Source organism: Phoca vitulina, unplaced genomic scaffold (assembly GCF_004348235.1).
Source record: "Phoca vitulina isolate PV1807 unplaced genomic scaffold, GSC_HSeal_1.0 scaffold7, whole genome shotgun sequence".
Classification (NCBI taxonomy): domain Eukaryota; kingdom Metazoa; phylum Chordata; class Mammalia; order Carnivora; family Phocidae; genus Phoca; species Phoca vitulina.
The window spans coordinates 41,846,206-42,076,564 of NW_022589710.1; the positions used below are offsets into that span (position 1 = coordinate 41,846,206).

The 230,359-nt window shown below is 38.8% G+C and overlaps 1 protein-coding gene across 5 annotated transcripts; it reads left to right on the plus strand.

Moving 5' to 3' along the window:
- The first annotated feature begins 34,091 nt into the window (after positions 1-34,091).
- Positions 34,092-194,376, plus strand: PCNX1 (pecanex 1). 5 transcript variants are annotated; one of them, XM_032405443.1, is made up of 36 exons: positions 34,092-34,545; positions 69,975-70,183; positions 80,641-80,746; positions 84,769-84,814; positions 85,632-85,721; positions 92,710-94,416; positions 104,001-104,133; positions 109,408-109,592; positions 122,172-122,262; positions 123,777-123,834; positions 125,572-125,774; positions 129,093-129,246; positions 131,842-131,874; positions 134,907-135,078; positions 135,568-135,678; positions 138,783-138,874; positions 145,468-145,577; positions 146,205-146,310; positions 153,991-154,083; positions 154,735-154,885; positions 157,531-157,672; positions 158,401-158,578; positions 161,216-161,324; positions 162,137-162,266; positions 166,051-166,109; positions 167,850-168,065; positions 173,677-173,930; positions 176,218-176,448; positions 177,103-177,203; positions 177,986-178,136; positions 184,381-184,611; positions 185,563-185,837; positions 187,252-187,457; positions 190,540-190,982; positions 191,331-191,471; positions 191,678-193,099. In XM_032405443.1, exons 1-36 carry the CDS (start codon positions 34,393-34,395, stop codon positions 191,816-191,818), a joined length of 7,011 nt encoding a protein of 2,336 aa, XP_032261334.1. In that variant the 5' UTR covers positions 34,092-34,392; the 3' UTR covers positions 191,819-193,099. The 5 variants fall into 5 exon arrangements, with proteins under 5 accessions (XP_032261334.1, XP_032261335.1, XP_032261333.1 ...); XM_032405442.1 differs by having other exon boundaries at positions 34,393-34,545; positions 125,557-125,774; positions 191,678-194,376; XM_032405446.1 differs by lacking the exons at positions 34,092-34,545; positions 69,975-70,183 and adding an exon at positions 77,090-77,187 and having other exon boundaries at positions 125,557-125,774.
- The last annotated feature ends 35,983 nt before the right edge of the window (positions 194,377-230,359 follow it).

A 230,359-nucleotide genomic window follows, 5' to 3' on the forward strand; every position in this document is an offset into this window, starting at 1 on the left:
CCTTCCTACCCAAGCATTGGCAGTTTAATAGTGTCATCGTTCAACAAATAGTGAGCACTCATTACATTTAGGGCACTGTGCTAGGAGCAAGAGGTAGAAATAAGATACCGTCTGTCCTAGGGGCACCTGCGTGGCACCATCGGTTAAGCGTCTGACTCTTGGTTTCGGCTCAGGTCATGATCTCAGAGGCCTGGGATCAAGCCCCATATTGGGCTCCACACTCAGTGTGGAGTCTGCTTGGGCTTCTCTCTCCCTTTCCCTCTGCCTCCTGCCCCCATGCTTGCGCACTCGCTCTTTCTCAAGTAAATAAATCTTTAAAAAAAAAAAGATACAGCCTGTTCTAAATGAAAAGGATAAAAGACCGCAAACTCCATCCCAGGTTTCCTGCCCCAAAGATGACAAAGAAGGGCATGGGGTGGGGAGAAGGGGAGTGGGGGTAGACAAGAAGGAGGAGGCAGTAATCAGTAGTCTGAAGACTGTCTGCTAGTAAAACCAGAACAGCCTGACATTAATTCTGTTTAAGGACAGCCTCAACAGAGAAATCTTATTAGCCAAAGCTATCAAAACAGACCCACTCTCTAAATATGTAGCTAAACTTTTCACTCCCCGACAACGGCATATAGAAACACGTTAGTGCACAGGTACACGGATCAGGCATCACGCCTTCATGGGCCTGTGATTCTTCAGGTGCTATCCTGGCATCCCCGGGCATGGCCCATCATTCCTCCAAAGACCCGTTAATACGCAGTGATAAGTAAAACTGTATTAAACGTGCTTAGTCCTTTTCTTCAGATTTCAAAATATGTTTTAGAAGAAAATACTTTGCTACCCTTGACTGTTGATCGCAATATTTGGTGGCGCACAGGAAAATCCTGGCTCAGGCAAGGCGGCCCCCCGGAGAGTGAGAAAAGGGCCAGAAATAGTTCTGCACGGGGTAGGGAAGTGGGGCCAATATCGCTACAAATGAATTAAACCTGCCCAGGTGAGGGCTTATGAAATGCACGTAGTTTCGCAGCCTCATTGAGGTATGGCTGAAACGGTGAGCTGCCCAGGAGCGGACACTGTGATAATAGCAGGTCAGTACAACGAAGCCATCAGTAGAATCAGGATAATGAACGTACAACTCCACAGACGCTCTGTGCCACTTGGTAATCCCTCCCGCCTCTTCCTCTCACCTTTCCCCATCCCCAGGGCACCACCAATTCTGCTTCCTGTTGCTATTGATAACTTCGCATTTCTAAGACTTTTTTTTTAAGAGAGAGAGAGAGTGCGTGCAGGTGCACACACACACACCCAAGCAGGGGGAAGGGCAGAGGGAGAGAGAGTCTTAAATAGGTTCCATGCTCAGGAGGGAGCCCGACGCCCGGCTCGATCTCACGACCCTGAGATCATGACCTGAGCTGAACGCAAGAGTCGGACGCTTAACCGACTGAGCCACCCAGGTGGCCCTCTAAGATTTTATATAAATGGGATCACTTAGTATGTATTCTCTTTTTCGTCTGGTTTCTTTCACTCTGCATGATCATTTTGAGTTCTATCTATAGTGTTGAGTACGTCAGTAGTTTATTCCTTTGAATTGCTAAAGAGCATACCATTGTATGGATACACCATAACTAGTTTAGCCAGTCCTCTGTTGATGGATATTGGGGTTGTGCTAGGTACCGACATGTGACTCCCCCTCTCCCCAGTTAATATGGGGAGATCCTAACCCCCATTGTGACTGTATTTGGAACTAGGATCTTTAGGAAGTAATCAAGGTAAAATGAAGTCATAAGGGTGGGGCCCTGATTGGATAGGATTACTGTCCTTATGAGAAGGAACACTAGAAAGCTCTCTCTCTTTCTCATCTTTCCAAGCACCATTAGAGGAAAGGCCATGAGGATAAAGTGGCCATCTGTAAGTCAGGAAGAGAGCCCTTACCAAAACCTAAACCCTATTGGAACCCTGATCTTGGACTTTCCCACCTGAGAACTGTGAGAAAATGAATTTCTGTGGTGAAAGCAGTGCAGTCTGTGGGATTTTCTTATGGCAGCTAGATTAGACTCATACAGGTTGTTTACAATTTGGGGCTGTTGTAAACGAAGCTGCTATGAAGGTTTGCATACATCATTGTGTGGATATCTGCTTTCGTTTCTCTTGGGTAAATATCTAGAAGGGGAATATCTGGGTCATATGGTATGCGTACATTTATGCTTCTAAGAAACCATCGACACTCAGGTGCCTGGGTGGCTCAGTTGGTTAAGCGACTGTCTTCAGTTCAGGTCATGATCCCTGGGATCAAGTCCCACATTAGGCTCCCCGCTCTGCAGGGAGCCTGCTTCTTCCTCTGTCTCTGCCTGCCGCACTCCCTGCTTGTATGTGCACGCTCTCTCTATCTCTCTGTCAAATAAATAAATAAAATCTTAAAAAAAAAAAAATCGTTGACACGGTTTTCCACGGGGGCTATACACCATTTTGCACATACACCAGCAGCGCATGGGACTTCCAATCGCTCTACATTCCTTCCAATACTTAGTATGTTTACTCTTTTTAATTTAAAAAAAAAATTCAGTTTTTTGACAGTGATTTAACTTGCCATTCGGGTGACTGTGTAGTGGTAGCTCACTGTGGTTTTAAGTTGCATCTGCTTCATGGCTCATGATGTAGCTCACTTTTTCATGTACTTATTTGCCATCCTTATATCTTCTTTAGTGAAGTATCTGTTCAAATCTTTTGCCCTCTTAATCACTGATTGAGCGCTAATTAAATGTAAATTCGATTAAGCAGAAGCATGGAACATTCGATTCTGAATCTTACCGGCTGTCCACGTTGGCAGGCTGGGAAAGGAGACCAGAGCATCCAGGAAAAGTATGTGACACTGAAAACTTGGCAGGTGGGGGGAGGGGGTTGTAAGGAGAGTGGCAGGGCTGAGGATAAATTCTGCCAGCTTCACAGTTTTGTCTAAGTTTGAAAGTTTGGCCTTGTGACCTCCCTAACAGTTTTCTCACCATTAGCACTGAGTTCCAGCCCCCGGAGCTTCTGAGAACCCCCATTTCATGACACTTTCTGTGGGAGTTTCTTGTCACAGGAGTGCACCATCTGTGACTCTTGCCTGAAGACGCTTGCCAAGTTTGTAGGCAGAGACAGAGACACCCACAGAAGTACCTAGATAAGATCTGGCCTGGAGTCTTGTCTGGGGGCAGAGTTGAGAACAAAGTAGTGTCTGCCACAGAAACACATTCCACTGGAGGGAAGGCCTTGAAGAGGAGGAACGAGGAGAAAGGACTGCGGGATGATAGGAAGGAAAACCGGTGATTAGAGTCGGAGCTGTGATCAAGGACACCGTGTTGGGTTGTGGCTCCCTCCACGCTGGGAAAAGATAAGTGAGGGAGAATCCAGGAAGGAGCAGAAGAAATGATTAAAGACAGAAGCAGCTGATTTATGAGGCCGACTTCACAGAGCTCACTGAAGCTAGTTCATTTAACAAAATCTAACTGAAGCTAATTTTCCATCAGAGCCTGAAAGACAACGGCACCGCTCATATAAAAGATTAGGAAAATCGCAAATGTAAGAGTCAGCTTGTCTAGCAAACCCATTAAAAGTAAAAATAACGTCTGCATTAAGCAGACGAGATCTAAACTTGTCTTCCCTATGTCTGACCAGCCCCCCGTTGACCTTCTCTCGTTCTCTTCCGTCTTTCTCTTTATTCCCTCCCTCTTTCTTTTTTCTGGTGAATGTCATAACTGCACACAAAACCCCAGCTCTTCGAGCTCTTACTGCTTCACCTTTAGAGGAATCTTCCTGGGTGGCTCACGTCCATGGGTCTGCCCATCCATGGACACATCTGTATGCTTTTGGCTCTGTCCAGCTGACCAAGATAGAGGTTTACCCCCAGCCCTTCTCTTATATCCCAGCTGCAGCCCTTAATTCCACCATCCTGTGAAAAAGAAACAACAGGCCCCAAATGGAGTCATTTGGCTAAGTCCCAACAACACTGAACACCTAACCTAACTGCAGTTTCGGCAATTCCTGGGAATGGAATTTTAAACCAATCAGTCTGAAATTTCCTGGTCAGCACGAGTGAGGTCACCTGCATGATAAGACCCTCCCTTGGTCCCCCATAGGAAGGTGACCTTGCCTGAAATAATCCTTTCCTTTCTTTTGCTAATAACCTCCTTGTCTTGCCCCATTTCTGCCTATAAAATCTTTCCAGTTTTGTTTTTTCCCTTTTTTCCCCCAAGTTTTTATTTAAATTCCAGTTAGTTAACATATAGTGGAATATTAGTTTCAGGAATTGAATTTAGTGATCCATTACTGACAACACCCAGTGCTCATCACAAGTGCCCTCCTTAATGCCCATCACCCATTTAACCCATCCCCACTCCTAAAATCTTTCCACTTTGTACAGCTGCTAGGAGCTCCCTTCTATTTGCAAGGTGAGATGCTGTCGGGTTCATGGACTTAAATAAAGCCAATGAGATCCTCAAATTCACTCAGCTGAATTTTTGTTCTTCAGCAGGGCCTCACTGGTGTTCCTAGCATTGTGCTGTGTTGGCATCCAGAGAGTGAAAAAGCGAAAGGATTGACTCTCCCTTGTCCGATGGGCACTTGGGGACAGGCCGCTGAGAGCACTGAGTAAGGACCAGAGAGTCAGGTGTGGAGAGATTAGTGGAGCTTCCCATCCCCCACCACCTAGGAAGGGTGGCACTGGGCAGGATGTTGGGGGCCCAGGAGAAGCTGAAGGGGAATGGGGCAGGCAGGCTGAGCTCCTTCCTATTCTGTGCCTCCCACCATTCACAACTTTGCCTGGCTCAGGAGCTCCAGCAGCTTCCCCAGAGCTTTAGATTCTTATAAGAGAAGCCACCAGATGTAGGTGAAATTGTCCTTGACTTTCCCAAGAAGTGCCCCCATAGTTACCTCCTTTCATATATAAGGTGTAATCTGAATGTATAACCCACTAACAATCTCTTCAAGCTTCTTTAGCTTTTAAAATGATGTGTCAGTGAGCATTGAATGAAATCCATTGACACTGAGAATCACAGAATAAACATTTCTACTCCATGTTAATAATGTCAAAGTCTTGTTTCAACTGTTAAAGTCTAGTAGCAACTGTACTAGAAGATAGGGATGTCATTTCTCAGTTGTCTTGAGCAGCCGTGGAAGCCTGTTGTCATTTATCCAAATCAGACCAGTTATAGCAATGGGTAGAGGGATGATGTGGGAATTTAGTGTGCTATCCCTGACTGGCTCTGTGACTCCTAAGTCATTTACTTTTTAAGCTTCAGGTTCTTCATTGAAGAAATCAAAAGATTGTGCCAGAAAATCTCATCAGACCTAATCCATATTGATTTCCTTAGACTGCCGTAACAAAGCATCACAAAATGGGTGGCTTATCAAGGAGTTGGAAGGATTGGGGCTCTGAGGGAGAACCTATTCCTTGTCTCTCTTCTAGCTTCTGGAAGCTACAGGCTTTCCTTGGCTTGTAGTTGGCTGTCTTCCTGTATCTTCACATTGTCTTCCCTTTATATCTGTCTCTGTCCAAATTTGCCCTTTTCATGAGGACATAAGACCCATGGATTACCTCGTCTAACCTGATCGTCTGCAAAGATCCTATTTCCAATAAGGTCACTTTCAAAGGTTAGGACTTCCACATGTTTTTAGGGAGACGCATTCAGTTTATAGCACTAACTTTGTAAAAAATCAATAAGGGAGAATATATGCGAACCCAAAAGTAAACTGAAATATCTACCAAGAGAAGTTGGAATGAATGATGGGTAGGTCTCCATAGCTGTCCACCTAGTCTGATCTTTGCCTAACTTAAAAAGTTTTTACAGGCTCCTTCATAGAGATTACAGGATCTATTGCAGGTATAGTACCCAGGAGGAAAACAGAGTTTCAGAAGCTTCCTCAAATAGTACCAGAAATACATACACATGAATGCAAAGATATATATGGATTTGTTTGTCCTATATATCTATTAGAGTCAGTAATACTCAAGCATATAAATCTAGCCTTTCACACTTGATGAGAAGCCAATGAGTCTCTTATGTAAATATTGTTTGAAAATCTGCCACTGGACTGTTTTTATTCATTCATTCATCAACTAGATCCACCTGCCTGTATGAACCCCATTTTTACTTTGCCTGTGGGGTGAAAATGGAAATCTCATTGACTCAAGCTCTTAGAGATAAATGTCGAGGGGCGCCTTGGTGGCTCAGTCGTTTGAGCGTGAGACTCTTGCTTTCGGCTCAGGTCATGATTTCACGGGTGGCAGGATGGAGCCCTGTATGGGGCTCCCCACTCATCGGGGGGATCTGTTTGAAGATTCTCTCCCTCTGCCCCTCCCTCCATTTGCATGCAGACACATACTCTCTCCCTCTCTCCCTCTCTCTCTCTTGCTCTCTCAGTCTCTCGCTCTTTCATGGATAAATAAAATCTTAAAAAAACAAAAAACAAAAAACAAGACAGAAAGAAATGGTGACCCTTTCGTCAGCCACACATTTAAGCCAGAGCCTACAGAATGGTTTGTACACTGACCAAAGGTCAGTTATTTCTTTGCCTTTGCTCCTGTCATACGTCATACGTGGATTTCTCTTCCCTTGCCCTCACCACGCACTCTGCGTCAAAAGATGCAAACTCTTTGTTGAGTAGCAACCTCCATAACAATGAGAAAATTCCTCCCCAGATGACTTGGGACAGATCGGAGCCAAACCATTTCCTTCAGTCCCCAAGCACATTGTTTCCCTCCAGTGATTTCTGCAATCCAGAAACAGCTGCTAATTCCAGTAAACCAACGTTCGGATCCAATCCCTCGAGCTATCCTCACCCTTTTGTTTTTCTCTCTGGAGGGAGGAAAGAGGAAAATCCTTGAAAAGCTGCCATGGTGCATTATTTTCAAGCATCTATTGATGGAGGTGTGAGCCAAGCAGCCTTTCTTACTGGAGGAAAGGAGAGGGCAAAAAATGTAAGAAAGAAAGAGTTTTTAAATAATGGAGAAAAATCTGAGTGAATGGGAAAAGGACTGAGCAAAAACATTGTTCATGCAACGCAATTGAAATGTGCTCCTTCAGAAGGCTTAGGCTCACCTTGCCATTCACTTGGCGTGAGCCAGAAAGCCAGTTTAGTTCAATATTTAACTTGGGCCATTCTTACTTGAAACTAACCTAATAAGAGGGGTGCCTGGGTGGCTCAGTTGGTTAAGACTTTGGCTCAGGTCATGATCCCAAGGTTCTGGGATTGAGCCCCGAGTTGGGCTCCCTGCTTGGCGGGGAGTCTGCTTCTCCCTCTCCTTCGTCCTCTGCCTCTCCCCCAACTCGTGCTCTCTCTCTCAAAATAAATATATAAATAAATAAAATCTTTTTAAAAAACTAACCTAGTAAGAGAACAACAGGATATATGAAAATGGCACATAAAGGTGCGTAAAGAGTGTATCACTTCACAAAATAATTTACAGTAACACTCCTGTAATTAGCAACCTCTATAAGACACTTAAATGGTATGCTGGTTTTTTTATAAAATTATCTTTCATTTGGCCTTTCAGATTCACTGTTTACCCTTTTTCACTCCTTGCTGTGCCTGGGAGACTCGTCTCCGTGAATAGAATCAATGCCTACCCTCTAGCTTCTGGTTGGGGTTGGCTAAGGGGAAGCATCCCCAGGATATTGAAGAGCAAGGTTGAGATATTTATTCCTGTGGCCCCCTCCCCAGTGGAGTACTGCAGACTGGCTGTTTCTCCCTACTGGAGGTCACAGCTCCTGGGATAGGAGAGTATCCCTTCCTCTTCATGCAGCTGTGCTCTGCTCCTTCCCTTTGCCGTTGCATGTGTGGAGGGATAGGTAACAGAACTCCCCGCTGCCGGTTGCAGGGCGCTGCATGTTCCTTTTCCAATTCCCTAAACCTCACCTGCACCTTCATAAATATATCAGTCCCTTAAATTCTTCTTAATTGTGCAGTTTGAATGTGTTCTGTGTTCCCAGGAAGTGCCCTGACTATTATAAGGCATAACTTTTCCCTTCAGCTAGACTGCCTCTTGAGTGCAACCTTATAGGATGCCCTGTGTCTCCTTCAAAACATCTAGGATGGTCCCGTGGACAGAGTAAACACTGGTCATTCGTGCCATTGATGATTTCAGAAAAGTCCTTCCCTCCCTGGTCCCTCTTTCCAAGGTCACACTGCCAGACCCATTTAGTGAATCATACAAGATTCTATCCATTCACACAAAGTCTGGCCATTATTGTTGCCCCAAACTTGCATTTAATGGGGTTTTGCTGCCTCTGGGAAGCAGTGTGTTAGAATGGACACAGTAGGTGTTTTGGAGCCTTACTGACCCAGGTTCAGTCCCTGCCTCGGCTACTTACTAGTTGAGTAACAAAGGGAAAGCTACGCAAAGTCCCTGAGAACCACTGTCGTCATCTGTAAATGTGAGATGCAGAATCACCACATCTCTTCCTCTTCCCCCTTGCTCCTTCCCCATCTTCACCAGTGTGACCAAGTAGAGTTCTTTGAACACGATGTCTGGTGGCCGGACGAAGCCAGGCTCCTGAGGAAGAGGGGAGAGGAAAATGATAGAAATTTTAGACATATTGACAACATGGACTATACTTATGATTGATATTGAATATGTTTTTAGACAGTGTGGAAGAAACTCTGATCCCTGAAGAAGCTAAGGGAAAAAACGTAAGAGGAGGTATAACAAATGAGCAGGGTGGAATCTTCCAGTGCTGCAGGTCCGAAGCAATGGTGCTCTGTGAGTGGTCTCTTCACTGAAAGCAGATTGAAGAAAAAATGTATCCAATGTAGAAAATAGGACACCGGGGGCGCCTGGGTGGCTCAGTCGTTAAGCGTCTGCCTTCGGCTCAGGTCGTGATCCCAGGGTCCTGGGATCGAGCCCCGCATCGGGCTCCCTGCTCGGCGGGAAGCCTGCTTCTCCCTCTCCCACTCCCCCTGCTTGTGTTCCCCTCTCTCACTGTGTCTCTCTCTGTCAAATAAATAAATAAAATCTTTAAAAAAAAAAAAAAAAAGAAAGAAAAAGAAAATAGGACACCGAGTAGAGAACATGTTCAAAAAAGGAACACAGGAAATGACCATCATTTTTTCCCACCCCTCAAATGAGTTGGTTTATAAATAACTGATAAGTTCTGATCAACATAGAATTTTTTTTCTTTTCCAACCCTACCAGTCATGCAGAACTCTTGGAACAAGTTGATTTACTCTTACTACTTTTTTTTTTTAATAGATAATACCCCAGTTACTTTTTTTTTTTTTTTAAGTGGGCTCCACATCCAGCATGGAGCTCAACTCGGGGCTTGCGCTCATGACCCTGAGATCAAGAGTCAGATACTTCACCAACTGAACCATCCAGGTGCCCCTACCCCAGTTAATTTCATGAAGTGGGGAAGAGGTATCTAAGCACCCCTGTAAGGCAGACTTGGTGTGGATGGAAAGACAACTCAAGAGAAAAGGACAGAACTGTTTGTATCATACCCAGGATTCAGAGTGTCTCCATCATTGGCTACAGCTAAATGTGTTCTTTTGAGATAAGGCCACGCCTGCATACCTGCCTGGCTGATGTGAAGAATCACAGCAGGGTCACGGGGATTATAATACCTTCTTCAAAGGGTTGCTATGAGGCAGGTCAATGAGACAATATACATAAAGAAGCTAGTACCCAGTACTTAGGAAGCACTTCATACATGCTCTTTGTTATTTTTTGTGGGGATTTAGACTCTGTATACAATTTAGATAGAAGACTTTTTTCTTTTTAATTTGGAAAATCATGATGGTTGACATTTTCCTATGGGTCACACCAACTACAGCAATGCCCCCAAAGGGTTGTTTCCCACCTCCTTCACCCCTATCTCCATGATAAATAGGAAAGAGCATCTGACGCCACTGAGGACCAAATAGTCCAGTGGAGTTATGTACGCAAGTAAGTTGCTCGAAGTCACCTATATGTTCAGTAAAAGAAAAGAATACAGATGAACATATACATATATGTCATTTCCTCCCCAACAATATGGCCCTTAAATTCACGCCAACTACTTCATCTGGTGCTTAACCAAAGAAACAGCCGTGGCCATCTGTTCCAACTCTGGGGAAAAACTGGCTTGTTGAACTCACTGAGAGATGGCACCGAACGCATGGAGTACTGTAATCTGTACCATAGGGGTGATTAAAGAGGTTTTTAATGTAATTTTTTTCTATATATGATTTTAGAACCCCAGCCCCGAGCGTGGGGCAGCACCGCTACCCCAGGCTAGCGTGTGTCGTTTCCAGTTGTTGGACCCTAAGTGTACAGGAAAAGTGACTCCTAACTATCCCCAATATTGCTCTCAGGTTAACTTGGAGACTGTTTAGGCAGCCTCATAGCTGTGAGGACATCTGCATGACCGTGTTCCCTCCAATACATTCCTTCTGTCGATTCTGGCTTAATTGGTATTTTTCAATTATTTATTTTAAAAATACATACTGAGTATCTACTACCCGCTAGGCCCTGTGATTGGCTCTAGGAATACAGAAGTGAAGAAAAAAAAAAAAACAGCTTGGTCTCTGGTCTCATGGAGCTCACATTCTCAGAGAGGAGTCAGATACACTGATCAATTAATCACCCAAATTCATTCTTCAGCAAATATTCATTAAGAGCGAAGTATGTGCCAGGCATTATGCTAGGCACTGGGGATAATATAATCAACAAAAGACACCCAAAGCCCTCCTTCAGGGCATTTATATTCTATTAGGGAAGGTAGAAAATAAATAAGATAAATATGTTAACTATATTGTGCGGTAGATACTTGTAAAGCCCAAGGAAAAAAGAATAAAGCAGGGAAGGGGCCCTTTAAATGTTGGAGGGGTGGCAAATTTCAAATAGAAATTTCTCAGGGAGGCTAGACAGCCTCCCTGAGAAGGTGACCTTTGAGTAAAACCCTGAAAGAAGTGATGGTTCTAATCCTATGGGTATCTAGAGGAAGAATATTCCAGGCAGAGGTAACAGTCGGTGGAGAAGCATTGGTGGCTGGTGTGGAGAGGAAAGGTTAATAGTCTACAACATTCTGGTCTCCGTAGATGGTCATTCTCCAAATGGTCTCTGGGCAGAGCTGGGGCACTGAAGGCAAGGGACACAGGAGTAGTCTTTGCTGTGGGCTGTCAACTGCTGTGGAATCTATGGCTTCCAACTGATTAATTGGTCTTCTATGACCTCTAGGATGACAACGATCTGTGTTCTCTTCATGCGCAACCATCCCACTAACCCGCCACCAGGATAGCATGCGCTTTCAGTTGTAGTTGTTGCTTTCTACCGAGATGATAGATCTGCACTGCTTTAATCAGGCTTTTCCAGTTGATCATCTTCTAAACAATGGATGTATTTACAGATGGCTGGTCAGGGCCAGGGGAGCAGTCCGCAGCCATAAAATAGATAAAGTAGGGTCACCACATTCTGGAAGTAAAGCTGTCATCTTGGTTTCATCAGAAAGTGCCCTCACCAGTTGAGCAAACTAGGTCTAGATGAATTTGAAATTGTCAGCTGGGAGATTCTTGCACAGACTAGAACATTCTTCTCCTGCTCGTATATGTAGCACATATGTGTGCCTTTCAACTGGTTTTGCACATGTTCATCCTTGCCTTAATTATATTCACTCTTTAAATACCCTGATTATAATGAGGAGAAGAGACAAATGAAATGGTTCCATTCTATTCCTCCCTAGAAAGGTGATTCTATAACGCTAACCTTGACTCTATTTCTGAACCATCTATTACTCTGGGATATAGCAGGGAAGAAGAGGATACAAAAACATGGCACAATCAAAAGAGAATGAATGAGGAAGAAAATTAAAATAGTTAACCTTTATTAACCACTTTCCATGTGCATCATCTAAGGAGGTGTAATAATTAGGTATGATTCACCAATGAAACATGGAAGCTTGGAGCAATGATGTCATTGGCTAGAAAGTCATAGCTTGGGCTCAAAGTCAGCATTCCCACCCAGGAAGCTTGACTCCAGATTCTACACTCTTAATCTCTACTATGTTGCTTTCCTGAATTGAGCAAAGAATAAGAGGAGAAAAGTAGTAACAAGAAAAGAGAGAGTTAAATGAGAGAGGACGAAGAAAGGTGCGTCGAAGAGACTTCAGTAGTTTCTACATTCTGGAAAATAAATGAGTAGAATTAACTCTGTCTTTAAAAGAGAGCTGCTTTCTCAACCCTCATTCTATTTTTTAAAAAATTCATTCCATTGTATCCTTTTTCTAACCTTGCACAGTGCTTGGAATAGCACTATCCAAACAGTATGTGTTCAATTAACCCTACTGACTAACCATGGATTTGCAGGAGAAGCTCTGAAGGATTCTTAGGCCAGCAGATACATTGTAATATCTGGGGCAATGAGATCTTTTGGAGGACACATTTTCCATTGTTTACTGCTTGTCTAAAATGATAAGTTCACAAGAACCAATCCTTAATGGGAGTAGCACCCATAAAACTGTCTGCTGTGTAATGGGTCTTGTAGTGACTCTCCATCACGGGTTCTACCACACCTCCAAGTGGGCCCTCAGTGGTCTAAGCCCCATCCTCATCCCCACTACCAGTGAATGGGTCTGGATGAGGCCGGCTGAGGCCCATTTGGGCCAATGAGTCATGAAGAGAGGTTTTATAAGCACTTCTGGAGAATATGCTTCCTTATCCTTAAAAAAGAGCCATAGAAAGTTAGCAGAATATAAAAAGGGAGACAATTAGCCCAATAACTACTAGAAGATTTCCCCATGCCAGGGAACTTATCTTAGGATGAAGTTTAGGATGAGGACAGGACAGTAGAGAAATGGAAAGAGGCTTTGAAGCCACCAGTCTGGATCCCTCCCCTTATCTTTGACTTCCTGTATTCATTCCAATAAATGTATTGCCCATGGAAGCTAGGTTGAAGAGTTGGGTTTTCTTTTACTCATATTTTAAATTATCTTACTGTTACAGCCTGGTAAAGATTAAAAAAAAAAAAAAAAAACCAAAACAGTGAACATGTATGGTCTGACTTTACCGCAGCTTGGTTCATTTGTTCAAGTTTTTCTTCCTCTTCCATAATTGTGATGGCCTGCTTACCTGACAGACACAGTCTTTCTCCTGTCATAGCAGCCCGGTGAAAAGCCCCAGCCAGAGTCCCAATACCTGTAACCTCCCTTCCAACCACCCATCCATCCACCCATCCATCCACCCACCCATCCACCCATCCATCCATCCATCCATCCATCCATTCATCCATCCACCCATTCATCCACCATCCAGCTGATGGACCAATAGATCTATAGCAAGCACTTATCAAGGCATTTCCTAGGCATTGTAAGGCTACCAAAATGAAAAAAAAAAATCGGATGCTCAGGTCTCAGAGACCTGATAGTCTAAAGGGATAGAAAAACTATATACATACTTACCTATGGTGAAATGTATAAAAATTATTGTGTCACCAGAGAAGTGCGAATAAAGTGCCATAGTGGATCAACAAAAGGAAGGGATTATTTCCAGCTGGGGGGATTAGAGCCATTTTTGTGCTGAAGATGGCTTTTGAGCTAGATCTTGGAGAATACAGAAATGGTGAGAAGAAAATGAGCATTCCTGGCAGAGTAGAGCAAGGGCAAAGGCCCAGCAGAAAATAACAGAGAACGGACAGTGAACAGCTGGCTGGAAAATAGGGTTGGTACTTGGAAGGGTCATTGAGGCCAGATTGTGAAGGGATATGATTCCAGATCAAGGAGTTATTCTGTGAACAGTAGAGTGGATTTTGCATCAGGTATGAACTAAACTATAGAATGTAGTTTTAGAAGAAAAAAAGAATATTCAAGACAGGGCAGACCAGGAGCAGAAAGCAGAACCTAAGTGGAGAGGTTTCCCTGTGTTAAAAAGTAAACTGAGGCATATTACAATTTTCAAGAGTTTATTTGAACATACATCCTTTCGAACTGGGAACCAAACGAAGGATGGTCAGGAGCACTCCACTGACAGAAGCTAGGGGAAAGGTTTTTATAGAGAAGATGAAGAAGCAAAGCAAGGATATTACTTGATTGGCTAGAGCTTAAGCATTTGCCTTATTTGGGGAAGCCTGGTTGGCTGTTAGCAATTGGTTGTTCTTAAGTTTCATTTTCTTGGGTTTGAGCGCATCGACTCTGGCTTAGATTTTGGTTTCCTTATGTAGGCTGCCAAAGCATTAGGGTCACTTCAACCTAATGGCCTCCTTATTTAATTACTTTAACACCTGGAACATTCCGGAAACACTCTTCTGTTATCATGAGCCAGGCTTGAGGATATAGGAGACTCTACTTCTGAGGTGAGGTGCAGGGGGAGGGACAGTTATCCAGAGCCTAGGAGTGTCAATCCAGTCCCTTATTGGGCAGGCCCAGCCAGCACCCCTGTGAGCAGTGAGATGAGGAACCCCCGAGAGCAGAACCATGTAGATAACAAGAAATAGGTTTGTCCAGGGGCCAGATGGGTGAGCATCTGAGCAGAGAAGACAGGATCCAAAAGCGGTGCACACTTGGGAAGGACGGAGAAAGGCACTTCAGGAGCTGACTGGCCCTAGCATCAAAGACCCAAGGATGGGGTTCGCGCAGAGGGTCAAGAGCCTGTTCAAGGAGTCAGGGCAACAGCAGAGTTGTGGAGACAAAGAAAGTGAAGAGAGCACAGGCTTCTGAGTCAAGCATACCCAGGTTTTTTTGTTTTTGTTTCTGTTTTTAAGATTTTTTATTTATTTCTTTGACAGAGAGAGACACAGCGAGAGAGGGAACACAAGCAGGGGGAGTGGGAGAGGGAGAAGCAGGCTTCCCGCTGAGCAGGGAGCCCGATGTGGGGCTGGATCCCAGGACCCTGGGATCATGACCTGAGCCGAAGGCAGACACTTAACGACTGAGCCACCCAGGCGCCCCAAGCATACCCAGGTTTGACTCCAAGGGCAACTATTTATCTGCTGTGTAAACTTAGGCAAGCCACCTAACCTCTCTGAGCCTGTTTCCTTGACTAAAAAGAAACATAATAATGTCTTATCCACAGAGTTGTTATAAGGAGTATAAATAATTCATGAGAAGTGCTTGGCACTTGGAGCACTCAACAAATGAGGGCTATTATTATTATCAGTACCATCCTCATTGTTTATATTGAACTGTAGAGATTTCTTCAGCTCAGGCTCAGAAGATTAAAGCAAGGGAGAGGAGCATTTGCCAGGAACAGAGAAACCAGGAGGGGGGGCCGGACCTCTCAGAGCCTATGGCAGTCTTCTCTCCTGTTCTGGCCATTTGTAATTGTCAGTATGCTCATTTGTCCTCACACTCAATGCTGCTATCATTGTCACCATTCCCTTCAGCAGAAATGAAAAGAACCTTAGATTTCTATTAAACCAGCCACATGGCTCGTGCTCTATTGCTGGCATATCCATTCATCTTTTCTGTGGGGTGAGCTGTCATTGATATCCAGGGACACCACCGTCTCCATGGTTTCTGGCCAGATCTCATTAGCTAAGTGAGGTGGAGCCCAGTGGGGTTAAGAGGTTAATGCTGGTAGGGGAGACCTCTCAGGGGCAGGGGCTGGGAGACACAGGTGGTTACAAGAGTCCATGCTTGTGATGGGAGGACGTGACTGACCCAGCCTGGGGTTAGGGGATGCTTACCGGGGTAGAAAAGTAAGGTTACGACCTTCTGCAGCCTCTGAGGAGTCTCTGCCAATGTATTTCATCAGAGGAGGACGTTTGCCACAGTGATCCTGCCAGTTTCCAATTGATGGGGTTTGCCCCCTTTAGATTTGACTCACCTCGCTCTTAGTGCCCAATCCAATAACGACCAACATTTATTAAGCCCTTACTGTGTGCCAGGAGACACTGTGCTAACGCATTTTATATACTGTCCCATTTAATCTTCACCACAATCCTAACAAGTTGGTACTATTGTTTGCTCCATTTTATAGATTAATAGAGATTCAGAGAGGCTAAGCAACTGGTCCAAGGCCACACAGCCAGTAAAACTGTGGAGCCATGTGGAGGATCCAGGTTTTGCTGATTCCAGATTTCCAGCTCTGAATTAGGCAGCTAACCAGTGCCTCTCACACTTTAAAATGCATGTGAGTCACCGGGGATTTCTTAAAATGAAGATTTGACTCAGAAAATCTGGATGGAGCCTGAGGTGCTGCATTTCTAACCAGTTCCCAGGCTATGTGTATGCTGTTGGCCCATGAATCACACTTTGAGCAGCAAGGGGCTTGCATGATGGATTTGGTTCACTGTGGTTGATAGGCTGATAGGTTTCTCACCAGAGGATGTTGAATTTTGGTCTTGGATAAAAAGCTTTTAACCCATTTATGAGTATGTATTTGTTTTCTATGCTGAGTAACAAATTATCACAAATTTAACACCTTAAAACAATAGCCAGTATTGTCTCACAGATTCCATGGGTCAGGTGTCTGGGAACAGCATGACTCTCCGCTCAGATTCTCACAAGCCTGGATCAAGGTGTCATCCGGGTTGTGTTCTCATCTGGATTTCAGGGCTCTTGTCTACATACATTCATGTTGTCTTGAAATTCAGTGTCTTGCAGCTGGAGGACTGAGGTCCCTGTTTCCTGACTGGCTTTCACCCGGGAGCCTGCTCTCAGCAGTCCTAGAGACTGCTGTATTTCTTACTTCCTGGCCCTTCCATCTTCAAAACCAGTAATGGCGTGTCTCCCTTTTGTTGAATCCTTCTCAGACTTCAAATCTCTGGGACTTTTTCTGTCTCTGATCTCTAGATCCAGATATAAAGGGCCAGGTGAGGGGCGCCTGGGTGGCTCAGTCCATTAAGCGGCTGCCTTCGGCTCAGGTCATGATCCTGGGGTCTTGGGATCGAGCCCCACATCCGGCTCCCTGCTCAGCAGAGAGCCTGTTTCTCCCTCTCCTTCTGCCTGCCACTCTGCCTACTTGTGCTCTCTCTCTGTCAAATAAATAAATAAAATCTTTAAAAAAAAAAAAGGCCAGGTCATTAGGTCAAGACCACCCAAACAATCTCCCTATCATAAGGTCACCTGATTTGGGCACTTAATTACATCTGCAAAATTTCTTCACAGCAGGACCAAGGTGAGTGTTTGGCCAACTAGCTAGGAGAAGGCTTGAGCATGCCAGGGGCCAGACATCTTGGTGAGCGCATGAGAATTCTGCCCATAACAAAGTCTTTTGGTTTTCCTGGTTGAGCTGCGTTGCTGACTGATCAACGTTTTTAGAGTCATGGAAATGGAGACCATGTGAACTGCCTCATTTCTGCTTTCATTTTTACTTATTTGTTGTAAGCCTCTCCCTTAGCGTTAACATTTTCCAACACTTGTTTCAAAATAAAAATGAACTGTTGTGAGGGAGATTCCAGCAAATTGAGCTCAGTCCTTTTTCTTGTTTGTGACATAAACTGAAAGTGCAGGAGAGCACCTGATACGTAGATCATTTGGGGTTTTTCACTGACTCATACCCAATGTCCAGGAATAAGACTTCAGAGGCAGTGAGGTTTACAGGCAAGAGCAGCTTCTACCCAAGGAAGTCTAAGTGCTCCACAGATGCTGGGAGCTAAGAAGGAGGGTTTGTAAGACCCTGACAAAGATCTGACTAATGTCCCAGGACTCTGGTCCGTCTTTTGTGAGTCTATCCTGCCTGTTTCCCTGCCAACGGCGCCATCCTATAGTTACAGGGCTCATAAAATGTCAACCCAGCATCATTTTCCTTACTTGGGTCTGAGAGAAGACATGTCAGAGTAAGAAGTGGGGAAAACAGGTGTAGAAACCTGCAGGGGGAGGGAATTCCCAGGAGTTTTCTACAGTGGGGAAAGCAGAGAGAGATGCAACCCCCCCCCCCCCCCCCCCCCGCCCACCCCCGCTGTGGATTCTGGGTTTGCAGAGTGTGGAAAAAGACAGCCCCTGGTCAAGAGGTGGGGCTGGGCGAGACATAATCCTGGTGATGCTTCCACTGTGATTCTCCTTAGTACCTCCGAAGCTGTAGCCAGATCACCACCTAGGAAACACCGCAATTTTCTTAGCCAGCTCCCAGCACAGAGAACAGTGAGGGACCGGTTGCAACCTCGAAGTGAGGGCGGAGATCCGTAGTGGTATTGCTTCCTCCAGAGTGTGAAAGGTTCGGCTGAGGTGACTGCCCTTAACTACATTTTTTGCCAACACATAGCAAACTCTGTTTTGCATCTTTGGTCTCATGGCATCATTTCTGAAATACAAATCACAGAAGCGGGGCATTTCTGCTGTGCCTGCTGCAACTTGCTTTATCACTCTCCTATTTCGGTGTCAATAAAATGATGCTGTCATTCCAGCTGGAAGGTATTTTGATTGTTCCAGACAGAGAGCTGGCTGATCTGCATGGGGGGGCGGGGGGGACAGAGAGAGAGAGAGGCAGGGAGGGAGAGAGAACTTGTGTGTGTCTCCTTTCTGAAGCTGAGAAGAAAATTATCTCATTTTAGCAATGGATAAATGCATTTTGACGGTAACTGATTACCAAGTTGAGACCTCCTATAAAGCCTTCTAGCCCCATGGCAATTTACTAACAGACAAAGAGAATGCCTTGCTAAAGTCATCATTAGCAAAAATCTTATGCCACTGGCTTGTAAATAAGCGTAAATGTAGGGTAGTAAAATAGAAACTGGGAATAAAATAAGAGGGTTGGAGTAAATGATCTCCTTTGATTTAAAGAAAATTCCAAGCTGGATGTTGGAAGACTTAGCAGTGATGAAAAATGCCAGAAGACGGAGAGTATTAATTTAGGGAGGCAGTGGAAATCTTCTCAACTGATAAATGAATTTGTGAATATGGGTGTGTGTGTGTTTGTCTCCGACTTTGAGGTGAATATTTTTGTGAAGCCTCGGAATGATGGCTCAGTTGATGGCAGAGTGGAAAGGACTCAGAGGCCAGCCAGAAACCCTGCAGCAAGGCAGGCGTTTCCAGAAGGTCCTGGCAGAAAGAGGCAGATGGAGAGATGCGCTAGCTGGTTAGTGCCAGGAAGGGTGAGAGATGAGCTACAGGTGGGTGGAGCACAACCCACATAGGTCTGGGCAGTCTGAAATTCTAATTAGCTACTCTGGATAGTGGGTAGCAGGGACTGCGCCTCAGAAAGCATGGTTCATAGGTGGGATTTGCATTCTTGGGGCGGATTGACAGAAGAAGAGCACATACCCAATCCAGAACAAATGAGATGTAGCCAGGGTCGCAGAAAAGGGACTTAATCTCCAGGCGTGCGGCCAGCTCCTAGAACCAGGGGAAAGGTTGGTAGAGGCCCAACAGCAAGGCCAATTTGATGCCACCCTCTTGAGAAACCAGCTTAGGGCTCCTTAAATTCCCCAGACCATAGAGACACTCTGAGCGCCTCAGGTGTTCCCAGCTGCACTCACTGCCAAATCATAAAAACAGGTATGTGGTGTCAAGAAGCTGAAGATGTCGTTCTGTTCTCAAGGGCTTTATCATCTATTTGGGGGGAAAAAAGGGTCAGCACACATCAGACAGAGAAGAATACGTCCGTGTGTCCATTAACTCCGTGTGTACACGTTGTATATGTTATGAGAAGGTTTCATGGGAGAGGTGAGCTTTGGGGGATGGCTTGAAATTTTTTAAGCAAGGAAGAGCAGATTCTGGGCATTGGAGATAAGTGTTCAAAGTGGGTAAAGAGAAGAGGGTAAGAAATATCCTGGGACATCTTCCTCATCCTTCCTACCCAGGCAGGAATAGTTAAGCCCCTCATTCCTGTAAGGGGAACCACCAGGGGAACAGCTAGTGGGCCCTTAGGAAGTAGAACATAGAGCAAGGAAGCAGAGTTTGCCTGACAAGAGAACATGATCAGAATGACTGTGGAGGTAGCTCCCAGCTTCTGTGTCTGGGGCTAAGAGTCTGTTTCAGGCTCCAAGCTAATGTAGCCTCGACTCGCACTAGTGCCAATCACAAGCCTATAGGGCATTTTCCTACACGCTTCCTGCCTATGCTCCCCACCCTGATCCTGCCGACTCCTTATTTCCCTTCTATTTGTGTAGTGACTCCTGTAGAATCAAATGTTCCTTTTAACTAAAACCCTTGGGATCTTGGAGCCTTCGTCCACTGTTTCCCCCATAGATGACATAATGAGACACATTGTGTTCCCGAGGCTCTGGATCCCGTGGCGGACAGAATAGGCCACCTGTTTAGCATCGTCAGGATGAGTGTCACCATCAAGATGACTCCTCTATATTGAGGGGTATGAGTCAACTCAGTTTATTTGTCTATCTTTGGGACTTTTAAGGTAAAAAAAAAAAAAGATTTTTAACGTATTTCTTTAGCACTGGCAGTTGCCTTTCCCAGCCGGCTGCCGCTTAAGAAATTCCTAATGGCTCATGTCAGATCCCAGGATACTGGCCTACAATGCTGAGAAAGGAGCTGGTGTCAGCGTCTTGGCACTCGGCTATGGTTTTGCTCTGTGGGAGCAGCCCCAAGTAGGAGGTGGGATAATCCCTTTCCTTCAGCAGCTGCTTAAGTGGACCTGACTTTTGGATTGGAAAAGTATTTCAACTCACCCCAAGGTAGTGGGGTAGACAGTTTTTCACTGTCAGAAAGTAATGTGTGTCCTGCATTACTAAGGAGGCTTTTCCTGGATTTGTAGCAGGAAGAAAGCCGGACATTCAGGCCACTGTGCAGGGCGTTGGTGGTAGTGGGAGGCAAGGACAGCGGTCGACACTTGTTTAGCCATTTACAGCAGATTGTTTTAAACCTCATTTAATCCTCTCAACAAGCCCGAGATAAAGAGGTCATTTTATTATGTATTCTACAGATGAGGAAACAGATGCACTTTCTTAAGCAACCATCCATGAGTTGCAACCCAGAAATGAACCGAGTCTCTTTGAATGCCGTTCCCGCGTCCTTCCCGGTAAATTAGAGGTTCTATTCCACTGTGTGGCAGTCAGCTGTGAGATATGTCACACAATCATTTGTCAGTAACGACAACAACAACAAAAATAGATTAAATGGTGGGGTGCCTGGCTGGCTCAGTCAGTAGAGCATATGACTCTTGATCTTGGGGTTGTGAGTTCGAGCCCTATGTTGGGTGTAGAAATTACTCAAAAATAAAATTAAAAAAAAAATTAGATTTAATGGAGTTAGACCATCTGGGATTTGAATCTTGGCTCCACCATCTTATATCTGTGTGACCTTAGGCAAGTTACTTACTGTCTCTTGGTTTCCTCACTGTTACAAGGGGGAAAATAATAGCACGTACCTCATAGCACTGCTGTGAGAATTGAAAAAGGTAACGCATGGGGAGTTCTGTAGTTTGGTGGCTGACACGTAGCTGTGGGGCAAATGGCGAGTATTGAAGTGTGGGATACATAAGTAGAGAAAGCATGCAATAAGCACATTCCTATAGAGAGGGATGAGTATCAAAGAAGACAAAGAGCTTCTGCCCTTAAAATAACTCCCGATCTCCTGGGAAAGATCGAGATGTAAACAAATAACTATAATACGATGTGACAGCGCTAGGCAGAAGTCTGTTGTACTTGTCAAAGGATTTTTACTCAGCGGTGACCATGGCATTCTGTTGCTGTGGATAATGTTAGTTTTTATTCCACTAGAGAATCACAATGCATATTCCATTCTCCTCGAAGTAAAAGGAGTTGGGTAAGTGTCCCTGGGTATCTGGATTTGGCCAACCCCACTGCTAAAATCCATAGCTTAAGAAACCAAGATGTGGGGCGCCTGGGTGGCTCAGTCGTTAAGCGGCTGCCTTCGGCTCAGGTCACGATCCCAGGGTCCTGGGATCGAGCCCCGCTTCGGGCTTCCTGCTCCGCGGGAAGACTGCTTCTCCCTCTCCCGCTCCCCCTGCTTGTGTTCCCTCTCTCGCTGTGTCTCCGTCTGTCAAATAAATAAATAAAAATCTTAAAAAAAAAAAAAAGAAAGAAAGAAACCGAGATGTGTCTCCATTCTGTCTTTCCTGCTGGGCTCCCCTCTCCCTGGGTATCTTTGGAGAGGTCTTCCTACCCCTGCTGCCTCTTGGTTAAGACTCTGGGGGCTCAGCAGCATCTTAGAATGCACCCAGAAATAAGCTCCCTGGCCCAGTCCTACAGGAGATTAATCATGCCATGTCTAAAAAGAGCCTAAATTAATAAAGAGAACATTACACTTGTCAGTTTTAAGTGACTTAAATCACTTAAGCTATACTTTGTTGTTTTCTTTTTCTTTTTTCTTTTTTTTTAAATATTTTATCCATTTATTTGACAGAGAGAGAAAGAGAGGGAGAGCACAAGCAGGGGGAGCGGCAGGCAGAGGGAGAAGCAGGCTCCCGGCTGAGCAATCAGCCCCATGCGGGACTCAATCTCAGGACCCTGGGATCATGACCTGAGCCGAAGGCAGACGCTTAACCAACTGAGCCACCCAGGTGCCCCTACTTTGTTGTTTTCAATTGTTTCTGTTGTGAGTGCATTTCCTGAACAAGGACATTTCCAAATAACGATCATGATGAATATGCAGCAAACATTACTTCTTGTGTGATTTCATGACCTTTTTACCCCATTGTCTCCCCAACCTCCAACATATATCATGGCCTGGGGTAAGTTACAGAAACTCTCTGAGTTATTGTTTTGCTAATTAAAGTCAATGAAAGCTTAGATGTTTTAAAACATTTACAGAGAATACTGGTAATAACTTCAGTGTCATAAAACAAGAAGGGGCATCATCATGAAACAGCATAAAACTAAAGTCAATCAAATGGGGAAAAAAAATCAAAGCTGGACTTATTCCTCATACTTAACCAGGATAAATTCCAAGCAGATATAATATTTAAATGTATAAAAATGAAACCATCTTCTCTTTTAGAAGAAACTAAAACAGAGTTATTCACCTAAGAATAGGGGAAGGCTTTTTTCACTTATGACATTAAACCCAGAACTGTAAAAGATTGATATGTTCAATCTCATAACATTAAAATTTTCAGCCTGGAAAAAACCATAAGCTAAGTCAAAAGACAAATGACAAATTGGATGGAAATATTTGCAGCCCTATTACAGACCAAAGACTAATTTCCCTTAACATATGAGCTCCTACAAATCAGAAAGCAAAAGACCAATGGTGCAATGCAAACATGGGCAAAGAATAAGAACAGGCCAGTCCTGGAAGAGCAAGAAATGGCTCTGAGGCACGTGAAAGTGGCTCAGCCTCACTCATAATAGAAGAGGTTTAAATTAAAATACTGAGATAACAGGGGCGCCTGGGTGGCTCAGTCAGTTAAGTGCGTCTGCCTTCAATGATTTCTGGCTCCTGGGATCCAGGCTGTGTCAGGCTCCCTGCTCTGTGGGGAGTCTGCTTCTCTGTCCCTCTCCCCCCTCCCCCCTGCTCATGCTCTCTCTGTCTCTATCTCCCTCTCTCAAATAAATAAAATCTTTAAAAAAATTATACTGAGATAACAATTTTCAATGATCAGATTAGCAAGAACCCCAAAGTCTGATAACATGCTCTGTTGATAAGGGTGTTCTGAAACAGGCACTTTCATGCCCTGCCAGTGGGAGTATAAATAGGTGCAGTCATAGCTAGAGCAATTTGGCATGAACTCCACTTTTAGGAATTTATGCTTTAGATATTCCGCAAATATGCACAATGAAATATATATGATATCATCCATTATAGCAACATTTTAACAGCAAAACATTATTAGCCACCTAAATGTCCATCCATAGGTATTAAATAAATTCTGGCATGTTCATACAGGATAATACAGTGCAGTGAAAAAAAGAATGGCAAAGCTCTTTAGGTGCTGATACAGTAATTTCCAATATATATTGTTCAGCAAAAAAAAAAAAAAAAGCAAGGTGCATTACAGTGTGTATAGCATGCTATACTTTTGTGTACAAAGAGAGAGCTTATATGTTTAGGCTCTCATTTTTTTCCTCGTATATACATAAAATATCTCTGTATGGCTGGGGCTCAGCAATAGAAAGGATGTTTCACTGTATATACTTTTTGTTTGGTTTTTGTTTTTTCTTAAATATTGAACTATGTGAGGGTATCACCTATTCAAACTTCAAAAATGAAATACAAAACAATAACAAGCCAAAATGTGTTGATTAATTAATTAAACACAATTAATTTTATTAATAAATTAAATAATTAATTAAATGGCCAAGTTTCTAAACCCATGTGTGGTTGTCTGTCTGTTTAGTCTGCATTCATTCTCTCTGATTCTTAACCTAATCCAGGTTTTATTTAGGGATCTACCACTCTCAACATACTCCCTGTGTCTCAGTCCACATCGGGGACTGGCTGGTCTGAAGGCAACTCCGTTCTCATGGCCAGTAACTGGTTCAGGAACCCTGGCTGAAGGCAGTGTGCGGCTTTGCCCCAAGAACAAGGCTTGACTCAAGAATGCTAGAGGCTCTCGGGAAAGAACTTCCTTGCTCTTAGGTGACCTGCACCCAGATGGATAGCATTTCTATGTGAAACCAGTAACTGCTCTGCCATTTTGCCCCCATGAAGGGAGCAGCCTTAGGTGAAAGCCAAACCATAAAGGAGGTCATCTCAGGGTACTGCAGAGAAATAGATCCAGAGCCACTAAATTAAACTGCCCCTGAAGCCACCCTACCTCCTGGACTCGTAGTTTTATGAAGCCATACTTTTCCTTATTGTTTACGTGAGTTTGAATAGAATTTTCTGTTACTTGAGGCTGTAGGCTAACACCCATGTCGTACAGAGGAATGTTTCCAAGAATCTAAGTGAAACACATGGGTAAGTCAGAAGGAAAAAATGCCTCCTGAATTTCTCAGACTTAGCAGACTGCCAAGGCACATGGCATGTGTTGACATAAAAACTTTCCCAATCAGGCTCTGAACTCCGATTAGAATATGGTACAGAAGTAGTCAGGGGGATGGAGTGGAGAGACAGAAAAGGATACCAACATTTTCAGTGGTTGTGACTGGGTAGAGGGCCTGCTGGGTAAGTTTTAGCGCCTTTTTCTATATTTTCTCTGATAAAAAATGTGAATTTTTTTTTTTGATGATGAAAAACTAAATACCAGCCAAAAAGGCCACTTGGAAGCAGATTGGTAGAGAGGCTGGGCCAAGCAAATCCCAGTAAGTTAATGTCAGGTTTTCAAAATACAAGCCTGAAGGCTAAATAAATAAATTCTTATAAAAAAAAAAAACCTCTTCATAAATTAGAGATTAAGAAGTTTAAGAACTCCTAGTGACCTGAGGCTATTAGGAGTAAGGGATTTAAAGCAAGCAAAACCCCAAAAGCAAATTTAGATCACGGCTGTAATACAGCAGAGCTCATTGTTCTGCTCTTGAGACACTAATTTTCACAAATACTTTTGAGGTGGGGTGTTTCTAATCGCTCCTCATATGGACTTTGTTTTCACTTTCTGGCACTTCCCACAGGCTGAGGGCCCTACAGGACTCAGGTTGGGAGGTGTTCGCATCTCCTAGAAGTAGACAATAGGAAGTTTTTTCCCTTCTTAATCCACTGACAACCTTTGGGGAGTAGAAGAGGAGGACCCAGGGAAGGAGGTGAGAGGAAACCAGGAAGAGAGAGTGATGACCCAGGAGCAAAACAATTAAATAAAGTAGGGACTGAAAAGTGCCTGCTGGACTTGGCAACTAGGAAATCACTGGTGACTTGGGCAAGAGCAGTGACCAGAGTTAAGTTCAAGGCAGGTGAAGGGTATTCTTTCTTTCTTTCTTTCTTTCTCTCTTTCTTTCTTTCTTCCTTTCTTCTTTCTTTCTTTCTTTCTTTCTTTCTTTCTTCTTTCTTTTTCTTTCTTCCTTCCTTCCTTCCTTTCTTTTCTTTCTTTCTTTCTTTCTTCTTTCTTCTTTCTTTCTTTCTTCCTTTCTTTCTTTCTTTCTCTCTCTCTCTCTTTTTAAAGATTTATTTATTTGTTTGAGAGAGAGTGCTTGAGCAGGGGGTGCAGAGGGAGAGAGAGAGAAGCAGCCTCCCCGCTGAGCACAGAGCCTTATGTGGGGCTCCATCTCACAACCCTGAGATCATGACCTGAGCCGAAATCAAGAGTCAGATGCTGGGGCGCCTGGGTGGCTCAGATGGTTAAGCGTCTGCCTTCGGCTCAGGTCATGATCCCAGGGTCCTGGGATCGAGCCCCACATCGGGTTCCTGGCTCAGTGAGGAGCCTGCTTCTCCCTCTCCCTCTGCCTCTCTCCCTGCTCATGCTTTCTCTCTCTCTGTATCTCTGTGTCTCAAATGAATAAATAAAATATTAAAAAAAAAAAAAAAAGAGTCAGATCCTTACCCACCTCCCCCCCAAGCGCCCCGCCCCCCCCCCCCCCCCCCCCCGTCCCCGTCCCCATCGTTCCACTCTTAAAAAACTTGGCTGGGAAGGAGAGAAGAAAGAGGGTGGATGCTGGAGCACACAGAAGGCTTGCGGAGGAGAGTGCTTGTTTGTAGGCTGAAGGAAAGAATCAGTAGAAAGAGAATGCTTTTGGCGCCCAAGAAGGCAAGGTTAACAAATTGAGTATGGTTCAGAGACTGCAGGAGAGGGGTCTAGAGAGTGCAGGTAGGAAAAAAAAAAAAGGGAAGGAAGGATGGATTCATGTGTAGATAAATATAAAAGTAGGAGGGCAGGAAATTGAGAGATGCCAGTCTGATAGCCTCTATTTTCTTTGTACTATGGGAGCGAGAGGGGTATAGATGTTTTGAGAACATTGGTGAGCTTTTAAAAGTCATTACGAGGTACTGAGTAAGAACCAAAGAATTGTCAGGAAGAATCCCGGTCGCAGCTGAGATGAGAACCTAGGAAGTTAGCCCGTGTGGTGAAGGTTGAAAAGGCAGATCCGTCCTGGATTGTGGTTTTAGCGGATGGCAAGGGGGGCAGGGGAAGGAGTGAAAAAAGCACTAGTCTTGGAATGATTGAATTGTAAAACCCTGAGACCTACACTGGCTGAGAAAGTGAGGGCAGGAGAGGTGGTGGTTGTGGTACAGGGGTCAGGAGAAAGAAAAGAAGGAAGGAATTAAAAAAAAAAAAAAAGGAAAGGTTAGGAACAGTGGTTCTCAATCCTGGTTTACCGAATAGGGCGCTTAAAAACGCAGATTTTTGGCCCCGTGTGAGAGATTTCAATTTAGTAAGACTTGAGCAGAACCGAGGGATTTGCATTATTTTCCAAGTTATTAATTACTTTTAAAAAATGGGTAACACGAACATGACATAAAAATCATAAAGTATGAAAGATACACAACAAAAAGTAAGTCTTTCTCTTACCCCTGTGGCAACTCCCTGCTGCCACTGTCTCAGATGTTCTGTTAGGAACATTCAATACAGAATTCCATACAAAATATGCTTTTTTTTCTTTATGCAAACAACAGCATCTTATACATACTGTCCTACACTTTTTTTTTTTCCCACTTAGCCATATATCTTAAAGATCAATCTCTGTCAGCTGTTCAAAGCTCATTCAGTATAGGGGTGCTTGGCTGGCTCAGTGGGTGGAGCATGTGACTCTTGATCCTTTGGCCGTGGGTTTGAGCCCCATGTTGACTGTAGAGATTATTTAAATAAGTAAATATTAAAAAAAAAAAACAACTTCAATGTTCTATTGGCTGCTTGGAATTCCATCTTTTAATAGCAAAAGATGGAAAACAATAGATGCTTATATTAACTCTCTATTTCAGGGATTGCCAACACTGGAGGAGTTTTTCAGTACCCTGTGTATAGATGTACCAGAATTTGGAATTCCACATTCTTAATAGATTGTGATGGGGGTGGGGAGGATTCATGGACTACCATTGAAAAACACTTGTCACAGGATCTGAGAGCATAATGAGTTTCAAAGATGGAAATACTGAGAAAGAGAGTGAGAAAACTGGATGGACTGGGAGCTTTTACTTTGCATCATGATCTCTACTGATTTATTTGGGAGAGTTCATCCTGAAAATATCACTTCCCTGGGACATACATACAAAATATACTATTTGTGCATAATTAGGAAATCGTTATATATTAACAGCTGCCGAATCCCAGTGCCAAAAGGCAAAGCAAAAACAAAAATAAAAACAAAAACCAAAACCAAAACCAAAGGAACAAACAAAACTCATAAGAAACACATTCCCATGTGCTGTCAAGTTTTCCATAAAGAAAGCTTTGAAAAATCTCCAAGGGAAAGATCTTTTTATTACATCATTGTTTATCTTTGCCATTAGAAGAAGCAATTGAGGGGTGTCTGGCTGGCTCAGTCGGTAGAGCATGTGACTCTTGATCTCAGGGTCATGAGTTCAAACCCCACATTGGGCATGGGGCCTACTTAAAATAATAATAATAATAATAAATAAAAAGCAATAGAAACTAAATGCAACAAGTCCACAACATAGAATTTCCCAGGATTCTTCAATTCTGTTTGGATTTCTTGAATTGGGGCTAGGACAGACTTAGAAAGTAGAAAATTCTGGATTGAAACACAGGTTGATTCCAGACCTCATGATATTCCATTACCAGACACCACTTCCCATCAAGGAATGTTCTTGGTGCTCCTTGCCAGAAGGGCCAGACATCTAGCTTCCAGAGGTGACAACTCTCATTTCTGCATAACTACAGGCAGGTGATCTAGAGGAAATTGGTAGCTACTAATAAGGTGAGCTCTTCAGAGAATCCCCCAGGTAGATCAGTAGGCTCAATAGGTCCTGCCAGAATGACGCTACTGTGGCTGAAACAGAAAGGTAAGTAAGTTCTTTAATATGGTACAGCTAAACACATCAGACATCCACTGACAGAAGAATCCTTTCATATGAAAAGATGGGAAGTAATACATGTGCATATTGTTTCTAATTCAGGGATTCCCAGCATTTGGGGAGTTTCACAATATCTTATATACTTCCTGCCCCAAAAGTGTTGGGCATGAGTTTAAGAAAAGTGAATTGGGATTTTGAGATATAACAGAAGATACCCTCAAGATGACCCAAAACCATAGCGAGAATTACTGAACTAGTTACTGTCAAGTAAAACATTTTCTAAAGTACTTCTCACATGGAATTGACATTTAAAAACCCCAATAGAGGGGCACCTGGCTGGCTCAGACAGAAGATCATGCAAGTCTTGATCTCAGGGTGGTGAGTTTGAACCCCATGTTGGGTGTAGAGATTACTTAAATAAATGAATAAATAAAAACTTTTAAAAAAAGTAAAAAAACAAACAAACAGTAGATTGAGTTGAGATTTCCCAGAAGGATGAGCTGCTTTACTTATTTAGTTCCATATCCATATTGGTATTTTATAATTCTATAATGTAGGATTTAGGAAGTTCCTCTCCTCTGCTTTGACATTTACTTTCCTGATGTGATATAAAGTGGTATATAGCAAATAACTAAAGAGAGAATCAGGGAAGGACTCTAGGGCACTTCCCTTCTCTTCCAAATGATCCTCATCTTTATTCCATATTTGTTCTAAGCTGATGATAATGTTTTCAAATGTTGAAGAATTACCAAGTGAAACCTAAAACAGATAAAATCTTTAATTGAAAAGTCATTGCTTTCTGTAATGCTTTATTTTTTCAACTTACATGGACTGAGTGTCAGTTGACCTTAACAGCTTTCTGCTAGGCATTGTGAGACAGGCTGAGAAGTGCCTTGCCCTCAAGGAATGTACAGTTTGGTTGGAGGGATACAAAGTAGCACACATTTAAGTGCTAAATGAATGGAACATATGAGTGCTTTAGGCTATTCAAAAAATAGATGAATGGATTTGAAGTAGTCATGGCAGATTTTGGTAGGCAGATGAAGGAGTAAATTTTTCTAGGTAAGGCAAATGGTGTCAGTAGGCGCATAGAGGCAGAGATTAACAAATGGATGGGCTGGTAAATAAAATTAAATGGGTATGCTGATATTTGCCAGTAAAAATGGTTTCTTTTTTTTTTTTTTAAAGATTTTATTTATTTATTTGAGAGAGAGAGAATGAGAGAGAGCACATGAGAGGGGGGAGGGTCAGAGGGAGAAGCAGACTCCCTGCCGAGCAGGGAGCCCGATGTGGGACTCGATCCAGGGACTCCAGGATCATGACCTGAGCCGAAGGCAGTCGCTTAACCGACTGAGCCACCCAGGCGCCCGTAAAAATGGTTTCTGCTTGGGAGTAGCGGGAGGTAAACTAGAGAAGATAGTGTGATTCTGTCGTTGGGGACCTTGAATGCCTGGTTACCAAGTATGCCTTTAATACTGTAGGCACCGCAAGGGAATTGAAAGCTTCTGAGAAAAGGAGGGGCACAGAAAAAGTGGATTAGGGGGATTAATTTGTTGGTGGAATGTAGAATGGTTTTTGAACGGGTGGCAATAGAGGCTATTTGGTATGAGTGGATGAGGGTATCCACCAGGATGGCTGATCCGGCATTGTGAAGGCAGGATTATGTAGGACAAAAACCACAGGAAACTAGACCATGGGGGAGGGTATACGAGCTTTCAAGTCTGAGCTAGTTGGAAAATATTGGTTTCACTAAGAGAAATAAATAAGAAGGGCTGGTTTGGGTTGAGGAAAAAAAAATGGGTACCTGCTACATTTAGGTTGTTGGCAGGACATGTGGGCTGTAATGTCCAAAGTACATAATAGTTGCTGCATATATTGACTAAAGCTGCAGTTTGTTCACCTCTGCTCCAAGATGGCTTGGGTGGGGGTTATTAGAAAGGTTTGCATAGGGGCACCTCGGTGCCTCCATTGGTTAAGAGTCTGCCTTCAGCTCAGGTCATGATCCCAGGGGCCTGGGATCAAACAACCCCCTCTCCTCCCCAGTCCTGTTAGGCTCCCTGCTCAGTGGGGAGTCTGCTTCTCCCTCTCCCTTTGCCCCTCCCCCTGCTCGTGCTCTCTCCCTCAAATAAATTAAAAAAAAAAACTTAAAAAAAAAAAAAGGAAGGCTTTGCATACTCAGCTTTGTTCCTTTCAGGCAGGAGGGGAGTACCTGCTGTCAGAGCATTCCCAGTCCTCAAGGGGTCCACGAAGTAGTCAGGAAGTATAATTTTAATAGAATTAGCTGAAAGATGAGCAAATGTCAGGTCGTAGTTTGGTACTATGTCATTGCTGCTAACTTCGACATGCTAAGTGTAACATTATTAATAGCTTTTATGCAGGGCTCAGAGGACTAACACTTAGCAAATTAGATTCCTTAGTTTTTGCACTGCTCTTATATTTTAAGGTATATTACTTTGGGCAAACCATTTAACCTCTCTGTGCCTTGGCTTCCTATCTATAAAATAGAAATCTTATGTGGCAGCATTCATAAACATTTCAAAAGATACAGATAAAAAGCATTGTAGGGTTCTCCCCTTTCACCCCCACTCCAAAGACCGAGTCAGTCTTTCAAAAAGGTCGTCCATTTTGTTGAGTTCTTTCAATTGCTAACTTAGTTAATTAGCATTTTTCTAAAATGCATTTACCAGTCCAGAGCTGAAAAATGTAGTCTATAACTGCTTTTTCTACCTGCTGGGCCTGTTTTTTTTTTTTTTTTTTTTAAGATTTTATTTATTTATTTAATTGACAGAGAGAGAGAGAGAGAGAGAGACAGCGTGAGAGGGAACACAAGCAGGGGGAGTGGGAGAGGGAGAAGCAGTCTTCCGGCTGAGCAGGGAGCCCGATGCGGGGCTCGATCCCAGGACCTCGGGATCATGACCTGAGCTGACCCAACTGAGCCACCCAGGTGCCCCTGGGCCTGCTTATTTTGCTAACCCCTTTTACTCAGTGGCTGGTGTCATTGGACTCTCATCTCTAGGCTCCTGGATCTATCCCAGCCGATATTAGAAAGGGAATTTGAGTTCTGTATTAACTCTCTGGGACCTCAACACAAGGCAACTGTGATCAATGTGAAATTTGGTCTCAGTTCTAGGCATTAAGTTCCTTCTTTGTTTCTAAGTCTCCCTCTGTCTGTCAAATCTGGCCTTTGGATACTTGTCTTGTAGCCCCGAGTCCAAGTTCTTGCCCTGCAAACTTGCCCAGCACATTGTCTCAAGGACCTGAATTCTTTCATCAATTCCTTATAGGGAGAGGAATCCAGACCTGGAAGAAAGCACTGAAGCTGGGGCTCTGCTATAAGCAGCACATTTTCTTAATGCTTGCCATGAATTCCCAATTTTTGTCTGCTCTTGGACTTCCCCAGGTTGTGTTCCAGCTGCCCACTGACTTACAACACTTGCATTCTCTGTGTTAAACCAGCCTCCTGCCGGCTGCCTTCCTGGTGACTGCCCATTCCACACCCTCCAGATACTGTCTTCTGACTGCTTGCTCATCACGCCAGCTGGGTCTGCTTCCGATTCCATGATGTATCTAGGTCTGGTCTCCACTTCTTCCAGTCTACCTCACCCTTATTACAGTTAATCCTTTTACATTAAACGAAAGCAGATATTTGCTGGTGTGGAAACTGATGTGGTATTGGAATTTTATCCTTGTTTATGTCTTTGTGTTGGGAGAGCTTGGGATCACTTCCAAAACCGGCTCAGAGAGCTTTCCTGTCTCTTTTAGGAGAAACAAATGAACACTTGACGATACCTTGCGTTTAAGACCAAGCCTCAAGGCCACTATTTTAATTGTAAAATTGTATTATTTAAACTTGATCGTGCTTTCAGACATACTCATATATTTTAAAGTATATTTTGGCCAGTGTTCATTTGTGTCTCACAATTTGAAGGTACTTGGAACTTGATGGCTTTGTGGTTATAAGGAAATGAACTAACCAAGGTTGGGGGACAGTGTTCTACAATGGTAGTTTCAACCTTTAAGGTACATTGGAATCTTTTGAAGGGCTTGTTAAAACATTGCTAGGTCCCACACCCAGAGTTTCTCTGGAGTGGTGCCTGAGAATTTGCATTTCTAACAAAGTTCTCAGAAGGTGTTGACACAATTGCTCCTGGGATTACACTTTGAGAACAACTGGTCATAACGTTTAAACTGGCCACAGGTAACCAAAAGCTGCTAAGCAGTGTTGATCAATTCAAATTCTTGTCTGAATGGATAAGGTGGAGGGTGCTGAGAAATAAACTTCTAATTCCAGTCGGTCCAGTTAGAATGATTGCTGGTTTCAGAGGTCTTCTCAACCACTATCACTTAGGAGAACATGGGCATTTACTTTCTTTGCACTTCCGTTTCCACGTCCATAAAATAAGAATAGCCTCTACGCTGCCCCTACCTGAGTGTTGTGCAGGTCAAATGAAATGGCATGAAAATGTTTGACTGTAGAGTGGGATGGCACCAGGAGGTATTGCAATGGTTTTTCAATACTCTTCTAAAAACAGCACCAGTTTCTTCTGGCTTTCTTGCTTTTTAATTAATTATAGCCGCTTTAATCCAGGAATATAAAATACTTTTATTGCTATAATAAACTCAAACTTAGGAAAAAAAGTTCATTCAATGAGATCAGACATGCCTTATAAACACTACAAAGAGCCAGGAATGATTCCCAGTCTTCACAGCAGTACAGAAGAGAAATGGGAGACCCCATCGTGACTTGGGGTGGAGTCACAGTTAATCTTTCAACGCTGTTTAGATTGGTCCATTTATAAAAATGGCTACGTTACAGCACGTTAAAATATAAAATCACCGTGTAAAGTGATAAATCTGTCTACCCCATCTTGTTACATCTCTTGAAATTTCTATTAATTTATCTGTCTTTGGAAGTAGTAAATCCTTCCAATCCTGGTGTGGATATTTTTCTCACCCGAGGGCGCATTTGTGACTTTTCATTAGTCACCAGCTGTATCGAATTCTCCCGGGCCTTTAATAAGCATCGCAGATAATAGCCTCACTGTTCCCAGGTGTTCCATAAGCATCATAAAACGTCAGCCAGGATGCTGACAAGGTTCTAAAGACAGGGTTTGGGACAGTGAAGGCTCGCGTTGGGGCCGGTCAATGCACCTGGCAGGGTGGTTTACCCGGCGCAGAAAGGGGTGTCCCAGAGCCCCGCCCCCCGGGGCCCCGTCCGCGTCCGCGCGCGCTTCTCCCGGGCGCCGGCAGGAGGCGCCCGCCGTAGCCGAGGCGCTGCGTGCACCCGCGGGGAGCTGGCCTGGGGGGGCGGAGAGGAGGGGCTGGAGGGGGCGCGGCTTGCTCCCCGTCCCTCCCGGGCGCCGGGCCTCCCTCTCCGCCAGGCCCAAGGCTGGTGGCCGGCGGGGGTCGCGGCGGTGGCGGCGGCGGCGGCGCTGGCGGGCCGCGGGCCTGGGGGCCTGGCTCCGGCTCCGGGTGTTAGGAGACAAGATGGCGGCGGCGCTGTGGAGGCTGGTCTCCTCCTCTCCTCCGCTCTCCTCCGCCCCGCCGCTCGCCGCCTCCTCGGTCTCCTCCTCCTCGTTAGCTGCCTCCTCCTCCTCCTGCAGCAGCCCTAGCGACCGCCGGAGCGCCGGCCCGCTCTCCCGGAGCTCCGGAGGGGGATAGACGGGGCAGCCGCGGGCTCCGGCGACCGACCGAGGCCGAGCTGGGGCCGGGGCGGGGACGGCGGCGACGGCGGCGGCGGCGGCGGCGGCGCCGGGTGGGGATGGGGTCGCAGACGCTGCAGATCCTCCGGCAGGGGGTGTGGGCCGCGCTCAGCGGGGGCTGGTACTACGACCCGCACCAGGCCACCTTCGTGAACGCTCTTCACCTCTACCTGTGGCTCTTTCTGCTCGGCCTGCCCTTCACCCTGTACATGGTGAGTGTGGGGGCGGGGAGGAGGGTGGCCCCTTCCCGCTTCCCCTTGTCGCTGGCCGGGAAGCGCTGGCGTTCCAGAGTCCGGCGGGTGCTCGCGCCTCCCGGGCTCCGGGCCGGGGTCGCGCCCTCTCCTCTCCCCGGCGCGCGCCCGCTGCCCCCTCGGGGCCCACTGTCCCACTGGCTGTAGTGCTCCCCTCCCCCACCGAGTCCCCACTCTCTTCTCTTTAGGGTGTCCCTTATGGCGATGATGACAGGAGGGACGAAGCAGCAGCAGCAGCCCCCACCTGGCGCCCCCTTGTGCCCCACCCTTTTACGGGGAAATAGTAGCCTCCTGGGCCCCGGCTTAGGGGGTCCTGAACCTGTAGCCCCTCCAGCCTGTCCACCCGGGAGGAAAGCCCAATTAGGGCTCCCTGCTCTCCACGTTTTGTGGCAGGCGCTGAGCACTCTGCTCCTAAGGGACGCCGCATTCATCCTTGGCACGCGTGCTTATTTGCGCTCCGTTCCCCGGGCCCGGGCACCCCTTGGGCACTCCCTTCACGCGAGGCGGTGCGCTCTCCTCTCTCCAGCTCGCCTCTGGTCCGCGTGCGGGGGCCCTCGGAGCGGGGGAAGAATGCGTGCGGCTCTGTTGGGAACATGATTGTGGGGCGGCCGGCCTTTTACTTGAGAATAGGTGGTGGTTGAAAACCTGGCTCCTCACCTTCCTGCCTCTAAAAAATCATTGTTTTTGCTTACCACTGATTCTTTTCTGTTCAGCTCTGTGGTCAGTGGCTGCTGTGTTTTCAGGCCAGCTTTGCGGGGAGGGAGCGGGGGAGATACGGGGAATCTGGCTGGCATTTCAGATTTGTTTGGATTGGTTCAAGGCCGTTTACTGATAGGAAAAAGGAAGTACTGCCTGTTGCTGAATTCAGTACGATCAGCTTCTCCGAATGATCTAGGTCTTTACGCTGTATTTTCACTGGAAGTTGTACGCACATTTTTTTTTTTTTTTTTAACACATTAGGTTAGGGTGGGGCATTAGGGAAACTAATGTGGAAGCGAGATGATACTTAAACTTCAGGGTTTTTTTTTAAGGTTTAGTGAAGTTTTTAAAGTAACCGGAAGGCAGGAAAGGATGAAAACTTTTTATTTTAGGAGAATTCCTTTTAATATATTTCTGTTAACTTTGTGGCTTTTCATGGAGCTATATAGTAAGGGTGCTGGATTAGAAAGTCTGGGAGTACGCCTAAGAAGTGCTAAAGTGAGGATACCCCATTCTTTCCTAAGTGAGGCTCCTTTTCACTGATTGGTAGGAAAAGTGCCAGCTTGGGGGAAGATGTGCGAAATTTCACATTCTCAAGCAGTTTAGTTTTTCATTAAACTTGTTTTGAAGGGACTTACTGCTGGAGGTAAAAAAAAAAAATTTTTTTTTTTTTAAATGTTGATGACTGATGACTTATTTTTTTAGGGGACTTGTTCAGTCTTGTCCCATTCTGAAAATGTATCATGAAGTGTTACAATTTTCAATTAATTCTGGCTTAGGGGGTTCTGTTTGCACTGCTCTACCTTCCAGGAATATGACATCATTAAGGAACAGGTTAATTACTTCGGGTGTAAGAATCCTCAGGCTGTCACAGAGCTTTCATAGCAGATTTCTCTTATATCCAGGAGAATTGTAAATTTAAGACTGAAACTGGTACTTGAGATGTAAGGATTAGTTGCTGTGTCGCTGTGTAATGTTTCCTTGTAAGCACGTGAACTGTGTTAGTGGCTAAGTCTTTGTGTAATTAGCAAACATTACTAAAGGAAATTAGAGCAAATAGAAAGCAATACATTGAGTTTACTGTTTCATTTTGGGAGTTTATTCAGTTAAGTTTAATTTACAAACATTTGAGTGTCTACTATGTACTGGGCAGTTTGCTAGATTCTGGGAAAATTGCTTCACTGACTTTCTTGTCTCAGTTAACAGCAAGTCTACTCTTCCTAATCTTTTAAAATATCTCCTTGATTCATCTTTCTCCCTTTTCACATCCAGTTCATCAAATCTTGTGGGTTCTCTTTTCAAACCCTAACTAAAATCCAGTTAATCATCATCATCATTCAGTTGGTTCAAGCTATCATTATGGCTCCCCTGGATTATTGCAGGATTTTAATGAGGTTCACTGCTTTTATTTTTTAATCTCTATTCTTGTTACGGAAGTCTGGTGATTCTTTAAAACAGATCATGGCACTCTTCTGCTCTCAGAGCCTGCCCTCCCATGTGTCTCTATTATGCCCCACCCTTTTGCCTTCTTAGAATTTTTCCCACATAATAACTAATGTTCCTGCCTCAGGGCTTTCACGCTTGCTTCCCCCCCCAGCCCCCATGACTCCTCCCCTCCAGATATCTGTGACTTGCTTCGCTTACTCAGATTTCAGTTATATGTGAAGCTCTCCCTGATAATCCTATGTAACATAGCAACTCCGGCTCCTACAGTATTTTCTAGCCCTCCGTCCCTCCTTTTTTTTTAATATCCCTTATCACTAATTGATATATATTAGTATCTTCTGTTTCATTGGAGTATTAGCTCTGAGGAGGGCAGAGACTTTTATTTTGCTCACTGCTGTGTTGTCACGACCTAGATCAGTGCCAGACACATAGTAACCACTCAGATATTGAATGATTAGAAATGTACAAGACACAGCTTCTGCCTTCAAGGAACTTAAAATCTAGCTTGGGGGTAAGGAACAATTTACAAGCATTAGAACTGTTGTGAAAAGGTAAGTACAGAGTGACCCTGAGTTTATAGTCAGGATTGATTCTAGTCTAGGGGCAATCAGCAAAGACGATTTGTCAACATTTTCATTTATTTTTATTTTATTTTATTTTTTAAAGATTTTATTTATTTGACAGAGACAGCGAGAGAGGGACACAAGCAGGGGGAGTGGGAGAGGGAGAAGCAGGCTTCCCGCTGAGCAGAGAGCCCCATAGGGGCTTGATCCCAGGACTCTGGGATCATGGCCTGAGCCGAAGGCAGCCGCTTAACTGACTGAGCCACCCAGGAGCCCCTATTTTATTTTATTTTTTAAAGATTTTATTTATACATCTGAGAGAGAGAGAGGGTGTGCACCCGAGGGGGTGGGGAGGGACAGAGGGAGAAGCCGACTTCTGCTGAGCAGGGAGCTGGACATAGGGCTTGATCCCAGGACCAGGATCACGACCTGAGCCGAAGGCAGAGGCTTAACCAACTGAGCCACCCACGTGCCCTGATTTGTCAACGTTTTCAGAAACATTACTAGTTCTACAGTGTTGAGGCAGATAGTTGGAAGTATACACTTGAAGCAAAATCCAACATTCCATGTAAAAATAAGAGCTCTGACAGTTATAGATTATTATTTGTATATTCTTCCAATAATAACTATCAAGGATAGTGACTATGAAGCGAATAGGTTCTTTATCCCAAACGCTGTGTTCTCATTTTACTGATGAGGACACCTGAGGTCAGCCTCAGATGACTTGTTTTGTGACCTTAGGCAGATAAAGAGCTGGGATTTATAAGGGCTTTTGTAGCCATTGTATAGGTAGTTTTTGTTTGTTTATTTTTATTTTTATTTTTTATTTTTAAAGACTTAGAGTTCGAGCATGTGCATGAAAGAGCACAAGCCCCGGGGGCCAGGGTGGGGGTGGGGCAGAGGGAGAGGGAAAAGCAGGCTTCCTGCTGAGCAAGGAGCCCTATTTGGGGCTCCATTCCAGGACCCCGGGATCATGACCTGAGCCGAAGGCAGACGCCCAATGACTGAGCCACCCAGGGCCCCTCCCCCCGTTTGTTTTTTTAAATTAAAGACCCAAAGTCTATGAAGAGGTAGTATGTTACATTAGGTAGAGTTTCAGGGCTTTTTGTATAGGAGTAAAACACTTTTGCTATTAGTAGCTTTTGTGGATACTTTGAAAGGTAGAATTTATAGTTTCTGCAATTATAAATCATTTAAGTAGTGAAAATGAAGAAGTAATTTTTTCCTTCTTTCACTGTCCTTTCTGTTTCTCTTAAGACACTCACCCCATTTTCTCTTTCTATACAGTTGACCTTGAACAACATGGGGATTAGGGGCACCAACCCCCACTCAGTATAACTTTTGACTTCCCCCTCCCCCCCACCAAAACTTGGCTACTAACAGCCTACCGTTGACCCTCAGCCTTACTGGTTACACAAACCGTCAAGTAACACATATTTTGTATGTTATATGTATTATATGCTGTGTTATAATAAGGTAAGCTAGAGAAAAGAGTGTTAAGAAAATCATAAGAGAAAATACATTTATAGTACTATGCTGTATTAAGAAAAATCTGTGTTGTTAAAGGGTCAACTGTAATCATTTTTGCACATGACATGTGACAGATGGTGAGCTTTGTAGTCATGAGCTTTGTGGCATTTTTGTGTTGTGGAAAGCAGATTGGAATTGCTGTTGTCTTGATTTGTGAATTTTGGCTCTTATTGATTGTGAGGCCTTTGGGCAAGACTCTGCCTTTCTGAACCTTGATTTACTCATTTGTGAGATACTTCATGTGTATTTTGTAAGCAAATATTTATGAAATAAATTATTCGCCTTCAGATTGGCCTTTAGTAAATGTCATTTGGAAGAATGGCCAATTAGAACAGTGTTTTCCTCTGTAATACTGTATGACTAGAGGAGATTAGATAACTCTCGATTTATTAGTCAAACCGTTATCTTGTTGATTATTGTTTTCTTCTCCAAAGAGTTATATCCCTAGGTGATGAAATATATATATATATATATATTTTTTTTTTTTTTTTTTCTAAAGATTTTATTTATTTTGACAGCGAGAGAGGGAACACAAGCAGGGGGGATGGGGGAGGGAGAAGCAGGCTTCCCGCTGAGCAGGGAGCCCGATGCAGGGCTCGATCCCAGGATCCTGGGATCATGACCTGAGCCAAAAGCAGACGCTTAAGGACTGAGCCACCCAGGTGCCCCCTAGGTGATGAACTATATAACATTAAAATCAATTTACATAAATGGTTTCGGACTCCATTTGATGTCAGAATCACTTGACTTTGTGTTAAAAATGTGCATGTGCGTGTGGTCATTCTGATGCAGAATATCTGGAGGATGGCCCATTTGTTTGTATTTTATAGACATCCAGGTCAGCTTAAAAAACCTGATCAATATGCCCCTAAGTCCCATCCTCTGACCTAAATCCAGCTGCCTACTCATCATATCCTCTTGGCTGTCCCACAGGCATCTCAAAGGTATCATGTCTAAACTGTTCATGATTCCCTGCTAACCCTTCCCCACACCACCACGACCAAACTTGTTTTCTTACTCTTTGTCACTATAGTTAATGGCACCATCATGTATGTAGTTGCTCATACTGTCTTCCTCCCCCTTGCCTTATGAGCATATCTTACCAGTTCTGTCAGAGTATCTCAGACCTTCCTTTCTACTTTCTAGTTCACACTGTTTTTCTTTTTCATCTGTATTACTACTTTAGCTTCTATTCTTGCCTTTTACAACTCTTTCTCCGCAAAGTAGAAGACATCCATCTATTCATGTCATTCTCCCTTTTTAATATCCTTCAGTGATTTTCTTTTACACTTAGAATAAAATCCAAAATTCTTACTAAGGCCTCAGTTAAACTAATTCTACCTTTGTCTGAAATTTGTGCCACAGTTACACCACTGGGCTTTCAGTTACTTCAACCTGCTGAGCTTGTCTTCCTTCAGGGCCTTTGCACATGCTGTGACTTCTGACAGGATATTCTTCCCACTGCTCTTTGCAAAGCTGGCTGCTGCTTGGTTGTTAGGGCTGGGCTTAAATATCATCTCAGAGAGGTCTGACCTGATAGCCATAGGCAGGTTCTCTCTCTTTTTTCCAGCATTCCACCCTGTAATTTTCTTTTATGGTTCTAACCATAAACACGTATCTTTGTTTACTTATTTGCTGTCTCTGATACCTGTCTGCCACCAATACCTTGTACATTCTGTGAGGGCTGGGATCATGTGATTTAGTTGGCATTGTATATCCAGTGTCTGTTGTCATGCTTGGCTGATACAAGCTTTGACTAAATACTTGTTGAAAGAACTTTTTATAATATATGTGAACCTTCTTTAGACTTATCAACATAACTGATAGAGAATATTTAGGAGTGGGGAATTACTGTGGTAGGCTGTATTGTATGGTGGAGTTACATCTTACCTGGGGGTTAGGTTCAGTATCCGTGTGCATGACAAAAATCAAATATAGAATTATTGAAAAATCAAATGTAGAATACCTCTGGAATTACTTAATTTACTCAAAGTGTAGCATATATAGGTTTTTTGTATATGCAACTTCATAAACATATATTCACACATACGTATAGTAATATATACTATATAAATCTATGGAGAGATTATATTCAGAAACGAAATTATCCATATCAAATTTATGAAGGTTTCCATTTTTTCTTCCAGGTTATTTTATTGTACTTTCTGTAGCTGATGTTTATCATCTACAGAATGATAAAAACCCTTTATTAGTAAGGATTTCTCTGAGGCCGCCATGTCATTTTCTTTTGCAAAGATTTAAAAATATTTTAAAGATGTAAACAATATTTTGATATGATGACTGTAGGACTAGAACAGTTTGTGTCCTAAAAAGTTTTTAATTAGGGAAGTTATTGTATTATAAGTTAGCAATTAAATGTGATTATTAGTATCTTATTAGTATCTTCTGTGTCCTTTTTTTTTTTTTAAAGATTTTATTTATTTATTTGAGAGAGAGAATGAGAGAGCATATGAGAGGGGGGAGGGTCAGAGGGAGAAACAGACTCCCTGCTGAGCATGGAGCCCAGTGCGATGCGGGACTTGATCCCCGAACTCCAGGATCATGACCTGAGCTGAAGGCAGTCGCTTAACCAACTGAGCCACCCGGGTGCCCCTCTTCTGTGTACTTTAGGAAAAGTTTGATGAATAGTTGGTGGTTTGTTTTGACCTATATCCTGTGCCTTTTCATACCAGTATTTTCAATAGTAAGTATCAAGGTGTATGTAATTGTTTCCATAATTGGCTATGACATAGATATAGTTCTTGTCTCTTTATTATGTCACCTATAATAAATTAAGGATACATTAAGATGGTTTACAAATGAAGTTCCCAAGAAAGCAGCCATATTTGTCAACTTCTAGAAATGCTTGTGAATTTACAAAAATAGCTATTGATTGCTAAGATCTTTTAGTGTCTTTTGTTAAAGATGGAATATTTTCTACCATTTGAGAAATTACTCCAGTTGTTAAATCATTTGGTAATTGAAAAACTAGGAAGGTTTCTATTCCTTTTCCTACCTTCAAATACATATATTTAACCGCGTAGTTTGCCTTTGCTAGCTGGCTTTACTGAAAGTTAAATTTTTCCAACATTTTATTATGAGAATTTTCAGACATAGAGAAAAGTTGAGAGAATTATACCCACCACCTAGCTTCTATAATTTTTTAAATTACATGTCGTGTGTCTGTGTACCCCTCTATCTATTAAGACCTTTTTTTTTTTTAAGATTTCAATTTATTTATTTGACAGAGAGTGATAGCGAGATGGGAACACAAGCAGGGAGAGGGAGAAGCAGGCTTTCCGCCAAGCAGGGAGCCCGATGTGGGGCTTGATCCCAGGACCCTGGGATCATGACTTGAGCCGAAGGCAGACGCTTAACGACTGAGCCACCCAGGCGACCCTTAAGACCTTTTTTTAAAGGGGGATGCTTGTGCAGTAAGTTGCAGACATCAACCTAGATTACCCTAAACATTTCAGCATGCATATCATCAGCTAGAGTTCTAATAGGCACAAATCCTAGCGAACCATTGGATGAGTTTTGAATTTTGATAAATACATGCACTTGTGTAGTGCAACCCCATCATGTTGTTGACCATTAATGTCACCCCAGAGACTTCCTGCTTGCCCTTCCCAGTCAACTCTCTCACCCTTACTCTGAATTTTTTCCCCCATTGTAGATTAGATTATCCTGTTCTAGAACTTCATTTAGATGGAGTCATGTAGTTACCTTTGTGTTAAGCCTTTTTCATTCAGCATAATGTTTTTGAGATTTATCCATGTTGTATATATCAGTAACTTGTTCCTCTTTATTGGTGAGCAGTATTCTTTTGTATGAATATATTATAGTTAGTTCATCTTTATCTAGTCTCCTGTAGAGAGGACCTTATTTCACTTTTTGGCTTTATGTAAAAGGTGTCACCCCAACATGAGGGTAGGTTTTATCAGGATTCAAAAGAAATTGGAAAACTTTATTAAATATCAAAAACATTTTCTCTCCCCAAATAAGAACATGTTTTAATTTAAAATTAATGATAATTGCATACTTTATCCTCTCATTTTCAATTTTTGTACTCCTTAATACTGCACTTCTCTTTGCTCAGTATTTAGATTTTTTCTGTCAGTGTAGTAAAATCTTTGTTCAATATATATATGTGTGTGTGTGTGTATGTATTATTATATTATATATATATTTGTGGGGTTTTTTGCTAAATCCGAAATTATAGGTAAGTAAAAAGAAAAAAAAACCACTTGTGATCCCATTCACCCAGTCGGTTGAACATTTTAGTAAGCAGAGTGTATTTGGAGCTTATAAATATGTATTATGCTTCTTTCTTACAAAAATGGGCTTATAAAATTTGTACTGTTTTGAAGCCTATTTTTGCTTGACTATAAATTGTGAATGTTTCCATGTGGGGGGAAAAAAAGTAACAGTTTTAATAGCTTTGTAGTAGGTCATAGTATAGATGTGTTACAGTGTATTGAATCATTTTCCATTATTTTATAAGTTGTAATTTTTAGCTATTTAGAAAATACTAGGGTGAATATTCTCACAGTTAAATCTTTGTATTAGTCTTTTGTATAAATTCCTAGAAGTAGACTTGTTGGATTAAGGGATATGCATACTTGTGTTTGATAATCATTCAGTTTACAATGAGTGAGTCTTTCTTTATATTGAGAGAGAACATGAATGAGAGAATGATGGATAATAATGCAAGGTTCCTGAGAAGGCAAGAGAGGTTTGTGGTCCAGAGAGCGCAGGTAGTAAGGGATCATCCTCAGGAGGAATGCTGGTGGAAGAAGGGATGAACGGTTTTTGGTGAAAGTTGAGGGAGGTCTTTTTTAATTTTGATAGCCTCTTTGAAGTACAGAGTGTTTTCTGTTGAGAGTGAGGGGGGAGGTGAGGAGGATATTCAGGTTTTGAGGAGGATTTCCAGAAGGTGAAATGCTATCCTAATTTTTGGAGATTGGGAAAGTGAACTCACCAGCAAGGGATGGTAGGGTTGCTGGGCAATTTTGAGCATACCTTTGAAGAACATGAGTTCGGACTGTTGAAGAGGAATGTTCAGGAGAGAAATTTGGGGTAAAATTTACTCACAAATTATCACCTCTGTATAGTTGTCACCGATAGGGGTTAATTCCAAGCCACAAGTAGATAAGATCTGGGGATAATTCATTAAAAAGAAAATGGGTCAGACAGAACTCCAAGGCCTAAAAATCAGCAGTTAAAAATTAGCAAAGGAGACAAGAAAGGCAAGAGGAAAATGAAGAGAGGAACCTGTTACAGAAGCCATCGAAAGAGAGTATTTTGAAAAGAAGAAAATGGTAAAAACAACAACAACAACAACAAAAACCAACTTGCCCTCTGAAAAGGCTGTCGTAATTTAAATTTTCATCAACAGTGTTGAGAGTACTTCCCACCTCCACTCAACACTTTCCCAAACAGGGTGTTATTGTTGTAAATTTCTTATTCAATGGAATGTTAAATAAAACCATTTCAGTAATATTCTGTTTTTGACAAAAGTTTCTCTAGAAGTACCTTTTAATTCAAACTTGTAAAAATTAAAGATTTTATGGCACTAACGTATATCACATAACTTAATCTTTGATCTTTTTTCTATATTCTGTAGTCGGATAATTTTCATAGCAGGCAACTGATAAATAAGCAGAATGTTTCTTTTGAGAAGAGGTTGATTGTTTCTTTCTGTTATCTATAATTTGAGGTAAATCAGATGGTTTTCCTGTGTCTCTGCATAGCTGGGGAGGGTGGAGAGTTATTTTGTAGGTGGGCTGGGACACCCAAGATACCCAGAAATAGTAACACAAAAATAGCATTGACTAATGGTATGGAAAAGGGCATATTGCAACAAATATTTTCCTACTGTTGTCTTCTTTAATATATATAGGTGCATTTTACCAAATCACAGTAAAATTAGTAGCTACTGATTCTGATTGCTTTGCTTATTTCCTGAAAAAGTTGGTTAAATGCTTTCTTTGGTAGAATTGTAAAATAGTTCAGAATTTCTTTCTCTTCTCTTATCATTAGAACCAGAGGGGTTGTATCTTTTTTTTTTTTTTTTTTTTTGGGGGGGGGTTGTATCTTTTTAAACTTGCACTGCTGGTGCTAGTCTCTGTTGCTTTGTGTTATGATAAGAAAGAAAAAACCTAGGGAAAGGCAAGCCATTTCCTTTTGAGGTTTTTAGGGGAAAAAAAAAAGTTCTATTCTGTAGAGGTTTGTACAGACCAAATAGAACCCTGAGTGCCAACTGTGCTGAGAATAGGCAGGAAGATTAGTCACAGATTTGAGAAGCTTGAATTATGTATCTGGGTGTTTTCCTTTTCCTACCCTTCCTTACTCCCTGAGTGTTGTCTAGACATAAACTAAACAGATTTAACCACTAAAGTTATCTTTAAAACTTTATATTTTGAAATAATTTTAGATTTACAAAAAAGTTACAAAAATAGTATAGTTTTTGTATACCCTTTGCCCAGCTTTCTCTAATATTAAAATCTTACATAACCATGGTACATTTATTAAAATGAAGAAATTAACATTGGTACAGAACTGTTAAACTATAGACTATGAGGATTCCACTAGTTTTCTCACTAATATCCTCTTTCTGTTTTAGGATACAATCTGGGAACTTAATTGCATTTAGTATCCTCATTGTTAATACGGTTTTCTTTTTTTTTTAAAGATTTTATTTATTTATTTGAGAGAGAGAGAGAGAGAGCACATGAGAGGGGGAGGGCCAGAGGGAGAAGCAGACTCCCCGCTGAGCAGGGAGCCCGATGCGGGACTCGATCCTGGGACTCCAGGATCATGACCTGAGCCGAAGGCAGTCGCTCAACCAACTGAGCCACCCAGGCGCCCGTTAATACGGTTTTCTTATTGCTTTCCTTTACCATGTTTGGATTCTATTTTTTTTAAGGAATTTTACAATTTACAACTGCTTATCAAATTGCATATTATAAGAAAAATTAATGAAAGGTTTTATGTCTGGGATCGATACATTTGAGATGGACACGAGGAGTGTATTCTGAATGATTTTTTAATCCTGCATTGCCCATTAACCTATGTTATGCTATTTTAAAATTGAGATATTTCACATATGAGAAATTGTATGAAATGAAATAATCCTAAAGATGAAAATGACTTTAGACATCATTCACGCAAAATGGACAGCAGTGTCTTAGCTTCCTGTGTAATGCTGTTCTTCCCAATTTATAAAGTAGAGGCCATGAGACAAATATACAACCATATTACAGGGTAGAATATGACTAATTCCTTATGTGTCATACAGTGTTCAGGAATTGGAAGGAGGATGCAAATATTTCCTAGAAGGCTTTATGCAAAGGATAATTCTACATTGAAAACATTTACTATATGCTGGGCACCGTGGTAGGCCTTGAGGTGGGGGGACCTTTATGAGGTTTGTTACTTGAGTTGGAGCAGTGTTTCCCATAATCTTCCCACCAGGGAAATGAATCTTTGTTCTGGAGGAAAGATTGTTTATTAAAAGAAAATATGTTCTGAGGTGTAGTGATTTGCTCTGCTATCAAGTATTTTTTGTAATATATCCAACATGTTAAGTCTTCCTCAGTGAATTATTTTTTTAACTTCACACAATATCATTTATACCCATAATATTACTGTCTCTGAATAAGTATCTGGAATGGTTAAAGGAAAGGATACAAAAACAAATAGTTAAAAAGAACCCAGAAAAACCGATTATCATTTGCACTATCTTATTTATGCTACAACATACGCCACAGATGAAGCATTGCACATCATTTCCACAAGCATCACAGACCCTTAAGACAGAATCCAAGTGAACTTTGCAAGGGAGTAAAGAGGGCTTTCGGGGCATTTTAGTAAGGAAATCCTCAATTTAAAGGTTTTTTAAAGGTAAGAAATTTAGTTGACCTAAAAAAATTATACTGTATTATCAAAAAATCTTACCTTTTTCAGTCCTTTATGCCACAGGAATATTAAAATATGCAGTATGTGCTATTGAAGAATAGGCTTAGAGTACTTTTTTTTCAGTTTCTTAATATGAATTTTCATATGAACAAGAAAGTTGAAAGAATAACACATGTTCATCCATATCTCTGCCTAGATTCAGCAATTATGAACCTTTTAAAAAATCATATTTATGGGGCCTGGGCGGCTCAGTTGGTTAAGAGGCTGACTCTTGATTTCGGCTCAGGTAATAATCTCAGGGTCATGAGATTGAGCCCCGCTGCGGGCTCTGTGCTGAGCAGTCAGCACAGAGCCCACTTGTCCCTTACCCCTCCCCCTCCACTCCCACCCTGCTAGCGCATGTGTGCGTGCTATCTCTCAAATAAATAAAACCTTAAAAAAATCACATTTGCTTCAACTATATACTGATGTATGATATATATCAGTACATACAGCTGTATACACATTCTTACACATGTATACATCTGATACATCATGACTCTTTACCACTAAATGCTCCAGGCTTCATCTTCATAACACTTTTATCATATTGAAGATAAAATAATTCTCTTATACCTAACATCTAGTTTATATTCAGACTTCCCCAGTTATTCCCCAAAATGTCATTTATAGCTAGTTTTTCCAAACCAGAGATGCAGTTAGTGTTTAATCATTTCTCCCCCATCCAACTGACGTTTTAATTAGTCAAGGCTAATTATCTTTTTTTTTTTTTTTAAGATTTTATTTCCTTGAGAGAGAGAGCATGAGCGAGGAGAAGGACAGAGGGAGAAGCAGACTCCCTGCTGAGCAGGGAGCCCAGGCCGATGAAGGGCTTGATCCCAGGACCCCCGGGATCACGACCTGAGCCTAAGGCAGATGCTTAACCGACTGAGCCACCCAGGCGCCCCAAGGCTAATTATCTTATAGAATGTTCTACATTATGGATTTGTCTAATTGTAATGTCATTTGTTTCCTCTCTATTCTCTGTAGTTCCTGTAAACGTAAACTTTATTTTATTGTCCAAAGTTATAGTTTCTAGAATTCACATATTTTAACATGATATTTAACATGATTAGTGTTGTATTGCAGATTTCCCTTTCATTGTTGCTTTGCCTTTGATTTGGTAATCTTACGTATTTACTGACAGATTTTACTGGCATCATTTTTGTTCATATCATTATGCAGTGTCACTGTTACTCAAGCTTTCATTATGTGTCTATTTTGGCTTATTAAAAATGTATTGGTACATAAAATAAGGAAAGTCAAAGTAATTGTAAAATCACAGAATGCACCACATAGCTCTTCCCACTATTGTAGGCATTGGCGTGTGGCTTTCAACTAATTATAACTTTATATTTTTTTTTGCTTGTTAATAGGTTGAGGAGAATTAGAATTCTCCATGGGATGGTTTCAAACTATGCCCCACACTTCTCTGCTCACTCTGAGTCACTGTTCATCTCTTTTCCTTCTCTTGCAGCAAAAGTTGTATCACAGCACAGGCTAGAGTGAGGCTATTGTAGAGATAATCCTGAGTCTGCCTTTCATTAATTTTTAAAGGAAGTTACTGAGCAGCTTTGGAAGATTATTGGAAATTCTTTTTATGTTCCTTACTAGTGTCTGTCATGATGCTCTACTTGAGAATTGCTGGCATATAGCACGGGACACAGGCTTCTTCACAGGTGATACATGGGACAGAGCTGTCATTACCTTTCTTAAAAAAAGAATCCCAAACCCATCATCTAATAATTGGGAATTAACTTGCCTGAGGTTTTATTTTGCTTCATTCCAATAAATCTGTACCTGAGAGGAGATTCTGGACATGTGTATTTTGAAAAACAACAACCCCAAATGTACCAACAGAAAAAGCCCATTGGTGACTCTGGTAGATACCTCAAGTTAATAGTTACTAGCCTGGGAGGTCTTGGTCTCTTATTTGTGAATGTCTGAAAATACCTTATTGTTTCCTGGTTAGGTTGTCCGTTTAGGTCTCTGCATTTTTCAGCAGTGAATAAATTACTGAATAACTTTAATTCAGGCTGTAGCCTGAATTATCAGTATCAGTACTTGTACTGATAATGGTGGTGCTTACATGGTGCTTTTTAATATTTCTTGAGCATTTCACTTTCCAGGTAAAAAAACCACTATTAGGTATTATCATGAAAACAGTACTATCTGTGGAAACTGTATGAGTATATACAGTCCCTAATAAAGGTATAGTCCAGGGCGCCTGGGTGGCTCAGTTGGTTAAGCGACTGCCTTTGGCTCAGGTCATGGTCCTGGAGTCCCAGGATCAAGTCCCGCATCGGGCTCCCTGCTCAGCAGGGGGTCTGCTTCTCTCTCTGACCCTCCTCCCTCTCATGCTCTCTCTCTCTCTCTCCATAAATAAATAAAAATCTTTAAAAAAAAAAAAAAAAGGTATAGTCCAAAGCAGAAGACCAAAGTAAGAATCAACTGTGCTGTGGTGCACATTTGTGTATAGAAGATCTTGCTTGTGGGAGTATACAGCATAAGTTTCTAGAAAAGAAATTGCTACGTCAAAGAGTATGCATATTTAAATTCACCTAGATGTTGCCAAATTACACCTCAAAAAAACCTATACCAATTTATATTTTCATCGATGTGAAAGGACCTGTTTCCCTTTGTTCTCACCAACACTGGTTATTACAAATTTTTTGCAGTGTGATAGTGTAAAATGGCATCTTGTTTTAATTTGTTTCTCTAATAATAAGTTCAAGTATCTTCATATGCTTAGTAGACATTTATATTTTTTAAGTTGCTTTCTGTATCCTTTATCTTTTTTTGAAAATCATGTTATGCTAAGTGATTTTTTTTTTTTAAGATTTTATTTATTTCACAGAGAGACACAGCAAGAGAGGGAACACAAGCAGAGGGAGTGAGAGAGGGAGAAGCAGGCTTCCCGCGGAGCAGGGAGCCCGATGCGGGGCTCCATCCCAGGACCCTGGGATCATGGCCTGAGCCGAAGGCGGATGCTTAAGGATTGAGCCACCCACGCGCCCCTGTTGTGCTCAGTGATTTTTGAGAGCCCTTTTATGTATAAAAATCAGCTCTTTGTCATATATTAAATTTTCTCCCTACTTTGTCTTTTAACTTTATGATTGGGTTTTTTGAACATACAAATTTAACATTTTTAGTAGCCACATTTACTAGTTTTCTTCATGCTTTTGAAGCCCTTCCCTATTAAAAGTTTATTTTAAAAAATCCATGTTTTCATCTAATTTTTTAAATTTGGGAATAAATTTGCATGGTTAGATTAAAACACACACATATTACTCTAAAGGTGGTAAAAATTTGCCCTTTTATACCTGCCCGCCATCTTCCCAGTTCTCCACTTGTACTATCTCCCATCAGAAACCACTGTGAATCTCACCACAACCTACAGATTCAAATTCCCCCACCTACAGTATTCTGTATATTGTTCCCGCCACACTTAATATATCTTAAACATATATGCATCAGTACCAAAAGGGTTTCTTTGTGTTTTTTTTTCTTTTTTTGAGATACACTTGATGTATAGCATTATGTTAGTTTCTGGTATACAACATAATTCGATATTTGTATATATTGTGAAATGATCACAATAAGTGTAGTTAACATCTGTCACCATGCATCGTTACAATTTTTTGTGATGAGATCTTTTAAGATTTATTCTCTTAGCAACTTCCAGATACGCAATACAATATATATATATATTTTTAAGGTTTTATTTATTTGACAGAGACACAGCAGGAGAGGGAACACAAGCAGGGGGAGTGGGAGAGGGAGAAGCAGGCTTCCCGCCGAGCAGGGAGCCCAATGCCGGGCTCGATCCCAGGACCCTGGGATCATGACCTGAGCCGAAGGCAGATGCTTAACGACTGAGCCACCCAGGTGCCCCTGCGATACAATATTATTAACTATACATTTTATCCCCATGACTTATTTTAGAACTGGAAGTTTTTACCGTTTGACCTCCTTCACCCATTTTGTCTATTACCGCCGCCCCCCCACCCCCACCTCTGGTAATCACTACCAGTCTGTTCTCTGTATCGATGACCTCAGTTGTTTTAGTTTCGTTTTTAGATTCCATGTATACGGGAGATCATGTTTATTTTTTCCCCCTCTGTCTGACTTAATTCACTTAACATAGTGCCCTCAAGGTCAATCCATGTTGTGGCATATAGCAATATTTCCTTCTCTTTTATGGTTCAATAACATTCAATTGTGTATATATACCACAATTTCTTTATCCATTTATCCATTGATGGACACTTAGGTTGTTTCTGTGTCTTGGCTTTTGTAAATAATGCTCCAGTGAATGAAGGGGTGCATATATTTTTTCAGGATAGTGTTTTGTTTCCTTTGGCTAAATACCCAGAAGTAGAATTGCTGCATTATATGTTAATTCTACTTTTAACTTTTTGAGGAACCTCAATACTCTTTTCCATAGTACCAATTTACATTCCCATCAGTGGTACACAAAAGTTCCCTTTTCTCCACATCCTTGCCAACACTTGTTATTTCCTGCCTTTTGATAATAGCCATTCTAACAAGTGTGTGGTGATATTGTGGATTTGATTTGCATTTCCCTGGTAGTAATGTTGAGCACCTTTTCATGTACTGTTGGTCATCTTTATGTCTTTGGAAAAAGTCTATTCAGATCCTCCACCCATGTTTTAATCTGGTTGGTGTTTTGCTGTTGAGTTATAGGAGTTCTCTATGTATTTTGGATATTAGCCCTTTATCATATATAGGATTTGCAAGTATTTTCTCCCATTCAGCAGGTTGCCTTTTCATTTTGTTGATGGTTTCCTTTGCTGTGCAGAGCTTTTTAGTTTGGTGTAGTTCCACTTGTTTATTTTTGCTTTTGTTGCTTTTGCTTAAGGTGTCAACCCCCCAAAAAACCTTGCCAGGACTAATGTTAAGGAGCTTACTTCCTGTGTTTTCTTCTACGAGTTTTATGGTTTCAGGTCTTAGGTTTCTAAGTCTAAATCCATTTTGATGTATGGTGTAAGATAGTGGTCCAGTTTCATTCTTTTGCACATGATTGTCCAGTTTTCCCAAAACCATTTATTGAAGAGACTGTCCTTTCTCCATTGTATGTTTTGGTTCCTTTATTGTAAATTAACTGACCATATATGTGTGGTTGTATTTCTGGGCTCTTTATTCTGTTCTACTGATCTGTGTGTCTGTTTTTGTGCCAATACCGTACTGTTTTAATTATGGCAGCTTTGTAATGTAGTTTGAAATCAGGGAGTGTGATGCCTCCAACTTTGTTCTTTTTCAAGATTGCTTTGGCTCCTTTGAGTCTTTTGTGGTCCCATACAAATTTTAGGATTGTTTCTTCTATTTCTTTGGAAAATGACATTGGAATTTTGTTAGGGATTGCATTGAGTCTAATTGCTTTGGGTAGTATGGACATTTTAGCAATTTTTAAAAAAGATTTATTGGGGGGGAGGGGCAAAGGGAGAGGGAGAGAGAGTCTCCCAACTTGGGGCTCGATTTCACGACCCTGAGATCACAACCTGAGCTGAAACCAAGAGTGAGATGCTTAACTGACTACACCACCCAGGCATCCCTGGACATTTTAGCAATATTAATTGTTTCAATCCATGAGCATAGAATATTCATTTATTTGTTGTTTGCTTTCAGTTTCTTTCATCAGTGTCTAACAGTTTTCAGTGTACAGGTCTTTTACCTCCTTGGTTAAATTTATTCGTAGGTATTTTATTTTTTTTGATCAGTTGTAAATGGGATTGTTAATTTCTCTGATAGCTTGTTATTAGTGTATAAAAACATAACAAGGGGGGGCGCCTGGGTGGCTCAGTCGTTAAGCGTCTGCCTTCGGCTCAGGTCATGATCCCAGAGTCCTGGGATCGAGCCCCGCATCAGGCTCCCTGCTCAGCGGGAAGCCTGCTTCTCCCTCTCCCACTCCCCCTGCTTGTGTTCCCTCTCTCACTGTGTCTCTCTCTGTCAAATAAATAAAGAAAATCTTTAAAAAAAAAACAAAAACAAAAACATAACAAGGGTGCCTCAGTTGGTTGAGAGGCTGACTCTTGGTTTCAGCTCAGGTCATAATCTCACAGGTCATGGGGTCAAGCCCCCTGTTGGGCTCAGTGCTCAGTGGGGAGTCTGCTTGAAGATTCTCTCCCTCTACCCCTCTGTGTGTGCTCCCTTCCCCTCCTCAAAAAATAAATCTTTAAAAAAAAGAAACAACACATTTTGGTATATTGATTTTAAATCCTCAACTTTATTGAATTCATTTATTTATTCTAATAGTTTTTCTTGGTATTTTGGTTTAAACAGTCTTTGAGTTTTTCTAAATATAATATGTCAGCTGCAAATAGTGAGTTTTATTCCTTCCTTTCCAATTTGGATGCCTTTTATTTCTTTTTCTTACCTAATTGCTCTGGCTAGGACTCCTAATACTATGTTGAATAAAAGTAGTAAGAGTGGGCATCCTGTCTTTTTCCTGATCTTAGAAGAGAAGCTTTCAGCTTTTCACTGTTAAGTCTAATATTAACTGTGGGCTTATTATATAAGGCCTTTATGTTGAGGTATGTTCCTTCTATACCCACTTTGTTGAGGATTTTATAAATGGATGTTGACTTTTGTCAAATGCTTTTTCTGCATCTATTGAGCTGATTATATGATTTTTATCCTTCATTTTGTTAATGTGGTCTATCACATTGATTTGCAAATTTTTTTTTTCTTTTTCAGATTTTATTTATTCATTTGACAGAGAGCACAAGCAGGGGGAGCGGTAGGCAGAGGGAGAAGGAGAAGCAGGCTTCCTGCTGAGCAGAGAGCCTGACTGCAGTTGGGGGGGGGGGGCGCAGGGCGGGGTAGTCTCTATCCCAGGACCCTGGGATCATGACCTGAGCTGAAGGCAGATGCTTAACTGTCTGAACCACCCAGGCGCCCCTGATTTGCAGATGTGAAACCATTCTTTTTTTTTAAGATTTTATTTATTTATTTGACAGAGACAGCGAGAGAGGGAACACAAGCAGCGGGAGTGGGAGAGGGAGAAGCAGGCTTCCCACAGAGCAGGGAGCCCAATTCGGGGCTCCATCCCAGGACCCTGGGATCATGACCTGAGCCGAAGGCAGACACTTAACGACTGAGCCACCCAGGCGCCGCTGTGAAAAACCATTCTTGCATCTCTGGAATAAATCTCACTTGATCATGTTGTGTAGGATTCTTTTAACGTATTATTGAGTTTGGTTTGTTAATATTTTCTTGAGGATTTTTGCATCTGTGTTCATCTGGGATATAGGCCTGTAATTTTCTTGTGGTGTCCTTGTCTGGTTTTGGCATCGGGGTAATGCTGGCCTCATAAAATGAGTTTGGAACTGTTCCTTCCTTTTCTCTTTTTTGGAAGAGTTTGAGAAGGATTGGTATTCTTTAAATGGTAGAATTCACCAGTGAAGCTGTCTGGCCCTGAATTTTTGTTTGTTGGGTTCAGTTTTTTTTTTTAAATAGTTGCAAAGAATTCCATTGTATGGATATATTACTTATATATATACATATATTTATTATATATGATGTGTATATAGTATATTAATATATACATTAATATATAATATATTATCTATCTTATATGTTATATGCATATATATTGTATATATAGACATTTAATTTGTTTGCCAATTTCTGTTAACACAAACCATACTGGGGTAAATAATTTGTATAAATGTCATCTTAGCTGTGTCCAGGTATAGTATTAAGATAAATTCCTAGAAATGAGATTGCTTGTTCAGAGGATAAATGCTTTTGTAATTTTGAAAGATATTGCCAAATTGCCCTTCAGAGGGGTTGTATCACTCACTTAGCATGCTTGGAAGCAATACATGAGAGTATGTTTGTGCTCACATGTGCCACAGTCTCACATAGTTTTGCTATTTTCATAGGTAAGAAATAGTATCTTAGAGTGGTTTGATTTGCATATCTCTTACTTTGATTGGGGTTGAGCAGCTTTTCATATGCTTAAGAGTTTTTTTTTTTTATTTCTCTGTGAAGAGTTCATGTGCTTTATCTATTTTCTCTTAGCTTGTTTCTTATATCTGAGCACTGCTACGTATTAAGGAGATTAGTCCTTTGTAATATAATTGCAAACATCTAATAATTTTATAGTCTAGCCCATTTGGAATTTATTTTGCTGTAAGCAATGTGTAATTGTCTAGTTAAAAAAAAATTTTTGATAGGCCGTTGTCCGAATCAACCTAATTTATTAAACCATCTCATATTTTTCTTAATAGTTTAAATGCCATCCTTTTCATAATCTAAGTTCCCACTGGGGTATTTGGTTTCTGTTTTATCAGCTCTTACATGAATACCATATTTTTTTGGTAACCCTTGTTTTATATATGTAAATATTTTTCACAGTAGGAGTGTTGTTAATCTTACTAGGTTTTTTGTTTTGTTTTGTTGTTGGTTTTTGTTTTGTTTTTTGCTATTCTTGCATGTTTATCCATTTTGTTCAGTTTCCCAGGCATGCTGTGGAATTTGTGATTGGAAGGCATTGAATTTGTAGATTACTTCAGGGAGGGAAATTTGATGTCTTTATAATACTGAGTTAAGGTGATCTCTTCCTTTCTTTTATGTTCCTAAAGAGAATTTTCTTTTTAAGTTTTTTTTCTGTTAACCTTGTACATTTTCCCTTAGTAGTAGTAGTATTATATTTTAATTTTTAACATAGTGTAAATAGAACCATTTTTTTTTACTGTTTCTAACTGGTCATTGCTTGTGTATAAGAAAACTATTGATTTTTTTTAAAAAAACTTGTTTTGTTTTTAAGATTTTATTTATTTGAGGGAGAGGGAGACCGAGCAAGAGAGCATAAGCAGGGAGAGTGGCAGAGGGGGAGGGAGAAGCAGGCTCCCCACTGAGCAGGGAGCCTGACTAGGGACTTGGTCCCAGAATTCTGGGATTACAACCTGAGCCAAAGGCAGACGCTTAACCGGCTGAGCCACCCATGCGCCCCCAAAATAACTTATTTTAGAATAGCTGTAGACTTACAGAAAAGTTGCAAAGGTGGTACAAGAAATCCCGTATATCCTGCACTAATTTCTTCCTGTTGATTACATCTTGGATTACTGTGGTACATTTATCACAACCAATGAACCAATATTTGATAAATCATTATTAATTTAAAAGTCCATATTTTATTCAGATTTCTTTAGTTTTTACCTAATGTCCTTTTTCTGTTTCAGGATCCCATCTAAAACAATTGATTTTAATTTATTGATTTTGCAATCAGACACTTTATTAAATTAGCTTATTTTTTTCTAATAATTTCTGCTTATTTTAAAAGGATTTTCAGATATGCAGTTATGTTTGTAAAAAAATAATTTGAAGTTCTTTCCAATATTTATACTTTTTTCTGTTGTGTAATTGCCCTGCATAGTACTTCATATATTTGTATTAAATAATGTTGAAAATACGGACAGCCTTACCTGGTTCCCAACTTTAATGGGAATGCTAGTGTTTTATTATTAAGCATAATATATTTTTATTTGAAGTATAGATTCCTTTTCTTTACCATGTTATAGAAACATGTCTCTATTTTTTAATGACTTCAGTTGTGCACTGTCAGACACAAAATATTTACCTTCGGGTATTCTGAGGTCTCACAAGTCTTACCTAGCTCATCTTTTTTTGTAGCTCATCTTTGGTTCCTCTGAGCCATTTCTATTTGGAGGTCTTTCTGTTTGCTTATCTTAGTTTTTTTTTTTTTTTGCCACTACATTGCTTAAACGTGATTGAAAACATGGTTATTGTGCCATTATTACATGCCCATGCATCATCCACTTTCACATTTTCTCCTCTAATCGTCTCCGTAGCCGTGTGAAATGAAGATGCTGTTATCCCGTTTGACAGTTGAAGAAACTGGCTCAGGGTCATGCACCTCGCCCTGCCACTTTTCCGCTTTGACAGGACCACCAGCACATCACTCTTCGCCATCCTCCTCCACACAGATGCACAAGATGCTTTTCTGATTAATCTCCTGAAAGCCTACCTGTAATGGATTTGAGATGAATTTAGTGTCCCCTGATCTTTTTTGATATGTATTCTGAATCTGGAACTCTCAGAGCTGCCCTTCCCATCACTGTCTAATTATATCCTAATCTTGGCTCCTCTTGACTGCATATTGTGTGAATACAATGGAAGCCCATTATAAAACACAATGTTCTCCCAGGGATTTTGTTATGGTTCTCATCTATACTTAAAGTGAGATAATTGGTCTCACTCATCATTTTGGAGGGAGGAGTTACTTAGCCTTATTCTATGGCATGTATTATAAATGGATTTTATTAAAATTTAATGTCCTTTCACTTACTGGTCTAATGTGGGGTTCTTTCCCTGCTATGTTTATATAAAATACTATTTCCTTCTTGCTGCTGCTATTGCATGTGCTCCTTCACACCAGCTGCAGAGATACAGCATTTGCAGTCTGCTTATATCCCGTCCATTCCAGTTTTTTTGTGGACAAAATCAGGAACTGTAGTTCATATGACCGTGTAAAGGGCAGCAAGAGAAGCAATTGCTGCTACTTATCTGCATGTTTCTAGGGCTGGGGGATTTTAACCGAACTTTGCTGTAGTTCCCACTTGGTTTCTAGTTGGTGGAGGCCAGGGACGGTGCTAAACATCCTTTAATGCATAGGGCAGCACCCATAATGTAGGATTACCTGGCCCCAAATGCCAGTATTGCTGAGGTTAAGAAACTTGCTCTAAAGCATACTTTCTCAATTGATATGATGTTGCCTTCAAGGGGTGAAAATTAGTTACTTGATGGGGGAGGGTGGGTGGTGAAGAAATCGTTCTATGTATAAAGTACACATGTACATACCCTACATACAGCGTTAGTGTATCTGGTGATAAAATTTCATGAGGGGGAGTGTTTTGAAAACCTACGCTTCCATGTGTTTTTCCATGTGTTTTTCTTTTAATCTTATGCTGCTACCACATTTAAAACATTTCTGATGTGTGGGGGTTTTCCCATACCAAGCAATTCTCTGAGTAACCATCTGAGTGTCCTACAGTTTAGTTCAATTCTGACCCTACCTGGAGAGAGCATCAGATCCCACAGGTTAAGGACTCAGTCCCACAAGAAGGTTTCCTTCCCCCCAGTTCAGGTGCCAGTAACAAGGCTAGGTTGTCACCTGTGCTTCTGACCCATTGCCTATAAATTGGAGGTTCCTGTGATCCCATTCTCAGATTCAGTTAATTTGCTAGAGTGGCTCACAGTACTCAGGAAAACAGTTTACCTACTGTTTACCACTTTATTACAAAAGGATGTGATAAAGCATACAGATGAACATCCAGCTGGAAAGGATCGTAGGGCAGGGTATGTGGGAAGGGGTGCAGAGTTTTCATGTCCTCTCTGGGTGCACCATTCTCCAGCACCTCCACATGTTCACCAACCTGGAAGCTCTCCAAACCCCATACTACTGGGATTTTGTGAAGGCTTCATCATGCAGGTGTCATCAATTATTAATTCCATTTCTAGCCCCTCTCCTTCTCTGAAATCCCAAGCTTCTAATTATGGCTTGGTCTTTCTGGTGACCAGCCCCCATCCAGGAGCCCACCAACATCTACCTCATTAGAACAGAGACATTCCTATCACCCAGAAGATTCCAAGGGACTTAGATGTCAGTAACCCGAGTCAAAGACCAATATTAGAACAAAAGATGCTCCTAGGGCTCTTCTCACTTGGGAATTCCAAGGGTTTTAGGAGCTCTGTGCCAGGAACCAGGGGCAGAAACCAATATATATATATATAATTTCAGTTATTTCATGGGAGTGATGAGGAAAAAATGTCTAAAAAGGCTCCTTAGGGTGATAATGAAAAAAAAAAAAAGGTTGTGGAACACTGCCTTGGAGGGAAGACTGCCAAGTGTAGTGGTTAAAAACTCAGATTCTTGGGGCACCTGACTGGCTCACTCAGAAGAGCCTACAACTCTTGATCTTGGGGTTGTGAATTCAGGCCCCCTGTTGGATATAGAGATTACTAAATAAATAAACCCCCACAAAACTCAGATTCTTAACCGCTGGAGTTAGACTATTTTTACCACTTACCAGCTGTGGGCAAATGACTTCATAGCCTCAAGTTTTCTTATCCATAAAATAGAGGTAATAATAGTACTTTATTCAAAGCATTGTTGTGAGATAATCCACTTAAAGTACCTGGTGCTGGGTAGAACACTGAATTAGTCATTCTTCAGCTCAGGAAGAGTAAGGATCTTGTTTATTGCAGTATTACCATTTTTTTAAAAAGTCTTATTTATTTGACAGAGCGAGAGGGAGAGAGCACAAGCAGAGGGAGAGGGAGAAGCAGGCTCCCTGCTGAGCAGAGAGCTCGATGCAGGGCTCGATCCCGGGACCCCGGGACCCTGGGACCATGACCTGAGCCAAAGGCAGACGTTCAACCGACTGAGCCACCCAGGCACCCTGCAGTATTAACATTCTTTTCAAGGAGTATCTGGGACTTAATAGGCATTTAGTAAATATATGTTAATAAATGTTAAAGCTCATATTCACGGAGTTAAGTGTGTCAGAGTTGCCTTTATGGAAAATGAGTAAATGGTGGTATTAAATATGCTATATTCACTCTTTAAATCATTTTTTCTGTTAAGCATAATTACCTCATCTTAAATCTAGTGTGTATCATACCTTACCTGATTTTAGCATTTACTTTTTTTTTTTTTTAAATAGAGAAAGCATGTGTGCATGAGTAGGGGGAGGAGGGGCAGAGGGCAAAGGGAGAGAGAGAATCTTAAGCAGGCTCCATACCCAGGGCGAGCCCGACTGGGTTGTGGGGGTGGGGGGTGGCTTGATCTCACCACCCTGAGATCATGACCTGAGCTGAAATCAAGAGTCTGGTGCTTAACCGACTGAGCCACCCAGGCATCCCTAGCATTTACTTTTAAAGATAGAGATGGATTATATAGCATGCAATAAATACCATCTTTCTGTTTCAAGCACATTCAATGAGCTTTGGCCAAAATGATATATGGGTTCTGTTAATATTCTTAAGAGTATGCACTTAATTTATACATCTTATTGATTTACATTCTCTTTTTTTTTTAGAGAGAGAGCGTGAGCTTGGGTCGGGGGAAGAGGCAGAGGGGGAGAGGAAGAGAGAGAATCTTAAGCAGACTTCATGCCCAGTGGGGAGTCCCATGCGGGGCTTGATCTCATGACCCTGAGATCATGACCTGAGCCGAAATCAAGAGTTGGACACTTAACTGACCGAGCCACCTGGGGGGGGTCCCCAAAAATCCATTATTTTATGTGTATTGGCCTAAAGATAATCCTATTGGATATATCCACAGCTGACATTTTGTGAGGTAATAACTTAGCTGCTATTTTTCAAAATTGCAAAGTCATGTTGACAGACCTTGTTAATGAATTCTTATTTTCACTTACTATGAATCCTGGAAAAATTGTTTCAGTAGAATATATCAGAAACAAATGGAATAAAGGAATAGGTCAAGCTATTTAAAGTTGAACTTTGTGAGACAGCTTCTGGTCCTCATATTTACTACTTAAATGAATTACTTTTATCAATTTACTGAATCGTTTTTATCAAATTAGTCAAGGATTTATTTAGATTGATTAATAAAAGAATTATTTGTACACCACAATGTCAAGTTACTAATTTACGAAAAGAAATATGAATCAAGATCGTTCTTAGCATAGGATACCCCATTCTCTTTCTAGGGTGATTTGGTTTACTCAGAAAAACATTTGTAAATCAAAACATTGGTACTTCTAAAGTTATGTTCTTAGATAATAATTCTTTCAGATTTCATTTGGGGAATTTTTTGGTAAAGAATGGAGTTCAGTTTCTAGATAATACCATCTGGGTAATGTTGAAAGATAAACCTGTATGAGTCTTTAATTTAGATGCATAAATATCTCTACCTTTCCATTTTTATTTGCTGTTCTGACAGTTTAATAACCAGTTAAAATTTCCAGATGAATTAGTTATTTTTTATTGAACTTTAGGTTGGCTTCTGCTTGTTAGCTTGGGAATAGGTATCTTAATCTCCTTAGAAAGCCATTTCAACACATAGGAGAGGATGGATTAGTTTTGGAAGGGATTTCTGTGAATCACTAATTCCATCTATATCATTTACATTATTGGCTAATTGTATTTGGGAATATATATTTTGAAATAGTATATCTCAATATGTTTATTATATTTATACATAATTTTTTTTTTTAAGATTTTATTTATTTATTTGACAGAGACACAGGAAGAGAGGGAACACAAGCAGGGGGAGTGGGAGAGGGAGAATCTCGCAGAGAAGGGAGCCCAATGCGAGGCTCGATCCCAGGACCCTGGGACCATGACCCGAGCCGAAGGCAGACGCTTAACGACTGAGCCACCCAGGCGCCCCCATAAATATTTTTTTACTGGAAAAAATAAAAGTATGGGAAAAATCCTATAAGGTATATATGATTATTTTAGTCCATCAGTATGTATCCTTTTATTTGTTAGGGTTTTTTTTCTCCTTGCTTTTCATATCCGTGCTGTCTTCTCGTATATATTTTAAACTGCCCATCTCTAGCTCCTAGTACATATATGTTGATGATGAGTTGTATGTACTATATTATTTTGCTCTCTTTTCATCTGGGTTAATATGTAATTTTAAATGTTACTTCCCTAAGAAGAGCATTCAACTGTAGCTAAAAGTGTAAATGCACATATGTACTATAGAGTGACATAAATGTAAAATGCAAATATAAACAGATCTAAAAGATAGTATCTAGTATTTTTCATGATTCTATTCATATTAAAATATCATAGCTAAAATTCAGACTTCTGCAGAAATATGGGTAGGCTCAAGTTCTAATGGTTCACTTGTAAATCAGTTGCCTTTGGGGAAGATGTATTCTGAGTTTGTTACAGAGGTTTCCAATTGGCCCTCTGAAATCAATATTGTGTAGTTGGATTTACAGAAAATTATATTTTTGTGTGTGTGTTTTTTTTTTTCTATGGGAAAGTGTGCATGCATCTCAACATTGGGAGAAATTTTCCCTTTCCCTTGCAACCTTGTCTTCTGAAACGAAATACCTACCTGAAATGCTTTACCTCCACCCCCAAAGAAGACTGTGGAAAGAGGCCTGAATTCCTAGAGCCATAATTATGATATGAAGGCCTTTTTAAAGTTCTTTGGGATCAGCCTGTATGTGAAAACTGTAAGGCTTAATTTATTTCCTTTCTGATCTAACCTCTTTCCTTACCCCTAATTGACTGACTGGCTTGCTTGCTTGCTTGCTTGCTTCCTTCCTTCCTTCCTTTTTTAAGATTTTTAAAAATTTATTTATTTGACACACAGAGAGCAGGAGAACATAAGCAAGGGGAGTGGCAGAGGGAGAGGGAGAAGCAGACTCCCCACGGAGCAGGGAGTCCCATGTGGGGCTCGATCCCAGGGCCCCGGGATCATGACCTGAGCCGAAGGCAGTCCCTTAACCAACTGAGCCACCCAGGTGCCCCTGACACTTATTTTCTACTACGCCCATCCTTCTTCCTCCCTTTTCCCTCAGCATTCTCTGTTTGCCAGAAACGAAAAGTGGTATAGATAGGGAACTGTTCTGCACATGGTAGGAATTAGCTTATCCATTTATATTCTTTTTGTGAATAAGCCAAAAGGGATTTTCCATCAGGGTAAGCAGAGGTGTGTCCCCCTGTTTTTGTTTTTTGTTATTTTGGTTTCAGATTTCTTTATTTTAAAGAGAGTGGGAATGAGAGCATGGGGGGGAGGGGCAGAGGGAGAGAGAGAGAGTGTCCCAAGGAGACTCTGTGCTGAGCATGGAGCCTGACGTGGGGCTCAATCTCATGACCCTAAGGTCATGACCTGAGCCGAAACCAATAGTTGGTCGCTTAACTGACTGCACCACACAGGTGCCCCCTCCTTTTTTTTTTTTTTTTTTTTAAAGATTTTATTTATTAATTTGACAGAGACACAGCGGGAGAGGGAACACAAGCAGGGAGAGCGGGAGAGCAGAAGCAGGCTTCCTGCAGAGCAGGAAACCTGATGTGGGGCTCGATCCCAGGACCCTGGGATCATGACCTGAGCCGAAGGCAGATGCTTAATGACTGACCCACCCAGGTGCTCCCCCCCCTTTTTTTTTTTTAACATTTTAGTGATTGGAAAAAATCAAAAGAAGAGTAATATTTTATGCTATGTGAAAATTATAGGAAATTGAAATTTCAGTGTCCATAAATAGTTTTATTTATGGGAAGCACCATGCTTGTGTGTTCATATATTGTCTGTATTGTCTAGGGCTGCTTTCACACTGCTACCAGCAGGATTTAGTTGCAACAGATCCTATGACCTGTAAAGCATGAAATATTTTTTGTTTGGCTTTAAACAGAAAAAGTTTGCCAGGCTTTGATTTAGAGGCAGGTAGGTGTCATGATTAAGAGCAAGGAGTCTGGAGTCAAACTGCTCCTTAATGCCTCATTCTGAGACCTTGGGCAAGTTACTTATCTCCTTGTACCTGTGTTTCCCCATCTGTAAAAATAGAAGAATCACAGTGCTGACTTCATGCGGTGATCATGAGGGTTAAATGAGTTAATTTACATAAAGCACTTAGAAATATGCCTGGTACATGGTAATCACTAAGTATTAGATGTCAGTTGATAACTAAGTATGTTAGTTGTTACTAAGTATTAGCTGATAATCACTTTGTAACATGAACTGGAAAATTTGCATTGAAATCAGTTCTGATTGAGAATAGCTACAAATTTATTAAGGAAATACTTATTTGTTAACTGTATGCTTCCAGATTTTGATTCACTGGTGTTCAAAGTAGTGAAAATTATGAATCTAACACAAAGCATAGATAGTGAGCATATGTCTTTACATTGCTGATGCACATTGTATAAAAGATTATTTTTCTGCCATGCAGTGTGCTAGCCATAGGGGAGAATTACTTGATTTTTGAAATGAAATGTAAGATAAATTTATTTCATGACTGTGGTAAATCTAGTATGATTATTTTTGTGATTCTAAGTGTCTTTCTCAGGAGTCCTATCAGAAATGTATTTGGCATGTTGAATAGCTTGAACCTATCACAGTTTTGTTTTGTTTTTTTATGTTAAGGATACACTATCAGAATTTAAGGGACTAAACTATGAACATAACAAAATTTACCATTTTAACACATTTTTTAAAGTGTATTATTTGGTAGTGTTAAGTGTATTCACATTGTTGTGCATTGGATCTTCAGAACTTTTTCATACTGTGAAACAAAGTCTATACCTATTAAACAACAACTCTCTATTTCTTCCTTTTGACAGCTTCTGGTAACCACCATTCTGTTTTCTATTTCTATGAATCTGACTACTTTAGATACCTCATATAAGTGGAATCATCCAGTATTTTGTCTTGTTGTGATTGAGTTATTTCACTTGACAGATGGCCTCAAGGTTCATCTATGTTGTAGCATATGACAGGATTTCCTTCCTTTTAAAGGCTGAATAATATTCTATGATATGTGTAGACCACATTTTGTTTATCATCCACTGATGGACATTTGCATTGCTTCCATCTCTTGGCTATTGTGCGTATTTTTGCTGTGAACAAGGGTGTACAAATATCTCTTTGAGGTCCTGCTTTTAATTCTTTTAGATAAGTACTCAGAAGTAGGATTGCTGGATCAAACATGGTAATTCTACTTTTAATTTTTTGAGGAGCCACCATAGTGTTTTCATAGAGGCTGCACCATTTTACATTCCTATCAACAGGGCACAAAGATTCCAGTTTCTCCACTTCCTTGCCAACACTTGTTATTTTCTCATCTTTCCTCCCTCGCTTCCTTGATAGTAGCCATCCTAATGGTGTGTAGTAATATTTCATTGTAGTTTTGATTGGCATTTCTATCCAACTTTTAAGAGAGATCTTATTAAAAGTATCTAACACAGTATCTCAGTAAGGAGGCTTACCACTGTTTTGGGGGTCTATATTTGTTTTTTTAAAGATTTTTTTTATTTATTTATTTGCCAGAGAGAGCGCCCAAGCAGGGAGTGCGGCAGGCAGAGGGAGAAGTAGGCTCCCCTCTGAGCAAGGAGCCCCAATGTGGGACTCGATCCCAGGACTCTGGGATCATGACCCGAGCTGAAGGCAGATGCTTAACTGACTGAGCCGCCCAGGCACCCCTGGGGTCTATATTTGATCTGAATACCTAGAGCTATCTAACAGCCATTATACTTGGTGCCGTTCTTAGGGATGTGTAACTGAGAGTTGAGATATTTTTTAACTTTTTGCAAATAAGGAGTAAGGTGAGAAACTGCTTTGATTAGAACTGGATCTTTTGCTAAGTCATCCATTACTGAGATGAATATAGATCATGTCTCTGTAAAAGATGAAAACCTTTTTATCACTATTAGAATTTTAGCTTTTACTTCTAATTATATTTTAGCTTTTCGTCTAATTATAAAAGAAATACATACTCATTACCAAAAAAATATATCAAGAAAATACAGTAAAGCATAAGTTTATATTTGGAATATAATACATACTGTATTTGTACAGTTAATACGGCTGCATTTGGCTGCAGTTTTCACTGTCATCCTCTACTGGTGACTAGTCTACAGTTTTCCATTTTCTTTTTGATTTTCGATTTAAGTTTTTGCTCCATTTTTTGTATGAAAGTCTTACAGTGCTGCATATAAAAGAGTTTATATCAATTTTATACTTACGATAGGAATTGCTAGATCTTGGGTGATTTATCTATCAATTTGTATTTCTAGCAGTACTTTATAAGAGTTCTGGTTCTCCATACTTAGTTTTTTTCTATACACATGGGTGTTAAATGGTAAATTGTGGTTTTCTTTTTTACTTTTTTTTAAGTAGGCTCTACTCTCAACATGGGGGCTTGAATTCACAACCCTGAGATCAGGAGTCACATTCTCTACTGACTGAGCCAGGCACCCCTATACTGTGGCCTTAAATTCTATTTTGTTTAAGTTGAACATGTTTTCATATGTTGTTTTTATTGGCTATTTATATATATTTTTCTGTGTAAAATCCCTTTATTGTCCTTTGTTTTCATTGGTTTGTTTGCCTCTTTGATTCCTTATACATATTTATTCTTTATGTATTGCATCTATACATACGTACATATATAAATATATATGTACATATACCTATATAATAGTACTTTTTTTTAAAGATTATTTATTTATTTATTTATTTGACAGAGAGAGAGAGAGAGAGAGATCACAAGTAGGCAGACAGGCAAGCAGGCAGGCAGAGGGAGAGGAGAAGCAGGCTCCCTGCTGAGCATGGACCCCCCCCCCCCCCCGATGCGGGGCTCCATCTCAGGATGCTGGGATCATGACCCGAGCCAAAGGCATACGCCCAACTGACTGAGCCACTCAGGTGCCCCAATAATATATGTTTTAATGGATCTTCTAGTTTGTAGCTGTCTTTTCACTCAGTGTATAGTGTCTCTTGAACAGAAGTTCTTAATTTTAATTCATCAGTCCTTTATAGTGTGTGCTTTGAGAATCGTGCTTAAGAAATATCCTGAAGTTCATAAAGGTATTGTTTTATATTCTAAAATTGTTGAAGTTTTGCTCTTTACATTGAAGTCTTTAATCCATCTGTCAATTTAAGAAATTAAGATGTGATTAAGATGTGATGAATCTCATATAAAATACACGTTTGAATACCCATTAAGGCTGTGATGCCAAAAGTTTGGTAAATGTTGCCTTAAATAATAAGGTAGTTTCAATAGTGGAAAAAGAAAAGAAACATATAAGGTGTTTTACATTAATAATAGCTATTTTAGGAGATTTGTTAAAAAAAATTTTTTTTCACAGCCTTGACCTCAGTTGTGGGTGATCATCTGCCATTCTGATAACCTTTACATTATAGACCACTGATTTCTGACTGTATTGGCATGAATACTTGAGCGCGACTACATAAATAAGCAAATCACCATATTAAGAGGTTAATCATAGCATATTAGAGAACTAAAAAAATACCCAGCTTTTCCGTTTTCATATTATAGCTTTTTGATACATAAGATGTATAAGATGCATAGATTTTTTTTTAATTTTATTTTATAATGTTAACCACCATACATTACATCATTAGTTTTTGATGTAGTCTTCCATGATTCATTGTTTGCATATAACACCCAGTGCTCCATTCAATACGTGCCCTCTTTAATACCCATCACCAGGCTAACCCATCCCCCCACCCCCCTCCCCTCTAGAACCCTCAGTTTGTTTCTCAGAGTCCATAGTCTCTCATGGTTCATCTCCCCCTCCAATTTCCCCCCCTTCATTTTTCCCTTCCTACTATCTTCTTTTTTTTTTTAAACATATAATGTATTACTTGTTTCAGAGGTACAGGTCTGTGATTCATCAGTCTTACACAATTCACAGCGCTCACCATAGCACATACCCTCCCCAGTGTCTGTCACCCAGCCACCGCATCCCTCCCACCCCCCACCACTCCAGCAACCCTCAGTTTGTTTCCTGAGATTAAGAATTCCTCATATCAGTGAGATCTTACGATACATGTCTTTCCCTGATTGACTTATTTCGCTTAGCATAATACCCTCTAGTTGCATCCTCGTTGTTGCAAAGGGCAAGATTTCGGTTTTTTTTGATGGCAAGATGCGTAGATATTTAAGATGTATAAGAAGAGCCCTTGAAATCTGTGATGACTCTGCGGGTCTTTCTCTTGAGCTTGCAGTACTGTGACCTTTCTGGGTATTCAGTGAGGGCCTTGTTTGTCCAACATCAGTATTATACCACCTGCTACCCCGTTTTCATTTGCTGCCATCCACTGTTTGTAGGGAAGAAGTAAAACCAACCTTTCCATATAAGCAATTTATGCCTGTAGATAGGTCTTGAAGTGAAGATAAAATAGATTGGCTTTTATTATCAGAGAGCAGTTAATGTGCTTGGTTACATCAGCATTAACTTGAAGATAACATCTGTGGTAAAATATTATAACTAGGATGAAACATGACCTTTGGAAATAATAGTACTTTTTAAAGTATTGTTTTAGAACATAATTAACCTTAAGTCAGTAAGTACCTGCTAGGGCCACCTGGCTGGCTCAGTTGGTAGAGCATATGACTCGATCTCAGGGTGGTGAGTTCAAGCCCCATGTTGGGTGTGGAGCCTACTTAAAAAACTTAAAAAAAAAAAAAAAAAAAGGCAAAGTTAAAATATTTAAAAAATACGTAAATAGGTACCTGCCAAAAGATTTCAAAATAGATATTTTAATTTAGAATTGGATTGTAGAATGGGATACAAAAATTGTATTTTTAACAGAAAAATAAGCAATTTTATCTCGTGCAAGTTTTTTTGTTTTTTTGTTTTTTTCCCCAGGAAAAGAACCAGCTTTCCCATGAGCTGATGCTTGTTGATAATAGAATTATGAATGTTTTTGAAAATCTTTCTTTGAAAACACAGTATCAATATATCTAATAAAATATAAAAGCAAATAGTAAATACTACTTGGTTTGCACTTTTGGTATATAATCATAAAACTGGGGAATAGGTGTCCTAACTGGTCTTTAGTTGTTTGGTGTTTGATTTTAGGGGAACCACACTGAAATCATGTAAAGGCAGACACCATTTAAAATTTTCTTGTAATATTAGTAAGGTAGTTACAGGGAAGGTTTATGATTCATTTATGATCATACTAATATCTTCAGCTGTACTGGGGTCAGCTGAGAGCCCAGTGAAGTAATGTAAGTGGAGAACAAGTTTGAATAAAGTCACACAACAGCCCAGTGTGTGTCCATACATTTTTATCCCTCCTGGCAAAAGTGAAACTTATAGCACAGCTCTTCTCTGTCACCTAGAAACCTCCAGAGTAACCGTTGACAGAGCTTACACATTTAAACCATAGGGTATAAAATAAATGGGTAAGTTTGAGTAGAAAATAGAACATCCAACTCGAAAGTAGTAAACTGTGGGCTTGATTTACTTTTTTTTCCCCTCCCAGTTCCAACCCACATTTTCCTTCTCTCCCTATACGAAATAACTTTTTTTTTTTTTTTTTTAACTTTTATCATGTTTGTATTCTGAACCCACCTGGTTCACCAGGACCTTTTTAGTTTCACCATCTCAAGCAATTCAAAGTAACCTTTCCAAGCAAATTTGGAGCTGTCTTCTCAGATGACTGAGGTTAAATCTTATGAAATTTAGAGCTATAGACACCGGGAGTGATTTGTATCTCATGAAACTGGGCATAAATTGAGTCTAGTTTTATAGTCTCTGCCAGTGGTATCTCTGAGGCCATGCCTTCCAAGTGGGGTGGTCTCCAGCCCTGTCACCCCTGGACCCACATCAGCAAATCCTCAGGTATGATGGGTCTGCAATCCTCATTCCCAGGAAGCTTCTGAGTTTTTTCAGTTAATCTGTTTTTTTGCTTGATTCTGTTCTGTATTCTTTTTTTTATTTGTCAGGCGACAATTTTCAAGTATTTTAAAAGAAAATGTATTTGGATTTTGCATGTCTCCCATGTATTATCTGAATTTTCAGTCACAATTCAAAGGTTATTCTTCTAACAGTTTTAACTAGAACAACTTTCTAGAACCCAGAGAATGTTTATATCCTGAAGAGAGTTACAGAGAGCACATAAATAGGGCTTTTATATATATTTGGACCACAGTCTTTGTCTTACTCATGTATTATGTAATGTGATACTAACTCTCCAATTGTATCATAAGCTTTTAGGCATGGACTTTATACTGTGCTCTCCAATGGAAACGTAACGCAAGCCACATATGTAATTTAAAATTTTCTAGTAGCCACATTAAAAATAAGTAAAAAGAAACAGATGAGAATAAGTTTAGTAGTGTACTTTATTTAACCCAGTGTAATAATCTAAACATTATTTCAATGTGTAATCAATATGAAAATTGAGATATTTTACATTTTTTTCTCATATTTAATCTCCAAAATCCAGTGTTATTTTATTCTTAGTGCACATCTCAGTTCATACTAACCATATCTCAGATACTGAATAGCTGCGTGTAGCTAGTGGCTACTGTTTAGGGCAGTGCTGTCTTACACTTTTATAATTTAGTGCTAGTAACATAATTGTTTTGTGTGTGAATGTGTGTGTGTGTCATCTTAGTTACAGATTTCTCTAATTGAATAAAATATAAAATATTTTTAAATGCCTATATTTTCTTTCTCTTAAAGGCTCTTCCTTCTTCAATGATTATAGTAGCAGTTTATTGTCCTGTGATAGCTGCTGTTTTCATTGTTCTGAAGATGGTCAACTATCGACTCCACAGAGCACTTGATGCTGGAGAAGTTGTAGATAGGAATGCAAATGAGTTCCCAGATCAGCGAGCCAAAGCTGAGCAAGGCAACTGTTCATCTAGAAGAAAAGATAGTAATGGACCGAGGTAAGGAAACCCATGCTGCTCAGTTTGTAAGGATGTGGATCATGCATGCGTACAATGATGTGATTACAGTGTTGTTCCTCTGTTCTGAGACGTGGTTTTAAGGCAGTGTTGTTAGTCTTGCCACAAGAGGTATGATGACAAGTACAGATGGTCACATTAGACCCCAGCAAAGCTAACTGGCATATCTGGGGGATTAAGTAAGTGTCCTGGCTTTATTACCAAATAACATGCTAGAACACTAACAGTTACAATTGTAAAACAGTTATTCACACCAAGACCAAAACCAGTGAAAAACCGTGTAAAGAAATAATTTTAAAGCATGGCTTATAAATCTTAGCATTTATATTTTATTTATACGTATAAGTAAAATATGTATATATTTTAAGCAAATTGTGATATTTTACTTGACATTTTTAATCTGCATTTTTCACTTAATCTATTGTAAATACTTTTCAATTATATATTCTCACCTTAGAAACTTCGCTGTTCCTTCCCTCCATCTTTGTATAACTGACCTCTTAGGATTCAAGTTTGTGTAGATGTCATTTTCTGTCCCCTCCCAGCTGAATATTCCTCCTGTGGCTCTCAGTCACATTTCTCTTCATTGTCTTGGCCTCATCCCCTTTCTCTTGTTGACCAAAGGATTTATTTATACATAATCAGAAGTTTATTGTGACTTCGTAGAAGTGATAGGTACCACTAATAATAAGTCTTCAAAGAACAGTTACTATATGAACACTTGTTCTATGTAATAGTCCTCAAAACAGTTCTGTGAGATAGATGCTGTTATTATTCCTGATTTATAGATGTGGAAACTAGGGTGAGAAAGATGAAATATTCCAGGGACTCTGATCTGGAGTCCATGTTTTTAACCACTCTGCGATGTTTCCACTCAGTATAATAAGAAAGTGGGTACTCATCTTTTAAGATAGGAAATGTTTCTGTTTTCCAGTACATCGAGTTTATCCCTTTTCAGTTATGTTTTCCTCCACCCCTAACATGATTACCCTTTTTGTTCATTGAGAAAATAGTTTGCCTCTGTAATAATTTTGTTCATAGCTCTAATCGCTACCTGAAATTATCTTATTTAATCATGTTTGCATTATAAGCTTCTTGAAGGCAGGGGCCTTGTTTTTCCTATGAACTATTTTATTCCCAGGTTCTAAAACAGAGTCACTGATAGGTACTCAGAAAATATTTGAAGTAGTGAAAGCATTTTTTCCGCATACTGTTTTTAATAACTGCACAGTATTCCATTTTGTAGGTATGTCATAATTTAACTGTCTTGATTTTAGTTACTTTAATTATTTTCAAATTTAAATTTGTATGTTAGATCACTGTGATGTTTAAATTTTTTTTTTAAAGATATTATTTTTGGGATGCCTGGGTGGCTCAGTCGGTTAAGCTTCTGCCTTTGGCTCAGGTCATGATCCCACGGTCCTGGGATTGAGTCCCACATCGGGCTCCTTGCTCAGCGGGGAGCCTGCTTCTCCCTCTGCCTGCTGCTCTTTCTCTCTCTCTCTGACAAATAAATAAATAAAATCTTAAAAAAAAAATAAAGATTTTGTTTTTAAGTAATCTCTACACCCAGTGGTGGGACTCAGACTCACGACCCCAAGGTCAAGAATCACACAGTCCACCAACTGAGCCAGCCAGGCCCCCCTGGGATGTTTTCCTTTTAAATGATTAAAATTTTAATTATAATATAGGAGAGGTAGAACACTATAAAGCTATACCCATTTTTAAATTTTTCAATATATATTGCCAAATTCCAAAGATTTACCTTCTCATTACCATGACCAGCAATTTGAGCGCTTCTTTTTCTGCACTTTGACAACATTGAGTATTTGGTATTTAGACAAAACTGTGGTAGCTATTTCATTGTTTAATTTTTAAGTTTTTTTTTTTTTTAAAGATTTTATTTATTTATTTTTGAGAGAGAGAGAACGAGAGAGAGAGAGCATGAGAGAGGGGAGGGTCAGAGGGAGAAGCAGACTCCCTGCTGAGCAGGGACCCCGATGCAGGGACTCCATCCTGGGACTCCAGGATTATGACCTGAGCCGAAGGCAGTCGCTTAACCAACTGAGCAACGCAGGCACCCCTTAAGTTTTTGGATTACTAGTTAAATGGGTGTATTTTTCTTTTGTTATTATTGTTACATATTTTGTGAATTGTTTATTTTTCTGTTGGTGGTTAATTTTTGCTGTTGATTTGGAGAAGGTATTTATGAAGGATATTATTTACGTTTTGTGTCAAATACTTTTCCTCAGTTTATAGCATTTTATTTATATGCCACAATTTGTTTTTATGTGGTCTATTCTGTGAATGTTTATTAGTTCTGCCTTTGATACCAAGTGTGTGAGATTTTTTCTTCCCCCATATTATTTAAATGTTTGCTTGTGTCTACTTTTAGCATTTTTATAATTTTTCATTCTTAAATTGTATTCAAGCTGAAAACATTCTTTTTTTGTTTTTGTTTTTTAGGTTAGTCCCAACACTATTGAGTGAATAATGTATTTTCCCCCAGTAATTTTAAATACTTTCCTTTTCATGTAGCATACTCATATATACTAATGTCAATTTCTGGGCTTTGTTTTCTGCCTCATTGATCTCTTTCTCTTTTGTTTATACATACTGGTGTTTTGTTCTGTTTTGTTTTTTATTTTGTACTGTTTTTATGGCTTACTAATATGCGTAATATTTAGCATTGTGAATCCCTTTTCAGTATTTTTCTGTTTCAGTGTTATCTTGGTTCTTCTCGTGTATAAACAACTGACCCTTGAACGATGAGGGGGTTAGGGGTGCCAAACTCCTCACCCCGTGCAGTCAGAAATCCATGTATAAGGGCCCCTGAGTGGCTCTGTTGGTTAAGCGTCTGCCTTTGGCTCAGGTAATGATCCCAGGATCCTGGGATCGAGCCCCGTGTCGGGCTCCCTGCTAGCCTGCTTCTCCCTCTCCCTGTGCTGCTCCCCCTGCTTATGTTCTCTCATTCTCACTCTCTCTCAAATAAATAAATAAATAAAATCTAAAAAAAAAAAAAAAAGAAATCCATGTATAACTTTTGACTCCCCTCCCCCCAAAGTAACTACTAAAGCCTACTGTTGACTAGAAGCCTTATTGAGAGCATAAACATCAACTGAAACATATTTTGTATGTCATATGTATTAATGTATGTAGTGTATTCTTATAATAAAGTAAGCTAGAGAAAAGACATTGTTTTTAAGAAAATCATAAAGAAGAGACAATACATTTACAGTACTGTCAAATGTAAAAAATCCACAAATAAGTGGACCTGTGCAGTTCAGACCTGTGTTGTTCAAGGGTCAACTGTACATAGTTTTTTGTGAGATGCTCCCTTTGCTCATCCTCCAGAAAATTCCATTAGACTTGATAAGTGTATTCAGTATGGAGGGAACTCAACGTTTAAAATATGAAGTCTCATCAGAGACATGGTGTATATATCCATTTTTTCACGTGTCTCATAAAATTTCATATTTTTTCTATGGGTTCTGTGTATTTTTTAAGTCTATTTTATTTTTATTAGGAAATGCATACTCTTGTATTATGGGTAAACAAACAGAATGTAGACTCTGCACTTGATCTACTAGGGCTTGAATCACTTCCTGACTGTATGACCTTGGGGGAGTTGCTTAAGCTTTTTATGCCTTGGCTTTCTCATCTGAATGATGAGGCAAATAATAGTACTATATCTTATGATATAGGATACAAAGAATGAATGAAAGATAATATATATAAAGCATTTAGAACCATTCCTTTTCTTTTAAGGGGGCAGGGGCAGAGGGCAAGGGAGAGAGAATCCTCAAACAGACTCCCAGCTGAACACAGAGCCCAGCGATATGGGGCTTGATCCCAGGACCATGAGATCATGATCTGAGCTGAAACCGAATCGGATGCTCAACCAAGTGAGCCACCCAGGCACCCCTAGAACCATTCTTATATAGTAATCACTCAGTAATTGTTAACTCTTATTTTTTCTGGATATTATATATGTTTTTAATTCCTTTAAAAATTTTTTTTAAGATTTTATTTATTTGAGAGAGAGAGAGAGAGAGACAGAGTCGGAGAGGGAGAAGCAGACTCTCCCCACTGAGCAGGGAGCCGGATGCTGGGCTCGATCCCAGGACCCTGAGATCATGATTCGAGCCGAAGGCAGATGCTTAACCACCTAGCCACCCAGGCGCCCCTGTTTTTAATTCCTTTCATTATTGTATTGTTTTTCCATTTTCTTTTAATTTAAAAATATTTATTGTGAAATGTATATATTTCTAAACAGCTTATCAGTCATATCATTCAGGATAATTTAGAGAATAATAATAAAGTGACTATTTGATTACCCACCACAAAACTTAATAGGTTATTATACAAATACCATACAAGCCTTTGTGCACCTCTTTCCCATTTATTCTGTTCTTTTTCCTTCAAGAGTGACCATTATCTTGAATTTTATGTTAATAATTCCCTTGATTTTCTTTCTTGTGATACAGTCTTTGTACATATTACTAAACATATTAATTTTATCTGCCTTAGGATATCTTAAAGAGAATAATACTGTAGATATTCCTCTGAGGGGCTTTTTTTGTGCAAAATACTGTATTTTATAGGCTTATTCATGTTGATGCTTATAGCTGTCATTTATTCATATTGACTGTTGCATACTCTACCACTGTGGGAATAGACTACAATTTACTTATCCATTTTATTTATCCTTGTGTTCTGAAGACACATTATTATATATGTTTCTTGGTACACATGTGTATATCTAGTGAATATAAACTGGTTCATAGGGTATTTTCATGTTCAGTTTTATTAGATAATTCCAGCCTGTTTGCCAAAACGATTGTAGCAGTTTATATTCCCACCATTAATATGTGAAAGTCCTTATTGTTCCATATCCTCATCAATATTTGATTTTGATAAGCTTTAAAACTTTGCCATTCAAATAAGTGTTAAATGTGTCTCATTGGGACTTTCAGTTAAACTTTCTGATTACTAATGCGGTTGAGCATCTTATCATACATATTTGGTCCATTTAGTTATTCTGTTCTTTCCAAGTCCCGTTCATGTCTTGTTTCATTTTTCTTTGGAGTTGTCTTTTTCTTATTGAGTAATAGGAATTTTAAAAATAAATTCATGGTACTATTACTTTATTGGTTATATACATTATGGACATTTTCTCCCAGTTTGTGGCTTGTCATTTTGCTTTCCTTAGGGGTTTTATGATTAGCATACATTCTTAAATTTAAGATTTACCATTTTTTGTAATTAGCATTTTTTGTGTCTTGTTTAAGCACTTATTTCCTACACAAAGATCAGAAATATATTCTCTTATATCTTCCTTTAAGTTTCATATTTCTTTTGTTTTTGCATTACAGTTCAGACTTTAATTTGTAGTGTCAGGTAGGGATTGGACTCTTGTTTCTTTATGAGTAACTGGTTTAATCAGTATTTGTTAAAGAGACTGTCTTTTCCTTGGTGATCTGTAGTACTCACTCTGTCATAAGTTAAATTTCCATATATGGTGGGTATGTTCCTGGGCTCTCTCTTCTGTTCTGTTGATCTGGTTGTCTGTGCCGTTACCACACTGTCCCAGTTACTGTAGTTTCATAACATGACTTTTGATGTCCGGTGGGACAGACGTCCTACTTTTTTTTTCAGGAGTGACTATTATTCTTGGCTCTTTGTTCTTTGATATAAAACTTAGAGCCTGTTGGACAAAGTCTACAAGAACTTAGGATTTTTATTGAAATTACATTGAATATGTAGATTCCTCTGCTGAGAATTAATATCTTTACAATATTGAATCTCTCCATTTATTTAGCCTTCTTTAATATCTTTCAGTAAAGATTTATCATTTCTTCATTAAAAGGCTTGCATAGCTTTTGTTAAATTTGCCAAATTATTTTATAGCTTTTTTATGACAGAAATGTTTTACAATTACCTTTTCTGTTTTTTTTCCCCCTTTAAATATAACAGTTTAGTTTTTACCCAGCAGCCTCACTAAACTCCCCTATTAATGTTGAAACTTTATAGGTATTTCTTGATTTTCTATAAATAATGACAGTTTTATTTCTTCCTTTCTAGTCCTGTACTTGTTTAACTGTCATGGGCTATGATTTCTAGCACGTGGTTAAAGTAAAATGGTGTTGGCTTATATCCTTGTCTTTTTCTAATCTTAAAGTGTTTTGAAATTTCACCGTTAAATGAGATCTTTGTTGTAGATTTTTGTTCTTGATATCTGTTTTCCCCCACCCTCCCACTTGGGACTCACATTCCGTTCTGAGGAGAAGAAATGAACAGGGAAATACTTTCATTTCCAGAGCCTATCACTGTGCTTGGTACAGCACAGCTGTCAGTTTGTTGCATGACTGAATGAATGCAGGAGGACTGCTTGAGCCTTATGGTTGTCACGGGCTCTGGTTCAGCAGTTCAAAAATCCTTTTAAGTCTTATCTTAGAGAAACACTGAAAGTCATTAATATTGGTATTACCTTTCTAATGTTTTGGGAGAGGAAATTAGCACATTGGATTTTAGGATTTGAATACAAATACTTTGGAGACCATATTTTCTGTTTTAAATGGCGGTAATGCTTGAACTACTGTAAATTAAGGACCCATTTAAACTATATGTGGGCAAATTTTAGGCTAAATTTTTTGAAGATTTAAGAACTTTGTTTTTACCTATTCATACTTTTATGAACATCATTGTGATCTAGATTAGATTTGTAAATTTAGTACTGTGAAGTTTCTGATTAAAGCCTGAGCAGTTAATGATACTAATAACCAACAAATTAGTTTGTGAAGTCTCCTTTATAATTCAGATTAGACCCCTTCTGCTTTTCTGCCTCTCCGTGTACCTGGTATTTTTTTTTTTTAACAGATGGGGAAATTAAGGCATAAAGGTAGAGATTCCCTGAATTTGGTGTATTGCTTACTGCAGTAGACCACTTTGCTTCTGTGAGAATTGTAAACTACTATACTTTCCAGGTATGTGCTGAAATTGCCATTGCCAAAAATCTGCAAGTCTTGCTAATAAAGAAAACTCTTACTCAGCCATTTTGTGTGTTTAGCTATATTTAGGACACCTACTTCTGAATTTGTATAAAGAGAGGTATGGTAGTTTTGCTAGAGGATTATTTTGTTACAAAAGGAGCTATCCATTTTTTCATTCATCCTTTTTTGCTCCCTTTAATACCTCCTTCCCACTCAGTGTTGGCCATTGGGCACTGGTTCTGGATCATTGTTTCTCAGTTGGGGGTGATTTTCCCCACAAAGAGACATCTGGCAATATTTGGAGACATTTTTGTTTATCACAACCAGAGGGGAGTGCTGCTGGCATTTAGCGGGTAGAGGTCAGGGAGAATGCTAACCATCCTACAATGCACAAGATGGTCCCCCACAATCAGGAATGAAATGGCCCAAATGTCAGTAGTGCTGAGGTTAGGAAACCCTGTTTTTAGACAATGGTGTTTATTTTTGGTTTTGAAATGGAAAGAAAACTTTAATGCTTATTTTTTTTGAAAGACAAGTATTGGTGTTTTAGAGTAGACTTTAGAGCTGTACAGGCAAGGTGTCCAAATCTTGTCTCAGTTCTCATTGGCTATACGTACCTACATTCAGGTGTGTGGGAAGGAGAAAACAGGTATAACAGATTGTAGCGTACTATGTAAATATTATTTGTATCCTCCCTTCCCACCTGAACTCCATATACCAATGACTCAGTTTATGTTGTTCACTCCTCTGAGACCTTAGATTTTTACACCTTTCAGTTTTCAGGTTTTTCATCTGTAAAATGAGGATAATAGTATTTATATCTTAGATTTTAGGAGGATATTTTGTGAGAAAACGCAAATAAAGCACATGCCCCTATTACTGGAATGTATTAAGTACTTAGTAAATATTTGTTATTTATAATAACTTTACCTTCAGATTGTAATCATTTGTACTTGCTATCAGAAGTGATGTCTATAAGTAGGCAGTATTGTCCATCAACTGATGAATGAATAGACAAAATGTGTTCTGTCCATACAATGCAGTATTATTTGGCCATAAAAAATATGAAGTACTGATAGTTGCTACAGCATGGATTAACCTTGAAAACCTTAGGCTAAGTGAAAGAAGCCAGCCACAAAGACCACACATATTATGATTCCATTTATATGAAACATGCAAAATAGGCAAATCTATAAAACAGAAAACAGATTTCTGGCTACTTAAGGCTGGGGGAGGATGGGAAGGGTAGGGGGGTTATAGCTGAAGGGGTTTGTTATTGAGGTGATAAAAATGTTCTAAAATTAACGTGGTGATGGTTGCATGACTTTATGGAATATATTAAAAACTATTGACTTGCAAAGTTTAAATGGATAAATTGGATAATATGTGAATTATATACCAATAGAGTTGATGTATATAAACTAGGAAAGGTGAGGGCTCTCTATCCTTTCTCTGGGGTTGAATATTTTACTCCTTAATCTTTACCTTGCTCTCCATCTTCTGATTTCCATGGAATCTGACTTAGAGAATGCATTCTGGAGAGCAGTGGAGAGAACAGTGATGTTGCTGGTTAGTACTCACCACTCATTCAGTGTGATGATAGCTGTCTCTACGTACACACTTATGATTTTACCAAATTAGAAAAAGATTTCTCATTCTGGCCTGTGTATCCTGTATGAGTTAACACCAAACAGCTGACAAACTTGAACATGTTTCACTTTTCTCACACATGGACATTTGCATGCTGAATTGCTATCAGATTTGTAACTGAGTTCCAGTATATTTTATTTGTATAAATGGATAACAAGTTAGAAAGCTGATTTTCTTTAATAAATGTGAGTTTGCTAACCGCAGTCAATGGCCTAGAGTTAGGAACCCATTAGGTAAACAGACACATGAGACCATTAATACTAAAACATCACTAGAATTCAAACAGCTGTAGTGATAAATACTTATTAAATGGAAGGTATACTTGTAAGCAAATTCTATTTTGCTTGTATTTTTTGCTTGCAGCTGTCAGAATACCTCATTGAAATAGGCTTATGGGAATTTATGGCACACACTACTGAAAAGTCTATGTGTGAGGGATGTCTTCAGATTGGCAAGGTGCAGTGTCAGTCATTTCATGATCTGGCTTCCCTTTACCAGGCTGGCCTCCTTTCTTTTCAGTTGACTTCTTAGACAGCGTCCCCCCTTACGGTTGTAAAATGGCTGCAGCAGTGCCAGGCCTTAAATCTTCTCAGCATTAAGACTAGCAGATACAGAGAAATAACCTCTCTTAATAGTAGAACACTCCTGGCCTGATTCATATTAGCCTGAGTTAGGTCTTGTGCTTGTTCTAGGACCAAAAGAAAGGAACATGCTGATTGTCTTTGGTCAGTAGTGCTTACCCCTAGACCTGAGTGTATGGTCAACATTATCCAAAACCATATGAGAGTTTGGGATGAGGTGGCTCAACAAAAGAATTTTGGGTTGCTTTTTGGTGTTGTTGTTAACCAGATGATTGACATAGATGCTGGATAGCAGGGTAGTTTATTATCTGCTATAATTCTAGCATGTATACTAGAACTTTTATCCTTGGTAACAGTAACTTTATCAGGTACTTATTCTGTATGTACCAGGTAGAATGAGTAAAAATCTTTGGGTAAAAAATAGGATTATGGTAACTTTTAGGCCTGAGTTATTCTAAAAGTTATGTTCCTGAGGAACCTTATTATAAAACTTTCTAAGTTTTTTGAAATTTGGTGTGATCTTTTTCCCTAATTTTAGATCCTCTTATCTTTAAGTACTCTATGTAGACGTCTTCAGTTCTTTGAACTTAGTAGTTCTCTCTTGTCTTTCTAATACCTGTTTTACTACATCATTTTATTTTTTAAACTTAAGCCTTCTAATTCAATACAAATCTAAAATCTTAGCTTTCTACTTCTGTAAAACAAGTTAGTATCCCAGTTAAATGCTGTTAAAATAAAAAATACAGATAGAGTTAGCTTGACAAAGTGGCCTGTTCTCTTGCATGTTCCTCGTAGCTCAGTCAGACTGTGCTCCTGGAGAGTGGCCGTATAAGATCTGATTACTTTCTGTGTTTGCCACGGCCAATTTCTCCTTGCTGTTGGGAAGCAAAAGGCAAATCATGTCTTTGCTAGCACATGTCATAAAATATGCGCTGTATTTAGCATCTGTAATTGTAACTAAGGCTAGTTTCTAATGTCGGATTGGGTATAGACTGGGAGAGAGTTTTAAATATTTTCAAGTAATGAAGTGGTTATAAAATAGTTCAGATTATAAGACTTACAAATGAAGAATGATCTTTTTTTTAATTGCTGTTTGCTCTGTTAGAAATAGAACCTTTTAGTTTTATAGGAAAAGGTATAATAACTTAAAAAATAATAAAAAACCATTGGTGGCAGAATAATGACAATCACTCTTTTTCTCATTTTTTCCCCACAGTGATCCTGGTGGAGGGATTGAAATGTCTGAGTTCATTCGAGAGGCCACACCCCCAGTTGGTTGCAGTTCAAGAAATTCTTATGCTGGCCTAGATCCAAGCAACCAGGTAGGAACCTGTGATTTTATTTTGTCTTTTTCCCTTCTCCTGATAGTGGTCTCAAGTAATTCTGTCTGTAATAGTCAGTTGGTGTTTGGGTTTATTGTGCTGATTAATAAGTTTTTGATTGTTTATTAATAATATCGTTCTTTAGTATTCTTATTTTTAACTGAATTTTCACATTAATTAAGTACATTTTTGCTGAGCACGCACGTCGTGCTCATGCCTAGGGTAGTTTTGATCATGACAGTTGTGGTGAATGCCCTTAGGAAAATTAGGTCCTTGCTTGCACTGTCTTACTAACTTTCACATTTTTGGTATTGGAGGGGGATAGATGTTGGGGGTTATTCCTAGCTTAAACATGGCAAAAAAAAAAAAAGATGTAATTTCTTCAAAATCTACACTTATCATGGTAGGCATCGAGTAATGTATAGAATTGTTGAAGCCATGTGTTGTACACCTAAAACTAATACAACGTATGTTAATTATACTTAAAACTTTCTCAAAATCGGTGCTGTTCAAGGTGTTAGTGATAGAGCTAGATGTAGAATACAGATCTGCTTTTGCCAATTTTACTGTCTTTCTGTTCTGTAACTTTTAACTTAAAATAGTAACTCTGAAAGTCTGCTCTCAAAACTTGGCTGACACCTGCTGTACTTTTGTTCTGTCCAACCCCAGCTGGGCCTTCAGGGCTGCATTTCTGTCTCGTTGAACATCTCCCACACGAATCAAAGTCCCACTTACGCCTGCTTGCCTTCTCAGTAGATGAGTCTGGTAGCTGGAGTAATGCTGTAGAAGCATAAGAAAGTAAACCTAGCGAGAAGCTTAGAGGTCTTGTCATAATCGAACTTTAGATAACTATGGGTTGTGGTGGGTTCTTCTGTCAGTCCTTTCATTATATAGAAGAGGAAAAAGCTGGTTTTTATCAGGGTCTAGACCTCACTTCTTGATTTTCACTGCAGTGTTTCTACTGTTCTACACTGCTTATGGGTTGCAATCACTCTTCCTCCTTTCTGCTCCAGAGACTTCCTTTTTTTTTTTTTTTTCCTGGCCTAACTCTAACTTTTCTCATAACCATCCCTGTTTCTGAAGAGTTTCAGAGACCTTGTGGTATTGCCTCTTTCTCTTGCGGATGGAGCACTTATGTATGAATTTATTTAGCACTTTGTTTTTGGTGTGTGATCCTATGTGGCAGTGTGTAATCCTCTAAGGAGCAGGTTTTCCTCTTTCCTCTGTGGTCTAATAGACTGCCTAGTGCAGAGGTGACTTTCAGTGAATGGGTGCTAATTATCTTTATCTATACAGGTAATAGAACTTTAGAGGTAGAATCAGACCTGGCTTTTTATTTAACAAATGATTAAGTAGCAGACCTAGTTATCCTTACTGTCCCACAGTATTACTGTTCCACATTGTTCAGCCCTACACTATTTCAGAACGGTATTAGGGAAAACACCATATTCTGTGAATCAAAATCTTGAATAGGGTCTTGTTCCTAATATATTTTGATAGAAGATTTGCCTCTGTTTGAATTGTGTTTCATGATCTAAACTTCAAGTACATGAATTTTTGGTCGCAGTTTTAGTTGTGATTAAGTGTGGTGTAGAACAAATATGTCCTTAAATTTGTCTTCTTTCTATAACAAGCAGATGGGAAATGTTAGAATTAAAAAACAACAACAGTGGGGCGCCTGGGTGGCTCAGTTGGTTAAGTGTCAGACTCTTGGTTTCAGCTCAGGTCATGATCTCAGGGTTGTGAGAACGAGCCCTGAGCTCAGGATTCTCTCTGTCCCTTTTCCTCTGCCCCTCCCCCATGCTTGCGTGCGTTTTCTCTCTCTCTCTCAAAAATTAGTAAAATAAAAAGGAAGCATTATTGCAAAGGGCTGTGACATTTTAATTAGGTCCATACCTTTTAAGTTTCAGTTTTTACAATACCAGTTTAAAGAGAAGTATTACTATCCTTGATTCTCTTTCGGTTGGTCTTGCTTTCTCAGTCTCTCTATGAAATGAAATGGCTTACTCTTTAAATATGGCTGCATGTTTTATATGCTTAATTAACCCTGGCCTTTGTCCATACTGACATATGTTGGCAATGTCAGATTACCAAAGGAGTTAAGCCTATGTTTTTCCCACAGTCTTTTGGAGAGCCAAACTTTTTTTTTTTTTTCCTTTTTTCCAGTAGGACAGTTGAAAGGGTGCAGCAGTGGCCAGCCATCTTCCGTAACTCTACCATGGCATCTGTCTTTTGGAACTTGCCCTACTTGTTTCAGGGAGGGACTCCCATTCTGAGTGTCATTAAAGCTCATCTGCACATAAATACACAGCATACCTAATTTGGTTTTCCTTAAAATACTAACTCTTGAATAAAAATGGGCAAATACTGGAAGTTACTATGCTACTTGGATTTTGGATTTTATTTTGCAGTAAAATGCTTGTTGACCTTTTTCTGTCTAGTTGCAGTGCCTTTTATGGCTAATTGAAAGCAGAAATTAGGAAAAATCAGGAGCATCAGGCTTAATAAATTGTTCAAAAGTGTTGCAAAACTAATTTTTTTTTTTTTTTGGCTGCATCAAAAGGTAGCAGTTCTAACCTGTTTGTATGTGCTTATTTTTACTCACTTTTTCACTGACATATAACTATTATATAGCATAGTATACACTTCTTAAGTGTACAGCACAGTGGGTTTTTACATATGTATACACCCCTTAATTGCCATCAAGATTGAGAAAGTTCCTCATGCCCCTTCAGACTCAATATTAACTTAATATTTTGAGCAAATTTTATCGTGTACTCCTATCAGTTGAATCAATGAAAGGAAAGATTGGGGGCTGCCTGGCTGGCTCAGTCAGGAGAATATGTGTAACTCTTGATCTCGGGGTTGGAAGTTTGAGCCCCAGTTGGATGTAGAGATTACTTAAAAAAAAATGACATCTTTTTTTTTTTAAGATTTTATTTATTTATTTGACAGAGAGCACAAGTAGGCAGAGCAGTAGACAGAGGGAGAGGGAGAAGCAGGCTCCTCGCTGAGCAGAGAGCCCGATGCGGGGCACAATCCCAGGACCCTGAGATCATGGCCTCAGCCAAAGGCAGACACCCAACCAACTGAGCCACCCAGGCACCCCAAAAAATGAAATCTTAAAAAAAAAAGGAAAGATTTGGTAAAACACCAAGTATTATATGAATATTCTTAATTTTATTCTAAAATATTAAATTTGCTTGACTGTGTTCTTCTTAAATATCTTGAAAACAGGTATTAGAAAGTTACTAAGACTTGTGGATTTAGTAACTCTCATATTGTTATGTTTGATTTCCTTAATGTGTTTGTGGAATTTGTGGTATTTGTTTATATGATTTTTATGGTAGTATAATGAATGATGGCTAAGATTTTAGGGAATGTTACATCATCTGGAATATAAGCATTGAAATCTCGATAGGTTTTATTTTTCTGTTTATAGTTAGTGCTAAGCAGTCATTTTACGTGGATCCCTTAGTTTTTTATTGTTTTTAAATATGTTATAGCATTCTACAAAGAAGTACTTACTTTTTGTCTAGAACTCAGGAAAGTACATATTGATACACTAACAGTTTGACAGTAAGATTTAGGTTGCTCTTTGTAGCATATATTAATGTGTGGTCCCAAACCTTCCTTTTATATGCCCTGATAAGTCTGAATTTGTTTCAGATAGACTTAACACCCAGTTTTGCTTTTATTTATAATATGAACATGTCATAACACAATATAAAAAATGATAGTAATTGTATGACACGGATTGCTTGATGTTGGAGGCATCCTGCGGGCTCCGTCAGTCCCGAGCATGCAGAGGGATTCCGTGCCCTAGCGCGTCTGCATCGTACATACAGAATGTTCCGCAGCAAAAAGGTTCTGTGGCTCTCATACAACATGCCCAGTGGGTATCTTTTAATACAAGTGACTGATAGCATGTTTTGATAATATCGTTTTGCTTGATGATCTTGCTAGTCCATATTGATCATGACATAGCATTTAATTAGTTTTACTTCATGTCGTGTTTTCAGATTGGATCTGGTTCCTCTCGTCTTGGGACAGCAGCAACTATTAAAGGTAGACATTAAGTTGGAAGTTGCCTATGACTTTCCCTTTCATTTTTGATGTAATAAAGATAACTGAATACTATATATTCACACGTAATGAGAAATCATTCTTGAAATTATTTTGTAGATGCAGTTATGTATCTTATGTTAAAGGTTACTTGATTTAAATTGGGTTCTCCTTTCACCATCCAAATCTCACAAACACATTTGAACATTTGCATTACATTGCATGAATTGTAAGTTTTGATATATAAGAAACTTCCTTGCCTTGAAGGAAAATACTTTTCATGGGTTTGGTGAGGTTTGTGGAAAACTGAGTAATTTAATGTGAAACCTTTAAATTGGGCGCAAATAAGACAGTAAAAAAAGAAGGAAAGTGTTTTTCTATATGTCTTATATGTGCCTTTTACATGCATCTATTTAAGATAAATTTTTTTACCCTATACTTTTTTAGGGGAATTTTTATAATTTTCCCTGGGAAGGAAATTTATATTGTTTCAAGTTGTTATTACATAATTTCCATTTCTTTTTAAAAAGTGCTTCTTTTTTAAAGAAAGTTTTATTAGTTAACAGTGTGAAGCTTTCTGTAATTTGGTTTATAGTGCTGTGAGAATAAAGATGTGGTCTCATAGTCCATGATGCTTCCTATTAGTTCAGTGCATCATCCATTATTGTAACCCGTGGTATATAAAAACTGCTCTAGTAGACATTGTATACTAGTATAGTATATAGTAAATTAGTGTAGTTGATAGCCTTTCTTGTTATGCCACACTGTACAGCCTTTACTTTTAATATAATGTGTTCACATGTTTCTCTTAACTTTGTAGGGGATACAGACACCGCTAAGACTTCTGATGATATCAGTTTAAGTCTGGGCCAGAGCTCTAGTCTTTGTAAGGAAGGAAGTGAAGAACAAGGTAAGAACATTGTACTTCACACTGACGTTGTATATTCTGGTGGCCAGGGTGAGTTTGTAGAATATGCTGCTCATATTTTGGCAGAAGTTTATAATAAGTTAATATATTTTTAAGAAACATTAAAATAAAATTATTAACTAGGATAATAGTAAAACAGTGTTATAAGTACTTTTAGCTTTCTGGAATTCAATTACACATGGTCTGCTAAGTAGACATGGAGAGAAAAATTTTGTGAGCCTGTGCCTTGGAGTGAGTATGAGATGGGAGATAATCTGCTAGTCCGTAGTGGGTCAGAGCATCTTGCCTAGTTTAGTAACTTGGTATGTAAGACTGCTACTTTCCATCCAGTGTGACCTCTCAATGTCAATTGCTCCATATCTTACCCAACAGTATGTTTTAGTAGAGAACTAACTTGCTCTTGGACTTACAGAGAAACTGTGTTTGCTTCGAACACGGTGCCTCCTATAGCAGATTTTTAATAGAAATTTGGGCTTTAAATGTCTTTTCTTTCCCCTCCTTTTTCAATTCTATTATAAATGAGTGTTTTGGATTTAATGGAGTTGGTTGTTTTTTTTTTTTTAAGAATGCCACATTTTTATGTTTCATTTTTAATTTTCAAACATGAAAGGATGGATATGTTATCCCGTTTTCAAATAGAGATTATCCCAATTTACATAATCAGTGAGACAGAAACCTGTTTCCCTATTTCTAACCTGTTGTTTTTATTAGCCTATATGTGGTTTTTGGAAGGCAGGCAGACTGATAAGTTTCATAATTAAGTACAGGAAATTTATTTATGAAGTTACAAATAGGTTTCTAAATTATGACATTTTCCTGTTTAATATTTTACCTAGGTCAGTTCTTACAAGCATGTTTTGTTCCTGGTACTTGGAATATAAGTTTATCGTGCTTATAACTGCTTTTTGGAATTGCAGTACCCATCATTTATTTGCTTTTGTGGACTACCCCTGCCAATATACCCCCCTAAAAAACTTCCAAACATACTGTATAATATAGAAACTATTTTCTTATAAAAGGTTAAGGTGAATTGATCAGTTTGAGAATTACAGTATCTTTTTCATATGTATCATTAGATATGTATCATTAGAATGTCTCAAAAATTAGGTAATGATCTTAGAGGGGCTAGTGCCACTGCATTTAAGGGCCTATTTCTTTATTTTATATCTGGAAAGTACCATGCATAAGCAAGAATTTTGTAGTCTGTCGGGTTGGGAATTATATGCACACAAACCTCCCCTACAGATACCTATTGACATAGATAGTGATGTCCAACACTCACTGAGCACACACTATTATTTAGGCTAGGGGTCAGCAGACTTTTTCTATAAATGGTCAGATAGCTTTGTAGGCCGTATGGTCTCTCTTGCAACTATTCAACTGCCATTGTAGAGTACAGGAGCCATAAACAGCATGTGAATGAGTGAGCATGGTTGTGTTACACTAAAATCTTATTCAAAAGCAGGCAGAGGGCCAGTTTGGCTCCATGGGTCTTAGTTTGTCAACCGCTGGTTTAGGTCTTCTTTTAAGCATTTTATAAGCATTCACACAGTTAATCTTCACTGTAAGCATTCGATGTTAATAATACGATTCTCACATTATAGATGAACATATCATGGCTTAGAAGTTATAAGAACCTTGCCCAAAGTTACATAGCTACAAAGTGACAGTTCTATAATTGAAATCTGGTTTTGAATCATGCTTTTAATTGCTATGCAGTTACACCACTTTTAAATATTTTATTTATTTATTTGTTTATTTGACAGAGAGAACACGGTGAGAGAGGGAACACAAGCAGTGGGCAGTGGGAGAGGGAGAAGCAGGCTTCCTGCCGAGCAGGGAGCCTGATGTGGGGCTCGATCCCAGGACCCTGGGATCATGACCTGAGCCGAAGGCAGATGCTTAATGATTGAGCCACCCAGGCGCCACTTTTAGATAGTTTTGTAACTTCTATCATTTTAATATAACATTTAACAAATAACACACATAGCTAACATTTAACAGATATTATGTAGTACTCATTATGTGCTCTGAGCACCATTCTAAGTACTGGAAATAAATTAGTGAACAGACAGACAAAAAATTCTACCCTTATGTGGCTTCCATACTATGAGTATGGAATCATACTAGTATAAATCAAATAAATATGCAGTAGTAGGGACAGGTGATAGGGAATGGTGGGGGCTGGGGGGATTTAAGTTTAAATGGAGTGGACAAGGGAAGAAAGCCTTGCTGAAAGCAAAGACCTGAAGGAGGGGAAGGAGTGAGCTATCAGGATATTCAGGGGGAAGGGGCTCTCTAACAGCACTGGCAAAAGTCTTAAAGTAACAGCATGCCTGTCAGGTTTGAGAAATAGTGTGGTTGATGTGAAGGAAGTGAGGGGACAAATTGTATAGTCTTGTAAGCCATTTTAAAGATTGTGGTTTTGGGTGCCTGGGTGGCTCAGTTGGTTGGGCGTCTTCCTTTGGCTCAGGTCATGATCCTGGGGTCATGGGAGACTGCTTCTCCCTCTCCCTCTGGCCACCCCTCCTCTCCCTCTCACCCCCCCTCGTGCTCCCTCGCTCTCATGCACATGCGCTCTCTCTCAAAAAATAAATAGAATCTTTTAAAAAAAACTAAAGATTGTGGTTTTAATTCCTAGTGAGGTGAGGAACTGCTAAAGGGTTTTGAGCAGAAAAGAGTGTCAGGATCTCAATTACAGTTTTACAGAACCACTGTGGTTCCTCTTTTGAGATTAAAAGGAGCAAAGGCTGAAGCAGGAAGCTCAGTTTGTAGATGATTGCAGTAATCCAGAACACAGATCAGGGCATTGACAAGTAGTCTGACTGTGCGTGTAGAAGATATTAATGAGAGGCGATGTTGATGTTGATGGATTTGGATATATTATGTGAGAGAAATAGTACTCATGGATGACTGAAAGGTTTTTGAGTTAAGTGATGGGGAGGATGGGAAGGAAGACTGAGAAGGAGCAGATTTAGGAGCCGGAAGAGCATGGATGAAGGTAAGATAGGGAGTTCAGTTTTGGGCATATCAGTATGAGATGCTGTTAGGTCTCTAAGTGGCAATAATTAGTGGATAATTAGGCAGGTCTGGATTTCAGGTAAGAAGTCTGGGCTGAGGTTTTAAATTTAGGAGTTTTCAGTGTATAAATACCAGAAAAATATAGTCATGTCAACTGTGGGTTGGGTTATCATGAAGTTCCTAAACTAACTGGGCAAGCCTGCATGGTTGGCCTAGCCTGGAGTTCAGATGTCCTGGCTGCCCTGATCCAAATTTGTTGGTCGTGGCTGTGATTTGGCACCACCTAGTGGCAAATGTTCATTCTGGCTTAATTATCAGTTGGGGCTCATCGGGTTCTCTAGCTAGTTTGGGTTTACATAAGGACAGCAACGTTTAGTTGGTTGGCAGTTAGTGATTAGTTGGACTCATTTTATCAACGTGATTCAGCATGATTGAGAGTGACCTGAGGATGTGGGGACGTGGGCTCTTTTTCACTTTTAAGAAAGGATTATCTACAGTTGCCCTCTCCAGCCGCAGCCCTGTTTTCCCTACCCAAGATCGGTTCTTTAGCCTATTCCCATATGAGTGTGGGGGCTGGCAAGAAGATGGAGGAAGCTAGTTACAAGGATTCCTGAATTTTAGTTATCATGGGACCAGAATACTGGATGAGAGATGGAAATGAGGGCGTGTAGATGGAAAATGGAGAAGTTCCCAGGATTGAGCTTTGAGCCACTCCAGTTTAATAGGTGCAGGAGACTGAGTAGGAACAACTGGTGGGGTGCAGGAAGACTTAGAGTGTTGTATCCCAGTTTCTCAAGGAGAGTGCAGTGCTCAGCTTTGTTAAACATTGCTCATAGGCCAGGTGATAGGAGACTGAGACTTGCCACGGGATTAGCAGCGCAGAGGTTGTTGGTGACCTTGGTAAGCATATTCATGAGGGAGATCACAATACATATAGGAGAGAATTAGAGAAGGAGAGCTGAAAAGAGGGAATACAGACTGTTCTTGGTGAATTTGTGTAAAGGGGATCAGAGATGGAAGGTGAAAGCCAGCAGGGGAAGGGAGGATAAAGGAGAGTTTGGGATTTTATAAGAATGCGTAAGAGAACAGCTTGTTTTTTATAATTGATGGAGATGATCCAGAAGAGAGGAGGAAATGTGGTTTTTGTTTATGAAGTAACATGTGTTAATTTTAGAAAAAATAGTTAATATGAAGAAAATAATTCACACTTTTGGCACTGAAATAACTTAATGTTTTTTGGTACATCACTTTTTAAAATTATTTTTGTATTGTGATATAATTCATATACTATAATATTCACTCTTCCTTTTTTATAAGATTTTATTTATTTATTTGACAGAGAGAGAGAGGTAGTGAGAGAGAGAGCACAAGCACGGGGAGCTGCAGGCAGAGGGAGAGAGAGAGAAGCAGGCTTCCCACTGAGCAGGGAGCTCAATGCGGGACTTGATCCCAGGACCCTGGGATTGTGACCTGAGCCGAAGGCATCCGCTTAACCAACTGAGCCACCCAGGCGTCCCTGCAAATACACTCTTAATATTCTTTTTAACTCTTACAGATTGGAACTGTATTTTTATATAGTACCATCATTTTCACTTAAGTATTTTTTCTCATATTAATATGTAATCTTGGAAAACATTTTTAGTGCCTGTGTGATGTTTTAATGGACAATCTAATTTATTCAACCTTTTTTTATTGGACATTTTCATACTTTTTAGGTTTTGAATTTTATAATAACCTGAAATGAGCATTTTTTTGCTAAAACCTTATGTACATACCTGATTTTATCCTTTAGCAGCAACTTCTAGAAATAGATTACTGATCATGGGTGAGTATATTTTTGGAAGGCTTTTGGCCATATTGCTAGATTGCTGGTTACACCACTTTGCACCAGGATGAGCAGTATGTGAGTGTGCCTTTCTTATCCTAAATGCCACTAGTAGCAGTCATTGAAAAAAAGTTTACTTATGAAAAATAGTATCTCTTTGTGTTGATTTGAGCCTATCTTTGACTTATTGCTACCAGTAAGAAAGATGTCTAAGCAAGCATATTTACTTGAAAATTTCCTAAAACCACCTAAGGTTCTTCCTGATAAGATTTTATTTTTTTATGGTATAGTTAGCAACATTGAAAAAAGTACATGTATTAAAGTAAGTTTGGCTGTGTGTTTTTAAATGAAAAACTTATATTTCTGGTTTATTGATGTCTTAGAAGGGAATTGGTTTTGATTATTAGCATTTTAAAAAAAGTCTTGTATATTAGAATTAGTGATTTTCAGTTACTTGTTCAGTTAAGTCTTTTTTCTATAAAATTCATAACTTTGAAATGTGAATATCACACTATTTCTAATTAGAAATAGTTATAGATAATAGAGTTATAGATAATAGAGTTTTTATAAATAACTGTTAAATTTAATATTTATATAATTTAATATTACAAAAGAGTAAATATAGTGCTAACTTTTAAATTTTGGTATTTAGAGATCTAAGAACCCAAGTACAGTGGCAGCTGTTTTGGACAAATGATAAAGAACATGAATTTTACTTATGTTGAAGACTTTAAAACATAAGATAGAGCCTGATAGGTCATTTATTAATCAATTTATATGGTATATTCTAGAGGCTGTTTCTAAGTTTTTAATTATTTAAATCTAGTCTAGATTTAGATTTTTTAAAAGTACATACACATTTCTAGTAATTCATTTTTATTTTATATTAATCTTAGGGGGAAAGGTACGCTTTTATTGAGATTCTCCTGGGGAGATCTGACTTAACTGCAGAATCTATCACTGTATTTTTACTATTGCAGTTATAACAAATAAAATAGTCATTTTTCTTTTTATTGAACTAACAGCAGATTCAGCCATCCCTGTCTGTCAAAAAGTATATAAAAAGTCAGCTGTTGTACAGTTCAGTTGCCAAGCTGTATTTCAGGATAAATTACAATGTAGATAGGTAGGTGGATTTATTTATATCTGTATACATAGTACATATGGTAATTCAAGTCACTAATCACTGCCCTAAGTGGAGGGGTAAAGGAATGGTCTTATAGATATACAGGGATAATGTATATTTTCATGAGGTAGTTTGTACTTGTTGCATGAATGATGAAAGAGAAAATGCAGTATTTTGCTCCACAACTATTTTAATCTTTTCGGTCATTGTGAACAGCAAGATCTTACAATCATTATATCATGTCTTCTTTGGGGATTGTTCAGCCTTTCAAATTTTTTTTTTCTGTTTCAAATTACTCTAGGGTTTTTTTTTTTTATTTGTAAGATAATCGCATTAGTTTTTCAAAATTTTTGTATTGTGTTAGTGAAGTAAAACAATGATAGCTACTGTTAATCATGTCAGGCATTGTGCTAAGCAATGTATATGCTAAAGCACACTAACTCAGTTATTTCATGGTACTACTTAGTGATATTGAGATCCTATTTTATAGATAAGGAAACCAAGGCTTGCAAAGGTAACCCAGGGCTATGCAGTTAGTAAGCTAGAGACAGACTTCACATAAAAATCCAGGGCTGCTTTATGGAGAGCGGGGCTGGCTCAGTCGGTGGAGCATGCGACTCTTGATTTTGGGATTGTAAGTTCAAACCCCACGTTGGGTATAGAGATTACTTCAAATAAAATCTTTAAGAAAGAAAAAATCCAGGGCTGTTTTAAATATAATCCTATGTTGCCTCTTATTGTTGATAGTCTATGGAACCTTTTCTCTGGTCATTCGAGGATTTAGAAGTTCAGTTCATTCTGTCAATAGAATGCTTTCTTTGTGCAGCTGTGAAATAGAAACTCGCTCTTTGGAATGACTGGCCAACTTTTATTCAGTGAACTACTTGGGAAATTGTTTTTCCTTGATTTACCGTATGCTGTGAGTTCTTTCCATTGTTAACAGTAGAAAAGCAGATGATAGATTTGTGTTAACATTTCCAAATATGTGTTTGAAACAGATCTGGCAACTGATCGGAAGCTCTTCCGTCTAGTCTCCAATGATTCCTTCATCTCCATTCAGCCTTCCTTATCTTCCTGTGGACAGGACTTACCAAGGGACTTCAGTGACAAAGTGAGCTTGCCAAGTCACAGCCACCACCACCACATTGATCAGTCTCTGTCCAACGCCTGTGACACAGAAGTAGCTTCTCTCGTCCCTTTACATTCACACTCTTACAGGAAAGATCACCGGCCACGAGGTGTACCACGGACTTCTAGCTCTGCTGTGGCTTTTCCAGACACTTCACTGAATGACTTCCCTCTCTATCAGCAAAGACGGGGGTTAGATCCAGTTAGTGAGTTAGAATCTTGCAAGCCTCATTCCGGATCCAAAGAATCCTTGGTGGAAAATTCTTGTTTGTCCGGAGAATTTCAGCTTGTTGGTGAGCTGAAAAACAGTAGTTCTCAGCCACCTACAAAAAGTGGGAAGAGCAAACCTTTGAAAGCAGACAAAAGCATGGATAGCCTGAGGAGCCTGAGCACCCGGAGTAGTGGGTCGACAGAGAGCTATTGCAGTGGGACGGACCGGGACACCAACAGTACTGTCAGTAGCTACAAAAGTGAGCAGACCAGCTCAACTCACATAGAGAGCATCTTGTCCGAGCATGAGGAGTGTCCTAGAGTAGGAAAGAAAAGTGGCAGGAAGAAGGAGGGCTGTGCTGACCCAGAGGGCAAGAGCAGCTATACCACTGACAAAAGGACTAGCAGTGAAAAGACTGCCTTGGAAGGAAGTACCAACAGTGGGGTTCAAGAGGCCAAGGATTCCAATACCTCCGATGATATGCACAATCAGAGAGATCTCACCACCTCTGCATCTGAAGAAGCCAATAAAAATCCCCATGCAAATGAATTTACGTCACAGGGGGACAGACCACTCGAGAAAACTGCCGAAAACAAAGAGGAGCAGAGTGATAAGTCCGTTCTTTCAGTGGACTCAAAAGTTGCTAAAGACAGTGGTGGAAAGCAAAAGGAAGGGGATGTACGACCTAAATCGTCTAGCTTGATCCACCGGACAGCCTCTGCCCATAAATCAGGCCGGAGACGGACAGGAAAAAAACGGGCCAGCAGTTTTGATTCAAGTCGGCATAGGGACTATGTTTCCTTTCGAGGTGTTGCTGGTACAAAGCCACATAGTGCTATATTCTGTCACGATGAGGACTCTAGCGACCAAAGTGACTTGAGCAGAGCATCAAGTGTTCAGTCCGCCCACCAGTTCAGCAGTGATAGCTCTTCTAGCACCACCTCTCATTCATGCCAGTCTCCTGAGGGCAGATACAGTGCCCTCAAGACCAAACATGTCCCTAAAGAAAGGGGCACTGACTCTGAGCATGCACACAAAGCCCATCTGGGTCCTGAAGGAACGGGCAAAAAGCGGACAGCACGTCGGACTTCCAGCACAAACAGTGCCAAGACTCGGGCCCGGGTGTTGAGCCTGGACAGTGGCACAGTAGCGTGTTTGAATGACTCCAATAGGCTGATGGCACCTGAAAGTATAAAACCCTTAACCACTTCCAAATCAGATCTTGAGGCCAAAGAGGGAGAGGTGCTAGATGAGCTATCTTTATTGGGCCGGGCTTCCCAGTTAGAGACAGTCACTCGGTCGAGGAATAGCTTGCCAAGCCAGGTTGCATTTCCTGAAGGCGAAGAGCAAGATGCAGGCAGTGGAGGTAAGTAAATTATAGGAAGAGATTTCCCCAAGAGTCACTGCAACTGTTGGTACTATTGACTAGAGTAGTACTTACTGAAATACGCTTTGTGTTACTATCCCTCCTTCCACTATGTTATTAAAATAAACTTTCTTCCACGTAGAAAGAGATGGTTGTCTCAGAAAAGGTTTTGGTGTGAACACTGAGAAAATATTTTTTCAGTTGTGTTATTTGAATACATCAATTCTTTCTTGGCCTTTGGTTTTTCTAAGTCAATTGCCATCTCCTAATGTTTTACCGGGAATAACAAAAATTGGTTCTCTTCTTTCTTTGTACAACAGTAGCGACAACAAAATGTAGACATTTATTAGGTCACAAACCATTTTTAGTCATCTCGCATACAGTGTGTACCACTGAGCCTTCAGAATTAGATCACTCAATCAGTTATATAAGATTTTTCCAAATAGTACTTTATCTCTTGCTATGTACTTTGAAAGCTTGTGCCTCTTTTTTATCTGTCTCTTTGGTTTTATTTCTTGCTTACTCAAGTATCAGGCATTAACATATTTTTTCTTTTAGCTTCACACTTAAAGTTTATTAAATTGATGTTTGTAGTTTACATTGGCATTTAGTATCCATCCGTGGATACATGATGCTCCCTATGATAATAGTGATAGTGTTTCGGTTAAAGTAATAGCTTATTTAATTGAGGTTTATGGGAAATGGTGCAAAATTCAGTGGCTGATTTTATATTGTCAGTGTGTTTTGGCCATTTTATTTATTTCAGAATTGTTTCTTTCTGTTTCCTCCTACCCAGAATAGTGAGTTCATTCTGTTGTGGTTATTATGGAATCTGGTTCTTGAGTAGGCTCAGAAGAATTCTGACGTCTTCTGTTGCTGGTTTCCTAGCTTTCTTATCCTCCACCCCCATTCCCTGTATTCAAGCTTATGTCTTGTAAACATTCTCTTGTTTCCTTTGGTATCGTTTCTAATAAAGATTAATTTCTAACGGGAATGTAAAAAAATGATCTTTAGTACCTAAAGAAGAGCACATTGTATCAAACTTAAATATTGAGAACTAATTATATCTGAAGTGATTATAACCATTTGGTGACAATGTAGTAATTACATTCCCTTGAATCTTTGATGTGGCTATCATTCTGTTTTTTATAAAAAGTCTTGAAATGCTTTTAGTGATTTCTCACACAAATCATACCAGAAATGTTCACGACATGTAAGAAACTGTTGGGTTTTAAAATATAGTTTAATTTTTCAAGGTGTCATTAAAATAAATTGTAAGAATTAACATGCTATGGTAGAAAAATACTGCTGTTCTAAATACTATGGAAATTTAAATACTAAAAAAATATGGACAAGAGCTATAGTAAGTCCTTATGTCTTTGTATTTAAAATGTCATTTCCTTTCCACAGGGAATATGAGGTGTTCTGATTTTTAGGAAGAGTTACATGGAAGGTTTTATTTGCTTCTTGGTGCAGATCTTTGACTAACACAAGCTCTTATTTTTCCAGATTCCAGGTTTTGTCTTCTTTTGTTTGTGTTCTTATTTTTAAAAAGCAAACAATTCATTGAATGTTAATAAGAAACAGATAATGAACTAAAAATTTCCACATACTTCGATGGAATAAACATGATAGTCTGTGGACTGGTAAAAAAAATTTTTTTTGCCAAAGGAAGAACATTGTAGGGGCTGTTTTTATTTGAGTTTCATTGTGTTTAGAATGAAATAAGAGTAAAACTAAACTGCTTAAATATGTGGAGGATTTATATTTAGTTGGTTTTTATCACATTTTATTAGGGTTTTGTTTGGACTTTTTGGAAGATTGGAGGTAGTGAGGGGGTATTAAAAATGATATAAAATGTCAAATAATTGGTAAAGATTTGTGTGTATTAGCATTAATTGCTACAGTCCTTTCTGGCACTTCAGGAGATATTTTTCTGGGCTATCTGTTCTTACATAGCATACTCTTAAAATGTGTCAACAAAACAGGGTACTGTTTCACCATTCATATGGCCATACATAAACCATAAATAGATTTTATTCTAATGAACTTGGAGGTGTTGATGAGTTCTCCAGTGATTTTGTTCTATTTTTAAGCTGAATGGTATTGGCAGTGTGGAAGGATGAAATCCAGAAAATGTAGTCTAAAGTACTAAAATCAAATACTCTAAAACAGGAGGTGATCTAACATGATGACATGAACTCGGACACCCTTGCCCGTATTTACGGGCTCCGCTGTAGGAAAGCTGCTTATCTTCTTGAAGCCTCAGCCTTCTCATCTCACAGGGTTGCTGTGAGGATGGAAGGAATTTCCAGATGTAAAATGCCTGGCACATAGGAAATGCTTAATAGTGGTAATATTTCTATTATACAGACCAGTGTCTTACGCTACTCAGGTGTATCCTGTCCTTAAAGTGGAAGAAAATAATTAAATTTAGAAATATATTAGATATTTCTAATCAGGCCGTTGTGAAACTCGACAGTAGTAAAAATACGAATGTCGGTATTCCAAATTTCTTACATAATACCAACAGAAAAACATTAACGTCTAATTGAGTAATATGGATTTTAATCTTATTTTGGCAACAATATGCCCTATAACTTACCTTTTGATACTCAGTCACAAGTGATTGTTTTCATAGGACTTCTCACCAATAATCAAGTACTTCAGTTAAAATTGGATTTCATCAGTTTTCCTGTTTAGTTAGGAAAAAAGTTTTAGATGTAAACTAAGGCATTTTCTGTTGTTGATCTCTTTTGCATTTAACTTTTATAATTATAAAGCATGTCTTTAATACTTGATGGCTAATATTTAAAGGAAAAAATACAGATAAGTTCTATATGGTAGAAAAATATCATGTTTTGTAGCCTACACTACTTTTAAAAAACCATTTTCTTTTGCATCCCTTAATTTACTGCATGTTTCAACAAATATATAAAGAACAACCAGAATGGAAAGGTTTATATTTGCTCTATTCTTTGTAATTTTTTTCTGAATTTCTTAACCTCTGTTTTTCTGTTTGAGAAAATTATTTTAAATGTAATGTTTGGGTCCCTATTCTGTAAGCATGTCATAGGATTCTATTACTATTTTTGTGTTGGGAACCAAAGATAATCTTTTGTTAAGGGAATATTACTTTATTCAAAGAAAAACCAAATCTCAAATTTATGAGGGCTTGTGCCATGTGTGTAAATTGAAGGTCAGTTATTTGAATGCAGATATCATTGAACCTTAGAAAGACCACTGAATAGACAAGAACATGAGAATTAAAGCTTTTGTACTTTCCTAAATAGAGGGACTCTAAATTCTAATACATTAATTTTCTGATCCCTCAGTCCACATGGCAAGTTAGAAGCAGCAAATGAGTAGAAGGGGATTGGTGCTTGGAAAGGCTGAAGTAATGACAGCAGCAGAAATGTGTTGTTAATATGAAAGGAGAAGCTGGACTGACCACACAAACAGGGTGGGTCATTAAATGCAGGGGCAAATTGTCTTTTTAATTTCATAATGTTCAAAGGACATTGTGGGATCATAACTGAATGCTGTATTGTAGTACAATGCAGTAATAAGTGTATATGCAACTGACCCTGATTCAGGGAAAGGGTTATATTAATCTATATGGAGAAGAAAGCTTAGTCATGTAAAACAGAGGATGCTCATTCAGTGTAGTAAACAGATTGGGATGCTTCATTTACTTGGAAATATTACCTTCTTTTAAAATGGTATGAAGAAAAGGTTTTTTTTTTTTAAGATTTTATTTATTTATTTGACAGAGAGAGATAGCGAGAGCAGGAACACAAGCAGTGGGCAGTGGGAGAGGGAGAAGCAGGCCTCCCACGGAGCAGGGAGCCCGATGCGGGGCTCGATCCCAGGATCCTGGGATCATGACCTGAGCTGAAGGCAGACGCTCAATCACTGAGCCACCCAGGCGTCCCAAGAAAAGGTATTTTATTGATGAGACGAATGAGGGTTAGTGTATAGAATTCCCCAATCCAGCTCATGCCTGATTAAGTGTAGTAGGAGCAGATGTTACAGTATTTTTCTTTCTAGTAGCAGAAAAGTTCTGGATAAGGAATCAAACAGTTACATTTTAATCCCATCTCTAATTACTAACTGGATACTCTAGGCAAGTCAGTAAATCTGTGCCTCAGTTTCCTCAGTTGAAAAACAGGAATAATAACTGTCTAGGTCTGTGTCACCGTAACTGTCAGACTCTTGTGAGCTTAGACCTGTAAAAGTGCTCTGTAAATGGTAGGTTTATTATGAAAACTAAGACACTGATGCCTTTCAGTCATTTGTTAAGGAAATTTCCCTCTTCAAATAGATGTCACTTCAAATATATATTCTTCACTAATGACCCCTTCTTAGGTGCATCTCTGAAAATGTATGCAAAATAATTTCTGAGTACAGTTTTCTGGGAGAGGGTCTATATCTTTCATCCCGTTTACAAAGGATTAAAAAACATTAGGAGTCACCTCTGAAGGTAAGTGATCCTGAAACTGTGGCTTTTAGGAACTGTTGTTTGTGTGTCATGACTCCAGAATATGGTTTGATTTCTTGAACGCATTTTTTCTACCCACCTATATTTGTTGGTTGCCTGGGATTGTGGAAGAAATCAATAGGACGTGCACATCTCTCTGACTCAGCTAATCCTTTGTCATTGGTTGCTGTTGTTTGTTGGCTCGCTTGTCAAAAAGTAAAGTAGTCCTTTAAAATGTGTTCGCAGTTTGAAATTGTTTTAATTCAGAATGAATGCTTTGAGGTTGTGCAGTAGATTCTCAGTGTTCTTTAGCCTCCCAGAAAATGACACTGATGAATATTTGTTTTTATTTTAGAACAAAATCTTGGCATGCTGGTGTTAGCATCATCCTTGGCTGACATGGAAAGTAAGAAGGGGAAAAGATGTTTAGATCAAACGGGTTTCATGCCCAGACTTAAACTATTTTTTTGAAAAATTTTTTTTGTAAAATCATTTGAATGTGTATTTCTTCATGTAGTAACTTTATATTCTTAAGTAAAATAGTTTTACCTTAAAGAATATTTCAGTGTATTTCAGGATGTCTGCGTATATACTTTATTTTTCCGAGATGTATATATACTTGTTTGTATTTTTGTCCCTCTTTAAATTCTCGTTTCCTTTTCTTCGATCTCCTGTTGAGTTCGTAGGTGTTCAGACTGGTTTGATCCCTGTCTAGCTGAATTCCTGGGACCAGACAAAATTTAGGTCTCCTATTCGTCCACCATCTTCCTCCTCCCCCTGAAGTCTCATTTCCTAATACCATTTTGCTTCTAATCTGTTTGAGGTACCCAAATCTAACTTTTTATTTTCACACTTGTCCCAAATTTACTTTTTCCTATAATAAACACTCCCCACTGAAAATAACATCTTTCTTCAGTAGTTTTGTCTAAATTTGTATTCATTTAATAACAACTCAGCTATCACAAGAGGCCAGACACGACTCTATATACAGTAGCTAGACAGAACGTGCTACATTTGAACCCTTGCACTAAGCAGTCAGCTATATGATTGACATGTTTTCAAGTGGTGTCTTTTTCTGTACATACTTATGCTTACAACTTTCCAGTGTTTGAGATAGAATATGGATAACCCTCACCTCCTACCTCCCCACATTTTGCTCTTTTGTACCTCCCCGCCATCCTGAAAGTACTTGTTGCCTTTAATACTTTTCCTGTTTTCATTCACAGGGTAAAACAAACTGATAGTCTATTGTTTCAGTATCCCCAATATAAAAATAAATAGTTGCACTAAAACAATTCAATACAGAATTTAGAGAATTGTCCTTAACTCATTTAGGTAAATGGGAAGTAACTCCTGAAGTGGGAGGTATGTATTGTGGATTTGGTTTTTTATTTGATCTTTAGGAATAGATCAAATCACACACCTGTCTAAAAGATCTTAGGATCTCTGTGCCTTGTGCATGAATAGCCCTTAGGCCCCCAGTAAATGTTTAAACTTAATCGAATGATTATTTTACTTCCTCAAAAGTAAAGAGCTAAATGATCCAAGGTTCTCTCTTAAACTTGTTGTGCTTGTAATTCAGTTTCTTCACGTTTTCTAACACAAAGAAATGATTTGTGATTTTAAAAATATACGTTAAAAGATTCGCAATTGTCTAAATATATGTCCTTGAAAGTCTTTTTAAAGCTGTCTTGTTATTTATGGTTTTTTAATCAGTTAAATAAATGTTTGTGGTTTTTTTTTTCTCCTTTACCTACACATGTTTTAAATTTAGTTGTACCCAGAGTGTTAAATTTTCACTATTTGTAGTTCATGCTCTTGTTATTCTAGTTAATTTCATTATTTTGCCAGGAGGTACTGGGTTTTAAGCAATGTCAAAATGTCAACTTCAGAACCAAGTTTTAAAGTGTTTTATCCCTCCTGCCTGGTTCCCTAGTTTGAAGTTTTTTGTGTGTGCTTTGTTTTCTTTCTCTTATAAATTTAAAGGATTCAAAAAGAGTTTGTTAAATTGGGTTGTAGAAGTGAATTTTCATCAAGTGGCTTTAACTTATGTGACTGTGCTTACAGCAAATTATTTTAAGCTTTAAAGACACTTTTCTTACAGGAAATTATTTTTATGAATATGCTTTGAGCAAATTATTTTAAGCTGTAAAGACACTTTTCTTTCCTTGGCACTAGGAGAACTGGACCCCTTCTGGATCCTATTCTAAATAGAGATGTTCGGTATAAGTAGTACATTCCTCAGGGGGCATGGTTTAGTCTTATTTGTTGTGACCATAAACTATGGCATAGTGTTTTCAGTTGAATGTGTGATCCTAGCTGCTGTTAAAGTAGTTACTATAGTAAACATTGAAAATTCTTTTAGCATTTGATATTTATACCCTGAATATTACAAGGACAACATAGGCAATAATCATAACTCCATCTTAATACATTGTTCAATAGATGTCTGAACTTTCCAAAGTTTCCAAAACTATTTGGTTAAGAGAATAAGTAGTATTATGTAGTTCTTTTGCAGATGGCAAAATATAAACGGTGTGATAATAGCAAAAAAAAAAAAAGAGAGAAAATTGTTTTGTGAAGAAGCCAAGGAATGTTTTGAGTATAAATGGACACTGTAGTTTGTGTTTTCATCTTAGTATTATGGAATAACTGGCTTTTACTTAAAATTCACACCATTAAGTCTTCAGTAGAAGGAAGATCGTAAAGAAAAGGGTTTCCTATTTCCCTTCTTTTATTCATAGGATTCAATGATTATAAGTATGAAATCCTTCAGAGTAATTTTAGTACATTTCATGGATTAAATTATTCTTCATAAATTATATTTTAGATAAAGAATAAAATTATCTAAACTAGGTATCTAAAACTAGAGAGAATGTGTATAAGTTCCTTAATGAAGTTAATGGACCTATAAATTGAGCAGTAGTTTGTTACACTAGAATAGAAATATTCAGTATAAGGTCACAAAATGTCTTGAGTTTTGAAAGAGTAATTTTAAATTCCATAACCTGAGTTATCCTTGCTGTTGTCTAAGAGCCATTAATAGGAATACCAGTCACTCATCTTAAGTTTGCATGTCTTCCTGCAAGTAGCTTGTGTGCTTTGTTTTATCCTTTATTCAATGACTGCCCTGCTAGTATGTTTTCTCCTTTGTGACGGTGCTGGTTGCAGTTTCCTTTTATTGAGGTCACAGTTGTCAAGAGTAGGCTAAGCACACAATATGCTTTGTAGATTGTGGTGACAGGAAGGCGTCCTTGAATTTCTAGATCAGCACTGTCCAATACAACTTTCTGTGATGTTGGAAATATTCTCTATTTGTATTGCCCCAATAATGGTAGCCACTAGGCAGGTACTTAGCACTTGCATGTGGTTCATGAATCTGATAAACTGAATTTTTAATTTAATTTAATTTTAATTAATTTAAGTTTAAATAGCCACATATGGCTAGTGGCTACCATGTTGGACAGCACAGTTCTAGATGACCAGGTTTAATGATCATTTGTTCTCACAGGTCATATATAATTTTTGCATGTGTGAGCTCTCACAAGTAACCTTTTTCACATTTAAAGGAATTTTCATTATATCTCAGTAAAACTGGAGAGAAAAAAAAAGAAAAGGAAAGAAATACTAGCTCACGGGGTCAAGTCTGATTTGGAGCCAAAGCCCCAAAGCCTAATTTTTAGTTGCCTAACTTTAGAATGTCACTGTAGTGTGTGAGCTGAAAAATAAAATATGTAAGTAAGTGTCCTGTAATTTGTGACTTCTACTTCTTACTGGCAGAAGCTTGCCGAATGGGTGCAATAACTGTGCTTGTCATTCCTGCAGTAAAAGAAAACAGTGCCTACACAGAAACACTATGCCTTCTGGAGGTAGTGTGTACATTCCTAATCATAATAGATTCATTACATAAAGAATGTTCACTGGTGCGGTCTGGGGAAGGGATAAAAAATGTAAATATTAAAAAGCATACTTTATTAAAATCAATATTCACATTGGTGGAAATGTATATTGCTAAGCAGAATAATGATTTGAGAATTAGTAACTATGCTTTTAAAATGTCCAGAAAGTTTGCAACAGAGAACTGAAATCTGAATACAACATTCTTGGATTTGTAATCCTTTTTATACTGAATAGAAAAAAAGTGTTTGGAAAGAATGCTGTTGTACTAAGTTGTTTTGTCTTTATTCATATTTGGTATGAAAATACCCTTTGTCATAGTCAAGATCATTCCTAGAATATTTAGATCACAATATTTAGATCACTAGGAAACAATTGTTTTAAATTCAGATAATAAGAATCATTTTGCATTTTGTTTTAGAAACTGAAATCAGTCAATTAGAATGGTTTTATAAAATTTTACATAATTCTAATAAGCCATTGTTGTGATTTTGTCATTGTTGTGTATTTGGTTTTAGTTTGTACTTTATTGCTTTTGGATTAAGCTATGGGTTTCTGTACTTGTCATCTTGCTGATACTTGCTTCCTAATGTTGAGGGGACCTGTGCTGGGCATAGAATTGACTACAGTTTGATGGGAGCAGACTACCTTACCGTTAAGATATATCCGTGCTGTCTTGAATTAAGCATTTAAAAAGCTGCCAAAGTTGTGGCACAGGGCAGTGTGGGATAAACGACTGCCTTACTCCTCAGCTTCAAACATGAAGTATTATTATTGCTTGCTTGTACTGTCCTCTTGAGAGTGAGAAAGTAATGCCCCATTCCTGTTAGTTGGAACTAACAAATACTGTATATCTGGGTTGACTTAAAGGGGGGGAATATAGGGTTATGGGACTAAACTGAGGCTTTTAGAAAAAGATTTAAAGCAACAGAGATATTAAAATAAGGAATTGAGATTGAAGAGCAGATAGTGAGGCCAGATACAGTAAGAGCATTTTTAAAGAAACAATTCTCTTTAAACAAATGACACGTACGTTTTGTGTATTCCTTTATACGATAGATGAGCAGCATCTGTGTGGAAACTGTTTGGCTCAACTAGACAAGTTCCCTTTGCCTTTGAGGGTGGGAGGTCAGGGGAGAGGCAGGCTCCGCTGCTGTTCCCGTCTGTGGCCTAGGCTCCGATTTGACCTGAGTCTGTCTTGATGCAGCGGCACAGGCCTGCGAGGAGACAGTGGCATTCCGCCGTGAACGCAGCACGTTTAGGCGCCAGGCAGTGCGGCGCCGGCACAATGCAGGGAGTAACCCTACCCCTCCCGCATTGCTCATCGGATCACCCCTAAGGTACGGTATTTTAAAATCCCACCAAGCGTAGCATGCATGTAACACACCTTCTGACCAAGCGTTCAGATAGCTCGTTCTCCGGTTTCTCTCCTGTAGCTGTAAGTTCTTGGAGCTTTCTCTGCATGTCACCATGAGCCTGTGCATTATGCATGCCTTATGTTGCGCTGTTCCAGCAAAATGATCAGATTGGTTTAGCCGATTTTAAATAGCAAAATTACTTTAGAGGCCTTAAGTCAGCTTTTCATTTTTTTTCCTACTCCAAATTAATATTAATGCAGCATCTTTTCCCCAGCATCTTCACAATTTAATAGGAATAAATATGGATTGAGCAGTGAGCTTGTTGAGGAACACAGATAACTGGCCTCAGCTTGATAAGCCAGCTTGATTATTTTATTTTACTAAAATATGTATTTTGTATTGCTTAAAAATTCGTGTCCTTTATTTCATAATCACTAGGACCTGGTAAATGACATGGAACTAAAATATTCCATTTATGGTAAAGTATGGTCAAGTGGGTATATATGTATATATTTGCATATATCTGTGTTGAATTTCTCAACTTCTGTATAGCACTGAAGAAAAACATTTTTACTTTTCCCAATACTCCTAATTAAGAAAGCATCTATTTATAATATTGGGAATAGTTTTCCATTAAAATTTTAGTGTTTTGTTCTCAAGTGTGTCTTATGAGACAAAAGATTTGTCCTTTATTTTACAAATACAAATATGGACAAAATGTTTTACATGTGCTTGCTTAAGCAGTGCATATATTACACCATATACTTTTATTAATCTCTGTGTTGAAAAACACCATTACCAAATTATTTTCCTACATTTTAATTTGAAATTCAAAAGGAAGAGCATTTGATGACATAACTGCTGTTGAATGCACAATAAATTAGAAGAGCCAGACCCCTTCCCTTGGTAAAATCTTGTTCTTGAGAGTAACAAAATGTTTACTTTTATGTTCCCCTGGGATTTAAGACTTGCTTATTTTTCTGCATTTTACATTACAATCAGGAACTTCATCTTTTGTAGGTCATGTTCCTAATTAATCCTGCAGTAATACATAATTCTGTAAAAAGTAGTGTGGATTAGTTAAACCAACATTTAAAATATAAAAATGGGAAGGCACCAGTTAGAAAAACATTTGGTCTGGATTTCTGAGCACTGTTGCTTTTTGTGAACCCTCCTCTTCTACATGCCCTTCACCTCTTTTCCTTTGCTCCTTGAAGTAATTTTTCCGTCTGCAGCTGGATTGGGGGGTCGAGTCCCAACCTGCAGAAAGAGCTCAGCATTTCAATTTACTTTTTGTTTTGTTTTTTTCTAACCGCTTCATTTTGCCCCTTGAATAATACTTGGCCAGAGACATATTTGCTTTCTTACTCCATATTGATATTTCTTAATCCTTTTTTTAACTTTCTCCTTTTAGTCTTTACAAATCTTTTCATTCTTTGCCACAAATGACCCTGCTGGATCCCACTCTCACCAAACAAATGCAGACATATTACTTTTTTTCTTTGCCTGGTGGAATATTAAAGAACTAACTCTAGCCAATTAGGTAGAATTTTAATACATCACCAGTCAACTGAGGATATGGTATGAAGCTTATTTGTAAAGGGCTCACGTTAGAAGTTTTCTAAAGCAGTCTAGTAGTCAGCATGTAGATTTTATTATGGTTCCAGGATATTTCCAGTATAAAGTTTGCATGTATCTTAAATAGGCTGACTTCATCATGGATGAAATAAGATAAAATTTAGCTTAGAGGAATTAGGAGAAACACCAATTTGATAAAATCTTTTTTTAATTGCAAAAAAATTCAGGTAGAGAATGTTGGTGTTAATTCTCAGTTTGAGTTACATAATAATCTCATCTTTAAATATGGATGGCATGGTCATGGAAAACTTGGAAAACTTATTTGTCAAAAGGAAATGGAATAGGAGTGATAATAATTTAATTACAGTTATGTAAATACCAGTAAAATGTACTTATTTTAAACTTTAATGAATAGTTTAAGTATTTGACAATCAAAAGCAACTTGGTAAAATATATGTCTCTAAGGGTTGTGAGTGAATCATAAATTTCTTCACAAAGGGAATTTGCAAATCTTTTTTTATAATTGTTAGAATGTCCTATTTCAGAATTAGTTTTAAAGGTGTTTTTTTCATTAAGTTAGCCTTGTACGTAGGTTTTATAGGCCCTTGCCAGTTCTTCTCAGTTACTAGAGATTAAAGCAGAGATTAATATTTAAAAATTTTATAAAACTAAGAGTTCCATATTTATCTGTTTTTATCAACCCAAATATGGTATCTTTTAGTACTCTAGTTAATGGACTGGAATGAAAAGAAATTAGTACATTTTGGGGAAGGGAAAAAAGCTTTATTGTATTCCTGTGTTTATTTTTTTAAGTATTATAAGATTGAAAGATCTGTAATCAAATAAGGTCATAGTAGTTACAACAGTCCATGGTTAGAAATTCATAGGGATCATTTTGTGGTGCTCAGGAATAAATCCACCAAGTATTTGTTGTTTGTGTACTGTGTTTAAAACAATCTTTTGAGTGTTCTCTGAAATCTGGAGATTCATAAGAATAATGCAATCATACTCTTAGGGTTTATTTCTTAGTTGTGGAGACACATACAAAAACAACAATATAAGACAGAGTGCGCCAAATACTAAATAAGTAGTACAGAGGAAGGAAAGACCAAGACCAGCTATATTTTTTCTGCTGTTTAAATTGGAAATGTTAATTAGTAAGATTGCATGTCAGTGATGCTATTGATAGCCAATAATTAGACCTAAATTTCTACCTTTCCTTTTGCTATGTTGTAAAATAGTTTCTACCTTTTCTCAAACTGGTAGTTTTGATAGATAATTGGTACTTTGAAAAATATTAGTTCCTGTCAATTATTAGTTAGGTAAAGTACAACCCACCAGGAATAGTTTTCCTACCAACTTCTGCAAAAATGACATGCTTTTTTGTTGAAGGATTCTGAAAACAGGAATTGAAGGGACATAACATTTATGACTAGTTTTTGATGTTCAAAACTTGACGGCCAGATAGATTTTCACTTGTTTCCTTGGTTTCTCTTATTCTGGAATTGATTTCCATGCATTGCCTGATATTTTAAAAACCTTTTTGTGTATTTGGATATGTTGGGGATTACTGTATTCTCAAATGTGTTCATATTAAAATACATCTAACTGTCATATAGCATCTTTTTTACTTTAAGTGAAAACAAAAAAGGATAGAAAAATTTGTTGAGTACTTATTGTATAAAATTCTTAATGTCTTCCAAATCAGAAGGGACCTAGTACTTGAACTACTTAAACATTTTATTCGTCAGAATTTTCCCCCTTGTGAAATTTGGTCATTTTTGTAAGGTTTGTGGATAACTTTAGATAGATTTTGAGGAAGAGTAACAGACTTACTATGTATATATGGAAGATACAACCATATTTGATTATATTAGTTCCCAAGATCATCCCTTGATTTATGTTGATTGTACAGAGATTCTACTCCAAAGAAGTTATTAAATGAATACTTTCATAGTTATGACTTAAAAAAATAATGCAAGTAAGCATCGACAAGTCAACATTATGTAGACTTGGTTTTTTTCATGTGTTCTGTACATTCCTCTGCTCTACTTAGAGTGTATACTTTTCTTTGGCTCTAAAAGAAGCCTGAAATGTGAATGTTCCAGGTAGTGATGGGTAATAGAACATTCTGTGGTGGTGGAAATATCTAATTCACACTGTCCAGTGTGGTGGGCACTTGTTACTAGCTGCTCTGTGGTAGCTTTTAGCTATGGTAGCCGCTAGCTACTTTATGTGGCTGTTGAGCACTTGCAATGTGCTTAGTGGGACTGAGGAACTAAAATTTGAGTTGAGGTGGTCACATGTGGTTACCATATCAGACAGTGTAATTCCAGAGTGGATTCTATTGCTATAACCACAGGCTTAAGCAACATAAGCAATATTTTCTACTTAGTCTTTTATTACATGGTTACTTCAAATTACAGCTCTTTTCATAGCCTGTGCAGATGAGTTTGTTTTATAGGCATCAGAGAAACCAATGCATTGAATTCAAAACATTATAAAGAAGTTGATACTCAAGAAAATGATAAAGTAACTGAATGAGGCCATCTTAAGCAGCATTTTCTTTTTTTTTTTTCCTAAAAGGTCTAATTTAATAACAGAATGCAGAGTTACTTTGAGTATCATGTAGAGAACGACATATAATAATTATACTGAAAATATTTCTATGAGTTTCATCACTTTAAATTTGAGTTTTATACTAAGAACATTAAAATTCATAGTATTTTAAAATAAACATCTAAAATATAAAATGAGTTAAGAATATAATACTTTCTTAATTATAGATTTTTAGATATTTAGATGATTTTTTATAAATTTAATAAATGACAAACTTCTAATAAAATACCAAGTATTTTAAAAATCTGTAAGATTTAAAAAAGACTGTAATATCCCTTGAGAAATTACTGATTTCCAAATTACTTTTAAGATTTTCTAAAACGATGGGTCCTTGTTAATGAAAATGAAATGGATTGGAGAAGGCAGTAACATGTATATAGAGCCTGTGGCCTTCTTTAAAAAATATGTAGGCGTTTCATAGAAAAATACTTTATAAATTAATCACACTTCCAGCATCCCAGCATCATTTGTATTTCACTTGGTTGAGTCGGTGTTTGTTACTCTGTTTCTCTTACATTAGTTTGTGATTTTCTTTTGATTCAAAATTGTCACCTTGATTGCATTTGATAAATATTCTTTGGTTTTCAAGTGCATAAAAACTTTGTTTTATTGTGAATTTGAGATGCCGGAATGTTTGAAAGCACAATTCTAGAATTATTATAAAGGTTATAAAATAAAAGTGCATATTTAAACTGAACAAGAGGATTTATCTGTTGGGGACGAGCTGCAACCCACATATGTTTAATGTGCTTGTGTTTCTTTGCTGCTTTCTTTGTCCTTGTACTAGAATTTTGTTGGCTTGCAGTGGGAAAAAGTTACAGGTTGATTAGCTTAGATATACATTAAATGTTTGCTGTGTTCATCACTGTGTTCTAAGGACCAGAAGATTTAAGACAGCATTATAATCTGTATATTTTACAAAGTTTGTTAGCTCTTTCTTAGGTTACACTGAAAAAATCAGGTTACATTTCGAAATCAGTTTTCTATGTTGACTTCATTCTAGCTATTGTTTTTTCTTTTCTTCCCTGTAATGTCTCCCCAATCCATCTTTTTTCCTAGCCTTCAAGATGGTCAGCAAGGCCAGCAGTCCACAGCCCAGGTCAAAGTCCAGTCCCGCCCCCCTTCCCAGGCTGCAGTGCTCAGTGCTAGTGCGTCCTTGCTGGTGAGAAATGGGAGTATCCACTTAGAAGCCTCACATGACAATGCATCTGCTGTAGGCGGCAGCAGTTTGCACGATGAACTTGGTATGCAGGCCTTATGTAATCTTGGTGATAACAAAACTATAACGCAGCAGATAATGGGTAACAATGATTGCTCTTCTTTTGTGAGATAGCTTCATTTGGAACTATGCATAAGAGCACTTTTTATAGGATATGTCCAGTGTGTGAGGAAAATTTGACTTGCTTTCCCATTTTCTGTTTTTCTCTCAACATTTATTCTGCATTTTTTTTAGCATGTCTATTACTGATAGGTAGTTAAAAGTATTAATAAATGTTCATGCTTTAGCGTTCTCTTATAATGATTCAGGCAATTCTGTTATTCCTTGGCACTTATACCATGAGGGGAAATGTTGATGTTTTAAAAGTTATTTTGATTAAATCTTAATTTCTTTGAATTCACTGAATGTGCTTCATGAAAAGCATAAATACTTTCTAATGGTGTATTACTACAGAATCTTTCTTTTGGGTATTCTATATTTCACTTCAATGTCTGTCACCTGAAATAGACTTACTATAATCCTAAATGCAGTACTCTGAGGGTGCCATGGCTCTACACTAATATCAATAACTTCATCAAATTTTTTCTTTTTCCTTTTAATACATCTATAAATATAAGTTATTAATATGCACTCAAAAACCTGTTTTGTACCTTAAAGACAGTATTTATTACTGCTTTGGTCTTCTGTTTCTCTGTATAATCCATCTTTCTTGTGTTCAGAATGCAGATTCATAACAATTTAAGTTAATACAATGAAGAAAATTTTATTAAAAAACACACAGTTGAAAGCATTACATTTGCTCACCGTGATTTTGTTAATCCATGTTTATAACTGTTTCATTTATAAAGATGATAATCCACTTGACACTTCGGCTAGAAGGATGTGTGGTGTAAGGTTCCCAGTTTCATGTGCTATATGTTGACTCTTCCCATTTTGTAAAAATCCTTATTAGTTCCAGAGAGTTAACAAGTATTAAATATGCATATTGATGACAATAATTATCTTTAGCAAATCTTAGAGAAACTTGAAAATGGTCACTAAGATATTTATAACATTAGCATATATAGTGATTTCAAAATAAAAGGAGAAGACAATAAAACATTTAAATTTTAGAGTGCTTTTGTGTTTGCGTTTGTAATTTGAAAAAGCAAGGGAGTTTATTAGGAGGGTCTTCAGTTTAGTTACTTGCTTTGAGTTAAAATATTGATACTTTTTTTAGTTGCAAATATATTCAATTAATGTCTTTCTATCACTATTTCTCTCATAACCCCCAAAGTCTTTTTGTCAGTTTGTGCATATAAAATTACAGTGACCATCACCATTGCCCATTGGGTCTGTGGTAGCAGATTTGCTAAAATAAAATTATGGCTTAATTTTTATCTGTTTTGGATTTTTAGACTTCTGTCAAATGGAGCATAAAATGATGCAGTAGATGATTTTCCTCTATAAAAACCTAATTTACTTGAAAAACTTGCTAAGAGAACCTTCATTGTAAAATCCCATCTTCAATCCACTTGCAGATTATTGAAAATATGTACATATGAACTCTCTACACAGTTCTGAAGATGAAGTCTGGAGGTGACTTTAGCATCTGTGGGTGAATATTCAGGATGTTGTCTTGAAATACCAATTTTTTTCTTACCTGCCTTCTGGTAGCTAGTTATTGACCTGTAGTAGCTGGATGCTGCCAAATTGAATGTATTGTGATAATGAGCAACCGTGGACAGTGTATACCTGTACCATATCAAATGAAGTTGGCCAAAAAAGATCCTGAAAATGGGCTGCAGTTGAACTTAAAGGAATTGTAGAGACACTGATTTTTATAATTTTATAATATATTCCACTAGAATATTTTTGTTGCATGGTTTAATTTCTACATGATTATAATTAACAGTGGTAAGATAATTTTGGGTAAATGAATTTGGGTACTCAGATGTTAAAGTTAGTCATAATATTGGGGCGCCTGGGTGGCTCAGTTGGTTAAGCATCTGCCTTCTGCTCAGGTCATGTTCCCGGAGTCCCGGCATCGAGCCCCGCATCAGGCTCCCTGCTCAGTGGGGAGTCTGCTTCGCCTTCTGCCCCTCACCCCGCTCATGCTCTCTCTCGCTCATTCTCTTTCTCAAGTAAATAAATAAAATCTTAATAAAGTTAGTCATGATATTCCCTAAAAGTATGGAATATTTAGAAAGAATTGTTTCTAAATTTAGCTTCTTCAGATGAAAATTTTTTAAATGTACAAATCTATACATGTGAAAATGTATATATATATACATAATACATTTATATAAAATACTCAAACATATATATATACACATTCATACATATGTATGTTTGAGTGTATATAAATGTTTGCATCTGTACACATATATAGATTATAATTGGTTGTTTAAGCAGAGGTATAACTTTTTTGGATTAAAGGAAACTTGCAACCAGGCACTGTTTAATTCTAAGCCAGAGTAGTTTTCTTAACTGTTTTCTACATCTTTACTTTGTGGTGTCATACTAGATAACCACATCCATTTCCTATATTAAACCCTGAGAAACCTTATTTCTCTGTTGAATTTTAACTAGCATTTCAAGGGTACCAGGTAACATTAGACATGGTAGAAAAATTCACTGAAGATGCTGTTTTATGGATTTTATTAGTAGCTTTTTCAGCTGAAGAAAATATTTTCATCATACATACTCAGCAGGCATAATTGTTAATCATAATTAATTTTAAAAAACTGAATTATAAGTATATAAGTTAGAACCTGGTTGGAAAAATTTGGGTGATTTTCTTATTTATAGACTTCACTTCCATGCAAAAAAAAAAAAAAAGGTTCAAATGATGTAAGTGATAGATAAGTTTTGAAGTTAACATCTTTAAAAAGGCAGTTACTATCTAAGAATTTCTCAAGTCTTTCAGTGTAACATATTTTTTTTTAACCACATCTTAAAGGTTAATTTCCTTTTCAACAGTCTTTTAGTGGACTCATTTGTTTGCAGTTGATTTCCTACTATATTCTGAATTAAATCGCAGTTATACTTAATAAAACAAGCTGTGCTTAGGTGCCCAGATGAGTCACACGGGAGACTGAATCCAGGTAGCCTTAAAGTTCTATCTTAGATATATTAGGCTTTTTCTATAAAACTTGGCAATCACTTCTCAGTTTTTATGTTAATCTCAGCTTCCTCTTGTAAATTAAGACTAATAAATTGATGTAATGCCTGTATAGTTGATAATTAAACTCTTAGTATGTAGCTCATCTCAGAGGAAATGTTCTAGATAAGGTCTGGTAAAGCAGGAAAACTTACGTGTGTTTTTTTTCGTGTATGAAATTAGTGGTGGTCAGTGGTGAGGAAAGGCTTTGAAAAAGTATATATAAAATTACATAAAATTTTCATGTGAAAGATAAACTGTATAGACAAGAAATGAGGACAAGTTTATATCTGTTTAAAATATAAAATATGTAAATATCATAGATGGTATTCCTCTGATGAATTTAAGACTTTCTTAATTTCATTAATGCATTAGAGGTTTAAAAAGTGATGTGTGAATTGATTTTTTTCTAAGGTTTTCTTTTGTTTCATTGCTATGCAAGGATTGACAAAGAAGGTATTCTTTGAGATAATCTGCTTTACTACAGAACTTATTAACTCGAAAATGTGGTCAGCTCTAGAAAAAGTCTTAAATCGGGCAGTACCCTATTGCCCTTTTTATTAAGCGGTTTATAACAGCTATGCATTATTAAGCAGAAATATGATTTGGAGGCTTTTAAATTTTTTACTTTAAGGAGCAGGGGCTTAGATACTTTCAGATTTTTATTAGAGTTAGTCTTGGTGTTTAAAAAGGTTATATATATTATGTACTATTCTTAGCATTTTGTGCTACATTATAGGCACTTCCTTGTTACTATAAATACAGAGTTAAGAGGGTATAAGGAATCTGAGTCTATACTTCAGTGCCCTATGTTATGGCAGATCATTTTTATTCATCTAAACAAAAAGTTAGATTCTTTTTGCAGCAACTTTGATCTTGTCCTTTATTTTTTATTGTTATTTTTGAATACATAAAAATACTGAATTCTATTTTATTTGGGGTGGAGTGCAACACAAAGTATATACAAATGAAAGTAAATGTTTATTTCTATTGAAGCAGTAAACATCCTTTGTTATAGCTAAAAGGAAATATTAATGGGTTTGGGGATATATTCTTTTGATAAAATTAGGATGTGATTTTCTCATTCTTATAACAAATACAAGTTTAGAAATACTCAAAAATATAATGAAAAGTAAGTCATCTGTAATTTCATCACTTAGAGATATTCACTATTGAAATTTTATGAATTTTCCTTCCTGTCTTTTTTAATGCATACATTTATGTACTTTTCTGAAACGGAATTGGGATCATCATGTGTGACTTTTGTGCTACCATATGAGCTTTTGTATCTTGCTTTTTTCACTTAGCACGTGTGTTATTTACTCATGTTATTAATTGTTCTTTACCTTGTTTGTAGGTGATGGCATATTATTTTATCTCTTAAATCTCCATGAAAGGCAGTATAGCATAATAGACTCTAGAGTCAGACTTCATGGCTTCTAGTCCACGCTCTGCTACTTACTAGCTGTGTTACCTTGGTCAAGTTATTTTCTCTCCCTGTTTATCAGTTTCCTCATTTATCAAAGGCTCAGTAATAATAATACTTACAGGTTTATAGTGAGGATTATTATATCTATTAAAATATGCAAAGCAATTAGAATAATTGGCTGGCAATAATATGTCAATTACGTAAATAATAATTGCTATTAATGTTAATAATCATTGTTATTAACATTATTTAATCATAATTTATTTAACCAGTTAACCCCATTGTTAGTCTTCAAGATGATTCCTGATATTTCCTATTGTAGTAAACACTCTGCTGAACATCCTTTACATAAACCTTTCAGTACAGCTGTGGTTATTTCCTTAGGATAAATATTTTGAAGGGAATCATCCAGGGGAATAAACATTTTTGGGGCTTTGACATATACTGTCAATTGCTTTATGGAAGCTTGTCCCAGTTTACACTATATCTGGCAGGATTTGATAGTGTATGTTTTATCTCCCCAAATATTATAAATGAAACATAAACCTAGATAAACTATCTGCTCTAACCTTATCCCCTGGACAATGCTCAGAAGTTTATCGCTGTTACTGTGGAAAGACTTCTAGTATATTATTTTTAAAATTTTTGGATGCCTGAACTGCTCTGGAATTTTGCACAAGGTAACAGGGACTGGTTGAGATATCCAATTTGTTTCTTGTTTGTCTCTGTTGTAAAGAATTCACTGAAGTACTAGGCTAGATTATCACTTTCTAACATTAACATTTTTAAGATCCTAAGTTAAATTTGGTTAATTTAAGCATTAACTGAAATACAGGTTGGATTCTTCATTGGAGGATCCCCGCCCCCCGCCCCACCCCAGCTCCTCACCAATCAGTGACCGAAATAAAAGAGAAGTTTACATGTCTCTCAAACAGTTTAATGGGAACTGTCCCCAGCAGATGGGTTGGTTCCGGTTTCTTCCACATGTGGCTTCCCTGCTGGTCCATGGTGACTACTCCAGTTGTTGACATTTATCTGAAAAACAGGAAGAGAAGTGTTGCTAAAAAATGTAAGGACAGTTAGCCCATATCTTTCACATTGTGACTTGAGACATGTGCCTGTCACTTTCTCTCACCTCCTGTGGGTCCATACGTAGTCACATGGCAACTTCGAGCTGCAGGAGAGGCTAGCTAGGAAATGTCTCTAATTAGGTGGACACAGGCCCAGCTGAGATTCAGTGAGAGGAATGTCATATTATGGAAAGGAAAAGGAAGGGATGAATACTGGAGGTCAGTCATCAGTCTTTGCCACAATAAGCACTTCCAATCAGTAAGATAAAGATTAATAACTAGAAAAGTTGAGAGTTTAAAAAAATACAGGTGGTTTGCAATCATAGGCAAACAGTTCAGCTTTACTCATAAGTTTTTAAATTGCAAATTAAAAACAAGGTTGAGATCTTTTTCATCTTTGAATGTGTAGTATGTCTATTATTGGAAAGGGTCTGAAGATTGAACGCTTTTGGAGGGCAGTTTAGAACTACAGACCAAAAATGTTGATGGCTTTTAGTCTACAGATTTTACAAACTGGCAAAGATATATGTACATGGATATTCATTGTAGCATTGTTAGTAATTTTGGAAAAATTGTTTGTAATTTTGAAAAACTATCTAAATGTCTGTTGTTAGAGAACCCCTAAAAGAAACGATAGTACATAAACATAGTATCATATTTAGAACTTGATGCATCTTTATTATTGACATGAAAAGTTAAGCTAGTTAGTAAGCAAAAGAAGTAAATTTTAGAAAATGTGTATGAGGAGAGGGATCTAATTGTCTTAGGACAAATGTACATAAAAATTATTCAGGAGAACACAGTGGCTGTCTCTGGGGAGTGGGGAACTTTTCTTCATTTTATATACTACTTTTGAATCTGATGACGCATGGTATTTTTAAAAATGAAATGTAAAAACAACAAATATCACTCTCTCCAAAATCTTGATTTGTATTTTGTAGTAATTCCACTGACTACGTGCTGTCTCATACTCATCCATCTACTGAGACTCTTACCTGACGAGTCATTTTTTCTTTGTTTTTAAATCAGTTTTATTGATCTATAATTTAGGTATGATAAATTGCATCCATTTAACATGTACAATTGGATGAGTTGTAATAGATGTGCACACCTTTGAAATACTACAATGGAGATACAGAACATTTCCATCATCTTCAAAAGATTTATTGTTGCCTCCATTGCAGTCCGTCCTTCCTCCGCCCCCACCACAGGCAGCCACTGCGTACTTTATGTCATTATGGTTTTCTCTCTTCTAGGAGTTCATTTAAATGCAGTCATAATATGGCCTTTTGCACCTAATGTGATGCTTTTGAGTTCATCGTTTCGCGTGGGTTAGTTTATTCTTTTTTTGTGCTATTATTTCATTGTATAATATATGTATATTGTGTAGCCATTCATCTGATAGATGTTTGTGTTGTTTCCAGGCCATCGTTAATAAAACTTAACTGTTTTCAAAAGTGGTTTTACATTCTCACCAGCAGTGTATGCGAATTGTGCTTGTTCCCATTCTTGTCCCAGTTTGTTACTGTTGGCCTTTAAAATTTTGGCCCCAATGGTTGTATCTTACTGTGGCTTAAATTTGCATTTCTCTTGTGAGTAAGGATGATGGGCATCTTTTGATGTGTTAATTGGTTATGCATATGTCTTCTTTTGTGAAGTGTGTCCAGATCTTTTGCTCACTTTTAAAATTGGGTTATTATTGAGGTGTCAGGTTTTTTTTTATATTTTAGATATAATTTGTCAGATACAAATTACAAATATTTTCTCCAATTCTGTGTCTTGCCTTTTTGTTTACCTGATCATTTATAATGTTGTCAGTATCGTTGTCATGTTGTAGATTTTACCAAGATAAGGAAGACATCCCTTTGAAAGAAAATGTGATCAGATGATGAAATCATAGCAGAATATGAACTTGTACATTCACTTTTGGAAGGTTCACCTGATCCTGGGGATTAGGTAGTGAGAGTGGAGACTTAATGAATTAAGGCATGTGGTGTTGAGTCAGAACTAGAGGACAATGGCCATGTCAGTAAAATATATCCGCAAATCTATTTTACTGTTGCCAAGCAGTAGAGACCTCTGTCTTTCCTTACCAGTCCTCAAAGGCTCTTTCTTCTCATACCTGCTCTTTTCCTTATTGTTCTCCTGTTTGAAAAACCTAGCATGGTGTTGAACATCCCAGGAAGAAGGACTGGTTCTCACTATTGAAACTTTTAATTACAAGTAGCATAGTGACTTGATTATCATGGTAGTACAATAGTTAAAAAGGTTTTAGAAGCCTAAGGCTTTTGGTCTAGGACAGGGGTTGGCAAACTATGGCCCGTGGGGTAAATCCTTTCAGCTTGATGCTTATTTTTTAAATGAAATAAAATAAATATATGTTATATGTTTTCTGTGGCTGCTTTCATGCTGCAATAGCAGTCTTGAATTGTTGTATCTGACCATCTGTCCTGCACAGCCTATAGTATTTATTTTCTGACCTTCTATAGAAAAAGTTTGCTGACCCCTGGTCTGGAGAAACAAGCCCATTAACCCATAAGCAGAAATAAAATGAGTCCTTTCTGTCAGGGTGAAAACTCATGTTTCCTCAGAGACTCATAGGTACCGTTCATGATGATAAGGGTGGCGCTATCCAAGAAACTGGGACTAGTCTTAAAGGTCTTGTCTCTCTTTTTTTTTTTAAGATTTTTATTTATTTGCGAGAGAGAGAATGAGAGACAGAGAGCATGAGAGGGAGGAGGGTCAGAGGGAGGAGCAGACTCCCCGCTGAGCAGGGAGCCCGACGCGGGACTCGATCCCGGGACTCCAGGATCATGACCTGAGCCGAAGGCAGTCACTTAACCAACTGAAGCCACCCAGGCGCCCTAAAGGTCTTGTCTCTTAAAAGTATAATAATATATTCATTGAAGTAGCATTGTGAACACAATACTCCTCACATCAGAAATAAGCACTTTTTGTAGAGTACTTAAGTTAGTCATGTAGATGTATGTGGTCCTCCAGTAGCCTTCTAGTATATGTGCTGCTGAAGCAAGCACATCCTCCAATAGCCTTCTAAAAAGCACTTTATAAAAAAGCTGCCTCCCTTGTATCTGGCTTTCCTCTTGTAGCCCCTGCCTGCCCTAAGAGTTAGTACTAGAAAAGAAAGAACTCATTTAACGGTGTGCCAGGATTAGGCTTAGAGGATGCAGAATTAACGGAGGTGGGAAGGGGGTCCAAAGAACGAAATCAAGAAATTTAAGAGGCCTCCTTTGTTGTTGGAACTGAGAGGATTAGAAAAATCCTACAGATGATCTTAGTAACTACCTCTTTCCAAGGTACATAAGTAAAATGAGTAACATCAAGAATGCATTAGGGTTTCCAAGCTGAGTGAACAGTCTTTATACAGTTTGTGCCATGTAGCAAGGAATTTTATTGAAAGGATGAGTTAGAGGATCCCATTGATTTCTCATGTCTTTTATCAGTGTCTTGCCAGTGTTTATTTTGAGTTTGTCTGCTGCACCATTCATGGCTTCAGGGAAATGTCTCAAGTGTCCTTTTCTTTAATTCAGTATCTTAATTTTACTCATCTTCCTGTTGTTCATCACTTATTTATTGACTTACAGTTATTCGAAATTCTCCTACCTAAAAAAATGGTTTTGTGTAATGAAATGTAATTTTTTTAGGCAATGGCAATCTATCGAACATTCAAAACTGAGAAATACCAGTACCTTTTTTTTTCTTTATCTCTAGAGATGCTATCTTGTGGCCAATACTATTAAGCCTGAAATTTCAGCCTCCAGTCTTATTTATTTTGTCAGAAAGTAACTGTTTCCTTTTAAAATCATGACAGAGCCATTCTGTTAGATATAATTAATTATGACCTGGGAGTTGGATATGATGAGATGACTTAGTTTTTAATAATAATTCATGTGAGGACACATTTCATTGATATTCTCCTTCTCAATTTATATTAATTAGAAAAAATCAATACTTAGTCTTTTCCTTAATACAGAGTAAAAACAGGATTATTAATTAAAGGCACATTTTATTTTGGACCTAAAGGATAACTACATTATGGTTTTAATCTTAAATGAGATATATGTAAAATTGTTACATATGCTAAGGATATTTGTACAAATTTAGGATATTCTTAATCTTTATAAACTAATGGTAATATATGCTTCTTTATGTTTGGTTATTTTTGAAGATGCTTTTAGTAGATTATTTTACCTTAAAATATTACTGAGTTCTTCACTGAAACCTTAAACTAAACACTTTTTAGTGTAATTTTTCCTGAGTTGTTTATCCTCTGAATAAAATTTGTTTCTTTTGAAGTGATACTAGTTGCCAAGTCCAAAGATGTAAGGGGAGACATAGAATCTGTTCTTTTGGTGGACTTATGTTAGGAAAACCGCATGAAGCCTTAATACAGTGTTAGCTTGTTCTGACCTGAGCATCTTCTTAAATTTAGTATGTAGACACAAGCTTCTTAGGAAAAAAAAAAAAAAGGAAAAAAAAAAAAGCACTGTTGATGAAGTCATTGCACATTTGTTAAAATTATAGCCTCCTTTTTCATAAATGTATTTTATGCGTCGTTTAAATTTTTAAATTTACAACTTGTTAGTCATTGGTTTGTAAAGAAGCATTCAGAGTTCTAGATTTATATAGTGATAAAACTACTCAGTTTTTCCAGCTTTCTTTGTCTAAGGAGCTTTTTGGAGGGCATGCTTTATTTTTATGTTTCTATTTATTTAAAATGCAACCATGTTTCATAGGAGACATCTATACATAGAAGATAATACAGTTGTATAATGACTTAATGTTCTTTTACTGTTCCATTTGAATATTAGAAAGAATAATTTCTTTAGTCAATTTCAGTTGCATATAAATATTTATCATATTCAGTATTCTCCAAACAGGACTTTTATTATTAAAAATCTGATACAATGCTTAATTACTCAGAATATATTCCAATAATTTAAATTCTGTTGAATATAATATTAAGTTATTTCTAAAAATACACATTAGGTAATATAAACACCTATTTTTATCTATTCAGATCTTACTGGATTTCACACATAGTAGCCAACCCCTGCCAGCTCTCTGTGACTCTGTGATTTAGTCATTTACATGGATTTATAATTATTCTGCATTTATGCAATCTGATTTTGATCAGATGTTTCTTTTTTCTATTAATGTAAGCTAATTGTAGCACAGCCGATTTTTCATTTTCCATTGTAAGAGAGGAAAGAGCACAGCATAAAAAATTATAATTTAAAAATAATTTTGAAATCTCAATCAGGCGTATTTTTGTTTAATTTTTTTCTTCACTAAAAATTTTTGCAACCACCTATCACTTCAAAAGTTTTTCAGTAATACACCTAACAAGAAGCCAAGTGGACAGCTTTTATTATTTCATTTTAGTTCCTGAATCTGGTTTGTGTTAGAGGTGCTAAGAGTGAATGATTCATGACTAAAAGATGAGGGTGGCATGTGGGGGTGGTAAAAAGCAAAGTTTTAGATAATCCACATGCTGAATAATCCTTGAAAAACAGCACATGAAGAAAACATTTCACAGAATGCTTTTTATATTATTTGTCGCAGGAGTATATTATTCTGACCAAAAAAAATGCTACTACAGAAAACATCATAATAAAATATTTGCGTATTCTGTCTGACCCATAGAAAGTACTCAAATAATCTTATTTAATACTTTTAAGATTCTAATCCTTTTAAAGAATGAAGTGATTATTGAAATGTTCTGCAATCCCTTAGTTACAGTATTAGTATATTATGGGGTCTGTTATTGTTATTTTTCAAAGATTTCATTTAAATAAAAGTCTTTATTGTATACTGTGTTTGCATTATAGTCATCTAAGAGAGATCTTTTAGCCCTACCATGTAGTTGAAATTGCCCTTAAGATTCGTCATATTTATAACATCAGTAAAAAATAATCAAAAGCAGCCTGGAGTAGTCTCCAGTGGTTGCAGTTAAATACCTCATCTCGTTGCCTTACTGGAAACTTATATATTAATTTCTTTATGCTCCTTACCATTGATAGGGCTACCATGGGTTGTCACGGTGAAGAATGCATTTCACACAGTCTCCAGATTTTTAAAATTTCACTATCAGAAACCATTTTATCTTATAGAGTTCATTTTAAGAGTTTTTTAAGCTTATATTCCTTTGCAACCAATGTTAATTTCTAAACCTTTTATCGGTTTTGTAGAGATACTTAGTTACAGCAAATGGTGTTACTAAATTTTTTCATAAAGTTCTTATAGACTCATGCAATTAGTAATGCTCATTAAATATTGTTAATTGTCACCAATGTTATTATAACGTCATTCATAGAACTTCCTTAGATCCATTTTGACACTTCATTTTTTCCTTAAAAAACCAAACATAACGGGTATTAAGGAGGGCACTTGTGATGAACACTGGGTGTTGTATGTAAGTGATGACTCACTAAATTCTGCACCTGAAACTAATACTACACTGTGTTTAAATAAACAAAAAGGGCAAAACTAAAAACACAAAGCAAAAAACCCCAAAACTCTCTGAAGGTAGTCTCAGAAATTTGTTGTCTTGCAGTTTGAGCTGTCTTAACACTTAAGCAGCTTTCCAAATGGCCACTCACCACGTGCAAAATGGTCAGGTGCCTTTTAAACATTAAATTCATTCATGTGATTGCTTCAATTGAGAATGTCCTGGGAGGAGAAAAGAGGAGACTGGATTGCAAAGCTGACTTAAATCCCTTACTGTTAAAACCTGATTATGTACGTTGACATTTTGCCCCACTGTTCAGCATTCCTTTTCAGTTCACGTCATGCTGAATTACAGGCAGATCATTGTTTTTAAAATATTTGGAAAAAGTCTATAGTACATTTTCTTAAATTGTAACAAGTTTGAAATGTAGTGTTTCCTGATGGAAAAATTCTGAGTATTCTAATGGCTTTTTAAAAAAATCATTTATTTGCTAGGTAAGTTCTCTTCTACGCTTTATGAGACTGGTGGCTGTGATATGTCACTTGTGAATTTTGAACCAGCAGCAAGAAGAGCATCCAATATCTGGTATGTGTGAAGTCATATTAGGAGAATGTATGTACTTGCATATATTTGCCATGTTTAAAGCTTTTAGTCCTTGAGATGGAAAAGTTATTTTGAAAACATTTGTTCATATTGGCTTAAATAATTTGTCACTGTGCATTTTTCTCCAAAGATTTAAGGTAGAATTTATTGTTCTGGAAGAAAGAAAGCATTATTCTTAAAACAAAAGCTGTTCTGTATTTTAAATATTAAGTAAAAATTCCCTGTAGATCTTATAATGGGGGGGTGGTTTCCCACAATTTCAAATTTAACTATAGATTTTGTGCTACACACGTGCACATGTGCGCGTGTTGCAAGATCAATAAAAAGCATATTTAAAAAAGGCTTATTAGAAAAATACACAACTAAGTTCAAACCCATCAGTTCTCTTTGTGTAATTTAAAAATTTTATTTCTACATAAGGGTTTTGGTCAAGTATCTTTTTACATGATCATCTTTTGTTTTAAAATTTGTTTACCAGCTATAAGAAAGAGGAATTTCTTAAAATATGGGTCATATATTACATTTAGTTTCTTTTCTCTCCTTCCCTTACGAAGAAATTACACCGTAAGATAAGGAAGAAGTTAGGAGAAAAGCAGATAAGAAATAGAAATCTTGAGCATGCAATCAGTTATACAACTTAGAATGTATTAAAGTTTTTTCTAAAATTTTAATCTTATTCACCTATTCATGTTGTTGCCTTGAAATCCATTATTAAGTGATTAGCTCACTTTTTTTGCAGGGATCATTTGAATCCTATTTTAGGACTTATGTTTAATAATGGGACACACCTATTTAAATGTTACACATCTATGGGCAGTTCACTTATTTTTTTAAAGTTTTTAGGGGCCATTTAAAGCACTAGGATCTTGCAGTCACTTAGCTTAACTTACTGGAGAGATAGAACACTTGCTAAGCTTCTTGAGTCCAGTTTCAGAACTGACCCTGTCGAGAATGACCAAAAATTTGAGTGTTAGGTGATTTCCTAAAGTGGAAACAATAGAAAGATGGAGCAATGGAAACAATTATGTTTAATGTAATTTAAGATAAGAACAATTCCTTACACCATAAATGTGGTAAGGTGTCAAGTTTCAAAAATCTAAACTTGACTGTGGAAGCGGAATGGTCACATTCTAAGCTGTTATAGCTTAAATTTGTTGTGGCTCCAGGCAATATGTTAATTGCTTTCTTAAACCCATCTCACAAGAACTTTGTGATAAGAGGTACTATTATCCTATGTTACTTAGGTGGACACTGAAGTGTAAAAGGTTGGATAACTTTCCCAAATCTCATTTAGCTGATGAAGAGATTTGAATATAGATACTCTGGCCCAGAGGCTATGTTCTTAATCACATCTGTAGGAAAATGTGATTTTGTATTTTGAAGTACTTGGAAAAGTGAAGACAGTGTAAATATCATATAATTGTTAAAAGATTTATTTTTCTTTCTATTCCTTGACAAGCTATTTAGTCCCTAAAGTTTTTTTCATTTTATTTTAGTGACACGGATTCTCATGTATCCAGTTCTACCTCAGTTCGATTTTATCCACATGATGTGGTAGGTTTTCCTTTATTTTTATAAAATGATGTACATTCAGATTAAGTAGCGACACAAATCAGAAAAGTTGAGGTTATGAAATACCAATTTTGTTGAAAACTATGGCAAAATCTCCTTTGCTGTTCCATAGTGACTCTCTTCTTGTTAAGTCCTTTGTTAGGAAATAAATATAAAACACCATGAAGTTTCATAAGCTGTGTATGAATCAGTAATTATACTTTTGAGAATATGTAAAGGTCCATTTACTCACCAATGTCATAATCTGGTTGTGCCATCTTAAAACTTGACTTTGAAAATTATGATTTTGAATATTATATTATCCAACTGTTAACTATTAGTTACTCATATACCAGTGTGTATGTGGGAAGCTTAGTGATGATATCGCTGTGTAAAAAATATACCATGTGAGGTACAGTGGGGATATTTTAAAAAGATAACAGAGCTTTTGCCCTCAAGCTGTATTTATTGAACTTAGAAAATACAAAAAAATTAAATTCTTTTTTTAACTTATCTTATTTAGATTCAATTAGTTAACATATAAAATGAAATTCTTATATGGAACACATAAGAAATACATATAAGTAAATGTAGTGCCAAAGGGGTTAATTATTAGTGGCTTCCTGAAGATGATTAGTTGTGAGCTGGCTTTTAAGACCATAGATGTGAGTTGGCACAGAACAATGGTTTTCAACATTTGGCAGTGTCTGGAAACACTTTTACTTGTCACAACTAGGGGAATGTTACTGGTATCTAGTGAATGCGTAAAAGCCAGGGATACTATAAAACGTCCTACAGTGGACAGCACAACCCCCAAAGAAAGAATTATCTGACTGAAAATACCGCAGTGCCAAGATTGAGAAACCCTGGCACAGAGGATAAGAAAGAAAGTGTTTGGGGAGGTACTTGTCAGTGCTAAGAGATAAAAATGGCTATGTTATTTATAGGAAGCAGATTTTCTTGACTATACCCACATATATGTTTGAAAAGTAAAGATTGTCTCTGCTTTTTTGCTGGAGTGTATTCCTGGAAACTTCATAGGAAAGCCAAAAATAGGGAAATGATTTTTTGTTTGTATTCTATGATTGAATAGTATGGGAACCTTGGGATAGTAAATCCTGGCTAGGGTTGTGCAGGATAAGGGACACTTTAGACTCTTTCAGAGAAAGGGGAAACTGGTGAACTGTTGAGTGGATAAATTAAAGCTAAAAGAAATGTAATGTGGTAATTTCCTTATAGCCTCGGACGAGTAGCCTGCCAAAATGAAAGAAAAAAAGGGGGTGTAAGAGGGATTTGAAAACAACAGTGATAAGAGACTGTAGGAAGAAATGAGAGTTGAAGGCACTGAATCCAGTTCAGAGGAGCTCAGATTTAACATGGTAGTGAGGTTCATAGCTTTGAGAAAAGGCCATAAATGTGGCAGGGAGAAGAGAAGCCACTAATGATTCACAGTGCATGATTTTAATGGATTCACTAGCTATACAATCATACGGTGTTAAGATTTCAAATACTTTTCCCAATACAGCTTTTGCAAAAGACCTATTGATTAATTTGCTTTGAGTTTATTTCCTATTATTACCTTTTGTAGTTTCTAATGATCATAAAATATCTGTAAGGAGTGTAGAGAATTAAGGGGACTTAGATAATCTGCAAGCTGTTTGAGTAGCCCTTGAATCATGACTTAAGTCAAGATATTTAAGCCTTTCAGTGCTGACTTTCTTTTAGCTCTCTCTTCCGCAGATTCGATTGAACAGACTATTGACCATCGATACAGATTTGTTGGAGCAACAAGACATTGATCTAAGCCCTGACTTGGCAGCTACTTATGGTCCAACAGAAGAAGCTGCTCAAAAGGTTAAACACTATTATCGCTTTTGGATCTTACCCCAGCTATGGATCGGCATTAACTTTGACAGACTCACACTTTTGGCCCTGTTTGATAGGTGAGAATACAGTGTGATATTAAAGATATGTGCAGATTTTATTTTTAAATTGAAATGTCCCTAATTACCACTTGGTTACCATTTTGGAAAATGTTTTCTATTTTGGTTCTTTTGAGATAAAATTTAAGTTAATAGTAAGGCTCCCAAACATTGACTCTCCTCAATCCATTAAAAACTTTTTTGTGGCAATTTTAATATGTTTATACAAAAAAAAAATCCTTTTTATCATTAATAAGAATCATGGAACTCTACTTAAAAGCCAGAAAACATGAAGTGTTAATAATCCTAAGATTATAGGTAATATGACTCTAAATATGAAAGGTATAAGAGGGAACTTCTGTTTCCCTGTTCCGTAGTACTAGTCTTAATAATGAACAGTACTAGTAGTCTATTAAAACTTGGTGCTTCCTATTGACTGGAGTAACAAAGATTGGATTTCCTCCTATCTGAAACAACAAAAAAGAGACAAAATGCATGAACCAGTGGTTTTCAAGACATTGGAGATAAGAAAACAAAGGACAGTGATTCCTGAGAGATGGGAAACACATTATGTGGGTCCTACAGTTGCCCCAGCTTACTGCCTTGAGAGAGTTCCCAGTCTTCCTCGCTGGCTCCAACACAGAGAGGAGGTACTGAAGTGGAGCCCAGCAGACTTCCTGAGTTAGATGGAGCTATGAGTCTGGGGACACCCAATGCAGCTAGGACAGAATATCAGAGAGAGGACTGCTATTCACAGAGAGAACCTCAGAGTTCCACAGTGGGTCTCCACAACTCTTCAGCAGAGTACTGATAAGTGAATGTATGTGAAGAAACTACCTGAGGCTGGGGTAAGAATCATGTGAAAGAAGTAGATGGACAGTGCCTGACACAGGGATAGGAATAGCGCCTATTCCCACCTGTCTGATTGAAGAAACTCATAATTCATATTTTATGGTGCATTGTGTAGAGTACTCAGGAAAGTCTTGCCTTAAAAGTGGGGAATAATTAGCCCTAACATGGGCACTGCTCCAGACCCAACAAACAAGTTATAAAAGCAAGACCTAAAATGATCAAACTGTTTCCAAGTAGCATAACAAAGTTTAAGATTTATAGAAATCTGAAAATTGTCACCACCTAGAGATTTTCACAGTGGCATCCAATCAAAGGATTTACAATGACATCCAACCAAAGATTACCAAACCTGCAAAGAAGCAGTAAAACATGATTTATGAGGGAAATAATCAAAACCAACCTGTAATTGTCACAGATGTTAGAATTAGCTGTCAAAGACATTAAAACAAATATAATTGTACTCTATATGTTAAAAAAAGTAGAGACATGAAAGATATTTTAATTTATTTATTTTAGAGAGCAAGAGAGAGACAGAGTGCAAGTGGGGGAAGGGGCAGCTCAATTAAATGAATAAATCTTTAGCCAGGCTGATTAGGGAAAAAAAGAAAAGAAGAGAAAAGATACAAATTGCTTATAACAGGAATGAGATAGGATATCACTACAGATTCTACTGGTGTTAAGTGGATAATAGGATATTATGATCAGCTGTATATAAATAAATTTGACAATGGACAAATTTCTTGAAAGATAGAAATCATCATAGTTCATTCTGAAAGATACATTACCTTAATGGTACTATATCTATTAAATAAATGGAAATTGTAGTTAAACACCTGTCTATAAAGAAAACTCCAAGCCTAAATGGCATCAAAATAATATCCCAAATCAGTTAACTAGAGAAATGGTAGGCTTTTCAACAAATGGTCTTGGGACCATTGGATTTTCATGTGAAAAAAAAAAAAACTTTTATACTTACATTGCACCATTTATAAAATTATGAAAATTAACTCAAAATGGATCATAGGTCTAAATGTAAAATCTAAAGAAATAAAATTCCTAGAACAAAACAAAACATAGTAGGAGAAAATTTTTGTGACCTTGGGTTAGGCAAAATTTTGTAGATGTGATACCAAAAACAACAAATGAAGTTGATAAACTGAATTCATCAAAATTAAAAACTAACAAAAGCCTAAGGAGAACATACATTCAGTGATGAGAACTACAGACAGTATGTAATATGGCAGAACTGCCGAGGATCATGGAAACATCTGGACTTCTCCAACTGCCATAGAAAAACAAATGAGAATACCAGTTACTGATTTGAGAGTACTATTGACTTGTTTTCATCTGAGAGGACTATAAAATGAACTAGTACAGAGATGTTTGTGAATTTTCTTAGGCCAACTGATGATTATAAACAGGGCATTGACTTAATAAAAAAAGTTAATAAAAAATTTTATGATTATAAAAATAATTCTTTACCTATTCTAGAAAATTTAAATATGTGTAGGAAGATTTTAAGACAAGAAGAGGCCAACCATAATTCTACCCAGAGAGAACCAGTATTAGTAGTATCATTTTGATATATTGTCTTTTTTTAACCCATATGTATATGCTTTTAAATAACAACTTGTATCTTCCTGTACATACAGTTTTATGTTCTGCTTTCTTTGTATAGCAAATATACTGAGTATGTCCCCATGTCGGTAAATGTTTTTTAAAAACAAGACTTTTAGCAAGTATCTAACATTTTATGAATAAAATTTCCCCAACAAGTAATGAGATAGATTCTTATTTTTTGGTATGACATATAAAAATCATCTTCATTGCTATATGTAATATCTGAGTCATCATATTGTTTAATTTAGTCAGTTTAATGAAATATAGAACTGTCTCAGCAGCTTTGATAGAGGCAACATTGATGGTTTTTATTACTGCCTTCATTTTCAATATATGTCATAGCCATATTTAAGTAATTCTAGTAAATTAGTTCTGAGATTATTTCAGGTGATTTCAGGATGCGGAAAATGAAATCACTTGGTATCAAAATTTGGTTACAAACTTTGTCATATAAAATAACTTTCCATTTTGATTTTCTAGAAATTGTTTTGAGATTTTGTTTTTTAAATGTTTCTTTGCATATCTCCTTTTATTTGCTATTCAAGTTGGTTAGTTATTAAGCAACAAATGTTACAGAAAAGCAGATGTTAAAGAAGAGTAAACTTTTGAAATAGAAATTAAAACTAATATTATGTCTTATAATTAGAACTTCACTTACTATAGCATGCTTTATCTGCACATAAGGTTTTGTGTTAATTTTCCATATAAACTGGTTTCTTTTTCAGTATCCTCCGAAACCTTATTCAAAACCAGTACCAAAAAGCATGTCAGCAAGCATAGTATGAACTTCTTCATGATGTCTTCCCTTTTTTCACTCTAATTTCTTATATTGATTATATACTTACTCATAAATTTTTCTGTCTACAGAAATCGTGAGATTCTGGAAAATGTGTTAGCTGTCATCCTGGCTATTCTTGTGGCTTTTTTGGGATCTATTCTTCTCATACAAGGCTTCTTCAGAGATATCTGGGTCTTCCAGTTCTGCCTAGTGATAGCCAGCTGTCAATACTCACTACTTAAGGTACCAGCATCTCTCTTCTTTTCAGACTAGGGAATAATATTTGTGTTAAAAGGCAGAGGTTTTGTATCATTCATTGCATTATAGTAAGATGTTAATTTTTAGATTTATTTTCCCTAGATGTTTACATTAGATTGGATAGGGAACAAAAGGGACATACAAACTTTAAAAAATAATGGTATGTAAATGAAGCTTCCTAAGAACTATTTTGGGGGGGGTGGTATTAAAAGAAAATATTTGGGCATTTGTTAAAAATGAGAATTAACATTCTTGAAATTCATTTAAAAAGTATGAACATCAGCTCTCCCACTCCCATATTTTAAGTCTTCTATTCTGTAGATTAAATTTATTAAAATCCATCATTGTTTGGATATAGTAATGTCAAGACTAGTATATATATTCTTTGGGACACTGGAAGCAGAAGATTGGTATCCCTTTGCTATTTAAACAGTAGCTCTGAAATGCCAAATGTTACTAATTTTAAGCTTTCTAAAAATGAAAAAATCAAATACCTCATTTTTCACCTTCCATGCAAAATCAGTATGGACTGTTAATGTGGACTATTTCCTTTTCTTCTGAGCTAGTAAAAACCCTTGCTTGTATTGGTTATTTGCCCAATATATACTAACATGCAGAACTCTCCCCCATCCTGAAAACTGTTTGGTTCTGTTTATACTGTTTGCTGTCCTTTCTCTATTTATAGATAGACATCCAGAAAAACCACTTGTGTCAACTCCATTTCTTTCCATTTCTTCAAGACTCATCCATACTTTTTACCTCATTTGCAGTACTGAAACTACAGTCTTTTTGGGCTAATAATCTCTAATTGCCAGATCTATGTCCTTTTTCATTCTTCTTTGTGAGTGCTGTATCATTTAGTACCTATGAATACTGTCTTCTATTTTTATATTATCCTCATTTTTGATCTGTGACTTTATGCTACCCTGATGATTATCCTAACTTTTCAGATAACTTTAATTTCCTTTGTTGATGCCTCTTGGGTCTTTGGACTACTTCTTAGTTTATAAGAATTTTTTAGGATTTTATCTGGCCCTCTTTTCAGCTTTCAACTCCTTGCCAGTGAAGTCACCCTCTTTTATTACTTTATTTGTTGTCCCTATGTATGAATCATGTCCAGATTTATATCTCAAAGTCTTCATCATTCTCACAGGCTTTAGTCCTATATACCTAACAGGCAGTTCAGCACATTTTAAAAATACCATATCATCATCTTCTGATAAATATTTTTCTTTCCCAGTTCCTTTGCTTTTGACAGTGGTATACTGACTCAAAATCCTAAGGCCTCTCTGTTCCTTACTTCTTGACCCCTAATAACAAGTAACTAGGTCCCTTTGATTAAATTTGGTGATTCTCTGTCAAAATTTCTGGCCTTTATTCTTTCTATTCCAACCACTATAATCCATCTCTTTATTGCCTTAAACTACTTAAATTCATTCCTTTGCTTCAGTGTCTCTTGTCCTGTTAACTTTGTCTACTGTTTTCAGGTTAATCTGGTTAGATGGAAAGATAAAAGATGACTGAGATTTAAAAATTTTTTTTTTAGATTTAAAATATCTAGTTGAGGGATGCCTGGGTGGCTCAGATGGTTAAGCGTCTGCCTTCGGCTCAGGTCATGATCCCAGGGTCCTGGGATCGAGTCCTGCATCGGGCTCCTTGCTTGGCAGGGAGCCTGCTTCTCCCCCTGCCTGCTGCTCCCTATGCTTATGCATGCTCTCTCTCTAATAAATAAATAAACTCTTTAAAAAAATAAAAATAAGTAAAAAATCTAGTTGACTAGAAGAATGGTAATAACCATAAACAGAAGTAAGAAAGACTGGACCAGAAGCTTTTAGAGGCCAGATGTTGGAATTGAGTTTAGAGCTTACCTGGTCTCATATCCAGCCAAGGGCCACATGCCAGACTCGCTGAGCTTGGTCCATCCTAGAGTTGTAGGGTGATGATAGACCATCCTAATGAAATTGTTTGGTCTGCTGTTAGAAATGAACTGGAACTTGGGAGAAAAGTCATGATTTGGGAAGTGGCTGCAAAATACCTTTTGAACATTTTTAAGGAAAGTTGATAAAATCTCTTATAGGGAGACAGCTTAACTTGATGATTTTGATGTGAAAATACAGATAATAGATTTAATACAAATACTGTTGAATTGTTTAGTAAGCTTGAAATTTGTGGGCTGAACTAGAATTCTTCTTATAAACTAACCCATATTTTGTGCGTTTCGTGAATGGAGTGGTATCATGTAAGAAAGCATTCTACCTTAACTGTACTTATATGTAATAATGAGCCCAGGAGTAAGATGGACTGTCTACCATATGCCATTTCAGAAGTGTAAGCTATTTGTGAATTTTTATTTAACCATAATCTTAAGAGTCAGGAAAGATTTGAGATCTCTTTGATATCACAGTGACACCAGTATCTGGAATTTCATCTTCTCTAATCTTCTCTTATTTTAACAGACTTAACATAGGTCATTTCTTAGCTGTGGAATATTTTACTTGAAATTATTTCAGGCATTTTGAAAGTTGCTTATAAAGTTATGAGGACCTCAGTAGTGTAATCTATCTTTTGTTTCATTTTTAGAGTGTTCAACCAGATTCTTCTTCTCCCAGACATGTAAGTCACTCTGATATGCATGTAACTTATAATTCCCTAACATTCATCAAAACCTTCTTTTGGTCATATGTCAGATTGAATTAAGATTTATGTTATTATTTTCTTATCTAAGTTTTGACGCTCTACTAGAGAGATGATTTATTAGCATGAAATAAAATGATATTGTAATTGTGGACTCTTAAATCTCAGTTGAAAATGAGCATAATAATTCATTTTTTGACAGCCTGTTTCAGGAGGAGGTTATCAAGTAGACATAGTTCATATAAACTCATAGTTACTCAATAACTTGTATTTAATAAAGTTTGAAGAATAAATCATGAGTAAGTATTGAAAAATAGAATTTTGAAGTAGGGAGAACTGTATATTATTTTGCTTAGGTAATCATTAAGAGCAAGAATAAAGAAGTAATAAATTGATCTGGTGTTTAGACCTCTGGACCCTAAGGAGATCAAAAACCTTATTATTCACTTTGTGACTTTGGAAAGAGTATTAGCTGCTAAACAGGAATTTTTGTGAAGTATGATCCAATTTTAAAACCCACCATAGAGTATTTAATAGAAAAACCAAAGGGCGGGGCACCTGGGTGGCTCAGTCGGTTAAGTGTCTGCCTTCGGCTTGGGTCATGATCTCGGGGTCCTGGGATCGAGCCCCGCATCGGGTTCCCTGCTCAGCGGGGAGCCCGTTTCTCCCTCTCCTCCTCACCTGTGCTCTCTGTCACTCTCTCTGTCTCTCTCAAATAATTAAAATCTTTAAAAAAAAAAAAAAAAAAGACCAAAGGGCATTCTCTTTAAAATAGTTCAAAAACAGACTCTAAGAACAGTTTGTGATGATGCCTTCTTTCTTGAGTATAATTATTATTTTTACCCATACACTGGAATACTTAATAGTGAGTGTAGATGAGCAAAACAGAACAAGGAAGCAAATTATTTTCTTTCAACTGATTGTTTAATATTTTGTAAGAATGCTTTTGAAGTGTATGATAGATGGGAGCATTGCTTTTAACTTCAAATTTTGACATAATTTGAAATTTAGGGAAAAGTTGCAAGGCTTGTGCAAAGAATTCTTGATGCCATTCACCCAGATCCCTGTGTGAACATATACCATATTTGCTTATTCCCTTTCTAGTTTTTCTCCACCACCACCCTGTCCCGCTCCTTCCAGTCCACACACACTTTTCTGAGAGTGGATTGTAGACATAGTGCCCCTTTACCTCTAAATCCTCCCATGTATTTTCCTAGAAACAAAGGCATTCCTTTACATGATTAATTTCAATATAATTATTAAAATCAGGACACTGAACGTTGATAGAATACTATTTTGTAATCTACAGATCTTACTCAGGCTTACTGAGTCCTGTTGACTCAGTTGGCATAGAAAATCCCTGATTATGTGTTTGTTGTTTTTAGCCTCTAATCTAGAGCAGTTCTTCAGTATATATTTATCTTTCACGATATTGACCCTTTTGATGGGTACATGCCATTTATTTTGTAGACGATCCCTTAATTTGAGTTTGTCTGATGTTTCTTCTTTTTTTTTTTTTTTTTTTTAAAGATTTTATTTATTTATTTGACAGAGAGAGAGAGTTAGCGAGAGCAGGAACGGAAGCAGGGGGAGTGGGAGAGGGAGAAGCAGGCTCCCCGCCGAGCAGGGAGCCCGATGTGGGGCTCGATCCCAGGACCCTGGGATCATGACCTGAGCCGAAGGCAGACGTTTAACGGCTGAGCCACCCAGGCGCCCCTGATGTTTCTTCTTGATTAGATACAGGACATGCTTTTTTGGAAGGAAAATTATGAAAGTGATGTGTTGTTCTCAGTGTGTCATTTCAGGAAGCACATGATGTTGATTTATCCTTTTACTGGTGATGTTAACTTTCATCTTTTGGCTAAGGGTAGTATCTGCAGGGTTTTTCAAACTCCGCAGTATTAACATTTGGGGCTGGATAATTCTTTGTTGAGAATCGATGGGAGGGAGCGGTGCTGTCCTGTACATTTTTGGATGTTTAGCATTACCTCTGACCTCTACCCACTAGATGCCAGTAGCACACTCCTCAATTGTGACAACCAGAATGTCTTCAGACATTGCTAAATGTCATCTAGGGGGCAAAATTCCCTCCCACTCCCTTGAGAACCACTAATTATTGTAATGTTACTGTTTTTCTCCTAGAGTTAATAAGTGTCTCATAGGGAGATATTTGGGGATTTCATATATGTCCCCTTGCCCCGAAAACCACCTACTTGTTTTCGTAAAAATCTATTGATACTTCTTGCCTGCATCAGTTATGATTTGATGGTAGCCGAATAGTAATTTTCTAATTCCATCATTCCTTCCACATTTATTAGTTGACTTTTTCTGTAAGGAAGAACTTTTCCTTCTGTGTTTACTTATTTGTATTGGTTTGGATTCATATTTTATTCAGTGGACTATAACATTACTAAGTTTATTCTGATGCACAAATTATCTTGATTTGGCCATTGGGAGCCCACCAAGCTGCCCTCTCTGTCCTTTTGACATATCCTTATCAGTCTTTAAGTACTTCCTTCCTTTTCACAATAATATGTTCCAGGCTGATCTATATATACTTTCCCTACCCTAGCCCAAAACCAGTCTTTTCTCTGTGAAGGCCTGGGTTTTTTTAGTCAGTAATGTTATTTATAAGCTAAGATCTTGATGCTAGTAATCTTTATTACTAGAATGTCATTTTTTCTAGGTCCTCTCAATGGATAAAGCTAGGAAATATGTTTATGTATATATGTATGTGCATGTATACATGTATACACACATCTTGTATCGATTTATATGTTTATTAAAAATGATAAGTTCATATTGATACCTCTAATATTTCAGTCCAGTATCACAGGATTCATTCTATTCTTCCTTCTCATATTTGTAATTTCCTTCTGCCACAGTCAGAAACTTGGCTTCCTGTGGATACATTTTGAATCCTTAGAATATAAGCTATCAAAGATCTCAATAGCTAGTTGTGAGTCTTAAAATCAACTAATCTGACTTTTTTTTTTTAATATCATTTTCAGGGCCATAATCGTATCATTGCCTACAGTAGACCAGTTTATTTCTGTTTATGTTGTGGTCTTATTTGGCTCTTGGATTATGGTAGCAGAAACCTTACTACAACCAAGTTCAAATTATATGGAATAACTTTCACTAATCCACTGGTGTTTATATCAGCCAGGGATTTAGTTATAGGTGAGTCATCTTTAAAGTATTTCAGATCTTAACATTAATTTATTTGTACACAAATAGTTCCCTGATAAATAGATCAATTATATAGTTAAAAATGGTTTTAATAGGCTTACTTTGCTGTTTATTGTAATCCTCTCAGTGAGGAACAAAACTATAGGGCTATTACGAATGAAAAATTTAATGATGAATGAATATTACAGTAATTCTTCTGTCTTGAAGCAGATGCGATGGAAGTTTTCCTTTGGATTCTGTATCTCAGATAACTATTATATGAAAACAGTTGAAATAATTTTAAAAGCTGTTCTTTATCATTGAAAAAATTATTTAATACCCAAGCAGTTACATAGAAATAATTTAAAATGGTGTTTTTTTTTTAATTGCTTAGTAGTTTATATTCATTTTGGATTTTTTTTTATCATTTATGATCTTAAAATGAACAAAAGGATGGATGTTGTATAAATGTTTTTAATATGCTTTTCTTTTCTTCTGTAGTGTTTACACTCTGTTTCCCAATAGTGTTTTTCATTGGTCTCCTGCCTCAGGTGAATACATTTGTAATGTACCTTTGTGAGCAATTGGATATTCATATCTTCGGTGGTAATGGTGAGTAGTTCCTTTTAAAAATGACAGATTACAGTATTACTTTTACAGATCATTAAGTAATAAAGTAACATTAAAATACCTTTCCAGTTTTCATTTTAGAATTGAAATTAGAAAAAGGAAATTATTTAATAATTAAAGACTGAGCAGGAATTACTTTGTAGATAGAAAGAATTAGTCAAGTCTGCCACTTTATTGAAAGATCCAGAAATAATGGAGTTACTTTATAAGAAATGATAAAGTACTATTGTCTAAAACTAAAAGTTGTAGTGAGTTTAGATGGAATCTATATAGACTTATGAAATATTTATAAAAGGTTATCTATCCCAAATAGATTGACCCCTGATACATGACATTATATTTGAATTTTGAACTAGTATATGTATTTGGTATATCTCTGAATATGGTTTCAGAGCTTTGTTATTTCTTTAGAATGGAAACACCAAAACCAGATGCTTTTAGTGAAAGTATTTTCCTAGATAAGATTTTTAGAAGTATCTCTCTGTTTGGAGTAGAATATGTGGATATGAATTGATATACTTAGAAATTTATTCCCCTCTTACATGTATATTTTACTTTGAAAATGAGAAAGACCATACCAGTATTACTCTGAAATAGATAGTGGTTTGCAAAACTTGAAAATAATTTTATGGATAGGCACTGTGGTTAAAATACATTGCTATTTAATTTAACCATTTAAAATTTTACTTGAAAGTTGAGTGTATAACTAGAGAAAAAACATAAAAGGAAAAGAAATTACTATAACTTTTGTGGTCCATTTCTCTCATACTTCACGTTTGTAGTCCACATCTTCCAAGCATATGCATTGAAATCATCTCTGTTGATAAAATGTTGTTATTGTGGCTTAAATTTTAAATAGAAACTAATCTCTTCCTTTGTTGCTATGAATCTAGGGCATTTTGATGTTTTGAAAGATTTTTGAAGGGGTGTGAATGAAGACTAGGCTGGTCTTCAGCATAGCTTAATGGGTAGAAGATTGTTTCAGTATTTAGGGTCTGGAGGGTGCTTAGGGTAGGTAATTTATAATAGTGGGCTTCATCATATTGTTACAACCTTGTGCAAGGTGTTAGCTTTTTAATATCTCCTAAAGAAGATTTTTTCCTGTAGGTTTTTTTTCATGGTTATCATATAAAATTACCATGAACAAAATCTGTTATTCATATTTTAAAAATAAAGGAGAGCTATCTTAGCCATCCCCTAGTCCTTATTATTAGTAATCCCATTGAATCTATTTTTTTCCACTTGTAAGAATAGAATTTTTAAGGTTTTTTTTATCTTTTATTGAAGTATAGTTCTTTGATGTTGACATACGATATATTAGTTTCAGGTATATGACATTGTAATTTAATAATTTTATACATTAAAAAATGCTTGCCCCCGTAAGTGTAGTTATCATCTGTCACTCTACAAAGTTATTACAATATTATTGACTGTATTCCCTATGCTGTACTTTTCATTCTGTGATTTATTTATTTTATAACTGGAAGTTTGTCTCTTTATCCCTTTCACCTATTTTGCCCCCCACTTCGGCAACCACAGTTTGTTATATATGTTCGTGAGTCTGTTTCTGTTTTTGTTTTTTGTTTGTTTTGTTTTTTAGATTCTACATGTGAGTGAAATCATATGGTATTTGTCTTTTTTTGCCTGACCTATTTCACTTAGGATAATGCCCTGTAGGTCCATCCATGTTGTTGCAGCAAATGGCAATATTTCATTCTTGTTTGTGGCTGAGTCTGTTGATGGACACTTACCTTGCTTCCATATCTTGACCATTGTAAATAATGCTGCAATAAACATAGGAGTGAATGTATCTTTTCGAGTTAGTGTTTTCGTTATTTTTGGGAAAATACCCAGAAATGGAATTAACTGGATCATCTGGTAGTTCCATTTTTAATTTTTTGAAGAACTTCCATACTGTTTTCCTTAGAGGGTGCACCAGTTTACATTCCCATCCACAGTTGCATGAGTGTTCCCTTTTCTCCACATCTCGCCAACACTTGTTATTTCTTGTCTTTTTGATGCTAGCCACTGTGGTATAAGCTGATACCTGATTGTGGTTTTGATTTGCATTGATGATCAGTGATGTTGAATGTCTTTTCATGTGTCTGTTGGCCATCTATATATCTTCTTTAGAAAAATTTCTATTCAGGTCTTCTGTACATTTTAATCGGATTACTTACGGTTTTTGCCCATGTTGAGTTGTATGAGTTCTTTATATATTTTGGATATTAACCCTTTATCAGATATGTCATTTGCAGATATCTTCTTCCATTCAGTAGGTTGCTTTTTTGTTTTGTTCTTAGTTTCTTGCATGCTGCAAAAGTTTTTTTAGTTTGATGTAGTCCCAGTTGTTTATTTTGCTTTTGTTTCCCTTTGCTTGAGGAGACAGATCCAGGAAAATATTGCTAAAGCCGATGTCTAAGAGATTACTGTCTGTGTTTTCTTTTAGAAATTTTATGGTTTCATATCTTACATGTAGGTCTTTAATCCATTTTATTTTTGTGTGTGGTGTAAGAAAGTGGTACGGTTTCATTCTTTTGTGTGTAGCTGTCCGTTTTCTCAAAACCACTTATTGAAGAGGTGGATCTATTTTTTGTTTTTGTTAGTTATTAATTAGTCAGATCTGTACTTTTCTGTGAGAATTAATTGACACGGTAATATAAATTTACTTCCTTGGGTAATACAAGTTCTGTTTACAGAGACTAGTATCTTTTGGTGAATACTTAATACATTGCCAGTTCTTTTAAGCCTCTGTAAGCTTCATTTTCCCATACTTCTGTAAATAATAAGATACATTCTTGAAGCATAATGTAGGTACAACTTTTTCTGCCATGTATAAATGTTCATTACTTATAAGGTGAATATATTTTGTCTTGTATCAAAAATTGTGGATAGTAAACCTTTGTCATTTCAAAATCTTTTCAAAGGATAGGATGATGTAACTGAATTTGACATAACTGAATTTTTAAAAGTCAAATGAGTAGATATTTCATTGTAGTCAATATTAAAACATTTTAAATACTTTTAAGATTTTTTTTTCCATAAATGTCTGTAAAATATTAAAATTTTTCCCCTTTTCTGTCTAGCCACTACAAGCTTGCTTGCAGCACTTTACAGTTTTATCTGTAGCATTGTGGCAGTAGCCTTACTATATGGATTGTGTTACGGCGCTTTAAAGGTGAGCAATACATTATGGTATGATTTTGTCTTTAAGGCTATTTTTCTTCTTTTTTTTTTTTTTAAGATTTTATTTGAGAGACAGAGTGAGAGAGAGAGAGAGAGAACAAGCAGGGAGGGAGGGAGAGGGAGAAGCAGGCTCCCCACTGAGCAGGGAGTCTGACATGGCGCTCAATCCCAGGATCATGACCTGAGCCGAAGGCAGACACTCAACCGACTGAGCCACCCAGGCACCCCTAAGGCTATTTTTCTATATGAAGATTGTTTTAAATTGACTAATAGTGATTTAAGCCCCCATCCCTCCATTCTCCCTGCAGCCATTTAGCATTAATTTCCATGATCTTTGTATATTGAACATTATTCTCATCCTCATTTACTTTGAACTTAAAAGCAATTTCATGATTAACCATTATTAAAAGTAAATCCTTTTCCATGTAGTAATCATAGGTTAATTTTAGAAACAGATTATTAAAACTAGGTTGGTCTGGGGTAGAGGTGGGTATGGTAATAACAGAATATGAAATTAATTTTAGATTTTTACTTAAGAATATATATATAACTACTATTCACATCAAGATTTCTTAAAACTTATGAATACAAGTCCTGCAAGGACTGCAATTTAAGATACATTCTAGTAAAAATTAATGCGCTAAAATTCAACGTCATTATTGGCTTAGAAGGATCTGGATGAGCCTTAATTAGCTCCATTTTAAAAAGATTGCCACCAAGTTGTAAACATAAAAATTTTAAATTTCTTGTAAACAACTCTCAACCCCTATTATTATTATTACTATTATCATCATCATCATCATCATTAATGCAAGACAATCAGAGAATGATAGGGTTGAAAGGACTAAGAAAAGTGACTCATAGCATCCTTTTTTGCATCATTTATTCAGTAGCATTTAGGGAGTGTTTGCTATGTGCCCAGGACTGTGCGAAACACCATTTCCTGCTTTTAATTGCTTGTCTCTTAGCTGTGATTAATAAGTCAACTAACACTTTCAGTAGAGGATGATGAAGGCTGTGAAAATGGAGTGGTACAGGTATATAAGTTATCACCTTATTTAGCCAAAAGGGATTAAAGATAATTTTCCAAGAGGGTAGCTTTTTAACCAATATTTGACAGACAACTAGAAATCAACTAGTTGAAACATGGGATGAAGAGTCATGGAGTTGTCAAGATAGTGTGGTGTGTACAGGAAACAGCAAATAATTTGGAATTGCTGGAGGTTTGGGTGCATGAGGAAAGATGGCCTTCAGAAAGGCTGGAAAGATAAGCAGTGGCTGGATTATGAAATATTTTACCCTGAACGTATTGGGTGGAGATGGAAGACCATCATAATTTTTTTTTTTTTTTTGACAGACCATCAGAATATTTGAGGTAAGGTAAAGAAATGATCAGTGTTGTGTTTCAGAAAGATTACTTGGTCTCTGGTGTGAAAGGAGAATGAAATATAAGCAGGAGGGATCAGCAGTGGGGTGAGTTGCATTGCAGTCTTGAGATTATGAGGGACCTGGCTAAAATTGGATTCAGTGAATATATCTGGGGACTCTATGGATAAAGAGAGAAAAGCCAGAAGAGGGTCCAGCATGACTTCTGGGTAGGGTCTACCTTGAACAGCTGGTTAAATAGTGATACTAGTGCCTAAGATTGGAAATCTTTGAGTTTAGTGAGGAAGGTGGTTGTTTACAGATGGACACATTCATTTGATGACATTTATGGGGTATCCAGAGAAGCATAGTAGGTAGTTATATGTAGAGAGGTTTGAGGTAATGATTAAAAGATTTAGGATTCATCAACCAAATGACAGTGTAAGTAAAAGACTGCTAACCTGGCCTGACAAGAGGAAATGGATACAGATGGAACCCTGGGAAATGCAAGTATTTAAGTGATGGATAGAACAGAGTCCCCCAAAGGAAACTTCAGAGTCAGGATTGTCTGAAAAAAACTTTTTACTGAATTTGGCAGTTAACAGGTTATTGGTGACTTCAACAAAACAGCTTCTTTGGTGTTTTGGCTGAGGAAGTTAGATTATTATAAGGTTGGGTTTGAATAAATATTAAGGAAATATAAGATAGGCTTTCTAAACATGTACATAATGGGGGTTGTTTTCAGGTTTTTATTTTTTAAAAAGATTTGAGACTTGATTGCATTTAAAAGAGGAGGGGGAAACCCAGGAGGGAATTGGAGGCAAGGAGATCGAAGCTTCTCCTAGGTCCACTACCTGTAAACCATCCTAGCATACAGGAGTCGTGTTTCAAAAGTGTGAGGTTATTTGGGAGTTGAAATCATAGAAATTAACAGTGCAATAAGTTTTCTAGCCCAGTGTACAAACGGCTGTTTAACTATAATTATCTAGTAGAAGAACAGCAATTATAAAACTGCCAAATAGAACCTTGTATCCTAAGGCAGGCAGGAAGATAAGCTATTTTCCTTTTTTGTTGGTTATGGTGGTTTCATTACACTATTTTAGTTTTAGATGTCACCCATTACAGTAAATCTGCACATTTAGAACAGATTTTTATGTGCTAATGTGGAATGATTTTCAAGACAAACCATTTGTTTTTTTTCAAGATTTATTGAAGTATAATCAACAAATGAAATTATAAGATATTAAAAGTGTATGTGATGATTTGATTCGCTGTGAAAGGACTCCCCTCATCAAGTTAATACATTTACCACCTCACATATTTTTTTGTTTTGTTTTGGTGAGAGCATTTAAGTTCTTCTCTTTTAGCAAATTTTAGTTATACAATACAGTGTCATCAACCAGAATCATTATGCTATACATTAGATCCTCAGACCTTATTCATCTTGTAAAAAATTTTTAAGTTTATTTAAATTTTTAATTGAACTATAATTGACATATATCATTATATTAGTTTCAGATGTACGACATAATTTGATATTTGTATTGTGAAGTGATCACAATAAGTCAAATTAACATTGTTCAACACACAGTTAAAAAGTTTCTTTTGTGTGTATCCTGATGAGAACTTTTAAGAACTTTCTCCTAGCAGCTTTCAAATATACAATGCTGTCTTACTAAATACAGTCGCTATTTTCACCTTCACTCATTTCTCACCGCCCCCCTCCCCCAACCTAGGCCTTTATTGAAAGTTTGTACTCTTTTACCAACCTTTCCCTATTTCCCCCACCTCCCTGTTCCTGGCAGCCACTTTTCTATTCTGTTTCTATGAATTCGCCTTTTTCTTAAAAAAAAAAAAAGTTTTCACGTATATATGATACCATGCATTATTTGTCTTTTCTCTATCCAGCTTATTTCAGTTAGCATAATGCCATCCATTTCATCCATGTTGTTACAAATGACAAGATTTCCTTCCTTTTTAAGGTTGAGTAATATTCCTTTGTGGATGTGATATATATATATGTATATATCACATTTTCGTGTGTGTGTCTTAATTAAAAGGAAGGTAATACCCTCAAAAATGGATGTTCCTTTGTGCTGCTGGTTTGTTTTTTTTTTTTTAAATACATCCAGTGGCTTGTATATACATAGAATAATGATGGAAGAATATACAAGAAATTGATAACCGTAGTTACTTCTGGGCAGTTAGATGCATTGGGAGACATTATTGCATACCTTTAGGAATTTTTTTTTTTAAATCTATTCACTAATACAGATTTTTGCATTTATTATTTATTGATTTCTGCTTTCCTTGTGTTTACTCTTTCATTTTTCCTTGAACTTTTTGGCTCAAAAGCTAAGTTTTTTTCCTACTTTACTTCATTCTAGTAATGTGTGTATACTTTCTAGGTGTTTTCATATTTTTAAGAGATTCCTAGAATTTGGGCCATTACAGAGTAAAGAGAAAATGTTCAAACCCACTACAGTGGGTAGAACAAACCCATCTTTTAATCTTTTGTAGTAGGTCAACTTCCCTTTTGTTTTCATAGTTACTGAATTTTCTCCCACTTCTGAATCAGAGTTCATTGAAAACTCAGAGGTGGTTGGATTTGTTTTGCTTTTTGTTTTTTTAGTTAGTGATTCAGTAAAGGTTGTAGTTACTATCTATTTAAATATTCATGAATTATATTAAATGTTGATTATTATAAATTCCTAGTAACTAAGTAAGTGATTTTGAGATCAATTTAAGTATGCTTTTCCTTTGTCTAGAACAATAAAAAGTAGTGTCAAGCATTTGTCAGATAAAGGCAGGAATCTTTAGTTTTCTCCAAACACTTGTTTTGTTTTAATTGAAGAAAAATTTACATAGAGTGATATCCATGTGTCTTAATTACACAATTTGATAAGTTTTAGCAAATGCATATACCTGGGTAATACATACCCTTCTCAAGATGTAGTTCCATCACCACAAGAAATTTCCCTCGTGTTCTTTTTTCAGTCCCCCCTGTCCCAACCACTTTTACTATAGATTTGGGGTTCTTGAACTTCATATAAATGGAATCATACCTCTTTTGTAGCTGATGTATTTTGTTCAATATAACGTTTTGAGATTCATTCACAATTATGTGTTCCTTTTTATTGCAGGAAAATATCCCATTTAGTTTTAAATCGTCCCTGTTCCCATTGTATGCATATGTCAACTTCTCTGCTGTCTTAGAGGTGAACATCTGAGTTGTTTAGAGTTTAGGAATACTTTTTTTAAGACTTTATTTATTTATTTGACAGAAAGCGAGCACAAGCGAGGGGAGGGGCAGAGGGAGAGGGAGAAGCAGGCTCCACACTGAACAGGGAGCCTGATGCGGGGCTCGATTCCAGGACCTTGGGATCATGACCCAAGCCGAAGGCACACACTTAAGAGACTGAACCACCTAGACGCCCCTAGAGTTTAGGAATAGTATAAATAAAGCTGCAATGAACACACACATGTTTTAATTTTCTTGGGTAAATCCCTAGAAATGGAATTGCTAGTTTTCTGAAGCAGGACATCTTTTTATTAGTTTTAATGTTTACTAAAGTTGTGCATGTGTATCTTTCAAAGAATCAGATATTTCTACAAGACTTATCACCAGGAACAACCATCCCCTACCTCTTTATCCCTTCCTTAGAGTTACCACTTTCAATTCTTTGAGTTGATTCTTTTTTTTTTTTTTTAGAGTTTTTAAAAAAATTTTATTATGTCATGTTAATCACCATACATTACATCATTAGTTTTTGATGTAGGATTCCATGATTCATTGTTTGCATATAACACCCAGTGCTCCATTCAGTACGTGCCCTCTTTGACTTGATTCTTTTGGTATTTGCCTCCCAGTGTCTAAGAAACTAACTTACACTTCTTATATTTTGTCAAGTTTTATGCATTATCCATGGACTGTGCTTTATGGAAGTTGTAGGCTTAACTTTCTTTCACCTCTCACTGCACATCTCAACCACATGTGGCCTTCCTTGTCTCTCTCATATACCTGATATGTTTCCCTTTATCATCACTGTGCAAATGCTATTCCAACATACATTTTGTTTTCTCTTTTACTTTGTTTATGTATTTCTCTCTCATTCTCAAATTCCTGTATTGTTTGACTTCCTTCTCAGTAAATCCAGACATCGGGAGCTTCAGTTCCTGGCTCCACCACTTAACTGAACAAATTACTTGAACCCTTTGCGCCCGAGTTTTCTCATCTATAAACTGGGGAGCAATAGTATATATCTCCAAGGATGATCATAAGAATTGTTTAGGAAATACTAAGCAAAGATCTAAGAATGGGGCTTGACACATAATGTTCAATATGACGATAATGATATTTTGATGTAGCCATCACAAAAAGGTCTGTATGTTGTGATGTGTAACAATTTTCAAGACTTTATTATTTAAAAAAAAAAACAAAACAAAAAACCAAGTTGTATAATAAGCTACTATTTGGATTCCCCTTCTTGAATCCCAGAGAAAGAAGAAGGAATAGAATGCTGTTTAATCAGTGGCCATACATAAGAACTATTAACTGTTCTTTTATCAGTATTATCTACTCTTTACCAAGTACCATGCTTTTAGACTCCAGAAATATTGCAGTGAGCAGACATGACATGACATATCCACATCCACATGTTTGGTTGACTTTAGAAGCTAGCCTTTGCATTATTTATTTTGGGGAATATGCAGTTTATTATTCAAGAGCACTGAATGCCTACTGAATTTTCTGGAAGATAATGAAATAATGGCATATTATGAGCAAAGGTATCAGGATAAAAGCACAGCAATGTCTCTTCTGTTTTATCTAATGTGTTGTACCACGTGTTGCCTTTTCCCTACTCCATTATTATATATAATCAAACGTGTGCTGCACCAAGTTATTTCATTTTTCTAAAGGGAGAATGTAGTTTACCATAAGCTTAATACCACTTGAAATATGAAAGAAATTGACAGCAGCATGTATCAGAAGCAAATGTACCATCCTTAGCATATAAATAGAGCTTAGCACCAAAAGAAATCTGAAGATGATCAGAAAGTACTAAATTTAAATTTATCTGGAATAAAATACAATTAATAATATGGCTAAAAAGTTTTTGGTAAATTTAATTATCTTACTCCAAAATACTGACATAAAAGAATTATGTGATAGATGATAAATTAGATGCATATTGTTCTATGAAACTTTTTTCCCAACAGGATTCTTGGGATGGCCAGCATATTCCAGTACTTTTCTCCATTTTTTGTGGTTTATTAGTGGCAATATCCTATCATCTCAGCCGACAAAGCAGTGATCCATCTGTACTTTTGTAAGTGAAATCAATTGTTACTGAATTAAATTTAAATAAGTTCGCATTTCTTTCAAATTTAACTTTCAATATCTGTTTTCCCACTGCCTTGTCAGAGTGCTGTTGACTTAATCTATATTAGGTTTCAAATATATTAACATTGGATCATTCTAACCAGTTTGGCTGGGAATATTTGTTAGCATTTTCTCTCCTAAAAATATTAAAAATATATTTTAATAAAAATATTCTCCTGGTATGCTTATTTATAGCATTGTAAACTCTTTAGACATTATCATTTGCTAATGATTAAATATACTTGGAATGCTTATCTTTTTTTTTTAAAGATTTATTTTAGAGAGCAAGCGAATGAGCGTGCATGCATGATTGGGAGGGGTAGAGGGAGAGAGAATCTCAAGCAGACTCCTCGCTGAGTGTGGGAGCCCAATGTGGAATTTGATCTCAGGACCCTGAGGTCAGGACCTGAGCAGAAACCTAGAGTTGAACACTTAACCGACTGCACCACCCAGTCACCCCTGAATACTTGATTTTTTATCATAAACTTCATTTGTCATTTGAAGTACTGGTTTTCAGGTTATGAATGTATTCTTTATTAATTATTTTTCTTTCTTTTTCTATTTTAATTTAAAGCTCTTTGGTGCAATCCAAGATTTTTCCAAAAACAGAAGAGAAAAATCCAGAAGACCCTCTGTCTGAAGTAAAAGATCCACTGCCTGAAAAACTTAGAAATTCTGTTGTAAGTTTTAGCTTTTTACAATCACCTGAAAGATGTAAATTTTATTTTATTTTATTTTTTTAAATTTTATTATGTTATGTTAGTCACCATACAATACATCATTACTTTTTGATGTGGTGATCCATGATCCGTTGTTTTCGTATAACACCCAGTGCTCCATGCAGTACGTGCCTTCCTTAATACCCATCACTGGGCTAACCAATCGCCCCTCCCCCCTCCCCTCTAAAACCCTGTTTGTTTCTCAGAGTCCATAGTCTCTCATGGTTCATCTCTCCCTCCAATTCCCCACCCCCTTCATTTTTCCCTTCCTTCTCCTAGTGTCCTCCATGCTATTCCTTATGTTTCACAAATAAGTGAAACCATATGATAATTGACTTTCTCTGCTTGACTTATTTCACTTAGCATAATCTCCTCCAGTCCCATCCATGTTGATGTAAAAGTTGGGTATTCATCCTTACTGATGGCTGAGTAATGTTCCATTGCATATATGGACCACATCTTCTTTATCCATTCATCTGTTGGAGGGCATCTCAGCTCTTTCCACAGTTTGGCTATTGTGGACATTGCTGCTATGAACATTGGGGTGCATGTGGCCCTTCTTTTCACTACATCTGTGTCTTTGGGGTAAATACCCAGGAGTGCAATTGCTGGGTCATAGGGTAGCTCTATTTTTAATTTTTTGAGGCACCTCCACACTGTTTTCCAAAGTGGCTGTACCAACTTGCATTCCCACCAACAGTGTGAGAGGGTTCCCCTTTCTCCACAACCTCTCCAACATTTGTTGTTTCTTTCCCTGTCCATTTTTGCCATTCTAACTGGTGTAAGGTGGTATCTCAGTGTGGTTTTGATTTGGATTTCCCTGATGGCTAATGATGATGAACATTTTTTCATGTGTCTGTTAGCCATTTGTATGTCTTCTTCAGAGAAGTGTCTTTTCATATCTTCTGCCCACTTTTTGACTTGATTATTTGTTTTTTGGGTGTTGAGTTTGAGAAGTTCTTTACAGATCTTGGATACCAGCCCTTTATCTGTACTGTCATTTGCAAATATCTTCTCCCATTCTGTGGGTTGCCTCTTTGTTTTATTGACTGTTTCTTTTGCTGTGCAGAAGCTTTTTATCTTGATGAAGTCCCAAAAGTTCATTTTTGCTTTTGTTTCACTAGCTTTTGGAGATGTATCTTGAAAGAAGTTGCTGTGGCCGATGTCAAAGAGGTTACTGCCTATGTTCTCCTCTAGGATTTTGATGGATTCCTGTCTCACATTGAGGTCTTTCATCCACTTTGAGTTTATCTTTGTGAATGGTGTTAGAGAATGGTCGAGTTTCATTCTTCTGCATGTGGCTGTCCAATTTTCCCAGCACCATTTATTGAAGAGACTGTCTTTTTTCCGTTGCATGTTTTTTCCTGCTTTGTCAAAGATTATTTGACCATAGAGTTGAGGGTCCATATCTGGGTTCCCTATTCTGTTCCATTGGTCTGTATGTCTGTTTTTGTGCCAGTACCATGCTGTCTTGGTGATCACTGCTTTGTAATATAGCTTGAAATCGGACAACGTGATGCCCCCAGCTTTGTTTTTCTTTTTCAACATTTCCTTGGCGATTCGGGGTCTTTTCTGATTCCATACAAATTTTAGGATTGTTTGTTCCAGCACTTTGAAAAATGTCATTGGAATTTTGATCGGGATGGCATTGAAGGTATAGATTGCCCTGGGTAGCATAGACATTTTAACAATGTTTATTCTTCCGATCCATGAGCATGGAATATTTTTCCATCTTTTTGTGTCGTCTTCAGTTTCTTTCATGAGTGTTTTGTAGTTCCTAGAGTATAGATCCTTTAACTCTTTGGTTAGGTTTATTCCAAGGTATCTTATGGTTTTGGGTGCTATTGTAAATGGAATCGTTTCTCTAATTTCTCTTTCTACGGTTGCGTTATTAGTGTATAAGAAAGCAGCTGATTTCTGTGCATTGATTTTGTATCCTGCCACATTAGTGAATTGCTGTATGAGTTCTAGTAATTTGGGGGTGGAGTCTTTTGGGTTTTGCACATAAAGTATCATGTCATCTGTGAAAAGAGAGAGTTTGACTTCTTCTTTGCCAATTTGAATACCTTTTATTTCTTTTTGTTGTCTGATTGCTGTTGCTAGAACTTCTAATACTATGTTGAACAATAGTGGCGAGAGTGGGCATCTTTGACGTGTTCCTGATCTTAAGGGAAAGGCTCTCAGCTTTTCCCCATTGAGGATGATATTCCCTGTGGGTTTTTCATAGATGGATTTTATGAACTTGAGGAATGTTCCCTCTATCCCTATACTCTGAAGAGTTTTAATCAGGAAAGGATGTTGTATTTTGTCAAATGCTTTTTCTGCATCAATTGAGAGGACCATATGGTTCTTCTCCCTCCTCTTATTAATGTGTTCTACATTGATTGATTTGCGAATGTTGAACCACCCTTGCATCCCCGGGGGTAAATCCCACTTGGTCGTGGTGGATGATCCTTTTAATGTATTGTTGGATCCTATTAGCTAGGATTTTGTTGAGGATTTTGGAATCCATATTCATCAGGGATATCAGTCTGAAATTCTCCTTTTTGATGGGGTCTTTGCCTGGTTTGGGGCTTAAGGTAATGCTGGCCTCATAGAATGAGTTTGGAAGTTTTCCTTCTGTTTCTATTTTTGAAACAGCTTCAGTAGAGTAGGTACTATTTCTTCTTTGAATGTTTGGTAGAATTCCCCAGGGAATTCATCAGGCCCTGGACTCTTGTTTTTTGGGAGGTTTTTGATCACTGCTTCAATCTTACCTGTTATTGACCTTTTCAGGTTGTCAGTTTCTTCCTGTTTCAATCTTGGCAGCTTATAGGTTTCCAGGAAGGCCTCCATTTCATCCAGATTGCTCAGTTTATTGGCATATAGTTGTTGATAATAATTTCTAATAATTGTTTCTATTTCCTTGGTGTTGGTCGTGATCTCTCCCCTTTCATTCATAATTTTATTAATTTGGGTCCTTTCTCTTTTCTTTTTGGATAAGTCTGGCCAGTGGTTTATCGATCTTATTCTTTCAAAGAACCAACTTCTAGTTTCGTTGATCTGACCTACTGTGTTTCTGGTTTCTAATTCGTTGATCTCACCTACTGTGTTTCTGGTTTCTAATTCATTGATTTCTGCTCTAATTTTAATTATTTCTCTTCTAATGCGTGGCTTAGGCATTGTTTGTTGCTTTTTCTCTAGTTCTTTAAGGTGTAGAGGTAGTTGGTGAATTCAGGATTTTTCTATTTTTTTGAGTGAGGCTTGGATGGCTATGTATTTCCCCCTTAGGAGCGCCTTTGCAGTATCCCATAGGTTTTGGACCGATGTGTTTTCATTCTCATTGATTTCCATGAATTAAGTTTTTCTTTGATTTCCTGGTTGACCCAAACATTCTTGAGCAGAGTGGTCTTTAGCTTCCAAGTGTTTGAATTTCTGCCAAATTTTTTCTTGTGATTGAGTTCCAGTTTTAAAGCATTGTGGTCTGAGAATATGCAGAGGTTAATCTCAATCTTTTGCTATCGGTTGAGACCTGATTTGTGACCCAATATGTGGTCTATTCTGGAGAAAGTTCCATGTGCGCTCGAGAAGAATGAGTATTCTGTTGTTTTAGGGTGGAATGTTCTGTATATATCTATGAGGTCCATCTGGTCCAGTGTATCATTCAAAGCTCTTGTTTCCTTGTTGATTTTCTGCTTAGATGATCTGTCCATTGCTGAGAGTGGAGTATTGAGGTCTCCTACAATTAACGTATTGTTATCAATATGACTCTTTATTTTGGTTAACAGTTGGCTTATATAGATGGCTGCTCCCGTGTTGGGGGCATAGATATTTACAATTGTTAGATCTTCTTGTTGGATAGACCCTTTAAGAATGATATAGTGTCCTTCTGTGTCTCTAATTACAGACTTTAGTTTAAAATCTAATTTGTCTGATATAAGAATTGCTACCCCAGCTTTCTTTTGAGGTCCGCTGGCATGGAAGATGGATCTCCATCCCTTCACTTTCAGTCTGGATGTATCTTTAGGTTCAAAATGAGTCTCTTGTAGGCAGCATATGGGTGGGTCCTGTCTTTTTATCCAGTCTGCAACCCTATGCCATTTTATGGGAACGTTTAGGCCATTCACATTGAGAGTGATTATTGAAAGATATGAATTAATTGTTATCATGTTGCCTGTGAAGACATTGTTTTTATTGATTGTCCCTGTAAATTTCTGTTGTATATCACTCTTGGGGTCTTTCTCCTTTTATAGAACCCCCCGTTAATATTTCTTGCAGGGCCGGCTTAGTGGTCACATACTCTTTCAGTTTCTGCCGGTCGTGGAAGCTCTGCATTTCTCCATCCATTCTAAATGAAAGCCTTGCTGGATAAAGTATTCTTGGCTGCATGTTCTTCTCATTTAGTACCCTGAATATGTCTTGCCAGGCCTTTCTGGCTTGCCAGGTCTCTGTGGATGGGTCTGACTTTATTCTGATGTTCCTCCCTCTGTACGTAAGGAATCTCTTCCCCCTAACTGCCCTTAAGATGGTTTCCTTGGGGGCACCTGGGTGGCTCAGTCGTTAAGTGTCTGCCTTCGGCTCAGGTCATGATCCCAGGGTCCTGGGATCGAGTCCCACATTGGGCTCCCTGCTCTGCGGGAAGCCTGCTTCTCCTTCTCCCACTCCCCCTGCTTGTGTTCCTGCTCTCGCTATGTCTCTGTCAAATAAATAAATAAAATCTTTAAAAAAAAAAAAAAAAGATGGTTTTCTTGGTTCTAAGATTTGCAAGTTTTACTATTACATGCCGGGGTGTTGGCCTGTTTTCCTTGATCTTGGGAGGGGTCCTCTCTCCCTCTAGGACGCGAATGTTTGTTTCATTCCCCAGATTAGGGAAGTTCTCAGCTACGATTTGCTCAAATACATCTTCTAGTCCTCTCTCTCTCTCCACTCCCTCTGGGATTCCAATTATTCTGACATTGGAATGCTTGATGGTGTCACTTATTTCTCTGATTCTATTTTCATGGATTCTGAGTTGTTTTTCCCTGGCCTCCTCTTTTCCCTTTTTATCTATTATATTGTCTTCCAGGTCGCTTATTCGTTCTTCTGCCTCAGTTACCCTAGCAGTTAGATTATCTAGATTGGATTGGATCTCATTGATAGCATTTTTAAGTTCTGCCAATTCAGCTTTCATTTCTGCCCTTAGAGACTCTATGTTGCCATTAATTGATTTCTCCATTCTAGCCATTGTCCTCACAATTGCTAGCCTGAATTCCATCTCCGACATCTTGGTTATATCTGCATCCATTTGTAAATCTGAAGCATAAGTCATAATCTCTGAGTCTTTTCTATTTTGGGGGCTCCTCCTCCTAGTCATTCTGTTGATGGGTGTTTGAGGGAATGTATAGAGTCCAAATTATTGACCAGAACCCAAGCAAGATGCACCTGTTTTCTTGGGACCGTAGGGTTGCTGGCCTCTTGTTTTCCCAGCCTGTGTTCTGCGGGAGGGGCCTGCCGCACTGTTACTCAGGCAACCCTGTTTGGGCGGAGTTGCCCTGCCCCCCTGTGGCGGGGGATGGGCTCAGCGGGAATCAGTTTTTGGGGCTTTTGTTCTCTGGCGGCTTTCCCTGGTGGCTTTCCGTGTCACTTCCGCGAGTCAGATCAGAAGAGACCGTTTCCAACCCTCTGCCTCAGAGCAGAGAGATCGCAGTCTTTTCTTCAGTGAGCTCTCCAGGCCACACCGTCTCCGTTTCTGTCTGTGCTGCTATAAACTGCAGCGTCCTGGGTTGTGCGCCCCTCCGCAGCGCTCCTAGTCCTGCCTCCAGGTCAGGGCACGTCTCTGCCCTTTGTGCTTCTGAAACCACCAGCCGCTCCCAGTTCGCGAGCGCGACCCCGCCGCTCTGGGTTTCCGCCCCGGGGGCTGCCCTAAAGTCCTTTCCCTGCCGCTAGCAGTCTGCCAGTCTGTGCCCCGTCCCCAGCGCGCAAGGCTCTCGCTCACCCGTGGTGTAGGATCCCCACAGCCAGGTACCCTCCCGCTGCCGTTTATCCTCCGATATCTGCCCGTGGAATCAGGGCTCCCCGCTTCGTACCTCAAAACCAACTGCCTGCGATATTCTGCTTATAGAGATCCAGATCTTCTTCCATCTCAGGCTGGTTTCGTGGGTGCTCAGAGTGGTCTGGTAGATATCCAGCTCAATTCTGGGGACCAGTTATGGTCCCCTACTCCTCCGCCATCTTTCCCCTCTCCTCCTAAAAGATGTAAATTTTAAACAGTTCATCATTTTATATAAGGAAGGCCTTTGTAATTGGGGAAAATGTATGTACAGGTGTATATTGTTGACTGCCTTTATGTCACATTTTAACCTGTTAAATGCTCATTCTTCAAAGGTTGTTTCTATGTAAAAGAGTATGCTAAACATTCATTTTCAGATTAGGTGAAATGAAGTAATTTCATTGTTTATAGAATTCTTAATCCCATTCAGTTTAAACTAGGATTTGAAAGATGCATATTTTAACATAAATTAGATTTTGTTGTTATTGTTCTTGTTGATAAAAACTATGTCCTTGTAAACATCTGCTAGTCTTCTAGTGTGTTTTATTCCTCTAGTACCATCTGAAAAGTATATGTGTGTTTATTTTTCAGATTGAAGGAGAGAGCAGTTATCTGTACTAATTTAATATGTTTAAGAAAATGTAGTAATTTAAAAATTTTCTAGTTTAGTGAATTCAATATTGTCTGTATTCTTTTAGTAATTACTTGAAAAATGAATTTTATAGATTCATATCTGCTTTATGGAACAAAGCATAAAACATTTTTTTCTAAGTTATTTTAGATTATTTCTACTTGTGAAAAACTGAATTTATATAGGTCTTGAATTAGTTATAGTATTTACCTTTACTGAACTTGAGCTGCTCACATATTCTCAGAAACTTTAGAAATACAAAACTGTTTCAGGATAGCATTCAAACAATTTTTTCTGACTTTAGTTTCCATGTTAGCAAAGGACATTTCATGTTAAATGTAGTAAGATATTTCTGAATCTAGCTTAAAATTAGCATAAATCTGCGGGTCAGTTGATGACCAGTCAAGATATTGAGACGTTTCTGGTTTACTGCAACCACTAAAAGAATCAAAATCCAGTAAGTAAAATAAGACATGCAGTTTCAACATTTTAAAATATCAATGAAAATGTAACTTCGTTATCCAAAAGAGTATCCTCTGTAACTGATACAATGACTTAAGTACCTCATTTCCTTTTCCCATATGTAAAAATCAAACTTACAGATCAATGGGAGAAAAAGTCTTCATTCTAAAAGGCTTTGTTATAGGGGCACCTGGCTGGCTCAATCAGTAGAGCATAGGACTCGGTGTCAGGGTTGTGAGTTTGAGCCCCATGTTGGGTGTAGAGATTATGTAAAAAATAAAATCTTTTAAAATAAAATAAATAAAATACTGTTTTAGTATGTTATACAGTGTGTAGAACTAGTTTCATTTCCTTGGTATTATAGTGTCAAACCAGAATATCAGGAAATTGGGGAAGAAAAAACTTATAGCCAATTATTATATGTAAGAACTCTCTAGAAGAATAGGATCGATGAAAAATTATTACTTTGTCAGTGGGAATGAAAGAAATACATATTTTTAAATTTTATGTAACTGTTGGATAATTCTGTTTTGTTCCACAGAGTGAGCGTTTACAGTCTGACCTAGTAGTATGCATCGTAATTGGTGTGCTATATTTTGCTATTCATGTAAGCACAGTGTTCACAGTATTGCAGGTAAAGAATCATTTTGATCTTTTGATTGGGGGAAATAACTGTTTAGACTCATTTTTTTTATTTGATTGTAATATTTGTCCATAATGCTGAAATTTATGACTTTTCGTTTATTCAGTTTTAACAACAAATATTTATTTTTTCATGGTTTCTCTGGGTCATGAATCTGATTGTAGCTTAGCTAGATGATCCCAGTTCGGGCTGTGTTTGATGCTGCAGTCATATGGGGCTGCCATCAACCAAGGCTGTTAGCAGGCCTTAGTTCTTTGCCGACCATTGGCCAGAGATCTGAATTCCTCTCCATGTGGCCCTCGCCATAGGCTGCTTTGAGTATCCACACAAAATGGCAGCTGGGTTTCCCCAGAGCTAGTGGTCCTAGAGAGAGAAAGCCCAAGACAGAAGCTGCAGTCTTTTATAATTGATGTTAGATGTGACATACCACCACTTCTTCTGTACCTATTGATCATAAGGGCAACCCTGGTACAAGTTTTGGAAAAGCCACATAAGAAAGCAGTGTTAACTGTTGACAAATGTTTGGTTCTTAGATTCAGAAATTGACTTTGCTATTTTTAAGTAGAAAATTGAACTGACAAATTAGAAGTTCTGTGGGTCTCAAAATCACTTTTAATTTTCCTAATTTTATTCTTCTTTTAGCCTGCTCTCAAGTATGTGTTGTATGCATTGGTCGGCTTTGTGGGTTTTGTAACCCATTATGTGCTGCCTCAACTCAGAAAACAGCTACCATGGCACTGCTTCTCCCACCCTCTGCTGAAGACAGTGGAGTACAATCAGTACGAAGTTCGGAGTAAGTATTTCGTTAACTCTGCTCTTTTTTTTTTTTTTATTTAAAGATTTTATTTATTTATTTGACAGAGAGAGACACAGCGAGAGAGGGAACACAAGCAGGGGGAATGGGAGAGGGAGAAGCAGGCTTCCCGCGGAGCAGGGAGCCTGATGCGGGGCTCGATCCCAGGACCCCGGGATCATGACCTGAGCCGAAGGCAGACGCTTAACGACTGAGCCACCCAGGCGCCCCTCTGCTCTTTTTAATATTACGGATTTTTTTTTTAAACTTTAGCAGATGACGGTTAAATAAGTATCATCAAGTAACACTTTGGCTTGTGTTTGTTATACTTAGATTTGAAGTTGTAATGAGTCAAACCTTTTGCAGGATGCTTTAATTTCAGTTGAAGTATAAATGTCAGTGCCACAATGCTAACTTCCACAAAATAAAATTACTTCCTTTCTATATTGTTCTTCACAGACCTCATTGATGAATCCCGTGCATGTCTGTGGCTTCTCTTTCCAGTCCTTACCCGTTACCTGATTTTTCTTTTCTATGTATAGGCACTCCAGTTCTCCTCAAGACTTCTATTTGAAATATTTTTAGCTCAAAGCATAGGAGGAATAGAGAGAACTTTGTTCCTGTTTCCACCAGTGACACTATTTCCTACTAGAGAAGGGTATAAGAGTAGATCAGATGAAAAGAAGTTTAAAACACTTGTAATTGTTCTTACTTATTCAGATTTGGGATAAAGTATAAAATGACTCAAAAAGAGGTAGAAGTCCAGTCCATTTTAAATCCTGACTTGTCTTTCCTGTCATAAGTAGTTGGTCTTTGTTCATTGGCCCCATGACCTGTGATATACCATACTTCCTCATTTTAGAGAAATAATAAAAGTTCATAACTATGTCGTCATTTATTATATATCTGTGATTAAACAAGCCAATGGTTTTTCCTAAAACTTTTTCTTCAGTTAGTGAATTATGATAGTAAATTCTTCAATTGTTTGGAGATAATTTAACTTGTTTAGAGAACTCTGAAGCTTTTAAAAGCTTTCTGTATCAAACTTGACTATGCATTCTCAAAGCAAATTTCCTGGGCCTTTTAGTAAAATTGCTTAGAGCATTCTTTTGAAAGGACTCGCTTTTTCTGAGCAGTCGGCCTCAGCAGTGGGCTTGAAATATTCAGTAAACTATGTCATATGTAGATGTGCTATCATCCAGGCTTTGTTGTTTCATCTATAGTACACAGGCACAGTAGATTTAGCATCATTCTGAAGGGCCTGAGGATTTTTGGAATAGTAAATGAGTACTGACTTCCACTTAAAGTTACCAGCTGTGTTAGCCCCTAACAAGAGAATCAGCCTGGCCTTTGGAGCTTTGAAGCCGCTGTCCACTTCTCTCTAGCTATGAAAGTCCCAGATGGCATCTTCTTCCGAAAGAAGGCTATTTAGTCTACACTGAAAATCTGCAGCCACCTTCATAAATGATCTTAGCTAGATCTTCTGGATAACTTGCTGCAGCTTCTCCATCAGCACTTGCTGCTTCACCTTGCACTTTGATGTGGAGACGGCTTCTTTCCTTAAACATCGTGACCCAACCTCTGCTAGCTTCAGACTTTTCTTCTGCAGCTTCCTCACCTCTCTCAGCCTTCACAGAATTGAAGAGAGTTAGGGCCTTGCTCTAGATTAGGTTTTGGCTTAAGGGAATGTAGCTGGTTTGATTTTCTGTGCAGACCACAAAAACTCTCGCCATATCAGCAGTAAGACTGTTCCACTTTCTTATCATTTGTGTGTTCACTGGAGCAGCACTTTTAATTTCCTTTAAGAACTTCCCCTTTGCAATTACAGCTTGGCTAATGTTTGGCACAAGAGGCCTAGGTTTTGGCCTATCTTGGCTTTTATTTTTTATTTTATTTTATTTTTATTTTTTAAAGATTTTATTTATTTATTTGAGAGAGAGCACACAAGTGGGGGGCAGAGGCAGAAGGAAGGGGAGGCGCAGACTCCTTGCTGAGCAGGGAACCCAACGCGGGGCTCGATCCCAGGACCCTGGGATCATCACTTGAGCCGAAGGCAGACACTTAACCAACTGAGCCACCCAGGTGCTCTTATCTTGGCTTTTAACATGCCTTCCTCATTAGGCTTAATCATTTCCAGCTTTTGATTTAAAATGAGAGATGTGCAATTCTTCCTTTCACTTGAACACTTATAAGTGGCCATTGTAGAGTTATTAATTGGCCTAATTTCAATCTCAGGGAAGAGGGAAGCCCGAAAGGAGGGAGAGGTATGGGGAAACAGCTGGTCAGCAGAGCAGTCAGACCACATACATTATTGGTTAAGTTTGCCATCTTATATCGGTGCAGTTCATGTTATCCCAAAGCAGATACAACAGTAGCATCAAAGATCACTGATCATAGATCACCATAACAAATATAATGAAAAAGTTTTAAATATTGCAAGGATTACCAAAATATGACAGACATGAAGTGAGCAACTGCTGTTGGAAAATGGTGCTGATAGACTTATTCAACACGGGGTTTCCATAAAACTTCAATTTGTAAAAAATGCAGTATCTGGAAAGTGGAATAAAGTAAAGCACAATAAAATGAGGTATGCCTATATTTTATACATTAGATGATGTGATCTTCTTATATTGCATTGTTAGATGCAGCCACTGTGATGTGGTTTGAGAAACTTCATGTGTGGCTTCTTTTTGTGGAGAAGAATATCATCTATCCGTTGATTGTTCTCAATGAACTTAGTAACAGTGCAGAGACAATTGCTAGCCCAAAAAAACTGGATACAGAGTAAGTACAATACTCCTCTCATCTATGTTTAACTGCTAGGGGCTGTCATAAGCAATGTCCTAAGACATTGATCAAGTAGCAAATAATTGTCTCTTTGGTGCAATGCAGTATGAGATAAAAAAAAATTCAGGTGAAATTGTGTCTTTAACTTCCCTTGCTTGAATATCTGTTTCTGCTCTTGTGTATCACTACTCCAGACATCTTATTCTCAACTAATATTTTATGAGAGGACATTTATTAAATAAAGTTAATTTTTAATATTAGATGGTAAGTTTGAGAGATGTCTGTTTTTGTGTATTGTGTAAATCAGGCTATATAGGTGGTCACTTGCCTGTGTAGTCATCCTATAAGCCTACCCACTAGGCTAGGTACATGTTGTTGGGTAAGCCTTAATACATGTTTTTTATATGCTAAATGCTATTAATATTAAAGCAATAAAAATATCCAGAAACTGGAGAACCATATATTAGAATTGCAATACTGTTACTTATTTTTTTTAAACATGCTTATTTATATAAAGGAATAAGAATCATATTACATATTGTTAAAAGGAAATACTATAATAGTTTATTTTAGGATGCGATTTGCCTAGCTGTATAAATCATTTTCAGAAGTTTACATTTGATATATTTTGTAAGCATAGTTAATGAAATGGTGATTTTTCTGAAGTTAGTAGATTTTTCTGAAGTTCTCAGTCATTGATGAGTTTTGCTTTCTTTATATCATAGATTAGGTGCTTTAATGATCACCATTGCTGGTCTGAAGTTGCTACGATCCTCTTTTAGCAGCCCTACATATCAGTATGTCACAGTCATCTTTACTGTGCTCTTTTTCAAAATTGACTATGAAGCATTTTCAGAGACCATGCTGTTGGATCTCTTCTTCATGTCCATACTCTTCAACAAGGTAATTTATTACTGAAAGGAATATCCCTATCTGTAAAAAGTATTATCTCCCTGACTAATACACTGTTTAGTGAGGATTCTACTTGCATTTCATTTGCTTCATTATCTTTTAAGTAATACCTTTCTTCAATCAACCAGTTATTTTAGGAGCATTTTAGAATCCCTAAACAATGCTAGTCGCTGTGATCCATAAAAGACATATTTCTTGCTATAGGTAGGAAGATAAGATTAAGTTATATAGAAAAATTAGAGAAACACCATTAGCTATGTATTTTTAAATACATAGGATCTTCCAAAAGTGGGTGTGGTTTTGAATAATTGTAGAAATAGACATGGTAATAATGGAACTGGGCTGTGGGCTGCTGGATAGATGGAGGGAGGAAATAACCTGATAGCTGAATGAAGATGGTAGATACTGAGGCCAGTGAGGCCGTGTGGGAGGAATCAGAACTGGTTTGATGTTGACATTTGCAGAATACTCTGAAAATTATGAAATGTTTCTAAGATTTATTATCCACCCGTAATAGAAGTACTTTTAGTCCTTTTGCAAATGAGATGGCAAAACCTGGGTCTTCTGCCTGCCTTTCTAAGAATCTTTTTGCTGAACCATACTACCTTTCTAAATGAAATAGGTTGTGAGTCAGATTATAAGTTAAATTGAGCTTAGATTTCATGTTAACACTGACCACATACAAAGGACTTTGACATATATTATCCCATTTGATAGGTAACAGAGAGCTGAAGCATATGACAGCTATAAAACACAATGAAAGCCCAATTTTAGGCAAGTTAGCCTGGTCAGCCACATTTGGGATGAATTGGGGAAGAGAGAACCTAAAGGTATGGAGAAAGTTTAAGAGACTGTGACAGTAATTTAGATGTGATAGAGGTCTAACCTAGGATGGGAACATGGAAACCATTAATGGAATGGTTACAAATGGAAAACCATTAATCTGAACAAGGTTTTAGTGATAGTCAATTTCAAAATATTGGGCTAAATATTGTACTAAGTAGTTTCTAAAATACTGCAGTGTTATATTTGTTCAATCACTAATTTGTATGCATTTTTATCATTTATTTCCTCTTCTAGTGAGCATGGCTAACCAAAGGAGGAAGCCAGAAAGTTAATCAAAGAATTGTTTGTATAAGGAAGCATGTGGTTTCTCACAAATTTAAATATTTAGGTTGGAAATTGTATGGCGTCTTATACTGGTTGGGAAAAAAGTGAAAGTTTCAATAAAATAGAAACCCATCTCTGAAATAGACTTAATTTGCATTAGTTTGGATTTTCTTCATACTTTCGTTTGTTAAGCAAATTGTCCTTCAGAGCATACAATGCTCCAGGACTGTTCTAGATGCTTAGGCTACATCAGTGAGCACATAGGGAAAGCTCTGCCCTTAAGGACTTTGCATTTTGTAAGGTTAGCTGATAGAACTTAACAATGGTAGTAAGCAAGTAATTTTCAAGGGATCTCTAGATATATTGTTTAAGATATCATTGTAAGATGCACCACCAATTAAATAATCTTACAAGAAAAAATTACTATGAATGTGTACAAAAGTGCTTTTACCCACTAACCACTTATCTTTGTAATTGCATATCATTTTTTCTTCAACATTACAGTCAAAATTTGAGTTCAGTCTGGTTCACATTTAGAATCTGAAGTTTTCTGAAGTACTGCTTTTAGGCAGTTATAATGGCATCTTGATAATATAAATGCTGCTTTTACTTCTGTCATCCTGATCACATCCTGATCACATCCTGATCAAGGATTACCTGATCATAATTTTGAATCATGGCAAAGAATGCAGGAGTTCATCTGCATTTTGTAATTGGTTGAAGTTGTAATTTCTTTTTTAAATTGGAAGTTAAACAGGTCCATTTGCAATTAGTTGAACAATTTAAATATGAGCTGTTTAGTGCCCGAATTACGGCACCGAATTAGTTTGAACCTCTTGCCCCTAAGATCCTGTGTCTGTTTTGTGAGTTGGGTCTTGCACTGCCTGACCTACAGAGGCAATTTTGTGCAAATACAATCATTCTGTTTCAGTGTTGAAGACATGTTCAACAACAAAACAAATCATAATTTACAGAAAATTAAAATGTGTGTTGTGTTTCCATTGACAATCACAATTGAGATGAAGAACAGTTGCCTGATACGCACTACTAAGTCCTTAGGCAGACAGGCAGTGACAGCCGTGTTACAACTTTATTTCCTGCCTGGCTGCTTTCAGATTTCTTTTGACATTGCATTTAAAACATACTCAGTTTTCAAAGCACTAAACTTGGGGAAAATGTGTCCTGGAATAAAAATATGTATGAATTTCTTAAGCTTTATAAACATCTAGATTTCCTACCTTTCTATGTTTTGCTTGTAGTAGTAGTAATATAACCAATAGAGGGCATAGAGTTTTTTAAACAGATGAAACACAAGTCCATAAGTCAGCTAGCTGTCTGCACTTAAATATATATTCAGTGTTTTGGCAGTTGACGCGTCTTTTCCTTTTATGCAAATGGCAAATAATTTCAATGCCATTTTCCTATCAGAAAAACAATACATTTCAGCGGTCTTTCATTTTCTAATTGAAGTATCTGATGATAAGTTTTTTACTGATTGTTTTTCTTTTTCTCCTACAGCTTTGGGAACTCCTTTATAAATTGCAGTTTGTATACACTTACATTGCCCCATGGCAGATTACATGGGGCTCTGCTTTCCATGCTTTTGCTCAGCCCTTTGCAGTGCCCCGTATCCTTCTAATAAAAGTTATATAAGAAAGGGCAGTCACATCCTTAATGTGAATGTTGGTTTGTAGGCATAACCTTTTATAGGCATAGAATATAGATTACTAGGTGGTAAATTGTCAAATATTCTCAGTCCTTTGAGTCCCTATATGTACCTATTTTGATTGTTTAACTTGTATTAACATCTGTGACCCACAGATCATCTGAACATGAGGACAGTATTAAGATTTTATAATTAAGTAATGCTGATTTAAAATTTTATGTTTACATATGTAAGCATTAAAGTCTAGGAATTTTTAAATACAAAATGTTTAGAAATATTTTTAAATGAATGAAAGTACAAACATTTTTCATAATCATATGATTGTAATTGAACTATGTTTAAAATTTTCTATTCTCATTGTTTCTTAAAAGTACTGCCTAAGTAAAAGTAAAGGTTAGTGACCACATTGATGTTGAAAAGCAGACTTTTTGTATCTATAAATTTTAGTTTGATCTTTTGGAAAATTAAACCCAAGCATATTTATTCAAAGTTAATGTATGGACTTTTACCAAATACATATTAGCAAATATTTATTTGACTCCCTTCAAAGCATCATGCCAGGGTGTACTTTTCCTGGCTGTGTCTTTCTGCTTGTACCCCTTTATATTGTCCAAGGACACCCTCTTTTGTGTTCCTCTGATGAACCACATTGTTCTCATTGCTGTAAGCACAGTATGTTTGTGAGATGTATTTGTGTGTGTGTATGTGTGTGTGCGCATACACGTGCGCTCACTCAAATGAATGTTAAAAATCCTTAACCAGTTTTTTCATAGATTCAGCCATGTTGTTTGTTCAGGCTGCTGTATCTGCCTTTTTTTCTACTCCACTAAATCCCTTTCTGGGAAGTGCAATATTCATCACTTCTTATGTTCGACCTGTGAAATTCTGGGAGAGAGACTATAAGTGAGTACAATAAAACATTTGAAAGCCAATTTTATCTATTCTTTAATAATAAAAACTATCAACAGAATTATTATAATAATTTTTTGTGTTAAAATATTTTGCTAAAACTATTATAAATACTCTTAAAGTTTCAAAATCATATAAAATTAGAAGAGTCAGAATAACTACTGTATATTTTTCTCTGCCAGTTTTTCTAAGATTTTTTTAAAACCTAGTTTTTGTTGAATATACTCATTTTTCTGTCTTTTTTCTTTTAATGCTATTTCTTTGAGTTGGTTCCACATTAATACTACTCTGAAACTTTATGCTATACAATGTTATTTCATTATAGCAGTCATAATTATCTCATAGTTTTCTTAGAAATAGCTATTTGCGGAGCTAAATTTTCTATAGATTATTTCTGGTTTTTCAAGAGAATAATTTTTTAATGACTATCTTTGTGCATAAAGTATTTTCTCCATTTAGATTTAGTTCCTTTGGCTAAATGTTTTCATCTGATGCCTGCTAACTACCCTTACATGTAATCTCTCCAAATTTCTTTCTTTCTTTTTTTCTTTTTTTTTAATTTAAGAAAGATTATTCAAAAGGGGAATTACTGAGTCATGGAGCCTAAACATATTAAGGCTTTTAACATGTATTAACATATTGATTCAGAAAGAGCTTATATTACTTTTTAATTCTACAGGCCATCTCCTTGACTGCTTCTTTTCTTCCTATACTTTTACACGTTAGCGTATATAATAAGTGAAAGTAGTAGTCTCACCTTTTACACAATGGACTAGCTTGGGGATTTGAAGCTTTTGCTCTGGTCTTTTATCTAAAACCATACATGGTGTTTCTCTTTTATGAATTTCAGTGTTATTTATATTCTCTTCTTCTCAGCTAACTTAAATTGAGCCCAAAATAATGTCTGTGGCGACAGTTTTGGTCTCAGGACCCCTTTACTCTCTTCACAGTTATTAAAGTCTCCAACGAGTTTTTGTTGATACAGGTTTTATCTACAGATAGTTACTGTATTAGAAGTCAACACTCAGAAAAATTCAAATGTTTATTAATTAGTTTAAAAATAGCAACAATAAATCCATTATGTGTAAATATAAATAATATTTTTGTAATGAAAATTACTGTGTTTTCCACATCACCAAAAATAATCAGTGAGAAGAGTGTCACTGTTTTTGTAGTTCTATAAATCTCTTTAGTGTCTGGCTCAGTAAAAGACAGCTGGATTCTCCTGTCTGCTTCTGCAGCCAATCTGTTGTTGCAATATGTTGTTTTAGTTGAAGTATATGAAGAAAATCTGGCCTCATACAGACACATAGTTAGAAAAGAAAGAAGTACTGTAATAGCCTTTTTAGACAATTGTGGATATTTTTCTTTGATCCTTCACTAAAAGTTGACACATGGTAGTTCCTAAAAATTAGTTGCAGTATAGAGTCTAAAACCATATCTATTGTTGGGGAAGAAGAATTTCCTCTGCCTTTCAAGGTCCTTCCAGTTCAACTAAGAATCAAATTGACATGAGACAGATAAACAGGAGAAAATCAAATTTAATGTGCACATATGGGGAATTCACACAGACATGGAAATTCCAAAGACAGGTAACATGATGCTTCTGTGAATTAAGGAGAGGGGTAAGGGTCTTAGGATACAAAGGGGAGAAAGATCATTAGCAAGAAGGTGAAAGGAGGTGTTTGGAAAACAAAGGTTACCCCATTTTGTAGATAAGTTTCTTAGGTAAAGAGGAATCTCTGTTAATAGCTTTCTTGGTGATATAAGCAAGCAGTTGAGGGTTTTTTTTTTTTTTTTCCCCTGAATCTGCTGAGTTTTGATTGCTTTTATTTTTTATTTATTTTCTTTGAAAGATTTTATTTATTTGAGAGTGAGACAGAGAGGGAGAGGGAGAAGCAGGCTCCTTGCTGATCAGGGAGCCTAATACGGGGCTCAATTCCAGGACCCTGGAATCATCACCTGAGCCGAAGGCAGACACTTAACTGGCTGAGCCACGTAGGCGCCCCTTGATTGATTTTAATTCAAAATAATGTTCATGTCAAAGTGGCCCATCTTGGGGCGGCCTGCCCTTGGCCCCATGAATTTTTGGAACTGTGTTACATCAAAATCCACTGATAATTGTTACACGTTGAATGGATCTTTTACCCATGCATAATCTTGTAACAGCATTTATTGATCATTTAGAAAATATCGGTTCACTGGGTAACGTAGATCTTAACAATTCTTGATCTTGATCAAGATTTTGATACATTTCATTATATAATATTAAAAAAATGTATTCATTCATATCCCCACCAATCTCTAAAGAAAAGTGTTTAAGTATTACTAAGCTATCAAGCTTGTTGATAAATATATATACATTTTCCCAAATTCTAATTTTTGCTTAGAAACTTGAATTTTATTATTGCCAACAGGACAGACTCACTTTCTTCATTTTTGAGAAATGTCTATCAAGTATGCAAGTCTGAATAATCATAGTAAAAATGGTGTTCCATGAAAAAAAGAGCTAGTGCAGCTTGCAATTCAAGTAACTACATGAATGCTTTCCCTTGAGACAACCATCCTACTTCAGAATGCAGCAGAAGTGCTTTATGTGTATTTTGCTACACACAATATTAAAAAGACTTTACTGAGTGGTGGGTTGTGATTTAATAAAATTAATTTTTTTATTGCTTCATTAAAGACATTTTAAAGCAAAACTTGAATTTTTGTTTATTTTTTCTTGTGCATATTTGGCAGTGAAAAATACAGTTTGGTGCCACTGTCTTGATTCATGTTGAAGTGCCCGTAGCCTTACCCACTATTACTTTAGCACCATTAATGCAATCGTCTACACAGTGAAAAAGTGAACAACAGCTCAGTATTATGAAAATCATTTTGATCTGGAAAACTCCCTAAAAGGATCTTGAGTCCCCTGCTTTGGTTTCTGTGGACCATATTTTTGGAAACCAGTGTTCTTTTTTTTAATAAAAAATAAAATTTATTATTTGGATGTTCCAGTGTACAATTTGTGGAGACATTGCCAACATTTTCCATTCTCAAATCCTCATCAACACATGGATAAAATGCAGGCACTGCATTTATTATTTATATTGTAATGCACTGCTCATTGGAATACCAAGTACAAGGAGTGCTATTAGAAGTAATAAAAATATATCTATTAAACTCAGAAAAAGCACTCTTTATGGGCACTTAATGAGGATCCCTATCCATAAGATCTAACATCTCATCCTATGGAATCCACCCATAAAAATCATCAATAACAATAGCCTGCCGACTACTGTAACCCCCCTGCCATTTACCTATAGGACTGTAATACACCCTCCCAACCACTAGAGAGACACTTCAGCAGCAGGGAAACCACTGTTCTAAGAACACTGTACCACTGGACATTAATAAATGCACCTTCTCCTTGCACAGAATGTTTCATGCACTGTGTATTTCTAAGAACTGCATGTAGGACACATGTTTCATCCTGATCAATTTGGGGGGGGGAGCTTGAACTCATTAATGAATTAATTGAACTCATTAATGTCTTTCTACCCTGTTCAGTGAAACACCAGTTAGGTAAAAACTGCTATGTTTATGATGGAGGTGGGCAAGTAAAAAACCTTATCCCTAAAAGTACGCTCATGAGGAATTTTATCAATATATACCAATCATAGGTTTTTCTCAGAGATATTCATGAAGTGATAATCTTTATTTTATTTATATTGTACAGTTTTCTCCTTTTTAATTAAAGGTTACTAAAAATGTTCTGTTTTGCCTTCTTCAGCACAAAACGGGTGGATCATTCAAATACCAGATTGGCTTCCCAGCTTGATAGAAATCCAGGTAAAAGCTCTGTGAGTAAAGAAGCAAGTCTAAGGAATTTGTTATATATATATATTTCACTCCTGACTTGTTGGGAATCCTCTGTGAGTTCCAAGTGGTCATTTTTTAAAGACTATATATCCTTTGCTTCTTGTTCTGCTTTAGCAAAGTGTGAATTCAAGTATCTAACCCATCTTTTATAAAATGCATTTTAAGAATGTTCATAGGAATAAAAAAAATGCCATTCAAAGATTGTTCTTACATAGTTTAAAAAGTAGAACAGTTAAAGTAAAACTGGTCAAGTGTATCAAAGAGTATGCAATCTGACCAACAGGTGTATTAATATATTTGCTTCTCCTGCTTCCCCAAATGTTTAGGTAAATGTTCATTTAATTTCATTTAGTTTGTTGAATGTAGAGATGTCATGTGGGGCAGCCAAATAGCCCTCAAGATAGAGTTTCAGTGGATGGCATTTGGTGGTGGTACCGTTGTCTAAAGTCTGGTTCCTTAGTTTCATCATTTGGGAAACATCCTTTTGTCTGCCTTCCTGTTAGTAATCTGACACACACAGGGTGGATCTCACTAATCCAACCATAAGAAATTATCCAGAATTCCAGTGTATTAATTTACTAAAAGAAATCTTACTCTCAGATAGACTGGAGCATTTCTATCCATTTGACTCTCAGATTCCTTCAAATGCTGATTCCTTCAACTGTTCTACTTGAGAAACTAAATTAACAATAATCAGATAGTTTTATAATTATAAAATTGGATTAAAGAGGACTAATTACTTGATAATGCCTGTCATTATCACATTCTGGTAGTTAAACAACCATCCCAGCTCTAATATGTCCATGTATAAGGGGCTTAGAATTCTCATGATGCTAATGAAGCCATCCTGCATATCAAAAAGACCTGAATTAATATGCACACTTCTGAAATGAGCAGACAGGGCATTAGATATGACCATCTTACTGAATTAGTATCTGGAGTACCCTTTTCATTATTTTATTTTGTAGGCTGAGTTTAAAATAGTAAGCTTTGTGTATTTTGCTTTCCTCCAGTATTATACTATGGGTACCTGTTTACAGATTTTGCTTTGGTTGGGTTACTTCTAAAGATGGCTAGTTTTATCCCAATTTTTTTTCTTAAAGAATGACTCTAATAAATTTTATAGGTTCTTTGCTGCTGTTTCTATATATATAGTTTATTTCTATTAAGCTAGTTTTAGCCATCTCAATATTCAGGGGTTTTTTGTTGTTTGGGGGATAGTTTTTTTTTTTTTTTTTTTTTGACCAGCTTCTATTCATTTTGGACTGTCTTGTTTGTTCAAATTTTGTATTCCTTTACCCACTTTCTTTTTTAATGTATCTTTTTGTTCTAATCCTGAATTCCTTTTATCTTGTTCATTTCTCTTACGTGGTTTTCATTATAAGTTGTAGTTCATTGAATAGTGATAGAAGAGGTCATGGTTATTGAAGAGGTGAAAATCCTTAGATTTCATCTAATCTAGTTCCCACATTTTATGGATGGGAGTCAGAGATCAGAGAAGTTATGTGACTTCTAACTCTAACTTCTGAAACTTTTCTCATTACCCTGTGTTTCATTTTTATATCGGAATTGTAAGGGTGTTAATATTATTTTCCTTGTCAAGAAAATATAGATACAATCCTAACTGGAAATTAGTTTTAATATTTTAATATTTTGTTGATAGAATGAAGACTTAGGGTAAAATGTAACATATTTAATTCCTTCTTATAGGATCAGATGACAACAATCTGAATTCCATCTTTTATGAACATTTAACCAGATCCCTACAACACAGTCTCTGTGGTGATTTGCTCCTAGGACGATGGGGAAACTATAGTACAGGGGACTGTTTCATTCTTGCCTCTGACTACCTCAATGCATTAGTACACCTTATAGAGATAGGCAATGGGTTGGTCACTTTCCAGCTGCGGGGACTTGAATTCAGAGGTAAGATACTCACCTTTTATTTCTGTAACGTACTCCTGTGACATCTGAGTTTTATGTGTTTACATCTCAAATTAAAAATTAGCATAAAATTAGATGGTTTGGAGTTGTGGAATGAGAAGAGTTGTTAAAAGAGCAATTATTAGATTTTTTTCCAAATTTCACGTTCAGAGAAAAATCATTTTTGTGGTATGCTAAAATATGTGAAGGTAGCATCATTCTTGCATAACTCAGTATTTTCCTGGTGATGTTTAATTTCTGTTGCTTTGTGCTTGCTCTCTTGCTATTCTCTTTGTGAGAAGTTGCGTTCATTTGTTAGATGGCTGGAGCATAGAATGCCGTGTTTTTGTGTGTAGCTAACCAAGTACTTTCATGTAGATACCAAGCCTTTGTCTTCCACAAATTTTGGTTTTGAAGTGAAGTTCCCATAACATTAAAATCACAGTTTTAATGGGAATAAGTCAGTGGCATTTAGTGCATTCACAGTGCTCTACAGCTGTTAGAGTAGGCAGTTGGTTAGGTTCTAAGCGGATGCCTGGAGGTCAGTAAAGAGGAAGCCAGGGCCAGCTTTTAGGAAAGTCAGAGGCCTATCCTGACAGTACTCCAAAACGAAGAAGCCACAAGAAGCCAGTTCAAACCAGATAGGCCCAAAATGGGCTAACTAGAGGATCAAATCAGACTTAAACCTTATAGCTTTATTTTCACCCCGATGTTGAATCGGAAGGTTTGGACCTTTGTTAGGTAATATCTTTGTTAATGGAACAAGTACTTTTCTAAAATTACTCCATTCACTGGAAATAAGATTGTACTTGTGTGACACTCAGATTAAGGCAGTAAATATTGATGTTTGTTATTCATTTGTGATCTGTTTAGTCATCCAGTCTCTCTCTTTCAAAATGTCCTGTTCTTGTTTTATGGTTTGTTTCTGCCTCTCCATCAGAACCCAAGACCTTAATTCCATCTCTCTAGAGTCTTACCTGATGTTCACATCGAATCCAGCTGAACTCATCTGAAAGTCAGCACCCAGTACACCACTACACCTACTACTCACCACTAGAATACATAGTATCTAGTCATCTCACCACTACACCTACTATTGCCATGACTTTTAACATCTTTTTAAATTGTTGGTACCTGAAGATTTCACCTTTTTGTTTTTTAATTTTTTTTTTTTTAAACAATTGTGTGGGGAAGCTGTTTTATGTCGCATTTCTGTCTGTGTGAATTGGAAGAGGGTCCTTCTTAGGACGTGCTTATTTCACCATATTGGTCAGAAATCCTCCAAATCAGAAACTGATCCAAATCCTTACTCTCCCAATTTTCAATCTCTGGTACCGAGTAGATTCAAATAAAATTTTGGACAAATTTTTTGCCATTCAAATTCTATTTGCCAAACAAAACTCAAACTGATTTGGGAACACAGTACATTTTACTAGGGATTTGGATAGCAAGAGGTATCTGTAAGTCTTCACTCAGCCATAGTGTTGGGTTTTGTTTTTTTTTTTTTGAGGCAGATTTGATCATGTTCCTTTCATGCTTAAAATTGTCTGTGGCTTTCAATTGCACTTAAAATAGAATTCAAACTCCTTAACATGCTCTGCCACACTGTGATCTGGTCTTTGCCAGTTTCTCCAACTCCACTTTATACCTTCATCCTCACTTACTCTAGCCACACTGGCCTTCCTTCAGGGTCTTAACTGTGCTAAATTCTTTACTAAGGACTTCCTACTGCCTTTCTCTTTGCCTGGAAAGTACCAGCCATCTCCCTTCCTCCCACCAATCTTCCATCTGGCTAATTCCTTAATTATCTTTAAGCTTTAGCCTAAATATCACTTTCTCAGAGAAGCCTTTTCTAACCACCTGTCCCACATGATTATCTCTCATATTGCCATTTTTACCTCTTTAGCACTTAGCATAATTATAATTTCATAATTTCATATTTATTTGTGTTTGTTTAAAGTTTATTTCTTCTTTAGCCCAGGGGTTGGCAAACTTTTTCTATAAAGAGCCAGATGGTAAATAATTCAGGGTTTTGGAGGCATGCACATTTTCTGTTCCATATTTTTCTTTGATTTTTTTTTTTTTTTTTTTTTTAAAGATTTTATTTATTCATTTGACAGAGAGACAGAGAGAGAGGGAACACAAGCAGGGAAGCGGGAGAGGGAGAAGCAGGCTTCCCACAGAGCAGGGAGCCCGATGCGGGGCTCGATCCCAGGACCCTGGGATCATGACCTGAGCCGAAGGCAGATGCTTAACCCACTGAGCCACTCAGGCGCCCCTGATTTTTTTTTTTTTTTTTAAACAATGCTTTAAAGATATAAGAACCGTCCTTAGCTTGGATTTGGCCCAAGCCTGTATTTTGCAAACCTTTGCTATAGATTATAAGCTCCTCAAGGGCAGGAATCCTATCTGCTTCATTCATTACTATGTATCTAGTTGCTTTTTCATCAGTTAGCATATAATAAATAATTAGTTAATTTTGTAGAATGATTAAATGATGTAAGTATATAGCTGTTTCTCCTTTCTCTGCATTCCAGAATTCTCATGAGGTATGATTATATTCTTGCTCAGATCTTGTGATCTTTGGTTATTTTCTTTCCTTCAGAGTGTTATTCCCTGTTCCATCTACCTCCTGCCTCTCAAAATATTAATCAAGAGTGTCAGTATGTTGCCAGGCAGATATTTGGATCCCCTGAGCATTTTGATGTGTTTTCTGGGGTATTCTCCATTAAGCCAATTTAATTCATTGATTTTATTGTATCTTGTAGTGGATGCTAAATGCCATGTGACATTTAGCTTAACAAATTTCTTGATCAGTTTCCTGTATGTCTTGGTTAAATCCCTTTATATTTATTTCATTTCTGTTTTTATTTTACTGATATTCTCAATATTCTTTTCCATGTAAATTTTATCTCATAGATTTGAGTTATCAGTCATTTTTTGTCTATCAAAAATTTTTTATTAAAGCTTCTACAGTGCTAACTTTCTGTTTGTAAATGTTACTTCAACCAAGTACAGTTTTCCAGGTCAAACTTTATAGGTCAAAATGTACTATGCTGATTGGATTCCTCTTGGTTTTTACTCAAATTACTTTTAACATGTCTAGTTTTCATAACTGCCAGTTTTAGTTTTACCGATAATACTATGAAGTGACTGAAAGACATAGCTAGTCCAGGAAACAATTGGTAACAGTTCCTTATAGATATTCTAGAATCCCCCTCCGAGTCTCAGAGTTCTTTTTTCAGTTGCTAATATTAACTCCTATGCTTATCGTTGACTTCATTTCCTAAGCAAAATGTATTACTAGGGCATGTTGGGGTAGAAAATATTCTTGGGATCTGTATGGTAGAGTAAAAATGTCCCACATTAATTAATTACTCTGTTCACTTTCTTCTGCTCTGAACAAGGATTTCATTCTGTCTTAGTAAATGTCAAAATCTCCAAGTTCCCTCTTGCCACATATCTTTTCTATATACCATTAACAAAGTGATCTGCACAAAATACAGCTCTCATTATGTCATCTCCTTTACTTCAAAACCTTTGACTGACCTTCCAGAAAGATGACAAAATGAATAAAATGAAGTAATAATACATAGAATCTAAGGAACAGACCCAGCTTCATGCCGTGATTTTAAAACCCCAGCCTCAGGATGTTTCTTCTAGAGACTGAATAATTTGTTTGCCCTCTGTACCCTATTCTAGCACATGGATAAAGAAGGAAAATTTCTCTAGGCTTTTTACAGAGCCACTGTAATACTGATGTCAAACTATGGCTAAACTGGCTAAAAAATAAGTGTAATATAACTCACATGAGACTCTAGATGCAAAAATCCGCAGAACCCAGAATAAGCAGAAATTAGCAGTCCTTTTTTTTTTTTTAAGTACCTCTCAGTAGTTGAGCCCTTGTCATTTCATTTTTATCTTTGAAATTAAGTATTAGAAAACAAATTAATAGAATTCATCTTTTAATAGGTTATAGGAGAAAAACAACAAAATATGATCCTCTCAGAAGATGCCAGGAGACATTTGATTGAATTTCATTTCCATTATTGGTTTGAAAAATACTTTATAAAATTACACATATCCTTATTCTGGAAAAAAAAAAAGTTTGTATATATAGATCTATAGTCATGATCATGTGTGATGATCAACTGCAGCAGGTACTCCTGTTAATGTCTGGTTCATGCCAGGGTTTTTCTTTTCACCACTGTGTGACACTGTTCTGGAAGTGCTCAACAATGTAATCAAACAAGAAATGAAATCATAGAGTTGTTGAGAGTTCTAGAGTGCTAAACAATACAGCTCATTAGCCCGGCCCAGCCTACCTCTTATGCCTCTCTTTTATAGCACCACTACCACCTGGGGCTAGTTTTCATGGCATCATTTTCTCTCAAAGCAGCGTTTTTCAGGGGTGCCTGGGTGGCTCAGTCGGTTAAGCGTCTGCCTTTGGCTCAGATCATGACCCCGGGGTCCTGGGATCAAGCCTCGCAGCAGGTTCCCTGCTCATCGGGGAGTCTGCTTCTCCCTCTCTCTGTCCTTTCCCTCATTCGTATTCTCTCTCAAATAAATAAATAAAATATTAAATAAAAAAAGCAGTGTTTTTCAAACATGGATTGTATATGTTCTCTTTAAAGGAAAAAAAATTTTGAAGTCCATATAAGTTATTAAAATATAACCTAAATATGTGCATTTATAAAATTAAGTGTGATACCCTTATAGTCCTTACAGAATTTAAGGAATTTGCTAATTAAGTGGAAGCAAGGCCACAGAACAAAATAAACATTAATGTGACAGATGATATTTTACTGGCACTAGATTGCTGTGGGTGTAATTCTGTATTTATTCTGATTTTGTATTTTTACTTCAGTAACACTAATGCAGAGAATGTCTGTTTGATATCTTGTATAAAAGAATGTAACTTCAAAGAATTGTTTGCTAGTCTTGAATAATCAGAGCTCATACCTAATTGAAACTTTATCAGCAGGTAAGCTTCAAATTGCTAATAATGTAATTTTATCCAATTACTGTTGGAATTGGGAACAGAAAAAGTAATTATGGATTTAAGATAAAATTATCATGAACCATTACAGTTTATATATCCAAATATATGTATATAATATTTCTGCTTGCCACATGGACATGGTACTGATAAATAGAGCCCACATTCTTTTGAGTTCTACGTGTCTGTCTATATTGTGTGCCCTGCAGTGATTCACTTCTAAATCCACTCTTCCCTTATTGAATGAACTCAAACCGTCATGAGATGTCCCTTTACTCATTGGCCTTCATATGATATGAATGCAATTGTGAACCCAAATTTGAAAAGTTTGGGATCAGTAAATGGAAATTAAGAAGGTAACTGCACAAATTTTCAGAACCTTTAATGTGCTAATTCATGTTGTGATTCTGCAGGAAGTGAATATATAATATGCCTAGTTTCTGGAGCTTCCTGCAGTTTGTTAGTGAACATTCCAAGGCAAATCAATCACTTTCAATTACTATAAAAGGTGTTTTTTTTTTCCCCCTAAATTTCTTGTGTCTTTGAAGCATTCATTTTCTACTTCATATGGTTTTTTTTCTCCTTTGTATGCAGTAGTCTCTCTCTCTCTTTAAGGTACTTACTGTCAACAACGGGAAGTGGAGGCCATTACTGAAGGCGTTGAAGAAGATGAAGGATTTTGCTGTTGTGAACCTGGCCATATTCCTCATGTGCTTTCATTTAATGCTGCATTTAGCCAGCGCTGGCTAGCTTGGGAAGTGATAGTCACTAAGTATATTCTGGAGGGTTATAGTATCACTGACAATAGTGCTGCCTCTATGCTTCAAGTCTTTGATCTTCGGAAAGTCCTCACCACTTACTATGTCAAGGTAAGGGTGTGTGCCCAGGTAGATCTTCTGACAGTTCTGAGTTCTTCTTGGAAAAGACTTTTTTTTTTTTTTTTAATATACTTGTGCTTTGCTTCTAAGTAGTGATATAAATTCTCTAGTATTGGGGTGCCTGGGTGGCTCGGTCGGTTCAGTGTCTAACTCTTGATCTCAGCTCAGGTCTCGATCTTAGGTCGTGAATTTCGGCCCCACTTTGGGCTCCACGCCCAGCTGGAGTCTATTTAAAAAAAAAAAAAGGGGGGGGCGCCTGGGTGGCTCAGTTGGTTAAGCGACTGTCTTCGGCTCAGGTCATGATCCTGGAGTCCCGGGATCGAGTCCCGCATCGGGCTACCTGCTCCGCAGGGAGTCTGCTTCTCCCTCTCCCGCTCCCCCCTCTTGTGCTCTTTCTCTCTCTCACTCTCTCTCTCAAATAAATAAATAAAATCTTTAAAAAAAAAAAAATTCCCTAGTATTCATTAAGTCAGTGAAGTATACCTACTAAGGTATTGCTGTGTCTTTCTTTAGTGGAACTTATTTCATTTGTTCATGAATAATAGCTACCATATGTAGATTATATGTTTTAGGTACTGGGGCAAGGAATACGCATACGCATATGTATACATATATATGTCTTCCCCAGTTTTCTGAAGGAATATTACATCTCTGTTTTTCAAGTAAACAAGAATCAGAAGTTACCTGCCCAGTGTCCTCTACTTAGCAAGTGGAGTTAGGGATTTAAAATCTAGGCTTGTCCAGCTCCTGAGCCCTTGCTATTAACCACTGCTTTGCACTGCTTTCAATAACCTGAATAAAACTATTGCAAGATTTGGAAGGTCCCCAAAACCACCCTCACTTGTAACACCAGCTGCAATTTTGGGTCCCCACGGACTAGTCTCTGGTTCAGTAATTTGCCAGAAGGACTCACAAAACTCAGCAAAGCCATTACACTCATGGTTAGGATTTATTACGGTGGAAGGATACAGATTAAAATCAGCCAAGGGAAGAGGCATATAGGGCAGGGTCCGGAGACACCAAGGCATGAGCTTCCAGTTGTCTTCTGTGAGTGCAGTTGTGCAGATAATGCCCATTTCTCCCAGCAACAATGTGTGACAGTACTCACAGACTGTTGTCAACCAAAGAAGCTCACCTGAGCCTTGGTGTGTAGAGTTTTTATTGGAGTCTAGTCACCTTGATGTGGTTTACTGCCCTCATGGCCAGCCTTAGTTTCCAGCTCCTCCAGAGGTCATGGCTGTAAGCTCATGGGGAAAAAAGACTCTTAAGAGGCAAGACATTCCAAGGGAATAGAAGTTACCTCCCAGCACCCAAGGGCAAAGACCAAACCTCTCTTGGGCAAGGTTAATTCTTTACTATACAGGTGTTCTGTTTTTGCTGAAGATATTACAAGATTACAGCAAGCTATGATTTGGCAGCTTGCAGGCAAAGCCAGTATTTTGAAGAGGGAAATGTATGCTAAATTTTAGTGACCCATATCTGGATTTTCCATATCTGTGTTACTACCTCTATGTACCACTTTATTTGTGCTGATTGGGATGCATGTTAGTCTTACAATTAATGGTTGGTTAAACCCAACCTCAGGAAGCTAAATAGAGTGATTTTGCAATTTTTTTTTTTTTTTAAAGATTTTATTTATTTATTTGAGAGAGAATGAGATAGAGCATGAGAGGGGGGAGGGTCAGAGGGAGAAGCAGACTCCCTGCTGAGCAGGGAGCCCGATGCGGGACTCGATCCCAGGACCCTGGGATCATGACCTGAGCCGAAGGCAGTCGCTTAACCAACTGAGCCACCCAGGCGCCCCTGATTTTGCAATTTTTACATGCTCTGTGTCTCTGTGTGTATATGGCATTTTCTATCTCTGGTTCTAAGTAGGTATATTTCTGTTGCTTTACTATTATATTTCTATAACTTGACCTAGCATCACAAGATGATTTAATAACTTTCTATGAGAAATGCATCATAGTAAAGTTTTTCTCTCTCTTAAAATGTCCTAAATTCAAAAGCTCTAAGATCAATAGAATTGTTTTGAATTTGTCTTGATGAATTTATGGTTGTGACTTTTAAAGTAAAATAACTGTTCATCCAGAAAGGCCTGAGGTATATTTTTACAGCATTCCTAAAATGTATTCTTAGGGTATTGAGCTAGAATAAAGTATTTTTTAGTTATACAATCAGTATAAACTGTTGGAATTTATTTAATGAGGAATTAGAGTTAATTCAAACTGTAACTTGGGTTTTGTTTTTTGCTTTTTTTTTTTAATCTTTTCCCCTTTAGGGTATCATTTATTATGTTACAACTTCTTCTAAACTGGAGGAGTGGCTAGCCAATGAGACAATGCAGGAAGGACTACGTCTGTGTGCAGATCGAAATTATGTTGATGTGGACCCAACATTTAATCCAAACATTGATGAAGACTATGACCATCGATTGGCTGGCATATCCAGGGAGAGTTTCTGTGTGATTTACCTCAACTGGATAGAGTATTGCTCTTCCCGAAGAGCGAAGGTAGAGGTTGTGTACTTTATTTGTAACTCTTTGAGTCCATTTTTTCAGAGATGGAAAGAATATCCCCGTTTGTTTTTATGAGGTCAGTTTTTCCAGACCTTCTTCTTTCTGACCATCTTCTGGGTAAGAGAACCTTCACTCGTTAAAAAGAAATTCAGAGGTTGAGGGGAAGCAGTATTCCACAGATAACCATCAATTTGGTTTTCTTTACTCTGGTATAGTCGCTAGTAGGCTAATGCAGCTGTCACTAATAGCCTGCCTCCAGCTTATGTCCAGAAAGAACTAATTAATAGATAGAATATTGTATTTTCAGGAGAAGCCATTATCAGTAATGATGTATGCCGCTAAGTATTTTCTTTGAGATGTTTTGCTAAGATCCTAATACTTTATAAAAGTCAGGTTTTTTTTTTTTTTTAAGTATGTTCCAGTATTATAAAGCATTAGATTTTATTTAAAGGTTTCAAAGAAACTGCTCATATACATTCATACTTCATTTTAAACTGATTTGTTAAGTGTCTTCTCATTAGAACTATTTAAAGACCTAGAGATTATGTATTAGTTGAGTTCTTCATCCTCTCTGATTTATTAGCTGTCTTCCTATTTGTTAAATACCTTTATACCTTTCTGATAACTAATGTTCTTTGTTTTTTAAAGCCACTGGATGTCGACAAAGATTCATCCCTGGTGACTCTTTGTTATGGACTTTGCGTTCTGGGACGGAGAGCTTTGGGGACCGCATCCCACCATATGTCCAGGTAAGGAAGGCATTTCTGTTTTCAGGAATAGGGTAGGAGAAGCTGTATAACGTAGATCTGAAAAGTCTGAAATAGCTTTTCATGGTAGCATTCTATGCTAATTTATTGCAAAAGTCTCTTCTGATACTGTTTTTTTATAGATCTTTTGTTGAACATAGTTGAGTTCTCCCACGTGGTTAATAGCTGGCTTTTAAAAATCACACGTGCAGTAACTACTGATAATAAGAATTTAATGGATTTAAGACATTTTTAAAAATAATCGCCCATAAAGTTTGATTGGTCTCCTCCCATTTTACATCTATTTTTCTAATGAGTTACCTCTTTTTATTTTTCCATATTTCCTTGTAGGTTTTTTTTTGTCCAGAGCATTTATGCTTTTAATATAGTTAATATAGTACATTAGATTTTTGGGAGTATAAATATAAGCTGAATTTCTTGACATATGCATCTGAATGAATTAAAACTAAGAAATACTATATATTTTACATTTCTTTTGTGATTACTACATGTTTTCCATTTAAGTTTTTGTGACTTTTATATACTCTTTGTCTGTTGTTTATTTTCATGGGCTTATTATTATAGTGGTTGGTAAACAAGGGCCCCAGATCAATGGGCCCCTGTCCCTTGTGATTCTGACTCAGGGGTTCTAACATTAGTATAGTCATTGGACTCTGTATTTGCAAAACACTTCCAGATGATTCTGATGCACAACCACATGTAAGAATCAGTGTAATAGAAGTTCTTTGTCAAAATATGTAAATTTTTATCTCCAATCCTAACAGTAATTTAGAGTCATTCCTCTATGGATTGCATGCCCTATTTAAGGGAGATTTCCGTATTTCTTCAATTCGAGATGAATGGATCTTCGCTGACATGGAATTGCTAAGGAAAGTCGTAGTCCCGGGAATCCGCATGTCCATTAAACTTCATCAGGTAAGAAGAGGAGAATTATAATGCATTACTGGTGTTTAATGGCACTTCTTCATTTGACTTCCAAATTACGTTTCTTAGGAACCTTTTGAGAAATATTATTTGAAACACAGAGAAACAGGATTTATGCCAAGATATTAGCTCTCAGAAGCCTGAACCTGTGTTTCTAAGGGTAAATGTGAATATTAATATCAGAGAGTGACTGATCTGGACATGAACTTGAGGAAAACTGTCCGCAGTGACAGACTAGAAATAAAGCTCTCTGGCCCTTATAATTCTTGTTTTGACCTCACATTTCACATAATTGTAATTCAAGCCTCTTCTGTAGGGGAATGTTAGCCATCTCCCAGTGCAGTGTGGTAAACAAACATCTCAGGAGGGTTGTGAGCGCTACTGTTACTGAGCGATGAGCTTCATGTAGCATGTTATATAGAATAATACATGGTTAGGACAGATTTAGCCTTAGTTAAATAATCCTAGTAGGGTAATGAAATTAAAATGTGGACCCAAAATATATATCCAGAGCCCTGGATCATTTCAAGACTCTATTAGGAAATTAAGTACTGGTACTTGCTACTCTAATCATTCCACTGAACAATAGTCGTCAGATCTGATGACAAAGACCACATGATAAGCCTCATTAAAATGCAACTGCTGTACTCAAATCTGTTTGAATCTTTTTTTCCCCCAAATAAAGGGTGAATTACTCCTCAAGTGATTTTACTGTGATCTAAACTGTTAGAATAAAGTCACTGTTCCATATTATTTAGGAGATTACTGACAAGGGATATATTATTTGAAAGTCTCTGTGGAAAATGGAAGACTATTTTGAGGATCATGGAGAAAATACACATTTGGGAACAAATAGAGCTGTCTATCTTCAGACTACCTTTACAGTTTTGAGCCAAGTCAGTGTGTTTAAATGAAAAAGATAATGACTTTAGATTAAAATGTTTTTAAAACTTCAGAATTTCTTAAAAGGCACTGATTAATATATCTATGTAAGAAATACTCTGTTTTATACAGCATGATTACCTAACAGCTCCAGATCGACATCTTCAGTTAATTCTAAACATTATGACAGGTGTTTCCTCTCCAACTGTCAGAGAAGAAACTGAGGCACAGGGAATTTTCTGATACCTTAGGTCTTTGCCCCTGTCTCTCCCTACAGGTGCTCTTACCTGTTGCTGCCAGGTCCATTTCCTTACATGTTCCTTTGGCTATGGCATTATTGCCTGTGACAGTGTTTCTCTACCTTATATTTGGCCCAACACACTTGGGCTACACACTACAGCTCGCTCTCATTAGCCATGACTAACAACAACAGTGACAAACAGTGAGGGTAAGGAGTTGGAATCAGGAACCCGGGAGCCATGGAGGGCTGGTGGCAGGGGGAAAGATAGAGAACTCAAATGCAGCCTGGAGAAATTCCGTAATTCTGATACACCTTTGAGGAGGGTGAGATCGACCTATAGTAGCCAGAAACAACCACTTAACTGAGTTTTGAGCCAGATGTTGGGTTGCCCATGAGGGACTCTTGGGCCAAGAAAAGATCTGTAAATCAGTACTGGTAATCTCCAAAGTTCATACTCATATATTATACTCACATATTTCATGATTTATATACTCACGAAAACCCAACCCACAAAAGTAACAATAAGCTTATGTATTAAAAGAAAGGATATGCATACACATTCCATACAACCCAGCAATTCCCCTCCTAGATAATTACCTAAGAGAATGGAAGTCTGTGTCTACACACATGTGTGCATAGCGGTTTTAGTTGTAATAGCCCCAAACTGGAAACAACTGAAATGTCCATCAACAGATGAACATACTAATTATGGTATATCTACATGATAGAATATTACTTAGCAGTAAAAAGAAATGAACTGTTGTTAGATACCACAGCATGAATGAATCTCAAACATTATGCACAGTGGAAGAAACCAGACATAAAAAGAGTACATACTGTATGATTTTATTTATATAAAGTCTAAAACAAATCAAACTAGTCTATATCCACAGGAGGCAGATTAGTGATTCCTTAGGATGTGGAGATTGAATGCCAAAAGACAAGAAGGAATTTTTTGGGGTGATGGAAAGTTTTAGATCTAGATTGTGGTGGTGATTACATGGGTGTGCATATTTGTCAAAATGCATGTAACTGTACACTTAAAATGGTGTAATTTATTTTATGTAAGGAAAAGGTTTTGTTCCCGGAAAGCTAGAAATATAAAATTTCTCTTAACTCTTGCCTCTCAGACAGTCCTTGATAATGTGTGTTTAGCACACTTTGTAGGTGTTTTTAATTTTTGCTTTTTCCTTTACAGTTTTGTTTTATTTTTTAATTCTCCAATTGACTGTATTACGTTTTTACTTTATAAATAAAAATGGTCATAATCTGTGTCATATTTAGTAAAATACAGTGTTGTACAGCATATTAGTGCTCTCACATCCATAATACCACCACAATCCAGAAAATTGTTTTCATCCCAGATTGGTAGGTGAAGACTCAGAACTCAGAGAAATTAAGTAAATTGCCTTTTTCACATGTTCTCCTGTTCTTGTCCTCTATTTAATCATTTTGTAAAATACTTTACCTCCTTATTTGTTTTACCTTTTTCATTAGTCTCTTTGAAGATTACATGGTTGTTAGAACTAAAATAAACTAATCAGGGGCACCAGGGTGGCTCAGATGGTTGGGCGTCTGCCTTACAGCTCAGGTCATATCTCCAGGTTCTGGGATCAAGCCCCGAGTCGGGCTCCCTCCTCAGCGGAAAGTCTGCTTTTCCCTCTGCCTCTCCCCCTGCTTGTGCTCTCTGTCTCTCTCTCTCTCTTAAAATGAATAAATAAAATCTTTAAAAATAAAATAAAATAATCAAAGTCCAGTTTGGCTTATAAGTGATATATGACGAAAATCTTACAGTGTGTGGTTGAGGACAGGGATCATTTTTTACTAATCTTTATATCTTCATTGCTTAGTATGAGGCTTGGCAGCCAATGAATGTAAAATGAATGTTTCGGTTTTTTTAAAAAAATATATATCCTGTGCATTGGCTTATAACTTTTCAAGTATATTTTTAAAATGCCTTTGAAAACTTTTCCCAGAACTGGGAACATTTTCTCTTTGTATTTGAGAAATAATGAAAAACGTTAAAAAGTGAGCTTCACCCAAGAGTGAGTATTCCCATCACCCCATACCATTGTATGGCCCTTCCAAGAAGCAGTTACTGCCAGTAATTTGATGCATATATTTTCTGATTTTCCTGAGTTCATAGACATTTCCATCTATATGTACAAATATTTTCCTTTGTGCTACATAAAACGATCTGTAACACAAGCTTTTTCCCCCCTATTTAGTATAACATGGATACTTTCTAAGTCAGCACATATAGAGGCACCCCATATTTTTAACGGCTCTGTAGTATCTTAGGATATAATTTTTAACTACAGTTTATTCAACCATTTCCCTGTTCATGGACATTCTGCTTGTTTCAAATACTTTGCCTCTAAAACAATAGTCATCCAACCATCTTAAGCCCAGTGAAAAGAAATATTTGAGCAAGATTCAGCATACTCTGTTTTGGCATGCCTAATAATTTCCAACTTTGTCCATTTTATTAAGAGTATAACTGTTACGTCTGTCTGCACTTTTATTTTCCATTCAAAAATTGTACCAACACTACTATACAAAGATAGGATTCCTTCCCTAAAGGAACGGTTTCCTAAAGGAGAGCGCATCATATGATGTCTAGCTATCTGCTGGTATAGGAAAGTGAGCTCAGTATTTAAAAGAAAGGTCAGGAGGGTTGGTGTATGATGTACAGAGGTATTGTAAGTTGTAAATGCTAGTTTAGGCCACGTTCTTTAGAAGCAGAGTCGGAGTCCAGGATTCCTGTGCCAGAGATGACAGGGTGCCCTCAGGGGAATTTGTAAGGAAGGGAGGGAAGCAGGAAAGAACAGGGAAGGAGCTAAGCAAAACTGTGTTTCAACTGAATTCTAGCTTCCACTGGTTTAGAGTGAGTTCTAGAGTGTTAGTATCACCAGGAGTTACATGGTGTACCTTGAGCCCCCCACACCCAAGTGGGGAACAAACCTCCCCTGGCATTTCCTGCCCAGGCAGCTCCATCAACTGAAGGCAGTTCTGAGAGGAGGGAATAACTGTGAGCTGTTAAGAACCAGTGCTCAAAGCATTGGAGAGGGGAGTGCACCAGCTTGGTAAAAGAAATCTGGACAAGGTACAGGGGAGATGCTCCACAATCTGGCTAAAAGCTAGTTTTCTAATTTTTTTTTAGTATTTTCTAACTAGACCCTAAGTTCCATGAGAACAGTGCTTGTATCTGTCATGCTCACTACTCTTTCCCCAGTGTCTAGCACAGTGCTGCCTGGCAACGTAATAGAAATGCAATTCCCCAGAGAGACTTTAGGCTGTCATCACCTTTATGTTCTTCACTGACCTGTGCTTCTCCCCTGTAGGATGTCTTGCCTGGAGCTCTCTCCCTTTCCAGCATAGCGCCTATCTCCAGCCACTGACATTGTCTTCATTCTTTCAGATCCAGTTCAAAACCACCTGCATTGTGTAACTTTCCCTAATCACAGCAGCTAGACTTGACAGGTTTTTCAGTTAACATTTGTAATCATATACTTTTAAAAATCAGAATGATAAATTCTCTTTAAACATGTGTTCTAAGTCCTGGCTTAATCATTTACTAACTTTCTAAACCTAGGAAGCAGCTATGACTCTTTGAACTTCAGATTTGGTATTTGCAAAATGCCGGTATTATGTACTGAACCTGCTTGGCAAGGTTGTAAGAGTTCAGGGAAAAAACATGTTGCAGAACTTTTTTCATTATGAAGCATTATTCGCATATATAGTGAATACTTTTGTTATTCTCATATAGGCTAGTCCCTAGATGTGGAGGTGCATCATTGGGGAGCTTGCCTTCTTACACTCACCCATCTCCCCTCAGATATCACACACAGTCTGGTCACTTGGCTTGAGTAGAAATGAGTTACTTTACCTGGATGTAAAAATTTATCAACCTCCCAACTATGAATATCTACGATTGTATACTCTTCACTTCAGAAGTTCAGACTCGTGTTATGGTTATGTGGGTATACGTCCTGGATCCCTATTAATTTGCACTGTTTCTGAAGGGGGGATAGATTCCACATATTCCTTTTTCATCCATGCTCTCTGCCATAGAATCCCCCACATGAGAGGTATTAAATAACAGCTTGTGGAATGCAGGAGTGGTTGCTACATAGACCAAGAGATTTCTCAGGGAAGACTTGACTAGCTTCTTTAGGACTAGGACCCTTGATCTTATTATCTTAACTACATGAGATAAAATGCTATATTGGAATCATTCTAGAGATGTGGCTTTATGTTAAAAATGCCTTGTTAAAAAGAAACACTACTGGGCGCCTGGGTGGCTCAGATCGTTAAGTGTCTGCCTTCGGCTCAGGTCATGATCCCAGGGTCCTGGGATCGAGTCCCACATCCCAGGCTCCCTGCTCAAGTGCAGAGCCTGCTTCTCCCTCTGCCTCTGCCATTCCCTCTGCTTGTGCTCTCTGGCTCTATCTCTCTGTCAAATAAATAAATAAAATCTTAAAGAAAAAAAAAGAAATACTACTTAGGGAACTTTTATGTAGCTTAGCCTTCCTTAACTGATACCAGTGAGACGATCCTTGAAGAGAAAAAATTATGTATGAATGAAAACATGTAAAACCCCACTTGAATGAGAAAAAGAAAATATATAAAAATTGGAAAAATATTTGTTTATTTAAAACTTAGAAGATAGGGTTGGGTTGAAGAATTTACAGAAGTAGTATGGCAGGGGCGCCTGGCTGGCTCAGCCGTTAAGTGTCTGCCTTCGGCTCAGGTCATGATCCCAGGGTCCTTGGATTGAGCCCTGCATCGGGCTCCCTGCTCTGCGGGAAGCCTGCTTCTCCCCCTCCCACTCCCTCTGCTTGTGTTTCCTCTCTCGCTGTGTCTCTCTCTGTCAAATAAGTAAAATCTTAAAAAAAAAAACAGTATGGCAATAATGAGCTAATTCCTAACCTGGTTAAATTTAAGACTATCTCCAACAATAATAATATGTGCGGATATAAAATACTCATATTAAACCAGTTTTTCAGAATTTTCATTTAGTAACTGATTAGTAACTGAAGAAGCGTTTATCATTCCACTGGAAGTCCTTCTCTTCCTGTAAAGTTTATATTTTTTTATTTCTCTATTTAGGATCATTTCACTTCTCCAGATGAGTATGATGACCCTACTGTGCTCTATGAAGCCATTGTGTCTCATGAAAAGAACCTCGTAATAGCCCATGAAGGGGACCCTGCGTGGCGGAGTGCAGTCCTTGCCAACTCTCCCTCCCTTCTTGCTCTGCGGCATGTCATGGATGATGGCACCAATGAATATAAGATCATCATGCTGAATAGACGCTACCTAAGCTTCAGGGTCATTAAGGTAAGTTTCTGAAGCATTTATTTGTGTCTGGGGAAAAAAAATGGAAGTTACATAACCTTATCCCAACTTTAAAAAGTGAAACTCTTTTTATAGAAAAAAAAATGACCATACTACATTAGCATTGATTGTTTATGAGCACTTAATTTGATTTATTTTGTAATTTTTTCTATCCTCTGAAATTTTCTCATGTGCCATAAAGTCTTAAAATTTTTGCTTATTTCTGTTTTGGCAGTCTTTTATCTATTATATATGCTCTCTGGGCAGCATCTCTTCTTAAAAGATCAGCACTATATTGCTAATTTGATTTCCAGGTTGCAAAATAATACTACAGCTTGTACTTTTTGTTGTTTTTTTTGTTTGTCTTTTTTTTTAATTAGTTTCAGAGGTAGAATTTAGTGATTCATCAGTTGTATATAACACCCAGTGCTCATTACATCCAGTGCCCTCCTTAATCCTTCACCCAGTTATCCCTTCCCCCCACCCACCTCCCCTTGTTTGTTGCTTTTTTAAACATCTCACGGCTTTAGGAGACATAATTTCTGAAATTTTATTTTAATAGTTAATAATGATTCGCTTTTTATCTACTTCATTTAATCAGCCTGCAAAGTCACAAACATCCTTTTAACTCTGAATATTTGTTACTGCTCCTTTCTGTCAAATATATCTGTTATCTCAGTTACAAAATTCAGTGCATTATTAATTTGGAAAACTTGATATTTTTACCAGACAGACCAGGGAAAAGAGTTCTACGTGTACTTATTATTTAACAGCCCACTGGTGACAATGGAAAATTGATGAACTCCTGTTCAAATGTGACCTACTTGTATTTGTTTCCTGCTTTTCACAGTTGGTTCTCATATGTCTTTTGTATCCCTCCCATTTATACTCTTCTGTTTATATGAATTTCATTCTTGGCCCCTTCACCTAATTCCCATGTGTTCTGGTTTTCAGGTTAATAAGGAATGCGTCCGAGGTCTTTGGGCAGGACAACAGCAAGAGCTTGTTTTTCTACGTAACCGTAACCCAGAGAGAGGTAGCATCCAAAATGCAAAACAAGCTCTGAGAAACATGATAAACTCATCTTGTGATCAGCCTATTGGCTACCCAATCTTTGTCTCACCCCTGACAACTTCTTACTCTGACAGCCATGAACAGCTTAAAGAAATCCTTGGGGGACCTATCAGTTTGGGAAATATCAGAAACTTCATAGTGTCAACCTGGCACAGGTGAGCTATGTGGTTGCATATTTCAGTGATGGTGTGTTCTCTCTTCATCGAGGCAGTTTGCATGAGTATCACCTGGAAAGCTTATAGAAAAAATACAGATGCCATGACACAATATAAACCTATTCTGTCAGGAACTTTAGAAAGTAGTCTGAGCATTTTTATCTTCAGACTCTTATTAGATAAATCTCATGTACAACACTGGTTAAGAACCACTAATGCAGCATTTCGTAGAATCTTGAATAGTTCTCTTTTCTTTAACTTTTTTGACTCTGTATTGCAGCATAGCGCCACTATTAGGATGTGTGGGCCAACACACAGCAAATTAGAGAAAAACCTAGGACACTTGAGCAAGTTGCTCACCTTCTGTGTTATTCCATTCTAACAGTAGGGGGAGCACGCCGTACTTGGCGAAACTCTTTCGTGCTACTACTGCCATTTTAACAATCCAGTCATCACTCCGATCTCAGATCTCTCGTACCTTCAAGTGTGCCCATGAATTTTTTCTCTGCCTTTTGTCTGGTAAATTATGGTGTTCAGTATAGGAACATCATAGTTTGGTGGATATTGAAGAAAAATCATAGAGTATCTTTTCAATTTCTTACAAGCTTTTGTTTAGATCCTTAAATAACAGAACTTAAGAAAAACAGAATGTGGGATTAGGGTGGCAAACTCTCAAACAGGCATACTCAAAAAAAAAAAAAAAAGTCTCACCATTTTAACATCAGTCCCTATCCAAACAGAAAGAAGAACGTAAACCACAGTGGTGTTCAAAGAAATTTCTTTTCAAAAATTATCCGTTGTGCTGGAATTGGATTAAAGAGGTTGAGTTCTCTTCCCTCAAGAGAAATGGTATAGAGATTAAGGTGCCCAGCTGTCCTGGTTTGCGCAGGACTGAGAAATGTCCTGGGAAGCAGGACTTTCAGTGCCAAACTGAGACAGTTGTGGGCAACCCAGGATAGTTGGTCACCCTAGATTTAAAAAAGAAAAAAAAAACGAAAAATGATTGCAGCAGCTCTCTTCCAAGTGTGCTACAGCAGAAATTAGGTTTTCAGGAGTTGCACACTTCAGAGGCACTGAAAAGACACTGGCAAGAATCCTATTGCTATCTTGTTGGTACAGTTTTGTTATGTGTAGTTTATTATGGCTAAGGAAAGATGAAAAGATTGGGAAAGATGATAAAAAGTGAAGGTAGATTGGGAAGAATTGAAGCAGTGAGAGTAAGGGGGAATAGTCCTTAGGCCATTCTTTGAAAACATAGCTGCCTTTTTTTGTTTCTAATATTGACTGCACCATGAAGACTTTCAAAGATGAACATTTATAGCATTAACCATTCAGAATAGCTAGAAATAGAGTAAGACACCTGTCTTGAAGTGATCGGGGGGGTAATGCTGCTTACTCTGGTGTTTATTCCTAGGTTAAGGAAAGGGTGTGGGGCTGGCTGTAACAGCGGTGGCAATATTGAAGATGCAGACACCGGAGGTGGGATGTCCTGCACCAGCAACAATGCCACGAGTGCCAGTGACCCCCATAGCAGCGTATCCCAGGGAAGCACTGGAAATCCAGCGCCAGGGTCGGGAGCAGGACTCCATCCACTGGTCACATCTTATCCTCCAGCACTAGGTAATGTGAAAACAAAGTATGTATTGAACTTAGCCTCTTAGTATGTGTGTATAAAGAGAATTATCTGCTGGGCGCCCAGGTGGCTCAGTTAAGCGTCAGACTCTTGATTTCGGCTCATGTCATGATCTCAGGGTGGTGGGATTGAGCCCTGAGACGGGCTCCGCACTGGACGTGGAGCCTGCTTGGGATTCTTTCTCCCTCTCCCTCTAACCCTCCCCACCCCCACCCCCCAACTCCCCTGCCCCTCTACCCTCCCACTCACACGTGTGTGCTCGCTTTCTCTCTCTGTGTCTCTCGTCTCTCTCTCTCTCTCAAAAAGAAAAAAGAGAGAATTCTGTATACCTACTTGGAATATGTAAAAAGAATATTTTGTTTGATTCCTGGTTGGACATTATCCTATTTATATTAAATATGTGTATTACTTGGAATATCATTTCTTTGAAAGTATCATTTTTTTTTTTTTTTTAAAGATTTTTATTTATCTGACACAGAGAGAGACAGCGAGAGAGGGAACACAAGCATGGGGAGTGGGAGAGGGAGAAGCAGGCTTCCCGCGGAGCAGGGAGCCCGATGCGGGGCTTGATCCCAGGACCCTGGGATCATGACCTGAGCTGAAGGCAGACGCTTAACGCCTGAGCCACCCAGGCGCCCCTCGAAAGTATCATTTTTAAAGGCTAATAATATTTAGTATAATTTATTTAACTTCTCTTTCATTGGACAATGATTTGGTTTCTCCTGAATGTTATACTAAACTTTGTAATCACTATTTTCTTGGGCTAGAGACTTTAAAAATGCCATCATTAAGTCAAAGTTTATGAGAATATTTAAGATTCATGACACATAATGCCAAAAATCTTTCTAGCAAGTTTTTGTTTGTTTTTGTTTTGTTTTGTTTGTTTTTTACCAATTGGTACTCTCCCCAGTCATACATCGGAATGCCCATCCTGTAACCTTTCACCAGTGTGGAGTATTACCAGTTCCCATCTCTGCTCCCTGCTTGCTGAGAGGGACGGGAGAAGGGTGATCTTTAATTCGTTGTTATAATTTACATTGCTCTGATGCCTAAGATTGGAAGGTTTTAAATCAGTTTATCACCTGTTCCTCTTTTTGAAGTACCTATTAAGTCTCTTGCCCATTTTTCTCTTTGGTTATCTTTTTCTTTTCTTTTTTTTAAATTTAATTTCAAGTTAGTTAACATACAGTGCAGCACTGGTTTCAGGAGCAGAATCCAGTGATTCATCACCCACATACAACACCCAGTGGTCATCCCAACAAATGCCCTCCTTAATGCCCATCATCCATTTACCCCATCCCCCACCTACCTCCACTCCAGCAACCCTCAGTTTATTCTCTATAGTTAAGAGTCTCTTACGGTTTGCTTCCCTCTCTGTTTTTATCTTGTTTTTCTTTCCCTTCCCCTTTGTTCCTCTGTTTAGTTTCTTAAATTCCACATATGAGTGAAATCATAGGATGTTTGTCTTTCACTGACTGACTTATTTTGCTTAGCATAATACCCTCTAGTTCCATGATTATCTTTTTCTTATTTGTATATTTTGTGTTTGAGTTTTTTCTCAGCTTTCTGTACTACAAATATCTTTTGCCATTCTATCCCTTGTCTTTCCATTCTCTTCCTAAAAGAAGGGTGGCTCATCTTCTTTTGACAAAAGTTCTTTATTTTAGTGTAGAGCAATTTACTGATCTTTTCTTTTATGATTAGTACTTTTTATATCCTACTTAAGAAAATTTTTCCTATCCCAAGGCATGAGGGTTTGGTTTTTCTGTTTTTGTTTTTCACCAGTTTTCTTTTTACACAACATCTGTCATCCACCTGGTATGCAGTAGGAATCGTATTTAATCTGTTTTCATATGGCTGGTTGGTTGATTCAGTACTGTCTTTTCCCCTACTGCTTCACATGAATGAGATGAAGTCTTAAGACATTTATTGTTAAGTTAAAAAAAAAATCCAATAGCATTGGAATTAAGACTCAAAATAGATGTATTACCAACATTTTGTATGTTCTTTTGTAACTTCTGAGTGAAAAGCTAGAACTTTCATTGTGCTTTTTTAAATGCTCTTATTTTGATCAGCTCTTTATTTTCAGATAGAAAGTACATGGAGCAATTTTTTCAATATAGTTAATTATTTCCTAATCTTCACATTACTATTATAATAAGTCAGGAAAAAAGATGAACCTGAGGAATCATATCAAACCAACACAGAAGGACCTGCTATTCAGTATCACTGATAATTCATATTTAGTAGTAATCCCTTAATGGATATGAAAATGACAGTGTGGTATCACCATCTCTCTATAGACTGTGTAGTTTGTCATTGGAATGGATTGAAAGGATATTAATTCTATACTTTTGAGAAGTAGTAGTTACAGATCTTACCACATAGTAGATCCTTAATAAATATTTCTTGTGGTCTCATTTCATGAGATATTTCATTTCTGAAATATTAAAGAGGCATTCTTATTATTCTGAAATATTTCTGTGGAAGGTATTTTAGGATTCATCTCAATGTTAAATCCTGATACTTGCTGAAATTATATGTGTTGCTTTTGTCCCAGAATTTTAATTTTAAAAAGCATTAGCAAATTAAAATTATTATCAAAACCACACAAGAAAACAGATCTCAGATATTTATTTCTTTTTGACAACATTAAAAGTTTTAGGTATAGGGGTGCCTGGATGGCACAGTCAGTTAAGCGTCCAACTCTTGGTTTTGGCTCAAGTCATGGTCTTAGGGTCGGGAGATCAAGCCCCGCATCGGGCTCCACGTACAGCAGGGAGTCTGTTGGAGATTCTGTCCCTCCCTCTGCCTCTGTCCCTCTTCCAACGTGTGCATGTGCACGCTTGCATGCTCTCTTGCACTCTCTCTCTCAAATAAAATCTTTTTTAAAAAAGTTGTAGGTATAAATATAAACTTTTTTAAAAAAAGTTTTAGGTATAATTTAAATTCAGTGAATTGACCAAGTAATTACTTAAGGGAAAAGCTCTTAAAAACTACAAAGAAAAAAAAAAAACCTGTGTTTGAATCATTGCACTTAGAATGCTGTTGTTGTTTATCCTTCGCTAGGCACTAGCCACAGCTCCCACTCCGTACAGTCAAGCCTGGTCAGACAGTCCCCTGCTCGCGCCTCAGTGGCCAGCCAGTCTTCTTACTGCTACAGCAGCCGGCACTCGTCCCTCCGGATGTCCACCACGGGATTTGTGCCTTGTCGGCGCTCTTCCACGAGTCAGATATCGCTTCGAAACTTACCGTCCTCCATCCAGTCCCGCCTCTCTATGGTGAACCAGATGGAGCCCTCCGGTCAGAGCGGCATGGCCTGCGTGCAGCATGGCCTGCCTTCTTCCAGCAGCTCCAGCCAGAGCATCCCGGCCTGCAAACATCACACTCTTGTGGGCTTTCTTGGGACAGAGGGAGGTCAGAGCAGTGCCACTGATGCCCAGCCGGGCAACACCTTAAGTCCTGCCAATAATTCACAGGCCAAAAGGGGGGACGTGATTTACCGAGTCCAAGTGAGTAAGCACATGGGTCTTGTGCTGTTTGTGTCACTCATTTGTTTTTACTTCTCATTTGTCGAGTGAAGGATTCTGATGAGAACACACCTTCCTGTTACTTAGTCTGAAGACTAGCATATGTTTGAATGTTGCCAGCTGCTGGTGTGTGGCTGTTGCAGTAAGGTCAGCCAGGGGGCTAAAGGAATTCAGGAGGTGGCCCTCTAGATTGTTTTTTGTTCAGTTATAGGCAGTGGAGAACTTGAGACGCAAAGAGTCTGTGAGAGAAATTTTGTTTGAGATTATATAATTTGTCATCATCGAGAAAAAAATTGAATTGGAAATGACCCGTATTTATTTGCAATATAGATTGTCGATCCCAGTCAGATTCTGGATGGGATCAACCTGTCAAAAAGGAAAGAGCTGCAGTGGCCTGAGGAGGCTATTCGGTTAAAAGCTGGGAGAAACAGCTGGAAAGACTGGAGTCCTCAGGAGGGCATGGAAGGCCATGTAAGTTCTCTCACGAAGCTGACCCATGCTCTCACTTTTTTGTAGCCTGACTAACTTGTTTGCATGTGTTTGGATAATTTATGCGTATGTTTTTTTAAATGTACCTTTTGCTAAATTACCAAACAGAATTACTACCTCTAATTTTGAGTGAATTTTGTGAATGTTTTCAAGGTCTCTCACTAACTTACTGTATTCTGAATCATCAGGTGATTCACCGATGGGTGCCTTGCAGCAGAGATCCAGGTACTAGATCCCACATCGACAAGACAGTACTTCTGGTCCAGATTGATGATAAATATGTGACTGTCATTGAAACGGGGGTACTAGAACTTGGGGCCGAAGTGTGAGCCAGTGTTTTATAACTACGTTTCTTTGCCCTCTCCGTTCCAAGATGTTGGAAAAGGAGAGGAGTGCGTGGAAGATGCCTGCGGGTATTCCTTTGCTCCTGTACGGGAGAGACTTGGGACGGAGAGCAGGCTTGGTTAAGCGCCTCTCCTTCGCCCTTCACCCTGACTCCTGTCACTGTCTCCATCCCCAAATAAAGCTGAAATATTTTTTTAAGTTAGCTGCCGAGAAAACATTTTGCATGAAGGATAAAGTTCTGTTAAAAATACAATCTTAAAAAAAGCTTTTTCCTATGTATTGCCTATGCTTTACATCAACAAGCTCTTCATTTCTAAACTACGATCTCATATTTTTCTAATTTCTTTGCCAAAAATAATTGCCATGTTTTGTCACAGAACATGAAATCCATTTACCTTGATTTTTAAGAACAGACCAGTATAGAAACCTTCAGTTAGACATTTCGCAGTGTGAACGTTTAATGTACAGTGAAAGAGACTATGAACAGACATAGATTTATCTTATTCCTTGAGCGCTAAAAACTTTAATGAGAAAACTGCACTAATTTTTTACAACAATGCACTAAAGTCTGAGATTTCTCAGAACATTTATTTATATATAAAAATAAAATACCATTATTTAAATTGCCTTTGGGATTAACCCCTTCCCTTTCCTTAAACATACATAGCAGAAACTGTGCTGCTCATTTTCTGTTAGGGTGTGTACTTCATGCCAGTACATTGGGTGTTTTCTTTAAAATGAACGCTAAATCGCAAGACACACTGAGCTTCACCTTTGGCATTTCCCGGAGATAACAGTCAGCACATCGGTCCTGTGAACACTACTGCCAGCTCCTGTGTCCACATGTCAGATGAGCCCCAGCACCAGGTGCCCCAGGCCCTCTGCTTCTCTCCACTTGGGGCAAGCTCTGCTGGGGTCAGTGCTGGGAAGAAAAGATTTTTGTCTTTCAAAGACAAAGATGAACATCCGGGAATTTAAAGAAAGAATTCATTGCTTTTCTTGTAAGAGTTATTAGCTCTTGAAGTTATTCACATGCAGTTCAGTTAGTCAAGCAGAATTTTTTCGAACGAAATTATCCCAATGGTGCAGTTCTTACTGATATATCCCTCTCTAAATAACCTCGCCTTTTATTTTGCTCCTCTCTTCTTTTTCTATTACTTGAATTTTATTTCCTGTAATTTATAGTGTGTAGGTGTAATTTGAAATATTTATAACTGTGAAATTGACTTAATATGTTGTCTCATAAATTTTATTGGTTTTTTTTTAAAAAATATGCGTGTATTCAGGGAAATATATAATTCAGATTTACAATTGGGCTAGGTGGAAACTGCAGTGTAGATTTAATTTTCAACTTTTGGCATTTTTTAGAGCCTTCAGAAAACTTTCCCCCTTTGTGTGAAACTCCAAAGACGACTGTGTATCTCCTCTGAGCATTTAGGAGCAGCCATCTTTCTACCCCGCTGTAAATGGGAAGTAAAAAGAAGCAGGTGAAATCGATTTTAATCTTGTAATTTAGTGAATCCAATGCACCCAAAGTGTTAACTCATTCAGCACGTGGCACTAGTCATATTTCCAGTACTCACTGGCCACATGTGCCTGGTGGCTCCTGTATTGGACGGCACAGGCTTAAAGTGTCTTCTGATGAGGTGACAGGAGAGAGGAGCTGTCTCCCTCCTCGCTCTCTACCGTTGCTCCTCCAGAGTAGCAGAACACTTCAGCAGAAGGAAGGAAAACTAAGTAGCTAATATACGCCACCCGACTACATTTTCATCTATTTGGCCCTTTTCTAATTTAAAATTTTTGTGGTAATTTAGGACCTAGTGTGCCTCGTGCTGATGTTTCCATACTTCACACTTTGCAAAATTTACTGTTTAAAAACATTTGTCGAGGGATTTCCTGAACCTTTACACAAAGGGTACCCTTGCTAAATTGACCAATTAAAATGTATTTTCCTGATATTGTCGTGACATTCTGTATTCTGTATTTGCCTCATTTTGGCAAATTCACAGTATGTCATTAAGGTTCAGGCTTTTATTTTTCTCTTCTGAAACTGAATATATGATCTGTCTGTCTAACCATCTATATTTATTTAAGATATTCTCAAAGGAGTTATGATTCCTGCTGCTTGTTCTCTTTCTGAAATGAAGATGATCTTTTCATGGTCATTACCTAGATGGGAAGATAAATGGAGCCCTTTCAATCTTAAATGGAAGATAATTCATTTTTTACATGGGGGTAAAAAAAACCTGGGCTTCAGATGATCCAGTCTGAAGGGCTAGAATTATTTTTATTCCTAACTTCCCACCCCCAATTGTTAAACACATTACCATAGTCTAAAAACACAAGACTAGATTTTATACAGAACATATATATTGGGTCTTGATTTGGGGTAGCAACTATGGACATTCATCTCAAAACAAGTTGAATTTTATTATCAGATAGCCCTTTAGTGAATTTATGAATTAGGAACCCCTAGCAGGAGCCCTGTTCTTTTTTTTTTTAAGATTTTTTTATTTATTTATTTATTCATTTGACAGAGAGAGACACAGTGAGAGAAGGAACACAAGCAGGGGGAGGGGGAGAGGGAGAAGCAGGCTTCCCGCTGAGCAGGGAGCCCAATGTGGGGCTCGATCCCAGGACCCTGGGATCATGACCTGAGCCGAAGGCAGACGCTTAACAACTGAGCCACCCAGGCGCCCCAGGAGCCCTGTTCTTATTTTTTTAAGTCTAAAACTGATAGTCTTTTGAAAATCAAAATACTTTTCTAATAATTATGTCAGAGGAAGCAGTGATAATTCAAAGAAAGATTCATGTCTTAACAATAATTGGACCTGAATTATTACATACAAATATACATGCTTCCATTAAGTAAGTTGATCGTACTGTCTTAGTCTACCTTTCCCACCCCACCTTGGAGAATAGTGAGCTGTTTGTTTAGAGTCCCTGATTAACTTTCTTCGTTAGTGTATAGGATTCCAGCATACATACACTAGCGTCTTTAGTTCACAATTGCCAAAACTTTCAGAATTCCATAATTTGAAAATAAGAATATGGAATTAAAATACTAGCTTTTTATGCATTTCCCTTAAACAGAGTTTCATTGATATCTTTCTGGCCTTTTTCTTGTTTGATTTTGTTTTTTCCTTCTTTTGAGAGAGAGTCCTGGAGTGAATTATAAATTGTTAGCTTTTTTTTCTTATTTCCTCTCATTCAGTGGCAAAAATCACTTTATAACTCGAAGTTAAGCTTTTGGTTACTCTTCCAGCTTATAACTTGGTGTGAGCCCTCTTTTTACACCGTTTTCAATACTTGATAAAACTTTAAATGTTCACATTTTTCTAAAGAATTCTAAATTTTCCAAGGGTCTAGATTAATATTAGCTGTTGATATTTAAGGGGCTTGGAAGAGTAGGTGGTGAGGTTGTATATTTTTAAGGTAAGAGGAGATTAATTACCTTTCAGGAAATTAATGAACAAACTTCATCAGTCTTCTGCTTTCTCTGAGTTTCTGTTATTGGAAGATGAGCTTCCATTAGATTTGAAGTGGTTTTAAAAATATTTCAAGTGTATCTGAGATACTTTTACTAATCCTTGAAACAGAAGTAGTCAGTGTTTTATCCTGAGTGAGGTGTGGAAAATTACTCTGTGTACCAGATGTCAGGCAATGAAAATATGTTTTTATATGGAGACTAAGCTCATTAGGAAGATGTGTTTTTCTTCCTGGATTGCTTTGTTTTTCTGTATTCTATCAAAATATAAAAAAAACAGCCTCAGATCTAAGCAAGGGTAGCCTAGCCTTAATAAATTCCACTTTGCTTCCGAGTAGCATCCTTCTGCCTCTGCTTAGAAATTCTTCATTTGGTGGATTGCCGCATTGAGTCATCCATCCAGAACGAGGTCTTTTAAACTTATGCTTTGCCCAGAGTCTAAAATTATCTTCTTCTTTTAGTTAACTTTCAAAAATCTTTCCTCCTAAATATATGACTTAAGAAAAAGATACCTTAGTAATTTTGCTTAAGAAGTCTTGGAATTTATGTTCACTAGCTATTAAACTATAAACTGCTACCCAGATTAATTACTTTTTTGTTTATCTTCCTTATTCTTTCATTAATATAGACAGTCCTCCAGCCCTTTGTTTAAGCCCTCAGGATTCATTCTTACTCTTTTCTGTAGTGTAATATCACACAAAATTACTTTGCCTGGACACAGACCCAGTCCATTTTCTTTTGATATGATAAATTGTTCAGAGAAGGTATACAACATCAATTTTTGTTCCAGAGACTTTTCCTTTAATTCTAAAATGAGTGGAAAAATAAAGTCAGTCAAGGCTAAAATGATACTTGGAACCTGTTAATGGCCTTGAACTTTTGGTTTCAGTCTTACATGGACATTGAGTTTTATTGATGTAGAGAAAGAAAAGTCAGATAGGACCATGTATTTGTGCAGCATAAGTTTTAATATTACATTGGATATCTGTAGGGGTTTTTAACTAAGTAGTTAAAAACTAGCCTCTCTCTTCTTCATTTCTCTGTTGAAAAAATCTGGTTGGTATACACCTAGGCCTTCTCATTTTTAACTTGTGAAATGTTTTGGTAAGAATTGTGACTGGAAAGGAATTAATTATTATACAAATAGATCTGGTAGGTATGTGAGTGGAGCATTAATTTTGCTTGAAACAAGTATATTTTCTGCTTTGAATCACCTCACCAGAGTCATCTGTCAAGAATTATGTATGATAAGAATTTCTCTTTATTGCCTATTAGCCACATATTCTTCCTGAAGTTCTATTTGCGAGCTAAACTTTAATATCTGCCATTTTATGGAAGCAACACAACATTCTTTGGGGGAACCAGAGTCGATTGTCATCGCAGGGTTACATGACAACTCTGTCATAAGACTTATACCTATTATATAGGGTCAGGCCTTTTTTCTTATGCCCTCAGCTCTGCACCTGACAATTTATGATTCAGTGGAGCCACGCTAGAAGGAACAACAGTCGTGTAAGATGGTGGGAAGGATGGCTGCCTGGGTGTTACTTGCACAGATGACGCGATGCCCTGGGATTCAAAACAGAGTAGCAGGTAGAAAATGAGATGGCTGCTCCGGATGACTCTTGGGTTTAGAGTGACTGTGGTTAAACAAGATTTTTTATATGTGAAGCTTGATTCTGCAACCAAAATAACGGAAATGTGGGGGAAATCATGTCTGCTTATGCTTTTTAAAGCTTATAGTTTAAGTAAACATAAATTGTAAAAAACTGATTAACCCTATACAATGAGCTCTGCATGAGGAAATGGAAGGAAGAATACTAAAAGTGGTTCAGGAAGATCTGTGTGAGGAAGGAAAATGGGTTTCCCTTTTCTGATCATGGGCTCTGAAAGCATTCATTGCCTTTACCAGCATTCAGTATAAACCAGAGATAAGAATATATGTACTTGCGTGGGTCCGTGAGTGTGTGTGCGTCTGAGTGTTTGTTATTCTAAATAGCTTGTAAATATTGTAGTGTTTAAAATGGAAAATAAAAGCTGAGATTGTTTTTTTTTTTCTTTGCAAATATATTGCATCAAAAATACAGTATTGACAGTGGATAAAACAGGAAATAAATTTTTTTTCATTTTGCCTTCTGTCCATTTTTGTCAAATTAAAAATTCAAGTATACCATATTAAGCTCTGCATAGCATATTTTAAAACATGTACTTGGTTCTGAAATAATCATTTTAATCAGAAGCTTTGGGCTATAAACGTGATTCAGCTTATAACAAAGGTACATATTTCATATTAAAAGGATATCTTTTCATACTTGGTAGAAAGGTGGTAGTTTATGTCTTGAATTTATGTCATATTAATGATACAATATTAGATGGAACATGCAGGATAATAAAAGTGTACATGTGTTCACTATATTACACTAAGTTACAGTATAGAAAAAGAGTTGAACATTTGGATTATAGTCATCAAAATCAGGCAAACGCTAGCCTGAGGTGTGTACTAACCCACTGTTTACATGTATAATACTTAGAGAAAAGTGCAAGCTGACTTAACAGTAAGAATAGATCTGCTCTTGATCAGATCACTTGGGAAGCTTTTAGTGAGTCATTTGAACTATCAGTAACAACCCGACCCGCAGGCTGTGGATGACGTGCCATCTGTACCAGGGTCCCAGGCGGTTTGCTCTCTTCCCACCTGGGATCACAGTGGCACAGCTGGAAATGTAGTGGTATTTAGTCTTAATTTTTCTAGTGACAGGAAGCCTGCTGGTTAGAGGAAACACATCTCCAAAGAAAGAAGTTCTCTGCATCATCTTAGAGCCAGAGATTCAAAGGGGGGTTGACATGAAGTTTGAGTCCCATATAACCTCTCCATTGTTCTTGAAGTGCAGTTTACTTAGGATTTTTCCTCCTAAAGGATCCAGAAGTTTTGCTGACCGGTAGCCACTGGATCTCACGAGGTTAGATGCGTTTTCCTGTGGGGAAGGTGAAAAGGATCCTGTGAAGTAAGGACATGACCAAATAGTGGTTTCTTGGGTATTCAGTCTGCACTTACTATGCAGAATACTTGTTTTATCTCCCCCCCCCCCATATGTGCTTATTAAAGGAAATGAAGTATAACTAAACTTCATACTTGGGAAAATGTAATTTGGTAAAAGGGGATCCCTAGATTGCTCTGTAACTTCTTAGGATACACAAAACAGCAAGTGGCTAGAGATGAATCCATCTTGTCTGGTAGCCTTTTCAGAAACCGTTCAGTTTCAGTGTGCAGTGAACTCTGCCGAAGGGAAAAGTCATCCTTTGGGCCTGGGCTCCCTTTTGCTCCCCAGAACTTTGTGTGAATACATAATAATTGGCCCTTATAAGAATACTCGAGGTCTCCAGTCTGATTCTAAAGCATATACTCTTGACCTGTCTTTATCAGATAAAATCAACATCCCAGGACAATGATGAATTTAAGCAGATACCAAGTAGTTCCTCTGTATTCACATACTTTTAATGGTTAATGGGTTTGCTCTCACACACCATCCACGACTTCTTGATTTTCTACCAATACAGTGTAGCACAAATGGAAGGTGTGCCTTTCTTCAGACAGAATGCAGGTTTGTCTAGCTTACTGATTTGGGAGTGATTCCTTTTGTACAATTGCAATTTGAAGCAATATTCATTTAAGTAGTTTCAAAATAGTAACTTACTTGGGATGCTTATAGTTGCAAGAAAGAGAAAACCCATTTCAAAGTTGCCGAATATAGGAAATTGGCTCACTACAAAATTAAGGGTAGACTGGGCTTTTAGGATTGGGTTGTTCATGTTACTCTAGCTCTGTATATCCGTGATTTTCTCAACTCTACCCCTTGTGTATGCTGGCTTCCTTTCAGACTTTAGCTGTCTGTAGTTCTAGACCCCATTCTATACACATCATCATCCAGAAAGAAAAACACTTCTAATTTATCTCTCTTACGTGGGAAAATTTCCCAGAAGCCTCAGCATATTTCTCCAGGCATCTTTTTAATATAAGATTTAACATAGGCAAGATCCTTAACTTGTCCCAATGTCCTGATTTTCTAAACCCGTCATGGACAAGAGAAACAGAATTACCATGATTGGCTCAGACAAATCCGAGCTAGCCTTCAAGCTGGAGTCCATTCCCCAAACGGTATGGTTGCTACACAGTGCATACAAAAGTGTTGACTAAAATGTCCACAACAGATTTGTATATACTCTCCAGAATTTGAGTATTGTTTTCAAGAAACAAGAGACTCAGACCACCAGAGAATTAAGGTGTTTCTTCTAGGATGCATCTGTAGCAGATCTAGAGCAGAAAATCAGCAGAGCCGTAGGCAGGCAAGGGTGCAGATGTTTGCTCTCCTTTCCTCAGGGGCTGCCTTACAATGACTTTTTTGCTTTTCTCTCTGTAAATTATTTCCTTCCTTAGATTATTGGAGTGGGGGAGGGATTTACCAGTGAAACCAACTGGACCTGGAATGATCTTTAGGCAAAGGCTTCTGATTATGGATTCAGATTTTGTTTCTTTATTCTTAGTTTTGGCAAGTTGGGTTTTTCTAGGACTGCAGTTCTCAAAACTTTTGGGTCTCTAAATACTCAGAAAAAAATTACTGAGGACTCCCCCATCCCAAAGAGTTTTGGTTTATGTGGTTTATATGGATATTTACTGCATTAGAAATTAAAACACATTTTAAAGATTTTTTTTAAAAGATTTTATTTATTTATTTGACAGAGAGACAGCGAGAGAGAGAACACAAGTAGGGGGAGTGGGAGAGGGAGAAGCAGGCTTCCCGTGGAGCAGGGAGCCCGATGCAGGGCTTGATCCCAGGACCCTGGGACCATGACCTGAGCCAAAGGCAGACTCGTAATGACTGAGCCACGCAGGTGCCCCTCAAAGATACTATTTCTAAAAGAATTAAACTCATTACATGTTAACATTTTTATTTAAAATTATGCTTCCAACTTAAAAAATGTATGAGGCATCTGAACTCTCTGCTTCTACATACAGTGTGTTGCATTTTATTATTTTGGTCAAAGCATAGGAAAACCTGGCATCATATATATATATATTTGGAAAAGAGAGGAGTTATTTTAATAAACTTTTCAGAATTGTTGATATTCTTGTCTTGATACTTCACTAAAATTAGACAAGTGGTACTTTCTTAAAGGTTAGTTGCAGTGTGGAATCCCATTTGTACTGGATTATTTTAAAATCCGTTGCCTTACCTTACTTGGAATGATCTTTTATCTGGGTGTGATTTTGTAACATCATTTATTTAGAAAGTAATGGTTCCCTGAGTTGTGCAGATCTTCCAGATGTTGACACATTTCATTATGCATTATAAAAAAATCACTTTTTTTCATATCAACATCAGTCTAGTCAGATACACCTTTATTGGGGAGCTAGAAAGCTCATAGTGTTCAAGTGTTCTAAACTTTTTATCAAGAGCCCAAATTTTATCATGGGTAACAAATATTGTCAGTTGTCTTTAAAGCCACAGACACTTCATTTTTGAGAAAAATCTGTCAAATACTGAAGTCTGAATAATTATAGTTTGTCTCTTAGTCTCTTTCTAGTAGAAATGGCATTCCATGAAAAAAAAGGGACTAGCTTAGCTCATAACTCAATCACAAAAGGGCTGTTCTTTGAGAAAACTATGTTTGGTATGCTGAAGAAGTACTTTGTACATACGTCCCGTTTTGCCACATAGAATTTTAAAAACATGTGGGTTGTTTTGTTTTGTTTTAAGATTTTATTTTATTTATTTGTCAGAGAAAGCACAAGCAGGGAAATCGGCAGGGAGAGGGAGAGGGAGAAGCAGGCTCCCTGCTGAGCAAGGAGCCCGACGCGGGACTCGATCCCAGGATCCCCTGGGACCATGACATGAGCCGAAGGCAGACACTTCACTGACTGAGCCACCCAGGCGTCCCAGAAAGATGTGTTTTGAAGGAACGAGATGTAATAAATTTAACAATTTTTGTTACTTCATCAAGGACACTTAGGTGAAATTGATTTTCCCCCCTGTAAGTGTGTGGTGCTACAGAATACAATGGCTAGTGGTACATTTCGGTGCCATTGCCTTGATTCCTGCTAAGGTGCCTGTAGTTTGACTCACCGCGTCTTCTGCCCAATTACTATACATGCCAGTACAGTGAAGAAGGCAGGTGATATCTTAGTGTTATTACGAAAATAATTTTGATCTCATGGATTCCCTGAGGGAGTCTTGGGTACTCCCAGTGGTGAGATTCACTGTTACAGGAGTGTGTCTATCCCATTTTCATTTTCGAATTTATTGACAAAAAGTAATTCATAATATTCTTTCACCTTTGTAGTGTCTGTAACATCTGTAGGTTTGTCCCCTTAACCATTCCTAATACTGATTACTTCTGCCTTTCCTTTCTTGATTAGGCTCAACAAGAGATTATCTTTTCAAAGGACCGACTTTTGGCTTTGCTCATCCTTTGTTTTTATTTATTTATTTATTTATTTATTTATTTATTTATTGCTTTATTTCCACATTATATTCCTTCTATTTCCTTCTGGTTTAGTTTGCTGGGGTTTTTTTCTAACTTGTTGAGATGGACACTCAGCTTTTTGGTTTTCAACCTTTGCTCTTACTATAAGTATTTTAAGGCTGTAATTTTTTTTCTTTTTAAAGAGACAGAGCTCATGCATGCAAGAGGGAAGGGAGGGGCAAAGGAGAGGGAGAGAGGGAATCTTAAGCAGGTTCCACGCCCAGCATGGAGCCTGACACAGGGCTTGATCTTACAACCCTGACATCATGACCTGAGCTGAAATCAAGAGCTTAACTGACTGAGACACCCAGGTGCCCCAAGGCTGTACATTTCTCTTTAAGCATTGGCTCTAGCTTCATCAAACAAGATGTGACATGTCATATTTCTGTTACCAATCATTATTACCAATTTCCATTATAATTTCTAATTTCCATTATGATTTCTTCTTTTACCCATGGGTTAATTAGACTCATGTTGGTTAATTTTCAAATATTTGGGATTTTCTAGTTATTACTTAATAGCCATGATCAAGGAAACTCTCCTAATGATCCTTTGAAATGTTTAGCCTTGCTTTGTGGCTCTGTATATTGTCAATTTTGGTAAATGTTCCAGTGGGCATTTGGGGGAGAAACAAGTATTCTGCAGTTGTGGCAGCCTTCTATACTAAATATATCAGTTAAGTCAGTTTTGTTATGTTATTGAGATCCTGTATATTCTTACTGATTTGGGGGGGGTGGGCTTTGTAGTTGTAGATTTATTTTTACTGTTAGTTCTTTCAAGTTTTGGTTTATATATTTTGAGGCTACATTATTAAGTGCATATAAATTTGGAAGATTTGTTTGATGCCTTTAGTCATTATGAAATGCCCTTTTCATGTCTAGTAATACCTGTTGCCCTAAAATTTACTTTATCTGATGTTAGTATACCTAATGTTTGTGTATTATAACTGTATTCGTCCTTTCACTTTCAACCTTTCTAGCTCTTATTTTTAGAGTATAAACTACCATATAGTAGGGATTTTTTTATTCAATTTGATAATCTTTTTTTTTAAGATTTTATTTTTAAGCGATCTCTACACCCAATGTGGGGCTCGAACTCACAACCCTGAGATCAAGAGTTGCACACTCTGACTGAGGCACCCCCAACAATCTTTGTCTTTTTAAATGGAGTATGTAGTCCATTTACATTTAATTGCTGATTTTTTTGGCTTAAATTTACCATCTTACTATTTGTTTTCTTTTTGTCTCCTCTTTTCCATATATCTTTTCTCCTTTCTTGCCACACTTTGGAATAAGGCATTTGCATTATTATACCCCTCCTTTTGCTTATTACCCATATATCTTTTTGATTATTCTTTTAGTGGTTATTGAAGTTAAAACTTACCTACTTAGTACCTTACCACCTCTTGGATTGACTATTTCTACCTTCGCATCTTTTGTACTGTTTGGTCATGCATTTTTAACTCTGTATTTTAAACTTTGAGGGTGTTATTATTTGGTATAACTTATATTAATTTAGATTTATCCACATATTTACTCCTTCCATTGTTCTCTGTTACTTTCAAATTTTTATGATTTCTTTTGGGATAATATTCCTTCCGCCTGAAAAACTCCCTTTACAGCTTTTTGATCGGCTAGTAACAAATTCCTTGAGTTTTTATTTTTCTTGTGTGAAAATGTTTTTCTTAAGTTTTTTTGGGGGGGGGAAGATACAGAGTACTGAATTGGCAGTTATTTTCTTTCTGTACTTCAAAAGTATTATTCCCACTGTTTTCTGACTTCCTTCGTTTCTTTTAGTCAACTGCTCTTTTAAGAGGCAATACCTTTTTATTTCTTAGGTTATTTTTAAGATTTCATTTTTGTGATTTTTAGTAGTTGTGATTTTTAGTAGTTTTCCATATTTAGCTTCTGTATAGTTTTCCTTGTATTTATCTTGCCAAAGCTTTGTTATTGTCCCTTGAATCTTGACCATATCTCTTCAGACATTCCTTTTGGCATATTACCTTTCTGTCCTCGCACTACAATTACAAAATATATTAAACCTTCTTACTGTGTTTTTATCTCCTACACTTTTTTTGAATTTCCTGTCTTAAGTCTCTCCATGTTTCAAACTATTTTCCTCTGCATATCCTAATTTATTTATTTCTTCCTTCAGCTATATCTAGTCTTCTGTTAAATTGATCTATTGAGTTCTCAGTTTTAGTAATCCTATTTTTCAGTTCCAGAATTCCCATTTTTAATATAGTTTTCAATTAGCTTTTGATAGTCTCTCTTGTTAATTTATTAAACATATTAACTACCATTATTTTAAAGTTCATGTCTAATAATTTTAATATCTGGATCTCTTGAACATGTTTCCTTCTCATCAGTTTTTATGTTTTTGTTGTTTTTACATATTTCTGATGTGAACTTAACTTGTATATGAGAATGTATAGATAATTGAGGCTCTGGATTGTTATCTTCCTCAAAAAGCTTTATTTTTACTTTTGGCAGACAAGATAGGAAATTAGAGAATGAGCTTTCGGAAGATGGACTTCAGTCTCCTGAGCCTGTTATTTCTAGTTCACCTTTACTCCTATGCCATAGCCCTTTCGATATTCCAAACTTAACAGTCTGGGGTTTCATCTTTAGTATTCCCTGAGTTATAACTATTGACATCACAACCTTGGGAGAGTCCAGAAGCTCTGTTCTGCTTCTCATCCTCTCAGCCACTGCTTTCAAATTGGCAGATGTGGCACTGAATACCCGTCGTAGTTCTCTGGGCTTCCCTTCTTTTGGGGGTCTTAGCCTCTAAAGTTGGTTATGGTAGTAGCTCCCCAGTGCCTTCAAATATATTTTTATATTTTGTATAGTTTTTTTTTTTCATTGTTTTTTGTTGAAGGCTTTGTTGCAACATGCTTACTTGCCGTTATGGGTTGGGGGGGAATCTCCTCTGGCAAGTGTAGATCCTTATTATGATCAATTGGCATACTCCCCTCTCTATATCATAACATTACGTTACTTAAGCTTTGGCTAGCCTTCACCTTGACTTTATGTAGGGTATTCTTTCAAGTTCAGCCATGTCTTAAGTTGCTAGCTAACCTGCAGATGTATTCACCTATGATAGAGAGTGTTGCAGATGTTGAGCAGAGTGCAAGGTCTCATGGTATAAACTAAGTCCATTGAGATTGCAGGAGCTGAGAGAAGACAGGATCAGTGGCCTCAGAAATAAGTGTGGGCCTGGCATGTGTGTCCCATCCAGTACAAGGTGTATCCTGGAGGTAGGCCAGACACCTCAGATAAAGCAGGCAGACCAATGAAAAATACACGGTATTTCATTAACATCTTGTATACCTGTCTACACTGATTAAATTATAGGTCACAGTATTTTTTATTTAGAAATCAGTGTTTTCAGTCACAGCACAGTGGGTTTTTCCATGTTCTCTTTTCTAGGCAATTATATTCTTGGCCTGAGGTCCTTATTACCCTTCTGTATCAGAACACAGTGGGGTCATATAGGGGCAGTAACAGCAGAGACAAGATAGCCAAAGTCCTTTTCCAGCCCTGAGTTTAACTTTTCAATTCACTTTTAATAGAACAAAGTCTCGATTGATAGCCTAAGCACTGAAATGTGTTTTAGGCAAAAATTAAAGGAACTTCGTCATCTTTTTTCTGCATTGGGTAGGATGTTTGGAGAATAAAATGGTTTAATTACTGAAAACTACTCCATCTAGAGGCTTGTGACTCATTTTGTGTGACCTTAGATTTACTTTTTCTTTGGACATATGGGGCCAGAAGACAGGAGGCAAAAAATAGCTTCCCTTGAATAATAACTTTTCCTTTCTGGAAACCAGAAAACTATCCAATTCCACAAGTTCCAACATGTCCCTAGTTGACATCTCTGTTTCTCAATGTATATTAGGTCACCCTCTGGAGATGCAGGTCAGAAAGAAAACGCAGAAGCGATCTGGGCCATGGGTGAGAGGGACAAAGAAATGACAAGTACCCAAACTGGGAGAGCTTCTGTGTCTCCAGTATGGCATAGCCGCTGAGCCACACACTGGCTCATCTGCCCATGGCCAGCACAGCAAGCCTCATGGAAATTGGGCATCGGGCCTAAAAAATGCAAGATCCTCAGCCCCCACTCTCTGGATAACATGGAGAATGAAGTCAAATTTAGGATGCATTTGTTTCCATAATGAAATTTTCATTAGCATCACTGTGTAGCTAAAGTTACATGAAGTGTGTTTTAGTTAAAGGAATAAGATGGCAGAAGAGCTAGAATTAATGTGGAGAGAGAGATTCTAGAGAGGGGTCGATTGGCTATCCAAATATGGCTGGCTTTATAGCTCATTAGGAGTTAGGACATAAACTTGGTTTTGTCAGAACCTAAGGTTGGTAGAAACTTGGGTTTTTTCAGAATCTGATTTAACTTCAGAACTAACTGATGATAAAGTAGAAGATAAATATGTTGATCAAAATGCCAATTTCTTAACATACAGTTCTAAAGATTAGGGCACTCCCAGCCTCATCAGAAGATAACTGATAGGCCACATGGACCATCAGAAGTTAATTTATAGACCTAGGGTTAGAGCACAAGGAAGCTGAACATCATTTGTTTTTCTTCCTGGCTTGGAAAATGTGCTTTATAATTTTTCTACTTTTCTAGTGATAGAATATTTACATCTGTCAGTTTTAGTTTTTTTATTCTGTGGTTGTAAACACTATCAAACTTTGGGTTTTGACTTTCTTTTTCTGGGCACACAAGCACACTGCATTTCTTGTATTGTCACATTCTTCAGATACGTGAATACAACTAGGTTAGGCTCAAGCTTCCTTGCACATCCAGTTTCCACTTTTGCCTGGACACTTTAATTGGATCGCTGCAACAACTTGCCCTTCCTGTTTTGACTGGGGAGTATCGGTCTTAACCATAGGCAAGAATTTTTACTATTTAAGTTTGGGAAAGTCTCTATCTTATAATTCAGAGGACATAAATTTACTAGACCTCCTACTTTATTACATTTCTAACTAAGAAAAATTTAATTAGTTTCTCCAAATACACCATTAATTTGGGGAAAGGGGGGACTTTTTCAAAGAATTTCTCACTCATTAAGAGCAAGTAAATGTTTTAAGAGATTAAAAGTAAAGTCTGTTTTTAAAAAGAACATTTAAAATGTGGGGTGTTTGTCTAGCCTGAAAAGGATTGTTGTAAAGTAAATTGATCTTGGAAATATTCTGTATTCAAGGACAGATGATAACAAATTACAGTGACAGGCTGATTTGACAGTGGGTCTGTTAGTGAAAAGATGCCATGTCTGTGGCAAAGGGCTGATATATGGTAACTCTTGCCAGATGAAAAATTCTGGAAAATAGATTCTATTTCCATTGCAAGTTCTCGCAAAAGGACTCTCTAGAATGCTGTAATGATTTTCTTTGAAAAGGGTTGATTGCAGTAAGGTGTGAGTCCCTACTGTGTGCCAGACAAATGCCCGACAAACCTGCCAGATGTTTTTACTGTTATCTTACATATGTGGAAATTAAGGGTTACAAGTTAATTTTCAGGAAAAGGTAAAATCATGACGCTCAGATATAAAAATGTACACATGTTCAAAAATTTATTTGATGCATTAATCCAGAGAACTAACTGCATGTTATGATGAGTTCAAATTTAAGTTTTCTAAAAAAGCACAGTTACATGGAGTAAAGGAATATTGAAAGGAATTGTAAATTGGAGATAAATGTTTTGTTGTTGTTTTAGGGAGGGAGTCATTTGAATCTCTATTAGAGGGGACAGAATTTATATGTCTTATCAGTTACCTACAACGTACAAAGTCATAAAATAGCTCCCACAGAATCAGAATCTAAGACAAAAGGGTATGCTATAGACCATGAATAGTTTTCCATTGACATACAAGTTTTTTCTACCTGATGTTCAGTAATTCGCCTGAGATCATACACCTGGTGAGGCAAATTCCTCTCGGTAGTTTACAGGGCGTTCAAATTGCACGGGAAGCCTGGAGGAGGTCATTGGAAGCTATTGCATAATTCAGCCTTGAGGCAGTTGGCCTAGACCAAGTTGTTGACTGTAGTGGGTTAGCTTCTGTGGAAGCAGACTTGGAGCCTGATATTTTTGCACAGGAAGTTGACTGGGGAGTGCTCTTAGGAACAATACACGTGAGGGAGCACAAGAAGCTGGATTGAACAGAGGAATAAATTGAACTGTGATGCAGTTAGAGCAACGGCTTTAGTTAAAATCCATGGGGTGATCTGGAGCTGGGTGGCTCTTCTGAGATGTCCTGAATCAAAACAAGATGCTGAAGGCACTTCTTGGGGAGTACTGCTTCAGAAGGGCATGGTGACTAGGGGCTTGGAGTTCTCAAAGATGAGGGAGTCTGGGTCACCCCAACAGTTAAAGCCAGGGGTAAGAGCAGGTAAACACCTAGACTAGGCGAGGTCCTAGTCAAGAGGAAATCTCAAAAGGGCGGCAGAAGAGAGAGACTGTAGTCCAAGGAAATGAGCAGTGCAAGAACCGGAGTGGCTGTGGCAGCGTTCTGCCCAGACTTCACTACAGGATTGGGGCCATGATGCCCCCCAGCTACCAGGAGCCTCGTCCTCCCCACTTTGGACACGGGGTTCTTTAGACACACAGAGCCTGAAGTTGTAGGAATGGGAAGCACAAATTCCCCAAATGGGTCATTGATAAAGATTGTAAGTGGGTCATTCCCATTTCTACCTGTTGGTTCCCAGTCTTGTGTATTCCACTTAACTGGGGTCTCAGAACCATCAGAAAGGCCATTGATTGAGGATATATCCTGCATCCTGAAGGATGCTGCCCCACCCTCACAGGATCTCATTTCCAAGTTGGTACCTCAGCTGCACCTTTGAAAGCCTATTCAATTTTGATCAGGCCAGCAGCTTCTACAGTACATGATATGACCAGTGGATCCCATGACCACAAGCCCAGTGTTCTCCTCTCTGCTATGAAGTCCCTTGATCGATTCAATGCTACATGGGATCCTGTGTCCATGGGTTCAACACTGTAAACCCTCATATGATCATAGTGCTAAAGCCCTGCAAACAGGAAAGGCAAGACCCATACTTAGAACATGTGTCAATTCTAGTCAAGATAAATGCCCTATCTAGAGTGGAAGGGGTCCAGTGTAGACAACTTGCCATCAAGTGGATGCTTATTCTCCTTGAGGGATGGGTATTGTATCAAGGGCTCAGCAGTGATCTCTATAGCACTCAGGTTAAAGGTTTGACATCAGTAGTTACATCAGCCTTGGTAAACGGAATCCCATTGTATATCTTCAATCGCTGCCACAATGGCCACTCCTTTCACACACCCATTTTGGCAGCACAGGAGTGGCTAATGAAGAAGATGGCTGGAGACACCGGGTGGCTCTGTCGGTCCAGGATTGAGTCCCGCATCGGGCTCCCTGCTCAGTGGGGAGGCTGCTTCTCAGCCTGCCGCTCCCCCTGTTTGTGCTCTCTCTCTCTGTCTTTATCTCCCACTCGCAAATAAAAAAGAAGAAGGAGAAGAAGGAGAAGATGGCTGATACCAACTCACCAAATCATTTGGACTACTTGGTTGTAGTACGTCTTCCATAGTGGAGGCCTCTGGTGGCCATTAACATGCATTCAGAGATCTTTATAATCCATGCCCACTCCTGTCCATCCATCCATGTGCCTCTACCCTTGTCCCTGACCTTCTTTCTCCTTTTAGGCCCCTGGCCAACCAGCCAAGCCATTTGCTACTTCCATGAGTTTGTTTTTTTTCTGGCCTCGGGCTTGTTCTATTTCTACAGAAGGTGGGTGGCTGGATAGCCTGATTTTTGCCTTGCAAGGATTTCCCTTCGCCACTGTCTTAAAGGGCCACCTGAGTGGAGCTATCTTGCAGCAGCAGTTTATTTTTGTTTTGCATCTACATACCAGGCCAACCCATCTGTGAACCAACCTTGGCTTTTTCTTTCTCTCTCTTCTGTAAGTTGGTTGTACGGGACACAAGCCCATCCTCTTGGTCATAGGTGTGAGCTGAGGGAGTGGCCTCTGTGCAACAATAGTGAACGGCGTGGGAGGCAGTCTGGGCCACCTGCTCATGTCCAATGCCCTAACTACCACATATCTTAGAATGGATTGCTGCCAGGCCTACTCAGATTTATAGTTTAATGTCTGTTGAGTCACATTGTCAAGCACTCCACAAGGTGCAGCAGCAAACCAAGAGCTATTTTCAAATGACCTGTAGTTCTTTGTGGCAAATACCATGGCCTTACTCCAGAACCCCATGGGTCTACATTGCAATCTCCAGTTAGGTTTACCGTAAACTCTATACAGCATCTTTGCCCATCACAGATGCTTTAAATATCTTAAGATCTACCAGTTTTATGGACCAAGGGGCAAAGCTGCTTACACCACATGCTGCAGTCATTCCTGCTCTGGGCCCTACTTAAAGCTTTCCATGTGATGTGGCAAATGGGTTAGAGCACTATTCCCATGAATGGACTTTGCTGACCTTAGAATCCATACTGACCTATGGAGCATATGATTCCTTTTTAGTGATGGGAGAAATTAGTCCTTTATGTTGAAGATGTCCCAGCAGTCTCCTGAATCTTTATAGGCTTTATCTCCCATCATACTTGCACTTGTAATATGCTTATCCTGTTTGGTTGATGTGAAGCCATCAATGTATTGGACTAATGTCCTGCAGCATATCTACAAGGTCAGGCTTCCTACAGACTGTATTTTGACGGCAGAAGAACTAACATAGCCCTGGGGCAAGGTCATGAAAGTATAGTGTTATCAATCTTCTGTGAATGCACACTGCTCTGGCCCTCAGTAGAGGTGGATAAGAATATATTTGCCAAGGAGGCCATATACCAGGTACCACCATGTGCCTGAAGCAGCGTTAATTTATTCTGACAAAGATATCGCATCTGTCTGGTTTTTTAGTGACCTGACTGGTGAATCAGTTGAGAATAAGCAGGCTATCATCTTTATGTCTTTTCCTTTATATCTCTTTTATTTATTTATATCCTTTTATATTAAAAAAAAACTAGATCTCTTTTAATCTCCTCGATAGCTCCTCTCAGACCCACAGGATATGGCATTATTTATGAGTTACTATCTTGGCTGGTGGGGGCAGGAGGGTGGTTTCATAGGCTTCCCCATGGCCTACCCCAGTGTGGTTAACTAGATGGTCTGCCTAGCTACCAAGTATGTGCATTCTGATTATACATGCTGGGACTAGTCAAATAACCACTGGGTAGGTCTGTGGACCCAGTGGGCCCACTCTGAGTCAGACCTGTATATATCTCCATATATCTCCACCAGCATTCTAACACGGGTCATGATGATGCTTTGGGTACCCAATAGCCATGTCAACTCAGATCCCTATGTCCAATCATTCCTCTGAATCTCTGGATCTTCCCCTTGGCCCATACATCTCTTGGGGAAAGATAAAGAAGGTAACCATCCCATATATGTTGTGTGATATTGCAGGATACTTCCTTCTGAGGGCTCAGCTTTCCCTTCAAGTCACTGAGTTGTCCAGAACCTGGGCAACAGATTATTGATTTTTTTGCTGTTGTTGTTAAGGTGCTTACCGGTAACTCAGCCTCCTTGATTTCTTTTGATTGTATATAGATTGCGTGATACCCTTGTTGGCTGCCCATCTGTCTGACTTGCCCTTCAGAATGCCATGTTCTATTAACCATTTCTATGTTCTCTCTGGGTTAGGCTGTCTTAGCTTCCAAAATCCCTTAGATTTTGCTCCTTATTACAATAATTACATCCACCTTGCTTCTGATATCATATGCTTCTCAGCCTCTCTTAATTTGAGTCTCTATCATCCCATTGTTATCAGGGCTAGTTCTATAGCAGTATCTCCTAGTCTCAGCTCTCGCCCGCAGAGGACAGCTACCACTGAGCTTCTTCAGTAGTAGTATTTGTGCCCTTCTCACCAACACATTTCTTATCATTCTGCTAAACAAAGTGTCCTCCTGGCCCTCCCTCCCATGGAACATAGTTGATGGGTTTTCTGATCTTAGGTAATATGCCCATTTTAACACACCCACTTCTCTGGGCCTTGGACCCCTTTCTTTACCACTTACTGTGGCAATTTTGGCATTTCTGTTGTACTTAGTGTGGACTGTTGCTTCTTCTAAGCTCTTAGGAAACAACCTAGCAGCGTATTTGCATAATTTTTAGGGCCTTTGCCAGGATATCAATCTTCTGTCATAGGAGAGTGTCCTCCTGTTGATAAACACTCATATCCAACTTTATATTCTGTTTCTGTCAATTCAGCATCACCCAGATCCAGTCCCATATCTATTCTCCATGCTTCTGCCAGTACGCACTGATGGGGTCTTATGGTTCCTTCGATACAAAGCCTCTTCCCAGCAGACCCAGCACTTCCCTGGCCGGGTGGTGGTGCGGCTTGACCTGTTACTGGCCAGGCAGCCAGGAGAGAAGGTGGGAGCAGACTGAAGGGGATGAGCAGACTTTGAGTGGTCTACAGGCAGTGGAGAGTGGGTCACATCTGATCTGAGGCCCCAGTGTGTGGATTCCAAAGTTCTCTACAACAGAAGCATCAGCCAATTCTACAGGGAGTCTAGAGCTGCCGTGATCCCCATTTGAAGCCTCAGTTCCTTCTCTACTGGGGCCCTGCCTAAGTTGAGAATTTAGTCTTCTCTGGAGCTCTGTTCCCTTAGCATTATGTCCTAGCCAAGCCTCCACTGCTTCTGTCCTCTGGCTGAAGGAGATGAGAGGTTCTTTATATGCTCCCAAGCAGACCCCTCTGACTCTGACACTTTGCCTTAAATAGGTGAGTAACTGTCCTCAGCCTGTTGCTGTCATTCCCCAGTGCATTGACAGCCCTCAGCCCGTGAGGGGGGGAAGGAAGCCTAATGGGGCAGAGGGAGAAGGTGAACAGCAATGCAGTCACAACAAAGGCCTCAGCCCATCCCATGATAAGCTCTAGAGCTTCTCTGGTCCTTCAGAGTTACCTCAGTTTAGGAGCTGGAGCTATCCCTGGCAGCATTGACCAGTTATTGGATGTGGGGTGCACCCAGAGGAGGCCTAACCTTGGGTAAGTAGTTTTCTTTGGAAGGCGGGTGATTCCTGGGGAGAGACATAGCTTTGAGCCATCAAGGGGAAGGAGCGTCTCATCATGAAGGGAAATGTGGGTGGCACACCATCTACTGCCTTGAGCCTGGGAATAAAGAGGAAGGCTAGGATAAGAGAATGGCTTCTGGAGGAACTGACAGGGTATGCTGACCAGATAGCATAGAGCTCTTTCACTCAAGGACATTTACTTCCTCTTTTGTGCTAGATACAGGCTATGAATAAAAAGCGTCCTTGACCTCGAGGAGCTCACAGTTGGAAACCATACACCCACAGAAGAGTCAGGACAGCCGCCAAGATGTCAGCAACAAGATGTGTGCAACATGAATGGGGGGGCGGGGGGGGGCTTGTGACTAAAAAGATAAGACAATTCTTGGTACAGTTGAGTTTGTTAGTTTTTTTAATTAGCTTTGGAGTTCAAATTTTCCTTTCCTCAGATGCTCAAATCTCTGACTCAAAAGGGGAAAACTTCCTGAGGGACCCTGAAGCACAGAGCTAGTATTCGTGCCATTCCTGCTGGCACCCGCTCAGTCAACAGTGACACCGCCGCCCCACCCCCCACACGCGGCCCAGCTCACTGAACTGTGCCGCAGAGGAGGCCGGAGACCTCGACTATGGACTGTTGAGAGAGTCCCATGGCCGGGGCAGGGCGCTCCATCAGAGGTGAGACCCTCACAAGGGCCATGTGTGTCAGGAAGTGGCCTTTCCTTCTGCTCATGAATGCAACGAGAGCTCAGAGTCCAGGAAGGTCCCAGTCCACGAATAAAAGCGTAAGTGGGGAGCAGTGTCTCCGCCTGCCTGATGGCCCTCATAAAAACTGCCACAAGATGGCAGCAGGAGCTCGGTCCATAGGGAGCGGTGGGGGAGGATGGTACTGGGGTAGAGTTGGTACCCCTGACATACACACGTTCCAGAAGAGGTGTGAGGAACAAAAAACTGAATACAGGCTCTCGGAACCTATTTAAGTCAGGGGCTTACACACTGGTACTTCCCCTGGCCACGTGCCGTTTCTCCCAAGGTTCCCATGTGTTGCTTGTCTCCTGTACCTATTTACATTGGCCCCATTTGAGTTCTTTCCTCTGGCTGAATGTGGACCCTTCAGTCAGAAACCTTAATATCAAGACTGCCCCTTAAGACATCCGGGGCTTGTGCAAAGTGCTCTCCTTCCACTGTTCCCCCTGCCCCTCACAAGAGACTCCACTCGGGGCAGTAGAGCTGGTGCTTCTCAGGACCCAAGAGAACACTGTGCCTGCAGGCCATCGGCCTTTGCTCTCAGGAGAAAGCCAGCGGTAGCCTGTGGTGCTCTCCAGCCGCTGGGTGGGGAGAGCGTGCAGGCGCCCCGCTCCACACACAGCCCCTCAGGCCAGCAGGTAGAAACCTCGCTGGGCAGTTTAACAGAGGCTGTAATCTGAGGCGTTCAAGATGAGGGAGCAGGTGAGGGAGAGCAGAGAGGGAAGGGCCCCGAAGGAACAGGACCGGTGATTACAGCAGCAGCTCCTGCCCCAGGAGCAGAGGGAAGAGGTGAGCCTCTCAGAACCCCGCGGGCCTGGCTCAGCTGCAACTCCAGCTCTGAGGGGACATGCCCCTTAGGGGTACCCCGCAGCTGAAAAGGGGCAAACGGCTGAAGACGTGGCGGCTGCAAGGGCTTTGGTGGACCAAAGCTGAAAAGTCAGCCCTGTGCCTTCCCCTCCTCCTCCCTTCCAGGCTCCCTTGGCCCTTCTTGCCCAGGCAGCTGGCAAAGGGGGAGGGTAACGTGGGCAGTATGGACGGGGGTCTGGAGCTGAGAGGGGACAGGCCAGGCCCTGGCCAGGCAGCTCTGCCGTGAGCTGCCTCAAGGTGGGCCCGTGCTGAAGGGCAGAGTCGCCACCCAGCTCGTGAGCGAGTTATGCTCGGAGAGAGGGGACAGACGTGTGGGAGAGGAGAACGACTTCATCGGGGATGGGCAGGCTGGAACCAACCCCCAACTCCTGAGCGCAGCTCCGCGGCCAGTGGGGCAGCAGAAGGAGCAACTTGAGCCCCCCGGGGGCCACACAGGCCTGGACAGGGGCCGCCAGGGCTAGCCCCCAGCAGGTGGCAGGCCAGAGGGGCTCCTTGGAAGTCTGCCCCGTATAAGACCCCAGGGGCTCTGCGCATCCGTGGGGGGTGTGCAGGGCACCAATAAGGACGGGCTGAATTTCCCGGAGGTACAAGTGGTGACACACACATAACATAAAGTTTAGCGTCTTACCCGTTTTTAAATGTGCAGGTCAGTGGCGTGAAGTGCATTCCCACCGTTGTGCAGCCATCACCACGGTCCATCTCTAGAACTCTTCATCTTGCAAAACTGAAACTGTCCCCATTGAACCGCTCGGCATTCCCTCCGCCCCCAGCCCCCGGCAGCCACCGTTCAGCTTTGTCTCTGTGAATCTGACTGCTCTAGGTACCTCATGTGAATGGAATCGCCCAGTATTTGTCCTTGCACTCAGTATGTGGTCTTCAGGGTTCATCCGCGTGGTAGCGCATGTCAGGATTTCTTCCCTCTGAAGGCTAAAGGACCATTGTGTGGCTGTGCCACATTCTGTTTATCCATGCATCTGCTGATAGACACCTGGGTTGCTCTCACCCTTTGGCTATTGTGAGTAATGCTGCTCTTATGACCCCTTTTGACAGAGGCGCACACTGAGGCATGAGGGGTGAAGTAACTGGCCATAAGTCCCACAGCTAGCAAGTGGCAGAACTGGGAGCCCAGCTGAGCGGTCAGCTTCAGAGATTGTGCCGTTGACCACCACAAGCCCTTCTTGATGTTTGCTGGGAGGCACCAGGAAAGAGAGCCCCTTCCTTTGCCATGTGATCAACTCGGACCCGTGACTGCTTTGCTGGGAGCTGAGTCGGGTTGAAAATTTGTAGAGATGGGGAGAGATGTTGGGAATTAGAAAACGATCCCTTTTTTTCCCCGCATCAAACCTTGAGTCTTATTTTATCCCTGGAAAACTTGGGTCAAATGAGGAGGTAGAGAGATTTGTTCAGTGATGGGTCCTCCACAGGAAACTCCTACTACCTCGGTTCTGCCCCCCACCAGTAACCACAGCATCCTGACCAGTGGCCTGATTGGGGGTGAGAACTAGAGCTCACCTACTTCCAGGTACTGATAGCTACTCTGCATTCTTGTAAGGTCTTCCATTCTAAAATCCTTAAATAGTCTCATTAATAAATTCTTCCTAGCAAGCTGACTACCATGGCAGGGACATATTATAAAAGACGTATGTGATCACTGTGGGGTGGGGAAAGAAACCAGAAATCCCATTGTTTCACACAATGCTTAACAAAAATCTAACAAAGTCTACAAAATTTAGATGTGAAACATTTGCGATTTGGGGCTTTAAGTAAAGGTCCACCACACCTAATGAATCAGCTCTTTGTCTGGATAACACTTGTGTATCAGGTTTTCATGAGAAGACCCTGACTCTTCAGGTCTGCAGGTTTCTAAATATCAGATTTCTAAAACATAGAATGAGTCACAGTTTCGCTGCTTCCCTTTGTCAAGGGATTTCTTTCTGTGGGACTGAGCCTTTAACCTGTGGGGTCCTGTGTTAACTCCAGCTTGGTCATGTCAGAACTGAACTGGATTGTTGCACACCCAGTTGATGTCAGAGAATTGGTTGTTGTGGGAAAAACTCCACAGATTTGGTGTCAGAAAAAAGATACTGTTTTTTCACCAAATAGTGGAATCATCAAACTACAGTCTGTTTCTGCGACATTTTCCGCCTCTTGCAATTCTATTTTTCCTGGAGGTTTGGGCGATTAGCCTACATTATCGCCTACACTCACTGACAGCCAACCAAATTGACATATCGGGCATGACAAGTCTTTGTTGTGGGGACTCCTAACAATGCATCGGACCGCGTTTAGCAGCATCCTTGATCTCTACCGGCTAGATGCCCGTAGCACCAACCTGAAAGTTCCTGGCTGCCTGAACCAAGTGCGGTGGTCCCCTTGTGACAAAAGCTAGAAAAATGAGTGTAGTGTAGTCATGAAGGAGACCTGGGGTCTGGTCCTGCCTCTGCTCCAAACTCCGTCTGTGACTTTGGGCACAGCTACTTAGCCTCTCGGCGTCCTTGGACCAGATCAACCTAGTTCGTTCAGCAACAAAATGCTCTGCGGGCTGTGCTTAATTTACCTCTCTGAATGGAAATTAAGCTCATTAAAGGTAGTAAGTCGGGTTTCGCCTTGATTCTTGTTCTGTCAAGGCCTAAATTCCCATCTGTCTGAAGGATTTGACCCTGAGTCTCCTATTTCACATAGTGAGGCCTGCAGGGGCCTGAAAAGGGGTCTGTGCTGGTCCAGATGCTGCTGACCACCTGAAAGAGCGTCTAGCCTGTGACTCTGGAGTTGACTATGTTAAGGAGTCTCGTGGGCTTAGTGAGAGCACCTTCCCCACTGGAGCCTTTCCTGAGTCCCAGCCCAGGGGTGTGTGTGTGTGGTGTGTGTGTGGTGTGTTTGGTGTGTGGGGTGTGTGTGTGTGTTGGTGTGTATGTGGTGTGTGTGTGGTATGTGTGGTGTGTTTGGTGTGTGGGGTGTATGTGTGAGGGGTGTATGTGTGGGGGGTGTGTGTGTGGTGTGTTGTGTAGGTTGTATGTGTGTGCATGTGTCTGTGTTTCGTGTGTTGAGTATATGTGTGGGGGGTGTGTGTGTGGTTTGTGTGGTGTGTTTTGTGTGTGTGGTGTGTGTGGTGTGTTTGTTGTGTGTGTGTGGTGTGTTCGGTGTGTGGGTAAATGTGGGGTGTATGTGGGGGGGTGTGTGTTGGTGTGTGGTGTGTGTGTGGTGTGTTCGGTACGTGGGGTGTATGTGTGAGGTGGTGTGTGTGTGGTGTGTTCGGTGTGTGGGGTATATGTGGGGGGATGTGTGTAGGTGTGTGTGGTGTGTGTGTGGGTGTTCGGTATGTGGGGTGTATGGGGGGATGTGTGGTGTGTGTGTGGTGTGTTCAATACGTGGGGTGTATGTGTGTGGGGTGTGTGTGTGTGTGGTGTTTTGGTGTGTGGGATGTATGTGTGGGGTGGTGTGTGTGGTGTGTGTGTGTGGTGTGTTTGGTGTGTGGGGTGTATGTGTGAGGTGTGTGTGTGTGTGTGTGTGTGTGTGTGTAGGGGACCAAGGTGGGAACCCATAGCGTCCCTGGGGCAGACACGGGGGCGGGGACCTGAGGCCTGACCTAGCTGCCTGCTCAGTCCCTGCGGGTCCAGCGGCGCCGGGCTGACCACGTTCTGGAGGCAGCAGTCACCAGCCACTCACCCTGCCGGCCTCTGTCCTTCAAAGAGAGGCCTCTATCTTCTCAGAGCTAAGAGTACCTGAGCTCAGCAGGCCAGAACAGCACTGGGGGGCATCTCCGTTCTCTCACAGAAAGTGAGAGAAACACAGAAAGTAGAAGGAATTGAAGTCCATTGAAATGGTATCTTGCAGTACCAGTAATGATAGCAATAATGATGCTCACATGATTAAGAGCGTACCAGGCACCCTGAACTAGGCTCAGCCCTTTATAAGAAGTATTTCATTTGCTTCGGGAGACAGTTGTAGTTTTTACCCCCATTTTACAGGTTGGGAAACAAGTCACAGAGTTACCATCCTGCCAAACGAATAAGCTCTAATGATTTCCTGTAGGAAGCACTGGGCCCGGGGAAACCAGACCCTCCACACGCAAAGTCTCTTGTTCCCACGTCTCGGAAGAATTTGGGACATCTCAGCAAGTGTGGCCTAAGTTTCCTTAAAGCACTTCTGATTCTTGGGAAAGGAGAAGATGTGAGTATAGGGCCCAAATCACAGCCTGGATGCCAGTGGGAGGGACGGTCTTCTTGCTAACGAGCGCCATCTTACACTAGAATTGTTTAGACTCATCCTTGGTCTTCATTTCATCCATCTCCAGCTATTTATTAACTCAGTCAGTAAAAACTTATTAATTACCCAATTGTCATGTATTGTGCTAAAGGCTAGGGAATTCAGAAAAGAGTCCTACTGCATCCCTGTCCCCAAGGCATTCCTGGTCCAATGCTATGGGTGGAGATTGAGGCCAAAGTCCCAGAAACAATCTCCCCTTCTGGGCCTGACTCCTTCCCCGGGTCCACCTGGAACTCTCCCTGGGTTCACATCAGGCAAAAACTTCACAACTTAATAATTTGTTGTCAGACTAGAATTCCCTGGACTTTTCCTTTTTGGATTGAATTGGCTGATGCTCTGGGACATGCCAAGTAGCCGTGTGGGCCGCCTCTGGTCATGAGGCCTCGGGCCCCTGCAGCCTGTGCTTGGGTGCGGAGGCCCCAGGAACTCTTCCCCCTACTTCTCTAGTTCCAGGATATGATCTGTGGGGAACATCTCCCAGGACACGGAGTGCAAACAGGGCAGATGGGGCCAGCCTAACTGAGTCTGGAGAAAATAGCTAAGGGATCCGCTTGCTGCCTATTGCCTTGGGGGTTTTGCGGCCTGACAATGGGGTGGGCTGCTCCTCTCCTCCTATCCTACAAGCCCAGCTCCCTTGCCTTCCTCCTCTTCCGCCCAGCCCTCTCCAGAGGCTGCAGGGAGTGGTTGCTCCCACAGCCTTTGCGGTCAGATGGACCTGGGGGGCCTTCCCCCTGACTCAGGGGGGGCAGTCAGAAGTCTTCTGAAAGGCAGATCTCCCCGTTTCTATGAGGTTTCCTGGCTCCCTGGTTGCTGTGGTGCCAGCCCTTCTGTCCCATCTTTGGGGCCACCACCCAAAGAATCCAGATACCATTGCCAAAGTCTTCTCTCCAGTCCTCTTGACCGGGGAGTTCCTCACCCCGTTCCTAGAGTGGGGAGCAACCTGCTGCGGCTGCAGCGTCATCCTCAGACAGTGTCGGCCTCCACTTCCCTGAGCACCCCAGGCACCCCGGGGCCATTCCTGCGTTCATGGAATGCGGGTACAGTTTCTGCAGTTTCTACTATACGCAAAGCCCTTTCCATTTATTATTTCTCTCTCCTCTCTCTCTCTTTCGCTCTCTCTCTCTTTCACACACACACACACCAGTGATAAAAAACTATAATTATTCTTGAAATAAAGATAAAGAAATGGAGCTCAAAGGCCGCCTCTCCCTTTGGTCAGGATGCTGTTCTCTCTGCCTAGAATGTAGGCTATTGGCGACGCTCCTCGGCCTTTGCTTGGCAAGGCAGTCTCTACTGGTATGAGTCGTGGTGAACAAAGCCAAAGGTAAGAGCTTTTCGAAGATGCTTATGAGAAGGTCAGGCGTGGCAACTTTCCCGCCTGCAGGGAAAGGCAGGAAAAGACTGCGCGGCGACCTCTGTCTTGCGCAGGAGTTCACGAGCCCCAGCTACTGGAAGTGGGAGCTGACAGTACCTGTTTAGGGGCTCTCCACTGGGCCCAGTCGGACCTGGCTTCGGGGACCGGTTTGCCTGTATGCGCCCAGGCTCTGGTCCAGTAAATATACAGGTGGTCAGTGGGGAGGTGGAAACCCTGGCAAGGTCAAGGGTGTGATGTCGGAAAAAGAGCTCGGGTGCCTGTTCTGGAGCGAGTCCAGCCTGGATTCAGAGCTGGCTCCGTCACTTCCCGGCTGTCAGGCTGCACAAGTGACTCCACATTCCAGAGCTAAAGTCAGCGGGGACAATAATAACATGCCATAGAATTGTGGTAAAGATTGAAGGGAATGTATAAAAAGGATAATAAATATAGGCAGAGACTGCGACTTTCCATCACCATTAGATTAATGCAAATTTTCAAGTTCCGAGATATTTTTCAGCTCACGGGCAAATATTTTAAGTTTGATAATGGACAGTGCTGGCAAGGGCGTGGTAAAGCAGGTGCCTCACATATTGTTGGTGGGAGTATGAATTAGTATAATAGCTATGGAAGGGGATTTGGCATCAAAGATTAATTTTTTAAATGCATATAATTTTTGATGTAGCAATTCCACTGCTCTGAATTTATCTTGTGAATATATTAATTTTAATTAGGATATTGGATTGATTTCTATAATACTCAAAATAACAGTGGCTTAAACACAATGGAGATTTATTTCTTTCTGGAACATAACAGCACAGATTAATTAATCTAGGGCTGGGTGGTGTGTGTGTGTGTGTGTGTGTGTGTGTGTGTGTGTGTGTGTGTTGGGGGGGACGATTCCATGGCATTGGGGGCCTAGGTTCCATGTTTTTTTGCTCTTCTAGAGTGCTTCCCTACATGGTAGAAGACAGCTCCCTATCATAGCCACATTCCAGCCAGGACCAATCGGGAAAGGGATGGGGGGCGCATCTCTTTCTTTAAGGCCACAATCCCAGAGTTGCACATATCACTGCTGCTATATCCCATTGACTAGAACTTAGTCATATGCCCATACCTAAATGCACGGATGCCAGGAAATGTAGTCTCTATTCTGGGCAGCCACATGTCTACTACAATTCAGGGACTGTATAGTAGAAGGGTTTGGTTAACAGAGACCATTGAGCAACCTCTAATACAACACTCATGCACATGGGCAGAGGGTATTCATTGCAGCATTTTTTATAATTGTAAAAACCCTAGTAACGATCTGGATGACATCTACAAGTACAAGACCGACTAAATAGAGAATAATACATTTGGTCCATGGAATACTATGCAGTAGTCAAAATGAAGGTGGTCGATGTTTATCAGCTACTAAGATGTTTATCTGCTTAGCATGCTAAAAAGAGGCAGACACATAGGAGGTGGGCTTCCAAAAGCCATTAGCCTCTTCTCTGGGCAGACTGGATGATTGGTCCCAGTCCCTTACCCACCCCCTGCATCCAGACCCTTGTCATGGCCTTAACAATAGGCAAAGGGCATGCCCCTTGACACTGACTTTGGCCAAGGCTGTGGATCGAAGCAGTGATGTGCAGCTCTGAGCCTGAAAGCCTTCATATGTCTCTACTTGTCCTCTTTCACAGGTAGCTGCCACCCCATTAGCCTGGGCCCCCGGCCGAACAGCCCATGGAACTGCAGTGAGGGGTGGAGGCATGCTAGCTGAGCTCAGCCTCGACTGCCAGAGGCGTCCAGCCAACCCACAGATCCAGGATAATGAGTGATTGTTATTTTATGCCAGCAGTGTGAACTAGTTTGTCATGTGGCAAACTGAAACGTAGTCCCATCCCGGCCTCCACGGCCTGCTCTGTAGACTGATCCAAGAGACCATGGGAAGACTCTCATGCTCTCTGAGGCTTGCCTTTCCTCCCTGCAGAGCAGACTTTTCCAGATGTTTCCTTTCTCAGCTATGGATTTTTGTTTTAAAGAGAATTTCTTATATATCCTCATGTGTATATAATTGGTGAGACTCAGTTTACCAATTTGAGGTACAAATATATATATCATTCCCATGGCACCTTTCTCTTGAGGCCTTGAATTGTCCTTTGGATGAAGGGCTCAGTTAGCCAAAGGGCTAACCTCCTTCCAAATGTCAGACAGAGAGAGACCAGGGTGGCGTGTCTGGTTAGCTTCTAGCAGGACTAGGGTCTCAGTTGTCATGGCTTCTGTTGCTGCCACATGGTATCTTGATGAAAACTGGTCCCATAAAACCCAATGTGACCAGTTCCCTGCCCTGCTGGGATGACATCAACCTGGCCCATGTCCCAAGCATGGCTATTATGGCAACGTCCCCAAGTCTGAGGGGGCTTGTGGCCCAGGCTGTACTTCCGGAGAGAAACAATCCCAACCTCACCGAGGCACAGACTGAACTCGCCTGCTGCACGGACGAGCTCTTCCTTCTGACGCATTTCCCCTTGGGGTCTCTGGTTCCTTTTGTTGACATTGGACCTTGGTGCGGAGCACCTTAATCTACTGGGAAATTCTAATAGCATGAGCAGTATCAATTCACATTCTTGTGTCTGTCATAATTCGCAGAACCCTTAGTTTCTAACTGGGCAATAATGTTCGAAAGTTAAGAGCATGACTTTCTTACAAATATACAATGAACACAGGTCAAAACCTTTGTTTAACTCAGTCATTAATGAGGGAAACAATAAAACGGTCAGGCTGGTTCAAAGAGTAATGGTGGCATTGGGGGTTACATAATCCTGTTAAAGAAGGAATATTGGATACATAGTTAGATACAAAACTGCTTCATGTCCTACAGAGCAATGAACCCGAACCTTTGAGGTTATCTTTTCTCCCGGACAGCAATCATTTGTATCCACAGGGCTCTACAAGCAAACAGCTAACTTCACAAAGTCTGAGCCCTTCGCTGATAGTAAATAGTGCAGTCAAACAAATGTACATTCTCCTAGAAGGTGAATAATCCTTGGGTGAGCCTGTTCAGCAATATTTCAGCGTGACATTGAAAGGACATGCAGAAACCCTCTTGGCCTTGTTTCCAGGTTCTGGATCGTTTTTCTTAACACTTGTCAGGTAAGCCTCACAGCCATAGCAGCTGGTCAAGGGCATGGCCTCACAGTGGCCATGGAGCCCTGGACAGATCCTTCTCTGCCAGATGGGGGAGGGAGACGTTGCTGAAAGTGGACGTAGAAGGCCAGTGAGAAATGGCCAAACTTTTCCCTTCTGTCAACAAGCTCCAGAGCTTTGAGCAGAAGGTCAGGCCCTGCTTAATTGGCCCTGCTTCCTCTGCACCCACAGTTGTCCGGAGACAGGGCGTGGAAGAATATGTCCCTTTACTGAACCCCTCCACTGCTCTGTACTTTCCTTGTGGCCCCTCTCTGCCAGCAGTTCTGTATATTCTAGAATGCACAAACATGCTAGCATTTGACAAGTAGTTGCTTTTTTTTGTGGCTTCCTGCAGCCCCTCCAGCATCTACAAAGTGACCCACCACATAGTAAATGCTTAATGGACACGATTAACCACTTATCTCTGTGCCTCATCAGATGCGGTCATAGGTATCAAAGCTTGGGCCCCACACATTCTGCTCTAAGCTTCCCCCTGCGGCCTCCCCCGACCCAAGGCTGCGATCCTATTCTGTGCTCACTCCCACCCACCACAACCCTACCCAGCCTTTGAGACTCAATTCTGATGCCACGTCCTTCAAAGGGGGCTCTTCCCCCTGCTCACAATGATTTCCCCCTTTCCCAAGCAGTTTTTCTCTGTACTGGGGCCTCCTCATCCTGCTGTGTGTCACAAGTCATTCACATCTCACACTGCCCCAGGGTAGTGGGCTTCCAGAGACCAGGACCGGGTCTTAATCATCTTGATGTTTGTTGGCGGTGCTTTGCACCTAGTGATGCTAACAGATGTTCTCTGATTCGGAGAATAGCTACGTGAGTTCAGGGCTGGCTGTTTCTGGCTTTGGCAGCAAATTTTTTCTTGTTTGTTGTTGGCAGTGCTCCAGGGCCCATCGATCACCTGCAGGATTCCGGCCTCTGAGGTGCTGAACAGGAGACACGTGGCGCCTGTCCTCTGCCACACTAAGGGAGTCCATGGCGAGCTGCTGATAACTGGAGCATGTCCCTTTGTGCTTAGTCAGCTGCTCATCGCTTTCTCTATCGTGGGGGGGGTGGGGCCGAGGGCAGCTGCTGTCTTTGTTGTTGTCCTAGGCTGCAGCCAACTCAGGACACAGAGCTGGACCTGATGCAGAGGCAAGCGTCCCTCCGTGTACGCCCAGAGAGCCCAGTGGCTCCCATGAGCTTCTGCTAGGAAAAGGCCTCCCCTTCCCTTGCAGTTGGATGCTCCAGGGGAAGCAGCTGAGGCTTTGCAGCTCAGGCAGTGAAGCTCTAGGTGCAAGCTACTCCACGTGTGGTGCATGGACCAGCAGCTTGGGTACCACCTGAGCTGATGAGAGCTGCAAGGTCTAAGGCACAACCCACACCTTCTGAATCAGAACCTGCATTTAGGGAGATCCCCTGAGTCGTGCATATGCGCAGTAAGGGTGAAAAGCAATGCTCTAGTTAATCCCAGGCTCATCAGTAGGTGGTCAGCCCCACCAGTGCAGGCCCAGGGTCTGAACTTGGAACACCTGCAACGGAACATCCTGATAGTTCAACCAAAAATGCTCTAAGGCGGTATCACTGGGGGTTGGTTGGAGACCGGAAATGCTCAAATGCAGTCTTATTTTTTACACGCATGAGTGACAAGTGCAGAACAGGAATCAATACCCCCACTCTATTAATAGCTGAGCTGTAACCCAGTAATGTCTTTGCAGAACAAGGGCGAAAGCTGGGTAGGAGGCCAAAGCTGTAGTCCCTTACCCCACACCTGACTCTTGGTCTTAGGCTGCACAGAAAAATGAAGCTGAGGACAGAGCAGAATGCCAGGGCCCACTAGGGCTGACCCTAAGTCCAGGTGCCCTCCGGGCCACCCAGAGCAGCGGCAGAGCCGTGCAGGACTTTAAGCATAAGCAGTGATGGCTGGGATTCACTGAGCTCCCCTACCCCCGGAGGGAGGGTGTGGCGGAGGCCAGAGCCCAGCCTAGCCAACCTTTAAGGACAGCAGACGCGGTGCCTGCCCCAGAGTCCCCGGTGGACGTCTTGTCCTCATCAGCTTGAGAGTCCATAAAAACTTTCTTTGAGATACTTTCATTTGTGTAAACTGCTTTATTGTGGTATAATTTCCATACCATAAAATCCACCCATTTTAAGTGCACCGTTCAACGAGAGTGTGTCTACAGAGTTGTGCCACATCCCCACAAGCTAATTTCAGAACATTCCCGTTACCCCAAAAGGAACCTCGGGCCCCTTTGCAGTCACTCCCTGTCCCCAGCCCCACCCCCTGGCAGTCACTGGTCCACTTCCTGTCTCTCTAACTTATCTTCCTCTGTTTCCAGAAAACTGTGAGTTCAAGCACCTTCCCGATCCAGGTTTCCCAGTTACCCTCACAGGGCTCACGGGCTGCTGCCTTCTCCTGCCAGGGCAAGGAATGATGTAGAAGGGCACATAGTAGGCATATAATAAGTATTTTAGAATGAAAACAAATTTGTAGTGTATTTGTATTTTGTAAGAGGAAGGGGAGTGACCTCAAAGGAATGAGCCTTTAATTTAGGGGCTATTTCAGACCCCGAGGCCCTCACAAACTCACACCACGAGTGGAGCTGCCGTGCTCCTTGAAAATCAGGTTGTGGTATCTTCTAGAACGAGAGGCTCCCTGTGGGTGAGTCCAGCCGTCAGAGCTAGAAACATTCCAGCCAGCACCGATCTTGAACTCTAGGCAGGGGGAACGGCAGGAGCTGTCCTGCCCTTTCATTCCCAGGGTCACCTGACTCTGACTCTAGTTGCCCAGCTCCCCGGTGTTCTCACAGCTGAGTGCCTGTCCTCTCTCTCCAGCCTCCGGGCCCTCAGCTGTGGATTGCCTGGCATCGCCTCCAGCCCCTCTTCTAGAACCAGAACCCTCCTTCCTTTGGGGAACACTCACCTCCCTAGGATACTTATTGTCTTTCTGCTTCAAACTGACCCTTCTGTACCCTGCTCTGGGATGCTGGGGCTGGGACTCCACAGACATTTCTACTTTGCTACTGTAAAGCTTCCTTGCTCAGCGCTGCAGAGAGGGGGACTCTGGGGGGTCGCTGAGAGGCAGGAGGAGGGTGGAGGAACGTGCTCTTGCATATGGCTTTCTGGCTACGGTGGTTGCTTTCCCCCTCTCTCAGCTTTATTGAGATACAACTGACATATTGTGTAAATTTAAGGTGTACATGTTGATTTGATACACTTATTATTGCAGAACGATTACCACAGGAGGGTTAACTAACACCAGCATCATACTTGCTTTGCTTAAGATGTAATTTACAAACCGTAAAATTCACCCTCTTCAGTGTTAGCGTATCGGCAGTTGTGCAACCACCGCTGAAATCTTCTCTTTGCATCAGCCCAGAGAGAAACCCCAAGAGCAGTCACTTCCCATCCCCACCCCCACCCAGGGCAACCACCAATCTCCTTTCCGTCTCTATACATCTGCCTTTTCTGGATGTCTCATAAAAACAGAAGCACCCAATCGGTCCCCTCGTGTCTGGCTTCTTTCACTCCACAAAATGTTGCTGAGATTAATTCATCGTCCTTTATCCCTTTTTATTGTCAAATAGCACTCCATCGCATGGACGTACCACATTCTGTGGGCCGATCAGCAGCAGTGCGTGCGTGCCGGTGGGAGCAGCTGAATCCAGTTAGCACTTTTCCAACCCACCTTATTTCATCCCCCTCAGAGATGCCAACCAGCTGGTGCTCCCCCCTCAAAAGCCTGGGTCTCAGTGCCCAGGGGGTCCTTTCTCTAAGTTTCTAAGTTTTCATAATTCTAGCCTCTTCCCCCTGTGCCCAGCCCTAGGGTTAGTAGCTGTTTCAGGCGGTAGCTAACTTTGTGATCCAGTTGAATTCTCTTCTTACGTTTCCGGTTACTCAGTGAACAACTTTACACATAAGTAGAAGGTCTTTATAGAAATTTCTGTTCAAATAACAGCTGTGGTTTCTGTCTCTTGACTGCGGTGATTCCAACATGTGGTCTATATGGGCACAAACACTTCTGAGGGCCCTGCCTCCTTGGTTCCTGCCATCTGGAGGTCAGGGTGCTGGGCCAGGCAGACCCGTCGGGGTACTTCCCTGTGAACTCTGTAGCTAAGCTTGGCTAGAGGAGGAAGGTGAGAGGTGCCTTGCTCCTCTCTGCGGTGAAGTGCGGTGATGGTTAGGCCTGGGGGCTGCCTCTGGCTGGAGAAAGTAGGCCTGGGAGGACAAGCAGGGAGCGGGAGGTAGGGGGGTGGTGGCAGATTCGAGAAGCCCATTGAACGCGCCTCCTGGCAGCCCTTGAGTCCTGGTTCCAGCAGGTGATCCGTGGCACAGCCCTGATTCGGCCTCTCCAGGCCTAACTGTGTGAGCTAATTTCTGTCTTTCTACTCCATGTCACATCCTTTCCTGGTGCCCCTAACCTACCTGAGTTAGGTTTCTCTGGCTTGCAACCCCAAGTATGCAAGATCGCACACAGACTATTGGGTTTCTTGCCTCTGGGTTTGTTCCTCCATGACGTAGATTTCTCCAGTGTCGATCGACTGCCTGCTGGAATCTTCACTGATCTTTCTGGTCTATGCCTGGATGACAGCACCCCTGTGGGGCCAGGACTGAGTCAGAACAGGGGTTTAAGTCCTAGGGTGACCCATGCTACCTAGTGGGTGTGGACAACTTCTCTGCACGCAGGTGGCTGGCACAGCACGGCGGCTGGGATAAGGGATCTCGTCATCGGCAGGGAATCACATCAGAGCACAGACCCAGAGCCTCTGCCCAGGCTCCATTTTTAATCAAGAAGCAGTGTGCATCCTGCAGAGGGATCCAGTGCCACCCAGCTCTGGAAGCTGTGTAGGGAGATCTCCTCTCTCTGGGGGTGTTGAAATGCACACCTTCACTCTGACTACGTGCAAATCAGCAGGCCCGAAGCTGCGTTGATCCTGGCTGCGATTCGGGCATCGGCAGGCCCTGCCCACCCCCCCACCCCACCCCCACCCATCCACTGAGCCACAGGTTTTTATAGCAACGCAGACGAGGCCCCCCTCATGTGCTGAGATAAGATGGGATGGCCCTTTTCGGGAGGTTGGCAGTGCTCCAGAGTTGCTACTAAGGTGCTATGGCCAGAACTGGGAATTAGAGTCATAATTCGCATATTCATGCACTCTCCGGTGTGTTTCTTCCTCTGGTTTCCATCCTCCCTAGTACCTAATAATAACTGAGCTGCCATTTGCTGAGCACTCACCATCTGCCAGGCACTGTGCTCAGCACTGTTCCATGCATACCACAGTTCACGTTCACAACCCTCTGAGGGAGATAATACTTTTTAAATAAACTTTTTAATTTTAGAACAGTTCTAGATTTACAGAAAAATTATGAAGAAAATCCACAGAGTTCTTGTCTATGCCATGCTGCGTGTCCACTATTATGAACGTCTTATGTTAATATGCTACGTTGGTGACAACGAATAATTCAATATTGATACATATTAGTAGCTAAAGTTAGTACTTTATTCAGATTTTTTCAGGTTTTTTTTTAAGATTTATTTATTTATTTGTCAGAGAGAGAGAGCACAAGCAGAGGGAGAAGCAGGCTCCCTGCTGAGCAAAGAGCCCGATGCGGGACTCGATCCCAGGACCCTGGGATCATGACCTGAGCCCAAGGCAGACGCTCAGCCCACTGAGCCACCCAGGCCTCCCTCAGTTGTTGTTGTTGTTGTTGTTTTAGATTTATTTATTTATTTTAGAGAGAGAAAGAGTACAAGTGGGAGGGGCAAAGGGAGAGGGAGAGAATCTCAAACAGACTCCCCGCTGAGCTCAGAGCCAGACGCAGGGCTCAATATCGCAACCCTGAGATCATGACCCAAGCTGAAATCAAAAGAGTTGGATGCTTAGCTGACTGCACCACCCAGGTGCCCCCTCCGTTTTTATATAATTTCCTTTTTCTGTTTAAGGATCCCGTCTAGAATATCACATTACATTTAGGTTCCTCTTGGCCATGATAGCATCTCATGATAGCTTCCTTGTTTTTGATGACCTTGACAATTTTGAGGAGTACCATTCAGGAATTTTGTAGACTATCTCTCCATTGTAATTTGATGTTTTTCTTGTGATTAGACCACTCTTGTTGTGTTTCAGAAGGAAGACGGAAGTAACGTGCCATTCTCATCATATCAAGGGTTAATAGGATGTACCTCTGGTGGTGTTAATCTTGGTCACCTGGCTCCAGGTAGGGCTTGTGAGGTTTCTCCACTGTAGTTACACTTTCCTCCCCTTTCTATATGGTCCTCTTTGGAAAGGAAGTCACTATGCACAGCCCACACCTCCTTGAGGGCAGAGCATCTATATAAATTATTTGAAATTCTTCTGCATGGAAAATTTGTCTCTTCTTACCCATTTATTTATTTATTTATCTAATTGTTTCTTCATATCAATATGGACTCATGGAAATTGACTTTGTACTTTGGGTTATAATCTGATATTACTTTATTTTGTTGCTCAAATTGTTCCAGCTTTGGTCACTGGGAGTTCTTTTGGTTCTCTCCTGTGTCCCTTTGACAGGCCCCCCACTTGCCCTGTCACTGTCACTGTGAACTGGGTGGTTTCCTGTTTTGTCTTTTTCAGCACTTCCTTCCTTCCTGGCCCTACTAGGTGCTCTAGGCTCCAGGTGTATTTCCTGCTCCAGCCCTAGAATCCACCGTTTCTCTCAGGAGCCCTGGTTCCTTTTATTGGAAAATATCAAGTAAGTAGCATTTTATTCCTCTCTTACAGAGAAGGAAACTGCTGCTTGGAGAAATTAAATAATTTGCCCAAAGTCACATGGCTACTTTACTCCTAACTCTGTGCTCATTTCATTAGAAGGCGCCTCTGATTCCTGCTCCTTGTGACTTGGAGAGCATTGCACCCAGATGGGCTGTGGTTAGTGTTATTGCTGCCTCGTTTCTTTTTCTTTCTTTCTTTCTTTCTTTTTTTTTTTTCTTTCTTTCTTTCTTTCTTTCTTTTCTTTCTTTCTTTCTTTCTTTCTTTCTTTCTTTCTTTCTTTCTTT

Coding starts and splice junctions, on each gene's coding strand:
- PCNX1 (XM_032405442.1), top strand. CDS start 34,393: ATGGGGTCGCAGACGCTGCAGATCCTCCGGCAGGGGGTGTGGGCCGCG. Junction 34,546..69,974: donor TGCCCTTCACCCTGTACATG/GTGAGTGTGGGG, acceptor TTTCTCTTAAAG/GCTCTTCCTTCTTCAATGAT. Junction 162,267..166,050: donor TTCTGGGAGAGAGACTATAA/GTGAGTACAATA, acceptor TGCCTTCTTCAG/CACAAAACGGGTGGATCATT.